Raw genomic sequence first — 286,060 nt, 5'->3', positions numbered from 1 at the left:
AGCAGACCAGCAGCCTTTGGGTCTTTGGCAGAAACACAGGACCGCAGGGGGGTCGTGCTGGCTGTCAGTTTGTTTCTGGCCTCTTCCCATAGCCCCTCATGAGTGGATGGGGCCAGTAAGCACAGGGATATAGAGCTCAGATTTTTCAAATGCATTTAGACTAAATATAGAAATTGGTTATTGAGATTTTTTCTGTGAATGTTGTAAACAAATTAGTTCCACTAGGTAGTTATCTGCATGCGTAAGTGCTTATATACCTCTGAAAAACCTTACTGGAGGAGCTGGTTTTTGTCTGACTTCAGGCTCCAAACTTTGAGCTGGGACTGAGGAAAGTTCCCCCCTTCCTGAGGGCGATTTGGAGCATTTGGTTGAAGGGTCCATTGCTCCACTGACTCTTTATGGAGAAAATCTGCTTCGTTTAGCAGGCAGGAGTCCTGTAGCTGACTGACATGAGCAGTCCCGTGAGGAACCTGCACATCAGCATCTCTTGTTATACATCTCATCGGGCCCCAGAGGCAAGCAGGATATTTGCTAGAGCCCCAGACGCTGTCACTCGGAATCTTTCCAGCATCGCTTTTGTCTGAACAAGTGTTTGAGAAGGATCCCCCTGCGCCCACATCTTCTTCCCTCGTGGCCTAGAACTACACCAGCTCTCCACCACTGCTTGAAGCTGGTTGGCATCGCAGCTGCAGTGTGTTTTTATTGTCACACTTTTCCATTTCTCTAGAGCCTACAATAAGCATCCAAATTAAACTGAGGCCTCAGACATTTTTGATATTTCCAAGCAATATTGATAATGAGTTTTATACTGCGGTGTGTCGCTTATTCAAACATCTCTCAAAGCACCAAACAATCTACATGTGCAGGGATTATTTCACCCATCACTGAAATTCAGCCACCTGAAAGCAGTGGAGGTACTGTGGTACACAATGGCATTACTCAGTGATTTGGGGCAGAGAAAGCTGAACTGAAAATCCAAGAGATCCTTTACAGTAGGGAAAACAATTTTGGACTGTGTGTTTCTTCCCAGTGGAGCAGGAGCAATGCTCTTGTTCCTGCAGAAGCTGAGGAAGACTATAGCTGCCTTCAGCAGTCAAAGCTTCGGTGCTACCCATTCCAGGAGAAGCTACTTAGTAGTGTTTAATAAGTAGCTTACTAAAGGGGACCTGCTTTGTTCTGCAGTCGTATCTAAAATCCCAGTCCAGTCCTGTGTGCTGCATGGATGTGGCTGAGTCCATGACAGCCACGTGGTCGTGCTCCCTGATGCTGGGACCCCAGTGGCTTCACAAACGTTGGACGCACCTGCAGTTGGTAACTCGGAGGCAACAGCCCCATGGAGAGCGTTCAGTCACTCATCGCACAACGGATTAAAGTTTCCAGGCACATCCCTTGCAAAGGACACTCGACCTCTGATTACGAATGGACACCAGTAGACGTCAAGGAAATGTGAATGGAGATTTCTTTTGGTACGTGAGGAATTAATAAGGTCTACTGACATTTCATCACAACAGAAGAATACATAAACAGAGTTGCCAGCTTCCCTTCCTCATGAAAAGATCCTGATTTATGTGAAACTGAGCTCTCAGTTTGTTGCTATACGTGATGAGGCAAGGGTGGGTTTGTGCTGGGTACCAAGGATGGGGCCCTACACACGCTGGTGCCTTGCAGCAAGGCTGTGCTATGGCCTGGTGGCACCACCGTCACCTGGTCCTTGGACCCAAGCTCCAAAAGCAGCTGGTTAGTGCTGGGGGAACGCGCTCATCAGCTGGGAGACCAGCAGAGAGGGGGCTGTGGCACAGCTTGGTGCGATGAAGATGTGGCTGTGGGAGAGGGTAATCGGGGCGAGTACCCTGCTCGGTCGGTGAAGCTCGGGGAGCCTCCAAGCAAACCATTGGAACAAGCCTAGCAGCACCCCAAAGCAGCGTGTTTTTTTCCCAAAGAAAGATAATAAGAGTTGACACCAGAAGTATGGGTTCTTGAACTGCTTAAAAAAAAAAATAATCAATTTTTACAATATAAACATAAGTCCATTCTTCTGGTGTAATTCCATCACTGTAATCGGGTTACTCTGGGCTTTAAGTTGCCCTGGATCATAAAGAAAGTCTAAATGAAAAATGAAAGATTCATTCTGATTGTGGGATATTTGGGCCAAATTCTCGGTGTAGGTCAGGTACAGTCAAGGGGTCCTGACGTGTGCACTTGAAGGTTTTGTTGATTTTGGTACGTAATTTTTACTGCTATGTTGTGCTTAGATTTCTAATGCTCAGTTTATGGCTTTAAATTATCCCTCCAAACTATGAATTTTAATAATTATTCATCAGCAGTCTTTTAACGATCAACCAATGATCATTTATCAACAACCAACAGCTGCATCATCTCAATGCCTCAAAGTGATTTGTGTTAATGAATTAAACCTCGGAGGAGAGAAACCAGTTTGGTACCTAGGCGGTCAACACAAAACCTTGTTAAAAGAGTAGACAATTGCACAGCATAACAGTTTAAGTTGGGGAATGGAGAATAATAACGTATCCAATTGAAAGTGCAGGGGAATTTAGAGAGGAAAAATGTAATTACCTGATCTGGAACGAAGCCAGACACTATGTTAAAATCTCATTTTTATGAAATGTGTCTTGGAATCCTTAATGACTGCAGGATCATAAGACATGGCACATGTTTTCTGTGCTTGGAAACTAAAAGAAAAACAAAGGAAAACTGTATTTTTTTTTTCCTTCCTGATTCCAGAAACATCTTCTGATATTTCAGAAACCAGTGTAACACATGCATGGAGTTATGACCCAGTTTAGAACAAAAGCAGGAAAGACAAAAGACACCACTCCAGAATAAAAATCAGTCTTTAATACCTGCAAGAAAAAAAACCCAACAAACTTTTTTTGGGGGAAAAAAAAAAGAAAATAAGAAACATGCTTAGTTTCACTTTCATTAATGTGATCTGCAGAAACAGCCAACGAAAAATAAAATGCTTTTATTTCCTTCAGGCTCTGCAGGATGCTCTTCCCTTGCTGGCAAGAGCTGGCACGTGAGCCCCGAGCCCTCCCCTGGCCCAGCACTCCTCCTTGCTCCTCGGGCATCGGGACGTTCAGATCCCAACAGACTGCAGATACGGAGATGATATTTCTAAAATACTAAACTCTTCATGTTGCTTAAATGTCTTCATGTATAACCAGAGAGACGGGAGTCTCGGCAGGGTGAGGGGAAGGCAGAGAGCGGGCAGGGTTCACGTGCTCCGAGTTATTCCCCAGCCCTGGCAGAGCAGCACAAGGGGAAGTAGTTTTGTGCCAGAAACATTTTAGCAGTTTATTTTCCCATGGGAGAGAGCAGGACTAGCCTCAGTCTGCCAGAGATGTTCTTCCTCCAGTCTTTGTTGAATGTGAGGTACATGAAATTTAGGGTTAGTCAAGTTTACAGTATTAAGAAATCAGCGCTGGACAAATAACGGGATGCTGGCATCAGTTTCAGCAATAGCCGGTTTCTCTGTAACAGCGAGCGACAAGCTCACGTACAATGAATCTGGGGGAATAAAAGCCAAGTTCAGAAGAACTTGTAATGCTAATTAATTATAAATCCACTGCTGATAGAATTAAAGCTGTACAGGCAGGTCTCTTACGCAAATGCGGGTTTGAGAATTAGAAACACATTTTTTTGCAACAAGTGAGAAGTGATTTTTCAAAATTTTAAGTGAATTGTAAAGTTGATCAAAGAGCTTTTAGATGCACATGCGTTTCATGTGCTGCACACCATGAGGTTCCAATTAGCTTCAGAGCAATCTTAAACTAAAAAGTGATGCAACCAGACAAAAGGTTGTTTTAAATACAAGCTATTTTTTGCCTCATTTGTTAACCAACAAAATGAATTCACCGAAAACTCATCAAATGTTTTTGGTCAACCCGAAGCTGTGCTTTGGGAGGGATTTTTGTCTGAAAACTTAGTGTGATCATAACCAGGGTATTTCTGGGGGCAGAGAAGGGCATCATTATCATCGTTATCCTACAGGCAGAAGCAGCGAGTCTGAAAATCGGGATCATCCAGGAGGAAAATAACACCCTGGTGCCCGCAGTGACTTTAGGGGAGAGCTGAGCCCGTTTCGGCCCCTGTGCTGCAAACCCCGCTCCATGCGTTGCGTCGCCTTCAGAGCACCCTGCTGCGGGGTAATTTGTGGGTTCAGCTCAAGTGCTTTAATTAGCAGCAGATGAACACCCCGGAGAAAATGGCAGCAGCTAATGAGGATGGTGAGTTTGTAGATGGGAATGGGAGGGAGGCATCGCCCGAGGGCTGCGGGCGTCCGTGGGAGAGTTTAATGCCTTGGTGGCTTTGGCAGAGCTCAGAGGGGGACAGGGGGCTCCTCAGACTCGGAGCCAGATGAGATGCCTTCCATTTTTGGGCTATTTCTCTTGTAAAACAGCTTGGATCCGGCCCAGCTGAACCCCACCACCTCTCAAGCTGCTGTGGCGTATTTTGAATCCGAACATTTTCTGTCCTTTCCGCGCTTACCGATAACCGGCGCAGTGCCTGAGCTGCGTCCCCTCGGCTGAACCTGCCCTGTTTGTGGCAGGTGACTTAGGGTCAGATTTGCTGGGTTTCCCTTCTGCCAGCACAGACCCGTGCCCGACGGGAGCGGCCGGTGCCGCGGCGGACGCCTGTCACCCCTTTGCACCCAGCGGCTGTTCCCGCTCCCCGTGCACAAACCACCGGTTCCCAGGCTTGCTTCAAAACCCAGATTTACTATCACAGCTCTTCTCCTCGTCTTTCCTTTTATCTTTCTTTTACTGAATCGAGTATAATGCGCGATGGACAGGCCCGCTAAGCTCATTTAGTTAATCGCTGGGCGCAGACGAAGGTCACCCTGCCAAACACTTGTAACTCTTATTCGCACTATAAATACACATTTGATTCATAGTCTCCTGTTCCTTCCCTCAGCGGGGACAGAAGCAGCGTACCAGCAGCCCGCCGTTCCTCCCTGCAGCGATGTGAGTCACTGTCACGGCTCTGACGCTTTGTCTGTGGAGATAATTGTAATTTATGCTCCAAAAGTGTCGGGGGAGCCGCGTTCAGGGGTTTGAATCATCCCCGGGGATGTGACGGCCAAGGGTTGGGCTGGAGCGGGGTTTGGCTGGGTGGGTCTGGGGTGAAGTAAGTGTTTGAAGAAGAGGGGCCTGGGTGCCCTGGAGCCCCCAGAGAAGTGGGTCCTGGGTGATGAGGAATTCCCCTGGGCATCGGGGAGCTCCTCCGGACTCGGGGCTGAGGCCCCACGTCCAGCGCAGCGGGGAGGAGATGCTCCTGCCCACACGGGACCAAAGCTTCCCGTGGGGGAGCCTGGTGCTAAGGGCAATGTGCGTTCTGGGTTTGCTGCAAGGCCAATGATTTTAAAAATGGCATAAATAAACCCAAAGACAAATAAATTCCATCACTGCCTTCCCGGAGGGTTTTAAGGGAGGCTCCCTTCAGCTTTTCAACCTATTTTCTGGCCGGGGGAAACGCAAGCACTGGAGAAACCAATGCAAAGCACCTCGGGCATCACCTCCGGGCTCCACCGGCTGCCGGGGCCGTTCCCTACGGGCCGGGGACCCGCCGGCCCCGCACACGGAGGAGCCGGGAGTGGGCGGGTCCGGGGCGGAGGAGGCGGGTCCGGGGCGGGGCCTGGCCAGACGCAGTGACGTTGGCGGGGCCGGCGGGGCGGTGAGGGAGGTGCCGCCATGGCGAGCCAGTCGCAGGGCATCCAGCAGCTGCTGCAGGCCGAGAAACGCGCCGCCGAGAAGGTGGCCGAGGCCCGCAAGCGTGAGTACAGCCCGGTCCTGCCCCGCTGCGGGGGGGCGGTGCGCGGCCTGCGGGCCGCTGCAGGGGCCCGAGGCCTGGCTAGGCCAGACCGGGCACCGCTGGCCGCCTCAGGCCTCTCGGGCCCGGCCGCCTCGGGGGAGAGGGGGAGCTGCTGGTGTGGCCCCGCCGAGCGCGGAGCTGCCGCCGGGACACGGAGGCCCGGTCGGTGGGAGAAGGCTGATGGGCCGCCCGGCAGAGCTGGGGGTGCGGTGCCCGCCTGGCCCGGGGACCGTGAGCGGCGCCGGCAGCGCTGTGGGCCCCGCGGGGCGGCGGTGGGTGCGGGGGGGCTGCCTGGGAGCGCGGCGGTGGTCCGCGCCTCCGGAAAGCTGCCTCCTGCGTGAGGGCATCGGCGGGGATGTTGGGCGCTCCCTGGCAGCGCTGGGGGCCCGTCGTGCCGGTGGCTGGAGGGGCCTGTGCGGGTCTCGGAGGAGCTCGGTGGCTCCTGGCCCGGTGCGACTGATCCCTGGGAGGCCCCCATCGAACCCCTGTCCTTCGTGGCAGCAGGGTCTTTGGTTGGGGGATGCTTGTGCTTGTCTGCATCTTTCCTACCTTTAAATTCTTTCTTTTTTTTTTTTTTTTCTTGATGAAAACAGTGAGTTTCCATGTTGGAGGTTAGACATTTTGTAGAGCTCAGAGAACTCCTTGAGGAGCCAAGTTAGCTTTTCCTGTTAAGCGAGAGAAATGCTGGTTACAAAGCTCCCCACCTTTACAAATTTTTGTGCTTTGAGCATTTCATTAATTTTTTTCAATGAAACTGCGCTGTGTTGTGATTCTACCCCCCACTGTTTTGTGAGAAGTAATTTGTTGTAGCTCATTCTAATGATGATAACCTTGGAGGGGAAGTTGATGCAGTAGTTGGTTTTTTCCTCAATTGCACAACTGGCCTGAGGCAAAACTAAGACTTAATGTGCTTTCTGCTGTTGTCCTTGGGATCACTCAGGGGTGTTGCACACTCACATGAACAAGGCCAGAGCTGCAGGTTGCCTAATGCAGCCATGGCTTGGAGAACCTCTCCAGTTCTTGCTGGTGGGAGCTTGTTGCGTGGTGAGCTTGGCTATGGTTTGGTGGCATGCAGAGCGGCCTCGTGCTCCTGAGGTGGGCTAACACCACGCAGCTGGAGGGGCCGCGAGGGTGCGTGGTGCCCTGCTGATGCCTCCTACGGAAGGACCTGCTGCAGTAGCAAATGCTACAGTGATTGTTTTGCATCAGGTAGCTGGAGAGGTGTGGGGAAATACATTCTCAATGCTTTCTCTCTTTATTTCATGTGGTATGTCCTTTGGAAACAGGAAAGAATCGGAGGCTGAAGCAGGCAAAAGAAGAAGCCCAGGCAGAGATTGAGCAGTACCGCCTGCAGAGGGAGAAGGAGTTCAAAGCCAAGGAAGCAGCGGTTTGTTTTCTAGATCATTCCCTGTTTACTTACCTAGCCCCTGAGCCTGCGCTTGGGGTTACTTGCTCTGAGAGCAGCCCTCGGCGTGGGATGTGTTGCTTGAGGAGCACTTCCCTAACTGCCTTCCTCTGAGGCACAGCCACGTGTCACGGAAAAACCAGTGGAAGTGAATCAGAACGTTGTGTATTGCATCTCAACAGCCAGAACTACTGACTGACAGTAAATTGGCTTAATAAGCTTATGTGCTGGCTGGTGCCTGGATGGGTGGCAGCCGCTTAAAGCCTGGTGGATGCAGCAGTGTCAAAAAAAAGACCAAGCTCATTCCTCCTGTGACAAGCAGGTTTTATGGTGCTAGTGTGATGGAAACCACTCGCCTCGTAGATGCCGCTCTCTTGCTGAAGCAGTTGTAAGGCTTGTATTCTGCTTAGCAGTGTTGCCTGCTGTGTCGCAAAGGGTGTGTTTTCCTTTCCTTCTGAGCAAAAAGGGGTATTCCCAAAAGGCACAGAACTGAGGCCCTTCACTAGCCACGGTTGTTTCCGCTGCCTGGCTGCCCCTGTCAGTTCTGAAATCTTCAGAAAATGAGCTGGCAGCCCTCTGTCCATCTTCTGGTTAGCACAATTCCACCTCCTCTGTTCTCCTGCATAATAGCCTTTGTGTCAGTAGGTCAAGATTAATTTTTTACAATCACTTGTTAGCTTGGTTCCCTAGGCGTATGATATCAGGCCATTCTAGGCTATTAAAGTGGACCTCACTGCCTGCCATCTGGTTCTGTTTTATTTATCCCTCTCCAGAGAGAGAAGCTCTTTGAATTTGAGTCCCATGGTGCTACTCTCCTTCAGCATATTTTTTCTGTGCCTTTTTTCCCCCCACACTTACAATGGGAATTTGCTCTCTCTGCCCTTGATGATGGGCCAAGAAGGACCTTGTAAGCTCTGAGAGACTGCTTGCTGTGTGTATCGTGTGGCCCACCGTCCTGTTAGGAAGGCAGAGATGTTCATAGAAGTTCTCCAAGGGTAGAAGCAATGGGATGATGTGAAGACTGTGCTTAAACTAAATCATGGGTGTTAATTTTCTTAAACTATCTAGTACAGTAGTGCTCAGGGCTTCCCAGTTCCAGTTGCCAGTACAGCAGGACCTTTATTTCAGACATTCTTTAGAAGCTCATGCTCTAAACTGATAAAGAATAAGAGAGGATAAAAGACACAGGCTGTGGATGAAATATAAAATTGGGGCAAGTTTAGTTGGAAATCCGAGCAGCGAATCCAACAGAACTTTTTTTTTCTTGAAATGTAGTTCTTCCCTCAGCAAAGATTAATGGTTGAGATGCACTGAGACAGTCCAGAATAATAAAATACTAGGCCTAGTGTTTTCTTCATCAAACTAGTCCCACATCAGCTTTCTCTTTCCTTTGCTATGTGTAGGCACTTGGATCTCATGGGAGCTGCACCACTGAAGTTGAGAAAGAGACCCAGGAAAAGATGAGCGTGATCCAGCAGAACTTCCAGAAGAACCGCGAGGTGGTCCTCTCGCAGCTGTTGTCACTAGTGTGTGACATCAAACCTGAAATCCATGTGAATTACCGCATCAATGGGTAGTAGTGGAAGAAGGAATAAGCATACTGGAAATGCTGGTAGTAATGTCTGAGCTTCAGGTGGAATGTACAGCTCTTAGCCATACCTTAACAGTTCTTGTAAATGTGTTAAATTATTTCAGTGAGTTGTAGGTCATCAATATCTTGTTGGAGTTCTGTTAGTTTCTCTCTTGACACAAATTCAGAGCTTATTCAAACATTAAATGGCCATGTCTCAAATCTGTGCTAAGTTATTAAATATATATTCAAGTTGGCACATCATTAATGCTCCCTTTTTATCTGGATAGTAGTTAGTGAGAGGTGTTCCTCTGAGAAGTAGGAAGAATAAAGAGATGCTGGCCAGGTTTAAACGGAGAGTTGGTGTCAGTACTTGTTAGACCTGTGCAACTGTATTCATGTTGACCAAAATGCATTTTTCGGTGTGGTGTTAACCTTTGTATAGGGGTCAAACCTTTTAAGAAGAATTCTCTGGCTGTGCCGTGCTGGCCGATCATTTTCAGGTGCTTGAGTTTCTCTGTATTGAATATTCTCTGTATATTCTGCTGTTAGCTTGAGTTACGAGTCTGGCACTATGACACTTGAAAGTAAAAACAGTTACTTAATTCCAAAGTCTCTAGTCAGTCTTGTTCCTGCTAACTTGTTCTGAGAATACTGAGAGGTCTCACTGTGTTGCGTGGGAGTCTGGACTCTGAAGAATGAATATCAAGTATTGATAAAAGAAAGAGTAAGAGATACAGCAAATGTCTGAAGGTCGCAGCATGTAAGTTAAAAACCCATCACAGGGCTCCTCCTCTTGGCTCCTGTCTGATGCGGTTTACCTGCCAGATCATTCCAAAAACCTTCAGGAACAAATGTTCTTCTGACCGTTAGGGAAAATAAAATGTTGCCAATTCACTAAAATAGTTTGATAGCCAGGTGCTGGGCAGTAATTATCCTTCCTGTTGTCAGGTACCGGTCACTGCTTGTTTATACCAAGGTCATACTGTATCCTGCAGCATCCTGCTGTACCCAGGAACAGTGTGAAATGAGTGTGTTGAGGTGGTCTGTGCATCGCTTTCTAGCTCTTGAATCAAAAGTACACACAAATACATCAAGAGGTTTCACACTTCAACAGTTCCTTCCTCGCCCTCTCTCACCAGAAGAATATTAAATGTAGCTTTGCTGTTTTGTTGGGTTCCATTTAAGACTTTCTGCAGAAGAGAGACCTCGATGAGCATGTACCTGATCAGCCCCAAGAGTCATGCAGTTGGGAATCGAAGTGAGAAGCCTTGATGCTGTTCCTCAGAACATCCTGTATTTCCACACACCCTCTGCGTAGCATTGAAAAGCCTCTTGGACCTCTAGAATTTCATTGTGATTGGGAGGGAGGAGAGCAGGATGGATAAGTCATAACGAATGAATGTCTGCCTGCAGTCACACAGGGCAATGAAAGAGTAGACTGCTACGGTGTCTCCTGGTGTCATATTTTATGGTAGCGTACTGTAGTTCTGAAAGGATCTATTTAGGAATTCAAGCTATTAAATGGGTTGTAAAATTGGAACAAAAGCCGCCTGCAAAGTCAAATGTGCCAGGCTGGGGAACGAGCCAGGTTGGTACAAGGGGAACAGGATCAAAGCAGTTTTAATCAGTCTGGTCTAATGACTGGAGCGGTGCTATGGCCTCATAAAAGGTTGCAGCCATGCTAATTCTAGTCTGTCCTTTGGAGAGGAAACATTTCTTCCTGTTGAGAACAGGTGCTCAAACTCCAGCATGGAACTCCTCATAAAAGTCCTCCTAGCTCCAGGCTGTAATTAGCAATTTCGTCCTGTTTGTTTATCAGTAACAGACTGCTACTCTGTCTGGAAAAAAATACAGTGTATGTTCCACTTTCTTATGTTGGTTCATCAGTTTCCCTTTATTAGTGAGGATTTTGTATCCCTACTCTCTAAAATGGTAAGAGGCAGGAGAAGATGAAAAACCCTTCCCTGATTATTTCCTCTTGGCAAAAGGTGGTGTGAAGACTCTCCCTTTAGAACAATGTGTTGCAAGATTATAAATTTATCTGTAATATTTCCCTGAAACTTAAATGTTGATAATTACCTGACTCTAACTTTGCACAGAAGAAAGTCTTTCCAATTACTGCTCTCCAGGAAGGCTGGCTTGCTTTGCAGTGGGGGCGTCTTGTTTTAAATTGAGGTTCTCATCTTACACTGTGATGCCTTGGGAAAGGGACACCTACTGCGATCTTCGTGCCTAAGCTAGACTGTGCCAGAAGAATACTCTGCAGGGAACAGTCCTCTGCTGACAGAGGTATGGAGCTGGACATGTGGCTTCTTGCCTCTGAAATCTGCTTTTTCTAAACTTTCTGCTACAAGTTTGATTAATTGGAGTAAAACCTGCCCCAGCTGCTAGTACAAATCTGTCTCTGAAGTCTCCTTGCTGCTGGTCTGTCCGCGTCCTCCCGTGTACACGAGCCATAGCTTGCTCTTGTACCCAGAAAGGGCCAGAAGCTGCTTTGGGCACATATCCTCCTGTCTGATTCCCTTAATTTGAGCTCTTACCCCTAGAAATACCATCCGGTTGCCAGCCCACTCGCAGCCCTGGTGCTGTACAGAGGTGAGAAGTGGTCAGCACTCGTGTCTTGTTTTGTTTGTGCAATGTCAGCTGAGTGGCTGCTGCTGTTCGCTTTTCCCAGTGAAAACTGCAAGCACGCGCTTTCCTGGGATCAGCACAGACACGTTGGGATTCACGCGGTGCCGTTCAGCTCCAGTCACGTCTATGTTCATCAACAAGGGTTTGTAGTTGATTTCTGTGGAATTTCTGTTTGTACATTATCTATATATTTATAGAGTTGATACATTTCACTTGTAAAACACCCTTGAGAAGGTGTGTCATCTGTATGAGCACCAGATGGACAAATGGCTTATTAACACCAGAATATGAGTGTCATCTGGACGGCTTAACGTGCACTACGAGGTACAATTAGGACATGGATTTGTGCTGCTTGAAGCCAGAGTTCCATTTTTAAGGCACGTCTGTGTTGACAGAGCTTGCTCCCCGCTTAGCTTGTGCTGTTCGGTCTGAAGGTCGGCATCTCCTCGCCGACGCCTGTTGTTAAAGAGCGATTAAAGAGCTCAGCACCCCTTGGGGATGCAGAGGGGAAATCAAAGCCCCCGATCCCGCTCAGGTCCGCCACCTCTGCTCTAACAATGCTTGATATTATTTTGGGGCAGTTCAGAGCCACTATGGGTTTGGTTCCCTGTGCGTTTGCTGCCGTTAAATCCAAAAGCATGAGAGAAAGGTGTAGCGATGATCAGGAGGGATGAAACGTGCTGCGTGCAGTGATGACGGGGAGGTCCCTCCTGGTCATTCACAGCCTGGGGGACCCAGCGAGGGGCTGCAGACATCGGGCAGAGGGCAAGGCAGCACCGCTGCCGGAAGATTCATTCGGACAGTGTGGAACGGTGGGGGAGCGTGCTTCTTCCAGCGTTTGGTTCGTGGTGCTTCCTGTGGCATGAGAACAGTCACCATTTAATTACTTTTCTAGGAGCATTTTGTGTGATACTTAACTTGCAAAATTTTGTTTGTTTGTTTCAGATAAAGTAATTTTCCCCTCTAGAGATCCCCCTGCCCTTGTCCCTTCCTCCCTTTCCAGGGTCCAAACAGAGAAATAAAGGAGTTAGAGAGTGCTTTCATTAAGAGGGGAGCAATTTTGGCTGCCCGTGCTTTATTAGAAGGTCCCCAGGCAGTTTGATTGGGACAGTTTCAGAACCGTGAGAGAGGACCCTGAATTTTCTCGGTGCTGCTGAAGGTGCACGAGCCGTTCCTCGTTCTGCCTTCTGGGGACAGGCTGGCTGCTAGATGGTCATGTCAATGTGCCTTGTACGGACCAGTCATAGCATCACAGGCTGGTTTGGGTTGGAAGGGACCTCACAGCCCACCCAGTGCCACCCCTGCCACGGGCAGGGACACCCTCCACTAGCCCAGGTTGCCCAAAGCCCCATCCAACCTGGCCTTGAACACTGCCAGGGAGCCAGGGGCAGCCACAGCTTCTCTGGGCACCCTGTGCCAAGGCCTCACCACCCTCACAGAGAAGAATTTCTGCCTCACATCTCATCTCCATCTCCCCTCCTGCAGCTTCAGGCCATTCCCCTTGTCCTGTCACTACACTCCCTGGTAACCAGTCCCTCACCATCTTGACTGTAGGCCCCTTCAGGGACTGTAGGCACCTGATCCCACCATCCACGCCACCGACAAAGATGTTAAACAGCGCTGTCCCAATCCTGGCCCCAGGGGAACGCCACTTGTCACTGGTATCCACAACTGGAACTATGTGAAAGGAATGCCATTCCTCTTCCTTCTCTCTGCCTGTATGAAACCTGCTCATTTTTCCTTTTTTGTCTTGATTGTCCTCATTTGGAATCTTTCCCTTTTATCTGACATCACTAGTTCTTGCATTAATGCATAATGAAAGACAAGCCTAGAACCCACTGATCCCAGCTGAGGTTTTGGCTTCAGAGTATTAAAAGTAAAAAAGACTATTGAGAACCCTCAAGATCAATGTTTTGTTGAAAAAGCTTCCCAAACTAATGCAAGAAAGGAGCATAGCGTAATCTTTCTTTGAGGTTGAAAGGAGAAAGTACTAATTTCATGGAGAAAAGATTGTATCTCAGACTGGCATAGGAATAGAAAATAAATAGGTATTAAATTACATTTGGCTGTCTCAAAATAATCTAATAAAGCATCTGCTGGATCAATAGCTGAATCATTATCCAAGGCACATAGCAAGCTTTCCCTATTTTAATTTGAGATGCAAGAAAGAGGTTTTACATTACCATAATAAAAAGAATAATACTTTAAGTCTTCATAGGAAAAGGCAGAAGTAGGGGAAAAAACCCCAAGAACCACATTTTATGCCTTAAGCAAGTGTCATTTTTCATTTGAACTATGTAATTTAAGGATATTGTGAAATGAAGTTTTTGTATTTAATGACTGTCAATCTGTCAGCTTTGCTGAGCTGTTTGACAAAAAAAACCCAACCCAAAACACAACCCAGAGTCTGTGAAAAAGACTTTGTGTGCAGGAAGAGGGGAAGGGCAAGACAAGGCTTTCAACAGCTATGTTCTCCTAATTAAGGCTCAATGGGGAAAAAAAAAAAAAAAAGGAACAGTTATCCACTGAAAATGCAGTTTCATCAAAAGCAAATGAGATCTGCCCGTGTTGGCTGCTGCTCACCGCTGCAGCCACAAACAAGACTTATGTGGGGAGAAACTGCAATCGCACGCAGACTACCGCAAATAAAGCAGGAATAACAGTTGCGTTATCAGTGTTTCAAATATTGCAAAAAAAGTGTAGTAATCATGTAGTAAATATATAGAGGAAATATGATTTTGGGAGTCAGTATAGGAAAAAGCAGGCTAATGAGTATACGTCTGGGTGGGACTTCAGGTAGTGAAGAGTGATCTAAGAAATGGTGTTGAGAACGTGACGGAGGATGAGGTTATCCCAGAGGACAGGAGGTATCGGTGGCTACTGTTCGTCTGGGAAAGCACTTCAAATGCAGATTTTTTTTCCTGGAATCAGGTTCCCTGTAATATATTCATTAATGCAGCATAATGGCATAGGGAGTACAGCTATAATATATATCCAGGGCAGCAGGCTGGGAAGAGATACAACAGTACAGAGGACTGAATTACAATTCAAAATTATCTTGATAAATGGGAGAAATGATCTGAAACCAATAGCATGAGACTCCCTGAAGAGAAGCGTAACTCTGAACTAAGAAAGGTGAAATCAAATACACAAAACCCAAGTAATCAATAACCAGCTGCACAGCACTGCAGAAATTGTGAAAATGAGGGTGAACTCCCCCAGATTCAGCAAATGTGTTGTTTTTGAAATGAAGTCACCGCTGTACAGCACAGTGATAGGTAAGATGGAGGTGAGAAGGAGTTGTTACGCTCATGAATGTGGTGAGGTCTCTGTGTCCTGTTTGGACGCTGAGCTTTGAAAGAGGTGAGAATGAGTTATCGTTTGAATAGAGCATCGAAGGGCCCGGGCAGGTCTGGCAAATGCAGCTCAGAGCAACGAAGATGGGGAGGTAAGGGATTATTTAGTCTAGAGCATCCATCACAGAATCGACAAGTCTCGAAATAAATTAGAGTTTGTTTAAAAGACGACAGAAGTTTAATTTTTCACCAGATTCACTGAGGCTAGAAGAAGTAATCACCTTCATTCGAAATGGGAAACATTTAGTTTAGAAGTGCTTTTTCGCAGAACAGTTGAGGGGCTGCGGAGGCTCCAGCGTCACCACCGCTCGAGTCCTCTGTCCCCATGTCCTGGGGTTGTGCGGATGGGCTTTGTCCCTTAGTAACTGTGGCCCTGGCAGCTGGTTTCATCGTGTTGGAAGGAAGGGTGAGGTCTCCTTTGGCGGTGGGGTGAAAGTGTCCCCATGTGAGAAGGCTGCAGTGGGAGCTCATCACTTAATTATCAGAGAGGTAAGACTGGGAATTAGAAAATAGGCAAAGAGCAAGTGAAGTGAGAGAGAGAGATTTTGCAAATAGCTTTGCCGTGGGTTTATGTTAAGTCAGGACTTGCTTCTTCACAGATACCAGTGAACAAAGCTCAAGGCAAACCTCAAGCTGCCTTAACTCTCGTTTGTATAAAACAAATCCACAAATCCCCTGCCAGCCGGCACAAGCTGAACATACAGCCGACATGATACTTGCTGGAGCAGAGAAGTCTGCATTTTCATTCACTTTTGTTCCATTCATTCACATTTCAATTTTTGGAAGACTTTCATTTTTAAATAGGGCCAGTTTCAGAGGGTGTCAGCTGGGCTCCACAAAACAGAGGCATCTCCAGTCTGCATTGGGATCCTGCCAGTGCCCTCTCTCTGTTTTACAGTCAAATAGTTCCCTGTTTCTTGTGAGCCTTTGCCTCTCTCCAAATTTCTTTCTAGCTTACTGATTGACTTGGTATTTGTTGTTCTCCCTGTTGGCTTTAAGAAGGTTAAATTTCTAATGCTCAAGTTTTGGTAGGGCCACTAATAGGTGGGATAGGAATGTTGCAGACACATCTTTGCATTTCAGAAGCCCAGCAGATATAAAGACGTGCAAATACGATAGCAGCTTATTGTCCAGCTAGCATCTAAAATGTGTTGTTTATTGGAATATATTAATCATTGAATATTTTATAGACTATTCTGTAGGACCTGTGGCTACAGGATACTTGCTTGGATTGAGAAGATACCTGGCAGAATCTCGCCTGCCTAACAAAAGTGTCAAAATTATGCACCAAATAAGATGCTCAGAAAACTAACACCTGCCAAAGTTTTCTGAGCATGTGGCTTGATGACTGCTGAAGTCAGGAAGAGTCGGGCTAGGAGACCTTGACTCCACACAACCCAACCTGCAGATCCGTCATCTCCTTTGGGCCGGATATGCAAGTTCAGGGAGGTGGCTGGGTGGAAAATGATCTCAGAAAAAGAAATGGAAAACTTTGCCTTCCTTTTAGATTGGTGTAAGCTGCTGTGGAGCTTCCTCCTCAGTTCCTTAGATAAGTGTGAAACAGATGCTTTGGAAATCTTCAGAGTCTAAAAGTTTCTAAAGATTTAATAGTGTGTGGTCTTTTTTGCTGCTTCAGAGCAGCAAAACTGGGATTGTTTTAAACTTGGAACTAGCTTTTTTTCTTTTTCTTTTTTATCCCCTCCCCCCCCCCCCCCAAATGAGCAAGATCAGCCCGTACATGCACGTCTTGCTAAACAAGAGGCGTACAGTGTATGTGCTGCAGGTAATTATGGGTGTTCTTTCAAGTTTATTGCCCCCGCAGAGTTTTGCCCCAGGCATTTTTTTTGCAGTGAGCTGACAGTGCTCTTCCTAAGCACGTTGGTCGTCATCTTCTCCCTCTGTCAGGATCCTTGTGTGGGCGAAAAGAGGAGGAAACGAAGCCAAAGCTTTTGATGAGGAGCGTTTGCAAAAGAACCTAAGCTTTGCATGGCCCTATCTTGGGTGGGGATTTGAGCTGGGCCTTGAGCTAGGAACAACAGCAAGAAGATTTACCTGATTTTTCTCAATACCTGGATGACATTACTATGTGAGTTGCCAGTTTCCAGTGTAACAAGATCCCATGTGGGTAAGCGGTTTTGAAGTCAGGTCTGTCCCCCATGCAGCCACATGATGTAATGAACATGTTGCTCAGCAATGTCTGGAGCAAGCAGGGTTGCAGAAATTCATCCCTCCAAGAGAAGAACGTCATTTTCTCCTGGAAGTGTACACAGGCACTGCAATGCAGGTGTTTGGGTTTTTTTTTTTGGGGGGGGGTGGTGTTTAACTATTCACTAAGACTAACAGTCACTGAGATACTTGATTCACTCTGTTCCTAGCCTCCATGAATCCTCTAGCTTTTGGTGAAACCATGTGAACCCAGGCTGACGAGCCTTCTCTCCTGTGATATCTCAGCATTATCTCTTTGCATGAAAGCAAATGACTTCCCCAGCACATGAGGCTGTTCTGGGGGGTCTGTCTGACCGTCTGTCTGAGCCTACTTCTTTTCTTCTGAGTCCAGCAGCTGGAGAGGAAACTCGCACCCACCCTCCGTATCAGCGCAGCCTCCTGTTTTAAGGAGGGTTACAGTTCCCCCCGGCACATTATCCCTGGTTCTCTGTGCTTTAACATGACCTTTTGCCAAATATGCAGTGACCGGTTCTCAGCCTTGAGATCTTCGTTCACCTTTTCTGATTTCTCCAGCCCCCTCATCGATGCTTGGCTTTGACTAATATATTCATGGCAACTAACCTGACGCAACTGTGGGATTTGTACTTCGTGAGCCCTGCCCGGCTGATCGAGGAAGAGGAGGACAGCCTTCTGTCTGTGCCACTCTTCAGCTCTTCACGACCTTCGGGGTCCAGCTCCAGCTCTTGGACCCCCACCCTGCAAAAGGTGAGCCTACCTCCTGCGGCGGGACCGCCTCCCAAGGCCGTGTCTTTGGTGGGAAGGCACTTTTGAGGAACTCTAGAGGGTTAAAACCACGGTTCTGAAATGCGCCTAGGGGAAAAGTCACATGCACAAGGGAGATTTTGCAAGTTGGTGCTTGCAGCTCCGTGTAATGAGAGGGAGCGTGGGGGCGAAGGCTTCTTGCCTTGGGTGAGCTGTGCCTGGTTAGTCCCTGGTCTCTAGGAGACGCAGGGAAGAGAACGACCTTCCCTGGCACAAGTTGGGGCTGCGGGACGGGAGAGCTCCCCGCTCGGCGGTGGGACTGCACGGTGCCTGGGCAGATAAAGGACAGTGAGGAGGAGGAGGAGGGAGCTGAGCCGGCTCCCCAGGAGCAGGAGGTGAGCCGGACCAGGTAAGCCTCTGCCAGCCAGTCTGGAAATGAAGCAGAAGGACTTGCTGAATGTTTCTAATGTTTCTCTGCTGTTTAGCTAGGGCTTGGAGGTGTCCTAAAAGAAGGTCCATAGCCTGAAGGAGGCAAAGTCACCAGAGGAATGTTGGTATTGCATAAAGAATAAGAAGAGTTGTAGAGAGACACAGAGCCTGGGGAGTGCAGGAGATGAGAGGATGCTCTTTGTGTTAGCACAGGAGGAGGCAGAAGATTTGGGGGGACCCATCTACAAAACCAGGTAGTTGTTCTGCAGTAAAAGTCAACAGAGCCAAACGAATCTATGCTGCACAAAGAGGTAAAAGCAAAGCTGCTTTTGCAGATAAGCCCGTCTCAGCTGGGGAAGGCCGTTTCCTTCCTGCAGCCCCCAGATGTGCTGGGGAAGGCTGAGCTGCCCTCACCCTGCCGCACCCTTCACCGTCATCTCCTGGGGACTGGCCTCCAGGGACTCAAAACTCTCAACCTCTAAGCCAGAGAGCCTTGATTCATCTCTAACTTCACATGATAGCAGCAACAACAGGGTGGTAGGTTTTAATTAGGTTTTCCTTTTGTTTCACTCTCTGCTTTGCTGCTGTTCTGTGCGGGCTTTTCTGTTTTGTTTTTCATTTTCCCTTCTGTTTGACGCTAACCTGAAGGGATTGAAGGCAAAAGGGGAAAGGAGTGAGAAAATTCACTGTTTGAATCCACCTCTCGGTGCTGGGAGACGTGCTGTGTAACACGTGCCTGCCCATGCTCTGCAAGGAGATCGCACTGGAGAGTCGTGCTCAACCTACAGCAGAATCGCTCCTCACCTGTGCCGGTGAAGAGCAGGTGCTGTGCCCATCCCATGTACACACACACACACACTTGCACACCTCTTGTGCAATGTGTACCGTGGCTTGATTCCTTTAAGTGTGAGTTTCCAGCCCTCTGCAGGTTTTTTCTGTGATCAGAAGAACCTTTGGTGTTATTTCTCTTGCCTCAATTTCCTTTCTGACAGTCCTTCAACTGGTGACTGTCCCGGCTTTGTGCAAGGGGGTAATTGCAGCAACGACCATCAGTCAAAAATAAAGCAATCCTCTTTGGAAGGAGAGCGGATGAGCTCCGGGAGAGACCAAACACCAGGAGACAGCAACAGGCTCCCGGTGCAAAAGTAAGATGGAGAGGAGGTTAAAAAGTAAATGACAGTTTCGGAGAGCCAGCACAGAGGCAGCTGAGCCATGTGAGCAGAAGATAATTGAAAAGTAAACTTCAGAGTCTTCCAAGCATTTGCTTTAATAGCCACCCACAGATCCTGGCAGTAGGGTAGAGACCTACGTCAGCAGCGTTTGTCTGGAAAACCCGTGGGCACGCTGCCTGCTGCGGGGACGTGTCCCGTCGTCTTCTGGCACCGCCCGCGGCAGAGAGGAGAGGGGAAAGGAGAGCAGAGACCCTCAAAGGCTTTGCTGCTGCTGGGTGAGAGCTCTGCTTGCCTCTGCCTTCGGTGGATGCATTTTTCTTCCTTATCTGCACTGCTTGTTTCGTGTGGTGGGGAATTATCCGCTGTGTCACTGCGCGGGGTGCATTGCTTCCAGGGAAGGGCATTTACACCGGCTCCACTTCCTTCTGAAAGTGCCCGCTGAAAGCAGTAGCAAAAAGCCTGTTGGTTTTGCAAGGAGGAATCCTGCCTGTTCCTGGACTAAATGTTTACAAAATATGAATATTTAAGGCTGTCGGGATAATTTATGGAATATTTAAGGAGAACTTTTCCACCTATTAAAAAAAAAGTAACTGCAGCAAAAGGCGAGCCCGTGCGTACTGCACTTACGGCTGGCTAACACCTACCTGGTGATAAAATCCACAGGGAGCAGGGTCCAAAGAGCAGAGTACACCCAAGTAGTCTGTGCTGTTACCCTCTCTTTGCTGTTATCTGCAAGACTTTGGATTTTCTTTTCCTCTTTTCAGGGCTAGAAAATGCCTCCTCGCTCATGGAAAGCAAGATCTGAAGGAAGTCGTCAGCGGGAGCGTGAATGAAGATTTCACAATCTGGTCCCCAAGGAGAGCAATCGGCCGCCTGCTGCCTTGGGGCTGAATCGGGGTTTCTTAGCAGTGAAAGATAAGGCGGATACACAAAGTGCTGAATTCCTGACGATACGACATAGAGTGCCTCAAGGAGAGGCACCTTCAGCATGGCCCATAAAAGCCAAACTGGTGGAATTGAGAAAAATGGGTCACTTTCCTCCATCCTCTATTGTAAGAGTGATTTAAAGGATGGATCCCTGCAGTGGGTAAAAGGTAAGTGAGCAACGTGATAAGGAGAAAGGCAGCACTGAGTACAGCGCTCTGAAAGTAACAGAAGACAGATTTTTCAAAGATGCTCGTTAACAGCACCTCATTTGCAAAATTAACTAAACATGAAGTAACACGCTGCATTTTGGCCAGTGCATCAGTCTGGGAGAGCACTGAGCAGGCAGTGTCAGGAGGAGCAGCCCCAGGGGACACCTGGCTGACTCCAGATCTTCAAAGGGGAAGGAAAGCTGGGTGAAACATCTCAGTGAAACAGGATCTCATCTGAACACGCCACTTCCTTAGACTCGAGCTCTTCCTCTTGACGTAGCACAGCTTGTGTAAACTCTAGATGAATGCCAAATGTGATGCCTGGAGATCACAGCTTTCTTGTGCTGCTCCAAGGCTGCTCTACCTCAGCTCCGAGCAGCTGGCTCCCCAAATCTAGGGCAGGCTGTCGTCACACTTTCTGGGCTCCTGACTGCAACCTGGGTCTCCAGATTACACCTCTGATCCTAGCCCTAGCTGAAACTGTGAAGCTGAGAGCCCTGAGCAGAGCCATGCTGCCCAGGAGCACTGCGAGAGCAGGGACCTGGCTGCTGGAGGACCTATGGAGCTCATGCTCCAGAGCAGCCCTGCCATGTCCCAGACAACATGATTATTGGAAAGCACCTTGCTTTGATTGCTCAAGCTTTTTCTAGTAGTGGGAGGGGTGAGTAGGCGATGGGGGATCTCTCTGAGGCAGATATCATTAGGAACACCCAGCAGCTTGAGTCCATTGTCCTTTCAGTTAGTGATCAGTGAGGCAAGACATTATCCTGATGAAGATCAGAGCATCATGTTATCTCTGACTGCTCACTCCTGGAATGTGTTTGGAGTTACCTCCCTTTTTGTAGGTTGTTCCCTTACAGGGCACATCAGGCTGCTGTGCTGCTTCCGAAGCTCTTTGTGATGTTCTTAGAAATGTCCAAGGGGGAATTCTGGATCCATTTACAACATGTCAGGGTGGTCTGCATTCCTCAGCCTTCCCTTTGCCATGTGCTCCTTAGCTGCTGGGAGAAAAACCCGTGCCAGAGCCATGCTCGTGACTCCTTTGTGCTCTTGCAGAACCGCTCAATGGCCAGGTGCTCATGGTGCTCAGCATGGACAACAACTGCTCAGCCACCTCCTTTGACATGGAGCTTTGTGCAGAGAAACTGAAGTCCCTTGGGGTTCAGGTAATCTCTTCATGCGTAATGTCCCCTGGGGACCCTGTAGGAGTGAATGCTAGCTGGATTAGTGTTATTTGCATTTCACCCATATCACTCACAGCGTTTCTTTTCCTTTTTTGTTCGAGTGGCTTGTTTCAGTTCAACTTCAGTCTATTCCCCATGGACTGCAAGTCAACTGTAATGATCTTGGCTTAAACCTCCATGAAGAAATCCATTTAATATAGGTTCGAGTGAATTGCTTGAAAGTCACTCTGATGGGATGGAGTGTTCCTGAGACAATCTGTCTTCTCTTATCCTTTGTCATAAAAAGGTGGTTTTCTCTTTGTGACTTTCCCTGCACTTTTCAGGGAGATATTACTCACCGCAAATGAGGCAAGCACACAAGTTTTTGGTCTGTGAGAGCTGTATGGATGAGATTGGAGGTGCGCTCTGTGGGAGGGTGCTCCGGGACACAGCTTTCAGTTGCAGTGCCAGCCTGGCTGCACGATGACTGCCCAGGCTGGTTCTGATGGGGCTAGGTGCCCAAAACTGGAGGGTGACCCTAGTTTGCTGTTTTCTCCCTGAGCAGGTGGCAGTGGATCAGTGGAGAAGGTTAATCCAGGATGCTGTCCTGAAGCCTGAAGTAAGACGGTACATGTTCTACAACTCCAGGGCGTTCCACATAGCCATCGCTGTGGTAAGGACTGCAGGGTCTCTCGCAGGCTTGCCATAGACTTGCTGAGGTGCATCAAGACCTAAACTGGGGTTCTTGTGGCCAGGAAGGGAGAGAGGTTTGAGTGGCAGGAGACAGTGATTTTCACACATCCTAGTGGGCTCCTTCAGAAATCTCAGTCCACAGAATTTCTGTAGATGGAGGGCAAGGCACGTTCTCCAACCCCTTCCTGGTAGTCCCACTGAAGCGGGCTGTCTGTGGCTGGATAATCAGCACAGGCTGAGGTAGTAGTACCTCCATCAGACTTTATTTTTTAATTTGATTTTAAAGATCTGTAGATATTCTGGTCCTGATGCTAATTAGACCAATGGACCAGTCAACTTTGGTTACTTAGTCTTGCTTTTCTTCTGGTGAGAGAAGCTCCTCCAGAGACCCCAACCATTAGCATCTACTGTAAGGCTGATACTTTGCAGCATGCTGAGGGTGTGATAAAATCTGACTCCTTTGTTTTGGTTGCATTTATTTTTTTGGATAGCCATTATACAAGTCTCCTCCTCCTTTCACTAATATTGTAAGAATTTGAGCTCAGTGTTTTGAGGGTTTTGGTGCCTGTTTAGCGCAAATGAGTTACGTTATTGCAAGATGATGCCGTGTGGTACACATCATATTTGCTTCTAGGCAATCTCCTGCCCAAATGCATGCTATCTGAAATAAAAGCCAAATGAATTCAGTTTTTGCCTGTCTTTATGCAAAGGCCAAGTTTGTCAGCCCTTAGCATAGTCCTTGAACCCAGTGTCAGCATCCACCATTTAAGCGTTACTGCAATTGAGTAGTCTCTGCACCACCTTGAGTGCTTTGACATAGGAGCTTTCTAAATATGGAGACTATTAGAAGAATTATCAATATGCCTCAGTGAGTGCATTTCTTATCTAAATGGAAGAACTCGGCTGAAATCCTTCCTAGGTATGAATCATCATTAATAATTCACTCTCTGTCTTTGGTAATTTTTTACAATAAACTAGCGCTCACTCAGTCCTTCTAGTCCTTTCTTTCCCCTATTTATTATTGGAAAGAACTTCTGTCCTTTCTCACCCTCTGAAAATCTCATGTGACTTAATTTATGGTAAGGCATTACCCTGGGAGAAGGGACCGGTAATTTTCTTCTTCCCGTGACTTTTCTCACTTCCATAGTGACTATCATCAGTCTCTCTGGATTTTTACAGGTTTTCTACGTGTCTCTCTGGACAAACATCTACTCCACAGTCCAGCTGTGTTCCTTCGGGCGGTACTGGGAGGCCAGCGTGCTGGTGACCCTGGCCGCCGTAGCAGTGACTGTAGCTGTGATACTGGTTATTGATCGTCGCCAGAGGAAGGTAAGAGGAGGCTGTTTGCGTGCGGGCGTGCAGAGCGCGGGGAGCAGCTCTCCTTCCCACCAAAGTGCTGGGATCCAGGTTGTCTCCTAGATGCATGCGAAGAACATAATTATCCGGCGAGGAAGGAATATTTTTACAGCAGGGTTGGAGATCGGGTTCAGGCAAGGGATGTTACATAGCCAAGTTAGGTGTCGTAATGCCTGAAAAGTAGGTGTTGGAGCCTGGCAGGCTGGCTCAGATCGCCTGTTGCTGGAGATAAAGCAACCCTCGCAGAGCGCGGTTCGAGTTCCCACGGCTGGTGGGAAGCCTCGAGGGCTCGCCAGCAGAGCCGGCTCCTGCCCTGCATCTGTCCTTGCAATCTGGCTGCCTGTTGCTAATAGCACCGTTTACTTGTGTCGCTGCAGTGCCCTGGAGTCATGGTCCAGGCCCCCACCGCACCTGCCTGGCAATGGGTCCAGAACAAAAAGGCAGCTCCTCACCCACAGAAGTTGCAATAAAATTATAAAACCGTGGTAGTCTGGGCAGTAGAAAGTAACAGGGAGATGATGTCAGCATGAGAGGCAACCAGCCTGCAGCATCCGCTGCTGGTTGTTGTCAGCTTCTGTTTGCAGGAATCACGGGGGTATGGAAACTGCCAAGGAGTGATCTGAAGAATAATATTGGAAAGGCTTGATTCAAAATCCAGAGGGGTTTTTGCACTGATTTTAATGGATTTTGGAGCAAGCCTCTAATGACAGCTGTCGTTTTCCAAGGGGAAAGCTGGCAAATGTGTGGGTGCACAGAGGTTCAGGAGAGGAGTCCTTCACTCAGGGACTGCTGGGGGATGGAAAAGAGAACGTGATACTGGAAGGCAATTCCACTTCATACAGGTTATCTGTAAGAGAAATAATCCTTAGTGAGATTTCTGTCTGCACAGACATCTGCTAGTGGTGGCTAGGCCAATACTGATGGCTGGTGACAATCCTCTCTGACTGCAGACAGCTCTTGTCACAGTTTTCCTTTCAGAGATGTGGTATTTGGGACTATCCATCTGCAGTTTGTAGCCGTAGGCTGGCCCAACTTTTGCTGTAGAGAGCATTAATTTTTTCTTGCATTCTTTAATAGATAAATATGAATACAGATGTGAGGCTGGCAGCTGTCAATGAAATCTTTATCAAACACAGTTTAATTCTGGGGATTACAGATGTCCTGGATGGGCCACACAACATTCTACAAGTATCCTTTCTGTAGAGAATTGTTTGTATCCCTCCTGGGAAGCTAATGATGTGGAGGTATTTATTGATGTTATGATCCATGAGGATTTCCAGAGGGTGGGATTTCTAGGATTTGTTTTTTCTCCTATTGGACACGAGGGATTGGGTATTTTTTCTTCTCCTGTTAAGTGGGGATTGAGATATACCCAAAGGAAATTGGAAATAATGAGTCTAAAAGATTGAAGTGGGATTAGTCCTTTGGGCAGACAATTATTCTGAAAGTGTATTATACTTACATGACAGTGATGACTCTTATTATGAGCAGAGTGAAAAGAATGTGCCTATGGCAGAAACCAACAGAGTCCCCATCCCTGGGCTCATTTGCTGCTTTTCAGAAATACCTCTTTTGGACTAGACAAAGATTTAGGGGAAAGAAGATAGTTTAAAACAGCACGAAAGTGTTACAGGAAGGTGAGAGAGATTGTCTCCCAGATTTGCTGGTGGAGCTCACACCTCCCCATAGATACAGAGAGGCATGAAGTACAAATGGAGAGGGAAGCGAGGCTGAAACACAGGGTCAGAGAAGGGGGCAGGGAGTACGGCAGGAGGGCTGGCAGGGGTGAAGTCATGCAGAATGAGGAGGAAATGCTTAAGAACCTGAATTACACGTTTGCTCAGACCAGCAGTTTTGCACCTCAGTAAGCGAGGACTAATCCAACGAGCCTTCACCTTTACCCACATGTCCCAGAACTGCCTGAGAGCAGAAAATAACCCAAGGATTTACACTTTCTGTCTGCTCTGGTGTCAGATCTGTTTTAACCCTCTATCTTTTACGCTGTTCCTGAATCCCCTCAATGATAGCAGCTTGAGTAGATCTACAAGGGCAGACCTTTGGCTGCCTTCGGGGGGGCTGCTGCTCTCCAGGCTGGCAGGACTCACATCCCCAACATGTTGCTCTTGGTAGACTCTTTGCAAACAGTGCCTCCGTCCTGCAGACAAGCACCAAGTACAGTACATTTTGTAAAAAATAAATGGAACGAATCCCTAGAAACAAAGGGAAGAAAGGCAGAAAGGAGTTTAGGGGAGCTAAGTCAATGTGACCCACCAATTTATTTAGATCTAAGGCCACTGAGATGAGTGATGACAATGGCCTTGGGTTAGCCCAGTTGTCACCCCCCCCCAGGCTGCAGGAGGTGTGTGAGGAGGACTGGCAATGTCCCCTTTCCCTGCCACCCCTCTTCTCTTCCCCATTAGCTTGAGGTTTTATCTTGGCCCAGACCCTCTTGGCTTAAAATCAGCCCTGAGATGTGTTATTTGGTTCCTGACTGTGTCCTGAGCATCCCATAGCCACCATCTGCCTTTGCTCTGCTTCCTGTGACGACTGTACCACGATCCACACGGAGGCAGAGGGCTGCAGAGCGGGAACCATGGAAAGACCCCTTCCTTAACCCTGCCCATCCCAGCTATGGTTCGTGCACTTCAGCCCAGAGCGCTGCCTACAGTCCCTGTCAGCCCACATCGCGGACCTGCAGAGGACACGAGAGGTAAGCGACAGCAGATGCAGCCCGAGGTCCCGCAGTGACACATGCATGTCCACCCCTACGCCCAGGCTTTGGTGGGATGGAGGTGGGCAAGGAGAACTGAGTGAGTGTCCTCCTGGGCATCCTCCACTGTGAACTGGGAGCTGGACAGCCTGGGAGGTGGGTAAACTGCATCTGTCAGTGCCCAGTTCAACAGGAATATGTTTAGGACCTGTGGTACGTGCATATCTGGATAATTAACCATACAACTTTAACAAAGGAAAGTCATCAAGAATCAAGGGCAAATTTTGAAAGCATGTGTCACAACTTGAAATAGCTGACACCTTGAGCTGTCCTGCTGAAATAAATGGGATAGCCTGAGGAATAAGTAAACACTATACTGGGTTAACTGTACAAAAATGTTGTCCTCTTGGCCTTCTGAAAATGTTTTCCTTTATGCAGGTGTGTAATATACAGACACGGTGCTCTCCTGCACTGAATTGCCCTTGCTGACCACAGCCGTGGGATGAGAGGTGATGGGGTACAGCCCTCCAAAAATCTCAGGGCTGCTCATCTCCCAACAGATGCAGATCAGGGGATAGACAGCTACACACCAATTCACATATTGGCTGATATAACCCACAGAGTTTTTAAAGGCAAGATTCTCTGTGCCAGGCTGTGACCGTCTCGCTGGGAGCAGTCACCAGCACAAGAGGCAGCTGATGGCAGTGGGATGAAGACACTCAGCTCCAAATGCTGGGCACGGCTCTTGGCCAGTGCTGCCTTTTTTACTCTTGGGATGATAACTGCTGGGAGTAAAAAACGTGCAGGACGAAATCGTGTCCTTTAATGGCTGTCCCCAGGACAGCACTCCTGCCTGCCCTTGGACATCCCCCAAATCTCTTTCTCTTCCAGTCGGACTTGCGGCGCAGCCTGGACCAGCTCTGTGTGGTTATGGAGGCAGTGGTTCGGCCCGACCCGGGGATGGAGGAAGAGGCTTTGCGTGAAGACTCCCCTCTTTTATCCAGCGGGGCGAACCTAAATAAAAAGCCTGTGACATGCAATGAGCTGCTCCGTCTCGTTCCCGAGGGCCCACCAGAGGTAAGGACAAATACCCCTCCCTGACAGACAGAGGTGCCGAATCGCTTCCCCAGGCACCTCAACTCCAAAACCCATCCCAGCAGGCACCAGCCATGGGGTTCACCTTGTTTTTCACCAGTAGAAGCACCTGAAAGCCTGGAGGTCCACACACACCTTCTCCAGCCCTGACACTGCTGAGCAGTTAATGCTTACTGAGTAGCTAGTGCTTAATCCTTGAGGAATTCATGGATTGGGCTTTTCCTTGCTGGTGGCCGTCAGTCCCTGTTTGGAAGATAACGTCTCCCCAGGGTCCATGCAGGGACCCAGCACTTGTGTCCGGGCTGGGGATAAGACGTGACCATGCCCTGCCTTTGTCTCCTCCATGGCATGTGCCTTCAAAGACTTGTGCCATGCTGAGCAACAAATGTGTCCTCATTCCTGCTCAGCAAGAAGCTTCAAAAGGGATGATTTTGATTTATTTTACAGTTTTCCACTCACTGTTACTAAGTGAATTTAGTGCAGGTGACATCCCTGCAGATTGAAGCTCTCTGGCTGTCTACAGGCAAAAAAAGGCACCAGGAGGCAGTGACAGAGCAGGCAGGTCCCCAAGCAGCCTGGCTCCCCGGCCACCCACCGGCAAGCGGTCATTTCATGTCACTCCTCTGCAGGGACAGTGTGCCCGCACTGCTGTGACCAGAAGGGGATCTGGGACAGTTATATTTATGCCAATGGCTCCTGTCCTGTTTCTTTCAGATGAGGACAGTCCTTGAACGAGGGAGCAAATGGTATTTAGTGTATCATCCGCTCTTCCTGCAGGTAGATGCCCTGCTCTGACACCTCTCGTGCTTGTTCCAGGTGATGGCCCAGCAGCTCTTGGTGATCTTCAGTGGATGCTACGTCCGGCTCCTGGTCACTGGCTGCCTCCCCCGGGCCGTGGCAGGGGGGCACCTGGAGCACAGCAGCGTGCCCTGTCTCTGCCAGTTCATCGAGACCACCGCACTCAACACACACCAGAGCTGGTTCACGGGCAGGTGACCGGAGAGGGTTGGAAAACACTGAAATAAAAGTCCTCTGTACACAACTCTGTGAAGAAACTGTGGGGCAGAGGAGAGGGCTGTAATCGCTCATCCTGGACTTATCTGGATGAACGAGTGGAAATAGGGCTCTAATAAAACATGCAAGACACTCACCAGAAAGCTGCTTATCTTTGAGACCTCCCCACCGGCTTGGTGTGAAGGAGCTGCTCTGGGGGTCCCAAACAATCCAGGGACAGCCTGGAGCTCCTGTGGGAAATTTCCCACTGCTTTTACTTGGGGGCCTCAGAGAGCTGCCAGGAATCCCTGCAGGTGCCAGCCCCACACCTTCGAAATGGAGTACATGGGGGTTTTTTTAGTACAAGGAAGACAGGGAAAAAGTTGTGCGTAGCCATGTTGTAAATGTGATGTTTGCTCTGGATTATGTTTGTGTCAGTGACAGGGAGCTTTGTCCTGTGACAGACATAGACAACGTCTCAGACAATGACTTAGCAAACTTTTCATTCAGGAACCAGCTTGGGACGGTGCTCGGTACCTGCCGCTTCTGCTGCCTCCCCTGGGAAGAGGGTAATGGACATCTTGATGATCCATGGGATGAGGCCTTAAAGAAGGCACTGTGCACTGTGTAGGGCATCCTGGAGCACAGGTCTCCTTAGACTCCCCTTTCTGGTGCATTTTGGGACAGGACAGTTTCTTTTGTTTTTCCTTTCCCCTCAGTGGGTTTGGACACAGCATGTGAGAGGAGCCAGAGGTGAGCAGGAGACCTCTGCATTTGCGTGGAGTCCATGAGGGAATGGGGAAGTGCTGTAAGCCTACAAGAGGCTGTGTGCTCAGGTGGTGCCCATGAATGGAGAACTGCTGTATGGGCTGGGAACTGCTGGTGTCCTCCTCTGTCCCCAGAGCCAGGCATTTCCATGAAATCCAGGTGACTGCATGCACTGACGTTTACCAGACCACCTAACCACACAGTTTGGTAGTGATAACTGTCCTAGGAAGTGGCAATGGTCAGAATAAAGAGTCCTAAGGTCTGTGTCTTCCAGCCTTGCTGTGGCTGAGCGTGCATGGGAGATTCGGGTCTGTTCTACACTCCCCAGCCTGCCCACCCTTCCTCCCTCCCCATCTCCCACAGAGCCCCGCATTCCCCTGGGCCAGGCTTGTGCTTCTCCCACCTTAACAAAGCTCAGCATGGGACACCTGCCCTGCACAAAGCCGGGAGGGTTTTAAAATTAAGGTCACTAGTTTGTGCACATCTCTCCATTGTGTACATCCCATCCTTCCATCGAGCATCTCCCCTTCATGCAATATTGTACCAGAAAGGTCTTTGGTATGGAAGGCCAAACCATCGCTCAGGGTGGCACCAAGAGGCTGAGCTCCCTGAACCCTGGGAGCTTAGTGCCAGCTCTGCCAGGGGTGCGGGATGACTCTGCCCCCTCCCCTGTTGTTTCTGTCACAAGCCATGGTGCGACAAGGTCTGTCTCTGCCTACACGAGCAGCAAGCCTCAGCAGTGAGGTCTGGTGCTGCCAACGTACGATCCAAAGCATCAGTCTGTTCAAACACCGTAACGACAGGCAATCTCTCCCAGGAGAAAAAACACCATGCTCCCAACCAGCGTCTTTCCATCCATCTTTATTTCTGGTTCAGCTTGGGCTGTCACAGGAAGGGGTCGGGCAGATTCCTCCCCGCACTGCGGAGTTTGCGATTCTGCTGTCATTGCTCTCTGTGACGGTGCGGGGTTTGCTGGAGAGGGGGATCCGACTGTGGTCCCTGCAGCTCTCTGCTCTGTGGGTGCTGTGCATCACGCCGAGGTGCTGGCTGCCCACTGAGGACAGTTTCACCAGCTTACTGGGCATGGGGAAGGGGGTTGTACGAAACATCATGGGATTCCCACAGGCCTAACCTCTAAGACTCCTTACTCTAGTTCAGGAGCTGATTTTACTTTTATGGAAATTTTCTGAATGTATACCAATATCATTGGGAGCACAATTTGGTTTCACAGTATAAAAATCCGATTTGCTGCTAGGATGCAGTGGCTCGTGTTCTCCCCCTGGTGCTTCAGGGCCCAAAAGTGCCAGAAGCATCTGATACACATTGGCAATCTTCTTTTTCTGCCAGCTAGAAAATTCTGGTAACAAGAGACTGATCAGGATATTTTATATCATTGTGCTTCTGTGTAGAGAGCAGATATAGGAGGGATCTGCTCATATTTTCCAATCCCTGGGCTGCAGGATTCCCAGCAAATGGATTCCCTGGAGACATCAGTGGGAAGAAAGCTCGTGGTCTTCAGGGAAAGACCACGAGGACTTTTACCCTCAGGACGTGCAGGGCTGGTCTTGGATGGGGTCGCTGTTCCTGGGAAGTGAGGCTCTTGCTTGGGGTGTTGCTGATACCTCTGCCTCTACATCTGCACGTGCACAAGCATCGGAGAAAAGAGGGGGATTCAGGATTAGCCAAGGCAAAGGATTATTGTTGAAGGGACAAGGCTGGGGTGTGAACTGGCAAGGTGCTCAGAAAAACCTCCTGATGGGAACCGTAAGCAATGTTAGGTAAGCGTGAGGGAGTCAGGCCAGGTTTATGATGCAGAGAGCTCTCCAGCAGAGCCCACCTTGCTGCAAGGAGGGATAAAGCTCCGCAGTTTCCAAGCTGTGACCTGGACACCAAAAGTGCCTCCAGATCATCCACATTTCCCAGCCAGATCTGTCCTCTGCTGAGCTTTACGCACCTCATGCCCTGTCCTGGGCAAGCTTTCCCTGGGGTGCTGCTCCTTGCTAAAGAGAGGTGCAGACCACCGCTGCCCTTCGCACCGGTGCAGCCCCCTGCATCCACAGCAGCTGAGGGGCCGCTGCGCCTGACCTGCCAGAAAGACACAGGGCTGGACCCTCTGCCAGTGCCAACTGGGGCAGGTCCCCTGATTGCAATTAAACACCCAGCAATTAACTGCAGAGAAGGAGCTTAACCTCTTTGCTCAACGGAGGAGTTTGATTCCTCTTGCTAATACACCCAAGTGCCTGCCCTGCTCTTCCCATTCGGGGCCTCTGCAAAGTCCTGAGTCCTTGGTTGCAGGCCAAATGACTAATGCTCTGCTTTTCCTTCATATGCACTTAATTAAGGCATTAGTGAAGGGAGACATACCCCTTCCCTCACCTTGTGTTCCCCCCCCCCCCCCCCCCCATTAAGGACACAGCTGTTGTTTTAGGGGAAAGGTGATATCCTGAAGGTTTTATAGGACCCCCTAGGCACACAGCATCCTTTCCTCCCCTGGCACACAACACGCGGGAGCAGCCGAGCAGGGATGGCTCAGCCCTGCGTCTTCCCCGTGAGTCTCCTGCGACAGCCCTAAGCTCCTGGCTGAGGTAGGAGACCACAGGGCATGACCTGACCGCCATGGCAGCTGCCCAGGAATGCGCTTGTGCTTGGGTGCAGCTTTGGGCGAGTTTGCACAACTGCAACCAGGAGTGACTCAGCTGAACCAGTGAAACTGGTATTGGAGAGGCACGTCTTTCCCATGCTGAGATTCCTCCATTTTCTGTTCAAAAATGATTTAATTTTGATAGCAAGCTTTAACGACTGAGCAGCACGGCCGGGCGATGCAGGAGCAGCTCCCCGGTGAGCCCTCCTTGCCAGGAGCAGCCCCCACGGCTGGGGCAGGGGTGAGGAGCCAGGAAGGTCCTTGCCAAACCTGCCATGCTGAATCGGGGGCAGCCAGGAGGAGCAGCTGCTCTCAGGCACATTGCATGAGTGATCTGCAAAGTCATAGTGATTTGTGTGTTTTAAATGGGCCAGGAAGGGGCTGGGGAAGATTGGCAGCAAGGACAGAAGTCTCTCACTGCCAACTGGGGTGCGTGGTGATGCATTTTGGAATTTAGCAGGGTGCCTGAAATAACAAAGATTGCCCCAGGGAGATGTAGCTCTGGGGAGGTGGTGCTTCAGCAGGTTACATCCACTCACCACTCTGATTACCCCCAGAGTAAGTCTGTCCTCCCTTCCAAAGGCTGCTATTTGCTCATCCTCTCTGTCAGGGGCTGGGATGCAGCCATGACATTTAAAGGCAAAACCCAGCGAGGGAAGACAAAGCAGGAAAGAAAATCAACTTTCGCAACTTCTACCTGTTACGGTTCTTCCTCAGACAAAGTGCCGGGCTCTGAGGAAGACCATGGTTGCTGAAGGACAGGCAGGGAGGGATGGGGACTCAGTGCATCTCCCCAGTGGGGAGCTTGCCCAAGAGAGCAGGCAGCAACAGGAGGTGCCCCCCACCCCAGCCTGGGAGCCCCCTCCATCCCCACGCGGTCAGGGCTGAGGCGTGTGGATGTCCCCATCCCCAGAGAGCTGCTGACTTACTTTGGTGGTGGTTGCGGGGGGCTGCCTGCGCCGGGCAGGGTGGTGGCTCGTGGTGCTCCCGGCTGAACAGGGACCCCATCTTCCTGGCCACATAGCGGCAGGCTGGTGGGAAAGGGGAGACCTGTCTGCTCCGTGCAGCAACGCAAAACACCAGCTACCCTGAAAATCCCTCCCCAGAGAGGGACCTCTTTGTGAGCTGGGGGTCCTGCAGAGGAGGATCGGCTGGGGATTGCACTGGACCCGTGGCATGTCATGGGCAAAAGTGACAGAGGAGAAGAAGGGGACTGGATTTAACGGGCTAACAGAGTTACTGTGTCTGGTCTCCTGGCTGTGCTTCAAACCACTCCAGCACCAGCCTTCCTCCCCCCACAAGCTGAGGCCATAAAATATGCAGAGTATTTACCATGCAGAAATCCCTCTAAGCTCTCTTCCCTCAAATGAGAGGTTTCCTTACCGTTGATAATTACTCAAACCATTTTCTCCCAGGCTCAGCAAAGCTGTCCTTTCCAGCCAGCCTGTCTCTTCCTCTCTCTCCTCTTGCAGTCAGCTCTGCAGTGGTTTTATTTCTGTACAGCCCGGCTTCCTCCTTCCGTCTCTCCCGCGGAGATGTTGCTCCAGCAACACCCGGTCACGCGTGGGGAGGCAGGGTCAGCCCGGTGCTGCCTCCGGGCAGGGCTGTGCCGTGCCGGGAGTGGGATCCCTGCACCTCCCGGGAGGGTGGAAGCACTCTGAGCATTGGTTTTGGGCAGCGGCACCGAGGTTTGAGCAGACCATGCTGAAAAGGCGGCTTGGCCTTGGTGGGAGGAACCGCTGTTGGTGCTTTGTGGCTGGTGGAGGACCTGGGTTTGAGATGTGGGGAGGTAAATCTGGTGCTGCGATCTTTAAGCTGAGTTGGAGAGCATTGCTGCAACGTGCACTTTGCTTGTGTGGAGCAGGGGGTGAAGAAAGGGACGTTTCCTCTCTTTCCTGCTGCCATCTGAACACTGCAGGGAGGTGAATGTTCTTCCCTCCCCCAGCCAGACCCTCAAACCCTCTTATACGGTGTCCCGTTGTAGGCAGGGGAAGGTAAGGGTGACATCCCCAGCAGATAAGATGTAGGCAGCAGCATTGGCCTTGGTTTCTCCAAGGTCCTTTCCCCATACCACCCCCAGAGCATCGCTTGACTTTTGTCCTTGGGGTCACTGCAGCCAGTTACTAGAGAAATGCAGATTTTGTGCATCCTTTGCAAAACCTTGCTGTTGTTTATGCTTGGTATGTGTTCCTTAATCTCAAAGTCAAGTGAATTCTGAAAGCTTCTGCTTTGCCTTTTGACCAGGGCAATGTGCTTCCTATCTCCAAACCAAGCACTCGCTGATTCAGGCAGGTTGGACTTTGGTTTCGATCGCCTTACCTTGGGATTGTGTAAGGTGGTTGATGTGGTTGATGGAGTGCAGGTATTGTGTCTCACAGCATTGCAAGTCAGCAGCCTGGGCTGCTGCAGAAGAAAGTGCAAGATGAGTGTGTGAGATAGAGATGAGCTAACACCACTCCACCCCACCCTCAGTCTTGCTCTGGTCTTCCATGTCGTGAGATTTGAGGAAGCTCTGATGCGCTGGGCTGAAAACCGTAAAATGCAGCATAGAAACCTTTAGTTCAGCTGGTGTCCTGTCATGCTGCTGTGTGGTGTTAGTCAAAGGCAAAGGCTTGATTGGACATGAAGAACAACCTCTGCTTGAAACAATTGAGGACTCCCATCATATCATCAGATGTCACTGAAGCCTGCAGGAGTGTGTGATACAAGATCTGTAGGTGTTTAAAAAAAAAAAAAAATTCAAGAAAAAATCTCCACACCCTGAGCATTCCCCTCCAGACCTGCCACCCTAAAACCCCCTCAACCTCCAATCTTCTCTGGAGGACCAGAAGAGTTCACCAGGACAAGGGGAATGACTGCATCACAGCTTTGTGCTGTAAGAAATAGTGAAGGCAGCCGGAGGAGTAAACTGCTCTTTTGAGGCTTTGCTTTCAATGGTTTGGTATCCCCTTGACTCCAAACCCAATGTGTTTCAGATGGGTGTTATCCTTTGCCAAATGTGCGCTGTAGAGCTGACTGGTTTGCAGATGCATCCCTCTAGATGGTGCTAAGCTAAAGAGAAAAGGCAGATGGTGCCGAGGCCTTGGAGGAGAGGCTATCCTGCAGTGCACTGCCTCTGCACATCTGGCGCTGCCTGAGGCCTCCTGGCCTACGAGAACATCTCTGCTTGCTCCCAGCAAGGCGCCCATGCATTTGTAGAGGTGCTCTCCTATGGCACTCATCGCGTCTATTTGCAGCAAATACTTCTCGGGCCCTTCTACTTCATATTTGCCTTGCTGGTGTGTGAGACTCCACAATCATGACTTTAATCAGTGCATCTGCTCCTATCCATGTATTAAATCAGACAAGTTGATTTTTAATGGCAAAAATCCATCTTAGCTATTTTTTCTACTTCAACCAGTTTTACTGAGCAGCACAACTAAGACTACGGCAGTTGAGTCCTCTTCTATCTCATGCATGGCTAGCCAGAATCTTAACCAAATTCAAGCATAGATAATGTATGGTTTATTGATGTGGGCAATCAAGAGACAACTCTGGCTGCCAGAGAACAGCAAGGATCATTGAGGCTTAGCTGTGAAGGGAAGTCTTTTAGATCAACAACTGAACAGATTTTACTTTGGAGTCACAGATGGGCAGTAAATAAGCTAGTGAAAGAGAGCTATTGTTAGAAGAGACTTTTAAAAAAGAATAGTCACATTCAGGTCTGTTTTTCTTCCTGCTAAGTGGGGAAGAAAAACTATTGGCCTCAATAGCACTGTATGGATGTAATGCTGCTTGGAGAGGAGAATTGAGCTCCCATCCTGTGCCTTGTTCTGCAGCGGTAAAAGATGTTTGTAGGTGCTGAAGGTATCAATGCACAACCTTCTGGTTTTGGTAGGAGTGCAGAAGACAGCTCTTTGGCACAAGCAGGCTTAGCTCGACTGGAGCAGAGGAGCGTTCAGCTCCCATCCAGGTGTGCGGCATAGAGAGCAACCTGAGAAGTGAGTTTTGGTGTTGGTCCTGTTCCTGTGCAATTAGCTCTGGCTGCTGCCCCAATATCACCGCTTCCCTCATGGAGAGAGGCTGTTACAGGTTTTAATTACTCCCCATTCTAGATTTGTTGGCCTGAGCTTTGAGTGTTGTTTCTACTCATACAGTGGAGAAAGCCTGCTTTTGCCAAGTTTTCCTTCCAAGAATGGCTCAGCTCCATTTGTGATGAGCCCATAAACTGGATTATGAGCTCAGGGACAGATTCTCAAGTGTTTGAAACCCATAATCTGGGCTGGGCTTTCAGAACAGCTTAGTTCCCTTGTAAGCAGCAAATTATGGTCATAAGTGCTCAGCACTTTGCAGTTTATATCAGGCTACTTGAGTCCATGTTTTCTGTAAAATGCAGCACCCGATGCTCCAGGATTTTTGCGAAAAGCAGAGCAGTTATCCGAGTGCTGACATGAGACCTTCTGAGGATGAGACTTCTCAGCCTCTTGATTCTCCTTCTCAAGAAGTGTAAGCACCTCTGAAAAAAATTAGTCCTCAAATTAATCCATGGGCTGCAGGCAACCTATCATCCATGAAAACCTCTGATATTGCCCATGACCACAGAACATTTACTTGTGAAGTTAATGAGGGATCTCATCTCCACCCATCAGCCTGACTCTGTTCTAGAGCATCTCCACTGTAGCCACCTCTGCGACCTGTGGATTCTGCAGACAGACCTGAAGATACCTTCAGTGTGGATGAAACTAGAGCTGTTACAAGGAGCGAAGTGGCCACAGCTAAATTCCCACTATTTTCACAATTTTATTGGTGGATTTTACCCTCAGCATCGCTACACCTGCCTTTCTCCCAGTACTTCAGCTTAGCTGCACCATCGCACCTTTCTCTGAACACCTGCTTGCTTAGGAGGAAATAAGTTAGGCGAGATGGGTTTAGGGGTCTGGTCCAGTTCAGAAGAAAGGAAGGGTGACACTTAGCACCCAGAGGGCTGGGTCACTGCAAACCGGCTGAGCATCACGGCCACTGCTCTGGAGCAGCTCAGTGGGCTGCGGGGCAGCAAGGAGGCAAAACACGCTTCTGTAAACGTGGTGCTGCTGCTGTTTACTTAAGTGCTGAAAAACAACCACAGGCAGACTGATGCACTGTGTCAGAAAACCTCATTGGTGTCAGGAGGAGTCAAGCCATAAGCAAAATGTCAGCAAGTCCAAACAAAGCTTTCTTCCAGAGGTCCAGCATGCAGGGATGGAGGGGTCTTGGTGCACAGGAGCCGATGAGACACTTGCAATGGCAATTATTCATGACTATGGATAACAAGACAGGGAAAAGCTTTTCTGGAGCCAAAGTTGGCATCTTGTTTTTCCGGATGCTTTGTTCTTGGCATTGATGGTGGGGAATTCCTGTTGAATCAAATGTTCCCTGGATGGGACTGGCTCTTGTCACCTTGCTGACCTCTTTGCTGTGGCATGGTGCTCATTTCTGCTGGCGAGCCTGTGCCACTGGCCCAGCCCAGCTCTTCCTCTCCAGCCTGGATGAAGTAATTGCAAAAAGCATATTTCTGAATAATTGGTCCTGGCATTTGCAAGTCTGAGGAGAGATGAAGGTGACTGCAAGCCTTTCATGGCAAAACACCCCCAAAATTGTTTACCTGTGCCCTTGGCAAGATGACATCCTTGCTGAGAGGCAAGAGAGACACCAGTGCAATTCAGAAATTGATAACCATGACATGGACAGTGCCCAGCCATTGTGGGGAGGGTTTCAGGAGAATGGAGGGCTTGTAAAAGCCCCAGGGAGAGACGGTGGATTGGTTTATCCCCCGTGGAGCAAGGGCAGATGGGTGGCAGCGGTGCCAGCCTGGCTTGGCTCATCCCCAGGTGCTCTGAGCAAATACTGACAACAAAGCCGATGGAGGAGATCCCTCGGGGTGTATTTCACCTCCTGGTGCTTGCTAATCATGTTAATGGCATGGGAGCCATCACCTGGCCTGGCCTTGCTGCGGTTATCATTCTTGGCTGGGCATTTCTAGCAATTACTGGCAACCTCTGAAGGAACGGTATTTTGAGATAATTTGCCCACAAAGCACAGGATAAAGATCACTGTCCCCTGCATCTTCTCTGGATGCATACAAATGAGTGAACATGCAAGTCAGAGCCGCAAGGACTGGTGTGCATCTTCAGCTGCGTGCTGTCACGTAGGGCAGCCTTAAAAACCCATACAAAAAAGGCATACATGCAAACCAGTGCTCAAACCCCTGGTGAAACTGGATACATCGGCTTCCTTATGCACACAGACAGATACCTGACAGAAAGGCTGTTATGTGCTGCAACTCGCTCTTGAGAAGTGCTATTTGGTTGTCTCTTGCCATTGCGGTGTCCTCAGAGGGCTTGTGTAGAGACTGTTCAGTCTTTTGATGTTGCGTCTTCCTGACCACGCTCCGCTGTACTCCACCTTTCCGGGAGACTGGCTCAGCTCTTCCCTTCCTCTGGCCCCAGGTCAACACTGCCTTCAGGGAGATTTTGGGATTGCTGTTAGCGCTTCGGAGTCTTTCACCCATTAAATGCTACCAAATATTGGATTTTTTTTTTTTTTTAATGTATACAGTCTTTATTTTGTGCTCATTGCCGGGCAGCTGGTGAGAATTAAGCTTGGTTTTTTTTTCGCTGAAGACTGAAACAATAAGGACATCTAATACTGTAGCCTTCCCTGTGGGTCTTGGTGTTTCCTTCTCCTCTTAGGTCTCATGAATGCAGAAACCCCTTTTTTTTGCTGTCTCTCTTAACCCTTTCTGTCTAAATCTCAGTTTGCATCTCAACATTTGAGTTTATCGCTAAATACTTGTGCCACTCTTAGACAGTATTTACCCACATATCCTCATTTCTAGGTGTTGTATTGCTCATTCTGATTTTCTGAAAGACTTCTTGTTGCAAATATGCTGGTTCTTCATAACACTTTCTATTTTTCTGCATGGGGAGAGTTTGCTATTTTGCCTTTTATTTTTCCTTTATGAGCTGCCCACTCTTCTGCTTCTCTTTGATTACTTTCCGGTTTCAGATTTTCAGTCAGTTCACGTTATGAACTAAAACGAAAACTGACTGTTCACATGATCTGAAACCATCTAGAAGCGTAAATTTGCCTTTTCTTTACAAGCCGTGGTTGTGTTTTTCACTCAGCGTGGGCATCAGTGCAACCACACCAGCATGCAGCAGTCCCCAGGCTGGATTTAGCGGGTCGTGGGAGAGCGAGGGAGCCGTCCGTCCCTTCGGCAGCCGCTGCCTGGAGCACGTCATGGCAGAGCGTGATGCAGACGCTCTTCCTCCCTCCTTGCCAGCATCCGGGTTCACCTATCACCAAGAACGAGAGCTCCTGACTTCAAGACATCAGCTAGTTTTGACTGAAGCCAAAATTAGTATCAGGATCCTTAAATATTCCAGCAGAAGTTTTTTATCCACAGTCCTTGGATATTACCACTACATTTGTAACGGATCTCATGGGATGCAGATTTTTATTAGGAAGGCATTGCGTCTGTGATTAAATCATGCTACGGTGCTGTAGGGCAGCCAAATGAGCAAAGGACGTTTGGCTCACGACTGTGTATTCTGACTTCTGTTTTTTTGTGACCCCAGATTCATTTCCAATGATAAACTGTAGCTCATAACACACAGCAGAGCTTCCAGTAATAAAAGAGAGACTAGAGCAGCACATGGAAAGGGAAGTGTCTCGCCTGACGACACTGCGTGTTGTTCTGTGGTTGGACCACAGATTTTTTTTTTTTTTTTTTTCAGGCTGAAACAACAAGAAAGCTGCATCGGAGCACTCAGTGATAGCACTAATGAATGGCTGCACTCTTCCTTTGAGCATTTGAAGCTCCTGGGTTATTTTATGACCAGGGCCACGTGGTTTGGTGGTTAGGGTGCAGGACCGGCGAGACAGGAGACAAGGATCTTCCGGGCTGCAAATAGGAAATGCCGGGGCTTTCTTGCCGAGGCAAGAAATTCCCTCTGGGTCAGGCTGTCGTGTTTAAATAGCCAGTCACTATTTGCACGAAATGTGATTTAATTCCTCCTCACCTGAGTGAAACCATTGCTTTGGGTATTAGGTTTGGGACATGGTTAGTCAGGGACTGGGGAAAGTTTAAGTGGTGTGGGGTGAACTGTGCCTTGCTGAGCTCTGCTCACCCTACCCGGGCATCTCTGAGCCCCTCCCGGGCTCCCTCCCCATCACAAGGCACCGCAGGGAAATCGGTGCCAAAGGGTTTATTAAGTGCAGGATGGACCAGGGCTGTGCTCAGCTGTTGGCTCAGTTGGTGCTTTTAGCTCAGGAAAAAAAGGCCACTCTCTTCCTATTAATAAGCCGCATCATTTGGTGAATATTGCCCAGCATACCCGCTGTGCTGAGCAGAACGCAGAGACCGATGCGTCACGGTGCATTTTACTTAAAAAATCTTTCTCATGGTGGGAGAATACCAGAAAGCCTCAAAAGTTGTTTGCTGAACAAGAAAATAACCCACCAAAATTCATACTCATGGGCTGAAGTTTAAATGAAAAAATTGAGGGAGGAGTTGTAGCACTGAGATATTTGGTATTTTCTGATCTGATTTTTTTTTACTAGTTTGAAAGGGGAATGGTGCAAAAACCTGGTCCTTAGCCAGGGCACTAACTATACTCGTGGTAGTGACAGTAATAAATGTGATTGACTTCAAAGGAACTACATCAGCTTGCAACCACTGATGGTGTGGTCTGTCAGCTTTGGGAGCAAATTAAATAAGAATGGTTGTTACTAACATAGGCGGGGGTGAGATTTTTAAAGCAGGCCAGGGATTTAGCTGTTAACATTAATGGAACATTTATAGAAAAATTTCTCTGGGCTGCTTTACAAATCAACCTGGGGTGGCTGTGGGCCGGGCTGTTGACTGCATAGACCTGATGTGACTTTTACTCACAGTAGTTTTAAGTCTCCAGCATCAGCTCCCTTGACTTTAATAAGGTTAGCCTGGATTTACAGCATCGTAAGTGAGGCTGAAATCAAGTTTTCTGTGCCTATTAGAGGGTGAAACTGATGTCTTTGCAAAGACGCCAGCCAGCCAAAGCTTCTGCAATACTGAAATCCCAGAGTGGACCAACAGTGGGATTTTCAGAACCACCTAACAGCCTTCCAGTGGGACTCCTGTGGGTTGCGAGGCTTTGAAAATCCCAAAAAAGGCCTGACTAACCCCTCTAAGGGGAAAGCTGCTTTCAAGTGACTGTTAGCCTTAATACAGGGAGGTTAAGTTGATGAAACCACTTTCTAAGTCGGGTTGGCTAAGTCAGCATCCCTTTTCACGCAGGGACGTGGCAGCAGGAGGTGGGTCCATGAGCAAAATTGTGGGGCAGAAGCTGCTCCCACCCGGATGCACGTTCAGCATGTGGCACCACGGAGGGGACGTGGGGCACAGGAACGCCCTCAGGCCCATAGTCTCCATCACTGGGGATCCCACGGTGCCTGAAACCAAAAGACTGACTGCAGGAAAGCTGCTTCTCGTCAGATATTCTGCCTGACCGGAATCAGGAAGTGCTGAAAATTCACTAAAAATGTCACAACTCGGGGGCTTTGCAGAGATTTCAGATAGACCCCAGACAAGCAGTGATGGTGCTGAGTGTGACCATGGTGATGAGACCTGATGCTTGCCTGCTCCGTGCTGTGTGCAGTCGCTCACCGCTTTGCAAATGCTGCACATGGAGGTGATGATGGGTCTTGCAGAAGGGCTGGGCAAAATGACGTGTGATGCTTGTCTTGGCTGGAGTTTTGTGGTGTGAGATTGACCTCAATGCCTGAGAAAACAGGACCTCTTTGTTGCTACATGAGAAAAGTTGGGCTGAGCAAGAGTCATGCTCTGCTTAACTGAGCCAGAACAGGAAACTGGGATTAAATGAGACCTCAAGGCATGCATTGGTCATGCTTGATTGCAAGTACAGGGAACACGTGCTGTTGCTCCAGATCTCTGAGGAGCAGCTGCCAAGTCAAAACTGCTGGTGCATGGACCAACTCGAGTCTGCTCTTGCTCTCCCTGTCGCATGGCAGGAAAAGTTCCTTTGCAGGTAACAGCAGCTGATGATGCCTGTCCCATCTCTGTGGCAATTTCTGTGCTGGAGTGACAGAGCCAGGACTTTCTGCCTGATCCTGAAATTTGTCCCCGGTGTCTCTGAGTAAAGTGTTCCTAGGAAAAATGGATTAATAACTATTGAGGGGTAAGGAGAAAAAATCAAGCAGAGATTCCCATGCTGCACAGCAGATGCTGTCTCTGTAGGTCAAATCCAGTGAACGGTCTAATAGAGACAGTCAAAATCTCATCACTAGAGTTAATTGTGGCAAGATGAGTGACAAGACTGAGATCCGTGTTGTGATGTGCTTGTGCTGTCATGCTTGAGGCTGGGCTGCACTTGGTCTGTCCCAGGTCTGTGCTTTATCGTCACGGGATAACTCCTCTTGCTGCCTGCATGTTCAGCCTCCCAAGCGGAGGTTTTCATCCAGCCTCTCCTCTCTGCTATCTGATTTCCGTGTCAAAGATAATTTCTCCAGAACCAGCTTCCCCAGACAGCAGTGAGGGAATTCAGAAATAAAAGATCTTCAGGAATCACCCCTGTAAGGGACAGATGATGTCTCCTGGCGTAAAGAAATACCAAAAGGCCTCTGCCCCCTGGCATGGTCTGGTGATGCACAGGTCGGTGCAGGACCGTCCTGCCAGCCGTGCTCAGCTCTTCCGCGTGGAGCCATGCAGCACCCCCACAAAGCTGACCTTCTTTTTTAATCCTTGCTCTTCTCCTTCACCATGAGACAAGACAGACATGGAGGATGTGACAAATCATGTGGGAGGTTTCCTAAACAGGCACAAGAGTTGGGTGCCCGGGGTAGGGCAGGAGATGCCAGCTCCACTCCTGGCTCTGCTCTCACTGTGCTCTTACGCAAATGGCTTCATTTCTCCATTTCCTTCACGTCTGATTAGCTAACGCATTTTTGGGGGACAGAGACCGTGCCAAAGCACCACCTGTGCAGGAGGCTGGAGGAAGCTGATGGGATAAAAAAACGCAGTATGTCACAGCTCTTGCCTGGGGCAGTTGTGCAAGGAGCAGCTCACTTCCAGGGCATGTGGCCTCGCACCGCCCTATGGCACGACCCCGCTGTGGGTCTTCATCCATGCCTGTGCAGGACCCCAAGCACCAGGGTCTCGGAGGTCCTGGGGTGCTGCTGCTACTCCCTGTGCAGCTCTGAACGCCCCCCCTCCCCGGGTGATGCTCACAAGTGACAACAGGTAGGGCAGGACTCAGGTGGGAGGGGGAAAGAGGGCATGGCTGGGAGTTAAATGGCTGATGCAGCTTGGGCTGTTACAGGTTTTGTCAAAAGAGAGGTCTCAAAAAATTATTAATACCTTTTTTTTTTCAAAATATTAGTAAAGATGCATTGATTCCAGGAAAATGTTATTTCCTCCTTGGTATAAATCTTAATAAGTAATTCCCTACAAAGGCAATTAATCATCTCCTTCCAGACTTTGGATTACTAAATGTATACCTATTAAGAATTATGGTCTTATCTGCTTTCACTGTATGTTCAAGCCCATTACTAGAGTTGTTCATAGAAAAAAACCCCAGCTAGCTCATATTTTCCCTTGGCCACCTTACACTATTATTGTTCTTATTCTTCTTTTGTAAGAACCCAACAACAACAACAACAAAATATTGAGAAATGGGATACAAAAATGACAAAGTACCGAGGAGATTAAATGTTTTTCTGATGAATTTTGCCAACACTGTAGTTTCCTGGAGGATGCTTTAGAATTCATTTCCTATGATAGGCTGCTAGATAGAGGTTTGTTTTTTTTTTTTTTTTTAATTTGCATTCGTCCATATGTCTGTTGGTAAAAATCTCTGTACATAATCCATTCCAGCAGCTCTGTTGTATCTCATCCATTGGCACTAAAGACAGGGTTGCATTAACTCCTAGACAGTACTGAAAATCTGTGTTACAAATTACCGTGTCAAGAAGCTACTGCAACATGCTTGAAAGGTGGAGAAAACTCAGCAGTGTGGTTTCCCTCTGCAGATCGGAAGCTGCTGATGCCAGGGGGTGCAGAGTCCTGTGGCTATAGGGGTTTGGGCAATTTTGGCTCCATCCAGGCTTTGTCACAGGCTTTCTGCATGATGGAGCCAGTTGCTCTGATAATTCTCCCTGTGTTTTGGGACTGTGTGGGAGCTGGGAGCTTTGGTATTCTGCCCATGGTGATTGCAGGGACACAGCTACAATTTCTTCTTCTCCGTTTGCTGTTGCTGAAGTGGAAGCGTGCACGCTGCCTCCCCCACTGTATCCCACCTGCAAAGCATTTAACCCCCTTTTTTAACTACTTCTCTGTGCAACTCCTTGCCAAAAGCTAATTGTGGCTGGGCTGGGAGATGCCAGTTCAAAGAAGGATCAGGGAGAGGTTGGTCCTTGGGAGTTCCTGGTGGTGCCAGAAGGAGCAGAACCAAACCAGCAATGGATGCTGTGTGCCTTCTGCAGGGAGCAGAGCTGCTTTCATCCCCAGACTTGAATCCTGGCGTAGCAGAAGGGGGTGTCCCAGGGACACCCCAGCACTGTTGATACAAACCCACCCAAAATCACCTTCGTGGGGCAGGGTGGAAGCTCTGGGGAAGCACAGGCGAGGGCTGGTGCAGACATGCTTGGCAGCTGCTGGTGCAACGTGCCCAGAACATGCATGACGTGGTGGTTTCCCATGATGCGCTCCAGAAAACAGCTTTTCTGGAGGATGCTGCCGGGTGGATGTATACCTGTGCAGATTTTTTTCCCTGGTTGCCAGCTGGCAGCATCCTTGTTTACTCCAGTTTTTGAAAAGGGAAACAAATCCTCTGAGCAGTCGCACTTGCTGAAACAGGCAGGCCTTTTGGGAAGCTAATGAAACTAGGCAATCTCGTGTAGCTGTTGGTGCCACACATATAACATTTTCTTCCCTATGCTTTGCTTTAGCTTTTGGATTTTATTTTCTGCCCCCATCTTTTTCTCTGTGTATCCATGGTCTGGGGGACGAAGGGATTTTTAGCACCCAGAGGTGCCCAGTCCCTCTCATTGGGATACTGGGAAACCGAAGCAGCTTGTAGCAGAAATGGAGCAAACTTCGGTGTAAGCATGGGCCTTTTCGTCCCAAAGAGGGTGCCAAGCTGCATGGGGGGATGAGTTCCCAAACTCTTTTTGGTCTGGACAAGACATTTTTTTCCTTATAAACAGGTGACCTCATCACAGCGGGTTTGCTTATGGTGAGCAAAGCCACGCAGCAGAGCAGATGGTCACGTTAGCCATGACATTTGTGTCCTTCCTTCCAACTGGCTGCTTGTCTGGGTGCCAAGAGCGAGGGCTGTACGCAGATAGCTGGAACCAGGCATCTCCAACTGGTTTATTTTTTTTAGCCTGTGAGACCCATTTCTATTTATATCCCAGATCCAGCACGGTGTTCCCGGGCTAGCGTGAAAATTTAGTTGCATTAAATAAAACAGAGAACTTAAAAATAGCCTGGGCCACCGGATCTGGGCTCACTACTCTGGAACAGCTTATTCAAGAGCTTCAGGTGTTCAGATAAGCATGTTACTGTTTAAACAGCAGCTTCCACTTGGCCAACGAAAACAGCAATTTGGGAAATGAGGTTCATTTATTAAGTTGAAAAGCAAACAAGGTGGGTTTCCTACAGCTCTTGTGCTTTAGCGGAAATCCCAGGTTAACGACGCAGCCAGAGGAGAAGGCTGAAGGCAAAACAAGTGCTGCTGGAGCAGAGGTCCGTTCCACAGCTGCTCATGTAAGCAGGATGCGTGCCCTGCATCAGAGACGAAGTGCCTGTCTTTCAGCACGCCATCCTTTTAAACACTTTTTTTTTTTTTCCTCAGGCCTTGGCCCTGAGGGATGATTGAAAAAAGAAATATGCCTCCAGGGACTGATGATGCCTCACTGGATGTAACGCTCAGGGATGCTCTCAGCGAGTCATACAGATGCTTTTAAAAAGGTAAAAGCTGTTGTGGGAGTCACTCCTCAAACAGAGCAAGCCACACGTGCGACAGCGGGCGATGCATGTGGGATTTCCAGTGCACACCAGGTTTATCTGTGTTTCAGGTCCTTATCTGTAGGAGATGGATGATAAACACGTTCCTGTGTGTTTAGCCCATAAAATACCTGTTATGAGCCTTAGTGTTAGTGCGCTGAACATTGCTGATGCGTTCGTGCCCAGGTGCATTATATGGGTCAGGACTACTGCAAGAGAGTGCTGATAAGGTGCAGTGTCGGGAGGCTGGAGAGGGGAAACAGCCCTTCTCTGCACAGATCTACAGTGTCCGTCCAGAGGAGCAGAAAATCAGCCTCTTTAGGAAAAGACAGGAGGTGAGGGGGATTCAGGGAGATGACAAATACTGTTGATGCTGTGGGAGAATGACCTGTCCGCTCTGTGCAAAGGTGTCACACAAAATATCACTGGCACTGGGTGCCAGTGAATCCTATCAGACCTTTGCAAGTCACCTTACGAATGCTGCTGAAAAACATTCCTAGCAAAGCGGTCAGATGTGTATCTGCAAGGGTAGAGTTAAGAACAGAGACTTGCCTCCATATCAGAAGGTTAACTTTGAATTTTGGTACAAGGGCTGCCTGAGCAGTGGTAAGGACAGAGACTGGTACTTCCAAACAGACTATTCAACACATTTAAAATCCAAAAGGAGGATGTGCAGTTTCTTCTTTTTGTTATGCACAGCTGCTGAGATGTACTCCAAGCTCAGAAAAGCTTTTTGTCTGGAGGCACTGCCACTCTCTGGGTCTTCTGGGAGGACACGGTGCTCCCAGCTGGGGTCTGGTCTGGCTGCTCTGGGCACTGCGGGTACCATATCTCCCGTGAGCTGTTTTGGTGATGCTGACTTAAGTTAAAACTCATCCTGCCTTCTCAGGGCTGTTTGTACACAAGTCAATCAAATTCAATTAGCCACCTTACACTGTTAAGGGGTCCTTTCTTTTGAGCCTTCCCATTTCCATGGCCCTGAACTCTTAGCACTGGGAAGTCGAGGGCAGGACCATCACCAGGGTGCAGGGCAGAGCGAGGGGTGAGTCAGATCCTCCGCAAACCCATTCACCCACTGGAGGTGGCGAGAGTCCCTGTGAGTCGGGAGGGAGCACGGGTGACCGTGCTCCTCATCGCAGGCACGTAGGTCACAGGCTGGGTTGGATGAGTCTGTGGTGCCCTGTCAGCAAGCAGAGGTCCCTGCCCTGAGAGGATTCATCAGATGTGAATCACCAAAGTGAGAAAAATGTGTCATCTCCTTCTTACAGCTGTGCATAAAGAGATGTGTACCAAGAGCGAGCAACCAGTTTTTGCTCAGGGGGGAAATCAGTGATGAAAGCAGGAGTTCAGTCCTGGCCCTCGGTGAGATGCAGTATCTTAGACTGGCTGTGCTTTTCAAACAGCATGTTTCCTGGGGGCAAACAAGTGGTCCCTGCTTGTTAATGTGGGTCCCGCACAATATGACAGTATTTGGGGATGGGGAAAAGTCCGAAATGGACAGAAAAAAAGGGCATTCAAAGTTTCTCAAAACTTAAAACAGATGCAGAGCAATAAAGGCAAATGGATGGAAATGTTCCATTTCCTTGAGTGGAATTATCGCTGATGTATATCAGCTAAAGGTTAAAAATCAGGTTTAAGAACTCTCCAAGTTCATACTGGAGGAATGGTCTTGCACATCAGCATGTAAGACAAGTCACATTCACACCAATATGCAATTATAATAAACAGGAAAGTTATTTATGAGCATTATTAGCATAATTGATCTGCTGATGAATAGAGTTGCCACTGTCAAGTAACAAAGCAAACAGGTGTGATATATATCTCGTAGCTGACGTTAGTAATTGTGTATCAACCTTTCAGGTATATCTCATGTGTAAACATTCAGACACCTCTGGCTCATGTTAAAGCAGGCAATTGATGTGAGAATCTGAGCCTGCACCGAGTGCCAAACAAAAAAGTATATCAACTTTCTTGAGGTGGTTCAAAATCTCGGCAAAATTAGGAAAATCTTGTGGCTGATGAGGTAAACCAACTAGATCATCCTGACCAGCCCTTTCTACTGTAAAAGTGAGAAGAGAGCACAAGGTTCTGTGGCTGCTGCTGAGTCTGAACAGATTTTGAGCAGGTAGGGACCTGCAGCCTTGGCTACGAGTCATGTTTGAGGAAAGTCAAGGTTCAAGGTAGATTTAAGCTGTCTGGTGAGAGCTGATGGGCATTTTGTGTGATACTAGTGCCAGTGCAGTAATAACATGGACTAGGGATGGAGCTGAAATACCTATTAGGAAATAGGTATTTCCCTGCCGTGGTGGGCTGAGCTCACCTCCCCACCCAGGCTGGTGGAGAGGGGTCTGTAGAGCTCTTTGGGGGATGCATTCCCCCCAGAGATGCTGTTTTGGGAGACAGGACATCGCTCTTGGGCTCAGTGCCGAATTCAGAAAATTTCTTTAAGAACTTAAAAGCTGAGTGAGAGGAAAATTGCGGGCTGCAGGACTCTCATTGCAGTGCTGGCTGAAGAGCAGCATAAATTAATTATGGGTTTGTACATAATTTTGCCAAAAGGTTACCAGGGGGCACCTGCACCTTTTTGCATACATATTCAAAAACACATTTCAATTTTTGAAACCCTTCCAGCATGAGGCTCAGTTGTGGCAGAGCAGTGGCAGGACAAAAAAGAAGAACCCAAATAAAAGGTTCAGGCCTGCTATTTTTGAAGGGATAAGAATCACTTAATGAAGCCATTACAGTTGGTTGATTGGAAACTATTGCTCACCTTTCTGGAACAAAGGTGTCTGCTGGAAGCATCCCCGGGTCGAACGGTGGCCACGTGGAAGGGAGAAGGGGAAGGGCTCTAGGGATGGGCCAGTGGAGCACCCAGTGTGCCAGAGCAAGGGATGGCACCGGCGGCTCCAGCAGTGAGGGAGCTCGGTGGCAGGACACTTCTTCTTTGGCACGCAGGAGATGGCCGTGCCATGAAGCTCTGGGGCTCCCTGTGGCACGAGAGCAACACCCGTGTCAAAATCCAGATGTGCCCAACAGCTGGGAGCTCACTTCAGGCTGCGGCAGGGGAACCTCCTCGCAGTGTCCTGGTGGGTCCCAGGTTTTGGGTCAGTGCCAAGGATGGGCTGGGTGGGATGTCTGGTAAAAGGGTCATTTCTGCTCTGGGAACCCACTCCCCTGCCACTAAACCCTTTTCCACGTCAGAGAGATTCACGCTTTACAGAGGGTGGAAGGGACAAATTTATTAGCAATTATTGCAAGGTCTGTAGGTATTTCTCTGATCAGGTGGATTTCAGGGAAAGGGTGAACAGTAAGAGCTGCTAAGGATAGCCAGGAAAATAAAGCCTCTTTAGAGAAATCCCCCATATAAGCAAACACAGACCAGGTTGCACAAAACTGTCCTGCAGAGTCTTGGGCTTAACCCTTTCTGTACCCAAGTGACTAATGTGCTCTTTGAACAGAGAGCAGCACGATGGTGATGAAGATACAACAGAGCCTGACCCAAAGGTGCCTTCCAGAGTGACGCTGCAGAGAGAACAAGAAAGCAAAGAAACCAGAACGAGAGACAAAGTGAGTAATTTGCCCAGGAGGATGCTGCCTGAGTAAGCAGAGTCAGTCATTTCAGGATTCAGAGTGCTGAAAAGCCCTTTCTCGTGCGGTTATCTTGAAGGTCAAAATGGCACGATGTGCTGGGAAGCGGTCCCAAGGCTCGGCGATGAACCTAACCTCAGAACAACAATCGTGCATTGTTTGTCGAATTTCCCCTCTACCTAATTTTTTATTTCCTGAATAAGCTTCAGCCCCTGTACCTGTTCTCTGTGAACTTGTAACCGAGAGCGCCAAAGAAGGGACGGGGGACTTTTACCAGGACCGCAAAGGTACAAATGACGTTTTAACTCATTTTTGCTTGTTTTTTTCAGCCAAAAATATGTTTATATATGTATATCTGACTGAATGGAAAGATACGGTGGAATTTTTTTGTTGCTTAATATTTCCATGCATTTTCTGAAATGATTTAATGAGTGGCTGCTGAAGTCATTTGTGGTAAATGGGTATGAGGCGTCAGACTCGGAAACTGTCCAATTATGTGACTCTCCTGAGGTTACGACGCTATTGTTTTGGATGCATAAATTAAGTGTCCTTACACTGATACCCCTGGTACCACCTACAAAGCCTTGCCCGCTGTACATGCACTGCGATGTCTGCTGGGAAGTGGGTATGAGACCAAATGCAATAACTTCTGGGCCTGGCACAAACTCTCTGCTGTTGGTGTCAGCAAGTCTCAAAGCAGCAACGGCTCCACCTCGGCCTTCGCAGGGGAAAAGGATGGAGACCTCAGTCCTGATGCCAGCTGGCCGGTGGAGGAACTTCCCAAAGGGCTGCAGAATCAACCTGGCAGCAGAACACTCTCAGTAAATCATCGGCAGGAGCCTGACTTGAGATGCTTTTTTTTCCTGCCCTTAGTTTCAAATGATTGTTTTTTTGTTGTTTGGTTTTGCTTGTTTGTGTCTTTCTCCCCCCCCGCGCCCTTGGCTCAGAACTGGTTAGAAAAATAAGTAAAAGTTGGAGAAATTTCAGCATGGGCATGTCATTCTAACCTTATCCAATATTTTCTTTGCAGTTGACCTACACATCCTGTCCCAGGGGAATGCACAGCTTTCTGTTCACCCTGTCAGATACACTGTAAGATGTTGGACAATGTTTTCTATTCATCTGAGGTGTGATATATAATTACCTCTGCTAGACATCGTGAGGGTTTAAATTATCAGTTCTTATGAAATCTCTGCAGTGGGAGCTGAGCCTTACCTCCTTCCAGTGTGCTGACAACAGGGACCACGTAGACTTGTTCCCATTCATTCGTTAGGAATTTGCTTGTCATTTAATTGGCTCAGTTCCCACTCTCCTGTCACCCAGTGCAGAGCAATAACCTCTCAGCAAAATGCTCGTTAGAGAGTAAAAGTCCAATCCTGTTTAGGTGTATCTCTTTTGTTTGGTCTAAACTTAAAGCAGAAAGTTCACACCCAAAATAGACACTAGGGTATGCTCAGTCTGGTGGGACTGCTCTTATTTCTGGGCTTGACTGTGGCTTTGGGAACAAACCATTAAACCTCTTGGCTGAAGCTCTGAGTGCTGATACCAGAATATTGGTGGTTTCACCTTATTTCAAAAGCAGAAGGCAGGCAAGTGCCTCCACCAAGCCAGATAAGATTTAGGTTGCAATTATTCAAGGTTTACAGTAATAGGTTGCCACTGGGTTAGAAACAGTAAATGGCTGATTTCTTTTGCTGGACTTGCTCACATTAGACATTTGCCCTTGGCCCTGGGGAAGGCTCAGCACACAGCCTCCTCAAACACAGCCAGGGAGACCCAAACCCTCTCCACTTGGCTGAGCCCATCCCCACGTGGCAGTGGGTGGAGAGGATTGGGTTCAAAACAGGCTGGAGGTGTACGATGCTGGTAGAGGTTTCTCTTCCGCAGTGCTCAGAGACATTTCTGTGAGTGTGGTGGTGGCTGCGGAGGTGTGCTGTGGATGTCAAACGATGCTGGAGGCTTCTCCAAGGCAGCATCTTCTACTGCATGCAGCAAGAGCATGAGGACTCCCAAAGGTCTGTTTAGAAATAACTCTGTAAGGTTTTGTGTTTGAGTGTAGCTCTCTGACGTCCCTTAGATGTATGGATACATCCTTGAAGGATGGGGAGGCAGCCCGGGGGTAGGTAGGAAGGACTTCACAGGATGGTCCGAACGAAGAGCCATACCCGAGCAGTTCCTCAAAGGTACTTGACCTGTTGGTTTCTAAAACCTGTTCCCTTCTCCCCTTACATCAGTGATGCAGCCAGCTCTCAGCACCACAGAAACTCTCCCAGGAGACATTTAAGGCCCTTCCGTGGTTTCTGTAATGTACGCAGCTGCCATGTGGGACGACAGCCAGCCTTTCCTTGTGCTGTTTGTGTTTTGTTGCCCGGAGAAGTTAGGGCTACCCGAGGTCAAAGTCTCCTTCCTATCACTGTCTGTGGGACCTGCTGCAGCAAAAGGGCCCCATGCTGTGGGCTTTGCCCTTTCCCCTGAGCTCTGCTGAGAGAGGCTGCTGGGATGCATATCCCAAGTGCAAAAAATACCACTGTGGGGGATCTCATTGTATCAGAATGGAGAAATACCTGGAAAAAGAGCGTCCAGCCAGAAGCCCTGTATCTTGGCTGGTATCCCATGTTCCTGACTCCTAGCACCACAGTCGTGATGGTCAGGAATACCATGAGTAGCATTAGCTCTGTCACATCTACGGCTGTAACGTGCTGGGGGCAGAAGCACCTACAATTTGTCCAGCATGTTGATCAACACTGCCTCTTGCTCTGGGTGAAACAACAGAGTTTCTTCCCCATTGCAATACATGGTGCATGGGACTTCCAGGAGAAATGAATCATCTCCAAGCAAAAAAGAAACCCCCAAAACAATATGCCAATTTTGTAGAAGTCAAGGAAGGGCAAGGCTATAGGACAGAGCCCTGCAAAAGCAAGAGAGCTTCAAAACTCCTTGAACAGCATCCAGCCCCTGCCTAAACACAAAGCCGGGACCTTACAGGAGTGGGATTGAACTGAGTCTGGCCTCAGGTCTTTCAAACACACACTGCTAATAGCTGTCTTGCAGCCACCTTGGTGTTGGTGCTGAGCAGGAAGAGATGGGACAAGTTTTGGGGATGTGGAGACCTCCTGGTGAGGAGCGCAGAGGAGTGGTGCTGGGGCTGGCCAGCTCACCACTGGTTTCCGTTTCCCTGTTCTGGCTGTGACTGGAAGTTGCGCTGCTGAAAAACAACATGGTAAAGGCCCATGCTCGCCCCCATTTAACTCTGCTGAGATGAGTGCGGTTGCAGCAGAAATGAGCCTGGCACAAGGTTTTATTTTATTTTTAGCCTGACTGGAAGTAGAAAGCAATAGAAATTTTGTAATTGAGCAATTTCCGGACTCGTTTTGCAAACTCTAGAAGATTCTGCTGCTCAGGTAAACATGCAAAGTGCCCAAAACTTTGCACCTCTTCATCATTTCCCATCACCTCTGTCTACCTTTAGCCACAGCAAAAAGAGATGAAAGGCTAAGGCAGTCATTTGGGATTTAGGTGGCTGCCACGGAAATAATTAATTTGTCACAGTCTGGGTGAAGGGCCAAGTCTGAGCCCTGGTGTCCCTCCATCCCTTGACTGCATCCCCAACAGAGGATGCAGGAACACCCTTAAATTGGGAAGGTTTTAGGTATTCTGGAAGTGGCAGCTGTGTAAATGCCAGCTATAAATAACTGTCATGCTTATGGTGTAAGCAAGACAAGTTTGAGCCTTTACAGTGAGCATGCGGCTGTGGCTTGACAGTAAAGTTGACACATTGAGAAATAATTCTCCCAGTTACGTCAGAGCCAGGAAACCCTTTCAATTAGAGAAATATCCTTCCATTACAAGATGCACCCACTGTTGACTTGACTCAGAACTCTCTTAATCCAAGTGGCCGTGCCCCACTTCGCAAACATCTGCTGAGGAAGTTTTAATTTCTGAGCTCAGATGCCCAGAGGCTGCGGGCAGTGAAAGGTCAGTTGGGAAGCTGTTTGTACACTGCAACAAGGCTGCTTTGGTCTTCTGCTGACTTTGGTGGTTTGCAGCCAGATCTGGCAGTGACTAGCTTGGGCATTTGCTGGCTTCAGTAAGCATCCCTGTCAACCACTGCCTCTTCTGTTGTGATGTGATGATCCAGGTGGTACCACGTAGCAGGATGCAAAGAAAAAATCCCATCTTAATAAGTCGCAAAACTTTTTATTGCGTTCTTGATTTTTTTTTCAATTTTTTTTTTAATCTTCACCATGATTCAGAGCTTGTTGGTCTTCTGCTGCTCTTGCACCATGGATCTGCCTCTGATTTGCACCAGTATCAACAGAAGCAGAATCAAACCCATAGTTCTCTTGGTTTCTTGCCCTCACTTGCTTCTTCAGCTACATATTTGCAAGAATAACAGCTTCTTCCATCCTCTGTGCTAGACTGTCCTGGGGACACCCTCCTCCATGTGCTGGTAGACCTGCTGGAGGCCAAGATGCAGCTTTCTTGCTCTACAGTTCCAAAGTCATCCGTTATGTTCCTGTGCTACCCCCATGGTGCCCGTCTGAAAGATAACTGGGGTTGTCCTGGGATAAAGCTCCTAGCCCAACATTCAGCTTCATTACTCTGAACTTTGGCTAACCTTTTTTCTGACTGTTCCCCTTCTTGTTCTCCCCTTCATCTGTAAAGCCCAGTGTGGCTGGCTTCAGCTAACCACCACTACTTGCATTTTCTTCCCATATTTTAACCATTTCTGCTTCCCCATCTTCTGAAAGCCCTGCTGAAAGCCCTGCTGTTACCTGCAGAGCCTGGGCAGGAGGTGCTGAGGCCTGAACCTCTCCCAGCCTGGAGAAAAGGACCAAGGTTGTTTGCTGGTATCACCCTTGGTCATACGGTGATGGACCAGCCCAGTCCCGGTGAGAGCCATGCGGAGCTGGTGATGCCCTCTCTGCTGGGTTCGGCTTGGCCTCCCACACTGTCACATCTTCCTGTGCCTGTTCCTGGTGAAGCTGGTTTGTTTTTTCTTTTCTTTGTAAAAACAACTTCAAAGTCACTCCAAAAAGTACAGTTGGTGGTAACCTCTCTGCAGTCTTGGCAACCGGAAACAAAGCTGCTGGCGTGGTCGCTCTGTGCAGGCAGTTGTGCACATGGAGGCTGGTAGCTTCAAAAAAGCAGGTGTGGGTGCCACCAACAAGCTTTCCCTGCCTGTCTCAGGATGCTTCTGCTAATGTTTCATGTTGAGGATTTGCCATCCTACAGTTGATCCTCCAGTTGGCACATGGAAAGCCATCAAGGTTGAACCCCAATAGATGCAAGTATCTCAGATGGGCGATTGAGTGGAAACAGGCATTTGGAAATTCAATTTGCAGAGTAAGCAAAATATAAAACTACAAAGCCCTAGGGTGCATTGTCCAGCTTTTACAAGATTCCCTATTCTTATTGTTTCCATTTACTGGGATATACCTATGTATCTCCAAGGAAAGACACATCTCTTTGTTTTTACTTACTGCGTGCTCTCTCTCTAGAATATGTAGAAATACATCTTCCATTTTTCTTCTGAAGGAAAGACAATCCATTCTAATAGTTGCACAGAATACCTCACACTTTGCAAACCCCAAGCTGTAGAACAGGAGGGTGGAGGGAACGTTTGGTAATACCTTCCCTGGAAATACACTTTTCTGCACAGAATAAAATGAAGTGAATTTCTCAGGTTCCCTGCCAGCCTCCTCTCCATGCTTAGAAAGAGCATTAAATAATCTTGAACTGCACAAACTCTACCTGCCTTGTCAGAAGTGAAAACACCAGTTTGCTGTGATAGGGCATATGGATTCCTGCAGTACAGCTGTGTGCTCCTACAGATTGGAAATGCTTTACAAATATTAGCACAAGTAACTATTTCATCTATTTCACTATAGCTTTCTTACATGGTTTCAAGCATTTATTCAGGGCACAAAACCATTTATTCACACAGCCATCCACACCACACAAATCACAGCTCTCCGTTGGCAACAGGCTAGCTGAGATCTAGACAGGTTTGGTGGTGACTTATTCATCCCAAAATGAAAGTTAAGCCTGACTTCCATGCTTTGCCCATCTGCCACGAATGGTACCTGCAGAAAGTGAATGCAAAACACTCCCACCAGGGAAAGTGGGAAGCTCTGATTCGGTACAGTTTCACACTTGTTTTGCACAGATGCATTTCTTCCAAAGGGTATGCAGTGGTGCAAAACCAGCCTCAGCTCTTGATGGCGAAAAGTTTAGCTAGCCCTGCTTCCATAAACCCCATTAGAGAAATGAAAACAGAAATACCACTGCAGTCTCCTTACAGTTTCCCTTGGTGCTCTGTAGACAGAGTGAAGGTCTTCAGGGCTGGATCTCCGTTTCCATAATCAGCCCTTCAGCATCTTGCCTTCCTTTCTGAAAATATATCTTCTGGGGTTATCTCCACTTTTCCCTCCAGGCTGGTAAATGAGCAGAGCTGTGTTCTCGTAGCCCTGATCCTGGAGTGTTCCACCACCACCTCGCTCAGTCAGCGGTGAATGAAGCGATGACAGGAAACCCAGCGAGGTGCTCAGCCGGGCTCCTGAAATCTTTGCACGGTGGTTTCTCGCTCCGTGGTGAGGATGGGTGCAGGCGTGGAGAATATTCACACGGCAGCAGGTGCTGGAGCACGAGCCCCTAAGGCCGTTTCATGGTCGGTACGGCTAACTGCTTTGTTTTCCCTTCTCACCCACACAAAAAAGTGTATGCGCCAATTTTTTCACTTTTAAGCTCAGTGGCTCAGTTTGTCAGCTGCTACAAGAACAAACTGTGAAGCAGATTTTCTCAGGGTCTCAGCTCAGCATTCAGGCACTTGGTGCCCACAAGCTGGACTTTGCACTCCAAATTCTGGCTTCCTTTTATATTTTTACTGTTTAAAAATGAGCCAGACTGTTTTGATCATGTAAGCAGAAGCAGAAAGGATTTTCTTCCACCAGGAACTGGATAGCTGAGCAAATAATGGAATTTTTTTTTTTTACAAGACTTTTTAAGGTCAGCTTGTGAGAGGTGTCTGCCCACCTTGCTGTCATGCTGGAAACCTGATGTTAGTGCTAGGACTGTCAAGACTGGAGAGATACCACTGCTGATAACAATATGGAAGTTTTAATCATCAAGGACAATGATTTACTCTCACATGAGCAGGTGGCACTTAGCTGAGGTTATTGTCCTCCTTTATGACATGATATTACCTATTTAATTTATATTATAAATAAATATAAAATAGAAAGCTAAGTTCCCCAAAGGGTCATTCGGGGAAACACTTTCAAAAAATGAATCTGAGTGTTTTGTGAATGGTTGGCAAGGGGCACTGGGGATTTCCTCCACGTGGCACATTGCCCTGCACAAGAACAGCTGCCCCTGGCATGTTTGCAGAGAGTAAAACTGATGTAAATTCAGGCATATTTCACCTGAACACATTCCTCATGTCTGCACACATCTCCTCAACAGTTTGCAATGGCTGGGAGGGGTTCATGCCTTTTCTGGCATTTGAGGAATGAACCTAAATGTTTCCAGGGCTGCATGCAATTCATCTCTTTCATTCCCGGCCATCCCCACCGCTCTTCCCTGGAGGATATCTAAACTGGTTCGTTGCCTATCTGTTCCCAGATGTTCGTTGCCTATCTGTCCTGGCAATAAGGCTTGGTCTTTGATCTAAGTTCATTCTCTCAGCAGAAGGCTGAGCAGATGCAAAGGTTGGGAGGTCTCCTATCGCTGTCTTGTCTTGAGCAACTGCAGGAGGGCTTGGCGATGCCTTGGAAGAGACACAGAGGGACTTTTGGGACTGGAACAGGTCTGATCTAAAGAACTTCATCTCACATAGCCCAGGAGCAAACACCGGATACACCAGTGGAAAGTACTGTGGGAAATAATACCCGATGTAGCTACCATAGTCTCTGTGTCCAGATTAATTATTTTAGAGAGAGGATGGAAACTGGAGAGCTTCACTTTGGTAAGGAACATCTCCTTGCTCCTCAGGACCATCCTGTGGTTGTCCTGCCCATCTAGTATGGGATTTCTCTCAGGAGCTGGTACTGCCTTCTCATGATGCCCCACTCAGCATGTCCCTCCTGAAACAGCATTTGTTTTCTTTACACGAGTTTGTTGACCAGCCCCTACAGCCACCTTTACAGGTGCTCTGAATATTTCCAGACATCTGAAATTTCCATCTGCTTCAATTCCCCAGCCTGCTTCAAACTGGCGTATGGCTTGCTTGGGTTTGATTAATTTAGCTGAGGTTTAATTAAATTTGCTTAAACTAAAGCAACACAAGGCTGATTAAATTCAGAGAGTGTCCACACTTGCTGCTGTTACTACTTTTCAGCTGATGACCAAGAAAGAGCAGTGAAACCCTTGCACCTCGACATGCCCAGAGGCTCTGCGGCTAGGGGCTCGCTTTCAGCCTGCATCCTGCTCCCATCCCTTCCTGGGTTTTAAAAGCGGCTGTGGTACCCAGGCAGGCACCCATGGGTACAGCATGTTTGGAACCACCGTGCAGAGACCTTGCCTAGGCAGGTACCCTGAATTTGCAACAGAGCCAGTTCACCCAAGCAAACTGTGATGATACTTCCACTCGCACTATCTTCTGTAAGATCTACATGGGATTGCATGTGCCTGTGTAAGCAATTTGTTAAAATGCTAGGCTTTTCCTTTAAGTTTCTTATTGTTCATTGGTGGTTTTCTAATTCCATCAGCACTTCTAAAGATGTTTAAAAACCAACACAAGAGAAAGCCTGAGGACTTGTGCCCTTTCTTGCTTGTTTAGCAGGTCTGAAAGGGCTTTTAAACAATTGTATTGCCCTTGAGTGTTGGAGCAGCCTTCTGTTTTACTCTGGGAAACTGGTGGACAATTAATGAAACTGCGACATCCTGGCAAGGAGACTTCTGTCAGACTGTTTAAAGTTGTTTGCATTAGCGGTTATTTCACTTTTGCATTTTGTTCAAAGCTCAAGACTGCAATTATTTCACCTGACTAATGGTAACACTTAGTGCTAATTAGAACTGAGAAAGATTGTTTTTTTTATGAATAGCTTATCCATTGAAATTTCAAATTTAGGTCAAACAGAACAATCTGTCATATTCTGCATTGACTTTTTTTTTCTTTTGAAGCCAAAGTGCTACCTTTCAACATTTTTCAGTATAAAATATTTCAATGTTACATTTCAAAATGATAAATTTAGATAACTTTGGATTTAAAAAAAAAAAAAAGATAAAAAGTTTAATTCCCATGAGAACATTTAATTTGACACCACCCCCACCCCTTCCCAGTTTTCTATTCTGTGTTTAGGAAGAAAAAGAAGAAAAAAGTTTATAATGGGTTTGATCTTAATTTTACAACAGATCGAAAAAATAAATTTATTAACTGAGTCACAAATGCAGTTGTCCCCCAGTGCCACAATGTAAAGCTGGATCCCTGCACCAGCAAAATAAGGTACAGTCGGGTGCAAACCCAGAGATTTCTCATGGATTTTTGTAATTCTGGCTAAACCTCCAGCGCTGGCTCGTGGAGGGGCAGGGAAAGGAGGGGATCCCGGCAGGGTGCAGCCACCCTACCCAGGCGCAGTCCGACCGTGGCTGCAGGGGCAGGGGTGACCCGATGCTCCTGCTGCTATTGGGGATGGGAGGGAAAGAGCTGTTTGCTGGGGCAGGTGGGCTGAATCCAGTTTGGAGGTGGAGGCTGCAGGTGTTGGTGTCCGTCCAAGCCAGAGTCCAGTGTCAACCTTGCAAGGCAGGGAGCGGAGCGGTCTTCAGGTTGCCAAAGCAGCTTTGTCAGGGAGGAAGATAGGGAACAGCAAATGGATCATCTTTTCCTCGGTACAGTTAGATCTGAGAAACCATCTGAGTTGCTTCTCAGTAACAAGGATATACACACAGCCTTCAGTCCAGCTTCAAGCAAAAGTCTCCCAAGTTTTTCTACAGTCTCCTGCTACTTTTTGCAAAATCTTTGCACTTTTGTGCTGTGAAATCACTGTGTATCTGCATTATATTTGCAGGAAGCACCATGCACTGGACTTCTCAAAACCTAGTTCGTTTAAAATTCTTAATGATGCTCATCTCACAGCCACCAGACCAGAGAAACCCCAACCAGCTCTGATGGCTAACGCAGCAGAACCGGGAGGAACTTGGAAAGGAGATGAGTGTTCATTAGCAGTTGTACAGAAAAAACTTAGGCCAGAGACCCAGGATTGTCTCCAATGTAAGTCACCTTCAAAAACAGACTTGCATTTGTCAAGGGCCTTCAGAAAGAAGCCATCCACCTTCCAATCAGCCGCAGGATTTGAATGGACCATGCAAGAGGCCACAGAACATCAAACTGCACTGCCCTTGTCCATTCTGCTCTTCTGGTAGGTGGGAGCACAGCTGCTAGACATCTTCAGGTGGATCCTACCGGTAAGGTTTTCCTGGAGGAGCCAGCGGTGTGGTGTTTATGAGAAAACATTTCTGCCTTCCCCACCATGTCCCTGCTGTCTCCAGTCTGGTTTTGGAGTCCGTCTAGGGAGGGAGGAGCTGTGAGAGCTCCTCTGCAGAGGAAAGCAAAAAGCCTTGCACTAGAGCAAACTCTCCTCTGATCCCTTCCTCTAGCGAGGGTAAGGGGCAGGTTAGAGCGTGCCTGGACCCAGGGCTCAGAAACAACCCTTAGTGGCCAGAGAATCACAGAAAATGGGGTTGGAAGTGCAGCTATCCCTTCTTCAGGCAGGTTTGAGGAAACCAATGTACTCCTGAAGTAAGTTTATAAATCTGGGTCTCAAAGCCTGCCTGAGGAGACTCCATCCTGTCCAAACAATTGGTACCAGCCTATCCTTGCTCTTTGCACCTCGACATTTTCTAATGCCCAGCTCATATCTTTCCCATTACAGTTTAACCCTGTTACTCTCTGGCACATCCCAAGAAGATAGGATGAACAAGGACTGCATGCCATGGGACAGGTTTTCACTTGGTATTCATTGGCAAAATTCCCAGGAACAACAGCAAAAAATATCCAGCGAGGAACCAGACCAGGGGAATCACACCATAGGAGTGATGGTCTGACATGCCAGAGGAGTGAGATCTGAAGTTATCTCCTATGCTTGCTGTCGTGAGCTCCCTGAAGTTAGGAATGAACTGAGATTGCACAGCTTGGCTTTATCTGCTGTCTTTCCCAAAGGGCAGGAACATCTCTGAGTCTGGGCCCCAGCATGGTCCTGGGCTAGGCTGGAGTTACCTGGCTACAAAGTTCTTAATAAAAGCCCTAGCCTTTGCATGCCAGTTACTGACCAAAAAAAGGGCCAATCTTCAAACTCTGACAGCTGCTTTTTATTAACGCCATCCCTTTTCAGGTGCCTGATGAGGGGCTGATTCCCAGAGGAGTGACCTACTAAATGCTTCCCTTGAAGACAGTTTCCTCCTTCCTTCCTCCCCTTTCTTTTGATTTCTTCTACAGACCTATGGAGCTTCTCTTCCAGCGTCTCCTCCTCTCATCCCTCCCCACTGCTTGAATATCCCTTCCCTTGCATGAGTCTGGTGGTCCAATTTCTATTGGTATTAATGGTCTTGGGCTCCTTTTTCTCAGGCCTGGAACTTTGCTTTTACCAACAAAATTTATCTTAGTCAGAAATATTGACAGATTGGGAGATTCATCCAGGTATCTCTTATAATTGCCTTTTCCCTTTTGCTCAGTGGCAGGCAGCAGGTTTGTTCCTCAGCAAAATAGTACTGAGTTCAATGGCAAAGCTATATTTTCATTTTTTATAACTAAAATATTATTGCAGCCAATTTATGAGCTGAGATGAACATCACGAGTAGAAGAAAGAGTTGCAGCAGCCCCTTGCTTTTCTTTGGCCACCTGAGTTGTTTCAAGGATATGCACTGGTGTTAAATCGGTGAAGAAATGAAATAAAGTATTACACCAGCCGAGAGGGATATGTCCCACGCTGAGCTGTGAGCTTGATTGGAGCATCACAAACAACTGTGAAGAGGTAGGGATAGATAAAGGGCTCCAGAATTCATAGTACTCCAGCGCAGCCCTCTCTGTAGGGTTTGACTGGAAACTACGGGCAGGTTCCTGAAGCCGGATGGTGCCTGGACCAGGGGAGGTGAAGGTGGTCACAGCAGCAGTGGGTATGGCCGTGGCAGGTATGGTGATGTGTGTCCTCCTCTGCCTGTGTGGCCAGCCCCCTTTTCCTAAAAGAGAAATAGGCGATTGTTCATAAAAATCTGATTTTCTGAGCCTACAAAGAGCCAAAGAAAGGCTGATTAGCTTTTTGGCTCACTGTTTCCAAACTCCCTCTCTCTGCCAGGGCTGTGTTGTCAGTGCTGCTCCAGCTGCTCTGCTCGGCCTCTCGTTTCTCTTCGCTTTTGCAGTCCTTTGAGCTGCGAGGGTCTCCCCTGTGCGTGCACCTTTGCTCTAGGGGTGTGCCAGGGAGGGAGAGCTGCTGCAGTTTAGTTCCTTTGTGCCATAAAGAAGGTCTGAAGGAAAAGGCTGTAATATGCTTTCAGATAAAAGTGATTCAATCAATACAGTATAATTCAATCCCCACGAAACAACCATGAGGTTCACTTCTGCTCCTTTCCTTCCCACAGAAGGCATCTAGAGGGTTCTATATGGGTGCATGAGCTAAAACCAAGTTGTCTGTAACTTTATCTCTGTGCATAGGGTTCTTCTGCCTGGATATTACCAGGTGACTGTCGAAAACCAACAGGGGTTCCATTGCTGGTTGCTGCAAAGTTTGCTTTTCTATTTTCTTTTCACCTAAGCAGAGTGGGCTTCTTTGAGATGTTGTCTGAGGATGGTCTGCTCTCCTCTTGGGATGTGCCTTTGGCAAGAGGGCCTCTGTGTTCGATCACCTGCCTGCAGGCAAGTGGCATTGACTAGGTGTGACAAATAGAGAGGGCATTGAGCAACACCCTTGCCATTGACATTTCAAACATTTCATAGCTCCGCTGGAAAGCCACTACCTTAAAATGTCTGACCTGTGTTTTAGCTGTGGGGATGATTTTACTCAGCCTTTTCCTAGCAGTTTCCTCTTGCTAGCAACTCTTCCTGCTTCAGACCAAAACTGCTGTTACATGCAGTCTGTCCTGCAGGGCTGAAGAAGTAATTTCACAAGTAACAAGATGACTTAATTTAATTTTCCTTAGTCTGCAGAGCATCCAGCATCACCAGCTTTCTCTTAGCCCTAGAGCTGATGGATGGCCGAGTTGCACCTTCTGCCGTACCTCTCCCCTGTAGCACTCCTGTCCCTGTGCCGTGGGTAACTATGAGGGCACCATGTTTCCCACATTTCAATCACGTGTTGGACCAGTGCAACAAAACTCAGATCACTCCTGGCCAGACTAACCCACACCTTGACTGCAAAGTCTTTCAGGCTGTGTTATTCCTCCTCACCCAAGCCCTTAGCAGCATGCAGAGACAGTTATGGTAAGGATGTCCGTGGCTCAGCTTCATCTCGTCCCCCTCTTTGCAGTGTTTCTGAGTTTGCCAGGTCTCTGCTCTGCAGCCAGGTTCCCCTTTCCGTGCTGACTGCCTGGCAGATGCATTTGGGAAGTGAGCAGTTCTGCTTCAGAGGTTTTGCAACTCTGACTCCTTACAGCTGCTCCTTATGGTTGCTGTAGTTACTTCTCATCTTTCCTTCCTGCAGACTGGGACAAGGTCCAGCTGCTGAGAGCACTGGCCACAAGCGTGGCTGGCACACATCCTTGTCTGTAAGCCTTTATTCACATTATAGCTCTTGCGCACAAATCATTCCCGGCCCTGGGCTGCAGGAAATTTCCCCGATGGGATGTACAAGGAACCACTCCTTTCAGGTTACATGAAGTTGTAGGCATTGCTAAAAGATGTCCTCCATTTCCATCCTTATTTTGATACAGACATTTAGCAAAATCAAAATGAAGTCTTGAACCTCTTTGGAGCTGCTGCATTTTTGGTGTCAGGGAACGGGAGCTTTGAGCAATTCCCACCCGGCCTGCTCTGAATCCCAATATCAACCAAACTCCAGTCTTTTTCCCGTAATTATTCCAGAGCTGAAGACGTAGGAAGGCGTACCTGGGACTCTATAAGCCATGCCATACGTTTGTAATAACATGCACTAGTACCTGCCACGCTCTCCCAGACTGCCGTCCAGGTGTACCGCTCAGGACCCAGTACCCTGCCTGGCGTTTCCCCCCAGCCACCACTTACCAACCGCTCCTCGTGGGATGTTCTTGCTGTACATGGTGTGAATATGTGACTCATGCCTCAGCGCTCTGTGCGATCACCATCTCAGCTGTGCACGGAGCATGGACCTGCTTGGGAGGACAACTTATTCCTCAGGAGTGGTCCTGATGCTGCAAGCTGGCAGTCTATTTATTGGGAGCAGGCTGGTGCAGCAAAGGGTAAATTGGAAATGGCGTTTTTGGGATTTTCACGGGAGAAAGGAGTTAAGCATCCATGTTCCCTAAGCACTTTTAAAATTTTATTCTGAAATCACCATTTTGTTTTTGCAATCCTCAGTCAGCTGCAGCATGTTGGAGTCTTGACCTTAAAATGCCAGGACTTTTCTTTCATTTTTGGGAGATCTATGTCTTCAGCACTAAAAAAGCAGAAAATGCTACATGCTATTTCTGTTTGGTTTGTTCTGATGTCCTGGAAAATGTTGCAATTGAGTTCATCTAAGCAGGGGTGGTTGTTTCCAGCAGTCATGGCTTAACACTTCAATTTCCTTGAAACTCTGCAAACATTTGTGACCGAATGGTGGGAGAACTCAGTGCTTCACAGGGCTAATAACAGTGGAAATATCAGAAATGATGTTGACATCTCGGGGACAACTATGTAAACATGGCTGAATAATGCCTCGTGAGGTCCAGACCACAATTAACTGATTGAAATTCAGAAGAAGGGGAACAAAACGTCCCCTTGCAAATGCTGACGGGAGCCTGAGCCCCTCGGTCCATGTCCTGCCAATGCTGCTGCCAATGCCTCTTGGAGATGCTTGTGACAAGGTCAGTGCCACTGTCGCGGTGCTCCCCCAGAACCTGGGAGGTGACAGAACACCTCCTCGCTTGCATGCTGTCCATTATGCCTGGGCAGGCCTGGGAAATTCACCCCCTTGTCAAACTGTGGACCAGGTCCAGTATCAGTTATTTTACAAGTCCTGGTGTCTGTTAAACACACTCAGGGTTTCCCAGTCTGTGACCACTTGCTAACACGGCTGTGGCTGCCTGGCTGTGCCACGTATGCAAAAACAGCACCTGGAAACTTCAGGATACTTCTGAGTCTTTTGATCTGATGCTTACAAGCCAAGGCAAGGTGGTGTCTCCCTTCTGAGAATGAATCACACCAAAGGTTGGGGACCTTTCTGATTTCCTCATGTTTCTATCCCCATTAAGAAGAAGGTGACAGCCGCCTGCTCTGGCAAGTCAGTGCTGTGTCAGGCGGTAGCAATTTGCCCTGCTCTTACCCCAGGCTCTGCTGTGAGCTGGATACCAGCATGGGAACCCTTGTACTGAGGGAGAATGGACCGTGGCCAGCCCTGCATCTTCCAACACATCTCTTTGCAGATGGCAGGGCCTTGTCACAAACACAGAACATGCATAGCTGCAGGCAAACATCATGGACTTGCCTCCTCCCTCAACTAGAATTAAAGCTTAAGAACCAGATGGGTTGTTTTGTAATCTTGTTACAATAATGACCCCATTTCAAGAATTATTACTTCTACTGTTCTGTGCTTCCTACTTTCCTAAGATTCTTCAGGGAAACCTCTGTCATGTCTGGATGCTCTGTATAAGACACGTAAAATTGCAGCTTTTATTACTCAGATGTATTACAGCAGCCTGTAAAGTCTTCCCACCTCAGCTCCAAAACCAGCCCATGGCTGGAAGGATTAACAGAAGAGCAGATAAGATCCTGCTATGACTGAGATCTGTATCACAGATTCCCAGCTCTCCAACTTTGCTCTGTGGTCAGTGTGGACTGACCTTTCTGTGTCAGGAGCACGGCTCCATCTCCCAGGATTGTTTTCCTCAGGACTGTTCATGGGAGACCTGAGGGGTCTTTGACCAATGGCTCACACATACATTCTTCTGCTACCAGTTGTTAATTCAAAAGGCCAGAGACCACACAGTTATTTTGAGTGAAAGGGAAAGAAAACTGGTGATTTTTGTTGGGAAGTTTTGATTCATTCAATGTTTACTGGAAGGTCTTTGATGACGTTTCCTTCAAGTATGACATGATATTTCATTCACTGCTCTGGTCGACAGCTCGGGAGACTGGACATTGCTAGCTGCATTTGATGTTTTGGCATACATCCTCAGGAAAGGACCAGCTCATGTCCCGCTGCCTGGTGCGTCTGGAGACCAACAGGCATGTGGCCATTGTGCCTGCAAACCCTGGGAGGCTCTGTAGCAGTGGATGTTTGACCATACTAGTGATGCAAGCTGTTGTCACATATCCAACATCAGCACAGACACCAGTACCTGGAAGGACACTGGAGATTAAGGCACTGGATGGGTCTGTAATCTTGGTCTTACTGAGAGATCTGCACAAGCCACCTAGGGACTCCCAGCATTAGAGATGTCCTTGAACTCCTCTATTCTTTTACCATGGTATATTCATCTTCTGCAGCAAAGGTGTGGTGCTTGTTCTGTGGAGATACTTGTGCAGTTAGGGCAAAGGGGGCAGGAAAGGCTGGCTCTGGCTGAGGGGGGTCACACTCAGCCCTTCCCATCGCACACAGAGATCTGGGGTCCTTGGCCCCAAAAGGTGGAAAGGGATTATTCCAGAGAGAGGGGTTGTGGCTCTGGCCCAGAACCACACTGTTTTTAATTGTCTTTTGGAAGGCACTAGTATTGTGTCCTCTCAGTGTTTTCATATCTCTGCACCACCTTTGATAATGGACCCTGATTCCACATGGCAACAAACAGAGGCTGAGACCCTGACAAATACTGTTGTTCCATAGTTCCTCTGTGGCAGAAGGAACAAAACATACAATACTGACTTATCATATCACTTCAGAGAATATCACTTCAGTTCATTATATATCTTGTGAAAATAATTTAAATGGCACACTAAAAGGCTCCTCATTTTAAATGTATCATTTTCCTTCAGATTTTCCTCTGTTTTTCCTGTTTGAGAAGCTCCAAATATTTGTCTCTGCTTATTCTCTTTATCACCTATTGCTTTGGACATATTTATCTGGTTTCCACCCTCCTTCCCTAAACAAGTCTCGTTTTTTTTTATACTTATGGGCAAGAACCTAAAATTTTCCATGAGCTTTCACCTGCAAACTCAACCCTGAGGATCTAAGTCCCTGCTTGATTTGAAAGGAACATGGAAATTACACCACTGGGTGTGGATGTCACTGGGGCAAGGTAAGGGGCAAGGCAGCTTTTTGATTGTGACGTAGTCAGCTCTCTCAACAATGCAGGCTTCTCCGTTCACCCTTTGCTCTCTCTTTCCTCCCCGACCCTGTCTCCCTGCTTCCTCTTCCCCCTTCTGTCCCTCTGTGGAAAGCATTTCTGGGAAGATGGACCTGGCTTCCTATCAACCCAAAGACACATGTCCCTCCTTCCTTCCTACATCTCCTGTCTGCTGGGGAAGATCCACTGGGCTTCAGCTGATATGGGGATTCCCGGTGCTGCTGATCTCATGTCTGAATTCCTCCCAGAAGCTGTGAACAAAGAGGACCCCGACAAAGGATCTGTAAAGCTTTTCATTGACATCTGTTGGCACTGGTAAAGCATTTAGAGAACAATAACTGAGCAGAGCTTGGCTTCCTTTTTACTACAGGACTGAAACAGGAACAGCTGTCTTAATGACAAAAGAACTGATACAAGACACATGCTTGGTTATTCGGTGCTTCTTTTCATTTAATTACAGAAAAGTTCCCTATGGAGTACGAGAAATGTGATTTTCTACCATTATGCCAAAGCAGAACTGAGCTTGAGCCCATAGCCAGCACAGGGAGGAATCCCCACAGGGCAATGCCCCAAGGAATCGAGTCCATGAGCATTAGTTCTCTGCCTGCTCCATCCTGGGGTGGGTGTTAGACTCCTTTTGAGTGAATTTCACTTACTGCATGCAGAATTTTCTGAGTTTCTGTTAAAGAAAACCCACTGGCTACATGCAATTTCTGCAGAAGAAAAATCAGATTTCTTTGAAATTCTCCAGAAGGATGGAATTAATAGTTGCAAGATTTTAAAGTAGCAAAAATTGAACAAAGAAAACAATTCTAAATTAGCACTTAATCCATTGGATTTTCAAAGTCTGATAACTTCTTGAGGGAATATAGAATTGGTGCAATTCTTCCACATGCCATTGGAAATCTTTCCCCCTTTGAAAGCACAGTGCAGGTCTTTAATAATGTTGGAACAATTAAGGCTGTAGCATACAATGCTGTACATTTTAATAGTTCATTTGTTGTAGCCCACCATTATATCATTGTAGGATATTTTAAATTTATGCAATTATCATGAATATCTTTATGAAAATAAAATGTGCCTTTGGCACTGAATTTAAAAAAAACAAAACAATGCGTGCCACAGAGTATCTGATGTAAGACCCAAAGGCATATATCGGGTAGAAATCCTCTCCTCCCATAAACTGACATCCTGTTTTGGTTACTACATGTGTGAAAACCCCCTGTTATTGGTGATATATTTAACATTCAAGAAACCACAAAACCTCAGCTTGGGATTGAAAAACGGCATGTACCGGTCTTCTGAGACATCCTCACCCTGAAATGTGGCACACTCAAGAAGTGCTGCAAAGCTCTGCTAGAATCAGGGAGTCAAGCAAATGATGGGACCTTGTACAAGCAAGAATAGTTGGAATCTCTATCTAGTGGTGTGCCCCAAGGGCCAGTGCTTGGTCCAGTCTTATTCAACGTATTCATCAATGACCTGGATGAGGGGACAAAGTGTACCTGCAGCAAATTTGTTGATGATACAAAACTAGGAGGAGCGGCTGACACACAAGAAGGCTGCGCTGCCATTCAGTGAGATCTGAACAGACTAGAGAATTGGGCAAAGAGGAACCAAATGAAATTCAATAAAGGCAAGTGTAGGGTCCTGCGCCCAGGGAAGAACAACCCCAGGCACCAGTACAGGTTAGGGGTTCACCTGCTGGGAAGCAGCACTACGGAGAAGGACTTGGGAGTCCCGATGGGCAAGCAGCTCTCCATGAGCCAGCAACGTGCCCTTGTGGCCAAGAAGGCCAATGGTGTCCCGGGGTGCATTGAGAAGAGAGTGGCCAGCAGGTCAAGGAAGGTTCTCCTCCCCCTTTGCTCTGCCCTGGTGAGGCCGCATCTGGAGTTCTGTGTCCAGGTCTGGGCTCCCCGGTTCAAGACAGACAGGTAATTACTGGGGAGAGTCCAGCGGAGCACTGCGAGGATGAGGAGGGGCCTGGAGCATCTCTGGCATGAGGAAATGCTGAGAGAGCTGGGGCTGGTTAGCCTGGAGAAGAGAAGACTGAGAGGGGATCTCATCATCACAAATATCTAAAGGGCAGGTGTTCAAGAGGAAGGGGCCAGACTTTTCAGTGGTGCCCAGTGACAGGACAAGGGGCAATGAGCACAGACTGGAACATGGGAAGTTCCATCCCAATATGAGGAAAAACTTCTTCACTCTCAGGGTGACTGAGCACTGGGACAAGCTGCCCAGAGAGGTTGTGGAATCTCCTTCTCTGGAGAGATTCAAAACCTGCCTGGATGCGATCCTGTGCAACCTGCTCTGGATGATCCTCCTTTAGCAGGGGGGTTGGACTAGATGATCTCCAGAGGTCCCTGTTCCCCGTTCCGTGAATTTGTGAAATCCTGATAAGATTGTGTATGCTGCTGAACTGTAGTCTTATGCTCTAAAAGAAAAGTCTTTATTACTTCAGAATGGTGAACTTTATTCAATGTGTTCTGGAGTTGGACACAAGCATTTTTGCTGAGCAGAAACATATTCAAGCTGATCAGAAGTTTCCTCTACCCATCCCTCTCCCTTCTCTAAGTTTCAGTAAAGAACTTCAAGTCACTGCAGGTATAATAAAAACTAAATCCTTTGCTTCAGTGTTGGTAGAAATTTAATTATACACAGCTTTCTGTAATTTCATCTGGAAGTGATTCAAGCTCTTGCCTCATGCATAATAGCAGTAATGCAAGAGCCAGACCAAGCCAAGGGAAACTGCTTATTTAATATGAATGAACAGTGGGGATGAATAGACACAAACTGAAAAATTCTTGCTTCTACAATGCAGTTTTTAAAATTACCATCTTTCTCAGAAATTAAAAATGGCACCAGGAAGAGCTTTCTCTATGATAGATCCTGATTTAGGTTATGAATGTGAGCAGAACTTGCCTTTGGGTCCCTGACCCGAATCTCTATTTTTGGTCTTTGTGCCTTTGACTCCATTTCATAGAAATCATTGACTGAGCTTCATTGAGAACAGTATTCAAATTTATATTCTCACCTCAGCTTCATGTTCATAGATGTTCTGGATCTAATTTCAACTGTGCAGTTGCTTTTACTTGACAGAAATATCCCACGAGTTTTGTTTCAGTGCAATTGATCTGGGGACTTGTAAGGGCATTTAGCTTGCTGCAAGAAGTAGTTGGGAATACCTAGCTTGTGTAAGGCTGGGGTATAAGTTACTGAGCAAAGGTATGTCCATCTGCCTATCCATATTTTTTGAACAGGACACACAACTGTGTCATATTTGGGTTCAGACTTGGTTTAGATCTCAGTCTCTGGTCTGATTCTGCTCAGGTGAGTGTTTTTAGCAATCAGGTGTTTAAGGTCAGGCAGCCCAATGCACTGCTGAAACTCTATTTCACTCTCTTATTCCTCTCTTTTGTTTGACTATGGTTTCCTTTGTTTTGGACAAAGCCAAGTCTTGCTAGGATGCAAGTAAAAACACAGTTTTGCATCTGGAAAAAGAAAATAGGTAGTGAAGTTATACCCTTCTAATTATGAATGTGCTATTTTTTTAAAAAAATTGTTTGGCCCGACCTGCCTTGCAACTGAGAAGTGTGGAGTGTGGCTCCTGTTCAAGCACCAGGACAGTGCCGTTGCTTCAGCTGTAATGTTTTGCCACTGCCCTCCCTGTAAGTGCATATCCAAAATAGACAGGCCAGAAAATTATTTTAATAGGCAAGTTCTCAGAAAGGAGTTTTTGTGCTAAAAAAATTAATGTCAGTTCAACCAGTGATATTTGTTGTTTACGCTGTCTCTGGTTTTAGTATTCCTACTCTTAATTGCTGAATAATACTGCTAAATTCCAGACAATATGAAAACAAATAACATTTTCTATTAAAGCAAATCAAGGCAAATCAATTTGTTTTGCTGTGCCTTGATCAGCTGTGCTGACTGGAGTGGGGTGAAGCTTGTACTAAATTACAGCCAGCTATTTTCCTCCTCTGCAGGCTACTTGATTTGGCCAAAGCTGGAGAAGTCAAAGTCATCTTAGCTGAAAATCAGAAGTCCGCTCACCTGGAAGCAGATGAGTATAGGCTTGAAAAGAAGTACTAGGAAGATGACTCAAGCTATGTCAAGAGTTCCCTGTTTTAGATGAGATGGGAGAAGTGCCAATAACTCTGCAATCAGTTGTACTATTTCTGAGGAATGATTAATCCCTATGTGGGATGCTGTTTGCAACAGGAAGGGAGAGGCTATGTAGTCTATTGACTGTAAATATTGTACTATAGAATAGGGAATGTTTCATTTTAAGGTTTCTGAGTGTAATTTGTCTGAAATAGTTTATACTGTTGAGGAAACAGGATGGCCCACAGGGCAAGGTGTGCTTGCTGCTACCTACACAGTGGTATTTATAGTGGGGTCATTTAAATAAGCAATGCATAAATGATGCTATTTTTCTTTTGTTGTTTCTGAAGCAGGTAAGCATGTCTCTGAAGTCATGTACGTTGGTTCTGCAGGAGAATACTCAGCAGCTGGCAGTGCTGAGGTCATTTTGAAGATAGGTGAGACCTTTGAATCAAGAGGGAGAGCAATTGATTTTCCTGGCATTTTAATTGGCAATTGCATTAGGTTTCTTAGCAATTAGAACAATGGGTCACCTATTCCCATCCAGTTTTAACTGAACACTTGAGGGAAGACCAGTGTCTTCCTGGAACTGATGGAGGACAAATTGAGCATCATCCATCACTCTGGTCTCTGACCAAAGATAAGAACAACCTCTGCTGATCACTTGATGGCATCTACAAGAAATGAAAGACAATTTGATATCTGAGAAGGATTTTTTCGCATTGTGCCAAAAAAGACCACAACTCTTTTTGGTTAGCTTTCTTGGGCAACCTGAACTCCATGGTCAGCAGATTCAACTCATTCGAACCTCCCTAAGAATTAGATGGGACTGACAAAGTACTCAGTTCCTTGAAAACATTGTTCTGTGTCTGACATGGAGTAGAAATGGAATGACAACAGGCTTTGAGGGCTGTCATACCCCTGTGCATCCAGAGGTCCTTTCTGGGGGACAGGGGAACAGGTGGTTCTGGGTCTGGCATCCTCTAGCAGCCCCAAAGCACAAACACCACAACGTTGAGAGGTACTTCTCAGTCTCTTGGTAGACTCCGTTTTGTTCTGGAAAGATTTTGAACTAGCAATTGGTGTCCAAGAGAGACAGGAGGGAGTGAACCTTCTCTTTATCCCCTTTAGACCTAAACCACAGTCAGGATCCTCGTGTTTACTTCTAAGAATTGTCAGTGTAATAGCAGATTTGCATCACTTGTTTAACACAGTGTTATGAACTGCTCTGGAAGGGCTGTTGGAAAGTTGTTTTGGCTTCTCCTAACCAAGAAAGCATTTGTCTTTGTTTTCTACACTCCTGAGGGAGAGATATTGGCTTTACAGATTGTCAAGTTTCCATATGTACATGTGGTTTCCTTAATCCCTGCCTCTTCACTCTGGGCCAAAGCTGCTCATATTTTGCAACATTCCTGAAGCAATAAAGCTTCCTGAAGCTGGGCAAAGCTGCTCGCCCTCACTCATCTCTATCAGATCTTCTTGGGATGTTTTGCACTGCTTTTTCATGGTGGCCATCAGCTTTGGGAAGCACAGCTGACGGTGGTGGAGTTCAGGTCCAGCTGCAGAAAGGGAGAACAAGGGATATTATAAAGGTTGAAGAACTGGAAAGTGGCACTGGAAACTAAACCTGCAAGTCATGAGCCTTCATTGCTAATCCAGCTTTGGCATGGATGAATCCCGTGACCATCTTCTTTGCTTCTGGTTTGGTTGTTTCTTACATTTTTGACTTTTTAGGCTCTGAACAAGTCACTAGCGATTAGTGAAGGATCTCACCAGGCCCTGCAAATCTGGCTGAAGATAAGCAAGTGTTGGATGTTTAGCTTCTTAAAGCCAGACGTCTATGGAAGAGCCACCAATCTGGCATGCAGCACTGGCAGAATCTTAAGTCATGGGTTGGTTTTCCAAGGTCTTAAGGGTGATCATCTCTCTGATTTTTGTTGTAGCATTTAACTCAGTGGAAACCCGCAAGGGAGAGAGACTCTTTAGGGCTCTCCAGGGAGGGACAGGGCTGTGTCTCTGGCTGTGCCTGGGCAAATATCCCTGTCATCTTTCCTCTGACTGCCCTTGGGGAGCTTGCTGGTGCTGCTCCATGGCTGAGGACCCTGTCTGGTGTTGTGTCACTTCTTGGGCTGAAGCTGCAGGAATAAACCCAAGATGAGTGTGTATCCAGGGTTGCTGACAGCCCCGTGCCTCCAAGTCCCTGTGCTGGAGCTACACCATACCCAGCATGGAGTGCTGCAGGGCAGGTGGGGAATACGTGTCCTCGGCAGGCAGGCAGGGCTTGGGATCACGTACTGGTGCCTTAGTCTTTCATTTCAATGAAAGAAGAGAAAAAACAAAACAAAACAAAAACCAACCACTTCAAGTCTTATCTCTGGTTAATGTTATGATCCAAATGTGTAATCTCATGAATATTGTTTTTAAAGAAGCTCTTCTTTTTAAAGAAGTAGTCTGTGATGATGCTGTTTTCCTCTGTTTACTGACGGTGAGGTTTCAGCTCAGCACTTCCACTGCCTTGCACTGGGCTGACGTCCTGCACGTTGCTGGCTGTGACATCCCACTTCTCCATTTCTGCATGTGGCCCTGCCTTTAGCTCCCAAGGATGCAGGACTTCCCTGGTATGTTCTGACTTCATGTCACACCCACCAGTGGCTGGAGGAGTCTGCCAGATTCCTGCGTGTCTGCTAAGCAAATCCACCTGAAAACCACCTGATAGACATTTTATCATCATCATGTACTATAAATACATCATCCTGCTGCATTTCATTGATGAGATAAGATGAGGATAAGAGTAAATAGCAAAAAAACCCCAAACTTCCCATGTTTTCCCTAAGGTACCTCTTCCTACAGCAGTGTTTCCACAGAAACATCTCACGGCAGCACTCTAATCAAAAAAATTCAGCCAGGAATAATGAAATGAGAGACATGTCCTGTGCAAGCCGAAGGCAATTAGATTTGGTAAATGCAACATGAGGCAAGTAATTATTTACGGTTGTGTAGAGGCTTCAGTCCAAGGAGTAGCTCCATCTTGCAGGCTTCAAATGAACACAGTAAAAGAAACATGAGTTTGATTGTGTCACTTGGTGGTCCCTGCAGGTTAGCAGGCTGCTGGAGATGTTATTTGTTAAAGGTCAAAGCAGACATTAATATTGCCATTCAAAAAGTGGGGGAAAATGCTCCCAACTTTGCAGCCACCGTCAATAATTTGCTGAGGTTGGAATCGATCCAATTGTCAGGTTTTGCATGTTTTGGCTATGCTCACCTCATTGTTTTAACCAAAATTTCAACCTGTGGTATATTTATAATTGTGAGTTGGTATGTTACTTAATGCAAAGCAAGCAGAAAGAGAAAACAGGTGATTTTGTGGGTGGCTTTCCTCTCTGCCCATTCACCTTTGCTTTTCCAAAGGTTTCTCTACTTTTTTTTTTTTCCTTTTTGATGACCTAAAAGATATTCTGGGGGAAACTACCTTGTAAAATTCAAAAGTTTTTGTGGTTTTTTTTTTTTTAATTTGTTTGCTGGCTGATATGTTTCCCAATTCTTTCTCATTTTCTCATTTCATTTTTTATATGTTCAGGGATCTCAGTTGTAAGCTTCTTCCTCTTGACAAATAACGTGAGTCATTTTCTGGCTTCTTGTCAGTGGCAAAAGTATGCGTAAAGCTAACAAATATCTTCTCCACGAGGTAATACCTTTTCCTTCGAGGTCTGCAATGTTTGTTCATTGCCATTCAGTATGAACTGGATGATGTGGTACCGAAATACAGACATATTGTGAGGGTACTAAATTAATTATAATTATAAATTGTATTTCTCTGTGGCACGTTAGGTGCTTCTGTGCAGTGGTTTGAAAATGTTTATTAAACATTCACTAGGGTTCAGGATCTAATGTTGAACTCTGGGTTGAATAAAACCTTTTCACTTAAAACAGTAAACCTAATAAGACATTGTGATACATTGAATTGGGTATTTTTCATGAGAATGTCTTTTGGAGTAAAATTTCTGGTTTTAAGTTAAGGAAATATTTTTGGGGGAGGTATTTTGAAACATCAACATTGGAAAGGAAATACATTTCTTTAGAAATTACAGTAGTTTTTATTTCATGTTTTTCAAAGAAAAAATTCTTGGGTGTCTTTATTCAGTGAACTTCTATATTTTTAGTTTTCATCCCACTTTAAGGTAGAAACCCTAAATGTCAGAAATTGCCCTGGGGTGCAAGTTCTGTTTTCGAATGTGGTAAACCAGGACTTTGAGACCACAAGTCTCTCAGTGTTCCCATCATTAAACATGCTCAGAAAAAACCTTACTTTGTAAGAATTCAACCTGTCATTCCCTTCTTGCTTAAATAGATTTGCATGTTCGAAGCTTAAATGTTTCAAAGCTGTGAGGACTTTTACCTGGGGAGAAAATACAGAAAGAAGTATACATTTTAGGGTTTTTTTTTCCCCCTGTGTTTTTCAAAGTTGGGTTTGAAAGAGGACAAGAAAACTCTGTAAGATATGAGATGGCATAGTACTTTTAGAGGTGGGGAAAGGACGTAGGATTCCTGAATGCCAACACAGTGAGGTTTTCAGTAGCTACTTGTGAATATCACATTTTCCCAAGCCTCAAACTCTGAAATGTCAGGTTTGAACTAAACCAACACAGAACCAGCCCTGAGCATGTCAGGGAGATTCAGAGGTAACTTCCCAGGAGAAAAAGCTGTTCTGTAACTCCGGCTACAGAATTCACCAGGATCCATCCAGCTGTTTCTACCACCACAGATGGGGAAACCGGGACCCAAGTGCAGCTGCTCGGCAGGTCCCTGCCCCGTGCAAGCAGTGCGTGCTCACAGGTGAGAGCTGCTCTCTGCTGCTCTCAGCTTCCCAGCCCTCTGCTCAAGTAAGAAAGCGATCCCGACATCCGTGCTGCCACACAGGTTTCCAGAGCCTCTTGCTTTTCAGTCGATGAGAAATCGTAGGATTTGGGCTTTCCACATGTTCTGCAATTCAGTTACATGAGGAGAGGTGTCAGAGGTGTCAGGCTGCATTTTGAAAGTCTGATGCAATTGCTAACCACTTTTTTTTAGCTGAATGAAATTGTCCATCTCAAGGAACTGAAAGAAAAGCCCCAAGAAACACCAAACCAAACATACCAAGATGAAAATCCCAGTGTGCTCAGGGACAATGGTCTTGAAGGAGAAGCGTGAACTCAGATTCAGCTCCTGGTTTTGCTATGTGTTTATTTTGTAGAGTGGAAGCAGGTTCAATCTCTCCGAGCTTCATGTCCCAGCTCCTGCCCGCTGGCTGCCCCATTTCTTTCCCCCCACCCATTTCCATGCACTTCTGTGTTGTGCTTAACCTCATCTCTCCTCCTCCTCCTTTGCCAAGGTCAACACCCTCCTTTGCATAGTTATCTTGGCTCCAACATTAACAAACAAGTCCCTAATTTTGCTTAAGATAGTTTAGGGAAGGGAGAGCATTTGAAAGGATGCTCTGGGGTCCTGGATGAAAGGTCCTGGTGGTGTCTACAGTGCTCAGTCCCTGGGGAAACTGCAGGGATTCTTTCTGTCTGTGCATAGGACATGGACAGGGAGGGCACCACCGTTTTCATGTCCTTGTTTTTGTGAGTTTAGTCAGCATGCTTTGTTTATTTAGTCATTCTGAGTTTTAAAAAAATAAAAAAAGTCATAGGAATGCAAGCCTAGAAATATTTTGTCCTTTAAAAAGTCCATTTGAGGACAAAACTGATAGCAAGGAGCTGCCCAAGGAGAGTTTTTGCCTAAGAACCTTTGTGTGTGAACACTTGATCAGATTAGGCTAAAACCAGATGGAAAATGGGAATCTCTCCCACAACCTCATGTCTCTTACAGCATGGTCAGTGCTCTGCTGAGCCTGTGAATCACACAGCAATGCTCTCCCCAGAGCAGTGTTCAGAGGACAGACCTTTGCTGTTGGTGCGTTTTGCATCTCCCCCAGATGCCAGTGGTGCAGCAGTCAGGGCAGATGCTAAAGTCCAGGTGGCCTTTTGCATGGTCCAGACCCACCAGTCATGCTGCTGCGCACCCAGCCCTCCAGCAGTCACCAGGCTTTACTCACTGTATTAGACAGTCTGTTCTGATGCAAATCTTCACAAAAATAGAGCTTCAGTCCAACATTCAAAACTCCCAAAATAATAACAACCTTAATATCATACTGAATGCGTGCAGGATTTATGGGTCTGTCAGACATTGTTCAGGTAGTTTCTATTTCAAGAGAGATTGGGAAAATGAAAGAAGATCACCAAGGAAAAATATACTTCAGACACTTAATCCTGAAGCTTCCTATAAAAAATCCCATTATTTGGAAAATTCAGAACATAATCTGCATAAAACTGCTAGGGGACAGGAGGTGAGTCTGTCCTGCCATAAGCCTTGAAGTCAGGCTCCTCTCTAAAGATTTTCCCTCTCCCCTCTCTGGTGATGCTCCAAGAAGGCAAATGCTTTCTCTGGCTGTGGTGTCTCAGGAGCAGAGATGCTGCAGTGGGTCCCGTTGCAGGGGCTGCTCTCCTGCGGATGACAGTGCAGTGTGTAGGAGCAAGCACAGTTAAACATAGATGTCTCTGGTTTGGCAGACCGCGGAAGGTGGGGTGCTAATTCAGCTCTTCTCCCTGATCTCTTGAGTGCAGAAGTTGCCTAGTTTTCACCTGGCTCAAAATTTTTTTGCCACATGACTGCATTTTTTGTCCCGTAAACTGTGTCTAATTAATGGGTCCTAGGGTGTAACCCAGTCATGCCTTGAGATCGTACCCAGGTGAAGTCCAGCTAGGAATAAATACTGTCTCAAAACCGTCATGGTTTCCTCAGATGGGGTATCTGGATGCTCGGGACAGAGCAGAAACAGCTGGAGTTTGCATTTCGCATGGAACCAGGTGAGGGCAGCTATGGGCTGACGTCAAGTTGTCTGCATCAGTGTGAAAACCTCCTCTGACACCAGTGGGATTGCATGAGATCCAGGAGAGGATCGGGGCTTCTCTCTGTGCAATGGCCATGCAGGCTCCGGCAGCCTGTCCTGTCCTGGTAAGGGTGGCTGACGTGCAGTCCCTCTTAATACTCATGGGAATGTTATTTAGGGGACTTCACATGGCTTTCTTGAACAGCCCCTGGTAATCATTCACTGGCACACATCTCTCCTACTTGTTACAACAGCTGATGAAGGTGTTTCATGCCAGTAGTTTTCTCCTTGGAGGCTCTGCCATGGCACGCCAATGTGGTCTGGCTTCTCCTTGGCTCTGCACTACTCCCAGCTCAGCCCCAGGGACCGGCAATGGATAACCAGGAGGAAATCTGTATTGCTAAAAGTAAATCAAGCCACTTTGCTAGATAATAAATGCTTCATAAAAGTTCTCTTGCATCACAACAAATCTTGAAGCTGGGACAGGTATTTATTAATCTAAGAAACTGCAAGTGGGATTTATTGCTGTCCCTGTGACTCCAGTGGTTTTGTGGAATCCCGGGGGAAATGTTGGGGAAGCCCTGAGCTCTGAAAGGGTCACCTTCCCTGCAGGCTTTGGGTGGCTGCCTGGCTCCACGTGCCCCCCACCTGAAGGCTCCTGAGTGGTACTGCTCCCTGTTAACCCGAGCTGGCCTGAAGACGTTGCAGCCAGCTGGCACGCTGATGGCTTCCTTGCTGGTGACTCTCTGGACTAAGACTGTAAATTGCAGTCCCTAATTAGAGACTTTCACCCTGCATGGATGATGATAAGTCCAGGAACAAAGACGGATGACAGTAATCAAGGACTGGATCAATAACTTTAATCCTAGAGCAGAGACAGCCCATATTAATTCAAAGTAGAAAACTCTAGACTGAGAATTTAGTGGCTAGAAAAAATTACTTTTGAAAACTCATTTGCTTTCTTACCCCCACCCCCAATGCAATGTTTCCAGCAGCGGATGGATTCCTTTATCCAGAGAGGAACATTGCCAACATTATCTCCAGTTTCCCTGTGGGGAAAGCCCAAAACTGGGCAGGAGCATGGGGAGATGCATGACAGCTTTCCTGAGTGCAGCGTATTCTCCCCCAGTAGAGAGCATTTTCCAGTGACGACAGGCAGGCCCAAGGGTATTTGATCTAAAAACCATGCATGCTGCAGAGCCAGCTGGTCCCAGCCCCATCCAGGTGCCTAGGAACTGGGCTGGAGATTTCCCGCTCCATATCTCCAAATGTGGTTCCACTGCAGATGACTGAGTATCAGGGAACCCGAGTGAAAGTCCAGGCTCTGTGCTGGCCCCAGAGGAGGCTGCACTTGGTTTTCCTGGGCTCCTTCATCTGTCTGCTCCTGCTTCTCACTTGAGCGATGCTTTTCAGTGTCGGAGGTGGGTGGATGCACAGCCTGTACAGCAGAGCGGGGTGACAGCAGTGTCCACCACTGACTCAGCCTATGTAGGAGGGGAAACTCCGCAGAGTCTCTATGAGACGGGCTATACAAGCCGGGTCTCTCACCATCCCCTGACCAACACCCCCCCACTGGGTGCCAGGGAACAGGGAAGAGGTTAGGGGACAAGTGGGGGGGGGCCTTGGAAGACCTATTTGATTCTCTTTTCTTTCCCCACCACAAATTTCCTGTGTGACTCCAGACGAGTCATTTAGTGTCTCCATCGTTCCCCATTTGCAAAAATGGACTTTCCCTGTCTTAAAGGAATGATAGAAAGACAAATACATTAATATGAGCCTTGGATACTCTCTTGGTGTAAACCAACTGAGTCTAGTTAAATCAGTACCTCCTCTGAGTAAACAGCTAGAAAAGGTCCTGATTTTCTGGGAATACATCAGCTATTCCAAAGAAAACAAGTAATATTTTGAGTGACTGCATCAGAGCACACGGTGGTGTCTGGAAGTCATTCTTGATAACTAATTTCATTTATCATGTATAGGACATTGTAGTTTGGCTATATTACCGGGTGCTGCTTTAGGTCCTTAAATACATAAAGGGAAGGCTGTAAAGACAGAGAAAACAAAGCGTACATTAGAAGTAATATATTCTCTGATATAAGCAGTAAATATTCTTATTGAAAGCATGGACCTCACTTGTGAAGGGAGAGACTTTTGACATCTGTGGATGGGGATCAGGGCATCATTTGCAAGGAGGGTGCAGAAGTCTAATGGCAGGTTCTTCTTCACCGTGTACAAATCAAAGCAAACGTGCAGGCAGAAAAGTAATTACAGGAACGGGAACCTGCCCATGGCTTGGTCCTGCAGTAGGGGAGAGGGATCCTAGACATCTCAGAAGACTATGGAAAGCACCAAGGCAGTGCTTAAGCATTTTGGTGTGTTTTTGTTGACTGTGGTATTTTCCTGAAGAGGAGGGTGCAGTACAGAGAGACCCAGACAGAGCCTGTGTTGAGTTGGAGAATCCTCCCAGGGCAGTGACACATGCAGATGGGCCAACAGGGTGGCTAACACCTGCTTTGGTCAAGAAGGTGTTAATGAGAGCTAATTGGCCCCATTAGCCTCGCCTTGCTCTGCTCCTGCAGGTGTGTGCATTGGAGAGGAAGATGATAGAGAGAGTGGGAAAGGAAGGAGATTGTGTTTGGGGTGGGTTGCTGCTGGATAGGAGGGGTGGTCTGCAGTAGGTGCTTTGGTGTGTGGTGGGGCTCAGGTGTCTGAATGTGTTGATCCCTGAACGTATGGAGGGAAACTGAGGCATAATGTATTATTTGGGGTGATTGTAAGGGGAGCCTGACTGCTTATGGTAATTCTATTTATTTATTAGCTACTTAGTTCTGGCTACTTTAAGTACTCAAGTAAAAAATGTCCAAATAATGTGATAGTTCAGGCTAATGCTTATGTGATGTTTCCTGTTGCCTGTGACTCTGAGTTGAGATAGTGCTTTGCTGCTTCAGCCAAAGACTTTCTCTGGTCCTTATCCACATAAGGAATCAATAGCGATGACTACAGAGTGAGTTAGGAGATGTTGTTCTACTGTCTGAGCCTATTGGCATGATTTCTGAAGTTCCTTGTAAATCCTAGCTGTGTGGGAAGGCTGAGCTGTGGCAGATCGCAGCCTTCTGCTGTGCTTCTCTCTAACGCCTGGAGCACGGCTCTCAAAGCCCTGCAGGGTGGGCTCCTAGCTCTCCCTGGCTCTGTGACTGCCTGCCCTAAAGGGAATAGGGGGAAAAAGGGAATGGAAATAAAAAGTGTTTGGTTTTGCTGAAGAGCCAGATGGGAAAGCCCATAAAGAGGAAAATGCCAGCGATGCCCTGGCTGATCTCTGTTTTCTTTCTGTCTCACAGATCAGACATTAATGACATGTAAGAACGGGGGGATGGCAGGGTAAAAAAGAAATAATGCTTGCTCAGTAGTATTTTGGAGTGGAGTCTGGAAGCTAGGTGATGCTATTGCTTACTTATGACCTCTTTGATGAAAGATGTCCTAGCAGCCCCTTTGAGACAGGGCCCTGGTAGGGAGCCCTCTGCTCACTGAGGGATGGCCTCACATGGGGCAGTAAGCCAACCAGTCTGTGGGTTATTAGCATCCACGCTAATTCCTGTGGCTCCAGGACTTGTCTGGTAACCAAGACACACAGGTTGGCCACTGTATCCATATAGGAGGGAGAGAGGGTGTGATTGTGGTTTCTGATGAGGTGTCTTTCATGTGGTACAGGTTGCTGACTGATAAACAACTGGAACCATGAATGCTGACACACAACTGTCATGTTCCAAAGCGTCAGCCAAAAAGGAGAACCTGTCCCGGACAACACTGATCTCACATCTCCTGTGCTCCAGGTGAGTGCCGCAGCCCCAGGCTCAAGGGCTGTTCTCATCTTCAGGTTGAAACAGGTAAGAGTCCTCTTATGCAGCGGGCAAAGAATTTGAGGAATCTGCCGCAGGAAACTGAAGGAGCAAATAATACCAAAAAGTTTAGAAAGTGATTAGTCTGTTCACAGACCTGTTACTCATGAGTTTAGTACTAACGGGAGTAGGTACAGATGTACCCTCTGAAGTCATTACTATTGCAGATGTGAGTGTGGATGCAACAGGATAGGAGGGAAATGAAAGACCCCGTGTTCTCCCTAAACAGCATCTTCTGCCACTGTTGTTCAAGAGCTGGCCTCAACGGACTGTTGGTTTGATGTTTTAGGATGTTCCCTATGCCTTTAAAGGTCTTCAGATTTTCATTTATTGGGGGAATGCTCTGTCTGGGTTACAGGCTGGCAGCACGGCTTGTATCAATCCAAACAGGCTCGTCAGGAGGCATGGGCCCCATCTGGACTGCTTGTCTAAGGGAGACATGGTGCTCTTGGTGCACCCTCTGGGACCCTGGGCAGAGCACGCTGTGGTTCCTGCCTGCTCCCTTGGCATGGACGTCCTTCTCCTGGAGACCCGGGCAGAGGCGAGGTGGGGCTGTGAAATGGTTCCCTCCTAGGTCTTACCCTGGTGTGCGCTTTCCAGTCGTCTGCAGACTTAGCAATGCTCTTGGCTCCTGTTGTTCCTGTCACGTAGAAAGCTCTAGCTCAGAAGAATCCTTTTCTAGTAGTACAACTCTTGGAGGAAGGGTCTTGGGCTCTGAGACCCTCTCTGGTTAGGCTTTTCAGAAACCAGTTTTGTGAGGATCCTGTCTGACCCCAGGGAAAACTCTCATTTTTGAGTGGAGAAACCTTGTCCAAGAACTTCCATTGAGGCTGCTATCTCCTCACAACAAAGTGGTGTTTTTGGAGATGAATCCTGAGCTGAATGCACTGCCCACTACCAGTACTGTACTTGTAATAGGTTAAACCATTGAGTTTTTTGCCTCTGGCAGAGGGTTGCTTACCCACAACTTGGGGAAAGCCACTGAAGGTGGGATACTCCCACACGCTGGGGTAGTAATTTTTGCGGCCAATAAAGGCTATTGGACCCCTTCAGAGATGACTGGTGTTTTGTGAAGCGTGAGCTGAAGTTGTCAGTCTTCTGCTGATTTCTAGGCTGTGTAAACGTAAACCTAAATGAATGAGCCTCGATGTGTTTCCACCAGAAATAGTCTAATGTATATCCTTTACTGCAAAGGGAAAGGTGTCCTGTGTGAGAGCAGAGGGACCTTGGGAACCTTTGGAGTTGGGGGATGCAGTTCCTTCTCAAGGGATAGTAGAGGGGGTAGAGAGCAGGGATTATCTTGAGGTGCCACAGCCCCAACATAGGAAGTTATCAGTTAGCTTCTTAGCCCACCAGAAACTGGGCATAAACCCATGAAATCAAGACAGATAGCTCCAGCATTTGAAGCTTTGTGTCCTGGCAATGTACGTGCTTAAAGGGAGGGTGGAGAAATGACGTAGCTCAGAACTGCTGGGCTTGGGGTGGCCCAGGGACCTGCCTGGTGTCCCCTTTTCCTTGCTCTGGGTGTGTGGTGATCTGACTTGGGTTACAGAAAATACAGGGAAATAGGTGGAAGCAGTCCTTGCCGCCTGGGTATGGGTGACACTGCTGTCACAGCCGACTCACTGCAGCTGCTCTCATAGTGTGCATGCCTTCCTCTGGGATTTTCCAGAAACTATACAGCAGGTGCTGGTGTAGCATCATAGTTTGCCTTAATGCTTAGGAGATCCGCCCTGTGATGCAGTAAGACTTTTCTGGGAAGAAATGACATGGAAATTCCTTGTGGCAACTGTGGCAGCACTTTTCTTTACCCAGTATAGTTGCCCTAAAAATAGTGGGCTTTGCTCCACTATATCTTGGGAACATTCCACAAGAATAAATAAAGTGAAGCCTCTTTAAAGAACTGTGTTGTCATTGCTGCAATTACAGCCTGAAAGCATGACCCCGTGGTGCCCCGCTGAGGCAAGAAACTACTCTGATAGTAAGCTATGCTTGCCAAGGAGAAAAAAAAAAGTTTGTGGTTATGCACTTGGCTTTGAATGGGTAGATAAATGCCTTCTTGAAATTGGCATTGTAATGGAGAAGCTGGGGTAATGAATAGCAGATTTTTCTCAAGAGAGCATGCCTAATGAATAAGCGTCAAAGTCTACTTTACGACTGGAGAGGGTCAGTAATAATGGGATATGCAGAAGATCAGTCCTATGCTTTTAGCCTACATGAGAATTAGCTGCAGCCTATGAGTAAAGAAAAGGTTCTTTTCAATCCTCCTACCTCAACTCCTCTATTAGAGAAGTACAAAGGGATGATCTCTGAAGGTAAATTAATGAGATGCCACCATCCATAAGGCAGTGGTAGCAGACCCCTAGGCACTGTCTAGATTCAGTGGACCTAGAGATTTGTACACAGATACTGGAGTTTTCCACATGCTGTAATATCTTTCCTACCTTCTCACCAGATAATTCAGTATCAAAGAGGAACAGTCCCACTGTTATAGCAAAAAGTTGTTTCATATCTCCTTGTTTTTTTACTAGAGATTCCCCTGATTTACATACAGATGTCCCACTTCCTTTTCTGCAAAACTGAAGTCATCTTGCTAAAGGGCTAGGGCATAGGCACCACTTGCTGCTAACCATCGCTTTGGAAGGATGTAATTTTTCATCCTTTGCTTTCAGGCACTGATGAGAGAAGGGAAGTGTAGTAAACAAATATCTCTTTTGTGTGATTTCACAGATAATCATGCCCTGGCAGCTGTTTGCTTGATTATGTCTTAATAGATCTCTTTCACTTTGGTGTCTGCATGCAGAAGTGTGCCTCTATGTCCTGTCTGCAAAGATTAACTCAAAACGTGGGGAGATGTTGATGTGCCTTTACAGTTATCAACTGGCTGGGTGTTCAGCAGGGAATGCTGAACCTCTTCTCCTCCTGGAGTACAGGACAGTGCTCCCGTGTTTAACTAACGAGTTTATTCTGGTCAAATAAGGCGGGGAGAGAAGGGGGAAAGCCAGATTCTTTGCTGTCATGTTGATTGCTGAAGGACAACAGCCACACGGGCTGGTGCAGTAGCCAACTTCAGGTTCTGGGAAATGCTGAGATGCCTTTTGGGGGGGCACAAACAGAGCTGCCTGCCCAAACAGGCACTTGTTCAGCTTGGAAACAAAGTTCAGGGTGTGATTCCTTAATCTTGGTTGCACTGAAATGTTTCTAAGTGCTTTGGAATTAACGGATAAAGGGAGATGGCCCCTGAGAGACAGTCGGTCCATCTCTGTTAGACTTCAGAAGAAGCCAGACTAACACCTGACTTGCAGACTGCAGGTCGGAGCCACCCCTGTAATTTTAGCTGACACCCACAAACAAAATTTGTTACTGTAGAAAACAGAATTATTTTTTACCTTTGGTGTTTTTACAGAAATAGCAATTTATGGGGTTGGTCAAATGGTCCTATTGTGAGAATTAGCAATTTAGTTCATCCACACAAAGTCCTGTTTTTTGAATCACAAATGCTGTTCTCCTCCACTATTCTGAAATTCTAAAGAAATCTTGCAACACGGTGATGTTTTACTAAATAATCTTATTACTGTTGAGCAGAAAGCAGTTAATTGGAAGTCTTTCATTCTAAAGAAAGGTGCATCATCTCTGGGATGCATCGAGTGGTTTTTTTTGTTTTATCTCTTCTTTTCGGGGCGGGGGGGAGTGTTGTCAGTGAGAGTTGGGCACTCTTAAAAATGAAGGTCAGATTCAGCTATGTTTAGAGAAAAAAATTTTAAATCTGTGTGAAATTGAAACTTACAGTCCAGTATTCAATCATATGCCACTGAAGCAAAATTCTCTAATTAAAGCCCTTAAAGGCTCATGAAAATGTCTGAAACTTCTTCTCAAATGAATAGGCCTTAATTTCCCTGTTCTTGAAATGTTAGAACTAATAATTTTCTGTGTGTGTATTCTGTATGTGATTAATAGCTTATATATATTAAAAAAACCCCTACACATCTGAAAAAACATGTATAACACACAATACGCAGCACACTTCAACCACTTTGGCATGGATAAACGTCTGCCCTTCCCAATTGTAAATATGAGCACTTGGTGGATGCTTGTTAGAATAAAGAAAGACTCGGGAATAAATATGAATCAAATGAAATGCTTTTATTTTTGCTTTAAGACACAAAGCACATTTTAAAGAACTATCTTTAAACTTCATTGTCAGAAGGCATCAAAGCTATTTTCTAAAAGAAATAGGTGTTAAGTATAATAGATCTAAACTCTATACCATGATTTTTACTATTTCTCTTACATAAAATTAAGACATCTATATGTACAGTACCAATAAATATGCAGCAAACATTTTCAGTGCTCTTTTGACGTTTTAATATAAAACTCTACAATCAATAAAAGACCATAGCTTGATTTGTGCAAGAATGAGAGCATCTGGAAAGCCAGTTTAGTTTGTAATTCAGCAAAAACCCCAAATGCTCCTGACTTATGGTGCTTGATGAATTAGGTTATAACATCTCAGGCAATGTCTTCCATGCTGTTCCAAGGGATTTAGCAATAATACTTATAATGCAAAATGAATTTGGAACTGTCAGTGTTGACAAACTTGGGTCCTCTTTTTGCTCTTTTGAAGACCTAGCTTTGGCACCAGGTCTCAAAAAGAAACCCAACAGTGGAATCCTCATTTCCTTTGAGAAACTGTCTGACAGATGCCGAGTGTGTTAGAAAACATAGCCCTCATTCAGCTGCCTGTCTGCGAGATGGGATTTTTATTGCATAGGACCTTCCTGTAAGTGCAGGTCACTTCTACTTCATCTCAGTTCGTGTTCCATTCTGCAAGATGCTTAGGAGACAGACTCTTTGTGCCCTGCCAGAGTGAAGTCAAGGCTCTTCCCACGTATTAACTGTGACATTGAACTTGTCCCTAGCTTGGAAGAAGGGTCTTCGTGCAAGAGCAAAGCTGGCAAGTAGCAGATCCAGCTGTGGTTGGGCATCTTGGCCAACAGATGAGAGCTGTGAACATTAACTGCTCATGAGTAGTGTCCTACTCTGCAGGGTGAATTTCATGGAGTAACAACTTCATCATATCAAAGTGACATTCTCCCTTCCCTCAAGATACGTGCCCACGTATATATTTGTTAATGCTAAACCCTACGGGAAGTCTGCCCAGGCAATAGCTGGGCAACTTTATCCAGACATCTGAGAAAATGAGTGCAATGCTACTATCGCTTTCACTGACTGCTGCTATTATCATCTTGCTTGCTTTTAGCTAGAAAAATACTGTATATATCCCTCTGCAGCCCTGGGAGAGAAGCATCTCTGTTATCACCACCTTCCCTAGGATTCACAGCCTTTCAGAAATGTGCATCTCTTCTTCCACCGCGCTAGAGAGGGAGCCTAGAAATTTATTAAGAACAGATGCCTTCTGTATGATTAGAGTTAGGCCAAATGAAGCACAGTGCTTGAGTGGAGGGACTGTATGTGCCAGTGTATTTAGACCACAGAGAAGATGTTAACTCAAGCTAATACCTATATGTGCAAAGCACAGAGTAAAATGGCAATAAAAAAGTGAATTCTTCTTAGTTCAAGTTAAAAGAGATAATAATAATAATAAAAATATAATTTACTTTTGCTATTCTTCTATATTTGAGGTAGCTATTGGATTTTAAAAAAAAAATCAACATCTGTTTGGTGTTATGGAATTAGATTGCTTTCTTCTTATTGTCTAATTATCCCTTGGCTGATATACAGATGCTGCCACGCACAGCTGAACAAAGCATCTCTGGTATTTGCAAGTGGATGGAAACCAGGATAAACATCTGCCCTCCGTCAGAGTTTTCAAGTGAAAACCTTCCTTGATCCAGAGCACAGAGCCCTTAACCAGAAACCTCTTCTGAAGCAATTTACGATACTCTCAGTTCAAGCCAGGAAAACAACAGAAATTGTGGAAATACAAAAAAATATGCCCAATGGGAGAATGTTTCTCAGTTCTGCTAGCAGAAAGAAAGAATTTGCATTCTTGGCAACAGAGATAATACTACCCAAGACAGGAAATACATATCCAGTGGATGCTGCTATTATGCTGAATGTGTAAGGACAGCAAAGCTCACTCTAGAACAGGGCTAAGGGTGCTCAGAGCTCTGCTACCTCCTAACAAGAATTTGACCCACATCTGACCAAAATTTCCTAGCTGGGTAGTGCCTGACAGCCAGGAGCTGAGAATTCAGAAATGCTCAATTCCCAAGCTGCCAAAGCATTCTTATGTATGGCTGTAGGTAGGTCAAACCTGGCTTTTTGGCCAAGTATTGATTTTCAAAGGTGGCTGGGATAATGTGGTTCCTGTCTCCCTTGGGCGCTCAGCAGGGAGCATCGCTCCCTGACAGCGGGCTGAGAGTACAGCTGGAATGCACTTTCCGATGAGCGCTGCTTTTCCGTAGGACTTTCTTTTTCAAAATAGACTAAGAAATAACAAAAAGAGAGAACCAGCTGTTCCCCACACTGCAAAGGGGAAAAGGGATTGAAAAAGAAAATCTGCTCAACTTTTACATTTTGCCTTTTGAAATGCAAGTCTCTAGAAGTCCCTGGGGGAAAGTCTGAATATGACTTCACTCTGATGAGGGACCTCTAACTGTGCATAAAATAACGATCATTCACACATTAACACACAACAAAATAGGCTTCTTATGCAGCAGCATTATCTGGCTGTATTAGCTGATTGTTCTTAAGTGTGCTGTTTGGTTAGTGTTTTTGGAAGGGGACCAGGATCAGAAGTTATCACAGTTAACTTGCATTTTTTATTATCATAAAACTTAGAAACAAGAAGCTAAGTCAGTTCTACTGGTAAAGACACATATCAGCACTGAAGCACGAGACAATAAACAGTCACTTATATGAAAATACATTACAATAGCAAAATGCTATACTGGTGTCTAATACCCAGATCTGGGCAAAAATTCTTGACATTTTCTGATTCTTCTAAAGAATGAACTTTCTCCTCATTTCTCATCTGAAATGATGGGCCACTCAGGACATTAATAAAACAAAGCGCAGTGTGGTCAGTTATACCATACAGAGGTGAAAAATGAGATTCCTTCAAAATTCTGAAATATCCGTGTTGAAAATCGCAAGTGAATAGCTTAATCCATTCCACTTGGTCTGTGCTGCGGTTCAGTATAGCCTGGCAGCGTCCCTTCGTACTAGGGGTCTGGTCATCCTACTATCCACTGAACTCTTATGTCCAAAATCATCTCAGCAGCATCTTTTTTGTCATTTGGGTTATAATTTGCTAAGGAATGTGACCTTCAACTTTCCACCTCTAGACCCTATTCCTGCCAACATACGTGTGCTGGAGATGGTCCATGTAAGCACTCCTTGCTTTGGAGGGTTGCTCCTATAATGATGCAGTTGAGAGTAAACATAGGTAAAACTTTTTATCCACTTTTAAATGGAGCAATATAGATTTTACTGATCCTGTACACCAAATAGGAAAACTGAGCTCACTTTTACAATGATACATGCATGTATCATGTAGCTACATGCTCAGGACTAAGTACAGCACAAGTATATGATGGTAAGATTGCAGCTGTGATCCTTTTAGCTTGATTTAAATCTGCTTCCGTATGTATACGGAAAGTTAATGTTTATTTACCAATACTTGTTTGTTAAGGGGAAAGGAAGTGGTAGGTAAGTGAACATTTTTATGAATTTAGGATATATTGAGTGTTAGTTTTTTGGGGATTAAAGAGATTAGGGAAGAAGAGAATTGTGAAGAACTAAAATATTTTTATCAGACTTCATATTAAAAAAAAATCTGTTATTTTTTCTTTCAATTGTATTGTTCTGAAAAGTGCTTCCCCCCCTGCCCCGCCAAGAAATGTAAGGGTCAAAACCTGAAATGTATTTTTAACTCTTTTAGCATGAGCTGCCTATTTCACCCTTTTTCTGCATCTTGGATTTTTTCTTATAACTCTTTTAGTTTCACATCCACCCAAAACAAAACATATTTTCAGTTTGACCACAGACTGAAAGGTCACTTGTTCACATGACTGGATTTCATCATGTTCTCATTCAATTGAAAATGCTGATGCATGTGCATTTTCACATCTCCAGAAATGATTTATGTTAAAGAAAATTTTCTAATTCAATAAACACAAGTTTCTGAGAACACTTCTGTCCTTATTTAGCTTTGGAAAAATCTGAGAATCCACAGCTTGGGTTCAGTTTGAGATATTTCCCTTTAAGCTTGACCTCTGTCTCACTTAAGTGGCTTTACTCTGACTTCATGACATTGACTATCTGATATACAACAGGGTCAGAATCCGCCCCTGCACACTTATTATATTTGCTGGTCACTGGTACAGAAACATTATTAGCACTGAGAGGGGAAAAAAAGAGAGAAAGAGAGAATTTCCACTAGGATAGATGTGCGGATTAATATGCCTGCACCACTTTAAAACAAGTAATGCCAGATATATTACTTTGTCATATAAAATGTGCTAGTGTGCTAAGTGTGCTAAAAGCTGGTGTGTGTGACAGGGTGCAAAAGCTTGTTCTAACAGGACGAAAATAAATATTTTTGTGCCATGGATAATGGATCAAGAGAGTCACACCTGTAATGGAGCTGCAGCAGGCAATTTTTTTGTTTGTGAAATTTATCATTAGTGTACGGTGGCCACAAACTATTTTCCTTGTGGTAGGAAGGACTCATTGCCAACAGGCATCCTAGAACTTCTATGGAATATACACAAATATGTATATATGTGTATATATCCCACAGAAGGCTCTTTTATTGTATGCCAAAAACTGCACTCACCACTCCTCTCCCCGAGACCTCATATTTACCATCATTCAGCACACCAGGCATTAAGGGATGATGACTTTAGATACAGTTTTTATGGAAATCTGCTGTACAAGCCTATCAGGATTGCGTTATGGCCCCAGAAGAGTGCTACATCTCACCTGTAGAAATTTGCACCCCCATTTTCTCCAAGGATAAACCAAATTCATCCTGTATACATTTCACAGAAACTTTCCTACCTAGTTGCTGAGAATCACCTGTCCTGGACAGGCCACTTTTAAGTTTTCCCTTTATGAGATTCACCGTGTTGTTTTGTGTGCTAGTGACCTAAAGTGCCATATGTGGTGGTCTGCAAGAGCTGCAAATTTCATGAGTTCAGATCCCATTTTGGGCGCACAACTAAGGATCAGAAGCTCAGAAGGACTCAACGTGGGGCGTTGAGAGAACACTTTAGAAAATCTGAGATAAGGAAAGTCTTAGGGTTTCCCAAAGAATAATCTTGTCTTGAACTGCCAAGAGAGCAAGATTTCACCAGATTTTAGTGTGGTGGTGGGGGATTCTGAGCAGTAAAAACAGTCCTGCCAAGGAGCTGAATGACCAGACACCCTTTCTGAGAAGTAATGAGGCCACATTGTGTGTGTTAGGTACTGAACAGATACATGGGGAATAACTGCTCCCATCTCAATTTCAGCGTAAAAGAAAAGGCTGAACAGGTGGAGGAAACATAGGAGTAAGGACTTAAAGATGGAGGTGAATCTAGCTAATAAAGATGTGAGAGGGTCTTTCTGACCAAGAGCATTTGCACCTGCTGGCAGGATCTTTCTGCCATCCTGCCCTATTTTCAGGGGCCAGTTTTCTCTGTGCACTGGGGTGATTGTAAGAGAGAAGTTACATGTAGAAAATGAGATCTGGACAAAGAGGTGTCCTTATACCTAATGGACAGGGGCAGGAAGGTGCCCGTGGGAGAAAGAGATCAAGAAGACAGCTGAGACATGGGGAAAAATGAAGAACAAGTCAAAGAAAGGATGGGAAGCCAAACTGTCATGAGGTTTTGATGCAGGGACATTGTCAAGGTCTTCTAGATGCGCAGTGTTGTATAGTGGACCAACACCCAACGACTAGATTCAAGGAGAATCTGGAAGCAAGACAGATACCCACTGAGGAAAGAAGGGCAGGGCAAGATGATGATCTCTGAGCTTTTGTGATGTGTTTAATGCTGTTTCAGTGTAGATAAAACAGTGAAGGACTGAGACCTACTATGGGACCCAGGAATTGCAGAATAGGGAAGGATGGTCAAAAAGCCTTCTTTTCTGAGATGATTGATTGACTACGTAAAAGACCTGCTAGGTTTAAGAGGTATAGCCATGCTGTCACCATGAAGTTGCTTACTCCAAGCCATGAAGAGGCAGAGATCCTGGTGTTGCTTGGATCTCACACCTCCTGCTCTGCTCCTCTTCTCCCTTCACCCCCAGCGTGCCTTGATCTTTCTCTGTGCTCCGGACTTTTCCTTGTCAGCTCAAACGGATCTTTATATCGTAATAAATTGTCTCCTGCTAGGAAGAGGCTCAGTGTGGACAAAACAGTCTGGTCTCACTGCTGGTTGGGCTGCAATATCACACACAGTCTCCAGGCTGTCTCTACCAGAGAAGTCCTCTGCCCATTTGATCTCTTTGGCTACAATCCCCCATCCCCAGTGCTATGTATTCCCCAACCTCAGTGCCTCCCCAACACTAACTGTTTGCTTTTGGGCCCCACCATGTAAGTGGAAACGTTAACTAGGCAATCAAGCCTTGCTGTCACTTCTGGCCCAGAAGTGGAAACTGGAGGAAATCTAATAAGGTGAGGCAGGAAAGAGAAAGACTTGTAGAGAGTGAAGCCTGGTCATTGCAGAGCAGCTGGGTGGTAGGTGCTCAGGTGTGAGACCTCCTGGAAGTTAAGGTGTAAAGTCCAAATCTACGAGAACATTACTTGAGCCATTGTCAGTGATGTATTTATTGTGGGAGGAGAAGGAAAGCCGGGGAATTTCCCTGAGAAACAGTAAGGTCTATGAAAATAAATAAGTGCAAGGTGGGAAACTAAACATTCCTGAGCTCCGCACCTGGCTGTGCCATGCCATGATTGTCTCTTTGGTCTTTTGATCTTGTGTAGGGACTACTGGTTGTCAGCCTTCACCCAGCGAAAGTCTGGGGAGTCCCTTGTGGTCAGGGGACCACTCCAGCATTGTCAATGGTTGCAAGGGGGAGCACCAAGACAGTGATTTCTTTAGTTGCGCTTGCTTTGCATTAAACATAATGGAAAGCAAAATATTGCAGAGGTTTTCTCTCAAAATTTCAGTGGTTGAATTAAAAAAGTGTGGAAAATTTTGCTGTGTGTCTCTCTCTGCCTTGTCTTTTCTGTTTTCCTAATGTTAGGGCCAGGCAGGGAGATTCCACTTTCATGCTGAAACAGAAAGTGTTTGTGTGTGTTCCCTAGAAATTTTACATAAAGTTTTGAGACTGTATGTTGACTTAAAGAACTGTAAACAATTTCTTGGGGAAAAAAAATTTCAAGTTGCTTCTGCAAAGCACAAGATATAATTTTAATCTACTTTACAGGGAAGTTGGAAGGGATTAATTAAGCAGTTAACGATTAATCCGAGCTTTATGTTAGTGCAAAGTACTGAGCAAATCTGTTCATAAGGAAACGATGAAAAGTAATTACCTTTTAGAACTGAGAATCTGAAGAAGGGTCATGCAAAACTATACTGGAAGTGCTGGAGAAAGTTCAAAACACTTTTTTGAGTTGAGGAAGTTGTGCATTGGAGGTGGAACTAGTGATGTAGCGTAGCTGCAATATTCAAGAGCAATATTCCTACCCACAGGTATAAACTGTTCCTCCCTAACTTACAAAGTTTTGAAGAGCTCTCAGTTTTTACTTTCAAAAATATGTTTTTTCCTCCAATCCGACTTTTCATTTTTCTGTTTTGTTTTGGGTTTTGTTTGTTTGTTTGTTTCAATTCAACCTGCCACTTCAGCTTTCCCTACCCCTTAATTTAAGGCTGCAGGGAGCTGCAGGGGAATGACAGTGCAGAAGAAGGATAACAGTACAGAGATCGCACCCCGACGCACACCCACAAAAGCCAAGGTCCAGCGCGGTCACACCAGGGCCCTGAAGGGAAGCCCTCACCAGCTGCTGCCTGGGACCTACAGTAAAAAGGCACCAAAGAAAGTTTTGTGCTCCTTAGTGTAATCTACCAGCTTGATGTCACTAACGTTGACCATTAGCTTGTCTCCTACTTCTAAGGAGACCACAGCGCCCAGATAAATGGGCTGGAACCAGCTGTTTCCCTTTTCACTGAGGGTCTTGGTGCCAGTCAGCAGCTGGGTGGGCTCGGGGTAACTGTCAGTGACTTTGGTGATGATCTCAGTGACAGAATTAGTTTTACTGTAATTTTCAATGGGCCCTCGGAAAGTGACCTGAGCATAGACATAGTAGTCCCCAGACACAGGTATCACCAGTGCGTTGCTGGAATAACTCAAGTTGTTCTTGGTAAAGGCCAAGCCTCGCTTGTCTTCCCACTGCAGGATTGGCAGATGGTTTCCCATGGTGTTGGTGAGATCTTGTTTCTTCACTGCAGGAGGAAGAGAGAGGGAGAAGAGGTGGATTAGTTTGCTACAGCCGGGGATATGCTGCTGAATGTAATGTGAGATCTCTACTACAAAGGGCAAGCAATTTAAATAGGGTAATCAAAATGCTAGGACAGAGATGTTCTTATTTTACAGCTTGAAAACTGAGATGAATTGGCTGCAGGCCAACTGTCCAGTGATATTTTGGGAGGGTCTCCATAGGGTGTCCAGATCTGAGCAATCAGGAGTGAAAGCCAAGGATGCTTTTGGAAGACCTTGGCCAGTACAGGATGCCTGAAGGGGTATGTTGCGACTGGATGGCCTGGTTATGGTCAGATCCCAAATGATGAGACTGTCCTTCCTAAAGACTGAGTCTCATGGCATTGTGGAGCAATACAGATGGCTTTACCCTGCAGGTCCAGGGTGCTATCTTACCTATTTACAGAGTAAAAACCTTGTCCTTAAGTGAAACCAGTGCTGGGACAATTGTATGCATGGGTACCATGCCTGTACCTAATGGTTTGGGACAGTAATAAGAAATACTAAAGCATCATTTTCTTCAGTACCAATGGATTGCGATTGTGTTTCTTAGACAGATACTACTGGGCTTGCAAAAGCTTCACAGTGATCAGCATGATCTATCACCAAGCACCGAGACATTTGAACTTCTCCTCCTGCCAAGTCTCCTCTGAAGGATGTTAGGGTTTGTTAGCCCTTGTCTCAAGCTTTTCTTCCTCAGTGTTTGCAATGAAATCTTTTGCTGTAGAATTGCCTTTGGTTTACCAGTGTCATTTGATTTTACCAAAAACCCAGAAGACCCCACTGTGCTTCAAAAGACCCATTTCCAAAGCAACACATTATATTCAGCACCATTTTTATCTCAATTTTTTTTTTCAAAATACTTTGCTGGAACAAAACACTAAGGTTGGTGTTAGCCTCAGCTTTCCTCCAGACTTTTCCCCAGCCTTGTAATTAGCTGATTACAAGCAGAGCTCTAATCCAAACCCCAGCGTTAGTCTGATCCAAGCCAAGGATGTTCCCCTGGCTGCAGGGATCTCAGGGGAAGAATCAGGGAACTGCTGCCCTATTCCCTTCGCCTCTCCTCCGCTGTTTTAATTTCTCTCACAGAACAGCCAGAATAAGCCCTAGTACTTATTCATTTTTCTGGAGGGAAGCAAAAGAGTTCTCTCTGCTCTTTCCTGACTGCCACATAAAATTGTTGTGGTATAACAGCAGCTGAGGCAGTGAAAAGGAAGAGGATGAAACCCATTAAGATTCTGCCAGGTATTAAAACGAACCTGGAAAGTTAATGTTAAATGCTGAGAAAGACTGAGGTAACTGATTTCCAGGAAATGAGATCTTTTTCATGAGCTTGAGTTAATGTTTAAAGTTGATTTTGATTTGGTATTTGGGGAAGGGGTGTTGTGTGCATGGGTAGGGAGGGAAACTGAATGCAGGTAAGGGAAAGCTTTGAAATTCTCTTGGCAATAACCATTAGGTTTATTCTGGGTGAAATAAGATTCAGAAAAACTAATATGCTCATTTCCCAGTGGCATCCATTTCCCTCTTTTTGCTAGAAATAAATGATGCGTAAGGAGACAAGAAGGTATTAGGAGTGCAATTTCTTGCATATTCTCTGAGTAGCACAACAAAATAATCGCCTTCTTTCAGCCTGCCTGTCAGTGCTGCTGAAGTAGCAAATCTTTCTGATCTTTCCCCAGGAGGCAAAGTACATGAGGAAAGTATTTCTGTGTGGGAGAACGATAGACAGGGATTGTGATAGCAAGCTGAGCTAAATTATAGAAGTATTATAGGGACTATGAGGCTTAGAGCCAATGGAGCTTTGTCTGATACAGAGAGAGAGGAATAAAAGAAAGTGAAAGTACTCATGGTCTGCCTTCATCCTCATCTACCTCTCAGGTGTCTAGGGACTGGTTTGAGTCCTGACAAAAAAACTAAAGCAGCATTTGGGTCACTCTAAGGTTTACAAGAGCTTGGAGTAATAGCTCTCAGAGATCAGCTGGTAGCAGATGAAATCTTGCTTGAGATGGGAAGGACCAGAAAAGATTAGAATATTTCCAGAAAACGTCCTGGGCTCTTTTCCATTTTGGCAATTTTGGGGAAAAATTGAAGAGAAGCTGCATGTGAAATATTCTTTTCCTCATATAATGACGCATTTAAAATGTCAATGACACTCAATTCTTCAATGTTTTTTATAACTAACAGGCATCTCAAATGAAGTACATGATTTCATAACTTTCAGAATTAGGCAACTATAATTTTTAAAGCTATAACCTCCCTTTTAGGTTAAAGCTCGCTCTATTGATGCTCTCTATTTTCAAGTGAATTAATTTTCCCCATGCTTCCAATACAGGTCAAGAGAAAAAAAATGCTTGTTCAAGTGCCTTTGAATACAGTATAGCTCCTTTTCTAGCAGCAGTTGTACTTTGTACTTGTAATTTATTTATTTCATAAATATATGGAGCTATACTTCCTAAAAATATACATATTATGCTAATTCTTGAATTAAATAAAATCTGCTTTTAATAAGGATTTGTTGCTACAGTTCCTTCAACTTTTCCATCCACTAAAAATTTTTGGCATCCCTTACATGTGAAATTACTTCTCCTTTCCTCAAATCCCTTTCGATTTAATCCCTTGCTGGAGAATCCCTGTTGCTTGGCAACTTTTTGGGTACATTTTGTGGCATATTGCTGAACTTGTGGGGTTTCTACAATTCTTAGTCCTCACTGGTGTGACAGCCTGATACTGAACACTGTACGCTGAGGCCAGACTCTTGGTCTCAGCAAGAGGTTAGAGTCTGAGTCTCCTCTTGTAGTAAAGCCCTTGTACAGCATGTACTGCAAAGTCCCATGGCTGCAGGGTCTCTGTTGCTCAAGATCGTGCCCTGGGAGTTTAATAACTGTCCTTAAAAGGTCGTTACTTCCAACAATCAAGTGGAACCAGAAAATAATGTTCTACCCAGATTTAGTGGAGTGCTCAGATACCATTGCAACATGATACATGCAAGCCAGGTACTTGATGGGGCTTCTGCATCACAGTTCATCCAGCCATGCCACCGGCTGGTGACAAGAAGGAATAGGCCTTGGTCTGCATCTTGATCCAAAGTGCAACCACATAAGTCAGAGAGGGGATCATGGCATGGCATGGCGCAGTCAGCACCAAATGTACATTAATGCACAGGAGAGAACGGGGATGGAGAAAAGTCCTAGCTTGGTATTCACATGGATTTTGAAATTCTTCACTAGCTATAGCCAACCTGGGAGAGGACACCTTGATGCCAGTTTGGATACATTCAGAATGGTCCATATGTGTTAAAAAGGGGAAAAACAGGTGGAAAATTCATCATGAAGGAACAGAGACCAAAACATTGAGTCATTCTACTACTGTTAATTCAGTGGTGCACTCCCATGAAAGTACTGTGGCTAGTTCTCATTCCTCTCACTCCTCTGCTCTCACCTTCAGAATATATGTGCCTAAAACTAGAAAAAAGACAGAGAGAACAGAGATCTGGAATAGATTTCCTACAAGTGAGAGTTTGTAGCCTGCCACCTTCGCTTTGAAAAAGGTACCTGAGGTGGGGGAATGTAACAAACATCTGAAGAATAATTATTCCTTTTTCACTTTCTATGCACAGGCCATGGTTTCTGAGAAGACCAGGGTGGCACCCAAGAAATTATTATACAGCAAGTTTAAAATAACAGGAAATATTTTCTCACTGTGATGCACTGTTAAGCTCGTGAACTCATTGCCACAGGGTACAGCACCAAAAATATGCTTGGGCTAAAAAAAGGTCAAAGATAAGCTCATGGAAATTAGGTTCCCTGATGGCTATGTAGCACAGCAGCCTGGGAGTAGCTTTTTTGTACAGAAAAGGAGCGATAAAATCACTGTAGCTTTTTCCTTTTCATGCTCCTTGCTATGGCAAACAGTGACTGGCCCAAAACAGCAGGTTGAGGAGGACGGGAGATTGCTTGGGAATGACGGCGAAGGAATTTTTGCAAATGGGGCTGGGGGCTGCGGAACTTTGAAAGAAACTGTTGGGTGCTTCCCTGTGGCAACCGGACTTTTGTGCAACCCAGTGAAGTTCCCATCAGCAGACCAGTGCTTCGGCTGCTCTTCCGAGTTGGCTGTACCAGGCGCCTCTGGGTCCCTCTGCCATGGGGGGAGTCAGGGGAGACAGGGACACTTACAGTAGCACACATGGTCCTTTTGCTCCTGCAAAGTTACACTTAAGCAAAGATGTGATTTTTGAACAAGGACAGGTTAGTTTTGGAGCTCTAGCAACCTGAGTGCAAAAGGGGATGGGGCCAAGGATGCGTGTTAGGAAGGTGCTTGTGGATTAGGGAAAGTAAACTATACTGGGAAAGAAATCAGCCCTGAAATGCTGATTGGTTTAACCTTGTAGGTGAATTTCTGTGAAGCATCATGCCAGTTCTTGCACGCTTCAAGTTACCGAAATGCTCCCCTGGGACAACACACCGGGTGTTGGGGAAGCCTCTGCAGTGAGCTGTATTTTTGAGAGGTATAAATTGCCTTAGGTCAGAGCAGCTGGAGAGCCTTTCAGCACTCAACTCCATCCACATGGGAACCAGCTATGAACTTTTTCCTCTTCTCTGGTAATACCTAAATTTTCCATGTGGCTGGAGCTGATGAGGACGGGGAAGGGCTCAGGACAGTGTCCTTGGTGTGATGACAGCTAGACTTTCAAGGCTAAGGTGGTGAGATGGTGGCCTTGCAAATGCTGGCAGCCCCTCAGAAATGTATGGCAGCCCACCCCACTTTGTGATCTCACCTCCTAAACAAGATAAGGTCTTGGAGGGGTTCAGCTGGACAGACCTCTTCCCTTGCTTTCTCCAATGTGAGTCAGAGATGATCTCACTAAAACCAGGAGGCTATTTGATGGCAATATGGTGTGTGGCACAAGTCAGACCTTGCAGAAAAATAAGGGCCCTAAAACTGGTCTTATTTGACCTGATTTTGCTCCAAACCTGGTAGTTTTTCCCAATTCACTGCTCCGTGAGGGCTCACTTGGGCTTTTTCCATTGCCTTTTCTAGAGGATTCAGCAGATCACTAATACACCAGGCACATATTTAAGTTCAGTTACAAGAGCTGCTCATTTAATGAAATAAATGGCTTGGAAAAGTGAAAAGAAGAAAAGTTTCTGTCAACTACCTCCTTCATTGGCCCTTTTCTGCAAACACAGGCTGCTGTAAATCTGTCATGGTCAACAAGGCAAAGCTGATGATGATTTTCCCCATGTTTCCTGCAATACCTGATCCTATCAGACCCATATAAACCAAGGTTATTGCACTGCTACATCTGCTGTAATACCTGTAGGAAACACTTCATTTTTGAACAAGCATTACCTGTCAGATGCGCTCTCGGCTTTTCTGCACTGGAAAGTGTATCTGTAACTGAGGGGAAAAAAGAAAAAAAGTGTGTAAGGATCCCACATCCCTTAAACACATCCCTGGAAGAGTTTAAGACCAGATTGGACGAGGCTTTGGGCAATATGGTCTAGTGGAGGGTGTCCCTGCCCGCAGCAGGGGGGTTGGAACTAGATGGGCTTTCAGGTCCCTTCCAACCCAAACCATTCTATGATTCTATGATGTTTGCTACTATTCAAGTCACTGAGATGTGAGCGGTGATCTATGCTGCCGAGGAAATGTGTGCAGCCCCTTTCCCTTTCCATTTCTGCATACATTTGAGTTAGGAGTTATTTGCCATGATTGTTTATTGACATCATTGAGGTAATAAAATCCCTTTGGAAATGACTGAACTTGTCAGGCCTGCTGCGGTGTTGACATGGCACATCGCGGCCATGTCTTAAATTGCTGGAGGGTGAACGGAGGGGAGGTGTGGTGTGCATGGGCTCCCAAATCCATGCTTTTGCATGTTCAGGGAGTTATACCGATCTCAGAGAGCTGCTGGGAAGGTCTGTGCCTGCACTAGAAGGAGCGAGCTTGCACAGCCCTGGGGTTAGAAATGCTCGCACTTTCGATATGGCCCCAGTTATCTCCCTGCATCTTGTTGCCCAGGTTTGCCTCTGTCTGCCCTGGCTTGTTTGGCTCGGGAAGGATCTGGGTGGTGAGAGAGGAAGGCAGATGGGGAGGCGTCTGTCAGCAGGGTGCTGCGGCAGCGATTGCAAAACCTCGGTAAACAAAGGTGTTGGGGATGAGGGAAAGGAATGGCAAACTTACCAGTATGTACTGCCCGTTGCTTCAGAAAGCGAGAGCCCCTCTCTTCTGTGACCTGCAGGAGAGATTTGCAAGCAGTTAGCTCAGGGGTCCAGCGTATACAGTACCTCCACAGAGGGTCTGGTCTGCATTATCCCAGAAAATGGAGTATGCTACAGTAATATTATCGACCTTGGATAGAGTTTTTATGTAAAAGGACAAGTCCTGACAGGGCTTTGCTTCATTGCAAGAGTTTTGTGCTGTTTGTTTGAAACCGCCTGCATCTCAGAAAAGATGCCAGGGACAGGACCTGGGATCCTGTGGCAGTGCTTACATTAAAGTCGTCTTGTTCAGAGGCTGACAAGCCCTTGGCATAACTGGCGGAGGACTGCCAGAGTGGCCAGAGTGAAGTAGCCATCATTGACCATCCTTTGTGATGGTGCCTCCATCCAGCACTGCTGGAGCACCTCTGCTGCTTAGAGCTGCTTCTGTCCCTCAATCTGTGCAGAGCAAACAGAGCAAGTAAAGCAACGCGAGCAATTCTTCCCTGTCTCAAGACTCAGCAGGTCTGAGCCTTTGCAGGTGCTCAGTGCATCCATAATACCAGTGAAAAGACTAGCTGAGGTGTATCAGCTACAGAGCTGCTTTTTCACCTGCTTTTCTTTCTGCATCTGTGTGATTTCAGACTGTTAGTCTGTTGCTTAGGTCTGTCTGGAATCTTGGGTTGCCTCATTGGAAGATGGACAGGAGCTCAGCAGGTCTGAGAATGAGCTGGCAGAAGGTGAGCTCTGCGGCTCGCTGACACTGCACCGACGGAAGGCAAGGTTTTGCAAACATTTGTGTCCTTGCCTCTTACGTTTTGCTCTAGAGCTGAACACCAGCACACTCATAACACGTTCCCGTGCCAACATGCATTTGCATGGCAGCAGGGCATGGCCCTGGGCTGTGCCAAGCAGTTCTGACGTATAGGCTGAGCACTTCAAAGGAAGCTGCTGTCTGCCTGCCACATGCCTACTGGGGCTGGTCCCTCTGAATCACATTTGGGCATGGCCGGTGGCTTCTCACCAGGTGCTGGTCCTCTTACGGCAGCCTGCAAAGCCTGTGGGTCCTAACTGGAGGATGCTGACTCTGGATCTGACCTCCCTGGCATGTGAGGAGCGTCCCTTATGCGTTCATTGAGGGTCTAGGCCAACAGCGTGGTTGCAGAAAGCAGACAGTCTGGGTTATGCAGCCAGGTCAGGGTTATGCAGCCAGGTCAGGGTTGACTATCGGGGCTGTCAGGAGCCCCTATCACACAATGTTTGTGAGGAGCATGCTGGTGTGATATGGTGTGTTTCCTGGACAGCTACAATAAATACATTGAATAAACTGCCACCAATAGCTTGCAGCTAAGGATTTGACGCACATTGCTTTAATAACCAGGCTGAAATAGTATTAGCACATAGACTATAGCTATCTCCTGGTGACTGTCTCACAAATTTCAGATACTGCAGGAGAAGTAGAAAATAGATAATTTATATTGGCCAGAAGGAGGAGAGTATTTGTGGGAGAAGAGTCAGGCTGCCTGGGTTTGGGGACTGCCAGCTGCTCTAGTGAGCCCAAAGATATTTTAATGTTTTACTAGCAGTAAACATCCATGTGCTCCTGCAGAAAGCCATAATTTCTAACATAGGTGCTCGAGTTGGAAAAAAAAATGGAGAAGGAAAACTGCAGGGAAAATTCTCTTCCCCCCCCCCCGCAGCGTTCCCCACCTGTACACAGATGTATAGCCCAGCCATAGCAATCTGCTGCTCTGCAGGAAACGTCACCTAGAAGGGACAGTGGTGCAAAAGCTCAGTGTGTGGCTCACAAGAGAGAAATGGTGTTGCACTGTCAATGAGATGTCTGGGCATTTCACTATGACTAATGACTTTCTCCAAGGTCCTGTGTGCTTGCTACGGTGTCTAAACATGTCTGTACTTTTGATCTGACACAGAGTCATAGCCAGGTGACTTTGTCCTTCCCTGTGTGGGAAGCACAAGATCGGTGTGGAGAATTTCCCTTAAACACTCCCCCTTGCTTTTGGCCAGGTGTATATGCAGACATTTACACCATTATTTATGTGACACTTCCTACGTATTTATCTAGTGACATATTTTCTAATGATGCTAAGTACTGTACTGAGCTACAAATCAATCACAAACCTACATTTAATCATGTAACTTCAGTGGGACTGCTTACATATTTAAAGCCTAACTTCTGCTGAAGTACTTTATATAAACTTGGATGTTGCAATACAGAGGTGATGGGAAAATGGGAAGGATATCAAGAAGAATTCTGCTTCTTTATAAAAAATAACAGAATGGTTTTGACTAAAAACTGGGGAGAAGCTTTTTATGCAACCTCAGTGTACTGGTCAGAAGGAAACTCCAGGTGCAGGTGCTGCATTCACAGATGCTAAAGGACAGTGTGATGCAGTAGACAGAGCAGGGTGCTGCAAGGTGTGAAATTATTTTGTTGCTTGGCAAAGGTACGTTTGAGGTTTTTTTCCTAATTGTGCTATTTGATAAGGATACAAATCTAAACCTCCTATAGAAGCTATTTTAGCACTAGACAATGCTACATAATGACCAGGTATTAGTAATATTTGTCCTAAATAGGCGCAGGTGTTGTACATTGATGGTGTAGATGAGGTGGTGAGGGAGAGCTAAGCAGCATGAGACAACAGAGAGATCATTTACACAGTTAGTGGTTTTCTCTCTTTTCCTTTCTTTCTTAGCTGTAATTCTGAAAAGTTCACAGCATGGCTTCAATTTTCCCTTTGGTTACTGTGGAGAGACTAACCAGCACTGAGTGATGTTGAAAATCCCACCTTACAGCTGACTTGCAGACAATGTCTTGGACAGCTGGCTCTAATTACTCTGAAGACTGTGGTATGCAAAACACTTCCATATTTTTTTGATACCAAGAATGTCCAAAAGCCCCAGTGCATTTATACCCATATATTGCTAAAGCCAAAAAGAAGGGCTGAACATCCCCTGTTCTTGCGCTTTGCCTCTTGCACCTCCAGGAAAGGCCGGGGGTATCCGATAGACAACTGCCTGGGAAAAGCAGCTTGGCACTGCAGGCAGAGTGATTAATAAGGAAAATATCCCCAGCACTTCCATCCATTCCATTTTTAGCACGAGACACTATTTTACGGGCAGGGTCTCTGCAGGTCATGCATGGTAGATACACCCTCAATTTTGCTAGCTCCGGAGATGCTGCATGGCCCGGGCTGGGCATTTTTGGTAGGGGCTTGTCCTGTGCCAGTACAAACTGGCTTCAGTGGGAATATTTCAGCTGGACTATCGTGCCCAGTGTAAGCAGGTACCCAGGGCATGTGCTCACCGGCTTCTTTGCCCACAAGGACCCTGTACATCAAGAGCAACGGCCAGTCAGGAGTTTTACCGCTGCTGGCTTTTGGAAGGGGAATCCCACCCACCTGGGGCTAGGTGCAAGGCTCACTGCTCCTCCCCAGGCATTTCTCCTTCCCTGCAGATCAGGAAGCCATTTCAGGTTCTCTTTCCCATTTGGGCAAGCCATTAGGGCTTCTGGTTCTGCCTTAATTATGGTTCTGACAGTCCTTTTCTGAGCTTTGTTGCTAGCTTTGTGGCTTCATCCTTTCAGACAGGATCCAGGTGAAGCTGCTAGGACTCTAAAGTCCCTCCTGTACTGCAAAGCTCCCTTCCTTCTCCATTGCAAAGCTGACATGGCACACAGGTTCACGTACAACCCTTTGGACAGCTTTTGGAATTTTCCTTTACGCTGCTTGTGGTCCTGCCATGCCAATATGCCATGAAAATAAGCCCAAGTACCAACATCTCGAGGCCACAGGACTTGATGCTCTGCTTTATTGGGCTAGCTAAGCAGGTTGCTAAGGCAGCCAGAGATGTTCTCCTGGCTGCTGTGCCGTTCCCGTCGCAGATTTGTGCACTCAGACTGAAACTGGGCTTCCCTTTGGGGAAAGACACACTGCAGCCCTGGCCCTTCCTCTGGAAGGGGACCTCTAGAGCCTTTTATAGATTTCCTGCTAATAACCCAAGCCATGTGCTACTCCTTAAAGAACCCTATTTCCTCACCTCGCTCTGTCTTGAAGTGCAAAAGAAAGTGATTTCTATTTCCAAAAGGGAAGCAGTGTAGCAAGCCTGGAAGGTGTCCAGGGAAACCATCATCAGACAAATTAGATGCAGCACACCATGAAAGAGAGAGAACCGGTGGCTCACACATGTCGCTGTAATGACATAACTTGCCCTGCTTTTTCCTGAAAGGGACATTTCTAGATGAAAAGGTGAGTTTGTATCCTTTCAGAGGCAGAATGTGACCACATGTACACCCACACAGAAGCAGAGATGAATAAACCGCCTCACCTCGCAGGCAATTCAAAGAGGCACACCCCTGTTGCACAAACCTTCCCTGGCTCCCCTTGTCCTTCTCCTTGCTCCAGGAAGGACTGGCTCAGGAATTTACTATGTCTGCTTCTCAGCTGCCAAGTCCCTCCCTCCTCCAGGACTGGCCCCAGTGCAGGAGAAGTTGATAATTTGGCATGTGTGGGCTGAGCTCCAGTCCTGGGGTAACGAGAGGACTCCTCTCGTGGGCTTGCTGCTGCATGGGTCAGCAAGCAAACACGCATCTGGTGCAAACTCAGGTCTGCCCACTTGCTCCCAGTATGCCCAGGGCATCCGCACCCCAAAACCGGTGCCACAGAGAGCTCTGGTACACGTGTCTGGTTCCGACCTAGTCCTCCTGATTTGGGCTATCAATGGGGCACATGAGGAAGGCATCCTTTAGCAATCCAGTTCTAACACTTCAAATGCAGAAGGAAATGCAAAAAGCCATTTTCCCCGAGAGCCTTTATGCCCAGAAATGGTCCCATGGACTGAAACAGGCTACAGCTGTGCCTAGTCACAGGACTGAGCACCCGGGCTCAGCCCGTGACACAGCTCTTTGGGGAATTAACAGAACGTTACACAGGCAGACAAATCCACCCATCTGTGTTCTGTTGCTGGACAACACTGGCAATGCAGTCAGTCACCAGTGGAGTGAATGAAAAATTCAGAAAATGCAGGATCCAGTTGAACTGTAGCTGGCTGCTCCACCCACCAGGCTTGGCTCGAAGGCAGCGGGCAGCCAGCCAGCCCCGATGATTTTTCTCTTCCTCACTGGGACTCACAGAGGCTGTAACTCATCTGATCACCTCGTTACATCATTGTGGGAATACTACATGCTAATAATTCAGCGCATATGCATGGAAATACACACTAGCATAGCCCAGGCTAGCCCGAATCTAATAGGTTACATTGCGTTTTTCTTCTTAAGAAGCCAAACCCACTCACAAAAATACTTTTTCCGCTAACTCTGCCAACAGGGTCATGAGCCAGGAACAATCAAACAGGTTAACATTTTATCATTATTTCACTCTAACATTGTTTCAAGAACTGAACTGTTCTGCTCTGCGCAACCTTGCAGGACACAAAAAAAGAGCAATGCAGCTGAGACTGTCCAAAGAGTTTCTCCATTCCATGTACACCTGCTCTAGGTGACCTAAATACCAGGAACAGGATCAGCACAACAACATGCACTTTCACATGTGCAAGAAATTGGCAAATTTAACAGTCTGAGGAACTGCCCAGGGCTGCCACATCTCCTTCCAGCTGTGCATGAAGTTATAACCAGGTAACGCAGAAGATGCTGCACCCAGAAGCTGGCACCGCTTGGGCACGAGATGTTGGCTGTGCAGGCTTGAGGTCAAATGGGGGCCAGCACGTCTCTGTGCAGCCGAGAGCGTGCACGCGAGCAGCTGTGGTACAGCTGTCACACTCTCTAAACATCCGCAGACTAAAAGTGTGCAAGGTTAGAAATCTGCCTTTGAGGCCACTTACTAACGTGGTTTTGACGTTGCTAAGTGAGCATATAACAAGCAGGCTAATTAGTTGGGGGATATCAGACCTGAAGTTAAAATTCAAAGCTTAATTCCTTAGACCTATATGCACATATGCATCCTTGTAGCATGGGGCAGTCCTGCTGAATTCATAGTCTACAGTGGAAGTAGGCACTTGTTTGCAGTCTGGTGTAAGAAGGAGTGGGGTGGCATAGAAGAGCAGTAGAAGCAGCCATACCAGTAAGCTTGTGTTGCTAGGAGCGAAGCAACTTTAGCTGTCTGTCAAAGGAGAAGAGCTGAGAAGAACCCTGGATCTAGAGAAAGTTTTCATGGGGAGTAAAAAATGGGATGCGAAACTTAGGGTCAGACTCCTTAATTGTCTCAAATCGTCTCTCTGCAGCGGTTCGCATTAATATTATGAGAGCTGTAGCTGTCTACCCAGTGATGGATGACGGTCCCTGACCCGCACACATCAGTGGTGTGGCTAGCAGATGTTTGCTGAAATAGGACACTGGGAGGGGAAGTCTCAGAGTTAACCCGAAAGAAAGGAGGAAAATGAGCCATAGTGTCAAAATCTGTCTGGAATCAGTGGAGAGACACTGATTTCCATCAACTAGTGATTTTTCTTAAGCATTTCCTGCAGCATGTCAATAAAAGTTTTAAAAAGTTGTGCGCTGTACTGTGACCTTAGTGAAATTAAGACAAGAGGAACAGAAACCGTTAGTTAAAAAGACCAAACAATAATAAGTTTTATCCCAGGCAGATTTGGTTTGCAAAAGGAAGGAATATAACAGTAAGTTTCTGATGTTCCTTTAAACATGAGAAACTCATAAAGAGAATAAAAGAACCAACCCAACCCTGGAGACATGGGACGCGGTGCTCTCCTCCTCGCAGCGTGGCAGGACAGAAATCAGCCGTCAGTTTCTTACCTGGCCGGCGCAGGAGCTGGGGGCTCGAAGGTTTCCGACCAGCAGGTAGGCAGTGGGCAGCGCCAGGAGCAGCACGGAGAGCAGGCACAGGAGCACCGCGCACCGTATCCTCCGCAAATCCTCCCTGAGGTGCATCCTGGAGGCTTGGTTGGTCCCAGGAGCCGCCTCCTCTAGGGTTATCTCAGCCACACGGTCCATGCCGGCGTCTGGCGTGCGAGCTGCTGCTGTTCCTGGATGGGAACTGGGAACAGCAAAATCTCTTCTGGAGTCTGCCCTGCATGGAGACCCCCATTAAATAAGAGCTGCCCCGAGTGTGGGAAGGCACCGACACACACACACCCTCCCTCCCAAGGAATGCACCGCCTACAATAGAAACCTAGCTCAGGGAAAGAGAGCACCGCGGCTCCCCGAGCTCCCCGAGGTGCCTGCTGCGTGCCTCTGTCTGCCTTTTTTCCCCCCTCGCTGTGCAGAAGGAAGCTAGGAAAGTCCCAGTGGGTGGAACCAGGATAAACCCTGCTGCTGGGCTGGATAAGCTTGAAAGCTTTTCCGCATGGCAAAGGGAACATGAAACCAATGGGAGTGAAAGTGAGAAGCAGGGGTAGAGCGAGAGCGGGCAGCAGAAGCGAGCAGGCGGTGTCCTGGAGCCCAGCAATGTCAGCGCAGCCCCGGGGGAGAGGGGACGAGCATTTTAGGGAAGGCAGGGGTATCACAGGTGACCCCCAGAAGCGGTCTGATTCTCTGAAATATTGCTCCGTTCCTATGTTTTAGCAGAACTTGCAGCAGGTTGCAGGTTGCTCAAAGTACCTTTTGCACCAAACAGTCCGGGGTCAGGCCTAAACCAGGGTGTTTTACTGCTGTGGGGCTTGTCCTCTCCAAACTCTATTTAATTGTGCTTTCACAGGAGCCTGTTGTCATTACTGGGAAAAGCTGTGTCTTATTTCACTTGGGAAAAATTTATGTCATCTTACTTCATTGATAACTGATATTTCTGATTAAAAGGGCCTGCTGCCTGTTGGCAACTGATTTAGGAGAAACAAGCTCAGCTAGCAGCCCAGGTCCAGCTGGAAGGGGCTCCCTTCTCCCCTGGGGAAGCCTAGATGTACGCTCGCTCCCTGCCACACAGCAGCAGCCCACCCTCCGTCCGCCGGCCTTGGCAGGGATTAGGAAGGGCTTGGCGAGAGCCGTCAGTGGAGATGTTGCCATATAGACTTATCCAGATTGTTGAAATTGGAAATTTTTTTTTCCTGGGAAAACGTGGTTCTCATCAAAACTGAAACTTTCTTTGATTTATACACACACACTGATGTGCAGAAACTTCTCCTTTTTCTCTGGGTAGAGAAACAGAGTGGAAACTTACTTCTTAGTGAGAGCACAACAAGGTTTGCTTTACCCTGCCTCCCCATGAAAAACATTGCAGATTTGTGTTATTACAAAATAATATCAAAGAAAGAAAAATATTTTCTCATGTCTCAGTCTGCCTGCAACCCCCCCCCCCCAATAAAAAGTCAGCCAAATAAAAATTCAGCTTATAATTTGCACTTTGATAACACTACTAGAAATCTTCCTATTATAATAATCCGGTGCAGTTCTTGATATACTAGAAAGCTAAAAGTCATGCTCTGAGCAGAATGTATAATTTAGTGAGGATGACAGGCTGTCAGCGGTAGGGACAGGGATCCTTGCCAGCAGACTGGACAGGCAATAGGCCGGGGAAAGAGAAAGTGTGAAGGGGAAAGCAAGAAATAGTGAAACCCAGTGTGATTTAGGGAGATGGAACAGGAGAGCTGGTAAAGCTCCAAAGGATGTGTGCTCTATTCCCAGCCAAGCCACGTAACTCCTTTGTGACCTTAGGCTAGTGACTGACTTTGTTTCCTTCTTTAATTCATTGTTTGTTTTCATTTAGGCTGTAAAACCTTGAGGACAAGGACTACTCCTTGTTTTTACAACACCCAGATATGATTTCAGGGCAGGTGTTGCTCCATTGATCATAAATTTAAAAAACAGAATGAGTGGGAAGATGCTGCTTAGATCAATAGAAAGAAAACTCATATTTCTGGAGTGCTGTGGAGTGGAAGTGCTGTGTAGAGATGTGAATTTTTTTCTTTTGCCACCACCCGCCCCCCCCCCCCGGGGGTCCCAGTTGCTTATTCTAGGGCAAAATACTAAAAAACTAATACTAATATTTTGGCCATGAGTGTCAAAGTTAATTTTCTCTTCATTGTGAGTGCCACAAAATGCTTAATATTTATTCAAGGCACGTGCCTTACAAGCAACCAGCCACAGATATCCCCAACCTGTAAATAAGCAACCCCCCTGGTGTTTAATTTTTTATTATTTTCTAAGGAATTCCAGTGGAGTTGGTTCTGAGTTAAAACAGCTCGTAAGAGCTTTTATCGGCCTGAGACTTCTGGCAGTGGTGTGTGACCTGCAAACCTTTGGCTGGATGAGGATTAGTAGCTGAAGCCTCGGAGAGTGAGAGCTGGGCTCTTGAGATGAGACGGGAACAGGCTCATGAAGCCATGCTGAGAATTTGTTCTTAAAAATCTCAAGAAAGGAAGGAGACATTTCTTTTTCCTCTCCAGAGCGCATGTGTGTCTGGCACACCGCGTGCCTTTCATTTGCCAGGAGGTGACTTGCCCAAGAGGGCTCAGCAAGGCAGCTTTAGAGCAGCCAGAATAAACCCAGGTCTGCAAACCTCCCGCGCCAGCGCTGGGCTCCTGCTGCCCGGCCGCTCTTGGCTGTGCCGCACTGCGCAGGGTGCTCCTGCCTGGAGTGTTTCCCAGCCATCCCCAGCTGCAGAACAGGCAACGGTGACCTTCGGTGACCACAACGGTCTCCTCTTTCCCGTGAACGGAGCTGGGCCTGTGCAGGCAGGGTGCAGGCAGGGGCAGTCCTGCTCGGCTGTCTGTCATGGTGCTCTTCAAATTTCTCCTGCTTCTCCCTGTTTGCCCCCAGCTGAGCTCTCATCCCTGACTGTTGGGTAAATTATCCTGCTCATGTCAGACATGTCCTAGCCTGTGATCCTTGACTCATTTCTACTGATTAGAGAAATCTTCAGGGAGAATCAGCATGTGATATTTGCTGCTCTTGACCCTGCCATATCCTTACCGCTCACTGTTTTGCTAGGTCATCTGGAGTCTCCCACCAGAGACCTGGTCTCTGCACTGGTCATGACTCCCAGGCTGGTATTTTATCCTTCCCTCTTGCTGCTGCTGCCTCAATGCTGTGGTTGCTGGTTGCTGGCATGGTCTAAGTGGTGGTTCCCCATTGTGCTTTGGTGTGGCTGTTCCGTGCCCTCCAGCACTCAGCTCGCTGCACAGGGAGCAATGGGCAACGCCTGCTTCTGCCAGCCTGTGGTCTGAGCTGGGCAAGGGGAATGGCAAAAGCAGGGAGTGCTAGTGGTGTGGAAATTTCTACTACAGCAGAGTCAACCCGTGGACATCCAATAAACTGAAGTGTTGCTGGTTGTGATTGCTGAGAACAGCAGGCTGGAGGGAAGGCAGAGGGATGGGGGGGCTCATCTTAGCATTACCAGCACCGCTTTGGAAGAGGAACCATGTCCTCCTTTGTGCACAAAGGTTGTGGGAGGGTTTTGCCGTAGGCATGGTCAGGTAGGGGTATGTGTCAGGAGGGGCTTTTCAGGTCAGTCATTACTCTTACACAACTCCTGACCACCAATAAGCAGAAGTAGGATGTAGCTGGTCGCTATGTGGAAATGTTACCCAGTTAGACTGGGTTTGTCACCAGAGAGGAGACAGGGACCAGCTCCTCGAGCTGCCCCTTGCCAGGGGATGATGTGTGACAGGAAGGAGTGGGAGGGTGCAGGATGGTTCCCCACCTCCAGCCACTCCGTCCCTGCTGTGACCTCCCACCTCTCTGCTGCTGAAAGCTTTCTTCTGCCATACAGTGCATGTCCTCTAAACACGTTTCCCTCCCACACATGAAGCGAGATGATCAGCTGGGCGTACTGCCGTGGTGTCAGAAGCTGCAGGAATGTCATGGCCCAAAGGGATGCTGCTCCCTTTCCTCGGCTCCAGCCCATGGCTGTGGAGGAGGCAGGGGGCTGTGAGATAGGAGCTGAGCCATGACAGGGTCTCCAGGAGAGCCTTTCAGGGCAAATCCTAGTCTGTCCCCTTGCATATGCTGTGGCAAACCGTGGTGCTTGTCAGTATGACATAGACAACCTGGAATTTCTTGAATTTAAAGTGGCTGCACCGGGCACCACATTTGTTGCTGTGCTGAACTGCTTCACCTTCTACTACTGCTACCAGGACACGTTTCACAGCAGCAAGACCCCAGGTGGGACACAGACAGACCAGAGCTTTGGTCTCCTCTGGTGCCCAAGTAACCTTTCTTCAGCCCTCTGCCTTTACTTCAAGGAGAGAAAGGCAAATAATACACAGGATGCTTTGCGCTGTACCAGACTTCTTATACTGAGTACACTGGGACAAAGTGAGATGGCATAAGAGGAATGTAAGGGCATGAGGTCTCCTAGAATAAATTTGATGCAATGTATTGAGCAAAGAGACTGAAATCTATCATGGTCCCTGTGGCACATAGACCCCTGAAGAACTCATCCTCTGTTCTGTGGATCCCTAGGGAGACTACTTGGTTTGCCCAAGACTGGAACCCAGGAGGAAGTAACATGTACAGCTTTTAGATGATGGAGTGATAAGATTGCAGCATGACACAGGGAAGAACCAACTCGACAAGGGAAGAGCACCTTCGTCTCTAGTCTTTGAGAGACTAAAAGCACCTTAGTCTCTCCAAATCTCTCCTGACACCAGAAGAGGTCAGGTGCAGGGCTCCCTAGTTCTTATCTAGGAGAACTCTCTACATTTGACCAAGGTGTTTTGCTTCCCGCACTTACGATTTGTTGCAGCTCAGCAACACAAGGTGGTTTGTTTTCTTGGAAATTAATTTCTGGTGATTTGAGACCCTTTCACTGTCTTCACTCCTTCCTAGGCATAATGCTCTCTGCTTTTCCTTATACTTGTTCTCTCAATGAATTTCCCAGGATCAGAAAATAGGCAGAGATACGGAAGAAAGCTCATGATAAAAACAGTGGAAAACATTGTTCTGTCAACCAAAAAGATAATTTACCATTTACATTTGCAATAGCCCAGGCCCAACTGATTACAAAGCTGAGAAAAGTATCCTTAGCCAAACTCCAGGCAAGGTTTTCAAGAAGATACTGTGGGGCAGATGCTCTACTTCTGACCACAGTGGTACAGATGAGTTGAAATCAGTGAGTGAAACTAGTGCACATCAGTTGAGGATGGACTTCCCCACTGTTGTTCAGGTGAGATTCACACAATGTACCTGTGCATGGGTGCAAAGTCTGAACTCTGCTCCTCATTCATGAGGATGTTTAGGGAACAGACAGTATCAGCAGAAAATAATATAATCAGGTCAGATGTATAAGGTTTTTCTCCTAGATTGAGTACAAGATGTATTTACAGAGACACTGCTTGTTCCTGTCCGTTGGTGGAGTGACATCTTGTTCAAGTTTTGCAAGAATGCATTTGTATTTTCAGGGACAGGTAAGCTGGACATTTTCCCATCTGTTTCAGTACATACAAGGAAGCTGGCTCTGTAAAGAATTCCCTTCATGATCCAAGGCTTTGTTTTTCTCCTTGCTGCCGACAGTCCCTAGCAAATGATCCAATAAAGCAGAGATTTGGCTCTGCTCTGCATCAGCCTCCCTGCTCTATGTGCCTGTTAGCTAGCTGTGGTTTGCTTCTGATAGACTATTTTCTGAACACTGCGAGGTTGCTGAGGAGACACAAAACAGCATCAGTGATGCATGTTTCTACGTGGCAAACGCAAACAAATGAAGAAAATGTGATTATACAGTGCAGTTCCTGGTTATTTTGTAGAATAGATTATATGGCATGAATTGGGGGAAGAATGACTTCATCATTGCCTTCCTTTCATGTGTCACAGCTGGGCACAAATGGACTTTCCCTTTCCTATTGCCTTCTCAGGGAACGGTGCAGCCCAGAAGCTGTCAAGTGTGAGCAATGGGATCAGGGGATCTTGTAGCTCACTTGCTCCAGACTCCAAATTTCCCTGAGCAGGGCAGTGATGACATAGTCTTACCTCAAGGTCTTGACTCCTATTGCCCTGATATGCCCTCAAACCCTTGAGGCTCAGTGTGTCAAGGCATGCTTTTGCATGATGCCTGTTTCACTTTTGAGACAGGGCTTCAAGTTTTAGGCTGCCACCAACACGTGAAGTGCATGCCATAAGAACCTGGGGGGTAGGAGTTGTCTTCTTTCCCTGTAGGGATGCCCCATGTTTCCTCAGACAAGGCCTGCTGCTCCCATAGACACAAGTCTGCCAAAATAGCCCCAGGCGTGGCTGAAATGCTGGGGAAGGGTGCTGCTGGTGTGCCAAGTGGCATGGCTGCGTGCCAGCCAGGCAAACGGAGCCAGAGCTGAGCAGTGCCAGGGTGCAATTTCCACTGCTGCCCTTGCTCCTGCTCCCCCACACCGCAGGGGCATTGCCAAAGCATGCAGGAACACATTCACAGGAGAAAAAAATTAGGAAACAAAACCCAGATGCTTTCAGATAAAGCTTGATGAGAAAGAGTCATTTGCATGATGAAGCAGGAATTTACGAAGGTCTCTGCTGTAAGGAAGTTTATGATGGAAGGTTTGTGTCAGATCCAAACTTTTCCCACTGTATTTCTTGTTTAGCTGCAGCCTTTTTCCAGTTCTTAAAAACCTATTTACAAAGGAAAAGGTTCTGACGTCAGACTTGGCTCATTGGTACAGCAAGCAGAGAGATAGCTGTGGAGCTACAGAGGGAATAGCTCTGCAAAAGACAGAGCCCTCTAGCTGGGTAAGTGAGAGATAATTAAATCCAGGCTCTTCGTCCTTATGCTTTGGGGAACAGACCATTATTTGGGATGAAAAGGAAGGATCTCTCTACTTGGGATATTGTAACACATTGCGTATGTCGGTATGGTCACACTTAACCTCATGCCAGGCATCAGGCCCTGTTCAAGGGCAGCAACAAGAAAGAGAAGTCAGCACAAATTGATCTCAGGATTGCTACGTCCTTCTGCGTGTGTGGAAAGATAGTGAACTTTAGCTTTTGCATCTGAGAGTAATTAATGTCTCTCTATGTGCTGACATTTTCCCAGTGCTGATTTGACCCTGTTTTTCTCTTAGATGAACATTGGGATGTATTTATTCCTCATTTACACATCTCCTGCCACATTTTTTGTTATCAAATATTTTGCCCTTCATGCCATTCTTTAAGAGCTTTATGGCTTGCTTTGGCAGAGTCTTTATGGACCATTTCCCACCAGGTAAAAAAACAAACACAGGGCTAGTACCTTTTGCTCATACTTATTTCAGAGCTCTCCTTCCCCAGGCAGTGAGCCAGACCCTGCTGTCCTAGGATATGTGTAAGAGAAGCAATTAGAGCCTTACATTAGGCATGCAATGAGATCATGACTCCCCAGCACGGACCTTGGAGGCAGGACTTGCCTTTGGTACAAGCTTGGCCACCTCAGGGCCCCACTGGAGAGGTGGTGGGAGCTCAGCTGGAAGGTGACATGGGCTCACCAGGGCTCAGGGGCTGCAGTGCTTCTTTGTACGACTGGTAGAGAGGAGGTGAGGGGAAAGCTACCTGCGTGTGTCTCAGTGCTGAAAGGTTGGAAGGACTCCACCAAAACTAGCAGCTTGCCCAGGAGAATCATAGAATCACAGAATCATTTCAGTTGGAAAAGACCTTTAAGATCATTAAGTCCAACCGTTAACCCAGCAACGCCAAGTCCATCACTAAACCATGTCCCTAAGCACCACATCTAAGTGTGTTTTAAATACCTCCAGGGATGGTGACTCCACCACTTCCCTGGGCAGCCTGTTCCAGTGCTTGACAATCCTTTCAGTGAAGAAATTTTTCCTAATATCCCATCTAAACCTCCCCTGGAGCAATTTGAGGCCATTTCCTCTTGTCCTACTGCTTGTTACTTGGGAGAAGAGACCGACCCCCACCTGGCTACCACCTCCTTCCAGGTAGCTGTAGAGAGCCATCAGGTCTCCCCTCGGCCTCCTTTTCTTCAGGCTAAACAACCCCAGTTCCCTCAGCCACTCCTCATTAGACTTGTGCTCCAGACCCTTCACCAGCTTCATTGCCCTTCTCTGGACACGCTCCAGCACCTCAATGTCTTTCTTGTAGTGAGGGGCCCAAAACTGAAGACAGTACTCAAGGTGTGGTCTCACCAGTGCTGAGTACAGGGTAATGATCACTAGTACAGGTCAAGAAGCAGCTAACCTCCTGGAGTTTTGAGATGCATTGACCTATGGCCTGTCACCATACAAAAGTTGTTAGTGAGCATCATGATACTGAGAAAGCACCTGTTTGGATGGAGAGAATGTAATTAATAACTGTACAAGAAGAAACCCCAGTGAAGTCCTTCTCTCTCTAGTTTTGGACAGGATGCTCAGTTTTCAGCAGACCAGAATTTTACAAGTGATATTAACTGGTGTGAATGTCTGCAGCTTGGTTCGTGCTGGGTTCTGTGAACATCACAGGAACCTGCACATAAATTTTATGATCAGCCTTCATTGCCAGGTCTTTATGGCCACTATCACCTGAACCAATTAAATAATGCTAGGATGGGTTCTAGCACTTACTGAAAATCTAAACCAGCACGAGAGAGGTCCAAAAAAACCAACACACACACACCACACACACACACATTTAAGCTGTAGAATTCCTTTCTGTAGGATAGAAAGACATCGAGCTGTTGGAGACAGTCCAGAGGAGGGCCACGAAGTTGATCAGAGGGCTGGAGCACCTCTCCTATGAGGACAGGCTGAGAGAGTTGGGGCTGTTCAGCCTGGAGAAGAGAAGGCTCTGGGGAGATCTAATTGCGGCCTGCCAGTACCTGAAGGGGCCTACAGGAAAGCTGGAGTGGGACTGTTTGTCAGGGAGGGTAGTGACAGGACAAGGGGTAATGGGTTTAAGCTGAAGGAGGGGAGATGGAGATTAGATGTTAGAAAGAAATTCTTCCCTGTGAGGGTGGTGAGGCCCTGGCACAGGTTGCCCAGAGAAGCTGTGGCTGCCCCTGGCTCCCTGGCAGTGTTGAAGGCCAGGTTGGATGGGGCTTTGGGCAACCTGGGCTAGTGGAGGGTGTCCCTGCCCATGGCAGGGGGTTGGGACTAGATGATCTTTGAGGTCCTTTCCAACCCAAGCCATTCCATGATTCTATGATTCTATGATATTGTGGCTGCTGAAAATTTACATGGGTTCAAGGACATATTAGATATGTTTACAGAAGAGGAGTTCTCTGTGGGAACTAAGTACTCAGAATTTGTGTGTCTCAGTAAGTCCTTGGGCCTCTGATTGCAGGAAGCTGAGGGAATGTTTTGGGGAACATTTTATATGTTTGCCCTGTACATCTACATCTGCACCAGGGCTGGGAAGATTTGGGACACGCCTGTGGAAATGCCCTCGTGGTAGATCTCCAGCTGCAGGCAGCAGACAGCAGACAGCACTGGGACAATTCTCGAGATGACTCTACTGTGGCTCCCTGGTACTGGTGCCTGGTCGCGACTCCAACAGGAGGAAATAGATGGAGTTACTGTGCCAGGTCTTGAGGCTATGGCTGCAGAATGGTGTGGATACATCTTTATGACCAGCAAAGGATGAGTGCCCATATTGAAGGAGGCCACGCTCAATCTGCTTCCTTCTTTTGATCTGTATTATTACACATTTCCTGAGCCTTTCAGCCCACTTATTTGTCCTTTCCAGAAACCTGGTAATTTGAATAATACCTTTATGGTTTCCCAGGTGGGTTGTGGAAGAGTATCCCCAAGTGGGTTGCTGGCAGCTGTCTTGTGCACTTGGCGTGGGAGACTCCTCGCTTGTATCACTTTTCCCCTCCCTCCAACACACCCTTTCTGTTGGCTGCAATTCTGAAGAACCTGCTTGCCCACACAAAACTCTTACCCTACCTTGAATTAAATTAGGGATTAAGAAATGAATGCACTTCAACAGAGACCGGAGAGTCAGTTTGCTTCTGCATCTCTGTTCTTCAGGAGCTGATCTTCAAACTGATGTTCTCAGAAACATGTTATATCATGAGAAATTTCAGGACATAGCATGGGAAAGCTGGAAATAGCATGGGAAAGTTTTCCAAGACCATTTTTAAATTGCTGAATCTGTGAAGCAAATACACATTTTGGAAGCAAAGCAGGCTGAGAAAGGCACGAAGATTGTACATGGCATTTTTTTAGGCTGATTTTAGGCTGATTTCAGTCCCCCTCTCTTAGAGGCCCTGTGAGAGACTGCATGATCTTATGATTTTTTCATTAATACAAAGGGATTTTACTTCTATTGACACAGAGATTACAAACCCACCACAGGTACATTTTTGTTGAATGTGAAGTACAGACAAGCAATTGTAGTTTATCATTCTGACACTGAAAAAAGATGCAGGCACTAATATCAGCCAAGCTTGAACTCATATAATTTACCTTGTGGGAGGATACTTGCTTGTTGTTTATTGATTTTCCTCCTGTATAAAATATCCTTATTTGTTAATGAAAGCAAATCTTTCATGGTAGTGGAGCCCAAATATTGCTTTGTAAAGATGAGAAACACCAGATTGTTAGGTGCACAACAAAGCACAATAAACTTCTTTGTGCTTCAAAGCTTTCTGTCTCTCCTTTTTGCTGAGGAGTGATTAACAAACACTGGGAGTGTTGCCAGGCATACAGGAGATGTTCAACTCTTGCTAGGGGGACAGTTTGCTCCCCGGGTCAGCCCTTTGGTAGGTATGTAGATATGTATTTGGATACATGGAGGGTGATGTTTCTCTTTTGCAAAACTATCCTTAAATTTTGCCTATATGACCTGGTGTATGATTTGAGACTAGTTGTCAGCCAGCATTAAGGTTGTTTTCTATCTATCCATCAAGGGCTGACCTTGATTTTTGTCCCTGGAAATTGCAATGTATAAGCTGCTCTGTTAAATTAATATATGATAAAGTTCATTGTGATTCATAAGGGTGGTTCAGCCTAGAGCACAAGACATACAAATCAAAACAAGAGACACTACATAAAGTCTGTAAAGGTCTCATAGGCCTCTGCTATCAGTGGACAAATGCTACTTATGGTGAGCAAAGAAAGCCACGACCTCATACTAGGATGACAGGTGAGTGGGACTAGGGAAAGAAAATTACAAAGGGAGAGAGGATATTATTTTCATGTTGCACAAAATATGTTGTCATGGCTTCAAATGCAGAAGTGACACAAATGTGAGCAAGGAGGGACTGACTCAAGCCTTTACTCACTTAAGCTTTGCTATATTTAATGAACAGATTCATGTTTCAGGGATGATATAAACATCTGTGAAATCTGAACAGAAGAGCAAAATCATCTGAGTTTCACAGAATTACCAGAAAAATCAGATTAGCTCTATGCAGCATTTATCTAGAGTGTTTATGTGGCTTCTCACTGTGAAACACTCTTAAGTGCTCTGTCAATATTAACTCACCAGGCCTCTCAACACCTGTGAAATGCAGGTATCATATGAACAATTCCTGAGATCTGCTTTTCTTGGGCAGATTAGGCCTATTTTACTTGGACTGATGCCCATAAAAGTTGAACAAAACTGTAGCTTCCCCGAAGGAAAAACCGGTGCATTCCTGAGATGCACCATTTGGTCTGGAGTAAAGCTGGGAAATTCCTCCTGTTTTTTTGATGTGACATTTGTGTGGAGGGAAGTCTCTTATCAGCACAGTTATGTGTTTGCATGCATGTCTTCCAATGCAATTGCTTTGAGTTTTTTTGCTTTGAGATTCATAATTTGATTTAAGACTTTGGTTTGAGACTCATAATTGGAATCATTTGGGGAACTGGGAATTAGTTCCCTCCCTGATTGGTTGGAAGAGTATATCAAGCTACAAGAGTATGCCTGCAGCTTACCCTGGCTAGCTATTAACTTGGGACAACATACAGCCACAACATTATGGCACATGCAGAGGGTTGACCGCCCAAGTACTGGTCAGGGAGAAAATAACTGTGTGCACCAAACCTAACTGTAGACTACCAAAGTGAGTAATAATGAGATGGGACCACTCAAGGGAACTGCCCAAGACCTGGGTATGTAGAGGGGCTATATGAGCCTGGTGCTAGTATGAACTAATGACTGAGGTTCCTGTCACAAGAGGGGAGTGCTTAAGGTGGGCAGGAGACAGGCTTGAACTATCTGGCTTTGTGGGTAGATGTGGCAGAAGGACAAGAGAGCAGTCTGGGAAGACTAGATCTGTGGAAGATGTGATGGCCAAATCTCATGTTTAACCTGTGCAGAAGGACCTGGTGGGGGTTGGTAATTGGTAGGCCACTAAGATCTGGGTTTAGGGGTCCTGAGATGGGAAAGTGGGTCTGTCACATCCCAGGAAGTGGCTTACAGCAGGCTTGAATGCACCCATGCTCCGATACTGTGCAGGTTTTGGTGAAAGTAATGGTGTAATTAGGATGAAGTTGCACCTCTGAAGCCTACCTGCTTGGGATGGTGGAAGAGTGTAAGAGGAGTCGTCTCAGCAAAAGCGAAGACTGCCGGGGTGTGGTTGATGAGGCAATTCACTGAAAGATATTATTGCTCTGTCAGCTTCCTAGGCTGAATTACATCTTGAGTGGGTGAGGAAGGAGACTTGTTGGAACAGCCCAGCCTCAGATGCAGGCTCCAGGTAGGATTCTCTGTGAGGCTAATGTTTCTGTCTGCTTTCTGAGGTCAGAAGTTTGCTGCTTCTTAATTGAGCCTTTCTCAAGTGCCAAGGAAGTTAATGAGTCAATTCCTGAAACTTGTCAACAGATCTGTATCCCTCATCTCTTCCCCTTGGGATCTCATGGAAGAATCTTATCTGTGGGATGAGGAGCCCTCTGCTATATGCACTGTTCCTGGTTTGTAGGCGTGCTCTCAGTCCATGACCACACTGCAGGCCAGAGCAAGAGCTGGGACCACTCCATCCTCTGAATTCTCAGGGACGTGCAAGTGTGGGCATGCAAATGAAGAGGTAGAGCCATCACGTGCTCCAGTATGTCTGTGAGGCTGGAAGAGTCACACAACAGCCCCTATCTCCCAGCCCTGTTGTGAGGGCAAAGCCAGTGAGTCAATGGCTGCTGGGAAAGAGTAGAAACGATTTGCACTGAGCATTGGAGCAGAGATTTCTGGTGGATGAAATAATAGGGTTACTGGAGTACAGTGGTGGCTCTTAGAAGGATTGCTATCTCTTGACACAGGATGTGACTATCAAATCAAAACTCTGACTTTTTGACTACCTGATAACACTGATTAAAACTCATTATTTTTGTAGAGCTATAGTTCCTAGAAGATGATACAGGTTAACCAATACAGAAATCAAGCAGTAAAAGTTACTTTTTTGTTTTAAACTGTGATCAAAGAATTATTCGACAAAGCAAAATTCATTAACAGCTTGTTATTTTCCCCCACTTGCAACCTCTGTGGTATGGCAAAACTAAAGGACAGTAGTTGATGTGAAAGGTATTATACGAGGAAAATGCTGAGAAATAGCTGCTCAACTAAATGACACAGTCTGTGCCTTATCACAAAATTATGCCCAGTCATATAGCTCCTATCTGTAGGTGCATCTCACCTGCCAGGTCAAACATCAGTGTGTTTTCATACTTTCATCTAAAGTCATTGTTACTTACATATGGATGTCATGCCATTAGCTTGCCAAAGTGTTCAGCTTCTGGAATGTTTTATTATCTAATCTGATGGGATTTGAACCCTATAAATTAACACACTACCATTGACAATAGGAAGAATTTTTCATTTTTGAGTCTTATAAGTAGGCTTGCAGGAGGTGCGACATGCAGGTCTCTTATAAAGAAAGGCTGGTCCTTGATACTCTCCCCCATTCAACTGTTAAAGGCAAATCGCTTCTGGTTTTGCAATGATCAATAAAGTTCTGGCCTTGGTAATCTAAAAATAGAAGCAAGATGAGACTGTAGGCTGGGGAAAATAATAATTCTGGTAGACAAAATATCCAGGGGTGCGAGGGAAGAAACATGACAGAAATATTTTATGTTCCTCACCTAATTTCACCTTGCTACATATAACTATCATGTAACTTACACATGGATGCTTTAAAGTGGCCTTATTATAAGACAGCAGTGATGTGGCCTTCCAGAAGGCATCCGAGACCCAAGCATGTCCTGCTCCTCCAGGCACAGAAGTGACTTCCCAAGGACAGATATTTCACTTCTGGTTACACCCAGCTCTGCAAGTGGGAAGGGGACAGATACAGGGAAGGTGTGAGGGAAGCGCAGATGGACTGCAAGTGGTCTGTAGAGCTGTCATGGTAAATTAAAGAAGATGCAGGTGGAAGGATTTTAGCCTCTTTTCCTTAGCCTCTTCTTTTCTGTCCTTAAGTCTCACTACTACCAAGTTGAAGAATGTAGACCAGGACTTTCAGAAATACCTGGCGAATCTGAGCAACTCAGTTTTAGGGGTCAGTATGAAGTACTTGGATTTGTTGTGTAAGACTTACTAAACTACTTTGAACGAGAGAACTGTCACAAATCACCCCCTCTCTCCTTCCCTTATGCTATCATAGATGGATCAAGCAAGAATAACACGGCTTCTCTCAAATATGAAAAATAATCTTGCCCTGCGTTCTGGTCTCTCTGTCATGTACAAGTTGCATGGTATTGGCTGTAGCTGAAGGACTAATGCCCATTTATTTGCAGTTATTATTGATTAAACTCTCCTCTTTAGTTGCTGGAAGGTGAATTATTGTGGAAAGCTTTAACATCTGCCTGTAATGTGTAATAAAACTCTTCCATTTGCAGAAATACCACACAGGCTGCCATGTCATTCCCAGAACTTTACCTGAAATCTAAAATTGTGAAGTATAGCAAGTGGGGAAAAATATCCTACATCATCTTGTGTGCTGAGAAAAGGCAATAATGTTAAGGTAATGAAGCTGTAGAACACCACAGGAGGGACATCGTAGTGACTTCTACGTCACATGTTTTACTGTCTTCTACAGCAAACCAACCTTGATAGAAATAAATTGTCTGTGCCCATTCATTTCAAGCAGATGCTGGAAGAAAAATGTCCTTGTGCTTCCTTTATCCTGTTACCCTTTAGCAGAGCTGCCTACCTCACCTCATGGGAGGAAGGGAATGAGATCAAATCATGAAGCTATTCCTGCCTCCCTGCCTAGGCTAACGGGCTCCTCTATTTACTGGTTTTTCTCCACTGAACTTCCCACTGGTTTTTTGATTCACACCATTTCCCTCATCTTCCCAAATTCATCCCTTTCCTATTCCTCCCTCCTCCCTTGCCCCCTGGGTCATTCTAGTAACCTTTTTTTTTAACACCACTGAGTGTTCTTCCTGTATTCTTCAGTCCTCAACCCCAAACTCCCAGAATGATGTCTCACCACTGAGCCCTCTGAATGTTGGAGGAGCTACCTAAAGTTTTGAGGATTCAAGGGAAAATTCTTCCTTGATGAATCATCTAGGACTGGTTTTTAGAATGAGTAATGAGAGGGCATTTGGCATCAAATGGTATCAGTACAAAGAATGAGTAACTATTGACTTTAACGGAAATCACAGACCTTTGGTAGACGAAAAACTAGTAAGTTAAGGTAGAAAGGCTTCTCTCGTATCTAGGTCCGGTTTGTTCTTTCACTTTCCTCCATGCCTGTCTCAAACTGTGCTGCCACAGGCACGATCCAGGAGGCTACAGCACCTCTGCTCTTCCTCTGCTCGACTGCATGTCTCAACACTGCTGTACAAAGTGGGCTTCTTGTGAGTACCAAGCAATCCATCCCTTTCCTCATTCATGGGTTTGAACTGTGCTTGACTGCTCACAGCAGCCAGCTAATATAAACAGGGTGAATTGTTCTCATTGTAGTGGCTGTTCTTATGGCAGGGAAATCATCTTGCTCCTGGAAATCACCATTGTTGCACAATCCCTGGCACCCACAGCGCGTAAAAACATGCCATGAGCCACCTCTTGCTGAAGTGCCAGGGGATACTATGCAGCAAGTCTGGAAGCGAGGGCAGCCCTCCTGCTCTGGGACGACTGTGGCTCCCCAGCCAGCCCAATGCTGGCTTGTGCCCTTGGGGTGTACAGTTCACCTCCGTGCTGCAGCATGGTCATTTGGGGGACCATCATCTTTGGAAAAGACTTTCAGAAATGGCTAGTCAGCAATGTGTGTTTCAAGGCTGCTGAGCACTTGATTTCAAAGTATTTTTATTGAGCTCCTATGGAAAAGATTGAAATAACAGTATAAACTGCTGTAGCATACATATGTCTCTAGCATCTCTGTAGCAGCATGCCCAATTGAACCTGTTTCAGGAAAACTCAGTAAGGATTACCAGAGGCATGGAGGATGCCAGTAGCAACAGGCGAAAAGCATAAACACAGATGAAGTGTGTGGCTAAAAGATGATTAGAGCCTTTTTGAGAGCTGGCTACAGTTACTACATAAAATGCCCTTGAGAGGAGGAAAAGGACAGAGCTCTGACTTGCAGCTTAAAAATGAGCATTCTGCACTGGCCAGGTGCTTTGCTTGTACAGGCTTTGAATTTATGATAGGAAAATATGGACTATGATACTGGGCTTCTTATTTGTGAAGCACTTGAGGATTCCATCAGAAATTGTTATTATTATTATTACTGTTATTACTATTATTGCTATTATTACTAGTATTACTATTGTTATTACTATTATTAAAGTATATTTCTTCAGTAACAGGCATTTCTTAAATGCTGATGATTTTTTCACCTGTAATATCAGTGTTGTTTAGATTAATTTCTGTACTGTTAAGGGTTGCAGCTGCAGTGTGGAAATACTTTCTAAGTCTTCCTAGGTCACGTAACACAAAACTTACACTGTCTACCATAATGACTGGGGAGAAGGGAGCCAACACAACTTTTTCAGAGGACTCTTTTTTTTTTTTTTTTTTTTTTTTTTGTGCTGTTATTTTACATTACTGGGAAACCAGCCCTGTTAATATGATGCTGCTCCTCGGTGCCAATGCAGTGACACTTGCCTGGAACGGTTCTTATGTAGTATAGTTATTTGCTTTTAGAAATTGTGCTCGATCCTTGTTAGTGAAATAGGTGCTGGAATGCTGTTAAAAATCTAGCTGCCACACAATGGTCTCTGCCTCAATGCTCAGCTTCAAAAAATTAATGTATCACCTCTCAGGTCCATTGCAAGGCCATTTGAATAGAGGTTGTCTCGTGCTGTGCACACAAATCATGCAGCACCAAAGGGTTATACCACAATTGGTGCAATTATAATATGAAAATAACAAAATGCATCAGGATAGAAAGGAGGGAGGAGTGTCCAGAACAGAGGAGTGGTAGTAACTGAAAGTAAACTAGGGCTGGCATTGCTAAGGGAAATTTCTTGCAACTCAAGATCAATCAGCTCATAGGTCTCTTCTATTGGTCTGATTGCAAACCTGTTCACGGGAGTTAACAGAGAAGTCTGCCCAGTTCCAGCCTTTGACATGTGCTGCAACTATCAGCTCATCCGGCACCCAAGTCAAAAACATGAAACGGCAGAGAAAATGAGCACCATAGACCAAGGCACAGCACAGCCTGCTGTTACATGGTTCAGAGAGCTAAGCAAAGAGGGTGAGATGCAAAACTTCAACCCCAGAGTGCAACTGTCCCTTGACATTTCACTTTGAGCCTTGTCATGACCAGAATATTTCTGATGAAAATATTTTCCTCTGGAAGAAAATTTTGCTTGAATGAACTGAAAACTCTTGGAGGAATGGCACTGCCTTTGTCAAGAATAATCATCCATATGTTTCATTTAAATAATGTTTGATTGTCTCATTTTAACTTAATTTGACTTAATTTCAAACTTATCTAATCAAGTTGTTTTCTCTGCCTTGGTAAAAATTATAAAGAAACACCTCCACTCTTCTGAACTTAAATCTTTGACAAATTAAGGAATTCTATTCAGGAAAAAGGTTTTAGCTTTTCATTCTATACTGGAAGAAAACAAAGTGAAACATCTGAACATTGCCCACAGAAAGGAAATTCCAAGTATCATCTCAGTTTGGTAGTGACAAAACAAAACCTATTGCTGTCATAGCATGAGACAGTTCCCATGAGAAAAGGAATGTTTTTTTGTAATACAAACAGTATTTTGTGTACAATAGGCACAAGCGCTTTTCCAGAGTGGTCTACTGTGTCTTGATTTCACTGGTCAGAAACAGCTGTGCATTATTTTCCTGTGCAGTGTCTTTATATATATTATTTATTTAGAAAAGGGATGTGCTAAAAATAGAAGCAGAATTTTAAGCTATTCCGTGATAAATTTGGTATGAATATGATGCAATCAATAGAATGTTTGTGAAATAAACCCAATGGTACAGTCATATCTACGTTGCCATTATGTTATTTTCTATGGATCTTAGTTCATATTTGCCATTTGAACTATTCCATATGTCCTCTGAGGTTATCACAGAGAGCTGGACTGGACCCCAGTGAGCGCCTTAACTTCTCGTCTGGTTATCTATCACCTCTTCCAGAAAAGCCTAGATCAGAAATTACTACATGTGGAAATGTAAAAGCTTGGAACTGAGATCAGGCTTAGGCACATATGCCAGATTTTGCAGAGGTGGATTGCTTTACCTTTTGGTACTTCCCCTTAGACCATTTCCAGCAGATCTGCTCTCCTTGGCAAGCTGCAAGAGCATGAAGACTCCTCCAGTGTGTGCTTGCAGCGAGCAAAGCTGGGGACAACCTCCTGAGCTGAGGTCTGCACTCTGAGAGCTACACAACTTGCTCTTTCAGCGCATCTGCTGATACCAATAGGTGTTGGTCTTTGGGTAGTGTCCTCAAAAGGGCTTTTGCTGAGAAATTTAAGAGAAAAAAACCTGTGCTTTTCTGCTCCTGCATGGTGTTGACCCCCTTCTCTCACATCTGGCAGCCTGCACAGTGCTGTCCAGGAGTACCAACATCTCTTGGTTGCATCTTGACATCTGGTCAGTCCAGCTTTGAGACCATTTGAGACTTTTGTATGGTGTTTCAGGTCAGCATCACAGCACCCTTCAACAGCCTTGATACAGATGCCACGAGTCCACCCCTCCACCACCCTTCAGCACCATCTGAAGGGGTGTGTTATGTCTGAGCTGAATCAGAAGCTTTAGTGCCTCAGAAATGATGCTGTGGTCACTTTGAGCAAACTGAACTTTGCAGGGAGGACACTTCGTAACAGACACCCTTTGGACATTTCCTGAGGGGAACACTCTGGGGACAAAGCTGTCAAGCACAGCATGCTAGGACTTCATCTGGCCCCTAATGAGGATGTGGTCCATGATTAACACATATCAGAGAATTTATTAAAAGTCAGAAAATGTTTACAAAAAAATTGCAATTTTATTTTTTCTTTTGATTGAAGACTGCATTCAGTTTTCTTACATTGTTGTTGATGGAGCGGAGCCTAGGAAAGAGGGGCAACCCTGTTTAATTAATAAAAATCTTCAGCCATGGTGGAAAAATTCCAAATCTTTCTTCTGGGGAGGAGAGGATAGTTCTAGAAATATGGCAAAGCTTTATGCTCTTGCACTATTATTCACATTTCCAGCGAAAAATACCTGCTTCCATCTCTATATATGGTTTGTGTAAAGTTGCAGCTGGAAAAAGAAAAAAAAAAAAAAGTAAAAATCTGGAAGCCCACGCATGTGACCACATGGGATGAAAATCCCATTGCTTGCCACAACACAACCTCTGCAAAGTGTTTCCTCTCCTCCACCATGTCTGGAGGCAGCCGAGAAGGCCACCTCCACGCAGAGAAACTGCTCTGCATCTCCCTGACAAATGAGGCAGTGAGGAATGACGTGGGTGTTACAGCTGCAGGGAGCTTCGTAGCTGCCAAAGGAAAAGGGATTTAAAATAAACTTATTTCCATGTACCTGCACTTGAAGGGGAAACAACGGGAGATAACGTTCTCTGTAATCCCAGTGGGGTGACACTGTTCATTTGGCCCAGGCAGAGGAAAACATCGATATGCAGGGAGGGCTAATTTGAACTCATGCTCTGGGCAGCTGGCAGTGTCATTGTTTATGGCAATGCCAGTAAAATATGAGTGAGTGCCTGGTCCCAATCCAGTAACATAAGTGGAAGGTAGTCTACAGCTTTTGATGAAGTTTGGACTCAGGCATCATTCCACCAAATTAGGGTGTGGTATTGTAGGTGTGGATGAGAAAACAAGACAGTTTCTTTATATCATGATAAAAGTCAGGAGGAGAGTGGTCAGCAGACCGAGGGACATTGTTAGACCCTCATGTTTAGTGAGGGTGAGACTGTATCTGCATTATGGTGTCCAATTTTGACTCAAGATGGATGTGGATAAGCAGAGAGGGCACCATGGGGACTACAGAGATGCTCAGGGTCCTGGGCAGCATGACCTGCAAGGAGAGGTTGAGGGAGCTGGGCTGGTTTAGTTGGCAAAGGGGAGCCAAAAAGCCTTGGTAATGCCAGATAATATACTCAGGGGCTATTCACAGCCATGAACTGCATTTTAGGAACTTGACATTGGATGTTAGGAGGACCTTTTTCACTCAGAGTGATACGGCACAGGAACAGGCCATCAGAGAGGGGTCTGAATCCCTTCCCCTGGAAGCTCTCAAACCTTGGCTAGAGAAAGCCATGGCCAACCTGTAGTAGTGCCAGTGACAGTCTTGCTTTGAGCAGGAGGATGGGCTGGAGATCCCCAAAGACCTGAGTAAACATATGATTCTTTAACTCTTTCAGCCAAGGACATAGATTAATTAAAGAGGGAATGTTATTAATAAACATTTCAATAGTACCATTGTAGTATCAAGTTGCTCACGTCAGATATTGTGCAAAGTGAAAAACAATCCTTAGTTATGTAGCCAAATTCCTACTATTTCCTGAGCTAACTTCCTCCAGCTTTGCTTAGCTTAACTGTGAGAAGTGGCCAGCAAATCAATGCTTTTTCAACATGTAGTTCTGTTTATTGGTTTGGCATGGGTCCAGTTATCAGTGCAGATAAGTTTATACACCAGATAACTTGCTTTATCTGAGATTTTCTGGGGAGATGTTTCGGTGTCTTTTGAGATACAACTGCACTGATAACAATTGCTTGGTGTAAAAGGAGAGGTGGCCCCATGCAATTAAGAGAGAGCAAGGATGAGAATGAAGCAATACTGGTCAGCAGGGTAGGCAGCAATACATGTTATATACGTCATTGTTTTATTTTTCTAATACTGAAATGATGACCATGAGCAAAGATGGAGAAAGCAGAAGGAAGAGTAACAGCAACTGCTGTGAGTCACCAGAAACATAGGTTTGGTGGAGCTCTGCCGGCACAGCTTGCTAGCAGAGACCCATTGGTACATGCAGAGGACCTTCAGGGACCAAGAGAGGTTTCTCTGCCTTTTGTAGTGTGTGTTGGGCTGAGAAGGCAGGGGGTACCTCCTTTTGACCTCCTTTGGGGCAAGGGAGACATTCACCATGTGGATACTGAGCTACACGCAGAGCCCACTCAGCCTTCCCCAAGGATGATACAGCTCCAGGGAGGCAGGAGGCTTCACCTAACATGTGGGCTATGTGATGGCAATTGGACATCCATGTTGTAGGAGTCCACATACCAGATGTGGCTTGGCAGCAGCCTAGGCACACGAGAGTGAGGACCTGGGGGGATCCCAGGAAAGATTTGGGAATGGGTTGTCTCCAAAAGCACAGTTGAGCTGTAGGAGAGGGGGTAGTTTGCTGGAGCAGTGGAAGCCCAGACCTTCCCACAGTGCTTCCATATCTGTGGTTACCCAGAAATCAAGGTCTTTTCAGAAGGAAACCACGCATACAAAAGGCTGGCCATTTCTGGCAGCTCAGAAGGGGCACTAGGGTCAGGTGAGGCAGCAAAACTATGTCTCCACAGCTGAAATGCCCTTTTGCTTTTTCCCCTTCCTTTTTGGTGGGTGCAGTGTGAGGGCATGCTGAGTTATGTCACACTGCTTAGGATGGATCTGGACCCAAGGGCCGTGTGAAGTAATTTATTTAACTATGTTCACCCTTCCTTTTCTTAGTTTTTCTCCCAAAAGCCAATCTTCCCTTCCTGCCAGAAACAGGATAGTTGTTTGGTGGATTGGCCCAAGTCCTAGAGTCATTCAGATCCCTGGCAAGGTCCCATTCATTTTGTAATATCTGGTAGTGCCTCAGCAATAGTCGTGTTTCTAATTAAAGAGCCCAATGTCTGTGCATTACAGAAAGAAACCAAGAGCAGCAGGAAGCATATGCACGGCTCCTTAATGTACACAGTGCAGATTTAGGCGCAAATGAAAGAAACTATGATGGGAAATATAATAGGACCTTGAGTTCTTGCAAATGAAAATATTAATGTAAGAAATGTCAAGTGGGTTGTTTGCTATTCCTCTGCATCTTTCATTACAGAGAAGATTCTTTTTTATTCAATATTTCATGCACTTAGAAAAGGGGATAAGCTCTTTCAGGGCACTGTGGTTGTGCAGCAGAAGTTAGATGCTGTACGTCACAGGCATGTCTAAACACGTGTGAAATAGGAATGAGCAAGATTGGCACCATGAGGACGTCACTGTGCTGTTAGGAGACTGTTGTGTTGGGTTTGCATGGCAAGGTTTTAGTAGCCGGGGGGGGGCTAGAGGGAAGCTAGAAGCTTCTACCTTCTCAACTAGAAGCTAGCTGAGCCCCAAATAAAAGTCAGATCATGGTAAAAGCCGCCCCTCGTCGGGTTCGGGCCTGCCTTTGATCGGGTGAAGGCTCATCGTGTGCCTTGGGGGAACACGTGCCTGGGTAAGCGGCACCGGCTCCAGAAGCTGCAGCGCGGCTCGCCCGGCTCTGGCCTCGCCTCCGAGCTCATCCTCGTGGCAGCAGCTCCCTGTCCTTGCTATACTCTGCTGTGCTGTACCTCTTCCAAAGCAAACTTCAGGCTGCCACGCGCGGTTGCTGTCCCGCTCGGCTGGAGGTCTGCAGAGGCCTGGACATCGGCCCCGCTGCCCCTGTGCTCCTCGGCTCTCTTGTCCCACTCCGGCAGCTTTTGCAGCACTGCGGCTCAGACGCGTACACGCCGCAAAAGCTCAAACCGCTGCGTGGTGGCTCCTGAACTTTGCTGGGCTTTGATTGCAGTTTGGTGAGGCTGACTGGCCTGCAGTTTCCTGGGTCGTCCTTCTTGCCCTTTTTGAAGACTGGAGTGACACTGGCTTTCCTCCAGTCCCCAGGCACCTCTCCTGTTTTCCATGCCCTTTCAGAGACGACTGAGAGCGGCCTAGCAATAACATCTGCCAGCTTCCTGAGCACTCGTGGGTGCATCCCATCAGGGCCCATGGATTTGGGGATGTTGAGTTTGCCTAGATGCTCTCTGACCCAATCCTCCTCAACTGAGGGAAAGTCTTCCTTTCTTAAGACTTCCTCTCCTACCTCCAGGGTCTGGGATTCCTGAGGCCCGGCCTTAGCAGCGAAGACTGAAGCAAAGACGCCATTCAGTATCTCCGCCTTCTCTGTATCCTCCGTCACCAAGGCACCCACCTCATTCAGCAGCAGGCCCACGTTTTCCCTAGGCTTCCTTGGGCTGCTGCTGTATTTGAAAAAGCCCTTCTTGGTGTCCTTGACATCCCTTGCCAGATTTAATTCCAAGTGGGCCTTAGCCTTCCTTGTTGCATTCTCTGACTACATCCTTATATTCCTCCCACGTGGCCAGTCCCTTTTTCCACAGCCTACAAGATAGAACTTCCTTCTTCCCTTTGAGTTTTTCCAGGAGCTGCTTGCTCAGCCACGCAGGCCTCCTGCCTCCTTTGCTTGATGTCCTACTCTTTGGGATGCACCGATCTTGAGCAAGGAGGAAGGGGTGCTGGAACATTGACCAGCTCTCTTACCTCCTAGAGTATTGACAGCTCTCTTACCTCCCTTACCTCCTAGAGCCCTAACCCATAGGATTCTCCCAAGCAGGTCTTCGAAGAGGCCAAAGTTAGCTCTCCCGAAGTCCGGGGTTGTAATCCCTATTATTGCCCTGCTCCTTCCACACAGGATCCTGAACTCCACCGTCTCATGGTCATTGCAGCCAAGGCTGCCCCAACCTTCATATCCACAACCAATCCTTCTTTGTTTGTCAGTACAAGGCCCAGCAGCACCCCTCTCCTTGTGGGCTCCTCCACTGCCTGCGTCAAAAAGTTATCAATCACGTCCATCGCCGGAGACCCTCTCCCACCAGCCGGACTCCATAGGCCTTAGGGCCCAGCAGAGCTGGGAGGAAAAGGTGCTGCGAGCACCAGGAAAAGGGGGAGAGAGCAGCATGGGTGGGGATAACGATGCAAGCCGCATTAGTAATAACACTTAGACTCTTTCTGTTCTTTTCAAGTCTTTATTTTCTGGGAGAGGTAGGTTTTCTGGTGTTGAGCAGAGCCGTCTGGTCCCCATGGGGCTCGTTGCGTGGCCCCGCTGCTGTCCCAGCCCTCCTTTTGCCAGCTGCCGCAGCCGCCTTCCAGCATCACCGGCGGGGTGGTTTCTTGGCAGGTGCGGCAGAGTCCTCGGAGGTGCTAGCTTTCCTCTTCAGAGAGCACCGGGGCCCCTGACATGAGCAGCTCTGGCCCTGGCTGGGGGCAGAGGCGCCTGCCGCAGCCTCCTCCAGCTCCGCGTCCTCTTCTTGCTCCCCTGGGATGGGAGTGGGGACGGAGGGGGGGCAGCTGGGACCCGCCTGAAGAGCAGCGCTGGAGGTGCCCGGGAGCTGGTCTGCGTCCTCTGTGGCAGCGCTGCTGGAGAGGGCTGGTCTGGGCGCGGGAGACTCCCCTGGGGAGGCAGCATGGCTGGTGCTGGCCTCAGGGCTGGTCTCACGTTCCCCCTGGGAGGCACCAGCACGGCTGGTGCTGGCCACGGGGCTGAGCTCCCGTCCCCCTTGGGAGGCACCACCACGGCTGGTGCTGGCCACGGGGCTGAGCTCCCGTCCCCCTTGGGAGGCACCACCACGGCTGGTGCTGGCCACGGGGCTGAGCTCCCGTCCCCCTTGGGAGGCACCACCACGGCTGGTGCTGGCCATGGGGCTGAGCTCCCGTCCCCCCTCGAAGGCTGCCCAGCTGGTGCTGGCCACGGGGCTACGCTCCCGTCTCTCTTGGAAGCCAACCCAGCTGGTGCTGGTCACACGGCAGCCCTCGCCTCTCTCCTGGAAGCCAGTGGAGCTGGTTCTGGCCACCAGGTTGCCCTGCCGCCTCTCCTGGTAGGCAGCCCAGCCTGTGCGGCCCACAGGGCTGCGCTCCCGCCACCTCCTGAAGCCAACGGAGTAGAGGACGACCCCGGAGCTGTCCTCTGACCCGCTGCCAGCACGGGAGTCCACCCGGAGCAGGAGGTAGAGGGCTTCCCTCCCGCACCGTTGCACGGTGAACTCAATGAGTCCGTGCACGAACGCTCTTGTGCGGTGTTGGAGGTCGGCCTGCAGCTCCTCGACCAGCTCCTCTTCGTTCAGCCCTATGACAGGCAGCATGCCCAGGATCATGTGCTCCAGCATGAGAGCCTGGGAACGGTCTTCCCCAAAGATGCGCCCCAGCTCCTCGCACAGCCAGGGCCGCAGGCGTTGGAGGAGATGTGGGTGCCTCCAGAAAAGTTCCGCCCAGGCTGTGGGGTAAAGGCCGCCCACCCACTCCGGGCTCCGATTCCGTGGTGGGTGCGCCCTGGGTGCTGTTGGTGCTGGCAGGCCGGAAGGTCCCTCGGCTTGGGCGCTGCCTGACGATGCCGCAGGTGACCATTCTTCAAATTCGTCCCCGCGCAGCGAGTGCCGGATGGAAGTCACCCTCCTCTTGCAGAGGGGGCACTCGGGCTTGCTCGCTGTCCACCGCCGGATACAGTTGAAACAGAAGCGGTGGAGGCAGGGCACGATACAGGCCGTGTTGTCATAGGCGTCGAGGCATATCGGGCAGCGGTCCTCCGAGGCTGCGGCCATGCTCGGCACACGCTGGGCCGGGCTGGGGAGAGCTGCTGGGGACAGATGGCTCCTCCTCTCCGACGCTGCAGCGGCGGGTGTCCCGCTACAAGAGGAAGAGAGGCCACGGTCACTGGCTGGCCCGGGGAAGGGTGCAAGAGAAGCCCGGGTCCCTCCCAAAGGAAACCCGCCCCGCTCCCCAGGGTGAAGTTTCCCCGCACAGCTCACCTCTGCTGCGGCGAGCGCGCCTCCTGGGTGCCCCGGCTGCCTGAACCAGGCAGGGCCAGGGAAAAACCTGCAGTGGCTCTGGGGGTGGGAACTGAGAGCTGTAGCCGCCAGTTCCCAGGGCACAAGCCCAGCACCGAGCCAAAGGCTTGCTCCACACTCCAAGCCTCGCCAAAACGCTCAGCTGGAGCGAAGGCACGAACTGGTGGGCAGAGGCTGGGCGCCCGAATATAAGCAGCGAGGACCGCGATGTCACAATGCATGGCTGGGGGATGTCACAGTGCATGGCCAGGGGCTGTCACAGTCATCGCTGGGGGATGTTCACCATGGTCCATTGCTAAGGGATGCCACCACGGTCCATCGCTGGGGGATCATCATGGTCCATTGCTGGGGGATGTTCACCATGGGCCATCCTCACCTGCAGCGCTCGCCCCAGCAGCCCTGCGGCCCTGGCACACGCCTCGGGGCTTCGCGCAATGCCACTGCCCGCTCCGTCCCCCACGTCTTCTCTCGTGTGCTCGGCATCGGTGCTTCAAGCCAGCCACCGAGGCCTTGGCCGTGTCTTCCCAGGGGCCCGTGGTTTTGCTCTGGCCTGAGGTGGCACATGTCTCCAGGCACACACAGCAAGAGGGTTGATTCAGTCACATCTGGTGCCGACCTTTGGGGCTGCAGGACCAAGTCTTACGGCCTCTTGTGCCCCTTGCCTCTTGTCCTGCCACTGGGCACCGCTGAAAAGAGCCTGGCACCTTCCTCTCTGCTCCTGCCTCCGGCCTCTCGGCACCCTCCTCTAGGTGTTTCTAGACACTGATGAGATGCCCATCCGCCTTCTCTCCTCCAGGCTGAACAGTCCCAGCTCCCCCAGCCTCTCCTCAAACATCACATGCTGCAGTCCCTTTACCGCCTTCATGGCCCGCCTTTGCCCTCTCTCCGGTATGTCCACGTCTCGCTCGTCCTGGGCAGCCCAGCACAAGAACAAGGAGCCCAGCACACGCCGCTCCAGGTGGCTTGAGCAGCCTCGGGATGCTGCGGACACCATCCGGCTGCAGGGCAAGACCCCGCCAAGCAGCCCAGACGGTGCTTTCGGCAGCCCTTATCTGCACCCAGCTTCTTTTACCTATGGATCCCACAGATGCTTCAGGAGTTGCCGCTGATGACGGGAGCAGTCCCTCATCGCACTCGTGTAACTCCAGTGCATCCTGCTTCTTGCCAGGGAGAAGTCAGAACCAGCGATACTAGCCTTCCCTACTGTTACTGCCCTCGCTGTTGCTGTCTGATACAGGGTCTGCCGCCGGCATCTTTGTCTCGGGCCTGCTTAAGTGCATCCCCCCCATCATCTCCTTGGATTAAACACTAGTGCATTACTCTCTTCACAACGTCGGTCTATAAAGCCCTCCCTTCTCATTTGTGTTGGGTTTGGGTGGCAAGGTTTTGGTAGTGGGGGGGGGGGGGCGGGCTATAGGGGTGGCTTCTGTGAGAAGCTGCTAGAAGCTTCCCCTGTGTCTGACAGAGCCAATGCCAGCCGGCTCCAAGAGGGACCCGCCGCTGGCCAAGGCCAAGCCAGTCAGCGCCTCTGTGATAACATATTTAAGAAGGAAAAAAATAGTTAGGGAGAGCTTTTGCAGCCGGAGAGAGGAGTGAGAAGATGTAAGAAACTCTGCAGACACCAGGGTCAGTGCAGAAGGAGGGGCAGGAGGTGCTCCAGGTGCCGGAGCAGAGATCCCCCTGCAGCCCGTGGTGAAGACCATGGTGAGGCAGGCTGTCCCCCTGCAGCCCATGGCGGAAGGATGAGGGGGTGTAGCGATTCCACCTGCAGCCCGTGGAGGACCCCACGCCGGAGCAGGTGGAGGCACCTGAAGGAGGCTGTGGCCCATGGGAAGCCCACGCTGGAGCAAGCTCCTGGCAGGACCTGTGGCCCCGTGGAGAGAGGAGCCCACGCCGGAGCAGGTTTGCTGGCAGGACTTGTGACCCCGTGGGGGACCCACGCTGGAGCAGTCTGCTCCTGAAGGTCTGCACCCCGTGGGAGAGACTCACGTTGGAGAAGTTGGTGAAGGACCGTCTCCCGTGAGAGGGACTCCATGCTGGAGCAGGGGAAGGATGAGAGGAGTCCTCCCCCCGAGGATGAAGAAGAGGCAGAAACAACGTGCGCTGCACTGACCGCAACCCCCATTCCCCGTCCCCCTGTGCCGCTGAGGGGGGGCGGAGGTTGAAGCCGGGAGTGAAGTTGAGCCTGGGAAGATGGGAGGGGTGGGGGGAGGTGTTTTCAGATTTGGTTTTATTTCTCATTCCTCTACTCTGTTTTGCTTAGTGATAAATTAGATGAATTTCCTCTCTCAGTTTAGTCTGTTTTGCTCGTGAGGATAATTGGTGAGTGATCTCTCCCTGTCCTTATCTCGACCCATAAGCTTTTTGTTACACTTTTTCTCCCCTGTCTGGTGCATGAGGGGAGTGACAGAGCGGCTCTGGTGGGCACCAGGCCCCCAGCCAGGGCCAACCCACCACATCATGGTTAGTCTCTGCTCCTTTCCCGAGCAGCCTGAAGTTACGCTTTGCCCAGAGCCAGAGGGGATGCAGTCTCTGCCTGCGGATAAAGCAAGAGCTGAATCACCATTTTCTCCCTCTGCCACTCTTGAGAGACGGAAATCTTGCTGCACCGACTGAGAGACGGAACACTTTCTATACTGCCTGCGTAGGATCTGAGCAAAAGATCCCTCCAGTTTCTTGCCCAAAAGCTCCTCAGGCAGGGGCAAGGAGCGCATCAAAGTGCACAACAGCGGAGGAGAGGTGCACTTTAGGAGACCAAATAGGTGGGGAAGAAGCCCCAAATAAAAGTCAGATCATGGTAAAAGCCGCCCCTCGTCGGGTTCGGGCCTGCCTTTTGTCGGGTGAAGGCTCATCATGTGCCTTGGGGGAACACGTGCCTGGGTAAGCGGCACCGGCTCCAGAAGCTGCAGCGCGGCTCGCCCGGCTCTGGCCTCGCCTCCGAGCTCATCCTCGTGGCAGCAGCTCCCTGTCCTTGCTATACTCTGCTGTGCTGTACCTCTTCCAAAGCAAACTTCAGGCTGCCACGCGCGGTTGCTGTCCCGCTCGGCTGGAGGTCTGCAGAGGCCTGGACATCGGCCCCGCTGCCCCTGTGCTCCTCGGCTCTCTTGTCCCACTCCGGCAGCTTTTGCAGCACTGCGGCTCAGACGCGTACACGCCGCAAAAGCTCAAACCGCTGCGTGGTGGCTCCTGAACTTTGCTGGGCTTTGATTGCAGTTTGGTGAGGCTGACTGGCCTGCAGTTTCCTGGGTCGTCCTTCTTGCCCTTTTTGAAGACTGGAGTGACACTGGCTTTCCTCCAGTCCCCAGGCACCTCTCCTGTTTTCCATGCCCTTTCAGAGACGACTGAGAGCGGCCTAGCAATAACATCTGCCAGCTTCCTGAGCACTCGTGGGTGCATCCCATCAGGGCCCATGGATTTGGGGATGTTGAGTTTGCCTAGATGCTCTCTGACCCAATCCTCCTCAACTGAGGGAAAGTCTTCCTTTCTTAAGACTTCCTCTCCTACCTCCAGGGTCTGGGATTCCTGAGGCCCGGCCTTAGCAGCGAAGACTGAAGCAAAGACGCCATTCAGTATCTCCGCCTTCTCTGTATCCTCCGTCACCAAGGCACCCACCTCATTCAGCAGCAGGCCCACGTTTTCCCTAGGCTTCCTTGGGCTGCTGCTGTATTTGAAAAAGCCCTTCTTGGTGTCCTTGACATCCCTTGCCAGATTTAATTCCAAGTGGGCCTTAGCCTTCCTTGTTGCATTCTCTGACTACATCCTTATATTCCTCCCACGTGGCCAGTCCCTTTTTCCACAGCCTACAAGATAGAACTTCCTTCTTCCCTTTGAGTTTTTCCAGGAGCTGCTTGCTCAGCCACGCAGGCCTCCTGCCTCCTTTGCTTGATGTCCTACTCTTTGGGATGCACCGATCTTGAGCAAGGAGGAAGGGGTGCTGGAACATTGACCAGCTCTCTTACCTCCTAGAGTATTGACAGCTCTCTTACCTCCCTTACCTCCTAGAGCCCTAACCCATAGGATTCTCCCAAGCAGGTCTTCGAAGAGGCCCCAGTTAGCTCTCCCGAAGTCCGGGGTTGTAATCCCTATTATTGCCCTGCTCCTTCCACACAGGATCCTGAACTCCACCGTCTCATGGTCATTGCAGCCAAGGCTGCCCCAACCTTCATATCCACAACCAATCCTTCTTTGTTTGTCAGTACAAGGCCCAGCAGCACCCCTCTCCTTGTGGGCTCCTCCACTGCCTGCGTCAAAAAGTTATCAATCACGTCCATCGCCGGAGACCCTCTCCCACCAGCCGGACTCCATAGGCCTTAGGGCCCAGCAGAGCTGGGAGGAAAAGGTGCTGCGAGCACCAGGAAAAGGGGGAGAGAGCAGCATGGGTGGGGATAACGATGCAAGCCGCATTAGTAATAACACTTAGACTCTTTCTGTTCTTTTCAAGTCTTTATTTTCTGGGAGAGGTAGGTTTTCTGGTGTTGAGCAGAGCCGTCTGGTCCCCATGGGGCTCGTTGCGTGGCCCCGCTGCTGTCCCAGCCCTCCTTTTGCCAGCTGCCGCAGCCGCCTTCCAGCATCACCGGCGGGGTGGTTTCTTGGCAGGTGCGGCAGAGTCCTCGGAGGTGCTAGCTTTCCTCTTCAGAGAGCACCGGAGCCCCTGACATGAGCAGCTCTGGCCCTGGCTGGGGGCAGAGGCGCCTGCCGCAGCCTCCTCCAGCTCCGCGTCCTCTTCTTGCTCCCCTGGGATGGGAGTGGGGACGGAGGGGGGGCAGCTGGGACCCGCCTGAAGAGCAGCGCTGGAGGTGCCCGGGAGCTGGTCTGCGTCCTCTGTGGCAGCGCTGCTGGAGAGGGCTGGTCCGGGCGCGGGAGACTCCCCTGGGGAGGCAGCACGGCTGGTGCTGGCCACGGGGCTGAGCTCCCGTCCCCCTTGGGAGGCACCACCACGGCTGGTGCTGGCCACGGGGCTGAGCTCCCGTCCCCCTTGGGAGGCACCACCACGGCTGGTGCTGGCCACGGGGCTGAGCTCCCGTCCCCCTTGGGAGGCACCACGGCTGGTGCTGGCCATGGGGCTGAGCTCCCGTCCCCCCTCGAAGGCTGCCCAGCTGGTGCTGGCCACGGGGCTACGCTCCCGTCTCTCTTGGAAGCCAACCCAGCTGGTGCTGGTCACACGGCAGCCCTCGCCTCTCTCCTGAAAGCCAGTGGAGCTGGTTCTGGCCACCAGGTTGCCCTGCCGCCTCTCCTGGTAGGCAGCCCAGCCTGTGCGGCCCACAGGGCTGCGCTCCCGCCACCTCCTGAAGCCAACGGAGTAGAGGACGACCCCGGAGCTGTCCTCTGACCCACTGCCAGCACGGGAGTCCACCCGGAGCAGGAGGTAGAGGGCTTCCCTCCCGCACCGTTGCACGGTGAACTCAATGAGTCCGTGCACGAACGCTCTTGTGCGGTGTTGGAGGTCGGCCTGCAGCTCCTCGACCAGCTCCTCTTCGTTCAGCCCTATGACAGGCAGCATGCCCAGGATCATGTGCTCCAGCATGAGAGCCTGGGAACGGTCTTCCCCAAAGATGCGCCCCAGCTCCTCGCACAGCCAGGGCCGCAGGCGCTGGAGGAGATGTGGGTGCCTCCAGAAAAGTTCCGCCCAGGCTGTGGGGTAAAGGCCGCCCACCCACTCCGGGCTCCGATTCCGTGGTGGGTGCGCCCTGGGTGCTGTTGGTGCTGGCAGGCCGGAAGGTCCCTCGGCTTGGGCGCTGCCTGACGATGCCGCAGGTGACCATTCTTCAAATTCGTCCCCGCGCAGCGAGTGCCGGATGGAAGTCACCCTCCTCTTGCAGAGGGGGCACTCGGGCTTGCTCGCTGTCCACCGCCGGATACAGTTGAAACAGAAGCGGTGGAGGCAGGGCACGATACAGGCCGTGTTGTCATAGGCGTCGAGGCATATCGGGCAGCGGTCCTCCGAGGCTGCGGCCATGCTCGGCACACGCTGGGCCGGGCTGGGGAGAGCTGCTGGGGACAGACGGCTCCTCCTCTCCGACGCTGCAGCGGCGGGTGTCCCGCTACAAGAGGAAGAGAGGCCACGGTCACTGGCTGGCCCGGGGAAGGGTGCAAGAGAAGCCCGGGTCCCTCCCAAAGGAAACCCGCCCCGCTCCCCAGGGTGAAGTTTCCCCGCACAGCTCACCTCTGCTGCGGCGAGCGCGCCTCCTGGGTGCCCCGGCTGCCTGAACCAGTCAGGGCCAGGGAAAAAACCTGCAGTGGCTCTGGGGGTGGGAACTGAGAGCTGTAGCCGCCAGTTCCCAGGGCACAAGCCCAGCACCGAGCCAAAGGCTTGCTCCACACTCCAAGCCTCGCCAAAACGCTCAGCTGGAGCGAAGGCACGAACTGGTGGGCAGAGGCTGGGCGCCCGAATATAAGCAGCGAGGACCGCGATGTCACAATGCATGGCTGGGGGATGTCACAGTGCATGGCCAGGGGCTGTCACAGTCATCGCTGGGGGATGTTCACCATGGTCCATTGCTAAGGGATGCCACCACGGTCCATCGCTGGGGGATCATCATGGTCCATTGCTGGGGGATGTTCACCATGGGCCATCCTCACCTGCAGCGCTCGCCCCAGCAGCCCTGCGGCCCTGGCACACGCCTCGGGGCTTCGCGCAATGCCACTGCCCGCTCCGTCCCCCACGTCTTCTCTCGTGTGCTCGGCATCGGTGCTTCAAGCCAGCCACCGAGGCCTTGGCCGTGTCTTCCCAGGGGCCCGTGGTTTTGCTCTGGCCTGAGGTGGCACATGTCTCCAGGCACACACAGCAAGAGGGTTGATTCAGTCACATCTGGTGCCGACCTTTGGGGCTGCAGGACCAAGTCTTATGGCCTCTTGTGCCCCTTGCCTCTTGTCCTGCCACTGGGCACCGCTGAAAAGAGCCTGGCACCTTCCTCTCTGCTCCTGCCTCCGGCCTCTCGGCACCCTCCTCTAGGTGTTTCTAGACACTGATGAGATGCCCATCCGCCTTCTCTCCTCCAGGCTGAACAGTCCCAGCTCCCCCAGCCTCTCCTCAAACATCACATGCTGCAGTCCCTTTACCGCCTTCATGGCCCGCCTTTGCCCTCTCTCCGGTATGTCCACGTCTCGCTCGTCCTGGGCAGCCCAGCACAAGAACAAGGAGCCCAGCACACGCCGCTCCAGGTGGCTTGAGCAGCCTCGGGATGCTGCGGACACCATCCGGCTGCAGGGCAAGACCCCGCCAAGCAGCCCAGACGGTGCTTTCGGCAGCCCTTATCTGCACCCAGCTTCTTTTACCTATGGATCCCACAGATGCTTCAGGAGTTGCCGCTGATGACGGGAGCAGTCCCTCATCGCACTCGTGTAACTCCAGTGCATCCTGCTTCTTGCCAGGGAGAAGTCAGAACCAGCGATACTAGCCTTCCCTACTGTTACTGCCCTCGCTGTTGCTGTCTGATACAGGGTCTGCCGCCGGCATCTTTGTCTCGGGCCTGCTTAAGTGCATCCCCCCCATCATCTCCTTGGATTAAACACTAGTGCATTACTCTCTTCACAACGTCGGTCTATAAAGCCCTCCCTTCTCATTTGTGTTGGGTTTGGGTGGCAAGGTTTTGGGGGGGGGGGGCAGGCTATAGGGGTGGCTTCTGTGAGAAGCTGCTAGAAGCTTCCCCTGTGTCTGACAGAGCCAATGCCAGCCGGCTCCAAGAGGGACCCGCCGCTGGCCAAGGCCAAGCCAGTCAGCGCCTCTATGATAACATATTTAAGAAGGAAAAAAATAGTTAGGGAGAGCTTTTGCAGCCGGAGAGAGGAGTGAGAAGATGTAAGAAACTCTGCAGACACCAGGGTCAGTGAAGAAGAGGGGCAGGAGGTGCTCCAGGTGCCCGAGCAGAGATCCCCCTGCAGCCCGTGGTGAAGACCATGGTGAGGCAGGCTGTCCCCCTGCAGCCCATGGCGGAAGGATGAGGGGGTGTAGCGATTCCACCTGCAGCCCGTGGAGGACCCCACGCCGGAGCAGGTGGAGGCACCTGAAGGAGGCTGTGGCCCATGGGAAGCCCACGCTGGAGCAAGCTCCTGGCAGGACCTGTGGCCCCGTGGAGAGAGGAGCCCACGCCGGAGCAGGTTTGCTGGCAGGACTTGTGACCCCGTGGGGGACCCACGCTGGAGCAGTCTGCTCCTGAAGGTCTGCACCCCGTGGGAGAGACTCACGTTGGAGAAGTTGGTGAAGGACCGTCTCCCGTGAGAGGGACTCCATGCTGGAGCAGGGGAAGGATGAGAGGAGTCCTCCCCCCGAGGATGAAGAAGAGGCAGAAACAACGTGCGCTGCACTGACCGCAACCCCCATTCCCCGTCCCCCTGTGCCGCTGAGGGGGGGCGGAGGTTGAAGCCGGGAGTGAAGCTGAGCCTGGGAAGATGGGAGGGGTGGGGGGAGGTGTTTTCAGATTTGGTTTTATTTCTCATTCCTCTACTCTGTTTTGCTTAGTGATAAAATAGATGAATTTCCTCTCTCAGTTTAGTCTGTTTTGCTCGTGAGGATAATTGGTGAGTGATCTCTCCCTGTCCTTATCTCGACCCATAAGCTTTTTGTTACACTTTTTCTCCCCTGTCTGGTGCATGAGGGGAGTGACAGAGCGGCTCTGGTGGGCACCAGGCCCCCAGCCAGGGCCAACCCACCACATCATGGTTAGTCTCTGCTCCTTTCCCGAGCAGCCTGAAGTTACGCTTTGCCCAGAGCCAGAGGGGATGCAGTCTCTGCCCGCGGATAAAGCAAGAGCTGAATCACCATTTTCTCCCTCTGCCACTCTTGAGAGACGGAAATCTTGCTGCACCGACTGAGAGACGGAACACTTTCTATACTGCCTGCGTAGGATCTGAGCAAAAGATCCCTCCAGTTTCTTGCCCAAAAGCTCCTCAGGCAGGGGCAAGGAGCGCATCAAAGTGCACAACAGCGGAGGAGAGGTGCACTTTAGGAGACCAAATAGGTGGGGAAGAAGCCCCAAATAAAAGTCAGATCATGGTAAAAGCTGCCCCTCGTCGGGTTCGGGCCTGCCTTTTGTCGGGTGAAGGCTCATCATGTGCCTTGGGGGAACACGTGCCTGGGTAAGCGGCACCGGCTCCAGAAGCTGCAGCGCGGCTCGCCCGGCTCTGGCCTCGCCTCCGAGCTCATCCTCGTGGCAGCAGCTCCCTGTCCTTGCTATACTCTGCTGTGCTGTACCTCTTCCAAAGCAAACTTCAGGCTGCCACGCGCGGTTGCTGTCCCGCTCGGCTGGAGGTCTGCAGAGGCCTGGACATCGGCCCCGCTGCCCCTGTGCTCCTCGGCTCTCTTGTCCCACTCCGGCAGCTTTTGCAGCACTGCGGCTCAGACGCGTACACGCCGCAAAAGCTCAAACCGCTGCGTGGTGGCTCCTGAACTTTGCTGGGCTTTGATTGCAGTTTGGTGAGGCTGACTGGCCTGCAGTTTCCTGGGTCGTCCTTCTTGCCCTTTTTGAAGACTGGAGTGACACTGGCTTTCCTCCAGTCCCCAGGCACCTCTCCTGTTTTCCATGCCCTTTCAGAGACGACTGAGAGCGGCCTAGCAATAACATCTGCCAGCTTCCTGAGCACTCGTGGGTGCATCCCATCAGGGCCCATGGATTTGGGGATGTTGAGTTTGCCTAGATGCTCTCTGACCCAATCCTCCTCAACTGAGGGAAAGTCTTCCTTTCTTAAGACTTCCTCTCCTACCTCCAGGGTCTGGGATTCCTGAGGCCCGGCCTTAGCAGCGAAGACTGAAGCAAAGACGCCATTCAGTATCTCCGCCTTCTCTGTATCCTCCGTCACCAAGGCACCCACCTCATTCAGCAGCAGGCCCACGTTTTCCCTAGGCTTCCTTGGGCTGCTGCTGTATTTGAAAAAGCCCTTCTTGGTGTCCTTGACATCCCTTGCCAGATTTAATTCCAAGTGGGCCTTAGCCTTCCTTGTTGCATTCTCTGACTACATCCTTATATTCCTCCCACGTGGCCAGTCCCTTTTTCCACAGCCTACAAGATAGAACTTCCTTCTTCCCTTTGAGTTTTTCCAGGAGCTGCTTGCTCAGCCACGCAGGCCTCCTGCCTCCTTTGCTTGATGTCCTACTCTTTGGGATGCACCGATCTTGAGCAAGGAGGAAGGGGTGCTGGAACATTGACCAGCTCTCTTACCTCCTAGAGTATTGACAGCTCTCTTACCTCCCTTACCTCCTAGAGCCCTAACCCATAGGATTCTCCCAAGCAGGTCTTCGAAGAGGCCACAGTTAGCTCTCCCGAAGTCCGGGGTTGTAATCCCTATTATTGCCCTGCTCCTTCCACACAGGATCCTGAACTCCACCGTCTCATGGTCATTGCAGCCAAGGCTGCCCCAACCTTCATATCCACAACCAATCCTTCTTTGTTTGTCAGTACAAGGCCCAGCAGCACCCCTCTCCTTGTGGGCTCCTCCACTGCCTGCGTCAAAAAGTTATCAATCACGTCCATCGCCGGAGACCCTCTCCCACCAGCCGGACTCCATAGGCCTTAGGGCCCAGCAGAGCTGGGAGGAAAAGGTGCTGCGAGCACCAGGAAAAGGGGGAGAGAGCAGCATGGGTGGGGATAACGATGCAAGCCGCATTAGTAATAACACTTAGACTCTTTCTGTTCTTTTCAAGTCTTTATTTTCTGGGAGAGGTAGGTTTTCTGGTGTTGAGCAGAGCCGTCTGGTCCCCATGGGGCTCGTTGCGCGGCCCCGCTGCTGTCCCAGCCCTCCTTTTGCCAGCTGCCGCAGCCGCCTTCCAGCATCACCGGCGGGGTGGTTTCTTGGCAGGTGCGGCAGAGTCCTCGGAGGTGCTAGCTTTCCTCTTCAGAGAGCACCGGGGCCCCTGACATGAGCAGCTCCGGCCCTGGCTGGGGGCAGAGGCGCCTGCCGCAGCCTCCTCCAGCTCCGCGTCCTCTTCTTGCTCCCCTGGGATGGGAGTGGGGACGGAGGGGGGGCAGCTGGGACCCGCCTGAAGAGCAGCGCTGGAGGTGCCCGGGAGCTGGTCTGCGTCCTCTGTGGCAGCGCTGCTGGAGAGGGCTGGTCCGGGCGCGGGAGACTCCCCTGGGGAGGCAGCATGGCTGGTGCTGGCCTCAGGGCTGGTCTCACGTTCCCCCTGGGAGGCACCAGCACGGCTGGTGCTGGCCACGGGGCTGAGCTCCCGTCCCCCTTGGGAGGCACCAGCACGGCTGGTGCTGGCCACGGGGCTGAGCTCCCGTCCCCCTTGGGAGGCACCACCACGGCTGGTGCTGGCCACGGGGCTGAGCTCCCGTCCCCCTTGGGAGGCACCACCACGGCTGGTGCTGGCCACGGGGCTGAGCTCCCGTCCCCCCTCGAAGGCTGCCCAGCTGGTGCTGGCCACGGGGCTACGCTCCCGTCTCTCTTGGAAGCCAACCCAGCTGGTGCTGGTCACACGGCAGCCCTCGCCTCTCTCCTGAAAGCCAGTGGAGCTGGTTCTGGCCACCAGGTTGCCCTGCCGCCTCTCCTGGTAGGCAGCCCAGCCTGTGCGGCCCACAGGGCTGCGCTCCCGCCACCTCCTGAAGCCAACGGAGTAGAGGACGACCCCGGAGCTGTCCTCTGACCCGCTGCCAGCACGGGAGTCCACCCGGAGCAGGAGGTAGAGGGCTTCCCTCCCGCACCGTTGCACGGTGAACTCAATGAGTCCGTGCACGAACGCTCTTGTGCGGTGTTGGAGGTCGGCCTGCAGCTCCTCGACCAGCTCCTCTTCGTTCAGCCCTATGACAGGCAGCATGCCCAGGATCATGTGCTCCAGCATGAGAGCCTGGGAACGGTCTTCCCCAAAGATGCGCCCCAGCTCCTCGCACAGCCAGGGCCGCAGGCGCTGGAGGAGATGTGGGTGCCTCCAGAAAAGTTCCGCCCAGGCTGTGGGGTAAAGGCCGCCCACCCACTCCGGGCTCCGATTCCGTGGTGGGTGCGCCCTGGGTGCTGTTGGTGCTGGCAGGCCGGAAGGTCCCTCGGCTTGGGCGCTGCCTGACGATGCCGCAGGTGACCATTCTTCAAATTCGTCCCCGCGCAGCGAGTGCCGGATGGAAGTCACCCTCCTCTTGCAGAGGGGGCACTCGGGCTTGCTCGCTGTCCACCGCCGGATACAGTTGAAACAGAAGCGGTGGAGGCAGGGCACGATACAGGCCGTGTTGTCGTAGGCGTCGAGGCATATCGGGCAGCGGTCCTCCGAGGCTGCGGCCATGCTCGGCACACGCTGGGCCGGGCTGGGGAGAGCTGCTGGGGACAGATGGCTCCTCCTCTCCGACGCTGCAGCGGCGGGTGTCCCGCTACAAGAGGAAGAGAGGCCACGGTCACTGGCTGGCCCGGGGAAGGGTGCAAGAGAAGCCCGGGTCCCTCCCAAAGGAAACCCGCCCCGCTCCCCAGGGTGAAGTTTCCCCGCACAGCTCACCTCTGCTGCGGCGAGCGCGCCTCCTGGGTGCCCCGGCTGCCTGAACCAGGCAGGGCCAGGGAAAAACCTGCAGTGGCTCTGGGGGTGGGAACTGAGAGCTGTAGCCGCCAGTTCCCAGGGCACAAGCCCAGCACCGAGCCAAAGGCTTGCTCCACACTCCAAGCCTCGCCAAAACGCTCAGCTGGAGCGAAGGCACGAACTGGTGGGCAGAGGCTGGGCGCCCGAATATAAGCAGCGAGGACCGCGATGTCACAATGCATGGCTGGGGGATGTCACAGTGCATGGCCAGGGGCTGTCACAGTCATCGCTGGGGGATGTTCACCATGGTCCATTGCTAAGGGATGCCACCACGGTCCATCGCTGGGGGATCATCATGGTCCATTGCTGGGGGATGTTCACCATGGGCCATCCTCACCTGCAGCGCTCGCCCCAGCAGCCCTGCGGCCCTGGCACACGCCTCGGGGCTTCGTGCAATGCCACTGCCCGCTCCGTCCCCCACGTCTTCTCTCGTGTGCTCGGCATCGGTGCTTCAAGCCAGCCACCGAGGCCTTGGCCGTGTCTTCCCAGGGGCCCGTGGTTTTGCTCTGGCCTGAGGTGGCACATGTCTCCAGGCACACACAGCAAGAGGGTTGATTCAGTCACATCTGGTGCCGACCTTTGGGGCTGCAGGACCAAGTCTTACGGCCTCTTGTGCCCCTTGCCTCTTGTCCTGCCACTGGGCACCGCTGAAAAGAGCCTGGCACCTTCCTCTCTGCTCCTGCCTCCGGCCTCTCGGCACCCTCCTCTAGGTGTTTCTAGACACTGATGAGATGCCCATCCGCCTTCTCTCCTCCAGGCTGAACAGTCCCAGCTCCCCCAGCCTCTCCTCAAACATCACATGCTGCAGTCCCTTTACCGCCTTCATGGCCCGCCTTTGCCCTCTCTCCGGTATGTCCACGTCTCGCTCGTCCTGGGCAGCCCAGCACAAGAACAAGGAGCCCAGCACACGCCGCTCCAGGTGGCTTGAGCAGCCTCGGGATGCTGCGGACACCATCCGGCTGCAGGGCGAGACCCCGCCAAGCAGCCCAGACGGTGCTTTCGGCAGCCCTTATCTGCACCCAGCTTCTTTTACCTATGGATCCCACAGATGCTTCAGGAGTTGCCGCTGATGACGGGAGCAGTCCCTCATCGCACTCGTGTAACTCCAGTGCATCCTGCTTCTTGCCAGGGAGAAGTCAGAACCAGCGATACTAGCCTTCCCTACTGTTACTGCCCTCGCTGTTGCTGTCTGATACAGGGTCTGCCGCCGGCATCTTTGTCTCGGGCCTGCTTAAGTGCATCCCCCCCATCATCTCCTTGGATTAAACACTAGTGCATTACTCTCTTCACAACGTCGGTCTATAAAGCCCTCCCTTCTCATTTGTGTTGGGTTTGGGTGGCAAGGTTTTGGTAGTGGGGGGGGGGGGGGGGGGGGCGGGCTATAGGGGTGGCTTCTGTGAGAAGCTGCTAGAAGCTTCCCCTGTGTCTGACAGAGCCAATGCCAGCCGGCTCCAAGAGGGACCCGCCGCTGGCCAAGGCCAAGCCAGTCAGCGCCTCTGTGATAACATATTTAAGAAGGAAAAAAATAGTTAGGGAGAGCTTTTGCAGCCGGAGAGAGGAGTGAGAAGATGTAAGAAACTCTGCAGACACCAGGGTCAGTGCAGAAGGAGGGGCAGGAGGTGCTCCAGGTGCCGGAGCAGAGATCCCCCTGCAGCCCGTGGTGAAGACCATGGTGAGGCAGGCTGTCCCCCTGCAGCCCATGGCGGAAGGATAAGGGGGTGTAGCGATTCCACCTGCAGCCCGTGGAGGACCCCACGCTGGAGCAGGTGGAGGCACCTGAAGGAGGCTGTGGCCCATGGGAAGCCCACGCTGGAGCAAGCTCCTGGCAGGGCCTGTGGCCCCGTGGAGAGAGGAGCCCACGCTGGAGCAGGTTTGCTGGCAGGACTTGTGACCCCGTGGGGGACCCACGCTGGAGCAGTCTGCTCCTGAAGGTCTGCACCCCGTGGGAGAGACTCACGTTGGAGAAGTTGGTGAAGGACCGTCTCCCGTGAGAGGGACTCCATGCTGGAGCAGGGGAACGATGAGAGGAGTCCTCCCCCCGAGGATGAAGAAGAGGCAGAAACAACGTGCGCTGCACTGACCGCAACCCCCATTCCCCGTCCCCCTGTGCCGCTGAGGGGGGGCGGAGGTTGAAGCCGGGAGTGAAGCTGAGCCTGGGAAGATGGGAGGGGTGGGGGGAGGTGTTTTCAGATTTGGTTTTATTTCTCATTCCTCTACTCTGTTTTGCTTAGTGATAAATTAGATGAATTTCCTCTCTCAGTTTAGTCTGTTTTGCTCGTGAGGATAATTGGTGAGTGATCTCTCCCTGTCCTTATCTCGACCCATAAGCTTTTTGTTACACTTTTTCTCCCCTGTCTGGTGCATGAGGGGAGTGACAGAGCGGCTCTGGTGGGCACCAGGCCCCCAGCCAGGGCCAACCCACCACATCATGGTTAGTCTCTGCTCCTTTCCCGAGCAGCCTGAAGTTACGCTTTGCCCAGAGCCAGAGGGGATGCAGTCTCTGCCCGCGGATAAAGCAAGAGCTGAATCACCATTTTCTCCCTCTGCCACTCTTGAGAGACGGAAATCTTGCTGCACCGACTGAGAGACGGAACACTTTCTATACTGCCTGCGTAGGATCTGAGCAAAAGATCCCTCCAGTTTCTTGCCCAAAAGCTCCTCAGGCAGGGGCAAGGAGCGCATCAAAGTGCACAACAGCGGAGGAGAGGTGCACTTTAGGAGACCAAATAGGTGGGGAAGAAGCCCCAAATAAAAGTCAGATCATGGTAAAAGCCGCCCCTCGTCGGGTTCGGGCCTGCCTTTTGTCGGGTGAAGGCTCATCATGTGCCTTGGGGGAACACGTGCCTGGGTAAGCGGCACCGGCTCCAGAAGCTGCAGCGCGGCTCGCCCGGCTCTGGCCTCGCCTCCGAGCTCATCCTCGTGGCAGCAGCTCCCTGTCCTTGCTATACTCTGCTGTGCTGTACCTCTTCCAAAGCAAACTTCAGGCTGCCACGCGCGGTTGCTGTCCCGCTCGGCTGGAGGTCTGCAGAGGCCTGGACATCGGCCCCGCTGCCCCTGTGCTCCTCGGCTCTCTTGTCCCACTCCGGCAGCTTTTGCAGCACTGCGGCTCAGACGCGTACACGCCGCAAAAGCTCAAACCGCTGCGTGGTGGCTCCTGAACTTTGCTGGGCTTTGATTGCAGTTTGGTGAGGCTGACTGGCCTGCAGTTTCCTGGGTCGTCCTTCTTGCCCTTTTTGAAGACTGGAGTGACACTGGCTTTCCTCCAGTCCCCAGGCACCTCTCCTGTTTTCCATGCCCTTTCAGAGACGACTGAGAGCGGCCTAGCAATAACATCTGCCAGCTTCCTGAGCACTCGTGGGTGCATCCCATCAGGGCCCATGGATTTGGGGATGTTGAGTTTGCCTAGATGCTCTCTGACCCAATCCTCCTCAACTGAGGGAAAGTCTTCCTTTCTTAAGACTTCCTCTCCTACCTCCAGGGTCTGGGATTCCTGAGGCCCGGCCTTAGCAGCGAAGACTGAAGCAAAGACGCCATTCAGTATCTCCGCCTTCTCTGTATCCTCCGTCACCAAGGCACCCACCTCATTCAGCAGCAGGCCCACGTTTTCCCTAGGCTTCCTTGGGCTGCTGCTGTATTTGAAAAAGCCCTTCTTGGTGTCCTTGACATCCCTTGCCAGATTTAATTCCAAGTGGGCCTTAGCCTTCCTTGTTGCATTCTCTGACTACATCCTTATATTCCTCCCACGTGGCCAGTCCCTTTTTCCACAGCCTACAAGATAGAACTTCCTTCTTCCCTTTGAGTTTTTCCAGGAGCTGCTTGCTCAGCCACGCAGGCCTCCTGCCTCCTTTGCTTGATGTCCTACTCTTTGGGATGCACCGATCTTGAGCAAGGAGGAAGGGGTGCTGGAACATTGACCAGCTCTCTTACCTCCTAGAGTATTGACAGCTCTCTTACCTCCCTTACCTCCTAGAGCCCTAACCCATAGGATTCTCCCAAGCAGGTCTTCGAAGAGGCCAAAGTTAGCTCTCCCGAAGTCCGGGGTTGTAATCCCTATTATTGCCCTGCTCCTTCCACACAGGATCCTGAACTCCACCGTCTCATGGTCATTGCAGCCAAGGCTGCCCCAACCTTCATATCCACAACCAATCCTTCTTTGTTTGTCAGTACAAGGCCCAGCAGCACCCCTCTCCTTGTGGGCTCCTCCACTGCCTGCGTCAAAAAGTTATCAATCACGTCCATCGCCGGAGACCCTCTCCCACCAGCCGGACTCCATAGGCCTTAGGGCCCAGCAGAGCTGGGAGGAAAAGGTGCTGCGAGCACCAGGAAAAGGGGGAGAGAGCAGCATGGGTGGGGATAACGATGCAAGCCGCATTAGTAATAACACTTAGACTCTTTCTGTTCTTTTCAAGTCTTTATTTTCTGGGAGAGGTAGGTTTTCTGGTGTTGAGCAGAGCCGTCTGGTCCCCATGGGGCTCGTTGTGCGGCCCCGCTGCTGCCCCAGCCCTCCTTTTGCCAGCTGCCGCAGCCGCCTTCCAGCATCACCGGCGGGGTGGTTTCTTGGCAGGTGCGGCAGAGTCCTCGGAGGTGCTAGCTTTCCTCTTCAGAGAGCACCGGGGCCCCTGACATGAGCAGCTCCGGCCCTGGCTGGGGGCAGAGGCGCCTGCCGCAGCCTCCTCCAGCTCCGCGTCCTCTTCTTGCTCCCCTGGGATGGGAGTGGGGACGGAGGGGGGGCAGCTGGGACCCGCCTGAAGAGCAGCGCTGGAGGTGCCCGGGAGCTGGTCTGCGTCCTCTGTGGCAGCGCTGCTGGAGAGGGCTGGTCCGGGCGCGGGAGACTCCCCTGGGGAGGCAGCATGGCTGGTGCTGGCCTCAGGGCTGGTCTCACGTTCCCCCTGGGAGGCACCAGCACGGCTGGTGCTGGCCACGGGGCTGAGCTCCCGTCCCCCTTGGGAGGCACCAGCACGGCTGGTGCTGGCCACGGGGCTGAGCTCCCGTCCCCCTTGGGAGGCACCACCACGGCTGGTGCTGGCCACGGGGCTGAGCTCCCGTCCCCCTTGGGAGGCACCACCACGGCTGGTGCTGGCCACGGGGCTGAGCTCCCGTCCCCCTTGGGAGGCACCACGGCTGGTGCTGGCCATGGGGCTGAGCTCCCGTCCCCCCTCGAAGGCTGCCCAGCTGGTGCTGGCCACGGGGCTACGCTCCTGTCTCTCTTGGAAGCCAACCCAGCTGGTGCTGGTCACACGGCAGCCCTCGCCTCTCTCCTGAAAGCCAGTGGAGCTGGTTCTGGCCACCAGGTTGCCCTGCCGCCTCTCCTGGTAGGCAGCCCAGCCTGTGCGGCCCACAGGGCTGCGCTCCCGCCACCTCCTGAAGCCAACGGAGTAGAGGACGACCCCGGAGCTGTCCTCTGACCCGCTGCCAGCACGGGAGTCCACCCGGAGCAGGAGGTAGAGGGCTTCCCTCCCGCACCGTTGCACGGTGAACTCAATGAGTCCGTGCACGAACGCTCTTGTGCGGTGTTGGAGGTCGGCCTGCAGCTCCTCGACCAGCTCCTCTTCGTTCAGCCCTATGACAGGCAGCATGCCCAGGATCATGTGCTCCAGCATGAGAGCCTGGGAACGGTCTTCCCCAAAGATGCGCCCCAGCTCCTCGCACAGCCAGGGCCGCAGGCGCTGGAGGAGATGTGGGTGCCTCCAGAAAAGTTCCGCCCAGGCTGTGGGGTAAAGGCCGCCCACCCACTCCGGGCTCCGATTCCGTGGTGGGTGCGCCCTGGGTGCTGTTGGTGCTGGCAGGCCGGAAGGTCCCTCGGCTTGGGCGCTGCCTGACGATGCCGCAGGTGACCATTCTTCAAATTCGTCCCCGCGCAGCGAGTGCCGGATGGAAGTCACCCTCCTCTTGCAGAGGGGGCACTCGGGCTTGCTCGCTGTCCACCGCCGGATACAGTTGAAACAGAAGCGGTGGAGGCAGGGCACGATACAGGCCACGTTGTCGTAGGCGTCGAGGCATATCGGGCAGCGGTCCTCCGAGGCTGCGGCCATGCTCAGCACACGCTGGGCCGGGCTGGGGAGAGCTGCTGGGGACAGATGGCTCCTCCTCTCCGACGCTGCAGCGGCGGGTGTCCCGCTACAAGAGGAAGAGAGGCCACGGTCACTGGCTGGCCCGGGGAAGGGTGCAAGAGAAGCCCGGGTCCCTCCCAAAGGAAACCCGCCCCGCTCCCCAGGGTGAAGTTTCCCCGCACAGCTCACCTCTGCTGCGGCGAGCGCGCCTCCTGGGTGCCCCGGCTGCCTGAACCAGGCAGGGCCAGGCAAAAACCTGCAGTGGCTCTGGGGGTGGGAACTGAGAGCTGTAGCCGCCAGTTCCCAGGGCACAAGCCCAGCACCGAGCCAAAGGCTTGCTCCGCACTCCAAGCCTCGCCAAAACGCTCAGCTGGAGCGAAGGCACGAACTGGTGGGCAGAGGCTGGGCGCCCGAATATAAGCAGCGAGGACCGCGATGTCACAGTGCATGGCTGGGGGATGTCACGTTCCATCACTGGGGATGTCACAGTGCATGGCTGGGGGATGTCACAGTCATCGCTGGGGGATGTTCACCACGGTCCATTGCTAAGGGATGCCACCACGGTCCATCGCTGGGGGATGTCATCATGGTCCATTGCTGGGGGATGTTCACCATGGGCCATCCTCACCTGCAGCGCTCGCCCCAGCAGCCCTGCGGCCCTGGCACACGCCTCGGGGCTTCGCGCAATGCCACTGCCGGCTCCGTCCCCCACGTCTTCTCTCGTGTGCTCGGCATCGGTGCTTCAAGCCAGCCACCGAGGCCTTGGCCGTGTCTTCCCAGGGGCCCGTGGTTTTGCTCTGGCCTGAGGTGGCACATGTCTCCAGGCACACACAGCAAGAGGGTTGATTCAGTCACATCTGGTGCCGACCTTTGGGGCTGCAGGACCAAGTCTTACGGCCTCTTGTGCCCCTTGCCTCTTGTCCTGCCACTGGGCACCGCTGAAAAGAGCCTGGCACCTTCCTCTCTGCTCCTGCCTCCGGCCTCTCGGCACCCTCCTCTAGGTGTTTCTAGACATTGATGAATGACATGATGGCTCTGGTGGGCACCTGGCCCCCAGCCAGGGTCAACCTACCACAGTTGTATAAATTGATTTATCTGAATCTGAGCAAGAAGCCAAGAATAAAAGGGGAGTGTGGAAAATGTAAGGCAAATTCTTTTAGCTCCTGGGTTTGTGATCTTCTCTCTGGTGCTTTCCAACCCCCCTTTCTTCATAATGGACCTCCTTGCTCAGTTTCAGAAGAAAGTGGAAAATATGTTATCATTGCCTCTTCTGTCACAGAATAAAGCCTGAAAAGGAAAGGACACATTTAACCAATCTCTTAGCAGACTGAATAGCAATTGCTTTCTCATGTTTCATAAGATGCACTCATTGTTTAGTCACTTTTTACTTTTCTGGTAATGTCAAATGTTACTATATCAGAAACTACAGGGTTCTTCCTTGCCTGCGTTCAAACACATCTTCCACTTGCACAGGACTTGGTCATAGACCTCTTTCCATCACTGAGATTTTGGATGTATTCGCAGGATCATCTCCTGCATGGTGTGCAAGTTGCCATGAAAGCCTTGCTGTTGAATTGTGATAGACTCCAACCGCCTCAAGGCCTGATAAAATGTCTATAAATATCACTGCTCAGTCGTCTGCTTTGACTGTTTTCCTCCCACTCCTCACCCAAATGATTCGCTGTATGAATCAGAGCTTGGGGTTTTTCTTGGTTTATCTGGAATCCTACAGGGTCTCTTTTAGAGCCTTGCATTGGTAATGAAGATTTGCCACTTAATCTTGTGGCTCCATTTGACCCACTGTGTCTGTCGGCATGCACAGGGGCCAGGGTGCAAAAAAGCCCTTTCCCTCCTGCTGTAGAGAGCCACAACAGTGACAGGAGAAATGCCAGCGGTCCCAAAGAAATTCTCTGGGTGGTGACATCTGGCTCATCAGGGGAAGGGAAAGGCACAGCTCTAGGGGTTTCCCCCATGCCCTTGGTACATCCAGGCTTAACTGTAATGGAAATTAGGCTGTATGACTTCATTAGTGACTTGCCACAAACAAACGACATGCTGAGCTTGTGTCATAGCCAAGAATTGGCTAGAGAAGTTTCTCTTGTAGGTTCAGCTGCAGCCTGGGTTGGGATGGCTTCGCATGGTGCTGCGGTGCTGGGCCACCAACTCAGGGAGGCTGGGGACTTTGTGCGAGAGACTGTAAAAATCAAAATGGTTCCTGAGCTGGAAAACTGTGCTTGATGTCTGGTAACTGTGAAGGGAGGAGTGCTTTTCCTTCTCAGTAATAAAAAGGAAAACCAAAGGGCAAGGAAAAATGGTTGTAATAAAGCACATGAATAAATGCTTAACTGTTGTTTGCAAGGTCTAGGGCATTCAACAGTTCCAGGGGAAGTTGATGGGAATCTTTTCAGTGCTTATGATTGCTTAAGATCTGTGGTTAATTTTTCTTAACATTTTCTAGAAACTAGTTAGAAGAGGCTTTGAAAGACTTTCCTTTATATGATACAGACAATTATTTTTCAGCATAAGGTCAGATTTTTTGACCATTCCTTCTATCTTGTTATATTGAGTCATAACCACTGATACCCCACATATCAAGATTAAATTATTTCAAGTAAACTGAAATATTCTGAATATCAGAAATCATGATTAAATAGCAACACTTTGAACAGAGGAATGCACTGCAATTTAACTTTCAGCCTAAAAAGAATTGTAGACATTAGCAGAATTAAACTTCTTTCTTTACAAAACTTTTCCTTGGGATTTGTTCCTTGGAAGACATCTCTTTATTTGTGGTTGAAGTGCATAATCTGATATGTGATGTATAGTTGAAATCTCTCCAAACTATCTAAGTTTAAACTGCCATGCTAAGTCTAAGCTGCCACGCTGAATTAGTTCTGCTTTCATAGTATAGTATTTGGATCCTGATCAATGATACTGTAGGAACTGCCTATAGCACTTTAGTCACAGGGGCCATGTCCCATGGGGGTCATTCATACATATCCAATAGTGAAAACATGCCTTTTAAAGCCTTCTGTGTCTTCTACAAATACATCTGTCATTGTTATAAGTTTCTCTGTTGATGTCATTGCTGTAATTTTGGAGCATCTGTCTGATGATGCAGAGCTAAGGTAATGTTAGGTATGTTTTATTGTGGATCAGGAAACTTAAACCTCAGGTAGGCTATGGGCAAATGTTTTCATAGATGGCAGCTCATTTTGTGCAAGTGCTTTTGGAGGATGGTGAGGGAAAGGTTGCACCTCCAGCAGTGCTTGTGAAAATGGAGACAGCCTAAAATGGTTGCCCTTGACTTGCCAGAGCTTTCAGAGGATGCATTTACATGCTGAATGTGGATGTCAACTGGATCCTGACTCCACCTTTGCTGTCCATTTACTGTCCCATGCTGTCAATGGTCTGAGATACACCAGAAATAAGCAGCAGGATACAGCGTGAGATTTGGCAAGGGATGGGAAGGAAAAGTAAGCCTTAATATGGGTCAGGAAATCATCTGCCTACAGATGAACCTGGGTAGCCACACTGCCTGCCTTGTAGCATCATCACTGGTCCCAGAATCCTTCCTGGGATGGCCCCAGCATCTCGCTGGGTATGGGATTTGTTATACCCTGAACCCCCGCAGGTGGCGTACCACCAGCATCCAACACTGCGGCTGCCCGATGCCAGCACCATGCCCAAGACAAACCCTGCCCTCAGGTTGGTGTAGGCACAGCCATACTGAGCCAGTGGCAAAGCTGGGAATGAATTGGAATATATTTTTTAAAAAGTGCTATTCAAATATCAGTATATTTCTGAGCTGTACCTTCTGTACTGGACTGTTTTGACCTCCTTGGAAAACCCCAGCCGAAATCCATTCTGAGCTCTAGCAAGTTAAAAGATCATTCTTTCAACTTGCAAAACAATTTTCTTCTTTGTTTAACTCCTACGAGGGTTTCTCCAAAGCAGAGGAAGCAGGCAGTTGTGTCCCAGTGCCCTTCTGCTAAAGAGTTTCTGTCTGCCTCCATTTTCGAGACAGGGTACCTCTCAGTTGCATGACACTCCCCAAGAAGCCAGAGAGGAAGGTAGCAGAGACTGTAAAGCACTGGCACAAAGCAAATCAGTGTAGGAGAGAAATGTACTCGAGGAAATGGAAAGAGGAAGCACTGGTCAATACCTCCCACTTTGCGTCTTTCTGTGCAGAAAAGGAAAAGCCTGGAACATATTTTCCAGGGTTTTCTATGTTTTTAAGAGAGGAATGAGAGCCTGATGTCAAGAGGGGAGTAAGGCATAGCTGGAAAATACTTATGAATGTGAGTGAGGGTGAGTACTCTCAGGGCTGCTTTAGGTGACTGATGATGTTCCGGGCGCTCTTCCAAGCGGATGATTTGCAAAATCCGGAAGGGATGGGTACCGCCTCCTCTGGCAACTTACACAGTGACGGATTTTCCAGAAGATTCCAACAAATATGGACTATAAATGCAGAATCTGGGTTGAAAATAACTCCTGCATGTTGAAAGTATTTGCAGCTCTCCAGGCCTTTCTCCAGAGCTTCTTCCATCACCTCCAAAACCCCAAACCAAATAACTGAAACCCATTTCAGTTATCCCTGATAAAGGGATAAGGCATTACTGGTTACCTGGGGTGAAATCAGTAATTTTTGCACCACCAACCGTTCCAGCAGAGGAGCTGTATGGGGCCATCTTGAGCAGCAGCTCCCAGATTTGGTCCTCAGCACTTAGCTCCTTGCTTAGTACTTTTGTGCTTTTTAGAAATAACCTGCTGGTAGCAAGGAAGCATCTACTCTGCAGCCAAGGAGAGGGACACCCCGACAGGATCAATTTCTTGTATAAACTAACAGAAATTTGAGCAGCAGGGGCTGTTTTGTTGGTGGTAGCAGAGAGCGTAGCATCGGGGATTGGGGCTGTCTGCTGGGGCACTCCTCCATCAGAGGGGACCTGGTGTAAGGCTTTGCAGCCATGTTCTCCTGCCTTCTCCTGGAAAGAGCCAGGTCCCCTGGATATTTTGTATTAGTGTCTTGGTCTTTCTGTGGTTTTGACCAGAAATTCCAACTCAGTCTCAGCAACTTCTTCTGATAAGTGTTTCAGTGAAACTGGTACTTTCCAGAAAAAGAGAGAAAAAATGTGACTTTGACGAAAAAATTGTGGCTTGCACTTTCTGGGACATAGGTTTTCCTTGTGGGGCTGAACCCTGCAAGCTTCGGGGGGAAAAAAAAAGAAATTATCAATTTCAGTTTCTTTTATGTGATATTCCCTTTTGCCTTTAACATAATATATTCATTTTGATTGTCTGGTGGGCAATTGCTAATGCAGAGTTGAGAAACAGGTATTTTTCTTCCCCATTGGAGCCTGTTCTTTCAGAAAAAAAAAATTGTATTATGAATGATATGAGTTTCCATACTCAGTAATACAGGTCTCCATCAAACAGGGGTGCATTATTTGATCTGAGTAGGCTCAGAATATTTTAGAATCCTGGAGGATAAATCAACTTTAGCATAGGAACTTCTAAAAACCATTAAAGAAAACACTTCCTTGCTGTTAGAAGCTAGAATTTTTGCTAATGAATGGGAGCGTATTTGAGTATTATTTCCTGGATTACGTGTTGTAGTTGTTCAATGCATTCATTTTGTCCATTTGACAGGATTTGGGTCATATAGTAAAACCAGATAATTTCTAAGAAATATTTATGATGTATAAAACCAGATTATCTGAATTATCTCAAAAGTTAAATTTGGGAGTGTATGACTTGGCTTTTTTTCACACAGAGTTTTACTGTTTTCTCTTTCATTCTTTAGTTCTCTCTAAAGGAAACTGTTATCCTTTGAGTGAATTTATGTAATACCTAAACAAAATGCATGCTGAAATTCTTGTTGCTTGTTGAGTTTTTCAACCTTTAAGTTGAAGTTACTTGGAGCTTAAAACTCCCTTAATCCATATAGTAACAAAGGGTCAAAGTCTAAGGAAAAGTTCAAGTGAGTCTTTAAAAATATTGAAACTCGACAAATGTACATTACTGAATTGTTCATATAATGCCATGACGCAGAATTGCTTAGGTACCTAAACTCATGCACTATGTCTGTTTCTGCTTAAAAATGCTCAAGTATTTAAGTGACCACATATTTTTACAGGCTTTTGGTTGCAATTAAGGACCTGTTTGAAGTGAGGTCTACACTGAAGTGTTCTTCTGAGTCAGAGCACAAGTATGAGCACTTTCCAGGACTGAATTCCAAAACTTTAATTAGCATTCAACTAAAATGCTTAAATCATTAAATCTTAATACAAACATTTTATTCTCATCTGAGAAAAACAAAAACCTGCCAAGCACTGAAAGATCCTGCTAACTTTCTGCAAACTTCTCTGCATGTGTGAAATGCAGCTCTGTTACATTTTCAGGACCAGATCTGCCTCTCATCAACCCCCTATAACATCAAGAACACTGTGATACTTTCAGTTGTCTTTACTCAAGACATGCACAGGGTCAGACCTAGTCTCTTGCTCCAGTAATTGCTGCACAACCTCATCCCACTGCTGCAGGTCTGAACTGTGCAGCAGGGGACCAACCAACCAGCCCCCATTCACTCTAAGGTGTATTTCAGCTCAAAACATATTTAAACCAGCCAAAATTTCATAAGCACTTCTCTAGCTTCAGGACCTTAGTCAGTAAAAGGCCAACTAGACCTGTGCAAACATCTTGCTACAGCTGTTAGAGGGGGTCCGTGCTCCTGGAGAAGGGCAGATGCTCGCTGCAGCTCCCTGCCCAAGCAGTCCAAAGGGCTGCTGTGGTCCAGCATCAGGTGAACTCACCCATGAGGAATAGGTTTGGGTTTGGCTAGGCTGCAGGATCAGGTGTGTACGCACCAGATGCGTAGACGTGGCACTTAGAGACATGGTTTAGTGGTGGACTTGGCAGTATTAGGTTCATGGCTGGACTCGATGATCTTAAAGGTCTTTTCCAACCTAAATGTTTCTATGATTCTATGATCTACCTGGACACAGGTTTTGTGATGCGTCTGAAGATGATTGAAGACACATTCACCACCATGTTATGAATCAGATGTCTTTATTCAGGAAAACACCCATGTCCCGAATATTTAAACTGCAATAATTAACATAGAACGATTTAATTTTACATGATATAATTATTTTTACATTTAATATGTGTCTATTGCTAAAGCCCCCAAAGAACTGTCTCACAACACAGTCAGGTTTATACATGAAAAAAATACCCTTTAAATATAAAGGCTCTGCTATACTGCATACAATTCAGCTTGCCAGAGGCAAAAGTTCTGGTCTTCTACCACTGTCAAGCTTGAGGAACTTGGTTGAATTACATTCATATAAAGTATTAAAAAATTGCATAAAAATCTTATGTTTAAGCATTAAACTTATTCTTCCTCTAAAGCATAAGCTGTAGAAATACCTATTTTCAGATTGTTACATATGCTGCTATTCACTCACATCCTTGGAGTTAGAGCTTCTGTAGAGCTCATTTAACTGTTCAAACAGGTGGGATTTTTTTTCCAATTCTTCATGCTTCTTTGGTTTCCTTCCTTTTTTCCCCCCTTTACTTTATATTTTATTTGCTTTTCCCCATCCACTTTTATGCAGAAATAGAGACTGAAAAAAAGAATCAAACAGAGGAAGAAGCAGAATAATAGAAAACCAAGAAAATTTAAAAAATACGTAAACTGAAGGAATGAAAAAATTGTCAAATATTTACTAAACAGTTTTAGATGAGAAAAGAGTAATTTGAAAACCTAAGTACTGAATTGGTGCCTAATTCCAAAATGCTGCTCTCCCTCTATCAGTTCTGGACAAGTCCCAGCAATAGGTGCTGGTGGGAATGAAAATGACCTAAGCAGGCAAATCTTATTCTTTTGTTTCCATAAATCTAACAACTTGCTCAGTTGGCATTTGTGTTTTACCTACAAACATATTCTGCTGAAGAGACGTGGGCTTCCCAGGAGCCTCACACAGCCTCAAGGCACAGGCAACGCTCTGTGGGAAGCTGTAGAAAGTGACCATAAATTATCAGTAGAGAGTGTCCATAAATTGTAAATCCACAGATTAAATAATCTTTTATTTATTTTGAATCAAATGAAACTGTTGAGATGGAGGACCCAGTGACCGGACTGAGTAAAGACTCACTCAGCAGTTGACAATGTCTTATCTAGGCAGCTATTTTGGGTGCTCTGACTCACCTCCTGGAGGTTCTTGCTTCACTCCGGCTATAGAGGGAAATAGAGATCTAAATTTAGATGCTGTGGACATGGCTGAAGGGAAATGGTGTACCAATACTGCAGGATATGGCATCTCAGGACAAACTGATGACTTTACCCATGGTGTACAACATCCTTGTCTTACAACAGAGGAGGGTGGCTGCTGCCCGCAGCAAGCCCTGCGCAGCCCAGAGGGGATGCTGAGCGTGAAGGGGTTGAAGGCTGGGCCCTGATGCAAATGTCGGGCTCTGGGAGCTCACCACCTTCACGCTCCTTGGAAGCACCTGAATTTTAGAATGTGCTGTGCTGTACTTCTTTGGTCTCTACCCTCCTCCACCCCAAATCTTCAAGCTCCTGGGATCAGTACTGAAAAGAGAAATTGGGAATTTAAACCACTTCAGCTCAGCTCCTTGGGGCGGCGGGGGGGGGGGGGGGGGGGGGGGGTGGAATGTGGGGAAGGCACAGCTGCAGAATGTGCTCTTCCAAAACATTTTTCCATGACTCTCTATCCTTGCAGTCCATTGTCCTTTTTTGAAATTGAGCCTATTATAACCATGAAAAGCTAAGGCTGGAAGAGGTTTTGAGGTTACTGAGTGCAACTCCTGCTGTCACAACTGTTGCTCATCAGAATTTGCATTTTTACAGTTATTCCTCCTACATAAGCTGCCTTTGCTTTGAGGTTTTCCCTTGCTATTTGCACCAAACACAAGTTGTATCACTTCCAGTTTTTAAAGACCTGTGAGTAAGGCCTAGTTAGAGGCCCCAAAAAGCAAAGGCTTCTTATTTATTTTGGTTTTTGGTTGCTTATTTTTGTTGAGTAGTCCATTTCTTACTTTAACTTCAGGATAAGGTGCTTGAAAAAAAAAATAATAGAGGTGCTTGTAATTTTTGTATCTAATAACATTATGAAGAACAATAATTTAAGAGCACAAGGAAGTGGCCAAGGATTTTGCAGAGTGCTGTTTGCTCTCCAAAGGCATCTGAGTGTGTAAGAGGAGTACATAGTCAGATAGTTACCTTGCAGAAGAACGTCAGTGCACTATTGATCCAAGTGGGATCTTCAGGACAGCTGTGCTTTTTTTAGCACAAACAGCCTCTGGTTTGGCTCATGGTGCAGTAAAGGATTTCTCTGTAAGTGACTATGGTATTTCTTCCCTGTGGGAAGTGCTGACCAAAATAAAATGAAACAAAACCAGAAGTGAAGTAAATGCAGAATTCCCAAGGCCCTCAGTAAACGCTTGCGTAGCCTAAATAGCAAATCTGTGCCAGATAAGCCATGACCTAATTTTCAGATCTGAGCTCTAAGGAGTTTGGGTTCAGGCCAATTTCACGGGAGGTGTTATCAGGCCTTGTGAAGTCTAATTGCAATCCTGGTTTCAAAGTCTTCACAGCTTTGGTGAAGCTCAGATCCAACTCTGTAATCTCTGATATTAAATTTGATCTGATTTTGGTTTTCTGCCCCCGGGTGAGCTTGGATGGAAGTGTCTTGCATTGACTTCACTTCTAATTTAAGTCCCTGTTAAACTGATTTTTTTCTATAGCAATTAACAACAGCCAGAATTAAGCCAATAATACACATTTTTTCCTATCAATGGCATATATAATCTCCCATAGATGCTCTTTAGCCAAGCAGAAAACAGCTTAAAAGTGCGACTTTTTCAGTGTCTGAGAAGGGCCAAGAAACCTCAAGAGAGCAGACTTGCTCGTGAGATTGCTGATGCTTCCTGTTTCTGGTCAAGTTAGCAATAGAGCATACGCACAGAAAGCCACACATTTGCCACATCTGAGGACAAGGGGAATAATTTTCAAAATTTCTCCGTGACTTCAGTGCTTGCAGTAGTCCCCCCTTTCTCATGGGCTGAGCCCTGTGGTAGGGAACCAGAGCAAGGTCCATAGGTCTTGATGTGCTCCTCAGAAGGGTGAGGACCATGAGGACCCTCCTGCAGAAAAGCTCGTCTGCTGCAAGCAGTGAAGCTGAAATCGTGGGAACGGGTTGTTCCCCAAAGCACATTGCTGTTGATGTTGCTGAAAAGATGTGGCATTCAGTGAAGGATCAACCTGGACATTTTTTTTTAGTATAGGATTGTTGTCAAAAATTACCTGCTTAAAAAAAAATAGGAAGTAAGAGAAGGAAAAAGGATGAAAGAGTGAAGTGGCTTGGAGTCTGCCAGAAAGCGTGGAGGCTGTTGCTTGGATCAGTGTCTTGTTTCAATGAAAGCTATTTAACATTTTTATAACTGATGGCAAAATCGCACACTATTAATGGGGTCTCTTTATGGCTATAATTTATTCTTATTTCTCAGAGGCAATGAAGTAGAGGCCAGATTGCTTTATTCTGTGGTATTAAAAAGCCTGGCGCTGATGAGCTTAGCACTGCTTTGTCAGGATTTTCTCTATCTGGCAAAAGAGTAGAATAAAATCATCCTATGTAGAGATATTTTTATTTTTATTTTTTTTAAGAACAGTCTTTCTCTTTCAATCCAAAGCCTTCAGGGAAAGGTGGTGGAGGGTGTGTGTGTGGTGAGAGTAAATGCATATTTTCATTCATTCGCTGCCTTTTCTATATTCAGCAGCTATGATTCCTGACTGCCAGGCTTGCTTAAACTTCTCTGGGCATTAGTCATGTGTATCACGGTGGAGGCAGATAGAGGTTAAAATCCCTATTCAGAGACATGAGAGATTTGTAGGGCCCAGAGGGGTGAGGAGGGCCCAGTGGGGGTTACAGTGTCATAGGCAGGTTAAGCTGACTGTTATAAAAACAGATTTCTTTTCTTTAAGGGGAAAAGAAAGAACGAAAACATGGATTCAGTTTTCTAATTTTCTTTTTCTTTTTTTCTTACCCATTAATAGCAAAAGGAATTTTTGTTTTCATCAACGTTTATCGAAACAGAAAGTAGGTATTTCTAGCAATGAATCATATCAATTGCTCATGACCCTTTGAAAGTTTCTTGTGTATTTTGAAGTCATCTGGTCAATGGGCTGAAACCTCACCAATAGGTACCATCAGTTTCTGGTGACATAATGCAAGTAACAAATTTCTGCTGTTAGGAATATTTTGAGTGTGCACACACAAACTAAGCTACATCAGCTGACAACATCAACTAAGCTTGAATAATAAAACACTGGGTTTCTGAAGCCAGAACCTAAATCTATGACTAGATGTTTTGATGTGATCACCAAGCTCTAGTCATGTAAAGGAAAGAAGGTACAGGTACGTAAGGCAAAAAACTCGAATACCAGGGAAAATAGACCTAAGTTGGATCACAGGGATGAAGGGAAAAGACAAACGAGTGAACTGGTACCAGCTTTTGTAACTTTTTGGTGCCTTCCATCCCCACACTGTAAGAATTAATTTTCAAATAAATGCCTGTGTTACTGCAATTCATAGAATAAGAGGGCCTGAGATTACTCTTTTTTCCTTCATTATCTAAGCTTTCAGTAACCCAAAGAAGCTCAAATAACATCTATCCCCTGGACTGCCCAAACACCACAGCTCTCAGATGAGGGCCAGATCTGAAGTTGTCTTTGGGAAAGTCTGGACCTCAGATCTAAATCTTGGATTTCCAGAAAGTGCAGGTGTTAGACGTGTATTTGCACAGCAGTGTGGTCTGGTGTCACGCAGGGTACTGCCAAACAGGCAGGATAGGGTTGAGGAAAATGTATCGTAATGCACTTTGTTATGTGGCTAGATTTGCAACTAGATTACTATTTTCATATTTGTTATGAAAAGGTCTAGAAACCCCAGGTGAGGGCAGAGGCTGAGCACTGTGCATATACAAAGTCTCTGCCCCAAAGAGCTTAATATTTAAATAGAAAAGATGGATAAATAGTGAAAAGAAAGACATTTAGAAGTAAATTGCATAAAGTCCATAGCAGAAGGCAGCATGAAAATACCCTGTAAGTCCTGTATCTCCTATGTCCTGTCCCAAAGTTTCAGCTACAACCTGAGAGTCAATAATTTCATCATCTTTGCTTTTGTACAATCTATCCATAAATCTGCTCCAGAGTTTTGGTTGCATGCTCCAGCTGTAAAGAAAGCCTTAACTACAAGCTTTCACTGTTAGTTTTTTGGAAAGACCACGTCAAAATACTACTTCATAAAATTCAGTTAAAAAAGATTTCCCTATCTCCTGATCACAGGCACCTTGCCAGCATTCCATTAGCAAAAAAATCTCAATATTGCGTATTCTTCCCATAACCTGGTTACGTTTTAATCTGTGTTTACACAGTATTGTTTTGAGGAACCGTTGGCAGATCTGTGAGTTACATGATGGATAGTCCAACAAAAATCCTACCCTGAGCCAAACCAGAGGAATCTGTCAGGTGTGGGTCTTGCAGTGTTTCAGGTTTTGTTCTGGGACACTCACAAAGTTCCTTGTTGACCCTAGCGATGAGGTAAGATAGGAAATTTAAAACAAGGTGTTGCCTAGTAAAAGCAGGCTACTGTTGTTCAGAGAAAGGTAAGTCTGGGCAGCAGTGGGAAGTCAGACAGCTGCTCACATATCATCACTGTACCTCAAGACCCCAAGAACGTTTTCATTGGGAAGAGAAATTTCATTCAAGAATTTAGGATGATTAAGTGTTACTGATATTCGGTCCTTCACATTCAGGTATGTCAAATGTAGATAGAACAAGGTCTTAAAAGTCTTTTCTTGGCACGTTTCCGATGTGCACCATGTGGATAATGTTTGCCTGTTGACTTTGTCATTCACAAGGAGCTCTATCTTGAGGTCGGTTGGGCTGTTTGAACAGTTGGGAAAATGAAAGTTCAAGTGGCAATAGATCAAGTAGACGCCTTGTTTCTGTATCACCAGCTCTTCCCTCTTGCACTGGATGTCTTTACAAATACCCTTCTCGAACAAGCTCAGTTTTGAACTGTTTACTGGATTGGACACTAGAAAGAAAAGCAAACAAATTTTAAAATGAGCCGCTGAGCTGTAGTGACCTGAATTCAGCCTTATGTGACTTGCAGCAGTATAGTTCCTGGTAAATGGAGATACCTGTTCAGTGGTTTTCCTGCAGGAAGCTCCAAGAAAAGACCCTGGCCAGACGGCTGGGAGTACAGACATGAAAGTGGGGCATTAAAAAGTTCCAAGGACTTACACAGCCCTTGGGAAACCCAAGAGAAGGAGATGCAGTGAAAATGGCCCTCTGCAATATTTGAAGGGAAATACTGGAGCTGTATATTCCCGTGTTTGAGTGCAGAAGGCATCTCTTTATTTATTTTTTCTTATCAAGTTAAAAAAAAAAGTTTATGTGATCAGATAGGGGGTTTACCAAACACACCCACATTTCAGGAAAGCTAAGGATTTTTTTCCTATAAAACACCCATTTGGTCAAAAAGCTATTTGCCACTAAAACCAGTTTGAATAACATGAACAGCCTGCTCTTTAGCCAGCTCTGCAATCTCTCTTTGCCACCTCCTGCCCTCCACTGGGCTCCCCACTGACCTCTCATGTACGCAGCGGCTGTCTTGGTCGGGACATTCTGTAGGATTCTTAAATAGTCTTCGGAGGTGTTCCCTGAAGGAAACAACAGGTTAAGTGACCACTCCTGATTTTTTGTATTGTAAAATGCTGTCAGCATTTGGCAGCTCTCTTATTTGCTATAACTGTGCTATGGACCAACTCCACAGCAGCAGCTCCAAAGTGACAAGCAGCAGCAGCAAGAACAGCGTGTAGGAGACTTGTTCTTACTCCTTGGCTGATAATACCTGATCTGCATGGGGAAATCATAGCAGTGTAACTTGACTGGTAAAGTTATAACGGTCTAAAGCTCTGGTAGGTTGCAGCTGTCGGACAAAAAAAATATCTTTTTCATTGTCCTTCTTACAGGCAGAAATTATGTGCAGATAAGCTTAATTTAACCAAATTATTTGTATGGTGCAATTACAGAAAGAAGCTTGTAAACATTTAACTGGAACATACTTCTGAAAATAGCTTTTTGGGTGCTTTTGAAACGTCGCTCTGTTCTCTCACGGTTAAAATGTGGATGTCTCCAGGACTGTAGGTGAGGCTGTTGGTTGCTCAGACCCGAAAGCTGCCTGCTCTTGGAGCCGGGACGGCTTTGCTCCTGCGTGCGCCTTTGCCTGCATCGCCGTAGCGGCAGAGAAGGGGCGCGCACACGGCCGGCACCTCGGTTCCGTGCAAGAGGCAGCTGTGTGTCACGGGAATACCCCCAAAATCCAAAGCGCCGGGGCGGGGAGGCGCAGGGGCTGCCCCACCGCAGAGCGCCCGGCGGCGGCGGCCGTGCGGGGACGGGTCACCCCACGGCGGGGTCGGTTCCCCCCCCCACGGCGGGGACGGCTCCCTCCGCTGAGGGGACAGCTCCTTCCCACGGCCGCGGGGAGACGGCTCCCTCCCACGGCCGCGCTCGGGACTGCGGGTGGCTCTGTCGGCACCGCGGGGCTGCCACGGCTCCGCATCCTGGCATCTCGGCTCCTGCATCCCGGCTCCGCATCCCGACATCCCAGCTCCTGCATCCCGGCTCCGCATCCCGGCATCTCAGCTCCTGCATCCCGGCATCTCAGCTCCTGCATCCCGACATCCCAGCTCCTGCATCCCGGCACCCGCATCCTACCGCTTCCTCTTGCCTGTCACCTCCTTTCCAGCCACATTTCACCTTCCCATCTGCTCTGCGTAAGCCTTTCCTCCTCTTCCCTTACTTGGGCATTCGTTGAATGGCACTGATTAATGCTCCTTTACTCTGTGATTGTGTAGAGCAGAGTTTGCAGTGCCCTGTGCAGCCCGCAGGGTACACAGACATAATACAGATTCAGGACAATAGTGTATATCCTCATGGCTGCAACTTGACAGACCATAGAGTCATAGAATTATAGAATGGTTTGGGTTGCAGGGGCCTCAAAGATCATCTAGTTCCAACCCCCTGCCATGGGCAGGGACACCCTCCACTAGATGAATTATTATTTCTCATTGCACTGGCTCTCCTTCTTTACATCTCCTGGCCCTGCTGCAGCTGTGGAAGGGATGTGCATAGGAGCTCAGATGGGAGATTGGGAATTTCCTGTGTTTTCCTCTACGGCTGAATACCAGGAATAAAGTATGAAGGCTTTTCAGGCCTTACCAAATTATACTCCCCTCTCCCAGGGTAAAAAAATCACCTAAGTTTTCCTGGGACTTGGTTTATAAAATTGGTAGGAGTCACCCACCCTACAAGGGTCTCTGGAGGACCCGTTAAGACACAAACCTAAGTTCTGCTAAATCTTGATGCTACTCCATGACATCAGATGGCATGTTTCTTCTTCCTTACGTGAACAGTCTATTAAATGCAGAGTGAGACAAGGATCTTAAGTTTCATAGGATTCCTGAAACTAAGGGTACAAAAAAGAGATTCAAATCTCCCGACCCTTGCAGTATCTGCACGGCCTGATTTCTAAGAGGTGCTTGGTCAGGAGGATGGATAAATCAGGGAGAAGCTGGTCCCACACACAAGTCACCCTGATTGGTGATTTGTAACATTGCACCCTTTCCACTCAGTTGGAGCAGGAGGTTGTGCATATCTTGAAAGAATTGCAATCTTTCTGATTTCAGTAGTTGAAACACTTTTGAGGGAAGCAGGTGCTGATTGCCCTCCAAGAATGATTAAGTCATGTATCAAAGTTCCTTGGCTGCACTGGAAATCCCCAAAGAAAAAACCAAAGCCTACTTTCCTGATGTTAGTCATGTCAATACAGTGTTTTAGTGAGTGCACAGACACTGCAGAGATGTGGAGATATGGCATAGGATAGGAGAAAACCCTTCTGGCCCGTATTGCAAACTGAAGCTGTTACAATGGTAGCATCAGGCTCTGGTAATGCATAGTCAGCGCCCTGAGCCGACTCACACCACAGGTGTCCTGCAACAAGGGAGACTATTTTTACAGAAATTCGGTGGCATTTAGGGGGTTTACCCTATAAAGCAGAAATTCCCCTGCTGCTCAAGCAGACTTTGGAAGCTGTGGTCCTGCACCATCTGCTAAGCAAGCAAAGTGCTGTGCCTGCACACAAACAGCCCGATGCTGCCAGGAGCCCGATCAGTCATGAGCTGTCTCAGGATATTCATGGCATCTCTCAAGATCTAGCCCTCACTGAAGTAGCTGCACTTTGAATTTCCAAAGCTATACTTACATTTATTGATGTCAGCAAGTTTTATGTGTGCATGTGTTTAAGCCATTTATTTGGTGACATCAGCTGTGTTTCTGAGAAGGCAATTTATGGAAAAACCATTGTTTTATAGAGACATTTCCGGCTCTTGCACTGCTGAGGCAGCTTATAACTGTTTTCTAGTTTTATTTCTCGAATTAATTCTTTTATCTGAAACATTTCAACGCAAGCCGGGAGAGACTGAAATTACTTGAGTTTCAGGACTGATCGATGGGTATGTTAGATCACATCATCTAATTGGCTTTGACCTCATAACACTGTAAATCAGAAGTAATCCCAATGTGGTCAATAGGATTAGATGAGCTTAAAAATCCAGTATTTGAAGGGGCCTACAGGAAAGATGGTGAGGGACTGTTTATCAGGGAGTGTAGCCACAGAACAAGGGGTAATGGGTTTAAGCTGAAGAAGGGTCAATTTAGATTAGAAGTTTGAAAGAAATTCTTTACTGTTAGAGTGGTGAGGCCCTGGCACAGGTTGCCCTGAGAAGCTGTGGCTGCCCCTGGCTCCCTGGCAGTGTTGAAGGCCAGGTTGGATGGGGCTTTGGGCAACCTGGGCTAGTGGAGGGTGTCCCTGCCCATGGCAGGGGGTTGGAACTAGATGATCTTTGAGGTCCCTTCCAACCCAAACCATCCTATGAGTCTATGAAAAATACTGTGAGAAGGAGGAAAATCAAAGCCACGTTTGGGACTAAGTACCAAAAAGACGACACTGGTTTCATTGTCTACTGTGATGCATGGATGCTGTAGATCAGGCTGCTTGAAGGAAGCCTGCTGATAAGGAACGAGTCTCTGTAGGAAGCCATTTAGGTTATTTCATCCTAAAGAAGTTATCAGGAGATATTTCACTTTTGTCTTCCTGACCCCTTTTACCTTAGGATGAGCATCCAGAGGGCACAGCCTTGAGGAAAAGGGTCAGACTATTTCCATGAGCTTAATGCAACTTTTCCCCACCAAGCCAAAGGGGACATGCTGCAGGACTGTGAAATGGGACTCAGTGGAGCTGTGGCCTCACTGACATTCCCATGATTTCCACCTGTGGTGCAAAAATGGAAAGAGTCTCATCAAAAGACACAGCACCTAAAGAGGCCATGTCTGCCAGCCAGGAGGAACCCAAGGGCTGTGGGACACGTGGATATATGGGCTGCTGCCAGCCAGGTCTGAAGAGAAGTGACTCTGCCTGGGGAACTCTCCTCACTGCTGGCTGCCTCAGTTTCCCCACCTCTGAGATGGGTATAATGGGAGCACAGTCAAAGGGCAGTGAAACCAAGAGCTGAAAGTGGCATACCAGAGTGCAAAATGCTGCTACCCAGACATGGAAAGCCCCTCAAATGGGGTTCTTGAGGCTTGTCCTCATACTAATCACCTCTTACAGCGGTATTCCTCTGCAGTGCACATGGCATTACAACTAGCTGGAGGCTGAGTGTGGACAGGCACAAGAGCAGGTCAAAAACCTGAACTTGCCTTACAAGGTGAAGAAGTACAGGCAGGCAGCAAACAGCTTTCAATTCTTCTGTACCTCTCACCAATTTAATTGCTTATAAAACTAGGCAAGGTGATTTCATACATCTCTGTCAGTGTGATAGACTTAGCAGAACTTGCCTGATTTTATTTCTCAGCAGCCACTATCTGAAGTCCCTGTAGCTAACTTCCTCCTTCCAGTTAAGTGTCCTGCAAACAGCTGCCATGATGCTGTGACAAGTGCCAGCTGGGTGATGTCCTCTCCTGGGCTCTGCTCCTGGCTGTGCCAGCCACACATCCCCAAGTGCCTTTGGTCCTCAGGAGCCCGAGGACTGTCATTCTGGTTCTGTGCATTGAAAGGGAACTGAACTCATCTGGCAATCTAACCTCCTTCCAAAAATGTAAACTTCAGAAGTATCCCCTCCTTTCCTCCAAATTTAGGAACCTCTAAGAACCTCTTATGAACTTCTCATCACTGCACACCTGACTACTGCAAAACTTGTAGAATTTAAGGCCAGAACTATTTAAGTCTCTAGCCTGCTTGTCAGTATAGCATAACTCACATAATTTAATGAGCTTTTCATATACATATATATATTCATCTATAACTTGTGGTTTAAGTATTGGAGAGACAGAAGATCTAACATTCAGCATTTTGTAGCAATACTGATCATCTCATTATTAATTAAATAAGCAAGCAGCCCGCATTATGACTAACTGGAATCTCTCTAGCTGCAGTTTCCTCCGGATGCTTGCCTAGGAGGATGCCTATGCACTCTTTCTAGCATTAGCAAGCCCAGGCTTGCCAAAATTTTTTGAACTGAGAAACACAGCTCATCTGCCCTGACCTCCCACGAGCAGACGGAACCTTATACAGTTTCACATACATGCACACAAACACAGTACGGAAGGTGAAAAAGCACATATCTATGTGGTCTAAACATGAGATATCCATTTCTGAAGAACCATCGTGGGATTTGCAACTAACACCCCAGCAATTTCAGTAGTGTTGCACTGGGACAATTCCAGGCTGGAAGAGACCAGATTTAGTTGTAGAAGGCCAAACTGCACTCAGAGATATTGCTGCAAACCTGGAAAGGCTTGTTTGCTTCTCTGGCTTCGGACTGATTTACTCTAGGATAGCAAGGCTGTGAAGGTCACCTGTATTATCTTAAGTTCTCAGAGTCAGATTTTTATTTGGGAACCTATTTCCCATAGAAACTGTGATTGGGGTGCTGGATTTCCTCTCCTGGTCTTTCAGCTGCTAATGGCTCTTACTGCCAGACAAAAACATACATAAATATTGTGTGTGTGTGCGCGTGCGCATGTGTGCGTATCTATCTGCGGGTTTCTCCTTCTGTAAATGAGAACAGATTTTGGTATCATGTCTTTGTAGTTCAAAATAACAAGAAAAGCCATCAGTCCAGGATTACAACCTTCATAGGGAAACGAGGCTCAGAGAAAAGAGCGAGAAATTGATGAGGGCTGAAACTCTGCAGATGTTTGGCAGGTCATAAATTTCTCTGTGACTTAGTTTCCCTCTAAAATATGAACCTAACAATAATACCTCACTGGCCCATATTAATATATGATTTGATATTTATGAAATGGGGATGAGTTTCCACAGAGAAACAGTTCCATGGAAGGAACATTTCACAAACATTTAGTTCATGATGAATTTAATTCTTTCCCCCTGTTACTCAGGTACTCCACTGACAAAGGCACAGAGGTTTTGAGAAGATTGATATCATTTTTCACACAAACATTTAATTAGCTGACATTGCATCGCTCTCAGCTACTGCTTGTGGATTCCTGCAAGCCCATCCATTGAGGACTGACAGCTGAGTCAGGAATGCAAACCTTCTATAAATCTGCTTTAGTGCCCACTGGTGTTTAGTTAATAATAGAACATAATCTCATTGGAAATCTAAATGAAAAAATGTTTTTCCTGCTTTAATACTACAAAATTAATTCAGAGATGTAGCCATGTTTAGACCATTGCCATTTGCATTACAATACAGTCTCTGCCTGAGTGAAGCCCAGCTGTTCCCACTAGCACAGTCCTGCATCCCCCATTAGCATCTCTGAGATGTTTTGCCATGTAGGCTTCAGGCTTCCTGTCAGTACCAACACGGGACTGGAGCAAGCCTGAGCACCAACCTGGCAAGTCGGCAATGCTCATTTTTTTCTTGCTTGCCCACTTTTACAACGCTTGGCTTCGAAGCCCTGTTGTGAACAAGGTGGGTACAAAATACATCCAAATTATGCTATCAACATCTGGGCTGCCTGAGAGGCAGAGATAGATCCAAATCTAAATCCACAGCAGCTTCAGCCTCACCACAGTCCCTGTCCTGAAATGTTTCTTACATTTCTGTTTCATGCCGCTCAGCAACTGCTGGATGGGACCTTGCAGCGGTTGCTGCAACTCCCTGCTTAGAAGTCAGCAAGCAATGCCTGGCAGCGTGTGACAGAGCTCCCTGCTGAGGGGGCCTCAGTGAATTACCCTCTGGGATATATTAATCAATTAGCCCTGCTTTATGCATTTTAAGAGAAAAATAAAAGGTCATTGTAATTCGCTCACACTTTAATGCTCTATTACCCTGCCAGAGACATACAATACTGATAGGCCACGAGGGGTAGGCTGATAGAGCACTTACACCCATCGCAAACAGCTTTCAGCAACTTTTCCGGCCTTGTGGGGTTTCTCTGTCATTCCTTCCTTTGTATTTCACTAATGCCATCATCTCAGATTTAGCAGCAGAATTCAGAACAAGAGGGTGCCTGTAATTGATACTGTCCCAAAAGCAGAAAGGTTTCTGGCTAATGAAATGGCACCTTGTACAGTCATGGAGAGAGCACATTCCTCCTGCCTGGCACCTGCCAGGAGAAAAAGCAATTGGCACAGGTTTCTTGGTATGAAATTTAAAAAAAAAAAAATAATATATATATATATATAAAAAACAATGCACTTTTGGATTAGTGAGACCTCTCCTTCCTGCCCTGGGAATGCCAGTATTGCTCGTGCTTTGCTTTGAAATAATACTGACCCACAAATACAGTCTCTGTGGCTCCTCCTGTGCCAGTTACTAGACTCCACACCGACAGCTTTCACTACCTCTTCCCAACTGGTGGTAAAACTCAGCCATGAAAACCAGCACAGTTCTGGTGACTCTCGGAGAGAATCCAGAGGAGGGCCACGAAGTTGATCAGAGGGCTGGAGCACCTCTCCTATGAGGACAGGCTGAGAGAGTTGGGGTTGTTCAGCCTGGAGAAGAGAAGGCTCTGGGGAGATCTAATTGCGGCCTGCCAGTACTTGAAGGGGCCTACAGGAAAGCTGGAGTGGGACTGTTTGTCAGGGAGGGTAGTGACAGGACAAGGGGTAATGGGTTTAAGCTGAAGGAGGGGAGATGGAGATTAGATGTTAGAAAGAAATTCTTCCCTGTGAGGGTGGTGAGGCCCTGGCACAGGTTGCCCAGAGAAGCTGTGGCTGCCCCTGGCTCCCTGGCAGTGTTGAAGGCCAGGTTGGATGGGGCTTTGGGCAACCTGGGCTAGTGGAGGGTGTCCCTGCCCATGGCAGGGGGTTGGGACTAGATGATCTTTGAGGTCCTTTCCAACCCAAGCCATTCCATGATTCTGTGATTTTATGACTTCTCTGAGGTTATGCTGGTTTACAGGAGTGGAGGTTCTGCTCTGGGGCCGTACCACCTTGCAGCTGCTGGGGACTCGCCATCATGACAGAGTACCGTGGGCAGCGAAGCTGATGTTTTGCAGCCCATTAGATTTCCAAAGCTCCTTTTTGGGCACTTTTTGGGATGCACTGAAGTGGAGCTATGATGTGACTGTCCAATGCCCTTATCCAAATCTGCCTCGTATGTTCAGACCCTCCTTTATTTCTGAGGAACTTCATGTACAAAATAAAGCACTAGAAGACTTAAGAAAGACTTAAGGAGCTACTTAGGCTGATAAAGAGAAAGCAATATGTGCTTAGGATGTCCTAGGGACATCCTAAGGGGAAAAGAAAATCACTGCAGGTTACAGGATTTTTAAAACTTAAAAAATGATGCTTAAGCAAGACATGCAGTTCTCAGAAAGGACATAGTGACAATGCAGGGACTACTTTGAGACCTATGGGCTATGAAACAAGCCCAATATGGAGGATTCCTGGATTAAAAAATTATCCAAGCTAGAGTATATCTTGCCCAAATGATACATTATGTCACCTGTGTGCAAAAACACAGCTGCAGAAAAGATGGTTATGTGATTAGGAATTTCTGGACCTTGAACTTCAATTTCCCATTCTGCTATCACTTCTAGATGAACACTGTGCTTCACGTTTCCCATCTGTAGAGTGGGAGGCAATGGTATCTCCTATCCTTCAGGACTGAGTATGAACTTGTATTTGCGAGAAGTCAAAATACTTGGTGCTAAGGGCCTTGCAACCAGGGACGAAATGTCAATGAAATAAATAGTCCTCCCCCCAGTTTATGCTAAGGAAAAGCAGAACCTCAGTACACTGTCTCTGCTACTCTAGTTAGACAGTTTTTCTCCTATTTTGAGCTCCCTGTGCTCATACTCTGCCTCTTTTAATTCCTTGCTCTGTGCCTCTTGCTGCTGTTCCCCACTTGTCCCTTCTAGACCTACCCTTTCCCTTCTCCCTTTTCCCCACAAACCGGTAGGAAACACATGACTGCTCCAGGGCACGCAGTGCGGGAGGAGATTCAGTTGTTTTGAAATATGTGCCAACACATTTGCACCCATGTGAAGACAGGGATGTTATGCTCACATGTGCAAGAGCCAGCCCTTAAAATAAGACCTATTAGTCAGACTGATGTTCACATCTTCTGGCAAAAAGGCTCTCTTGCAAAGACACCTCAGGGCAGATTCAGACATAGTTGTTATTTCCTCAGCCATGCGCTGGTTTCCGGAGGTACCGAGTAATTTGAAAGCTTTTTTCTTCTTTTTTTTTTTTTTTCCACTACCTTGGCTTTTCACCAAGAACAAACTTTATGTGAAATGTTAAGATGTTCACAATTTGCTTATTTGTGTTCCTGGGCAATATTTGCATTACGGATAAGACAAATTGCTTGTATTGTTTAGGTATGTTACCTGTGCTGATAGGTTTTGCGATGGCCTCCATGGCAGGATCAGCTGCCTGAAAGACAAGCAAGAGAAGGGGTGGTTATTCTGGGAGCACGGCATATCCATGTTCAAGTACGACCCTACTTTAAAAGTGGATCTTAAAAGTTTCTATTGGATGCCATGAAGGCAACACACAGCCTGATGCACAGGGAGCCAGTGCCAGGCACTACAGATGTATGGCTCCTATGGGTCAGGGAGGGAATGCTGTGGAGCGAACCGCTCTGGCAAGCTCTCTGCACTCATCCAAATATCACCCCCAGTCATCCCTCAACACAGCCCTTTTTTTCTAATGTAGAAAATCTACATTTCTGACACAGCCAGCAGTTCTCTCAGTGAGGTAAGAAATGTGTGTGGTTTTTATTAGGGCTGTTTTGGAAGCACAAGCCCTGAAAACCTCACTCTGGCTTGCAAAGCTTGGAGAGAGTAGGACAGAGTGGGACTGGACACCCTCGAGAGCCAGTGTGCGTCCCTGGGAAGCCAGTAGTTGTATGAAAATAAAAGCTGTAGAGCCCCAACATGGGTCTGAGAATGACAGTGTTGTCCTGCTTCACCTCTCCTCCTACTTCTTGTTGGGATGTAAACCCAAGGGTCAAAATGGCAGGGGAAATTGTCCTCAACAGCACGGCCTGATAACTTCTCAGGAAACAAGCTCCAAGCATGAAATATGGTAGGCTTCATTGTGGTCGTGCTTCTGTTTTATCACACCTCTCTGCTATCCAAACATATAACCCTGAAGCTTGTGCTTGCTTGCATATTACTTCCGCACAAGTTAAATCACTGACAGCTCATAAACATCCAGCCATGCCCTCGAGGAGCAAAGAAATTCTCCCGACAGCTGAGGAAAGGTACTGAGAGTGGCTCAGTGCTTGAAACTGTGTGTCACATCCCTTCACTCACACACACTGGGCAGTCCCACAGTGATTTCAGTATCAGGGAGTGGTTTTTGCTCAGGCTAGCCTAAACCAGCTCCTCTTACCTGGATAGCAATGACCTGGGCTAATTGTGCAGGGTAAGCAGGGCAGGCCCAGTTTAGCATAGAATCACAGAACCACAGAATATCTGGAGTTGGAAGGGACCCATAAGGATCACTGAGTCCAACTCCCTGCTCCTCACAGGACTACCTAAAACTAAACTATATGGCTAAGAGCATCAACCAGACACTCCTTGAACTCTGACAGGCTTGGTGCTGTGAACACTTCCCTGGGGAGCCTGTTCCAGTGACCAACCAGGATGTCCAAGAAGAAGAAAGTTAGGAAGCTGGTACCAGCTTTAGCAGACCATCTAATATCTCCTAGGAGTAATGAGGCACACCATGCACGTGATGTGGGACAACTTCATCCATAGTGGTCTTAAAACATAAGCACTTTGTTTATGTGTGTAAATAGGATGATGTGTGGTGTGGGGAGAAGGAAGGAGGTTGGACAATGAGAGAAGTCATGTTATGTATGTTTGTGGTACTTAATGTTTTAGCCTTAAATGTTTAAGAATACTTTTAATTAGACTTTGGCCTAACGTGACCATGTTTTCAACCATGGCTGAAGTATAGAGCTGCATCTGCTCCTGGCAAAGCAATGTTATCCTTTGGTCCAAAATGCTGTGTCCTGCAGACAGGGATGGTGTACGTGCTTCATAATTTGGGTATCTGTAATATGTGCCTTGTTCATTTTCTCTCCCCACACCTATGTAACACAGGGGAGAAGTTATCTGTTGAGACAGCATTTCTCCAGGTGATCTTCCTAAGCTGTACGGAAAGACCGCTGGCTTAGGAGGAGAACAGGAACCTAGAGCTGTATTATGAAAAAAAACCCAGGCATTTCCAAGCTTTTTGGTCCCCTACACAACATCCTCCCTTGCAAATTCTCATGGATCCTATGCACATGTATCATCAAATATGGGACTGAGAACAGTGTCAGCTGAAAACACTCCCAAGGAGCCTCTCAGCTCCTGTCTTGGACCCTGGCACTGGGCTGTCCCTCTCACATGCACTCAGGGTGCAGGGAAGCATTATTTTTCCATACTTTTTTATGAGCATTTCTGCCCTCTGTGGAGAATTAAAGGCATTTTTGCATGAGAGAAGGGGCATGCTCTGTCCCCAACTAGATTATACTAAATGAAATCAGGCAACAGATCTACTACTGCCTGTAAAGAAGGGTTTGGTAAAGTGACATTATCATCAGTGAGGTGTTCACCTTGCAGCCCTCCCTTGGAGATGGTGTGCAGGACAAGGTTGATGGCTCACAGCTTGCTTTGTAGTCAGGACAACAGAAACAAAATTAGAATGTACTTATGTATTGTATTTGCACCTGGGAAGTCTCCCAGTGGGTGAAACCAGCAGATACTAATGCAATTTATTTTAGTGACAATTGAGTAGATATTCAAATAAAATTTTAGAGCTTGCTTTGAAATATTGCTGGCATTACTTCTTTCTTTTCTAACAGCAAAAATATTGCATGTAATGCTGTAATTTGGAATGCAAAGAGGTACACAGTAGGAGTCCAAAGAGATTAAATTCTGTAGTGCCAGCTCAAGAAGAATTCATGACAATGAATTTCATCCTGTCTGGAGTGATCTGGGTGCTGCTGCTGAAGGATTTCAGTCTTTGCTCAGCAAGCAGAATAATTTGAGTTTGCTTCATTAGAGAAAATAATCATCAGGTGCCAGTGAAAGTAATTTCTTTCTTCTTTCCCTTAATCATTTTATAAGAATTTTTCCCAAGCTGAGAGAGACTGGTGCTGATAGAGGGTCGTTTTAATGAGTCAGAGCTGACTGCTCATTTAATCAGAGATCTCTGAAGTGTGTATCTGTCTCTAGAAAGCACACCTCCAAACCACAGTCCCCCAGAAATTGGCTTGGGGTCAGTTTAACGAGGTCCAGGGCTCTTCCAAGAGCATGTCTGAACAGCAGCTCTGCAGGGATGAGCTCTTTGGACTGCTGTCCTTAAAGGAATTTTTGCAATTTGAAAAAAACCCTCAAACCATCATCACCCGTCTGTGGCGAAGGGGGAAGGAAGGCAGTGGCACTTTAGGCAGGTGGCCCTGAGTTGCCAAGATGCAAATGTAGAAACTAGACGTGAAGACTCCAGAAAGCTGAGCACCGTCCCTGCAGCTGATCTGATAATGAGCATCACAGGAAACAGAGCCCTGTGTGAAATTCAGTTTTTACAGTACTGACAAAACCTATTAAAGTGACACCTCTAGACAGCAGGTGACTGTTACTGTACAGAATACCGATGCCAAGAGTTGGAACAGTGCAGTTTTCCTCTAAATTGCCTCAGTGGTTTTCCTGTGGTGCTCAACAAGTGGGAAGTCTGCTCTCAGGGGCAATTTTCAGAGTTTTGGGGTTCTTTTTCTTTTAATTTTTGTCAGGGTTGTCCACCAGAGGGGGCCAACAGGCTCCGATTGGGGCAGCCTGTGGCAAGATTATTTTTAAGCAGACATAAATCACCAAATAGGTAGTGCAGGAACCTGCTAGGTGCTGTAGGAGTGACTTCTGGCTATGGCAGTCCCACTGTAAAGGGATTTTACATTTTTGATTCCAGAAGCCTTGAAGACTAGATCAGCAAATATAAATATCTGCACTGACTCTTACCGTTTGCCACCCTGATGCCTTAACTGCTGAAAAGATTTGCCCGCGCAGTTTGGAGGTTAAAAATGTGAAGTCTACAAAATCCCGAGCAGTGACGGACCGTCCCAGATTATGGACTTTGGACATTCCCACAGAATTTGTTCATAGAGGTAGGTGGCCTAGGTGTCTGATACAGCATGCCTTGCAGTACAGCATAAGATTTGCTAGGGTCTATCTGTCTTAAAATTACATTTGTCTAGTCCTTTCTGTCCCATACTCTTTCACTGATTTTACATATATCTCTTTATAGACATAAATATCTACATAGATATGTAGATATACATATAACAAGCAGCAATGAAGTGCAGCAGGCAGAAGAGTGGAGGTTTTAGCACTTTTATAATAGTGTTAAGAAGAAAAATGAAGGCTACGGACCACCGCACAGTGACAATTCTTATTCCAGAGAAAAATAAAGTCACTTGTCAAAGATGGAGACAAGCGAATGGCCTGAAGTCAAAGGTTTCTGCAGATGATAGCTGAAGAAATGAATTGATTTCAGCACTGTACATGGTTAGTTCCGAAAAAGGTAGTTTAGTTCCAAAAAATGACACTTCCCACATCTGACACTATTGTGCTGTGCCATCCTTCTTGAAAACAAGGCATAAAGGAAATTTCTTGGGCTGTTGGAAAATGCAGGGGGCAGGGGACAGTGTATATTAGAAGTGCCATTATATTCAGAGAAGCAGCTTTGGAATCATAGTTGCTTTTTTGTTTCGGTCTTTCATGTTGCATTTCCCTTATTCAGGGCACCTAGATTTTGGGTGATGCGAATGCCTTGTTTCTACACAGTTTGATTTTCCCTTTCCAAGGCATCTTCCTTCATCTTAAACTAGGCAAGTGTAAACTCATCAAAAGGAAGACAAGCAGCCAACTTCCATGTACCTGCAGTGGAGTTAGGGAACTGTGTGAACTGTTTGCCACCAGAACCCTCCTCTTAATGCAGTGGTACCTGAGACATGGGTGACAAGGCCTGCAATGTCCCTAAGACCCTCTAACACTCCTTTGGATAGAGGAAAATAAAAGTTTGTATCTCAGCTTAGCATAGGGAGGGCATGAAGATTCCACCATTGCCCCTGCAGTCAAGGATCACTCATGTAATTCAGCTGACATCATCTGGAGGGAAAATCAGATCATCCCAAGAGGCTGATCACACAAAATATTGATCCTCTCTTGAGAAGTTACAAAGAAAATAATTATGCCAACTGATGATGCTCTACTCCCTACAGCTACAGAACTCAATAGCCACAGGGATCCAAGTACAAGAAGCCCCCAGAACTCCTGTCCTGGAGCTACTGAAGTCAATACTACATGACTCTCAGCCCAGCCACAACTATATTTATCAAAGGAGTTTGTGGCTAGCCTTATGCTGGTAGTGTGACCATGAGCTAAAGTGGTTTTGGAGCAAGACCTAGAGTTTCTTGAGGAACCTGTCTCACAGAATCAACACTCGTTCCCTGGTCTGGAAATTCAAGACCAGTCATGGATGGACGATGACTATGCTGCTTCTGAACTGGGGGTCTTTCAGCTCCCTGAGAACAAGAACAGAAGTTATGCTTTTACTGCCAATTTCCTCTTGCAGTGTAAAATTGCTGCTCGATTTTATTTGTGTTTCTCTCACACTTCAGCTTCCTACTTTCTCCCTCAGCCAAGCTCGTTTCCAAAGCAGCTGCAATAATGTCATTACTCTTTTAAATGAAAACCTTGACTTTTTCAGTAATATTGTTCCTCTGGCAACTAGTGTAACTGCATTTATCCTGATGGAGAGGTAATTTAATGCTTACTTTCATAATAAGTACAAATGAAAGCCTCGTTATATAGGAAAGCTGTGGCAATTCTGTAATTACCCAGGCTGTTATTCTAAAGATCTCCCTTAATGTCCCATGGTTTATCACTTGAAAACCCCCATGTCTCATTCTAACTGTGCCCAAACTGCTTCTCTTTTGGAAGAACATTGATTTCAGGTAAATGACTCCTCTCTGGTGCAACTTAAAGACGTATCAGTCAAACCTTCGTAGCTTAATTTCTGGGTAATGTGCATACAAAGACACACAAATTGCACAGGGTGAATTTAGTAAGAGAAAATATTGAGCTTAAAGATCATATTTTGTTTTCCGTGGCCAACTTCCTCCAGCAGCCCTGTGCTGGTGCTTTGATTCTATGAATAGTAGTGGAGGTACTTCAGCACTTAGTTTTTTGCAATAAGATTTCAAAGCCTATGAAACTTCTAACCTGTCATTTTACTTTACCCAAGTAAAGTTCATGGCAGTGTTCCTGGTGAGATTAGAAATGCACTTTTTATATTCACCACCACCTGTACCTCTGCCTGGGCTCTAACTGTCTCACTTGAGAGCAATCCTCTTTATTTTAAGAAGGAAAAAATGTAAGCAGAGAGAATGGTTGTTTTTGTCAGACCTTACCCACTTACATCCTTCAGTCATCCTTGCTATAACTCTGCTATTGCCTTAAAAATTACACCCAGGAACAGGACAAACAAAAAAAAGAGGGACAGTGAGCTACTTTGCTCCCATCCAGCGCTCTGGGTAGTTCAAGAGATCTCTGTTTCACCACATCACGGTGCAGCCCAGCAGACAGCACCACACAGTGTCACACATAGAGATGTCTTCTGTTACGTCCATTACTAAAATTTATCAGTATTTCAGAGAAACACATGTAGACACTACCAGACCATCTTGGACAGTGGTCACTCTCTGTAGAAGCGACAGGAGACACATATAAAACCAGGTAACAGACAGTGATCTATCTTCTCTCCACCTCTCTTCCTAACTAGGCAGGACAGATGGTGGCTTGCATCTTGGATCATGAGCTTTCCACTTCCATTTACAGAGCAGAAATTGTGTGCTAGAAGGTTAAGGCTGCCCATGGAGGAAGGTCGTCTTTTTTGGAAAGTTCTTTTCTCTCCCTCTTTGTTTTATCTTTCTCTCCCCTAATTCATGTGTGTGATTTTACAACAGGAGGCAGTGACTGATTTTCTGGCCACAGGATAATTTTTAGAGAGCAGTAGGTTAAAAAAAAAAAAAAAAAAAGAAGAAGAAGAAGAAAGAAAAAGCCAATGAATAAAGTAAGAAATTGCTTACCGTCTTCTGAACGACTAAGACCATGATGGTGGCTAATGCAAAGACGAGTAACGCAACAAGGGTAGCGATGATGAAATACAAATATGTTTTGTTAGTGGCTCCAAGCCTCCTTGAAACAGTGTCTTCATTCACATGCATGGCTGATTCATGAGAGTCCTTCACCTGAAAAAGTGTTTGCTCTTGTGCTGAGCACATTCTTATATAGCTCTCAGGGTACTGCTCTGTATCTCCCCTTGATCAGGTTGAAGTTGCAGCCCATCTCTGTTCCTGGCAGGATTTTCCCCCTTCATCCTGGCTCATGTGATCTGGAAAAAAAACTTCATCACTTGTAGTACAAAGAAAGAGGGACCTGGGGGCGTGAAGCAGGACGCAGCTGTGAAGAGGGGAAGGAGCTTCATGTTCTTGATCAGGGATTTCGCGACGGCAGTCTTGTATGCTACATCGGACGTTTCTGATGTCAGAAGGTGACTAGTTACAGAGATCAGTCACCCGCCCCCCCCCCCCCCCCCCGGCTTTCTGTGAAATGGAGAGCTATGCAAATTCTGTTTCATTTTATCCTCAGTACAGCTACAGTTTGGTACAGTAAATCACCCCGGAGCTCTGCCTTCCTGTTGCACAGAGTAACCTCTTCTTATTCCCAGTAGTGTCCCAGAGCTGTGATCTCCAGAGCTCCGCGTTCAGATATCACCTAGAGTTTGGTGACTGTATCTCCTGCCTGTGAAGATCTGGAGATGTTGGGTGAGATTTTCATCAAAGTATTTCATAGAAAAGTGTCAGGAAGACATCTTCAATGCAGGATGCAAGTTCTAGGCAGAGGCATAGAAAGAAAGCGGTCACACCAAAGTTGCTTTCAGCATGATGTTATGATGTGCCCACAGAAGGTGTGTGTATTCACCTTCCTGCCCTGGCTTATTTGCAGCTAGTGAATTAATGCTTATTTCTATCCTGTCCACAAGCCTCTCCTCTGTCCTAACCTGAGACTATCACCCAGCCACGAGGTTTCTCATAGAACCTAAATGAGATTTCTTCAACGGGAAATATTCCTCCTTCATTCCAGTGTGAAAGGACCAGCCATTCCTAACCCTGCATTTTTTATGTGAGATGACTCCTTGCTTTCTGGCCAGTCCAGCTGTGAAGACACTTGGATGTTTCTGAAAATTTTCACAGTTAGATGCGTGTCCTCTTTTGAATCATATCAATGCAAGCCAGTTAACTTGTGTAACATGATCAAAATCACTAGGAGTATTATTTGTCTCAGTTATTCCCAGTTCAGTGATACAAGGACATCAGAGAGGTGAAACAGGATCTTATCGATGGTCCCTCTAGCTCAACATCTTTCCTTCAGCAGAATGCAACAAGAGATGCCTTCAGAAGAATATCAGAACACAAAAAGCAGGTAGAGTTATTTATTGAGTTTAATTCCCCAGTTTCCTCTGATGTGGGCTTGAGGGACTCCCAAACCAGAGGTAATACCTCTCTATTTTAATCCAATTCTTCATTACACCCCTGACATTAAAGGGTCTTGGCATCTCACTATTATTACTACTATCTTTTAATAAAACCACTAGAGCACAGCACTATCAAAGCTTCTATAGATTTCCAAAATAGTGTTTTTCAGAGCATCTCTTATCACCATGGAAACAGGCACTATCTATTTTAATCAGAGACAAAGGGAAGCAGCCTCCTCTCCTTAAGGCTGAGAAAATAGTGTAACATGCTTTGTCAGCACTTCCTCAGGAAATCTGTCGCTCAAGCCTGACAGATTGGATGAGATGGATCCTCACCTGCTGGGTCCTGCCTGGTCAATGCAAAACCTTGGACAGCCTCTAGCAACAGTGGTTCTCACTCACCCTGGTTTGTACTGGAAATTAATCTTGATTTGCAAGGGAAAGATTTATAGAGTCTTCCCTGTGAAAGTTCATTTGACCCCTTAAAGCAGTCAGTCCTGCAGAGCAGCAAACCCATCTTTTGGGAAGCAGGACATGGAGGTCTCTTAACACCGTCATTGCTCTCCAACCCTCCTTGACAATGTGACAACTCTGAAATGCAGGAAAATCCAAACTACAAAGATCTTGCAGTGACTGGTAGCATCTACTATTCTTGAACAGATGCTTCAATAGCTCTTGCTCATGGCTCAGCAGATACATAAATCAGCAAGGAAGATGGTTTTTGAGACAATAATGGTGATGGAGTTTTAAGGATGTCACATCATGCTTGATGTCATGAGGAGGGAACAGTCCTCTGTGAGCTTGTTGGCTTTTGTGGTTGCACGTGTGCAAGGTCAGCTCTTCAAACTGTAAAACACTTGTGCTAAACTGACTTATATGGAGACAACCAGATACTGTAGTGGTGATGGCTACAAAAGAAAAAGAGATCAGTGAAGGCCAGTAAGGGAAAACAGGACAAATTCAGCCCCTGTGTAAAGAAGTGCAATTCAGATTAAATTTGGCCTGTTACTTTCTAAACTAAATTTGATTATCTCACTAGGACAGCATTGGAAACCCGCAGAGTTTAGCAAGTTGGAAATCCTGAGAAGGGATTCTGCTGGGAAGGTCATATAGTAATATATAGGAGCACAGAGCATCCACTCATGCTATGATATCATGCTGTATAATGTTCCAAGACAGCAAAGACAAACACCCAAGATTCCTTCAGGTAACAGCCAGCTCTATGAATGATTCCTCTTTAGTGACGGGTGAAATATCTTGAAATGCAGAAGTGAAACGCTGCTGAGCTAAGACAGCTATACTGTTAAGGCAGCCAGTAATTTTTAAACAGGGTAACACTGCAGGATGAGCGGATACTTGTGTAGCTTTGTCTTTGGCAGTAAATAAACCACCACATCTCCCTGTCAAATAGGTGTTCTTGGGGTACTGTGGCTGTATATCCTGGCTCGTAGGTGGTGATGCACTTTCAAATGTAACTTTAGTGCAATGCTCTGTTACCCTCTAGTTCCTAATGTCACTCTACAAACCCTATCACACTACCTGTCTGATTCTGCCTGATTTCCAGAGCACAGTTCACTGCTTTCATGCCTTCTGACCAATGTCTCATCAATTCTCACAAGCTCTGGTTCAAGAGGCTCAACAGCAGGTGCTTGCCCTGTATTTGCATTGGCACATGCTGCGTCCTCTGCAGCAAAGAGCTTTGCATAAAAGGACAGAGAGGGAGAAAACAAGTAAACCACAAAGCCATCAGTTCTAATTATTTCTTGGTAGAGTTTGTAAGTGACTCTCTTTAGCAGAAAAATACAAAATATCCCAGACCCTTGTTAATATTTATTTATCTACTCCTCTGCTGAGAGGAAATAAACTTGCTGAGAACTGAAAACCCATCCACGTGGTGAATGGAAATTCACCCTTGACTGAAGTCCGTGAGAACTTAAAACCTTTCTGAATTACATTAATGGCCAATTCTTCAAAGTTGCGTAGGTACCCAGCTGCCACTGAAATCCAGGGGTGTGAAGTGTGTAGGCCACTTTAGAAGTTTCTGGGTTTATTCTCAATGGGATCTGGGTGCATTTCGCATCAAAACCGTCATTCATGTTTACACCCAAGTAGTTTGCTACCACAACCTTGTCCTTAGCTTTTCAAGATCTAAGACAGCTCAGAGAAGATGCACCATAATGTATATTTTATTATCCTGATTGATTTTAGTACCTCCCTAATTAAGTCTCTTAGATAGCAAAGATGTTATTTGGCATCTTATCTTCAAAGAGAGACCCCTATTAAAGATAGAGTTATTTAACTTCAGCTGAGTTGCATCTGAGTGCACACATATAAACATGTGAGCACATGTGGGCACTTGTAAATCACTTGATATGGAAATGCAAAATCAGTAAATTGAGGTTACTGCAAAATGCCATTAGCACTCAAAGTATGAATCACCTTGTTGTCGGAGGTTTTTAAATTTCCTCCGATGAATCACTCTCTCGTACTGCACTTCAGCATTATGTTTGTACGCCACATCTCAGCCCAAGCCAAGGGAGATGGGTGCCTGGGCCAGGGTTGACAAAGTTGTTTGTTGTTTTTTTTTTTTTTAAAAAGGATTTTTAATAATTACATTTATTAGAATCTGTGTCTATTCATGTGATCCTGATCCAAAGGCTGGTCACAGAATGAAGTAAATGATGGTCCAGTATCTCTGTTGCAATGATATTATTGGCTGTTGCCACAAAACAGTCTTTGAGGGACATGCTGCCTATCTCTCATCCAAGCCTCCTGCTCCTGACACATATTGGAAGGTTTCCAGGAATAGCAATGTACTTTTCTCATTTTGTTTCTCAAATAAAATTACTGACTAAAAATAGACATCAGACAGGAGGAAAATAAGAGAAAAAAAGAAAGATTAAAGCTTCCTTTGAGCAGTATTTTCTCCTTGGGAAGTTGCATAGTGTTTATTCGTGCTGTGCAACTGTCTTCCTTGTTCAAAAGAATTATATCACTCAGCCTTGTAAGGCAATAGAAAAACAGGTATATTAAATTAGCTGAAAATTGGCTATAGGGGGAAAGCCACTTTTTTATACTGTAGGTGATATGCACCATCCATCTCTTTTGAAGTGCAGGTAGAAACCAGAAGCATTAGGATAGATAATAAAATGCAATAATAAAGCAGTACAAACGGAACAGTTATAAAAGTGCAATAACTTCCACAGATTTATCAGAGTACTTGCTCAGTAGGAGTTATTGTCTGCCCAAACTGTAGCAGTTCTTCCCATGTAGCATCCTCCCCAAAGAAGGCAGCTGCCTGCTTTGCTGGAAAATCTTTGGTATCTTTCAGCAGCATTTGCTAGTAAGAGTCAACCCAAGTGGAAAAACTCTTTTCTGGGTACTAAACTGCTCCATATTCTGATTAATGACTTGGGAGTAAGATGAAGAAGATAATACATGAATCACAAAGCTGGAAGAAATGGGATAATTAATAACATAGCTTAAATAATAATAAAAAAATAGAGTTATTTTGAATGTGATTATCAGGCATGTCCAGAGATTTCAGATACCTGAAATTCCAGTTATTCTGTTAGAAAACACTGCAAGGTTCTTAATTTCCAGCACGGTTCTCATCATTTCCTGAAAAACAGGGCATTTCTGTGTGATTCAAGCAGCATAATAAAAAATTGAGCCACCCAGAAGTATATTCAGACTCTGGTGCCCTCTCTGGGGTCTAAGTTCAAAAGAAAGAAGATTGTATGACTTTGAAGTTCATTAAGAGGGGAAAAAGAGGACATTTACACTTGCTGTTCAGAGTATGATTCTTAAAGTCTCTGGATACACCTGAAAATCTTGGCCTGGGCAAATCCATATGGTGGTTTTGGGTCAGCAGAAGGAAGTTCTAATAAATGGATTTGGGTGGCAGGAAGAAATAACTGTAAGCACTGAAACTCGGAGAAATGAAGGGAACGTCTCATTTTCATTGTGCTGGACTTTGGATGAAGTCTGCAGACAACACATTTTGACCAGGTGTTGTATGAGGGCAAGTGGCACCGAAACCAGCTGTATCCAGATATGCCCAGGGCTGGCAGAGAAATGCAACACTGTGATCAAGGTATCATAGAAAAGGATCTTACACTCAATGTGCCTAAGAGATTTACAGATTTTAAGTCAGAAAAGTGCCTTTAGATCATATAATCTGACATGCTACTCAGGAAAAGGGCATAAGGTTTTACCCAGAACACCTGGAAAATAATAATGCTGATGAGCTAGGCAAAGAAACATCAGGTGGGCTCTGAGTTGTTGGGGCAGGATCAGACCTGAGCAGCATTTTGCATCTGTATGTGGCCCTCCCACCCCCTCTGAGGAAGTGTGAGGCATGTTGACACCTGGGGATGCAGGTTTCAGAAATGATGACAGTGCCTTTTAGATGGAAAGGGGAACTCAGGTGTCTTTGGAAACATAGATATAAGGGTCTAGGTTAGGAAAGGTGTTGCTCGGGAAATATTAGGCTGTAATAATGAGAATTTTCCTGTGTGTGAATATGAAACTTTTAGTAATTGGCCACGGTAAGAAGTGGAATCATGAGCTAAAGACTAGTTGGTCTGATTTATATCAAAAGCAATTATTTGTGTTCCCTGTGCATGAGAAGTGTGTTGAAAGCTTTAGATTGAAGAAAGATGAGTGATCTGGAGGTCACATGGAAAATAATGGAACCTTCATAGGGACATCATCTCTGGTCAAACTTCACTAGAAGAGCAGAATTACATCACGACTGAATTTAGCTGGCAGTATAATGTATCCAGATTAGCAATAAAGACCACACACCACAGCTACTAAATCTCCCTGTGTCTTATAAAGAGGGAAATACACAGTCTGCTCAGCATGGCATTTGTACACTAAGCCCTATCGGGTAATAAGAACCAGCGAAAAGCCAAAGCTGCAACTAGCTTGAAATGCAGTATATACATCACAGGAAGAGTAGCAATGTAGGGGGAAAGTATATTTATAATTCTGGCAAGTTGAAGGGCTTCAGTAGTTCACCTTTCTCAAAATAATAAAACTCTATTACCCTTCTTCTCAGGGAAGAAACTGCGAAGTTGTTTATTTTTTCCATCCCTATAGTGCAAGGAAGGAAAGAGCTTGCAAAATTTCCACTGTAGCGTACATGATAGAGTTAGCTGCCTTAGGTACCAGAGCTGCCTTAGATCACCTCAGGGTATGAGATGGGTTTATCCTCACAGCACTTATTTAAGGTGGGTCAGTGTTGGTGTTTCTCTTTTATCTCCCTGTTAAAGACAAGTAATGAAGCATCAGAAACTGAAAGTGCCTCTATACGGGCTCGGTGGCTAAATACAGCTGTGCACTCAAGTCTGGGGATCTTCTTCAGGTGTTGGTGCTCCCAAAGGCTCCCTGAAGAGGTCCCCAGGCCTCTACAGAGTTGACGTGAGATGGCTTAGGAGCCTGAGCACACACAGAAAAGCTGCAGCCAAGGGCATCTTAGTTTAAGTGATCTGTCAAAATCTGCACAGAAAAATTGATGGTAAAAGAAGGAAAAAAACCCCTCCTGTCTCCTCAGAGACAGGAACTTTCTCTGCAGACATGGAATTGGTAGAAATCCTAAGAATGAAGCAAGAATAATGTTTCAAAAAGCCTTAGATGATGAAAGTCACCTGGAACTTTTTATTTATGGCAATTAGCACAAGGTCGGCTTGAAGCTACTGGCAGCTTTTGGTTATGAGCTTGGGCCTGGGACACGTGCAAGCAGTAGCTGCTTTCTAGTCTCCCATAATTATAGTTAAAGACAAAAATCACCATATGAAAAGCTGCAAGTTCTCTCCTTGGAGCAGTGTAGCACTTGCTGCAATCAACATCTCAAAACAGAGCTGTTCAGATCCCGGCCCTATGCAATTTACAATTATGCTAATTTGCAGTTGTGCTAATTTACAACTCTGGATGAACATTTTTCTGCAGTGAATTTTCAGAGTTGCTTGGCTTCTCACAAGCTCTACTCATTGACAAGGGGTAATGTTTTCATAAATGTGTTGGAGGAAATGCTTCTTGCCTTCCCAGGACATTTCTAAAGGCAGGCATTGTTGTAAGCAAGACCGTGCTTTCTTGGTAACAGATTCATCCTGGCTTCAAATCGTTGAGTCACGTGGGCTGAATCAATTTGGTGAAGTTCGTGTCCCCAGCCTATATCACAGAGGGATATAAGAAACAGCTTAGACAAGTTGTTTGGTCTAGGTATCTTTCAGATAGCTAAAGGCAGGGAAAAGGACTGTGGGCACTTGTGATTTAGGAGCATGAGCCTCATTAGCGGGCGGAGGGCTGGGAAGTTAATCATTGCAGTTCTTGTGAAAAATCACATACACCTTCTGACATCACCCTTCTGCGGGTGGCAGCCACCCAATAAATATAACGCACCATGTTTGGGAATGAAATGACAAAAGGGCATCATCAAGCAGGGATGACCCAGGGACAGCAAGCTATCTCAGTCGGGTGCATCCAGGGAGGAGCAGGGTAACAGAAGGATAAGGAAATGAAGGCAACACTGTGTCACACAACAGCCATGACTGCCAGGGCATGATCACCTCTGGAAAGACTGACTGTTCCTTTACATAAGCCAGAGAAAATGTCTAAGTCCCAGGAGAATGAAAAAACAAAATCAAAATATTCAGCCTTGAGTGACAGTCTTTCTTTGTCCCTACAAAGGTAAATGTCAGACAAAATATTGCATCTGCCTGCATTTTCACTAGGACAGTTACCCTAAAAATATCCAAAGCTTTTATCAAAGCTGTATTTCTTATCCACAAGAAGGACATATCCACCATGGATCTTATTTTGTTTGCCCTCTGTGGAATTAAATTTACTGTTTCTGTCTTTGATTCCAATCACAGCGTACAAAAGCTCTGTGCATTTCTATTGACATTCATATCATTTCTACTTTAGCTTCTCTTGAATTAATGTAACCCAGGAATCTTAGCAATGTCAGTCTCAATTTATGCAGGCTTCTGCTGAAAAATTTAATCTTGTCTGTTCTTGAATTTCCACCCCCCACTCTCCACCCCAAATTCCTTTATTTCTTTCTCTGATGCTTTTATGCAAATGCCTTAGTACTTCCTTGGGCATACAACACACAGCAAGTTTTGCTAATGGAAAAGCAGGTTTTGCATCCTGCCCAGAAGAGTTGGACACTGAGATGCCCAAAGGACAATCAAGAGAACTCATCAACACGAACCACTGTACCAAATAGTAAGTGTTTTTCTGGCAATACCACTTCTCTGTACTTTTTCCCTAGACTTTGCCACATTGGAGGCCTGCCAGCTTACATGTGGATTTCAAGCTGATTATAGCAAAGCAGAAGGAATGCCACAAGGTGAGACTCAACCATGCATTCAAAGGTGCTACCATGAAAAAAGCAGCACTTGGGTACCTGTGTGTTCCTACATCAACTGGACAACTCACAAGTACCCAAAGAGTCATGGGGTCCACCAAACAGCAGCCATGGTTCAGTGAGTCAGCAGCAAACACCACGCAGAGCAACTCGAAGCAGTGCTCAACTCAGTTAGCAAACCTGACCTGCGGTTTCATGCAAACCCTTTTTCCTTCTTTTAGACTATATGGGTTCATGCCCCCTAAATTTCGCTCTCAGTTTCAGGTATGAATGAATTCAAAATCTTTAGGTAAAATTCAGCTAGAAGAAACTACATAGTTTGGACTAGTTTCAGTACAAACCTAAGCAAAACCACAGAATTGCTCATGGTTTCCAGACAAAACCATACATTTCACCTAGTTTTTTGGGGTTTCATTGTGAAAGTTTCATGGAGTCTGAAAAAAAGTAAGCATGAAGTTTAAGCACTTTGAATTGCTGTCTACACACTTTTGTCTACTGGGAATATAATGGTTGACAATGCAAGTCTTTGCTGCCAGAAGCATGGTTGCAAAGAGACAGTTCTCTTTGTGAACTCCCAGTTCATTTTAAGTGAAAATAGACAGGTTTATTGGCCCTCCTGAGCTCCTGAACTTTGGACTTGGTTTTGGCCCTCGTATTGGTCATGTTAGTAGAGTCTTAGCCTTGAATACATACCTGGAAGACAAAAATCAAGGATTCTTTTCATCATGGTGGGAAATCTATGGATTGTGCAGGCTTGGCATAGACAAGTCTCAACCTTTACATCTCAGGGTTTAAAGAGGCTGGGAAAATACTAAGAGTCTAGTGTTGTTCTCTCTTATTAACAGCAGCTTCTTCCAGTAGAGAATAAAACTTGGATCATTTCTAAGTTAGGCCAGGTAACTCATCAAGCACTTGCTAGCTCAGGCTACTCACACACATGTGAGTGTGGTGCATCACAGACTGTGCATATAAAAGATGGCTTCAGCCTTGACTTCATGACAGTCAAACAGTAGATAAATGAAAACAGGAGTGAGATGGGCAATACTATAGATAGACTATACCGTATAAAATTGATCTCAAAATATAATGCATATATAAGCAAATGTGTGTATTTTTCCTGGATACATTTCTGAAGGCTGTGTCTCACCTACTGAGCCAATTCTGTCATCCAGGATACATCAGTATTAATTCTTTTGCTGAATTCCTTAGAAATTACCTTATTGAGCACAACTGAACCAGGAAACTCACCTAGAATGGAAGATTTCATTTTACAAGACAGCTAGCTTTTATTTCAAAGATTTCAAGTCATGATGGACCTGCCATTTCTTTCGAGGAGTCATGCCAATGTTTAACTAACTGCAGTCACACAGATTTGTTTCTGCTTCCTATTGGACTGTCAGAGAGTCAGACAGAAAGATGTGAAAGAGGAAAGATTTGGGGTTTTCTTTCACCTCGTCTGTCATTACGTGTCATTTCCACTGATCAAAACATTTCTTAACTTAAATTCACATGGACCCAGGTTCAAATTTTCTTCATTTCTCAGTTTGATTAAACAAATAAACCAAATTGCTCAAATTTCTTGCATTAAAGGCATTTTCTAGACTCCGAATCATTTGCTCACTCCTGCCACTGCAATTGTTCAGCAGGGAAAAATCTGTAACTATATTTCTCAGAACATGCAGGATGAGAAACTGCAAACTGCAGCTTCAAACAGTGCTTCGAATGAAAAAAAACACAGCAAACAATTGAAAGTTAGAGGCACCCACTCAAATGCAAAAATATCCCATTTTCTCTGCGGCCACTGTGAAATGTAATTAGACAGTTTCAGCATGTGTCTTGACAAGCTGCTTTGTTTTGGTTTGGCTATTTTTTAGAGGGGACTGGCCTGTGGGTAAAACTCAGACTGAAAGGAAATCTGGTTTCATGCCCTAGCTCTGCCACAGCCATCCTGCCTGACCGGTGCCATGTCACCGGCTGTGTCCCACTTTCCCCAGCAGCTCCGGGAGGAAAGCGGCACACTTACCCGGGTGGGAGCTGTGCAAACATACGGCCTCACCATCTGTCAGCATCCCTTGAAAGAGGAGGATAATTTTAGACAAGATAGTAATGATTTTGCCTTGAGTTTCTCAGGCCAAAAGCCCAAGGGAAGAGGGTGGGAGGGGACCGAATGACCGCTCTGCAAGGAAAGCCAGCAATGTGTGCACTGAACTTGCCTGCTTCTTCTGTGAATGTTTTGGGAAGAGACACATTTGAATCCAGCACTGAACAGAAGGACCTGCTAATGCCTTTGGGTCCATTGCAATACACCCAACTCCAACCTTTTCCACCCCAGAGCTGAAATACTTGTACAAGAAAGATCTACCTGATCTCTACCATTTTACAGACAGAAAAACTGAGGCAGGGAATGGAGAAGTAACTAATGGAGCAGAGCATCATTCCAAAGTATTTGCTAGATGCATTGGACAAGTGAGATCCATGCAGCTGCACTGAGTTTCTACCCTGAACTCGATTTGCAGAAGCAGCATCACAGGCCAAGGAAAAGCTCCATGGGTACTTGTGACAGTGGGTTGTCCCTGCTGTCCCGGCTGTGCCACAGCAGCCTCTTCACATGCAGCTGGGCAAGGCAAGGAATGAGGGAAGGAGTTTGGTGAAGATAATGAGAAAGAGGAGGTGGTGGTGTAGGTTGTGAGAGAAGATGAAACAGCTTTGACACAAGCAAAGGAAACTTCACATTTGGAATTTCAAAAAATCGACTCAACATTTCTGCTGTAGCAGATAAACATCTATCTGTTTTATTACTGGGAATCATCTTTTTCTGTTTATAAATAGAAAAAGCATGTTACCTCATGTTATTTCCTCTGGGGTTTTTTGGGGTAGATATATGTGGGTGGTAAACAGCGCACAAAGAAGTTGTTGTTATTATTAGTCAATATGAGGAACAGGAGGGCAGGGGCTGAGGCTGTGATGTACCCAGTACAGACTAGCCACAAGCCAAATATAGGTCATTCACACATCTACGGTGAGGGAGGGACAGCACAGGCGAACCACTAATCTGTGGCTCTGATTATTGTTGCTTTGCGATACTATCTCTATTCCTATAAGCATTTTTCTTACCAAAAGACAACTTAGGCAGAGACACAAAGACCTCAAAGTCTAAAAACTAGCAACGAGACACAAAAGCATCAACAAGCAACTAGACAAGGTTATCAGTGCACTTGTTTAAGATTTTTAGCCTTGACAAAGCCTTGCTTGTGTCTTGGTAACAGCTAGCAATGGAAACATGCGGTATCGGTTGCTGTACAAACATATAACAAGGCACTCTTGTGAATCTGCAGTCTGAACAGGCGATACCAAGTCTGATAGAAAGCAAAAGCACGGAGCACCGGTTATCTGGTCTTTACGGCTCCGTCTTCCAGCCTGAAGTGCATGAACTGCCTTTGCTTGCCTGGAGCATCCCCTGGGGCGGGCATCAAAGTCCTTCAGTGCTGGTGCATGAAGGATGGTCCTGCAGGGAGCCATTCCGGTATGGGGAGAGGGAAAGAGAGGACTGTCAGGAGCAGGGACTCTGGAGATGGGGCTCCTGGGGCACCCACAGGCATTTCTGCATGCCCAAGTGGGCTCCAGGCATGGGGGAGAGTCTCAGCAAGAGATAGCTGGTAGATATGTGCCGGTAGGTTCACCAACGCAAGGAAATCTTAATCTTATGGGTGCTATGGCATATTTGGGGTTTACTGTGGATATATCTGGCCACTGCAGGCTTTAGAGTGACCTTCATGGCAACCTTAACTATCAGGGTAGGTCTAGGCTGAAGGAAGTGACCTGTGACAGCCATACTGCAGGTCTGCGTCAGCTCCCACACTGGGACTATGGGCTTCTGAGTCCAAGCCCAAAATGGCATGCAACCAACTGGAAACACTGCAGTGGATATATCCCCCCCCCAAAAAAAATGCTGGTTTGTTAAAAGCAAAAACTTTTTCGGGAAGATGGCAATTCTGATAAAACTTTTCAGAAAAATTAAAAAACCCATTACATTTTAATAAGCTTGAAAAATGCAAATTCAGCATTTGGGGAATAGAGTGGTTTAATTTTTCTATAAAAATGACGTTTTGTTTTGGAACATTTCACTTGATAGTTGTTTTATTTATTCAATGTATTTATTCAGCTTGAAACTATGGGAAAAATTAAGCCCTTTGCTCTCCATTTGCTACACTTTGGTGGTGGAGAAAGGGACTTTTGCTTTGTGACACATTTCTAGGATATTTGGGGTTTTTCTGAATGGAAATTATTCTTGAACTACAGCATTACAACTCAAATACAAAAACTAGTTCCTAATAAAATCTTGTCATGACCAGTGGTTCTCCAATGACAGCAAACTCTGTCAGCACTTTTATTCAGTAATTCAGGAAGACGTCTCTTAGTGCCAATCATCTAATGAATTTCATAAAATCCACTTTGAAAAGTGATCAGTTTGCTTTGCTTCCCCAAGAGACACCTCAGTGCAGTAAGGATTGAATGATGGTGCACAAAGACATGGGGAGAGGGGTCAGGGACTAGCAGACAGGCAGGGTAGGTGGAATATAGAAAGAGCTGGAGGAGAAGTAAGGAGCTGTAGCAACAGGTGAGGGACTGGGTGGCTGAAGGATTAAGTTTGTGGCTCCACAGGAATGGAAAGTGTGTTCTTCATGAAGACAAGTCTGTTGTGACATGGCCTGGAGCTGGGGCTCCCTAATTCTGCCACCACTACATCTCACTTGGGAACATTGTCAAATGCACTGGGCTTCCCTGGAAAAGGAGTGTAGGGCCACCAAAGGGTCATGACTACTCACAGTACAGCCACACATCACTGATGAACTGCTGCACTAGTAGTGGCTCTATTAAAGCAACAAGAGACTGGGCTACCTTGCTAGCGAGGGAGCAGCTTCTACCCTTCTTGATGCAGCACTTGAGAGAGTGGCAGCAGGCTGGAGGAGGGAGCTGGGGTGATGGGACAGCTGTGGGGTGCCCAGGATGAGCATCAAGGTAGGGGTGTGGGAGCAAGCCAAGGATGGAGAAGACCATATGGATATGGTCCAGGGTTGGACAGGACATTTACACATATGACTGGGGGACTGAAGAGGAATAGAGAAGAAGAGATGACTGGGGATAAAGATTGGGGAGAAGAAGACATGATTGGGGAGAGCAGAGGCTGTGTGCCCTGTGCTGACGCCGGGGTGATGCACAGGCGCTGGACGATACAACCAGTGGTGAGTCACTATGTAGGCAGAGGATGTGGTGCATGGCTCGGAGGAGTGGGGAAGACCCAGCCCCACTGCTGCTGCTCACCTCTTGCTTTGGAGAAGAGTGAGCAGCAGCGGGGGGAGACGGCCGAGGGCACAGCTTGGCCAGGCTTGACGGGAGCAGGTGCCCATCCCTGTAGGCAGCTGCCACTGGGGATGGAGACAGGCAGAGGTCGGGCAGCTCCTCTGGTGAGTATTCCAGCAGAGCAGCAGACAGACACTGGTGACTGTGCTTTATTTCATAGGGGAAATTGCTGGTTTGGGGACCATTTTTCTGATTAAAACCAGTGGTTGGGACAGTGGTTCTACACGCCAAGGGAAATTTTCTATAGGTCACTTTGAGACTTTTTACCTGTCTTTTTTATAATGTTAAAAACTAAATATTTAGCCTGACCTACAGCTGACTGTGCAGCGTAAAGGAAGGGAAACCAGCCAGGTGGAAAGCAAAATGACAGAGGACACAATGGACCCACAAATCAAAACACATCCCAATCATGAGGAAACTGCAAAGTCTGATAAGTTTAAGCCTGGTACATAGTTTGCTGAATGCAGTAGTTGATTGCCAATAAATCTGTTAGATTAATTGAAAGAAGGCAGAGGAGCAGGTACCACAAATGTTCAAGTTACCGCAGAAGATAGCCCTAGATGGTTGCACAGCCCACAGCCTGCGCTTTCAACACTCCTACAGTGGAACCAGTTGTGATAGCCATCTCTTGAGCAAAGAAATGGCTTCCATGAAATGCTGCGGCTGTAAAGTTGGGAGAAAATGGTTCAATGAATCACCAATTCACTGGAAAAGGCACTTTTGGGTTGGCTAAGCCAGGTCGTAAATTTGAGTTGAATTTTGCTGAATGGTTGAGGTGAAACCACAAGGGCTGAAAATTTTTGGAAGTGCTGAAACACTGGAATTAAACAAGATTAAACAGTGGTTTAGACAGATCCCAGATTAATTGCTTTTACACTTCTGATGGGTTGGTTCTTGCCAAAACCTGAGCTAGGTGATAGAGGCGTTGTTCCTCATCCATTAACTGCCTTGATTAACTGCCTTGATTAAGCTACCAATGCACACCATAATAACTGTAGGTATCATCGCCCTCTTTGAGTAATTCAGACCACAAATCTGATGAATGTTCTCCCATCCTCAAGAAATCATTGTTATTAAATAGCATGCACAAACCAGAACACCATAAGCTGAATGAAAGAGTAGGACAATACCTGATAATAATTTCCTTAAAACTGCAAGTTAAAATTTCCTCCCTGGGTCTCACTTTTACAGAATGAGTACCTGTTAGATAATTCCATGAGTTCAACCACTTATGACCTGGACTCTGGAGGAGATCAACAACCCCTTCAATATTAGTTGGATAAGGACAGAGCAGTAATTTTATTTTTATGCCAGGAGCTGCAGCAGTAATAGGCACTAGAAAGGTGTGCTCCATATGTACAAAAAAGCCATTCTGGAGCCAGCAGATGCAGATTGCCAAAAGCCACTTAACGAAATTTCAAATAGGTCACCACCCACTGTCTTTGGTCCCTGCAATGAATCAGAGCATGTACTGAGTCTGACCACATGCCCATCTAGCTTGATACACCATCTGCAAGCACAGTAATTAAGTACAAGATGCTTTGGGAGAGAGTATTAAGCAATAGGCAAAATATGGTGAGCATTCACCTAAGCTAACTAATTCCTACTTGAATCCCATTACATACTGTGACAATGAGATCCATAATTTAATAATGCAATGTATAAAGCAAATGTTCTTTTCATTTCTTTTAAATGTTTTGAAGGGTTTATTTTCCTGGGGTGCCCCTTAGGCTTGTTAGATAAAGAACTGGATTCATTGCTGGCTCGCTGCCTCCATGCATTCAATGTTTCACAGTGCTCTTTCATACCTCCTCTCCCGGGAACGGCAGCGAAGCCCAGAATCTGTTGCATCCTCCAGCCCTCCCTGTACTGTCCCCTCTGCCTGGTCCCCTTCCAGACCTTCCAGCTCCCCATGGAGTGAGACAACAGCTACAGCACCAAAAAGTGCCTTTTCCAGTGCATGATAATGTTGCCCAAATACTTTTTGGCAAAAAATCTAGCTAAGAGCATCAGCCCTATTGTGCAAGGCTTTCCCTGTGATCAGACCTTGGTACAAGAGGGTTTCCCAGGTAAATCACAGGAGATGGATGTTGAGGAGCTTTCCCTTAACCAACACGACCCCTAGATCTGTGCTCCAGTTTTTATGGCACACAGACTGAGCTGGGAGAGCTGCTGGCTTTGGAGATTGTGAGAGTGTTACTTCTACTCAACTTTAGATATCCACAATGAGACTTGTCTGCATATTGCACTCTTTACTTTGCAATCAAGAGGGAGAAGTAGACACTTTACAGAAGGGGTTTGTCTAGCTTTTTTTATGTAGATCTGCTTCAGGAGGGCATGATTCATGCCCTGGCAGTACCCGTCTCTCTCCAGTGACTCAGCTGCTGTCTGCTTTTGCTAAGAGAGCTCCGTCTCTGGGACACTTGAATGCCTGGCCGTACAGGGGAGCAGCTGCCTGAAGTCTCAGACCATGGGAAAGAATAAGGACAATCCAAAGCAAGGTGTCCTCTTTAATACGAACCCTGCAGGGCAGCCAGACCTAAAGGGCTGTGCCCCCCAGGAGCAGCCCCCAGCAGCTGCTAATGAAACCCCATGACACAACAAGTGAAAGGAGTTGTGTGCCAGTGTTTTGCCTTGGAGCAAAAGGCATTAAAAATGAGTACAGTGAAAGGGGAAGGTGTCACTGCGGGTTTCTGGGAGGAAGTGGTACGGGCAGCAGGCAGGACTCCCTGCCCGTCCTCATGGGGGGACCAGAGCTGTGAGCCCATCCTCTGCACAAAGAGCCAGGAGGGATGCAGCCCAGCAGGAAAACACTGAGCATCCCTGCTTTGCCTTAATTCCAAGAGCAGAAATTCCCAAGCTGGTCAAAATTATGAAGTAAAATTAAAATGAAACAATATTTACTTGCTAAAAGAGCTGAGGCAGGTTTTTAGGTTTGTTTTCATTTCAGCTAATGCCAGGTCAGTTTTTCTTTTGATCTGTATTAGTCCCCCCATCCCTATTGAGGCAGCCACAGTGAAAACACACTTCAGACTAGCTGACAGATTTCTGGTGTGGTTTTGTATGGTTTCCTGAGAATCGGGGGACATTTCTTGTTTTGCAATTTTACAGAAACCCACAAGTATGCCTAAGTACTTTAAAGACCTAATAAACAGGTTGGTGTTGTGAAAGGTTATCGAGGGGCAAAAAATTGTAGCACTGCCACGGTCGGCTCGTCTGCTGGCCCCTCGCAGCAAACCCGCTTTGAGGTTACTTGTGGCTGTAGCGAGCACGCTGCGCCGAGGGATTTTGGCATACCGATGAGGCGGATGGTTATGAAGCTGCAAGAAAAAATGCGGTTAGTTTTACTAGCACCTGTGACAAATTCCTCTCAGAGGTCCTCCCACAAGGCAGCGTGTGTTGTACAAGATGATGCAGAAAGAACAGGAGGAGGGAGATAATTGTGTCATATGTTCCCCTGGGGCTCGCTATTTTATTTAAAAAAAGAAAAATAAAAACTTAGAGTTCTTTTTTTTTTCTTCTTTCACAGGGGACATTCAGTGGAAACTATTACAGCGGCATTGTAGGAAGGAGCCAGGCAGCCTCCGTCTGTGTGCTGAGCTCATCCCGATCCCTGTGCCTCGAGGAGCAGAGAGCGGAGGACAAGAGCAGGCGCTTGCACGGTCAAAGCAATGGGGATGGTGTTCGAGGGGGAGGGAGATGATGCTTTTGGCTCTGGCAGTGATTTGCTGTATGTATTGAACAGGGCATTTCGTGCCTCTCTGCTTGGGTTTTGACACAGATAAAATGGAAATCCCCAGGAGTAAGGAGGTCTGTTGTGGGGCTGCTGTCTCTTGGTGTGTTTGAGAGGTTCCAATAGAAAGTGTTTTCTAGCAGATTTCCCTATGAGAATAAAAATTTAATGTAAGAAGAAAGATTAGGAAAACATTTAAAGTACAGAATGGCAGCAAGTAGCTCTTATTTTGCACTCTTCCCCATGCCCGCATGTCCCTGGAGAACACTTACATCTGGCTGTGTTTTTTTGCAATTTTACAAGGAAAGCTTTCTTCTGTAAGATTTCACCTAAGAAGAAAGCAAGAAAGTTATAGAATCAATGTTACAAGGTGATTAATGAACCAAACCATCTCTCTTCCCCCAACCACAGCACTGCACAATGGGTTTTCACTTTCTCCCAGTGGCCTTGAGAACATCCTCATCCTGAGGAGCAGACTGTTTTGAGCTGATGTTTCTGTACTTCATTCTATAGAAAGAGAATGGGGTGCTCAGAAGGGAAAGCACTTCTGTATAATTTCTGGTATACGTCTTTCTTGATAGATGAGTAAGAAGCATTGAAACACTATGCTATCTCTTACATGATGTCTCTTACACTAGAACATATGAAGCATCTCTTGAAGGGACGATGACATGAAAAATAATATTGTGACTCTTACAAGGACTAGCTGTGTGGTCTTCAACTTAGTAAATTAGAGATAACACCAGTGCCATTGATTGCTGTACACCCAGCTAGGACCAATGTAAGCAGTGAACTAAGAGCTGCCAGATGTGAAAACTGGCCAAGAATGATCAGATTTGGACAATAGCTCTAGGTTTCCTGCTTTTTGAAGTCCAATTTGATACACTTCATACTAATTTGCTGAGTACCTTCAGACCCACTGGAAGTCAAAAGGAAGGTTCTGCAGCTAAGCCTGGCTGAAGAAAGAAGCCTTGAAATATCTCACATTGGCCAAGTGGAAATGAAGGCTCCCTGAGTCACAGGTGACTTCCAGAGTGGTTACACTAGCTGAAGCAAGAGACCTTTCTGCCCAACTTGGACCTACCTACACAGGCTGTAGGCTTAAGGCTGTCAACAGCTTTAAACCATAAAAAAAGGAAAGAGCCCACAAGGGAAATTCAAGAATATGGTGCCAAGACGGCACAAAGGGCTGCTTGTATATACATGTGGCTCAAAGGGATGTATGTTTGCAGTAACTCCATTAGAATAAGCTGCAATAATTTCAGGGGAGGAATTTTCCTTTCCAGGAAAGTCCATCTGGCAGCTTACCTGCAAGTGGGCAAACACAGCAATGTCTTTGGGGCCATGGTGCCAACTCACAACATTGCTAAGGTACAAAGCTTTTGTTAGAAATAGACAGGGGGGTGTGTGGATATTTTTTTTTTTTTGAAGAGCATTTGTTTTCTGTGATTTATTTTTTTCCAGGAAGAGATAGCTGAGTCTCAGAACTGATGCACTCCAAATTCTTAAATGCTGGCACTGCTTATTAGCTGCTTGCTCAGTGGAGAATATTCTTCCTTATATAGGCCTTTCAGAATCTAGGTCAGAGGATTAACATGAGTACTGGTTGCTAAAAATCCTCTTTGACAGCCTGCCTTCCTTTATTATTTTCTCACTTTGCCCATTGCAGACGCCAACGCCTGCCAGCTTCTCTATTGATTTCTCCGGAGGTAAGCTGTGATGACCACAAAAAATAGCTCCACTCCCTGCCACTGCTGCTGACCCTGCAAACACCCTCGGCCGGTTGGCCTGTTTGGTGTGTTTGACCCCTCTGACATCAGTTGTCTTCCCAGGAAGGAGAGCTGGGTTTTTTTCAAAGAAACGTGGCAGTGCCGTACCAGCCCAGGCATTTGGTTGATTTGTCAGTGGAAAAACATCTGAACACAGATGTCCTCGTGTGCTAAGGGATGGCGTACTCAGGATACGCTGCCTTCGTCTTCCAAAGGTCCTGTTCCAAGAAGAGGGTGGCTGGGCTAAATGCCAGGCAAGGTGTTAGATGCTCACACAATGGTCCCCCTAAAAAGTTACATCTCCATTGGAGCTTCTAGGAAGTACTGCACTGCAAATAACAGTAATAATAACTGCAGCCTTCTGTGAAATGTTTGCACTGAAACGCCACAGAATATTCTTGATTTTAGATGCTGTTGTTAACTCTGAAGGATCACACACAAAACATTTGTGCTGATGGGACATTTCTTGCCATGCTGTTTACAGGAGATGAGATAGATAACATCTTTCTGCTATATGTATGTACATATAAAAATATAAAATACATATACCCACACATATTTACATATGCTGATCACCAATAAAAGATTTTTAAAACTATCATTATACACCCACTTGTCTGAAATAGAAGTGATTTCCTAGCAGGAACAGCACACACCATTATCACATATTCACTTTATATACGTTCTTAATCTGATTCCTAATCTGTATGCACATGCACACCTATCTCAGGACTAAACTGACATAAAATAAGACTTGCAGGGCAGGTTTTTAGATCTCTAGATGGCCACTTAGCAAGGTGCTCTTAGTTCCCAAAATGCTGCAGAACAGCCCCCCAAAATCTGCTGTATGTTCAGTACTTTGGAAATCTGTCCACCTCGGACGGAGCAAAGTCCTAACAATAGGGTCTGGTTTTGCAGCTAACCGTGCAGCCTTCAACTGGAAAATAAAGCAGCTGACATTTCTTTGGCCAGCAATGTAGGCAAAGCTCATGGCTTTTTTTGCTACAGAAACTTTAAACTCTCATCTTGTGTTGTTTGCTTTGCAGTTGGAATAAAAGTCCCTTGTGTATCCTTTCTGGTATCTCTTCTCCAGAACCGTGGTCTAACCAAGTGTACAAACCACTTTTACCCACTTTCAGTTTGGGCACTCGCTGTTCAGACAGCTGAGCATGCTGATGTTTTGCTTTCTTGCTATGTTCTAACTCCAGACAGCCCATAGGTTGCAGCTGCCTTTAGTTTTGTTGCCTTTGTGATAGAGCCGAGGGGATATCCTCATTTTTACCACCTTGTGTTTAAAGGAAAAGTTGATCTCTTGTCTCAGAGGCGCCATGTGTCTCTATTTTTGCTGTACTGTAAAGTTCCCTGGGTATCCACATAGGTAACATGATCAGGTAGTGTTTAATCAGTGTTCAACCGAGACAAAGCAAACAGCCTTCTCCAGAACCCACTGTGTCGCAAAGCCCCCCAAATCAATGCTTTATTGAGATGGGAACTTTGATCAGCATTGCCAAACTGTAGCAAGGAGAGAAGCTCTAAAGGCACAGATTGCTAAAATCCTTCCCTGGGAGAAGCAAAACCTTCCAGCTAGGAGCATTAATGAAAGCTAGAAGTATATGATTACTGTTCCTTTACCTTGATTATGTTCCCCACCTGCACAGGCCTCAGGCACATGAAGCAAGAGCTGATCTGGGATGAATCCCTCCCAGGACAGCGACACCTCTTAGGTTCTTCATTTCTTACTCTGCAATGTACTTTGAAGCATCACATAAGTGAATGAACTGATTGCTACAGAACTCAGAGAACTCCTAAACGCACTATAACAAGAAAGACAAATGTGCTTTTATCACACACTAACAGAGGAGTGGATGGGGGTATCCATCCAAATGTTTTGGGGTATTAGTGAGTTCTGCTTGCAGGTAGTGTGGGGCTGGTGGGACTCAGCAGCTCCAGGTGGTTGCTATCAGCTCACCAGGGCCAACGATCTTGATACCTTCTGCCATCTGAAACCCCAGTGGTTTCTGCTCCTTTTTCAAGCTATGAGAAGAAATACTGAAATTTATGCTGAGCTGGTAGCACTTTGGGGTCTCTATACCAGTGATGATCAACTAAACACCTCCTAGCTTTCCAATGGTTAAATTTATATATATATGTGTGTGTATGTGTGTGCACACATGCTCTGTGTGTGTATACACACACACTCTCTCTCTCTCTAGTGCACAATGAATACACTGTAGCACGGGTATTTGTGAGCAAATGCATGTACAGACTTGGATAGTTTCTATGTATGTATATGCATACACATTATAGAATGATAAAGTCATAGAACTGTTTGTGTTGGAAGGGAACTTAAAGATATGCATATATACATATATATATATAGACACATATATCACCTGCTGAAGTACAGCTGACTCACTGAAGGCTGAAACTATTTGGCAGCTCGCAGCAGTGCTCCCCCTGCACTTGGGGCATCCTTTAACCTGCTGGAAGAAGGAAGGCTGGCGGGGTGCAGGATGTTAACCCAGCCCCAAAAGCGGCTGGGGAGAGCCTTTGCCTTGGCAGAGCCATGGCCCAAGGGCCTCCACAAACCCACAACAGCCCACACAAGCCTGTGCAAGGCAAACATGAAAGAAAACAAGCTAAAGGGACTGCACCCTGTAGCACTGCAGTGCGGGGTGGTGCAGAAGTGACCAGGGATGTATCATCTAAAGTGACTTGCTGCATCCTCCAGCACGTGGGATTTTACCAGGGGAGTTTCCTGTCTGAATTCTTCCCTTGGTCTGATGGCATGATGGCAGCACAGCTAAAGGGCACTGGCAGGCGCACACACACTCATGGTATGTGTGAGTGTTGCCCTTGCAGTGAAGAGAAGCTCTCCTGCTACTATGTGGAAGCAGCACCTCGTCAAAGAGCTATTTTTCAGCTCCATAGCCAAGTGAGATGGCAAGGGTTTGGGATGGGGGCAATGGTTTGGGGTGAAGCAGGGCTTAGAATTGAGGTTTTGCTCAGGGGCGCTGAAATTTTGGTAGCTGAGAGACCTTAACCCATGTCAGTGAGAAGAGTTCAGAGCAGTGGCTGGAGCTGTGAGTGCTTGGAAAGTCTTTTGGAAAGCAAAGAGCAGGCTGGTCAGATGCAATCGCAAATGTGAAATCAGGATATCCTCTCCGTTAAGCCCCCCCCTGTATCCAAATATAACCCTGGCTGAAATACATTCACACATACAGGGCTTCAGAGGAGACTCCTTTGGGCTGGTGGGAGACTGCCAAAACACAGCGCTGCTGCCTGAATCATTGGTCTGATGAACTTATTAAAAAAGCATCTGCAATTAATTTGACTGCTGTGCCAGCACTGCAGTGGGGTGTGTTATTTCCGGGTAGTCTGGTTACTATGAGGATGCACATAGCTTGTACTGAAAACATACAAAAATTGACATCCTGGGAGTCTAAGCTAATTTTTCCTATTTATTTTCTAGGGAAAAGCCAAATGGTTCAGGGTATACACATACTCAGAATATGATGGATTTTTTTTTTTTTTTTTTTTTTCAATTTATCTCAGCTAGTTATACTTCTTGGGTCTGTCGTAATGGACTTGAAACATCTCTGTGGGAGCTACTTCAAAATTTCCCTCGAAAACCCTTCTCTAGGGATGATAGCTTTTTTTTTTTTTTTTTCCTAAGTACCTTCTTTGCAAGCAGCATTCAATTTGCGTGGAAACCTACAACACCTTGGTAGTAAAAAACTCCCAACTCTTTCTAAAGCTGAGACTTTTACAATTGGTGAGATGAAAAAGTGGAAATTATCTTTGAAAATAAATCTGAATGGTTGTGCTCTCTTAGTGTCATAGCCAGGAATTTTTTTCTTCCACTTGGATAAGAAACAGTCTTTTTCACATTATTTCTCCTCTCTTTTTGCCAGTTACAGAAATAGAAGGACAAGGCACTAAGTAAAAGTAAAGAGGCAGGGGAAGGGCGGGGAGGAAATGAGCACTTTCAGTCCTGAAAGTAGTTTCGGTTTAAGCAGTGGACAAAATTTCAGGTTAGCTGTTGTTTTTAACCCTTTCCGCACAGCTATAAAGAAGGGGGATGCCTTAGGCAAAGGGAGCCGCAAAAGTGGCAGTGAAAGGGATTATCTGTACCGAAACCATCTGTGTGTTTGTTTTTTCCCTCCTAATCTGTCTGTCTTGGTCTCTTTCTCTCTTTCCTCTTTACAGCATATAATTTACAGTAAAAACACAGGAAGCTGAATGATTTCCTCTGAGGAAAGTACCTGACAAAGAGGTGAACGAGTAAAATCATCGGGCCCTTTGACTTCATCGCTACCCATGTATCCTCAATGGCTTCAGGCACAGACGCTATCTTGCAAGGAGACGCCTTTGAAGTGGTTTTGCCAGTGCGTGGCAGGTGGGAGGTACACGAGGCTTGAATTTTTCCCTGTGGCAATCTAAGCCCAGGGAGTCCTGAATCTGTGAATAACACCAGCTATTAGTTACGTTGCATGTTGTGCTCAAAAATACCCTCTTAACCAGTAAGGCACTGTGACTAGTGCTCATTCTGCACACAGTGCATGGGCTTTGGAGGCTGCTCTCCGCTCCCAGAGGCCGAGATGTGTGCTGGCTCCTGGGAGTCGCAGTGGGGGTACAGGGGGGAGGCAGTTTGCAAGCTCCTGTCTATATGGCACAACCACAGCTGCTGTTTTGAATCTGTCCCCTCTGTTCCTCTCCACAGTCTTCTGAGAAGCCAAGTGAGGGAAATAAAACATCAGCAATACGGAATCTGACCCGCGCCTCCTATATTGCAAGACCCCTTTGAAAAGCTCAGCCCAAACTTTTGCCGTTTCTCAAGTCCTGAAGAGGGATTTTCACCCTAAAAAAACCCCCCTTATCCTCAATGCCACCTAAAAAGGCACAAGTGAGTAACTCTTCAGATATCATCTCACTGAGACCATGAGTTCCCCATACTTTAAAAGTGACTAAAACTGAAGTGGGTTTTTCAGTTTGCATGTGTCTAAATGTAGGAGTAAAGGCATGAAAGACAGAGATTGTATACTTGGGTAGAACATCAGCTTCTTTGTTTAACTGTAATGCAACTACTTCCTCTATCTTTCTTTTCCAACTCCTACTACCTCCAGAAAAACCTTCCTTTAAATTACAGAGGTGTTGAAATGCTTGCATGTGGTTATGTTTTCCTGCTCCATCCTCCACTCGGGATGTCATTTCCACTGCAAAATGAAATAGGACTGATTCATTTTGCAGAAGGAACATGATTGATACAAGCCCGGATGGAGACTCATTTGCAGCCCTGTGGAAATTCCTCACCAAGGTTGCTAATCAAGTGAAAACCTCTTCACCCTACAATCATCGAGGTTGTCTTGCTGCTCCTAAACTTCTTGGGCTGGAGCCAGGAATAGCTTGTGAGCAGCTGAGCATGACCCAGAAAGCCAGAGCTGTTCTTACATCATCTTTTAGTCTTTCTTTCTGAGAACTGTCTTTCCCTCTCACCTAAACCAGCTTCGTCTTCACCATGGAGCGGTCATGTTATTGTCTAGATTGAAGGTCTGATTAAGATGTGTTTTTTTACAGAGAGGCTGTCAGCCTTCCAAGAACAGAGATCGTATGTGCAGCCTTTGCTGGTATTTGCTTGCAGTCTCTTGGTGACAAACCACACCTTGTTTATCAAGACAAACATATGTTGTACCCACACAAAGCTGCTGTGGCACTACAGGCTGAGATTTCTTTACCTGGTGAGGTTGCTGGGGAAATACCCAAGAAAAAGGCATATGAACAAAGACTAGAGTCAGGAGGGTTTCTGAGCAGACGTTTTCAAAAGAAAATGATAAGGCAATTCTCAAACAGGGGATATCCCCACCTGGAGCTCTAAAGATGCTGAAAGGTTCATGTCTGTTTTTTAAATTTTTAAAAATTTTTAGTTCCCCCCCCATTTCCCAGAAAATGCATTTTATCATTTTGCCTGATCCTTTTGTCAAGAGCCTATATTTGTAACATTCTATGAAGGTGTCTGATATCTGCTCGTTAATTCCAGTCTGCCTGTAGCTCCTGATGGAGCGCAGAGAACCAGCAGCAACCAGCCAAGCGCTGTTTCAGCAATCCCAGCTCTATTCCAGAGGCCTTTGTCATCTTGTCCCCATTCCTGGAAGGTGGAAATATGAAGTGGCAAGGTACCTATGAGGCTGATGCCACCATCTTGCCGTTTTCTGGGTGGAGGATCAAGCTGCTGCTTATTCACGACATCTAAACATTTCTATTCAGCTTTCCTTTCTACTAATCAAGGTCTGACAGAGAACATTCATGAGGTTAAGCAGAAAGAATGCTTAGAAGAAGGAGGAGAAGAAGATAAAATGAAGAAAAGAAAATGAAAAAAGAAAAAGAAGAAGAAAAAAGGAAAAGGAAAAGGGGAAAGAGAAAAAGAAAATGAAAGAAAAATGTACTGCTCCTGCAGAGTTTAACAGCCCTCAGCATTATGGTGGCAGCTGCGAGAAGGTTTTTCAAGGCTGCAGTTTTGGATTCAGGCAGTGAAGACTGAGACCAAATGGGTAGAGGGGGCAGCCACTGGATCACGCTATACTCGATTCCTAGTTTTACACACTCTTTAACCCCCAATTATGCCCAACTCCTCATAGCAAAGCAAGTCAAACTTGTAATTTTGAATGAAGTGACACCTTGTACAGGAAAGATGGGAAATAGAAGGTGTCTTGTCTTACAGTCCAGTGCAATAGTTTGAGCAATAGCAATAAGTTTGACTTATTCACTAATGCAGGCTTGGGCAAGATGCCCTGGTTTTGTGGTTACATTTACCCCAGCAATAGGTGAGATCAATTCCCATCATTAATGAACAAAACGGAATAGCGTCAGGAGAAGAGGTAAGGGAGCTGCACCCAGGGATGGTGCAGCAGAGGAGGGGGCTCTCCCGGAGTCAAACTGATCTGGCATCAAGGTCTTACTCTGGTTCAGGCACATGGAGGAATTTTAATTATCTGTCATCTCCCACATCACACTGGAGTGCTCTACCCACTCAGTTTTTGTGGCTGCACACTCATGCCTGGATTCAGAAAACCCCATCATTTAGTAGTCTGCGTCCCACAGAAAGCCAGAGGATTTAATAAGCTAAGAACTGCCATCAACTTAAGCCTCAGTCCCCCAAAATTACCTCTCCAGCTGTCTTTTGCCCAGCTGGCTTGAGGTGCTCACATCACCCAAATTTAGGTAAGAAATCCAAGCCTGAGATCTTGCTAGGACTGCAGTACCAATCAGGGGGTCTGCAGGGCTGGGCACGCACAGACTGAAGGAGGGAGGATAGGTGCAGCGGCACTGGAAAAGATGCTTTGCCTTCTACAATGCCTCAAAACTACCCTTATGGATACAATCCTAACCCCATAAATCCCACTCACTTCCCCAAATATCTCCTTCAGTGCCTTTGAGATCTTGGGTCTTGCTGCCTAAATATTTTTGAAGCTCTTCCCCTCCTGCCCTCTTGAGGCTCCTAAACCGCTTCGTCATGTTAAGTATTAACATCAGCACTAAGGTAACTTCTGGGGGTTTAAGCTGAGAAACGAACCAGACAGCAGTTTGGTGCACCTTTGGCAGGTTTATAAGTAGATTTCATAATTGAGGATGTTTTTAAACTATTCTCACAAGTGACAATCAGGAGAGGGGGAGAAAAGCCAGACAGTGAATATCCCTTACCACAGCCCATGGTGGAGCTGTTGGGTACCAAATCAAGCTTGTGTCAGCTCTGAAGGGTGTTCTGACATGTGTTACTTCAAGGATTTGCCAGTTTCTCTCTTGCAGTAGTAATCATGAAAAATACTGAGCAGGGCATCTGTCAGTGAGTAATTACAGGAAATATCATCTTCTGTGCAGTGTTTTCACGTCATTTCTGGAGCGAGGTACAAACCTGAGCCTGTCTCCAGCAGCCCTGTTTGGATCTGCCAAGCTAAATGACAACACAGCCAGAGACAGTCAGCTTTGTGATGTTACTAGAAATGAGGAAATAATTTCATAAATGTCAATTCTTCCTCTGAATGTCTGCAAACAGACTGCAAGAGCTTTCAAGTCCCCAGTTATACAGATTTACTGCCATTTCCTAGTAACTTGAAAAGCATCTTGAGAGTGGAGCGTATTCCTTCATTACTGGATTTGTTCTCTTTTACACTGCCAATCATTTGCTCTGACAAACACCAAAGAAAGGCTATTAATTACAGAGAACTAATTTAATACAGTGCTGCAGCTCAGATCCTTGCCAGTGCTCTGGAAGGTCAAAGGAGACTTGTGTCCCCTATGTAAAACAAACAATAATCAGTAGTAAAACTTCAATTGGGGGGGGGGGGGGGGGGGGGGAGAGAAAGAAATAAATTCAAAGTACATGAAATAATATTCATGAAGAAAGTAAATAGGAGTTCCTCTTGACATGTGCTTTTGCTGTCACCTAGCTCCTGCAAGCCGAAAATAAACTCTCACAGGTGTCCTTGCAAAGTTCCTGCTGTGTGGCCGTAGGGCAACACTTTACTACATGTAGCAGGTAGTTTTCCCAACAAAGACCACTGCTGCAGAGGCACCAGCAACAGCTTGGAAGCTTGGACTACTGGACGTCACCACAGGAGAAGACAACAGTGAAGAACAGCAGCAGCCGGGGTGATGCTGGGGACCTGCAGGATTTCCCAGCGCTGCCAGACAGAGCAGGCACAGACCCAGACAGATGGACTCCCTCTGCCATCTGCCGGTAGCCAGGCTTAAGATGGATGAGGAGGGTGAGCAGGGCTGCTAGGAGATGCTGGAATACAAATTGTATGAACAGAAGACCTCCAATGGCTTACTAATTCTCTTAGGAACTTCTCCCACTTTCCCAGCCAGAAAATCCTCTGCACCATCCCCGTGTGTTCTCACTCTGTGGTCCTAGAGTCTGCTTAGCGATGAAAAGCTGCGCACTGTGTGAGACGGTTCCTGGGAGATGCGTTATAAATACCCACAGAAACTAGGCATTTCTTAAATCTAGTTGCTGAGACTGATTATTAATAAAGCAGAGCACACAGGCTTTGATGCTCCTGTCTGCAGCACCTTCTGTGGCTGCATACAGCAATTCCTGCTGTCCCGGGATCTCTCACAGTAAGGCTGGTCCTGGTGCACACCTCGGCATGGGGGATCCGCACCAGGCTCTCTCCTCTGGGGTGATGCCAAAGTTTCAGTCAAGACACAACCATTCCCAAGGGCTAACGCTCAGCTAAAGCTCAGAAATGCAATAATCAAAGGATTGCGATTAAAAATAATAACAATATTAAAACAAAAATTAGGAAGGGAAGTGATTCCCTCCCTCCTTCCTTTCCTCCCTCCTGATTTTGAAGTTTTTTAGTGACATTTCCCATGCACACACACTTTTTACACCCTGTGTCATATCAACAATAGCTGACCTTACCTAACAGCTAACACTTCACAGTACGTCTCATTCGCAGAGCTGATCATATCTGCTCTGACCGAAAGCACTTTCTTTCCCAGCCACCTTCCAGTGATTACCAAGGAGGAGGTGGAAACATTTGCTCTGTTTGAAAAGTGCAACCTTGAAGTAGGGCAGAGAGACTGGATTAAAACAAAAGAACTTTTATTGTCTTCAACTGAAGAGTATGATACAGAGGAACTACACAGAGGTTTCATTCATATAAAAAAGAGAGCCCTTTATTTACACAAGTGTTCAAAGTTGCCAATGGTACCTAACAACAACTACTCTGTATTTTCTTTGTACTCTTTTGTTAGTTATTCCCACCTAAATGGAGCAAGCATTGGTCAGTAACACTTAGAAAAACATGTAAGAAGCTTTTGGGCAGAAAAAAAAAAGAAATATGTTCTAAAAGAAACCAAATCCTTATGGGCATTTCACTGTAACAAACCCAGCAGAATACTTACAACCAATCACTACCTAAAGGAACAGTTTTCGGTACGGGCTCAGCAGCCTCATCATTCTCAGCCTTTCTTTTACTTCCCCATCTAAGTCAATACACTCTGGACATGCACAAACTCAACATGTATGAAAAAAGGTAGAAATTTATTTAAAAGTAATTGTGCTCTTATTTATAAAAAAAAAATTTACAATCAGACACTGTCCTGCTGTGTTTCCGAAAGCATGTTTCTCTTAAAAAATGACAAAAACTTAGCTTATTATTATTATCATTATTATTATTACTTTGTCATTATATTAATAATATTAATCTTACGCTTTAGTTTAAAAACATACTGCTTTCCCCTTCCCATCCCCTCCTTCTCTGTGGTACTTGATATATATAAAAAAAGGCTTTCCAACAACCAATTATAACTAATAATAATAATAATGATGATAATTAACCGTACACATTTCTGTGTGTAAAATATGGCTGGTTCTAAAACAAACTACCAATGTACAAAGCTGTTCTCCCTCCCCTACCCTGGGCCACCCAAGAGATAGTCAGACTGTGGAAGAACTTTATCCCAGAGGCTTTCTGAGAAAATAAAAATTAATAAAACAACATACAACCCTTGAGATCGTTGTCTTTGGTGTGGAGGACATTACTGGTGGGCAGCCAGAGCTGCTCTGCTGCAAGCGCTGGGACGCTTAAGGCTTGTTGTTGGACGGCTGCAGAAGCCTCTCTTGGGCCAAGGGTCACCGATGCTTTGGTACGACTACCAGCTCCCCACACCCCACCATCCCAGTGATGCCAGAGAATCTCCCCACACGCCCACTCTATATCCCCCCACCCCCCCATCACCCTGCCCGTAGCCCCTTCGCCACCTCTGGGGCTTTACGCTCGCTTTCGTCTTCCTTCCAGGTTTCGGAAGCTGGAGGGTCTCAGCTTCATCTCCGCAAACTGGATGGAATATTCGTGGCCCTTCCAGTGGAACCAGTTAACACCCTGCAAAGACAAAGATGAAGTGTGGGAGGTCACACATTCACTACTTCTCCTGTTTTCAGCTTTTACTGCTCTCATTTCAGCTTGCAGGCTGTTGTCGAACTTGGGAACAGAGGCATTACAAAGTAGAGGGGCTTTGGGAAGCACAGGGCTCTGGCAGCTAGCGTGCACAATCTGTACAGACTGACCCACGTGCTGTCCCCCAGAGATGTCACTCTTTGCCTGGCTTTGTTTCACATGTTAAAAATTACAATTGTTCCCTGCACACCTGGGATGTTCCCTTGGAAAATCATACAAACCCATCAATATTTCCCCAGAAAACATTGATATTTCACCAGCTGACATTAAATTCTTGTTTTGTGAGCCACTGCCCATACCTTTCCCTATCATACTTTGGTCTGGAGAGTGGGCTTGGTTGGTGCTCTGATGCCTGGCTAGCTGAACCACCAGACAGATCCATAATTGCAATTCCCATTCTTCTAGTGCATCACAGAAGCCGTCAAACACCAAACTCACCTGACTGTGGCTGTTGTCACCGTATCTGCCCATCAGATTGACTCGGTGACAATTCTTGTACCAGAACGCACCCTTGTATGACAAAGCACAGTTGGTGATGGCAGAATCGTTGTCCTTGTCAAAGGTGGAGAAGGACCTTCCGTTATGGTACATCATGGAGTCACCTGGGTGGGGGAAACAAAAGAAAGAGCAAAGTCAGAGGTTTGCCTTGTTTAGATTACGTGGGAGTGACCATTCTGCAGAATATGTTCGGACTGGGCCATGCACCATCTGTAAAGCCTGGCTCTGTATCAAAGATTTAATTTGATTTGTTTTAATACAGAAGGAAGTACACAATTTTTGTTGTTGGAGGCAAGTCAAAATATTTTTCTAGGTGGTCTCTAATCCCCAATTTATTAAGTGGAGTTTTTTATGCAGTTCAATTTCTGCACTTCCTGCTGAAAGCTGGATTTTGGCCCTATACAGAAGGACAAACCAAGTCCAAAGAGACCTCCACAAGGAGTGAATCGAGACGAAAGGAGTCTCCACGCTTAGCTGGTCCATGCAGTAAAGCTACCCATCTTTTTTAGCTGGAAGCAGAGAGAGAGATGTCTGCCTCCTCCCAGGGGCTGGGTGCCCATTTACAGATGGGTGCAATAGGAGCAGCCTTCAGTGTATGCCTGATGCAGAGCTCACATCCCTGCCTTAGTGTTGCTCCATCCATTAGTCTCAGACCTGAATGCTTAGGAAGAGGAAGTAGTAGGACTGAATCCTACTAGCTGTCACAGCTACTACTGCTGTGCACCAGTGTGTTTGCCTTAAATAGGCAATTATTCTACTACTGCTGCACATGCTTTGTCTGTATCCCTATAAGCTGTGCATAAAGTTCATGTGATGGTCACAGGGCAGAGTCCATACACACACGTCTCTGTGATCTGTTTTATGCCCTTAGCAGCATGAAATTACCTCCTTTTAAGACACCCTGTGGAGCTGGATTTATCTCTTAATCCTTTGAAGCCCTGAAGAGGACTCAATAAGGGCTGCACGGTTTGCCCCAGTATGATTACAAAAGGCAGATGATTTGTTCAGCAAAATTACAGATCATGTTATAGCAGGACTTTGCTGCATATTCCACTGACAAGAGATGAGGCTGTGCCAAGCTATTATTAGCTGTATAAATGACAGTGAAGCATTGGTCAAATGAGATATATGGCTGTTTAATATACTTGCTTATATTTTATCACAAGCATGCCATAAAATGTGGCACCTAAGTGATTGGAGGATTTAAAATGGAAACATAAAATATACTGATATATTCATATTTCCAAACACCTAACATACAAGAGGTACCTGCTGTGATGCTGATATACAACATTCACACAGTTACCTTGAGCCAACTGGGAGGAAATTGCAAATCAGAAGAAAAAAAAAATCTCTCATCTCACCTGCTGTGCCGCTGTACCCATCCACTCTTAGCCGGTATCTGCTCTTTGCGTCTCCGACACTGAACCTGTCATAGACAGCATAAGCTGTCTCGCCTTTGTCCCGCAGATCCACGCGCAGCTCGTACTGGCCCTGAGAAGTGATTTTGTGGAGGTTCTCCAGACCTGTGGACACAAATGAACAATTCATTTGTCTCCCCGTGTTTATTTCTCTACCATCATGCTGTCCCATAAAGGGGGTCTTACTGGCCTGTGGAGATACACCAGGGAATGAACACTGGTGAGGAACTTAAGCTATCTCAGCTGTGGGGTAACGTTAGCACAAAAACAAATAGATAAAAACAGCCTGAGAGACGTCTTCCCTTCAAATCAGAGTAGCAGGTAGCCTTTTGGGAAAAGCAAAGTTGTGCTGCATCATCATCATCGTCTTTCATTTACAGCCAAATATAATGTAGCGCAGTCTTTGAAAACTGGCTTTTTACTTCTATTTTCCCCACTTTGCTTCTTTAAGTCATATGCTTTTGTTGCTGGGGGTGTCCTAGCAGTACAGGAAGAAGAAGGTTTGCAGTTGCACATCTCACTTCTTACAGAGCAGCAGTGAGCGTTGGTTTGGTGCGTTCGGTGACCGGGAAGCATGACATCTGTGAGCTGCAACTGGAAGGACTGACTTGGACCTGGCAATTTCAATCTTCCTTGCAGCATGCTGTCCCTAGCCTCCTTCGCCCAGACTATGTTCCCTTTTACAAATACTCATGCCAACTAAATGGAGGCTTCAAAGCAGCTCCTACTCTTTCAGGCTGTGTTCATGTTTTCTTTTTCAAAAAGACAAATTCTTGCCCCTTACCTATCCAGAATTCATCCTTAGGATCTCCAAACCCAGCCACATAACTCTTCCAGTTCTTGTAGAAATCTTCCTTTCCATTTTGACGCCTCAGGAACACCTACAACCACCGCATGCCAGAAGTGTTAGTGACAGACTGCCTTTGACAGAAAGGACACCAGCGATGTGGCTTTTACAAATGCAGAGCTTGGCATTGCTGCTCCCCTGCCTTTACCACCAAAGCAGCAGTCTCACTGCAGTTACCCAATTGTACCAAGACCGTTGAACGCTCCTTGCTTTTCTTAAGTCTCTAGTTTCTCTATTGGATTCCCAGAGTCCCCTGCATGATGTGGCCTTTTAGTTCCTGCTCTCTGCTTTAACAGCCCCTTGCAGTTCTGTATTTCTCAGCCAAGACTTTCTACACCCTCTAGTCTCCTAGCCAGGCATTTCTCCAACTCTTTCTTCCTTTCTGTGCCCTGGGTCCCTCTGGCATGTTCAGATTTGAGGGTGTCAGTACAGAGAGCTGGCATTTTTATTGCCATTCATTTGTTGTCTGGGTGGGATGTGTCCCATGTATAATGGCCTGGGAAGCCCGGCCAGCCACCACGCCACATGGGTGCTGAACAAATGCTTTCTCTGGCCTGTGCTTTAACCTCCTTCACTATCTCTCTCATTCAGATAGAGTCAGTCCACCCCTCTCTCACCTAATTAGCTATTCAGAAGGTATGTATCTCATCTAAGATGGTCATTTCCGCACCCCTACAGCCAGTGGAGAGAGATCGGTGCTTTTCTGAGGTGCTGAAACCACTGATGTGACCCATCCTTTGGAGACACCTCTCTCCCCTCCAACTACAGAAAGAGCTGGTAACCTCGTTCTAGGCACGTAGGTCCTACTCGAGATAAAATTCCCCAAATTTACAGACAAGTCAGATCTACTCTATTTTCAGAGCACTATGAGGGATGCCATAGATGAGCAGGGATGGGATGTGCTACCCCTGCTCTCAGCACACGCAGACGCGTGGGAGGGTGGTGCGGGCCCTCTCCCTCGTACTCACAATCCATCCGCCCCCGTCCTCGCCCATGTCGCAGAAGACTTGCAGAGGCTGAGCTTTGTCCCCATTCAGGTAAACTGTGTAGAGCCCGGAGGTGGTTTCTCCATTCAGGAGAGCCTGGGAGCAGTCTTTAGGGTAAGGGTAGAGAAGACCAGCTGTACACACAAATAAAAAGCGAGAGCAGTCCTTAAGAAATCAGCAATTACAAGGAACTTGTTGAATACAGATGACTCATGAAAAACTATTTGGGTCAATGGCACAGCCAGGTAGAGAGCCCAGAAACGGGCTTGTAATTGCTATCCTGCATACAAGAAATTCACAGTAAACAGCAGATGATTTAAATTTTGTTTTGAATATGTTTTTACACATCTGTCTACAGACAGAAGTGCTGTAAATGCCAGATAACTACTCCATGCTATGATGGGAATGCATCCTCCAGCTAAATATTTAAATGCCATGAGCTGTGTTTATGGCTACTTTTGGGTAAATCCAAATCTACCAATCTCTGATTATGTGACAGAAAAGGGAGGGGGAAATACAAAGGCAGGACTACAACCAAAAATAACTCAGTTGGGAATATTTTGCTAGCAAGTACAATATTAAATACATCATAAAACTAGGCTTTTAAAAAAACATAGCAAACAATAACAGTTGAAACTACAAGGAAATGTTGTTAAGCATTTCTTTCTGACGACAAGCTAATAGCATCACTGCAGGCAGAACAATTTCTAACTCCCCAAAAAAGCTTTTCTTTTTTTCTTTTTAAATTCACTTAAGCCATTAACTTTTTCAGCCAATGGTCTAATTAAGTGATGTTCTAGGTGTGTCCATAGGAGAGTTTTTAACTGTGGCTGCTCACAGAGTGGCAGTTGCTCCCTTCCAGCGTGTTGCCCATCACTGCCTGTGCCTCAGCCACAGAGAATTTGCATCAGCTTTGCGATTTGGAGCAAAGCAGCTCTCTAGAGGGAGCTACTTCAGTGTTTCCCCTCTCACTAAATAGCACACAAACATATGCTAGAGTTAAGGCCAGGCTTAAGCATCTGCCTGAATGAGGCTGAGACTGCATTTGTATGGGCAAAGGCACCCCATTCAGTCCCTGCTTATGGTCAATTTGCGAAACGTCACTTAAATACAGCCAGATTTAATTCTTCTCCTATTTCTGGTTGTGGATCGTCCCCTGTTGGTGTTCATCCTGCTCTACACAAGGAGTGACTGTGAGCAGACTCAGGGCTGTGTGACTTTTATTAGCACTTCTGTGAGTCCTTGGGCTGAAATTGGTACAAGCGGCAGAAGGAAGAATGGAAATGGCTGAAGGTCCTGCTGCGTCTGAAAGGCTGGAACCGTGAAAAGTGAGACAAATGACAGGCAAAGTTTCACAGTTAATACTGAACAACTTCTTTTTTTTAATGGCAGCTGTGAAGTGACCTTCAGAGAACCCAATCTGTTCTTGCAGTCAGCTCACTGGAGAGCTGTCCTGTTAGAGCTGGAACAGACCTGTTGTGTGGGTTTGCAAAAACCGATCTCAGAAAGAGGAGAAAAAAAACTGCTCAGAAATTCACCTCCTCGGACCACTGAACTGATTTGTGTGTGTATGTATGTATGTGTGTGTGGTTTGCTTCATTTCAACTTAAAATGCCAATTTGTTTTAACAGCTTGCTATGCATCAGTACAGAGGCAAATCAGGGTGTTGGTTTGGATTTTAAAGAGTACTGCTCCTTTCAATATTTTACACGGGAAAGGCAGGATGTTTCATCAGAGAGGGAACTATAGAGGTGATGTGGATGAATATAAAGAAAATAATTTCATCCTGCTGGTCCAGGGGAAGCAGATGACACTACAGCTCAGGGGGAACAGGGACTTTTGCACCAACACTACAAGCAAATGAAGTGCACGCTGACAACTGGATTACAAATCTTCTGTGGGGTCTGTGTCTGCTTATTGCAGGGCTCAGCGCTGTCCTGAGAGCAGTAACTTAGATGTTATTTCAGCTGTGCATGTGCTCTAAAGTCCTTACTTGTGGTGAAAATAGTCTGGATCGTTTTGCTCTTCAGAGATCCGTTCAGTGCCTGCAGTTTCACTGTGTACTGGGTAGATGGGCTCAGGTCTGTCAGGCTGTAGGAAGTTGTCTCGGGGTTTATGATGACTTCCTGTGGGGAGGAGAAATAATACAGGGAAATCTCAGTGAGAAACTCATAATGACCAGAACTGTCACATATTTTAGTTTGTCACATTATTTTTTTGGTGGTAATTATATATGGTATTTTTAACCATCTAAATTATTTAATACAAAACTTCTGTTCCTCTAAGATTTTTATCAAGCTAACTTTCTTTAGAAGTTCAAGAAAAGTTGCCTGGAAATTAATGTTTACCATCATAATGTATAAGCTGTATGGTTTAAAAGCAAGTCAGCATAAATGTTTACATGCCTTGAATGTACACATTGTATAGATGTCTCTGTGAAACTCGTAAAAAATTGAGAAGAATCACATTTTAGGTCAAGGAAATACAATACTCCAGTCTTCAAAAGGCTGTTTTTCTGTAACTTTAAAAGACTGATTTTCAGTATGCTTACAGAATTTCCCTTCTTGAAAATCAGAACCCATTCTGATGTACCAGGCTGGGCATCCAAAATTATCTGTCATTTTTGCTGGGATTCATTTCATTCATATCTAATCATCTAGTGTAATCTAGTCATGGAGGCACATAATACAATTATTGGAGAGCAAGAGGTGCTTTCAAAGGTGATTCATCCTGCCTTAGACACCTCACTTGCACAGGGATGGATTCTCCTGAGTTTAGAAAGGGGAATCGCACTCTTTGGGGTGTGTGAGTTTATTCCATGATACAGGTTTGGAATGAGGGAAAATGGCTGCTTGTGCTTGTATCCATATTGTGGAGAGATGACTGTCAAAATTCAGGCTGCAGCTGAGCTTCTGTTTTAGGCTATAATATAGGAAAGTACTTAAGGAGGTTTTAAATGCATTTGTGTTCAAGCTAGCACTGAAACAGGTGCTTTGTATTTTACCATGTTTAACTTAACCACATGATCATGTTCCATTGCTGGACACTTCAGAGCATCTCTACTGCCCAGCTTTGAGGCACAGCCCTTCTGGTTTGGTTACAAGTGCTATACCTTGACACTGCCATCAATGGACTCGTAGATCAGGAGATAACCGGTGACAGGAGCACGTGGAGGCCTCCACGTTATCACAGCTGTTTCTGACTGAACCTCAGTGGCACTTAAATCTCTTGGAGCATCCAGTCCTGAAGGAGACAACAGATCAATTACAATCACATCTATATGGAGTTTAGTACACAGGTTATCTTATGGGCAGAATATTAAAACAGGCCAGAAAAGTAAACTTTTTCTCCCCAGAAATTTGAAATTAAAAAATATTTCAACCTAGGCTTTGTGATTAAAAATTAATTTTCCCATTGGAAGTTTTAAAATACAGGTATTTATTTTATCTAAGTTAAAAATATTGGCTTGTCTCAGGCACTTTAGTTTATAAGCAGTTGCATTGAAATGTCTTTTGAAACAAAATTATGTCTTTCATTATTTCACATAAGATGACAGATCAGTATTTACATATTGCCAGGAAGAAAAATTTTGGTTCCAATGATGCCTCTTTTGAATAGGAAAACTTTTCATACTTGGTCTGGCCACAGCTTCCCTTCTCCACTGTAATTATAACACTGAATTTATACGGGTCAGCTCTTGGTTCTCTAATTAACACCCTGGGACAAGTCAAGTAACAATCAGGAAAATGAGAAACATCCATGATTTCATTGATGCTAATGGAAAGCCATAAGTATGAAATCAACTGGATACCTTCACCGTAGGTACCGCACATCAGCTCCCAAAGAAGAGCTCCTGCTCCTGCTTTGTGTGAGAATCTGTAGAACTGGTGACAGAAAACCACCTTCTAGGTCAATCACACCAACCTTCCACCAGAGAAAATTTGGTGCAAATACCCTCAAAATTCAGCTTTCTAGTAAAAAAAGCACAATGTGCTGGCTGACTTTATGGTATTAGAGAAATGTAAGCCAGGTGGAACTAGAAGAGATGGCAGCTCTCCCCGCAGTGAGGCGGGACATAGCACCTGTATTAAACTGGGTGGAGAGGGTCTCGCTCTTCTGCGTGTCCTTCAGCGCGTGGACACTCAGCGTATACTCAGTTGCAGGTCGAAGGCCCTTCAGGTCATACTCCACAGTGTTTCCTGATACCATCTGAGTAACTGCTGGTTCTAAGAAGAAAACAAAGAAGAGAACAGGTTGCGGCATTATTCAGACATGTCATGATGTACTCGGCTCCATGCTCCACTCAGTGGTACTTTTTTTACTAGCTGGGAGCAAGCGCAAAAATAGTAAAAGCCCAGAGCCCATCTCTTTGCTTACACCTATGCTGAATCTGAATTAACATCAGAGTCCTTTATCTAAAAGTATCAGCACTCTCTAGTGTTCATATGAATTACAACACCACCTTTTCTTTTCAGGAATCTCTGATATCTCTGTTCATGTCTGAATTGGAAATGCTTAACTAAAACAATCACTTTTAAAATGCTTCCAGCGAGGTATCTCCTTCAAATAACAGCCCCTGCCATCCTCCTGGAGTGACACTGCTGCACCCATTTCTGAGCACCTCTCGAGAGCTGTAATGCTGTCAGCTCCCTGACCCATCACTAATTCTTCTTACCATCCTCAGAAGCGTAGGAGACAACGTAATTATCCACAGCAGCGATTGCCGGCTGCCAGGTTGCCAAAGCCTCAGAGTCTGTGATGTTCACCACTACGAGGCCTGACGGGCTGTCCAGAGCTGAAAGAAAGAGAATAACAGATTGAAGGAGTTTGACAAACATTCTCAGCTCTGTGCAATGCTCCGTTGTAAATATATCAAATGCGCAAACACTGCTGCTTGATGCAGCTTTTATGATCCCCTTTGGAATAGCGGAGCTGTGCAGAAAAGACGTCAGTGTCTATAAAGAGACATCAAATGCCTCCACTGGAAAGGGAGGTCAATGCGCAAAAAGATTAAACACTGGGAACGGACATAACTAACTATGTTCTCAGATCAGTCTTGATATCATCAATCTCAACGGCTCTGTCTGAGCTGACATATTTCTCTCAACACCCTCAAATCTGGACTGCTTTTTGGAGCAAACTCAGGAGACAGAGCTGGGAAAAATAACTAATGTGACGGCAACTGATAGCCGCTGTGACCTTCCACCAGCTTGCCCTGCATGTTTAAAAATAAACCAAACAGCCAGCCAACCATCCAAAATCCCCACACATCCTGCCTTGCTTCCTCATGGGACTCTATTTTGCACATAGTTTTATGCTCTCCCTGAACTGGGTGGATATCTGCCTCCAGTACCATTGAAATGGGCTATAAATTTCATGTTATTATCCAATACTCATCATCTTGTTCCTTGCCGCAGTTCTCTGAATACTTGTTAGCCCCAAATAAAGAATGAATGAAAGAATGAGACTGCAGGGTGAGGTCAGCAGGAGCAGAGTGGACTCTGATTTCCTGCAGGGATATTTAAAGTTGTATTGAAGGAAAACCAGGGCAGAGAATGTTTTTATGCTTAGAACACAGCCTGGAACCTGGCAGATGTGGAGTTTGAGTCCACAACAGGAATTGTTCTGAATTGCTGAGCTGGCCCTTTGCTCCCTCATCTGTAAAAAGGTATTAATTAAAATTCTGGTTTTTTCCAATGTATTAGGACTGTAACTACATGAGTTGTCTCTGTCTCACTGCAAGGTGGTTCATCACTTAGCAAATGGGAGCCTGATCAAACTTGCAAGATCTATACTCATCTGAAATACAAAGACATAAAGAAAGAGTGGGCAAAAAACTTCCTACAGTTTGTGTGGACAGTAAAAATGGGATCTCAGTGGGTCTTCAGCTCCGGTTCCTGAGTCTCTCCTACAGCACAGACAATGCATTTGAAAACCTGCTATTTCCTCTTTAGATATTACCTGTTTTCAGAGTGCCAGAGACAGGTTCACTTTCTTCAAAGCCTTTCACAGAGATGATACTAACGTTGTAGTCTACACCTGGGACTAACTTCACCAACTTGGTCCTTGTCTTGCTTCCATCGACTGTAACAACATTTGGAGTACCTAGGATGAAGCCAAATGCCAAGGGATTAGTGACACAATACTCTGGTGAATGCTCAAAGGATCTCTTTCAAGTTAAAGACGCTATGACCAACATGGACATATTTGTACAGGAGATGAATTTTCTCCTGTTAGTTACAATCATAGATGTCAAAGGGCAGCCTCAGAGAAAAATATCGTTGCCATGCTACCTAAATCTAAGACACTGGTTTGTATTCATTCCTAGTGGTATGCCAACAGTAAGAAAAAATTAACATTTCTGTCCAGAAAGATACAATTTTACAAATGAGATGTAAGGTGAAAACACGGCACTCTCTACATGGAAGTTCATACACCTGTGAGGACAGGACTTGCAGTTTAGATCTCCTTTGTTTCTGGTAAGGGCTGGAAGTTTCTCCTTCACCCATCTCATTTCAATTAAAGATGTAGCATGTATTACTTTAAGAGGTGCTGCATGTGTTGGTGAGAACTAAGGACACATATTTGTTTCAAATTGTGGGTTTATTCCGGGAAAACATTTAGACAAGTGCCTAACTTTATGATTGTGGATTGCTCCTTTTCTCCTGTGGGATCACTATATATTTAATGTTGCACATGTGCTTACATACTATATTGTCTAAAGGCCTATATCTTTACTTGTCCTAGGCAATAGCATGTCTCTTATGGTCCTGACATCTGCAGTGTTTGCTCTTTAGCTGTTTCCTTTCAGAGATGTCCCTAAGTTATGGTAAAAATCTGTTTAAGTATAGGAAGTTTTTTAAGCTGAACACTAAACCAGAGATACAATGGATGGAATGAAACAACATTGGGGAGTACTAAGAAAAATCACTGCCTTGGAAAACTATTATAGCCATAGATTACGATTATTATTTCCAAGGGCCATCTTTTCAAATATGCTTAGCTCATAAATTGCCTACAAAATAATAAGAAAGTTTGGAAAGACATCCTTATGTAGGAGGCTCAGCGGGAACAGAGATTTTTGTGAAGGTGGCTCTATTAGCACCCAGCTCTGAGCTCCCTCACAAGTCCTGCCCATGGGATGTGGGACGCTATGGTCAGAGCTTGGCTACTGGGACCATGTTTGCACACCCACATTCCTGGTCAGCAGTTTGAAGAAAACAGAGATGACTTACGTAAGATCATCTGGGACATGCACTGAGAGATGGATATCAGCACAAGAAGCCCTTCCTGTTCTCCCTTTTACTATCTTCCTCCCTGTCCCTCCTCGCAGTTACTCACCTCCTGTGACAGGGACATAGGAGATCCGGTAGCTGTCCACACGAGTGCGAGGGGGTGTCCAGCTGACCGTAGCAGAGTTTTCCGTGATGTCAGAGAAAGAAATTCCCTTGGGAGATCCAACAACTGTCAGTGGAGAACAGAGAACAAACACACCATAGAAAGAAAAGGTAAATAATTTGTTTATCAGTCCTTAGTGCTGGAACACTGATATGTCTTATCCCTCTATCCCAAGAGCTGATGCTATCAATATTCGGTCCTAAATAACACTAATGCAGAGAGTAACCAAACAGTTAATGGTCTTATTACATACTGACAGCAACAATCTATTTGGTCTAAATTTTCCTTTTTCAGTAACATTACAGTAGTGTATACCTTAAAAATACTCCAGACATATCATGCACATAGAAGTAACAGAATTTCAGTGTTATAGAAAAGTGTGGAGGAACACTTACAGGAATGCCATTCTATTACCCAGAAGTCATTGTATTTATAATTTTTTCTACCCCAGTTTCACTTGGATGATTTTTAGACTTTCCATTGAGTCTCAGAGCTCTATCTGTGACACACAGCAATGGCAGCCCTTAGTGGACAGATCTCTCTTCCTGAGCATAAAGTTTCTACTACAGGGTGCCTAAAAAAGACCTGGACTCAGTTGCATGAGTTCATCAAGGGTCCATCCTCTCAAGCACTGACTGCCAGTACTTCTGTTGGCTTCAAACTAGAAGCGACAAGATTTTCTTCTTGGAATCTCTATCTGAGACCATGATTTTTCTTAGGTATGTTCAAGCACATCCATCCAGAGGATATCCAAGTACCACCATCATGAGGAAGGCACTTGTGGTTCCACTGCAGCTCTTCGTCATACAGCCCAGCCTTTCTGTGTACAAACCTGAGCACTACATTTGCCCATATGAATTAGATCAGTAAGCTGGGCAAACAAAGCCCAAGTTTTGCCAAAATGACCCAATCTTAAGATGCAAACCAACACATATCTGAAACATTCCAGTTTAAGGCTTAATTAAGCAACTGCAAAACAAGCATGGAAAGGGCTTCTGGAAGGACATAGTAAAGAGACCTGCCACATTCAAAATTTACATTGAGCATCTCACTTCCAATTTGCTTTTTTTGACTGTAACCAAAACAACCCTGACACGTGTTAAAAAAATAAACAGCCCACACAGAGTAGGCCATTAACGCAGAGGAGAGATACCAAACATCAGCCACATTAAGAGTGGTGGAGATAGGCTGAGGGCAGGGGAAGGGGGGCAAGAGGAGAAAAAAAGTGACTGTGCTTGAAATAGCTTGGAAAGAACGTGTCTGCGGGAAAGAAGTCAGAGGGCTGTTTGTTCCATGTGTCCCCAAAGCTCTAGCAGCAATGCACTAAATCAACTGAAAGGCAAGGAAAGAAAAACAACGGAGCTCTCAAGAGACATGTAAATTATTTCTCTGGAGCTCACTAGACATTGCATTTGTGGGGTTTGCTCACATGGAAAAGCCAAAGAAAGAGAGAAAAGAATTAAAGATAACAAAGAAAGCAAGGTGGGGTCAGTAAAGCTACACAGCACACAAAGTTGCTACCGATTTAGGTACAGTCTGAAGGAAACAGAAGACCATAAAGAAAACTTGGGAAAGAGAGAGAAGTGAAAATCACATTGATTTTGCTCCACATTGCAGGTACCCTTAGTGAAAAGTGCTAGTGATGACTCTGGAGACCTAAGAGATGGACAAGCACTCAGTTTTCATACACATGGGAAATTCCAGCCTTTCTCAGAAAATAAAGAACAAAATCCATCCCATTTAGACTCTGCTGTGCACACATCCATGGGCTTCATGCTTATTTTCTGTACCAGGTGAACTGCGTAACAAACAGTAGTAAGAAGAGCCTTGACTATGTGAGAGTTCCACATCCCCAACTATCCCAACTGCAGCTACTTTCCTGGGAGCAAACCTGGCAAAGAAAATATAATGGACCATCAGAGCAAGCACCAGTCCTGGAGTGAGTCCCAGAGATGCAAGAGAGTGGTACCTTTGAGCACAGGGAAATGAAAAAGGAGCAAATGAAACCATCTTCCTGAGCACCTGAAAGCCAAAATTAAGCAGGCATAAAAAGTGGCTCATAAAAACCCCTCAGTTCATCTGTTGGGCAGATACAGGTAATTAGCATTATCCTCCAGCATCATTCCCCATTAGCTGTACGAGAGACAGAGAACTTTCCTGTGAGGTTGCTAAAGCACCCATGATACCTGAGTAGCTGCTATTCTTTGGGGATTTTTTTGCTAAAAGCTTGTTCTTTCATTACTAACAGACTATAGGGGTATGTTCGCTGGCTTTCTTCTCCTAAGCAACAGGAAGCATTAGGTTGCATTTATCATGTATAAAGAGCATTTGAAGTGTCTTCTGATCCTCCCAGATGAAAAATGCTGTCACAGTGTGGCAAAACTCCATTAGAAGAAGAGTAAAGTTGCAGCATGAGACTCACACTTCCTACCAAGGATATTAAGTGGCACAGAGCCATGTTGTGGTCCCCTGGTGAGGGCTGAATTGCAGCTTAGCAGACACAGAAGACACTGACTGTCCCTCAGAGCAGCAGTGGACAAACTCCCTTGTGTCAACTTCATTAGACACTGCAGATCGGTATGATGCTGCCTTGTACTACAGTGATTTTATAATTAATGTTTTCTATCACAGCAGAATTGATGAGGGTAAAACGCAGAGGGCAGGGAGAGTGGGTACCATCATCACCCCAAAGAGGATAACCTTTTATCAACATTATCATCAGCAGTTCTGGGGGAAAACTATTGCTGTTCACTTGTACGTACAAATAAATAATGGAGGAAGAAGTACTTGTGATGGGGGTGGGAAGATGTGACTTTAATGTCGACCCCCCCGCCCAGTGGTTTCACACCACATTCCTGGTGTGATGGGAGCAAGGGAGATCGGCTCAGCCTTCGGGCAAGCTACCAGCTGCAGGACCAACACAAACTACATGGAGAAAATAGCAAATGCCAGTCCTACCCTGCTCATTCTTTCCATATCCAAAGCCATGGCTGTGACTAGAGCAACTGCCTTACTTCTTAAAAGAGAAAGAAGGAAAGGAAACCACAGAGGAGGACAAGGCAGCAAAAGGTGAACATTGCAAGGTCTTTCCTCCCTCTCCTTCCTTATGGCAGGTGGGTGGTTTGCTGTACAGAGAGGAGAGGTCAGACCCTCAGGGAGGATGGCTTGGCAATGGCAAACACCCTCAACTGCACCAGTTACACCAGCTGAGGACATAATCCCTGAAGATTGCATCTGTGCATGCAAGGGTACGTGCCCAGGTAGGGAAGAAGGGGGAAGATGTGAGTGATAAACACAGAGAAGGATTTTCAATCTAGATTATTTTCCTGCCTTCATTTCCATGGTAGTGTTTGGTTTAGGTTTGCTGGTCTGTTTGCTAGCTTTGTTCCAACTGTTATTTTACTATCATCTCCTCTACTAAAGCTAAAGACTTTCTAGCTAATTTATTCCTTGCTCACTTGTAACTTGTACACAGGCCAGAATAAAGGAAGGCTGAATATAGGCCTGTTTGAGCTACCCCCTTCAGGCACAGAAATATTTCTTTGCAACCAGACTGGAAATGCTCTAAATATACATGTTTGTCTAATAATCAACTCCTAAAAAAGGAATCGGTTAGATGCCTTGGTGGCCCAGCTACCCAATGTGGTGTAACCTGCAGTCCAAATTATTTAGCTGGATTTTTGTGGCTCCAGCTCTATTATCAATTATCCATGGGCTATTTACATCTGACAAACATCTTTTGGGCTATTGGCTTCAGTAGGTGACATGTGCTAAATCTCCCTGAAAGAACTGAATAAGAATGTAGTCATGAGGAAAATTATAACTCTTAGTGGTTTACCATAAATATCCTAGAAGTCAGTGAAAATGGGGACATGCTGCTAACAAATGCAGTTGACTTTAAACATCCCTCTCCATTATGAGTCAACCCACATGAGCCTGGAGGACGGTGGCTTGTGATGGATGCATGTTCTGCTTCATGTAAATGTCTGGGTGAGTGTATATATGCCCTGGCTGTTTATTCAAGGGATATGATGGCAATCAGTGGGGCTGGTCAGAAATGTGCCTTTCCATGTTAACGACGGGCACCACAGACGTTAAGGTGAATAATGAGGCCGCGCTATTTCAGGAAAAGCTGCTCAGTACTGAGTTACCGTTGCTTCTTTTCTGTACGTTGTCTGAAGTATACTGCTATAAATGGGCAAATGCCTCTTTCGTGCACTTCAGCTGGCTTCCTCACACACTGAATTTACCCGTCCCCTTCTCATTCCCCTCCTCCCAGAATTAGGTTGATCTGAAAGTACTGTGTTTTCATCTCAGCAAGCTCAAAATTTTTAAAAGAGAGACTTTGCGTCCCAGGACATCGCTTCATTTGCTTTAGATTTAAATATCTTTCCAAATGAAACCATGATTTTGGTGGAAAATATTGAAAAGCTTCATTCAAAAATGCTAAAATGAAACACTTCAAATTATAAACCTTTTTTTGTTTCAATTAATTTTGGACATTCAACCTAAGCCTTGAGAACTTTTTACTTGACTAGTATCTGCATATTTTAATAGAAAAATAATATAAGAAAAAATATTCTGGTTACAAATAGCAAAAACTTCCTTCTTCTCCCTGGCACTGAGAAAATAAGGCTCGGTTCTGGTGGAGATTTTGCAGAAATATATATAGGTTTAGGCTAACTTCAGACAGAAGACATTTGCAGATATGTTTACCATGTTTCTTCATTTGTGTGAGACTATGAAAGGCAAGAACTCCAGCTTTGTGGAACTGGCATGCTGCGATTGAGGATTAAGGCCTTGCTATTTTTAAAACAAAATGGTGTGAATTGCAGTCATACCTGCATCTTTTCTTCTGGATGATTTTACTGGGTAAGTCACTAAGCTAATTTACAGCAGGATTTTTGACACACGAGAATGAGAATATATAGCAACTTCTGCTGATGGAGTTCAAAGCTTTGATTTTGCAAGAAACTCTGGTTTATTTTGAATTATCAAGCACATGTTGCTCCTGGTAAGATCAGTCTAAGTTAACAGTGCTTGGTCCTTTGCTGATCAAGCCATAAATAAACTTCTCAATAGCTCTGGTAAATTCATTTTGTCATACCTCTTTTCTAGGCAGGTAAATTGTTGTGGAGTGGTGAGCCATGACACTTAGGGACACTTAGTGGACTTGGCAGTGCTAGGTTTACAGTTGGACTCAATGATCTTAAAGGTCTTTTCCAACTTAAATGATTCTATGATTATATGTAATTAGTCCCAGGAAATCACTGAAAAAGGCCGATAGAGAGACAATATTTCTTGGCTTTCAAAGACAGTGCTTTAATTGCTAGACTCTGTTGCCTAATTCCAGATCATGAAAGTAATTAAATAAAACCATATTAAATAGACAGTGATGAAGCTAAAGAATCTGAGATGATTGATTATAAATAACTACACCACACTGAACCAGAAAAGGAGAGATGTTGAAAGAAACAGGCATGAACGTGTTACACTTTTCCTACTGCAAAGACAATACCTGTGGTTGCTACTGCATTTACGGGTTGGGAACGCCGTCCACTGCTAACTCCATAGAGCTCAATTTCATATTCAGTACCCTCTTTCAGCGCTGTTATATCCTGAGTGCGCTCATGGCCTGGTACTATTAGTTCCAGTGGATCAGACTTCCTCTTGGTGTCCCTGATTTTTAGAACAAAACTGTCGAAAACCCCATCATCTGCAGTCCAGGACAGACGGAAGCCATCTGGAGTAGCATCTGAAACCAGAAGGTTGTCGACCTCGGGTTCTGCTTCTAAAAAAGGAGATGATAGCAGCAGGGAAAAGAAATGATTTGTTAATCAGTTCATTAGAGACCTGCCTGAGGTCTGGATATAGCATACTGCAAGAATCCAACCACAGTTCTAAGAAAGGGAAACAATCTGCTATTGGGGGGGGAAAAAAAAAAAGAATATTAGCATTATACACATTCTGAAGAAGATATATGTGAGTGTGTGCAGGCCCATTCAAACTTTCACTCTTTAATAGCAAATCCACTGCATGAACATACGCCATTTGCCTCTGACATGCAAAGTTACACATGCTAACAGTACATTTCATGTGCATTTCTCCCTTACTACCTATGTGAAACCTTTATGCATGATAAAAACAAGCTCTTGTTATAGAACTGCAGGCATGCCTGTAATATTGTCAGGTCTCTCTCTGTTAGGAGGACAACATAGAAACCACTTGAAAGAGTCTTTTTCTTCATGCAAAACCCTTATTTCATGCACTTCTGGCATCTGTGATGCTTCTGATCAGATGAATCCTTTACCTCGATACTAAACAAATGCTGGAGCAGCAAAGGGGAATCAAGAAACTTCACAGCTCTTAAACAGCACACTTAAATCCAACTGCAAGACCTACTGTCTTTAGTGAAAGAACCCATTTAAGAGGATCCCAGGAGCTGTAAGTTATTAATTACCTGCAAAATATCTTTAGCTTAGTATGGTCAGGCATCACTACCTAGAGAAATGCTACTGGAGTGGTTACTATCTTACAGCATCTCCAATGCACTTCTTCCACACAAAGACATTCCTACTTATTTTCTCATGAACCTCCAATCAGTTGACCCTCAACTTTACTGCTGCAATAGTCAGCAACATGCAGATGAGACTTGATGGTTATGGGGCTAGAGAATCAGCCTGCAGTGATTTTTCAAGAAAGCTCAAATGCTGCTGGAAAATGACAGCTATGACGAGGTTGAAAACATGAGCTAAGGTTTTCTGGAGAGAGATGGCAACTTTATGGGTGGCAATGATCACACTCGATAGTCTGTGGGTGCAACCCACACAGACAAGTGAAAGAAAGGAGGCCACAGGCAAGAAATCCAGTATGATTCCTCCTGAAGGTCCTGTTGGTTGGCAAGTTGGAGAATGCTGATGTGTCCAGCAGCAGTTAACAAGACGAGCTCCCACATGCAGCCATTTTTCTTTAAAGAATTCAGTTAGAAGTACCTGCATGACCATACCAGAACTTTGACCCCTCAACCCACATCATGCGCCTCTACAGGACCCCTCATAAAGACAAAAGGGAAACATCAAGTTAAAAGGAACAGAATTTCATTGGTGAACCTATCAATCATGAGGAGTTATGTCTAGCCACGATGCAGAAAAGGATGCAAAAGCCAAGGTTTGCTTTGCAAATGGATTACATAAAACATCTTCCATGTGAGAAGAAAAGCAAGAAAGAAAGGGTGGAAGAGAACAATTTGTTCACATTAAAATACCTGTAACAGCCACAGTGCTTAGGGGCTTTGTTTGGTGCCCCTTGGCAAACCCATAAAGCATAACCTCATAGCCAATGCCAGTAATAAGGCCTTTAAGCTTCAGTTGCCGCTGGGCTCCCGTAAGGAGGAACTCCTGTGGGTCCAGCAGCTTGCCAGAATCCACCACGACTACTAGAAAGTTGTCAAAGGCATTCTCCGATGCCATCCACGACACTGTGAACCCATAAGGGTTAATATCAGAGACAGTTAGGTTTTCCAGTGGGGGCATGGCCTCTAAAAGAAGGGAAGGTGCAAAAACACACAAAAAAAAAGAAGCGAAAAACATTGCAAATTAGGAAATGTCACAGATTCCACCAAACATAAATCACATTTTTCCCCAAAGTATGGATTTAACAGAAGTGCATAGCCAGGACCACAAGAATAGGATTTTCAATGGAGCCTCCAGAAGTTAGATGCTCAAATCTTAATTTTCACACCAAGGGTGTCTCAGCACCTCACCTCACAAGCTCTATTGAAATTCCTTCCAAGCTCGCTGTGTAAGCGCATTTCTTCTGTTAGACATGCACTGTAAGACAGTCATAACCAAAACTGTTGTAGAAATGCTATGCATAATGCTTTAATTTCCTGCCATTTGTGTCCACCATCAGTGCTTTAGGGACAAGCCTCAACTTTGGCATTCAAATTTCCTGGTTTTTGCTTCTTTGCCTCTCTACTTCACGTGAGTATCTCTAGCTTTTACTTTTCAATGGTGGAGGGGTCAGAGATGCCAGCAGGACTGCCAGAAGCAAGACATTAATCAGTTAGGGTCACAGCCAGTGCAAGTACTAAATACTTGCAAGATTTTTTTTGCGGGGAACAGGAGAGAAGCCAGAGTTTGCGCTGGCTAAGGGCAGGGGCTAATGACTGCAGAACAGAGCAATAATCTGCCCAAAGAGCTTCACAGGCAGCTGCTAGTATGGTATGTTGACAACTTAAAGAAATTCCAGTGAGGGGTCTTTTTTTTTTTTTTTCACATCAACATGACATTTGTCAAAGTTTAGAGGCTATGGATCTACTCCCCAAAACTTTCCCACCAAGTCTCTGGGGGAAAAAAAAAAAAAAAAAGTGCCAAATTTTCACAAGACAGTTTCTCAGTATATTTTGCTCACTCAAAATCTGACAAGTCAAATAGAAAGATCAACTGGCTCTGGCTCTGCTAAGCCCTGGCCTTGATCCTGGATCCCAGGCATTGTTAGTAGTTCTCCGAATTATTTGACAAACCTTACTTTGTTGGCTCAGGAGCTAACTCATCTGATCTTCCAATCGCTCAAATTCTACTCGTGAGAAAATACCAGTTAGTTAATCACAGAACTTTCTCTGGGAAAGGGTTTTGGATTTGGTTTTGACATTTTACAACTGCTGAAATTGATTTTCTGTTAGAATTTGGCATAAAAATTCCCTCCTAAAGTTTTATAATTTGGAAGTCCTTATGTTTTGATGTTTACACATTTGGGTGCCAGAGATTCAGCTTAAATTTACTCGATTTGGAGACATTTTTGCAGCTTACTTGCTTCTAATCAAGCAACCTCAAAGATTCACATTTTGATTTGGTCTCTGGGAGGATGGGTAAACAAATAATGAGCCCAAAATGCTGAAATTATTTTCCTGGGATAGGTGTTGAGTGACACCAACACTCTAAACCCAGCAGGTTTACATGAACTGCTGGCACATCCTTCTGCTGTGTGGCACAGGTTTACCTAGCTGTGGGAAGATTCCTCTCAGAATACCAACGTCCACAGTTCATTTTCAAAAAGGAAGCACTTGTGCTCTGGTGGAGCAAAAGAAGAGGGGTTTTGAAAGCAAAGAGATGCTTACTTCTAACTACGTGACTAAATGGCATTGGGGCAGATCAGAGCTGGTGCAAAATACAACCATTTGCCTTAAGGGAAATGATCATGGACATTGCCTTTCACAGAAACTGAGAGCCCAGGTGCTGGGAGGGATGCTGCTACTGGAGGGAGACTCCAGAGGCCTCTCAACTCACTAACTAGTGAGTTAACTCACTAACTAGTACTCATCCTAGAAATTTTTTTTAAGGTCAACACGACTGGTCTAACCCATCCTCACACTCAGTTTGCAAACAAAGCCATTGTTGCTGGACAAGATATTCAGTGCTGTAGAGAGTATTTTTTTATTTTATTTTTTTTTTAATCCATGCTGGAATATATATTTTTATAAGTCAATAAATAGACTCCAAACCTTTAAGCAGGTACCTGTCATGACAAAAGCAGTGAGGGGCTCTGTGTGAACACCTGCACTGGTGGTCCCCTTAATGTTAATGTCATAGCCAGTGTAATCTAGCAGGCCTGAGATGTGAGCGCTGCGAGCACCTCCCGACACCGTGAGCTCCTGGGGTTCATGTGCTGCATAGGAATCTCTAATGTGTATAACAAACTTGGCAAAAGGCCCATCTCTTGTGGTCCATGAGAGGTTGAAGCTGTCGGGGGTAACGTTTGTGAGTGTGAGCGTGCCCAGCTGTGGCTCAGCCTCTGAAGGAGAAAGGAACACAGGTCAAGAGACAGCGTTACTCCGGGGGGAGCTGGGGGAATTAGCAGTGGAGGTTTATAGATGCTGAACGTTTTAGCCTTGTTTTGCAGCGGTTGAATTAAAAAAAAAAAAAAAAAAAAAAAAAAAAGAGCATTGCAAAGCTGTTTTGTAAGGTTTTGGAAAGAAGCTGCTGAAATTAGTGCTGACTCTTAATTTATTCTTTTATTCCATTTTCTTAAAAACTCTCAATTTTTCCTAATGAAATGTGGGCCTGATTTACAGAAGCACCAACAGCCTACAGCCATAAAACCATAGAAACTGCAGGAACTCTGCACCGCGAATTTGATGGGAATACAAACCCACAGCAATTGCAAAGTAGATAAATAGGATTCAGGCAGAAATTAGGTGAGTCCAAAACAGACATCCCTGAAATCCCAGTTCAGCTTCTGTTTAGTGTTTCTGTTGCCTGGAGTTGTAGATACTTTTATTTTTGGCTGCTGAAGTTTATGAGGGTTTTCAGTCCTAACAGTGATTATCTCAGCACTAATCTCAGGCCAAAACCTCCCTGGGCTCCACAGATAAGGTGTTCCTCATCCTCTGATTAGGCACAATCAGAGAATATCTAATAGACTGAACAAAAAGCCCCCCAACATTGCTGTTGCTCTCCTTTCTGACTGTTCAGTGGTCAGGGCACGTCTTTAAGAAGCAAAGACTTTTCTTTTCTGCCAGAGGGAATTAAAAATTACATCTCTCCCTTGCCAGGAGAGAAACTTGGCCTTCAGGCTATAGGAAGGGGAGAGCTCCTCACCCGTCCTGTTTTAAAGCTATTCCATTTAGCATAAAATCATTAAAGATTCATTAGAGCACAGAGAGAGCACAAACATGACCCAGGTGGTCAGAGAATCCTGTGTCTGCTCTCAAGGCTGTTTTTCTGATTTTCTCTTGCCAATTGAGTATAAAGCAAGAACACCTTGGGAGATGCAGCCAGTGAGATACAGGAAAATAACTATGTAAGTGATTCATGCTGGGAGAAAAGTAAGAAAGATGTATCCCACCGACAAAGAGAACAGTGAAAAAATGAAATCCTTTTCTTAACTAAAACATGAACTGCTGCAAGATGTTCCAACTTCTACTCCCGTCCCTCATGGCAAGACTTTTAAATAATAGTCCACCTTCTCTGGAAATGTCTAGGAACTGGTGATTCCAAGTGGCCCCAATTAAGGACACATGCTGTTGTCATGCAGTCAACCAGTGACCGTCAATGCCTTCATGGCTGACAATGAAGATGTCACCATGTAAGCATGGTACTTCTAAAGACAGGGAAGGAGATGAGAAAATATCCACAAAGCAAACAGGCTTGGGTGCGGAACCCAGTGAAACGGAGCATGGAGCCATCAGCCCCGCATGCAGGTCAGAGAGGACAAACCGATCCTTTCCAATCTCATCCTGAAATGGCCACATTCCTTCACATGCCACTTGCATCCAGTCAGGCACGTTCACATCATGACACCCAGACTCCAAAGAACACTACATGCAAAATAAGTTGGAATTATCTCTTCAGGCAAGTCTTAGTGATCTTCCGCCATCCTGGAATCACTATCACCACAGGAAAAGCTCTGACATCCAGTGCAAGAAGACAGGTCTTAGAGAATCAAAGGTAGCAATGCAAGTGCCAGAGTGGTGGGCTGACCATCAAGAAAGGGTGAACTTGCTTTTTTGAGCCCTGCTCTCTGCTGGGAACACACAAAAATGCTAGGCAAAGAAGAACATCAGAACTAGCACAAGGTGGCCAGAACACTCCATGCAGTTTTGGCTGGTCATTTAGCATGCTGCATGAAACTCCCTCAAGAGATGCAAATGTCTTGGAAGACATTTGGTTTTAAGAACGAAGAACCAAAATGGCATGCAGGTGCCTCTCCAGGCTGATAAAGACATGAAGGCCTCCCACCCACAACAAAGCAAGTGAGGATGGGATGAACAGGAACTTTATTCCAGATGAAGTGCAAAGAAACTCTGAAAAATATTAACCATCTGGAGCAAGTCAGTTATATATACACAGAACTTGCAGATAAGTGTATATATAAGGAAACCAATCACGGTTTACTACTGGCTCCCTTAATGCTGGGGGCACTTTTCCAGCCTTTTCCATTGTCTCAGATCTCTCTTTTTCTATGTGCTCTCAAGCCCAGCTTATTTCAGCCTCCCCTCATATAATTTACCAAAGGAACGATGATGAGTTGGAGCCATGTTTTAGAGCAGTTCGGTGGACAGCAAAAGAAAGAAGAGAAAAAAGCAAACCTGGAAGGTGAAACAGCGAAATACCTGTGGTTGCCAGTGCTGTCAAGGTCTGACCACCTTGCCCATCAATTACACCATGGAGTTGGACAGTGTAATTAGTGGCAGCTTTGAGGTTGGTGACTACATGGCGCCGGGAGGCCCCTGGCACTGTGTGCACCAGGGAGTCCAAAGGAAAGTCAGAGTTTCTGACTTCTAGAATAAAATGGTCAAAGGCATTGTCCTGCGCTTCCCACGTGAGTGACATGCTGTCTGAGGTAGCATTTGATACAGTGAGTTTGTTAAGGAGAGGTTCCTCTACTACAGGAAGAAAAACAAATGGAAATGTATTGCAATTATTAAAACCCGAAGTAACAAAATAAAATAATATAGAACTTTGAGTTCATATGAGCTACAGGTCACAAAAATCATCTAAGCCTTGTGTTTCTCAATGTTTTCCATATCACAACCCCTGCAGTCATCTGGCTCATGTTACCCATGATTCAGTGAGGATATTCACAATCTGCTGATGCTAGACACTGTACCTCTGTATTATCTGATCACTGAACTTTGATATTCTCTTTAATGTCACTGACCACATTAACCTATTGCTACGACAAATTGGTATGACAACTTTTTCTAAGATCATGTCAACAGGCAAAATTTGGCAGAGATATTAAATGATCACAACATGAACTAGTATCTGCCTACTATGAGAATGCACCTTCTACTTCTGTAGTCTAGCCCTCTCCTCCCACTTTCATACTGTAACTGGGTAGAGCACATTGAACATTTGACTTGCCTGTCTTTTCTGGAAAAACTGTCAACTGTAAAACCTCAAGATGCAGAATGTGCCAAGAAGTAAATGCCTACCTACTTCACTCACCAATGTCAAGTCAAATGGACTCTTTCAATCCCATGTAAACTGAATTCTGAAGCTGAATTCAAGCAATGCATCTGCCTTGTAGGAGTCTGCTGTCACAGACTGAAATGTGCCTGAAATCTATTTAGAGAATCAAGATAAAAACTATCTAGAAATCAGCTTATCTGAGAGAAATAATGTCTCCTCTATGCTGTGTGACAGATGCAAACACACGTTGCGAGGCTAACGTAATGAATCATCTACTTGGTTCTTGGAAAATTTGCTTTGCTTCTTATCTATGTCAGAGGTTGCGCCAACCTTAATGTCTGAACAAGAGCAAACTTATTATGTGAATGAAATTACATCACAATGTGATTGACTGACTTTGCTGGATGGGATGGTGGATTAACATTCACAATTCAGAACGTCTCCGGCAGGTCTTCCTTAGAAGGTGTCAAACAATGAGGTAGAGGATTTGGCAATGGGCAGACTTAAGGGGTAGCTGAGGGCAGGGAAAGGGGCACAACCTGTAAGGAAGAGTTAGAAGAAAGGAGAGTTAGCATTGAGGTAGGTTTTATATACCTGTTGTAGCTGCAGCAGTTATTGCCTGTGTGCGGAAACCATGTGAGATCCCATAGAGGTAGACAATAAAATCAGTGCTGGGGGAAAGCCCTGAGATATGAGCAGTTCTTGAATTGCCTGAGATGTTGAACTCCATGGGCTCCAGCAACCTGTTAGAATCAATAATTTCAATAGTAAAGACGTCGAAGTCCCCATTGGTGGTTGTCCAAGAAAGGTTGAAGCTTTCAGGAGTAATGTCGGAAACGGTTAGCTCACCAACTTCTGGGTGTATTCCTGAGGAGGGAAACAACATTGGTCAGAAGGGGACAGCCCTGCACCTCCTCCTGCTCAGAAATGCCGTGCTTCTCTCTGCTCATGCTGGCAGCATTCCAAGCTGCCATTGGAGAAAAGGGTTTGAGTAAAAGCTTGCTACAAGCAGACAAGTACTAAGGGGAAGAAATCAAATGAAAGCATCTCAAAATGTTAAATAAGAAAAAAGAAAGAAAAAAAAAAGAAAATAAGCTTTAAAGCCATCAGCCATGAGTCTTTGAGGTCTGAGCATGAAAGCAGATGCAAAAGAACTGTTCTGAATGCCCCAGGGGCATTTGGAAAAGTCAGCTTCCAGTTTTAGGAGAAGCTAAAACTAGAGCTATTGCTTTATCCAAAGGAAAAGTTTGTGTTTTGTTTGCTCTTCTACTTTCCCTTTCAGCTTAAGCCTATGAAAGCTGGCACGTAACTTTGGAGCTGGAGCCAAAATGCAAACCTTGAGGTTTCCTCCTCTCTGTAGACATCCTGATGTGTTACAGGAAGGCTCAGAAAATTCTTACAATTGGACATCCCCAGAAGGGAAAATTTTGAAAAGCTGGGTGCTGAGCATGACCCAGAAAGGGAAGGGAAAACCTCAGCAGGGCATCTTCTGCTGTTTTTATTAAGTTAATAAAAAGAGAGCACATTGCGTATTTAGGCAGGACACCCATGATGTCTGTTTTCTTGTTTGTCCCTGTACAGCCTCCCTTGTCTAGCCACATTTGTCTGTTTTCAATGGGCAATCTGCTACCAGCTCACACTCAGGACTCTCAAAGCACAGGACTTCTAGCCTGCAGCGACACACAGCCCAAGGCTGTGTCTTGTGCCAGACACGTTGCTACCTAAGCCAGGCGGCTTAAAGCATTACTGAAACAAGCAAGCTCTACTGCGTTTAATGTTTTAATTTTGTTTAGTTCTTATGTGTACTTTTATCCCCTTCTGTGCTGGGTAATATGTGCCTTGGGACATCAAATATGAGCAAGCTCTGGCCATCTGACAATCACAGGAGGTTGCAAAGGTCTGTAAGGAAGCCCAGAGGCAGCAGATATTCTCTACAAGAAATTATCTGAAGGAAGAGCCACTAGTGCCCGTTTATTGCCAATTAATTCATACCTTGATCGTTACCAATGATCATAGCACCTGGAAGAACCAGTGAGCCATACAGGACAGACGTAAGTATACATTTACCTCTGACAGGCAAAGCTCATGATAAGCTCTCATTTAAAACTGATGTCTTTCACAAGATCAGCTAGAAAATTATTTTTGTGGCTCTTGACTAGTTTCATGCAACCTTCTGATAATGTGGGGCCTACCTTCCTTCTGACAGGTCAGTTTTATGCCAGGGTAGTTCTGCTGAATTTGGTCTTCTTCCATTATTCCTTTTCCAGACCAATTGGACTGTTTAACAACCTTATGTGGCTTAATATATGATACTACTCTTGGTAGGAGTTCACTTGCGGTTTTTTCCTATATGAGAACATATAGAAGGTGTCTGTCCTTGTCCTGGACACAGATGCACACATTATACCCTTGAGTTTGTATTTGCACGGAAGCTGGTGCATAATTTCAGAGGCAGCTTCTGAAGGGTAAAAACTAAGCATACTCTCAGGCTTTGATTATCCGGGCTATAAAGAACAGATTTTTATAATTTTACAAGGCAACCTGGGCTTTCTCAAGCGTGTACAACAGTTGACTTTTGCTGTTAGTGTCAACCAGCAGAAAAGCAAGTAAAGGGAACAAAACAAGCCATTCTGAGGTGGGGAGAAAAAAGCATTCCTAAAAGCAAAGGGCTCCATGGGGGCACTGAGACTCTTATTGGAAAGTCTGATCATGAGACATTTCCATGCCAGAGATGTTCAGCCAAGCTTTAATGAGTTCAGTGCACCCCATGCAAAGTCGACCAAGTGAGCAAGCTTTGCCGAGCAGTTGCAATAGCTCTGGCTCACATCCCTGTCTGCAAAGAAAGGGAGCCATGAGACTGGATGAGTGACTTGAAAAGATACCTGTCGTGGTTTCAACAGAAAGGGGTTTGGTCCTGTAGCCTTGAATCACACCGTGAAGTGTGATGTTATAACGTGTGTTGGCCTTGAGGCCTGTAACATTCACAAAGTGCAGTCTGCCTGGGACTGTGATATTCCGGGTTTCTTCAGGATTGTCAGACTCCTGCACCTGAATGATAAAGTTCTCATAGGCCCCGTCGGCTGCTGTCCAGGTGAGCTGGAAACCATCCCAGCCAGTCTCTGATACTGATAATTTTCCAAGCTCAGGTTCCTCCTCTGAATAAGGACAGAGAGTCAATCAGTTACTCAGATTACAGACTAGTGGTGATGATGACATATTATTTAATGATGTTCTGTGTTAATGAATTTCACTTGGAATTAGTGACACAGAGATGCACCCCCCCACACACATTTACATTCTCAGCTGCCCCACAAAACTTGTAAAGTCTCTTCAGAGACATGGCAAAACAGAACAGTAAGAAAAGAACTGTAACAAGAAATAACCACATTAATACTAAAAGACTGCTTACAGAAAGCAGCTTATAGACCATCTTACAGCTGCAAATGTTTTGACAACATTAATTACAACTCCCTATGAGAGAAGTAAGTATTACTATAACCACTTTACTGCACTACTGACAACTCAGTGTTTGCCATTATGAAGTGACAGTGAATACTGCAATAATGCCTGCAGTAAGGGTAGGAAGACACTGAGTAGTTAGGATCCGCATGTTTATGCTTTTAATTGTGTCCACATGAAGGATGCTATTTATTCTTCCAAACTATTTCTAATCCGAAACAATAAAGAAGGGGAAAATTCCTCCATGTCTGCATGTCTTCAGTTTAACGGATTTATCTTCCTTACATTACATCATTCTGTCCATAAAACCTTCCTGGAGGCAGAGAAGCTTGGATTTTCATAGTTACTGATATTAATCTCAAATCAAAATCTGCATTCGCAGAAATCAATATTCTCATATATCATCACTGGATGGCCACAGAAGTTGGGAACCATTAGAGGTAACTCTTTGAAGCTGCTAAATCTGAAAGTTTAGGTAATTTTCTCAGCAAGAATAGAAAGTCCTCTGTTACAGAGGAAATACAACCGATTCCTTAAAATCAGCAGGGAAAATAACAGAGTAATACCTGTTTTTTTTCTACATGGAAAATCTCGCTATATGATTTATCATTGGCCTGTGGAGTGTGATGACTTTCTAGCACTTTTCTTATTTACTTGCAATGTCGATACATAAGCATTATAATAAGAACAGAGTCTAGCTGAATAACCGCCATCTGCACGACTAAGAATTTATTAGAGACAGTGCTGGAGGGAATTGGATTGTAAACTTCAACTTTCAGCTTTATGCATACATTAAGGCAGAAGGTAAAGGGGCCCTGGAATAAATGAAAATTAGGCTCAGCAACAGTACTCAGATTTTCCCCCTGTAAAAAACAGAGTGCTTATTGTATGACTGCTGCATAGCCTTATACAGGTAGATGGGGTGGTATTTTCAGAGGTTGAGTGCTCATAGATCACAGCCAATTATCTTCAGTGAGATTCAGTAATGTATAGTAAATTGCTACTACTCAGGAACACAGAAGTTCTGACAAGCTTTTCCCATCCTGTTTGAAAGGAAGAGATTGTTTATGAAACAATACAATGATGTTCATAAAAAAACCCCCCAAAACCCAACACATTAATCCAGAGCTGTTTTGCTTTATCAGAAACAGAAATGAGACACACTGAGGCAAAATATGAATCCTGTCAAAATAGCACCATTTAGCTGAAAAAGAAAAAGCAGGACAGAAAAGGAACAGGTTGTATCAGAAATAATGATCTTTAGGTGGCAACAGAAACAAATAAAACAAACACATTTCCTTAAAATGAGAATGAAACTAAACCAAAAATTACAGTAAGGTAAAATCTTTTAAGTAAAAGCTGGATTATAATAAGTAATGCAGTAATCATCACAGCTTAAAAGCAATTCAGATTTCTCTGAAGAGTGCTCAGTTTCATTCGCCTCCTAGATGCAGAGTCCCTTTTCCTCCTGTTTGTTGCTCATGCATGTCTGAAATGGAAGCGCACGCAACCCCATCATGCTCTCTAGGGACCAAGAGATTCTCATACAAAATCATGCACCAACTTGGACTGTTGGAGACCTCCAAAAGCCTCATCCATAAAGCATCCAACATATATGACAATGTCATGGCAAACGATATCAAGGGATGATGTTTCTTAAAAAAAAAAAAAAAAAAAAAAAAGAGAGAACAAACCATTGAGAGATGAGACTGCTCTAGCCTTGTAGTAGATGTGAAATAATCTGCGTGTTTCTATGTAAATATTTTATCTCATGTTGTGAATTTAGTTTTGGGTGATGGACCGGTACAGTTATTAGTCTCCACCTAGATTCTCCAGATATGAATTTACACACTGGATTTTGATCATTACTTAACTGAGCCCTGTGGTATAGGCCTGTTTCCTCATGAAATTCATGTATTAGGGATAAGAGATGGAAGTTTTCAGAAAGGTATACTCCCAATGTGTTACAATCTTTTTTTTCTCCGACATCACCACTTCCATGCCAATGTTGCAAACTGCAACCTCCTCACAATCCTTCTTGTGTTTGAGCCACAATCCAGATAAATACCTGTAGCATCTTGCTATTTTCATGTGCTCTGTAAATAGCAGATGCATCAATGTCTCTCTTTGCATGCAATTTGAAAAGAGAGAATTGATGCTACATCACCTTAAAAGCTGCATGGGGCATTGCCCATGCTGCACCGCTCAAGGCTCTCATTCCATAGCAGTAAGAGTTTTATCCCGTGCAAAAGGAAGAAAGAAAAAAAAAACCTTAAGAAAGGCATCACTCACAAAGCCTAGTATTTCTGCAGTGGAACAGCAGTAGGAAAATGAAGTTCTGTATTTCAAAGAAGAAAAGGAACATATGGCTAATGAATCTATAGAAAATACCTGTAGCAGCTAGGGCTTCCAGGGACCAAGAGAGCTGACCTTGAGTGCTTCCATGGAGGTTAATCTGGTATTGTGTGCCAGCTGTGAGATTGGTAATTTCTGTTTCTCGATGGTTTCCCGGCAAAAAGATTTCCTGTGTTCTGTTTAAACTGGACAGGTCTTTCAGAGTGATAAAGAACTGATCAAATACCTCATCCTGTGCTGCCCAAGACAGGGTGAAACTACTGAAAGTCCTGTGTGTTATATTAAGATCATGAAGAGCACCAGTGGCTTCTGAGATGGGAAGGTCAGTGGGCACCAAAAGCAGAGCATGAGAATCAGTGCTGGGGGTTGTTAAATAACTTAGCTCTGTAGGTGCAGGGCTGGTAGGATTAAATGATGTTTCACTGTTTGAGTCTCCAGGTGTTGTGACTAGATGTGCTAAACAGAGGTAAATTACAAGTTAAAATTTCCTGATAATAAACCCCCAAATATACCAAAAGACAGCTAACATCTGCTACAAACCGGTTTGTGTGCTTTGCGTTAAAGAATTCTAAGAACAGAGAAAACAGATGGGTACTTCTTTTTTGGAGACTGAATCCAGGCCACAAGCAAAGGCAGCATCACCAAGCACAACATGGTTCTCCCACAACCACACTAACTACCAGATCCAGAGCAACAACCATTAAACACAGAGATGAGCTGAAATGCTTCCAGCAGAGAAATGGGCACATCCTCAGTTAATGTAAATCCGTACACTTCAACTACCTTCAAAGAAGCTCGCTAATTTACATCGGTGAGGATTTGAACCCAAAGTCTCAAACATGCCTTTTATCTTTACTACAGCATGTCACAAACCATAAGTGGAATGCATGCCAAATATTGCAAACGTATTCAGATCCAGCCTCAGAAATCAGCCACAGCAGAAGCATGCTAAATCTCATCCTAGCCAATCAAAAACAGACTTGGAGGAGTTATCCATCTGGATACATGCAGAATTTTCAAAAAAGACAGGGGGATACACAGCCTTACCTAAAAACCAAGACAGAAAGAACTTGAGCAATCTTTCTTTAAAGAGATTCAAAGGAATGGAAGGGAAAAAGACTTGGCCTTCAACATGCTGAATGATCTGTGAACATACCTTGTAGTACAGTCAGATTCTGAAAATCTGAGAACTGTGGAGATCACAGAGAATGTGTTTCTGATCACAGCTGCAAGGCAACAGGCAGGTGATTTTTCTGACATGCAGAATTATCTCCTCATTAGTGGAAAACCACATTATTTCACACCTCAAGGACTGCCTTGGTTTCATGCTCCACTTGCATTCAATTAAGAGAGCGCAAGTCATCTACTACCATCAATCAGATCAGCACAAATACATACTCAGGATTCAGTATCTGTCTCCAAATTCACACATGTATCAGAAAAAAAAAAAGGTTTCAGAGGAGAAAAATCAATTAAAAATGTTTTAAAATAAATGCAGAAATGTTATCTTGAAAATATACTCTCAGGACTAATACAGATGTAGAAGCATTGTTTTCTGCTCACCTCCAGGAAGGAGAGAAGCCTGTGAGGCAAACATTTATATTTACATATATCATTGATATTCTTGACTCAGGTAAGGGCCCTCCTTAAGTGACCCCAGCACATGATCCGAACCAGGCCCTACCTATGCTTATGGTGCAACCCGAGGACAAGCATGTTGTCACCACACCAGCATACCTGCAATGGTAACCCTGGCATAAATCCCTCTTTCTCAGCAGACGGAGCATCAGAAATACCTGACTGCACCAGGGTTACTGAGCTCATGTAACAAAGCAGGAGGACATGCAGCATGGCACCGTTAGCCTTCTGTGACTCTCAGCTGCTTGTGCACACCTCGATGCCAACCAGCTCTTTCCTATTCTGGGAACAGGCAAAAAACTGGCATCAAGCAAGTGCACTGGTACTTGGTCAGCCTTAAGGTTGTCTGCTTAGCATGCATAGTGGTAGCTGGGTTTTACTGTGGAGTATTTCTGCAGAAGACATGCATAGAGTGAACAGACCAGTGGGGAGGAAAGGGCAGCAGTGCATTACACATCTATAGCTCCATGCTGTGGATGGTCCCACTTGGAAACTGCCATCCACCCTGAATTGGAAACCTAGGACAAAACATCCAAAAACACAAGGGAAAAAGAAAAAAAACAGGCTGGCATTACGCTCCTGATATACTGGGGATGCCTGAGAAAACCCTGTGTAATATTAGTCAAAATTGGCTTCTCATTTTCCCTCATTTTACTTAACCGGTCCTACTGTCATTTCTCCCAGCTTCCTGCCAGTTACAGTATGACCACACAAGGACTTGGTTTCTCTAATCTGAACGGGAAATACAGCAACAGTTCAACTGCATTATACAAAAACTGAGGGACCAACCACCTAATTGGCATTTTCATTCAGAATTTTGTTGTCACAAGTGGGTTAATTTTATTGTGCCAGCTCTGACAATGACATGGGAGGTTGCCACGTACAAATTGTCTCATGGAGCATATGTGATTATATGCAGTTATATTACCTCTGATTTTTTTCATGACCTAATTCTGAATATTACCTTGGGTTTAATGACTTGACTGCACAAATGAATTTGTGGACGAGAAAGAGTGGTCTACCCTTTACACACACATATAAACACACATATACCCCACATTAAGTCCATTAAGCTTTGTGTACAAACATACAACAGATAGAAAAATGAAAATTATATGAATACATGAAAATGATAGTAATACATGACAAATACTCTGGTGCCACAGACAGTATCAGTGTTCATTGTTTGACAGATAGAATACTATAACAGAAAATCTGGAAAACAATCAAACTGTAGGATAACAAGACCAACGGAGGTAAAACACGTGACTTAGCAACTAGAGGAATAGATGGGGAGAAGAGAAAGAGAGCTCTCGGAGCCCTAGGTAAGTGGGTGACAGCCAGATAGAATGATTCATGGTAGTAAGATGAATGAATAGTAGATGCCAAAGAGCTGAAAGCTATGTGGAAGGGAAAGTGGATGGACAACAGATGCACACTCTTTCTTAGACTGGAATACTTCTCAATATCATTCTCTTAGTAAAATCTTCAGGCTGAATATGGCCTGAATATGTCTATACTGCTGTTGCTGGCCTTTTGAGGAATTCCATTGTAATGCTTCACTGGCAATTTTACTAAAAAGAATGTTAATGTCCTGCCAGGACATTTCTCCAGTTACTTGGGATGGAGCAAACAGTATTCTGTATTATTTCTTGCTTCTGTCTCTTGGATTTTAGATTATTTTCCAAGAGGGACTATCAGCCAGTTTCACTGCGGAGTCTCTCATCAACTCAAGCACACAGTAAGACATGATGGCCTACCAAGGTATTTATATTCTTTTCAGACGCCTTTGGCTAAATGGCTTTCCCCTCTCTCAACCAGCTGATTAAACTGGGCTTACAGTGCCCAGCAGCTCTGAATTTCATAAAGAAAGCATTGCGGTATATCACAGGTCAGAAATACTACAGTAGCTACCACTAAAAATCCTCATACTGAAGTCAGGTTCCAGGTAGTCTTAGCAGAGGAATCAGCTGAAGAAATGGACAATCTTTACTGGCAAAATTATTTTCCCAGTGGTCAGCACTGTAGTTTCCCATTGACCTGGCTCACCTAATTATTCCTCCTGATGTTTCTTTGAGTTTGTATAAAAAAAGGTGGTGTAATCTAAGACTAGTAGAAGCCAGGAGAGGAAGAGGGACTGACGCACAGCACAGACAAAGGTCTTTGGTAAACAGCATAAATCTTCTTAAAAACCTTCAACAGAATGGAAAAGTTACTTCTCCAAGCCATGCTCCTATGTGCAACTCATTTCCAGAGGCAAGACAGTATCACATCCACGATTCATCAGCAGTTGCTGCACAATCTGGGTCCTTCAGCAGAGGAATTTGAGGTAGGCGCTTGGTTTCTCTAATGTCCACTCATTTATCTCCACAGGCTGCTCATGCCTGATGTATTACCATCTGTCCTCCTCTAGGACCCACATTGTGCAATGCAGGCAGGGTTCCAGAACCAGAGCAAGAAAGAACAAAGCTGCAGTCTGACTGCTTGGCTTCCTCAGAGCTGGGTTACGTGCTCACCCTACAGATTAGTTGTTAATCTGGTGTAACATTCTCAAGACATGCTGCCAGAAAGGTCCCTCCAACTAGTAAAATGGCTCATTTTCTTTGGTTTCTGAAGTGGTTCTAAATCAAAACCTTAGTGCAATGCTGGGTGGGACCTCTAACAAATAAGCAGTACCCTAGTTTGTGATACCTTCATTAATAACAGAAAGGAGGTACCTGTTGTAGCCACAGCTTCCAGAGGAGAAGAGCGCTGTTCTCCAGCCAATCCATACACCTTGAGTTTATAGGAAGTGTTAGCTTGGAGGCCGTCAATCACAGCACCTAGGGATTCTCTGGGCGGGAAGGTTTCTGCAGGGGGCCCAGCTGCCAATGACACTTCCTCGTACGCCACCACAAAACTACTGTAGACTCCTGTATTCGCATACCATGAGACACTAAAGCTGTGGTCTGTTACCCTCGAGAGCACAAGGTCCCTCAAGTGCATCCTCCTGTATCCCTGAGGCCTCTGGAGCAAGAAAGCTCCCAGAGGCAGAAAGCTCCTCTGGGCCAGGAGTCATTGCCTGCATTAGGATTAGACTATATAGAGCTACAAAGAAACAAACAAGCAAACGGCAGTGTGAAATATTCAGACTTTCCTTTTCAGCAAAACAAAATAACATTTAGCAAACTGTTCACTTTATAATCTTTACCATCCCTTGAATGCAGAATCATGGACATCAGTTAAAAAAACTTTGTCACTTGAGCTACACTTCATCCGTATGAAGAGACAGATGTAACACAAGGCTGCCATCCTATACTATGGAGGATTTTGTGACATGTCCTTTGCTAGAGGTTCATGAGCTCTGAACCTTTCAGCTGTCAGTATGTGGAGAGTTGGTATACATAAAAAGATATCAGGAAGAATGTGAGAGGGGAGAGGAGGCACCAACAGAAGATCTTGAGCTCTGGGGCTGAAAGAAGCTTTGATCTCAGTGATGAAAACTCATTATGCAAACAAATACAAATAGCGTGTGGTAGACTCCTGAATACCTGCTGGCAGAGAAGCCTGACTGAACCATCAAGAGGCTGGGAACAATACAAGATGAAAAATTGGTAATCTGGAGAAACAAATGAAACTCTGCAAAGAAAAACTCTCAGCCCTTCCACAGTCCCTGGCTCCCCTGTTCAGCAGGGATGGCACATGCCCCTCAACAGCAGGACTGTCTCCTCCACCCACCGAGAAGAGCTAGTCCAGTCCTAGCCTTGCTACTGGCATTTTCCACTTCAATCATTCCTCTCTGTCCCTGGTTGCTCCAAGTACTCTCTCCAGCAGTGCAATGGACCTGAGGTGCCCCATAGCTCTGCAAGAGAGAGTAAAACAACAAGTTTGTTTGGCTTAGCCTGAGGACTTCAGGACCTCCCAAATACTGGGAACATGGATAAAGAGGACTGACTTGAGGGTGGATGACAAAGTAAACTGAAGAAGAGACCTCTTGTCTTATACCCCACAGGCTGACAGAGCATATCTGCCTCCCCATGTTCCTGTGTTTGGATTAGTCCATTCCTGCGCAGGAGAAAGGTCACAGTGATAGGTTACATCAACTACTGCTGTTGCTTCCAAGGAGCCCACTGCAGAGAACTCTTTGTTTACTGGCTGCTCTGAGTAAAGACTTAAAACAAATACACTGGGCAGATGAATGCATTTATAAAAAAACACCAAAACCAAACCAGGAAAAAGAAGCCACCTTGTGAGACCTTGGAAGTCAGTACTGGAAAGACCAGACTGTGAAATTCCACAGCATGTTGTTTCTGCCTTTTCACCATCTACGCATACTTCGAGACCACTCAGCGTTCAGGCAGATGGAGAAACAGATAACTTTGGACAAATCAAAGCCTGCTCGCTCCTGCCACATAAACCTTCAGCTTCCTTGTGTATGTGTATGCCTCGAAGCTTCCTCATTCTTTTCCTACATTGGACACAGACCTGACTTATGCATCAAACAAGTAATTCAGTACTGGTGGTTTTCTGTAGTTTACACCTTACCGTGTAACTCTCTGCTGTACTGGATTACTTGATTCTATAGCGTATTCAGAGGTTCTGCTGGCATGAACACTACCAGGGAGTATGAAACCAGTTTTGATCAGTTAAGCTTTATAGTTATTAATTTGTAAAATCCACAACTTCTGGCATGTGTTTACCTCATAGATGGTCTTTGGGAAGAAAAGCATAAACACCTTGATATCCGCTAAGGACAGCAATTGTAGCCCAGTTGATTCTAATGTCACTGTCTCTGCTTGCTTACAGCAGTTAAGGCTTTGCCTCACAGGATTTAGCCTGAAGGCACCTGAAGATTCAGGACTTACTTGTGTTCTACACCGAGATATAATTCTGTATGCAACAAATTTTGGGTCAAAGTGTTTCACAAAGAACAAAACCTTATCCAATAAGTAGTCCACTGATACTGGTTAAGTAGAATGGTTTGTACGAATGAAGATGGTAGAAATAGATCCCTTCTTTGTAGACAAATGTAACAGTCATGGTATCGAATGGAAATGGTGACTGTGACCAGATTTGTGGCAGAAGCCTTTCTCCCTTTTGGATGAGAAAACTGAAAAAGGGCAACATCAGAGCCCTGTTGACTCTGCTGAAGCATAACAGGTGGAAGCATGCTGTGAAGAGAATTCATTAGGCAGGAATAAGTAATGTGAAATACATTGTGGTTGCTCTTCCTCTCAGTTTTTGGCTGTAGAAAACAAAACAAGTTATAAGACATAATGCACAAAATACCAGACTCATTTAAAGCAAAGGATGAGGTCTGCATTTCCTGCAGGACAAATAGCTGCGTACCTTGTCAGTCTTCTCAAAGGATATGCAAGAAATCATTGAGAACATGGAGCTAAACACAGTAAGTTGGGAAGTACACAGCTATTCCCTCAGTTCAGTCTATCATGCTAGACAGAGCTAAGTCTGCTCTGCAGGCAGTTGATGTTTTTAAATAATACCCCTGACCTGGTGCATGGCACTCATAAAAAGCTGTTACTCACCAGTAGAACCCTTGACAGTTGTGGGTTTGCTTTTGTGTCTGCCTTTCTCCGCCACCAGACTAATGGTGTATTCTGTCCCTGCCTCCAACCCTCGCAGGATAAAAGAGGTGCTGTCTACGGGGATCTCCACTTCATTCTTCTTTCCTGAAGGGCTAACGTAAACGAGGCGATAACGATCAAACTTGGCCACTGGTCTTCTCCAGCGAAGGGATACGGTGGTTTCAGTGGGATCACTGACTTCCAAGTCCTTGGGGTTATCAAGATCTGCAGGTTAAAAAAATCAAAGTTGAGGTGTCTCTGAACTGCCTTGGGACAGTTTTTCAGGCATTTGTAGACAAAGCAACATCTATACTGGGTGTTTAGCAATGGCTCAATGTCTTATCGACCTTTTGGAGCTTTTGAAGCCCTGTTGCTTGATATAGGTAGAGGATGATGTTCTCTTTTACAGACAAACCACATTAGAACAAATTTCCCCCACTTGCTCTCACTTAAGCAGGCACTGCATGAAGGAAAGGCAGAATTTAAGCCTTCAGAGAATTCAGCGGGGCAATGGGGGATATTGAGAGAAAAATCCTGGATTTGAAGGGCAGTCAGGACTATTGCAACCACTGAGGCTGCACTCTTTGTCAGATCAATCTTCTGGCCATAACCGCCATTCCGGACAGAAGCCATCACAATTAGAGGATGGGCAGAGTAATCAGTGTAAGCATAGTTACCAATCAGGAGCTCACCTGGAGATGAAACTCCCAGAGCATTAGGAGATCCTCATACAGGAAAAGAAAGCCAGATTCAGAGGTCAAGATCTTTGGGGAAATGTTTTTTTTCTTTCTCTTGAGGGGAAATGTCCCATTGGTACCAAAAAGAAATCAAGAACTTTCTAAAATATTTCTTACAGAATTACTTGGAAAGGAAAGAAACATCAAACTGGCTGCACCTGACTTGCTGCTTCCTCCAGAGCACAAAGGAGGATCAAAACTACTCACCAGTGCCAGCATTAATGGTAGCAGGAGCACTTTCCCTGTCCTGTCTCACTGCTGTCACTCCAATGCCATATTCAGTTCCAGGCCTCAAACCTAAGAGATGAGGAAAAGAAGTATGAGTTCCTGCCCATGGAATACGCCTACAGGCATTTGTTTAAATAAGGAAGCCTGAATGTGTATGCAAGGTAAGACACATGCTTTCCTGTATATGCAGAGAATCAAGGTTTCAGTTGACCCTCCAGCTGATCTGATGTTAATAAATCTTTTTTCATGTACATGACAAAGGATAAAGATTATGTCTGACTGAGATTGCATTTTGGACACTGTGCAAATGCGTAACTAGAGATAGTTTCTACTTTCAAGAGCTTGCAGTATAGCTACTTCTGCCAAAGAAAAGCAGCTTGACATCCATATGACATGGAGAAAGTACCACAACCTAGCCTTGCAGGCTGGTAAGGCAACTTGCAAACACACAGAAAAGTTGCAGACAGGCATCAGTAAATACCATCCCCAGCACTTGCAAAAGCCTTCTGAACTCGGGGATGTGAAGCCATCTCCACAAAGGCATAGTTACCTAGAACTCAGGGAACTGACTCGTGGGATTCAGAAATGCACATGAAAGTGAAATGGCTACACACCTTCTGTTGGCTAGTTACCCATCTGCAGGTGTGTAAATATATATCACGCGTATTTTAATTTAATTGCTTGCACTCAAAACGCGTAACCTCTGCTTGTGTCTCTTATGTATAGTGACCAAAAGGACATTTTTTCAATGCACGACTGCGCTCTAGGGCGATGGCAGCAGCATGACATTAACAACAGTCTCTCCATTCCCCTACCTGTGAGTGTAGCTCTGGTTGTTGCTTGGTTGCCCTTTGGCACTGTGATCTCAGCGTGGTCTCCACCAGAGATGGGAGCAAACTTAATTCGATAGTTATCAATATTTGCATGGCTGTTCTTCCACTCCAAAGTAATGCTATTGTCTGTCTGTGATACCCGCTTCAGGTTTCTTGGAGCATCCAAGTCTGTAATCAATCGACCAATACATAAATAAATAATTAAATAGGAATAATTCTCTTATGACAGCAGTCTCTTATGACAGTACATTTAGAAGGTGAAATGATCCATAAAGCTGAAGTTAAGTTTCGTCTCACATGATACCACTATGTTCTTGACCACATCAAGCAGATTTCTTTTAGCATGAAGTGGAGAGTTCACTAGCTTTGGGAAAAAAATCAGTGGAAGAAATTCAACTTTTATCTCCTGAGACAAAAAAAACATTTTCAATTTTAGTGATTTTTTATTACAAAATAGGCTTGTGGAAAAACATATTTGGATGAAAATACTGTTTTTTCCTTTATAAATAACAGACCTTTCAAAAGGAAAAAGGCTGCTAAGAAAAAAAGAATTTATTATCTTCAGAACTTCTGTTCAGTATATATCTTGCAATCATGGCTGAAAGGAACTCTAAATCTCAAAACAAAAGGTGAATAGTATGTAGAAATTCAGTGGGCTTTCACTGTTCATACCTATAGTAGACTTAAATCCTGCTCTGAATGAACAACTACATTTTGGGATGAAAAGGAAGCTATTTCTTTATGCACTGTTTACTCAGCTCCCTTAATGCATCAAACCCCGATAACGTGCTAAAGAACCCACACTTCCACAAGGCATTCCCAGCATCACTAAGGAGAAAAGTAAATTTATAAAAGCATAACAGAAAACATTTGCAGAACTGGAGGAGGAAAAAAAAGCAAAGTTCTCTGCTAATCTGGTACGCATTTAGACAAAGAGGAATAAGGTCTTAGATGGAATAGGAACCATGGAAGATATTTAGCTCAGCAGAGAGGCAAGTAATCCAGAAGAATTTGTTTCCTGAAGTAGAGATTTAGGGTATGATGAGGAAAAGCTTCTAAGTGACTTAATAATGTAATTCCCATTTTCAAAATACATACTTGGGGGGGGGGTGTGTCTAAATATTTTGTTGAGCCAGTAAGGTATAAAAGGCACAGAAAACATTCTCCATTTTCATGTACTTCTGTAAGAGTGCTGATTCTGTGTTGGTGCTGTAACTATCAACTCAAGCAACATGATGCAAATAGCACAGGAAGATTGATGGTGACTGCATTACCCTCCCAGAAGTTTGGATTGGTATCCAAGCCTCTTACCTGTGACAAACACTTCTTTCATGGGGTCGCTTTCCATGTCCCCTCGACGAGAGATGAGTGTCACTTCATACTCTGTGTGTGGCCTCAGGTTTCCAATAGAATATTGGTTTTCATCTTCAGAGAGGTCGATGGTTGTCCTGTCCCCTGGAATATCCTTGGGGCCATAAGTGAGCTCTATGCCTTCAATTTCAGCCAAGGGTTTGGACCACGTGATGAGAGCTGTGCTGTCTGTGACATCTTTTGCCTCAATCTGGCTAGGGGCATCAAGCTCTGTTATGAAGAGATTAAAAGGTGGGGTTTTTTTAAAGAAATCTTGCCATATTCTTGTGCTTTTAATTGCTGATTCAGACCAAAATTAAAATGAGTGGCATCTACCACCTGAAACTTTTCATTTACTTTCTTCCTTTACTTTTTATAGTTGTAGAAGAAAGTGCCAAATGGAGTCAATTCATCAGAAGCAAATTCATCAAAATCCATTATCAGAAGCTTCCAAAGGAAAGACACGCAGGAACCCTAAAAGACTCTCCATCCACAAAACAGAAACTCTCCTTTAAATAATTTCTTCATGCAAATATCACCAGCATGAAAGAAATTCTAGTTCCTGTTGATGTACATTTTTAAAAAGAATAAAACTGCATACTGCTTGCTACCCTTCTAGTTAAACATAAATTTCCTTTCCTCTTCAAACAGGTGATCTGGAAAGGAATTAATTTCTCCTCATGTATTCTTCATTGGCAGCTCTACTACTTCCTTTTCCCTCCCTGTCAATTTACAGTACAGAGTTTGGCTTTCTTTTTGTTTAAAAACTCCCTAGGCTACCCCAAACAGCAGTTGTTTTATTGGTGGCACTACAGCAAATGCAGGTTGTGCTTACTTGTGGTTATCACTTTGGATAGTCCTGGTCCTCTGGTATTGTTTTTCACTATATGGAGGGATACATTATACTGTTGCCCTGGTGCCAAACCCGGCTGCATATAAGATGTCTCTGGCCTTTTCAAGCTGCTGGTTATATCTCCATTATCATCCTTTTTCTGTAACACATGGAACAATCAGTTAGTATAAATATAAAAAAATCCAGGATCCATATATGGCCTCCATACAAGAAACACTGCTTCCTTACCATATTACGGAAGACCAGCTCCCAGCCATCAAATGAAAAGTTCAGAGGATCCCACTCCACCTGGACAGACGTTTCTCTAACAGATTTGAATTTCAGACCTTCTGGAGCAGGCAGATCTGTGACAGAAAAACAGGATATCATTACATGAGCAACAAGTTCCCATAAATAGGGCACTGGGGGTGGGACATCTTTCCACCACTATAAATATCTGCCATGTAGGTATCTGCATCTGAGATGTTTAAACCCTCTTCACAGCCAGTGTCTATGGAGAGACATTCCTCTGACCTCTTTTAGATGTCACCTTAGAGTAAAATGAATTTTGCCCTAGAAATCTCTTTTTTTGCCCTCTTGAAAGAAGCCTAGTGTGGACATTGAAGTTAGGTAAGACGAATCCTGCCCCAGGCCTCTAAAAATGAGCACAGTGACAGAGGTCAAAGAGCATCTTTTAAGGCTGGGATGTTTAGATATTACTGTGGTGTGCACAATACAAAAAGGAAGATGAACAACAAATGAGCAGACAGGCAGATAGAAAGTAAGTTGTGGCAGAACACACTGGAGATGCAAAATAAATATAACCTCCATTTTAGTCAAAACAGTTTGAATCCAAGTGATTTCATATTGCTCTTGTATACGCTGCTACGTTTTTATATTTTCAGGAAGCATTACCAGATTTTAAAAATGTACCTTATTACGAAGAAGCCAAGGGTCTTAAATTATGAAGACCCCATGATATTCATTGGGAGGCACTGCAGAGAGCAGAAGGCTAGTGAGCTGTACTTTTCAGACAGTCATTGGTATTGGAAAAGAATAGCAAATGAAAGTGCAGAAGGCTGGCTTTGTCCAGAACACAAGATGAATTGAAAACAGAAAACACAAAAGAAATAATATCCTAAAAAAGGGATGCAAATAAATACATACTACGGAACAGACAAAAGAATGAATACAGGGAATATTAAACTCACATGTTGCTACCCTGGCACTGACTGGAATGCTCTTCTTGTTTTTAAGGATTGCAAAGACTCGGATAAAGTATTCTACACCTGGCTCCAGTTCATGAATAGTGGCAGCTGTCTGGTTTCCTGGAACGGTGAACTGCATATCTAAGCCACCGCTGCTGGTAGGGACATAGGTGATGAGGTACTCATTGACGAGATTCTCGTGCTTCCATTCCAAATTTACAGTTTTATCTGTTATGTTTGTCACAGTCAGTTCAGTTGGAGGAGACACTAGGAAGGGGAAAAACCAAAAAAAAAAACTTATAAGAAGTTTTCCAGGCTCAGAAAATAACAACTTACCCAGTTTCACATTTTCCCATGAGCAGTTTATAAGAATCATCTAACAAACAGGGAATGGGGAAGCCATGTCACACAAATTAGCCACTTGAAGAAAGGAATGTTCAGCTGATGAAAACTACAGACATTTCTAACAGTCATGGGCCAATTTCTACTCATACACTTGCACACAACCTATGGCTGACTGTGTTCCAGCTCCTCCTCTCATGGCTACTGCACAAGACTACTATAGCTGGGTCCCTCGGGATTCAGATGTTTAATTCAACCGCCAGCAACACATGATTTTAAGGCTGGAAGTCTCAGGGTTTGGATACACAGAATTGCACAGGTTTTCCAAGGTAAAATAAAACATGATTATTTTTGTAAATACTTTCAATAGATTACTCCACATTTGCAGGCACAAGAGCACAAAATGTGGCTTGGAAGTCTTCCAGAAGGAGGAGGTGAAAAATGGGAATTTCTTTTCAAGGGTATTTATTGTCTTTTATAATGTTCCCTACCCCAAAGTACTCTTTGATTACTCTACAAAGATCTCAGTTCCAAAATTTCTCCCCTGGGATCTACTAAAGAAAACTACCTCCTTTATAGTGTAATGCCTGTCATTATCTAGCTGCCAAAATTTTCTATCAATTTCCATAGAGTCAGTGGTACTGGGAAACTAAGCATGTGGCTTTATAGCTAAGTTTCCACTACAACTGGTTCCATGATTTTACTCTAAGCTTTTGTCAGCTCTAACATACACATATATATATAAAATCAAGGGGAGTTTTCAAATAAATATATATATGCAACATACCATTGGAGCAGTCGTCCCCCATGTAACCATCCTCACAGACACACCGTCCGTCGATGCAGCGGCCCGCGTTGTTGCAGTCATTGGGGCAGGACTGTTCACGGCAGTCCTCCCCCGTGAAGCCCTCATGGCACACGCAGCGCCCGTCGATGCAGCGCCCGCGCTGGTGGCAGTCATTGGGGCAGGACAGCTCGCCGCAGTCCGCCCCCGTGAAGCCATTGTCACACTCACAGCGCCCCTCCACGCAGCGCCCGCGGTTGTGGCAGTCTTCAGGGCACCGCAGCTCCCCACAGTCCTCCCCTGTGAACCCCTCGTCACACATGCACTGCCCATTGACACAGAGTCCACGGTTGTTGCAATCGTTGGGGCATCGCAGCTCACCGCAGCTGTCCCCGGTGAATCCCTCGTGGCACACGCACTGCCCATTAACACAGCGCCCACGGTTGCTGCAGTCATTGGGGCACCGTAACTCCCCGCAGTCCTCCCCAATGAATCCTTCGTGGCACACGCACTGCCCGTTGACACAGCGCCCACGGTTGTGACAGTCGTTGGGGCACCGCAGCTCCCCACAGTCCTCGCCCAGGTAACCCTCGTGGCAGATGCAGCGCCCGCCCACGCAGCGCCCACGGTTGTGGCAGTCCTTTGGGCACCTCTTCTCACTGCAGTCATCCCCCACGAAGCCCTCGTAGCAGACGCACAGCCCGTTCTCGCAGCGCCCGTTGCCATTGCAGTTGTTAGGGCAGGTCAGCTCCCCGCAGTCCTCCCCGGTGAAGCCCTCTTCGCAGAAGCAGGTCCCGTTGACGCAGCGCCCACGGTCAAAGCAGTCATTGGGGCAGATGAGCTCGCTGCAGTCCTCACCAGTGTAGCCTTCATTGCAGACGCACTCGTTGTCCACACAGCGCCCACGGTTATGGCAGTTGTTGGGGCAGAGGGGCTCACTGCAGTCCTCGCCGGTGAAGCCCTCGTCGCACACACACTGGCCGCTCACGCACCTCCCATGCACACCGCACCCCTGGGAGCAGAGCTCTTCGCTGCAGTCTGTGCCTGTGTACCCCTCAAAGCACACGCAAACCCCATCCACGCACTTGCCTTGGTCGTTACAGTCAGACGGGCAGGTGGCCTGGCTGCAGTCCTCACCGGTGAAGCCTTCGTTGCAGATGCATTTACCCTGGACGCAGAGGCCCCGGTTGAAGCAGTTGCGCGGGCAGTCCAGTTCGGAGCAGTTGGGGCCTTTCCAGCCAGGCTCACAAATGCAGCCACAGATGTCGATGCTGTAGTTGCCATGTCCACTGCAATAGGGTGTTGTGTCCAGGCGACCTGTAGCAAGGACGCAGAAAACCCATTACTCCCCTTGGCTCTGGGATGTGTTAAGCCAGTGTGGCACACACAACCAAAAAGGGGTCTGATTTTCCCAGCTCCCTGCAGGACATAATTTTCAGAATCACTAAAGCTTTTAAATGATAAGTCCTCCTCCTTTCTCTAGTGAGATTTAGTTTACCAGGAATGCTTTAATTCGCACTAATGCTAGGGAAGAACCCCTGCCAACTACTTGGTAAATGAACATGCTGGATTCCTCTGCCCTTCTCAAAATCCCTCTTCCAGTGTCTGAGCAGCTTCCCTGACTACTTCACTAGGGCATGCACCATGAAGCATTATTCACCAATTCACTCTAGAATATAAAAAGCCAGGCCGCATGCCGTATCATCAACTGCGAGACCGGCCCTGTGGTCAGAGGGACAGGTTAATACTGAGAAGACCTGTGTTTTCTCTCGTGTGTTACCAATCTCTTACCTCAGTTTAAAAAACAGCTGGAAGGATACCTATTTCCCCCTTCTCTATTTCTGTCTGTCTGTTGCCTTATGTCCTGCTGTATTTTTATTGGTCTCTATTAAAGAGAACTTGGAAACAAAAACGGTTACATTGGCAGCTTAGTCAAGGGGACAAAACGTGGAGCCAAGAGCTTGCACTGCATGAGTTTTAATCTTAACTCCGACACAGATTGTCACCATGCCCAAGTGCCGTACATGCTCAATGCCACAGCTACAAAGCAGCCCAGGCAGACTTCTGACCCACAGGTTCATAAAACTGCAAAATTGTGAATGAGTGTATCTTACAAGCTGGCCAAATACATTCCCAGTTTTGATTACGTTTCAAATTTAACAAGGTTGGCTTTTACTCATTCTTGAAACAGATTTGAATATCTGCTCTAAACAAGATCTACAGCCAGCACAAGAATTTCCCCAAGAGCAGCTCCCCAGTCTGCCTCACCTTCTACTGCCTGGGAATTAGGACAGCATCCAGCCCCGCTGGCACACTGCTCCCGTAGGGAGGATACCAGCCCCTCCAGCTCCTCTAGTCTGCTCAGCAGATCCTTAATGTCTGGGGCAGCTGCACAGCCACAAGCCCGGCGGGGAATGTTAATGCGGTGCGTGAAGACAATCTGGTTCTCCTCATTCACCGTGTGCTCCTCGTAATTCTTGACGGGTTCAATTTCCGCCTTCAGGTCTGCATCACCGCTCGCTGTATCCAGGTCCACAGAGCAAAGGGAGCCAACAGGCAACTTAATGTTGTAGACATGGTTAAAAACTACAGGCTGATTATCCTCTGGCAAGGTCACATTTAGCCCAGTCTCCCGCTTCTGCCGGATAATTCGCTTGATGAGTCCACCATTGACATGCTGGTACAGCAAAGCTAAGATCGCACAGGCCAAAACCTGGGTGGGGAGTCCCATTGCGCTGCTCAGTTCCTTTTCAAAGCTGATGGAGTCTTATATATGTTTGGCCTTTGTAGTCTGGAGCATAAATTGGAGAGCCAGTTCAAACCAAGCTGGATATCCTTTCCTTTCCTGGCCCACTTGTTCCCTAAAAGAAGAAGGAGCAGTGTAAGGGATGAACTGCAGCTACACCACCCAACAAAAGGCCCATGACACTGAATGCGTGCTGGCATCCTTAAAAAACATGGCTGGGGTCCTCCTCACTGTACAACCTCACTTCACCCAAGCTGCTGAGCTTGCTCTTACACGTAGTAACAGTGCATTACTTTGTTTTCCAGGATCTCAGTGTGTTTGTGAATTTTGAAGGAAGCTACTATTATTTCCAATTTTAGCAAGTGTAGTGGAGTATGGAAGGTTTAACTGCCTCAGGCAGACAACCAGGGCAAACCAGCCTGCTGAGTCTCATCTCAATTGAAAACACTACTTTCAGACAGGTAAGTAAAATGAATGCACGTTCTGTTACGATTCAACTAATGTTGAAAGTCTGTATTCCCTTCATCCATTAGTCCACTGCCTGAAGGTTATTGAAGGCTGGATCACATAAGAAAACCGAGACATTGTCAAAAGGTATATCAACACTACTAAGCTCATTGCAGCCCTTTTCCATATGCTTTAAATTACTCCAATTGCTTGGGAATCTGAAGTACAGGGCTTGTAGCCCAATAGTAAGTTTTACTATAGTGATGATTTGTCTACAGCATGATGATAAATGGAGCTCTCTGCAGAACACTGCAGGTTGAAGGTCCTGGTGTCAGTGCTTGTATCATAGCTAGCATAGAAGTATTGAGACACAACAGAAGATGAGACTCCAACAAGGGAGACACACTGCAAGAAAGAGCAAAGAAATACACATGCGCACACACTCAGAAAAGGAGACTAAATCCTTTGATCATCTAAGTCCTTCAAGGAAGAGAGAAAGCTTTAAATCAATACAGGTGTAAAAATGTCTTTTTAGCAACGAATACACCTTTTCGCTAGGCAACATTTCCCACTGTCTGATCTTTCATCATCTATAACACAATAGCTCGCTCATGGTTACAAGCACCTGGCTGGGCTGTACTGGCTCTTCCTGAAACTCATTCTTTTCAATTAGCTTCAATATTTCCTCTTCCTCCCCAGTCTGTACCTGTTCCTTTCCAATCATATGAGCCAGGGGGACTGAAAGACGGCTATTAACTTCCTTCAGCCCTCCAGCATGTAGAGCGAGAACCAAAAGCAGCTAATGGACTGACTCAACAAGGACACCTAATAAATGTCATCTTAGCATTTATTTTTCTTTCTACTCCCAGAAAAGCTTGGTTAAACCGTGAGGTCAGTGACTGTGCTTCAACTAGTTGTAAGCTAGTGAAATGCCAGTAATGGAGGAAAAAGCAATTTATTCTCTAAACACCGCTGTCAAATGAGAGACTGGCTCCTCCCACCATTCTGCTTCCCTCAAAGTGTAGAGATCATTTTTTTCCCATGCTATCCCAGCTGCTTTTGTGAAAGAATGGCAATAATACATCAGATGCTTTACTGAAGTTAATTTTTTTGTAGACAATGTTGAGCTCACAAAGAGTGAACTTTGCCCCTTTTTATTGGGGAATAAATCAGAAGTAAACAAGCAGCAGTGAAGGCTTTTTCTTGTCATGGAAAAGCATTCAGCTTTAAGCCATTTCTAACACTTACCCCATTTGTTCAAACATGCCTGCTGCCCCTGTCTGCACCAGAAGAGATCACAAGGCAGCTAATGAAGAATAAGAGACAGACATGGTCCAGGTCTCATTTTTGACTCAGGCCAATCCCTAAACTGGGTTGCTACTTCATGAAACATGTTCAGGAAAGTATTTGAAGTGGGATTTTACTCTCAAGCACTTCCACTTGGGCGTTTGCAAATTGCTTTCCATTCAATGAGATTCCATGTGCTATACACTTTTTGCCCTGAGACAAGGTCATACGGCTAAAATTGGTGCCTAATCGTCAAGTAGCTATTTAAGAGACAAGCTGTTTGACAGATGCATCACCAATGGAAAAAGGAACAAACTGGAAGCAGCTCTGCATCTAATTCTCACTGAATTTTAGTGAAAGTAAAGCATCAATTTCCTTACGGCTTTTGTAAACGCCAACCTACAAGAATATGGGCCTTGCCCAAACGAAGTAAATTGATCGTAGTTTTTCTGCTGACTGATGTGAGTTTACATATCATCTTACGATGGTACAAACTGTGATTTTTTTAATATGCCTGGAAAATGAAAAACCTACTTCTGACAAGATCCACTGTCACTGTTACATTCAGTATTGATGAAGGCCACGTGAATACTATTATACTTTTAGTGGATACTCATTGCATTAGAGTCAGCCAGACCTCTCAGCCTAGAGATGATACTGGAAGACTTGATGTATCTTGGCTGACATCCTTTTGAAGTTTACGAAGAAGCATTTCCCAGTGTCTGATCTGTGACCTGTGTTTTGACATCTAGTGTGATATCTGAGCTAATTCAGATCATGTGTTTTTCATCTGATCTGCCAAGGACCCAGCACGATGAGCTGAGCTCCACTCCTAGATCTGAGATCTACAAAACAAGACACCTTCATACAATTATTTATACGTTAGACCTAATTTTGGCTGGAAGAACAAAGATGACATCCTTTTCACCAACTCCCATTCCTCAAACATATTTAAACAACAGCTCAGACCACAATGGACCACCCAGGAGCAGGCCGTTCTAGAGAGAAGTGGAAGCCACAGCAACTGTGAGGCTGTTGTTCCTTCATTTTTCCCCATCTTCTTCCCTTCAGAACAGTTCACGCAGATTGTATTTAAACCTGCCTCCTGGAGACATCCTCTCTATGTTTTATTTGCGGCATCAGCTACTGGATTATTTACAGCAAGAGTATGCAAAAGAAGATGACCCCTCTCATCATGAGTTTGGCCTTGCTGCAATACATATAAAAGGAGCTGGGTGATGTTTGTAGCGTATCTCTCACATATGTTGAGGTGTGTATGACCAAAATGTGTCCATTTTTTACAAGCAGCTTGTCTAATATGGAATATTGCTCATCCTAATGAACTGTGGCACTCATGTCTTCCTGCTGTCCTGACTACAACACAACTGCTTCAAAAATCTTGGCAATGATCATGTGGTTGGTCTGCAAAATATTGTGCTTGTCATGCAGAACAATAAAGGCTAGAGCTTGTGTTCTCCCAGGCTGATCACTGGCATCTTCCCACAACCATCACCCTCACTGGGCAAGAGTTATCTTTCACTTCTCTCCTGTTCTCTTAGACATAGCCACAATATAAATAATAACAAAAGGTGCTGTGGCCTCACACATTCTTAAATTTCCTTGATCAGGAGTGACTTCCCGCAGGACTGAATTTTGCAGTCCTGTCACTTAATGAATTGCATACTGGCACCAGAGAAAAAAATAGATCCAAGACTGTATCTCTCGGAGTCATCTGAGCACTGCTGTGCACATCATTGCTTCCAAGAACACTTAGGTAACCTTACCCATCTGAGTACAGCTCGTGCAGGTCCAGGCTGAGTGATGAAACCTTGGATCACGAACATGGGATGCACCAGCTACACTGTAAGAGTACTTTTCTCTCTTTTTTTTTTTTTTTTTAAAATTATGCAAGATCTTCTTCAGAGCACATAAGCTTAATGAGTGATATATCTGAAATTATTGGTCTAGGTGTGCAGGATAGAGATGTCGGTCTCTCTCTGATAAACATGCTGTCCATATCAATGTGGCATGGGAAGAGGGCATTTGGCAATGGCTCAGCCCCCATGGCAGCAGTGGTGTTGAAAGTTTAGAATCTCTGCAAGGAGAGTTGGGTTCAAGTTCAAGTCAGAAGAGTATTAAGATAATACGCATTTTTTCATCCCAGCCACAGGCTAAACTTGCTGTCTCCTCTCTACTCCTCGGTCTTGGCTGGCTCAGAACATGGTACTATTCAGTTTAGAGTTTCTTTGGCCTATTAAAAAAAATAGAGACTGTGAATTGAGAAGTGAATCATGGCATCCATGCCATACCAGCTGATGCAGAGATTCATGAAAAAAAAATTAATATTTTTTTGTCTTGTATAAACACTAACTGTAAAAGTTAGATGTTACCCAAAGAGGAAAAAAAAGAGACCATTTCTAGAAAAACACTTCTTAAAAACCTGATCACTAGCTAGTAATACTCTTACTAATACGTGGGGGAAGTAAGGTGGACTCAATAGCACAAAGGAAAGGAATAATTTTCATTTCTACTGCAGCCCTTTCATCTGAGGATCTGAAAACAAATCACAGTCTGGCTATCAAAAGCTGAAAAATGTTGGGGTTATTTTTTTGTCTCGACATTCTCCCTCCCCCAGCCCCCCTCCTGACATCAGAACTTTTTCAGAACCTTTCCATTTAATTAGGAATTTGTTTCTTTATAGGAAATTTTCAATCAATCTTAAAAAAACCCCAGGAATCCTGACTTCTGGGAAATACTAAGCGAAGGTAATGTATGAATATTTTCCTTCCCCAAAGACATATTTACTGGAAACCAGCAGGTGTGAGAAACTAAATTAATGTTTGCATAGTTTAAAGTTCTAATATACCACTCCAGTCTCTCTTGCAAATTCAGGAGCGGCAGAGTTGTGAGATGATTTGTGGGTATGTGGAGTGATAAATATGCAAATGAGAACCCTGTGTGATTTTAATCATAACAGATTGCAGCAATGAAGAAATGGAGGTGTTAAAAAGTATCTCAGCTGTCCTTCTTAAAGGAGGCAGAAGGCTGATTAGATTTGCTCACTCTCTACATGTCCTGACTTGGAAATTCGACTTAAAAAAGGCAGGGGAAAAAAAAGAGAAAAGAGGAAACAATTCCTCTCTAAATATACTTCCAACATTTCAGCAGGAGGGGATCAAATATTGTCAGCATATATTGGATTCAAGCATGTCTTGTAAAAATCTGCATAAAAGCAGCAATGGGCTGGATTCTGACAGAGGGGAAGCCTCATGGAGAAGAGCCATAGCCCTCTACAGAAAACACAAAACAGTCCATTTTGAGGTATGTTAATTGCTAACCCCAAAATAGTTTTCTGTGATCTACTATTTGAAGAAAAGTCACGTTTGAAGAATTTCCACCAAGGCATGATCCATCTGTTCCCTCATTACTGGGGTATCCAGCAGGGCACCTGGGTAGGTACTGGCATCATGATATCATGGTGCTCTTCTCTTTATCTAGTGCCATACAGACAAGAGAGTCATGTTAGGAATTTGATCTGACCTGGAATGCTCCCTCTTTGCAGCAGGAATTTGTGCATTTTCTACAAGGAATACAAGCAGTGCTATTACAGAGGATTAATACATTGAAACTATCTGCCAGAGTGCATTTTTACAAGGCAAGGCTTCAAAAGATGCAACGTTTTAAAGAAAAAGTGCTAATGTAGCTTTGCCAAGAGCATGTGACTCTTGAGACTCCAGGCATCTTCTCAAACACAGATGGATTAAGTCTGAAGTAAATTGAAACGTTCTCAAAGAAAGAGACTGGGGGAGGGGGAGGGTCTGAAAGTTTTGACATGGCAGGCAAAAAATACGAACAGTTCTGACTTCATTATCTTTCACTGCTGTTTCCATACATTCATAACTACAGAAAATCATTTTCTTTCCATTCCCGATTCCAACAGGGCAAAGGAATCAGCAGGGATATTCAGTGTAGGTCAAACTATATTAAATCACAGCAGAGAGCAGAAATTCATAACAGTCCTAAGCCATCAGTACTGAATTTTTCCAGTAGAAATGATCAAAGCCAAATTGTTGCTTTTTTTTCCCTCTTATTTACATTGTATTTATTGTGAGGAGAAGAATTTTAAGGCAGCCAAATCTAAAGTATTTTAGAAAATCCTTTGTGTTCCCCAAGGCTTACAGAGAAGGTGTGTGCAAAGAACCATAATTGTTTCAACCCCAATCAGATGCCACAGATATGAATAGGTCCTGAGGCTGTGAAGCTCCAAAGGGAAATACTCATAATTTAGAAATTTTCTTCAAAGTCTTAAACTGACTGCATGAAGAGAGGAAAAGAGGATCACAATTATCAAAGAATCAAAAAAAAAAGCTGATTCTTTCATTCTCAAAAGTTCTAATGGATAAAATGCAGTGTGATAAGCTGTAATCCATCCAGTTTCCACATTGCACTCTGAATTGACCTCTAATCTATGTTCGAACAACTTCACTCTACCTCCATGGCCAGTTCACGAAGAAAAAACATCCTATGTATACTCTACAGCTTTCTATATAAGAAATCTCACATCTGGAAAACCTGCAAATAAATATGGATCTGAACCCCAACCCCTTTATAAACAGCAAAACACAAAGGCACGGATTTGAAAGCCTTTGCCACCCACCCTGCTCCAGGTTTGCAGACTGAACCTGTTCCTGGAAGTTAAAAGGAAAGAAAAGCATTAACCGAAAAGATCTTGCTGTCCGTGGATGTCCAACAACAGTGAAAAAGAGAGAGAAAGTGCCCTCTGCAACAGCTGCATGGAGAAAGAGGCAGAAACAACTAGGAAGGAAGTTTTAAACCATATTTGTTTAATTGGAGAAGTATGAAGTCTAAAGATACGAGGTGGTATAGGTACTAAAATCCCCTTTCTGTTACAGAAGGGATTCAGTGATGTCCAGAGCCCCAGAACAAGGGCCCCATGGCACCCCGGTGTGCCGTATGTGTGACAGAAAGCCTTTTCTCCAAAAGTTTTTGTAATTATAGTGGACAAACAAGTGTCCACTTCCAAAAGTGTCATTCCTCCATTTTAAATATGGAAAACTGAGACACAGAGAGGCCAGCCCCGAGACACCCAAACTCCTAGAAGCCTCTGCCTTTAGGCTGAAGTATTTCACCCACTGTTAAGACTTGCAAATCTGATCCAGCTTTGCTGAGTCCTGTCACAGTAGCTCAAATACAAGCACCTCCCAGAAAGCATTTATAGCACCTTACAGCACCAGACCCTAATACCATACTTTCCTTTCCATGACTCTGTCTTTATGACTCAAATCCTTTTTATTTAAGAGCAAACTAGCAGTTTGTGTTTGATGTGGGTAAGCATCCACAGCTCAGAGCTCTGGGTACACCCTGAAGCGACCTGTGTTTCATCTAGTGCTGGCACCGCACATTTCAGAGCAGTCCCCGTCATGGGACTGAGAATGGGCACCTTCAATGCAGAGATGGAAACAGATTTTCACAGTTAATTCATGATTGAATTCTTAGCTCTCATAGATTAGTTTTCATGTGCGGAATGCATCCATCATACATTCTGAGGGCTTTGCCCACACCACTGGAATTACTAATAAAAACAAAACAATTTTTAGATTACCATAAATGAACACTACAGTAGCTCCTGGTGATCACTAGAATTGCAATCAGATTTATATCTCAGACTGGTTCAAAGAACAGCAATTAAAACAAATACGCAGATATTTTTTGCCCCATCCAGCCCCTGAGATCCTGCATTAAGCATCACTCAGCTAAGCATGAACTCTTTACTCCAGTTAATTTTTCATCTTTGGCTTCGGCTCTTAGATGACATTTCTACTTTGGGGAAGCAGTATAATCTCTGGTTCACAGATCCTACTGTACGTCATCTTTAAATAAAACCATTTGGATTCATTTTAGCCCCCGCCCATGCTACCTTGGCTGAAAAGCAGCATATAGAGAGGGCTTTGCCAAGGCTGTTTTGGAAGGAATTTTAATTAATTGCTTTGCGTACAATTTAGAATTTAGCAAAGGCTCATATTTCAAAGCTATCAGCATGACAGTGCCACAAAAGGGGAAGGAAAAATAACCCACTGAAGCCAACATCCATAAAAATGTGAAAGAGCTATGGTAAATTCTGAATGATAAGCATAAAAGGAGCCCCATGAGAGACTAAACCTTCTGTCGTACAGTGACTATTTTGAGTTAAATTAGCATGAATATTCCATTATAAACTACTTTGTTTTAAAAGTTTTGTGCTCTTAGCCATGGAAAATCTCTCTAGGTCTATCCTTGTTCAAAATCTCAGAGAGAGAACAGACCTTTCCAAATTAAACAATGAGTTTGGCTGTTTTTCAAAGCAGAGCAAAAGTTCAGAGATCAGAGGTGGTCTTCTTCCAGTATCAGTAACACCTTTGATCAATAAAGTATTAAATATCATGAGCAAATCTCATGAATTAAATGAAAAATTAAGTCAGCTGGCAGAGATACAGCTGGGAGAAAATGACTGCTGAAAACAGGCAATAATTAAACAGAAGTGAAAAACAGATTATGTGATGAAGTGCCTGCAATAACAGGATATTGAACTCAACAACCAAGAGGTGCCTTCCAGTTTCATAGTCCTAAAGACTTTTTTGATTTATATTTCTTAGAAATTACCTGGCTGATGATGAGAAAAGCAAAGAAATTCTGCCTGAACATATTACTGCTGCTATTACTATCCCATCAGGAACAAAGGAGCAAGAAGTCAGAGGAGAGCCAGGCGTGTGGGACTGGCACTGTGCTGGGGCTTGCGAGAGCTGAGATGATTCCTAATTTCTGGCATGAGTTTAGCCAAGTCAGTTATCATCCTGATTTCTAATAAGTCTCTGGGAGGTTTGCACTCTAAAAAAAAAGTGCAAATAACTAAACTGAATTACTTAATTCTTTTTACATTTCCAAATGTTCCTTTAGAGACATTCTCAGTTTACCCCCATGAAAAGATTTTCCCTGCTCTCAATTTTTCTGCCTAAGTTCTATGATCTTCATGCTAGAGGTTGTCTCTTAATACTTTTATATACTACCTATATTAGAGGAAGCCCCAACTGTGTTAAACAATAGTAGCCAAGTGGCTACAGTTCTTAATAAGGTTTAATCACAGTCACCTAAATAGGCCACAGATAGACAGTAGACAAGCTTGATGGTGAAAAGGGCAAATGAGATGCCTTTGGAAATTACACAATCTGGCTAGAGCAGAGCTGCTCTGAAACAAATATCGTGTTGTTTAGGGCTGCTGGGTATAAGATACTCTTGCTAAGGTCATGCCTATGCAATTATTTATAGAATAAACTCAATGCTTCCTTTGGAGCCATTCCAGAGGCCAGCCACCATTAGAGGAAATTAAATAACAAACCTGTGTTTAACGTTATTAAAAGAAGATTAGTCTTGTGGAAATGCTTTGTGTTACCAGGAGGAGATTTCCATTTCAAGTATGTTGGGGGTGTGCAGCAATGGCCCCTGCCGCAGTTTGCGGTGCAGGGCAGCAAACAAGGTGGCAGAACCTGCACACCTTCTGCTCTGCTTACTGCCCAGGCACAACTCTGCAGGACGCGTGAGGGGCCGCTGCCCTGGAATGTTGCCTCCTGCAGAGAACTTCAAAGTTGAACGGTCAGGCTATCATGCTAAAAAGCAGCCTGCTGTCCCTTAAAGAAATGTAAAGGCACAGCATGTACTGTAACGTGATGCTCTCATAATGGCTTGAATCCTCACTTAAAACGATCATGGATATCAATTGGAAAGCCTCAGGAACAAGGGTTTGCAACATCTGTTGTCCCACCAACAGGTATCACAAGTGTTCTGCAGAATTCACATTTACAGCATCAGACCCTAAGGAAATGGCATCTGCTGAATCCTAGAAGATGCCAGCTTCTCTTGGCTTGTGTCAGGGCCTTACGGCTATCTAAACACAGTTGTGTATATGAGAAGCATCCAACGTGGCATTATGTAATAGCTGTATATAGCCAACAAGACTCAGGAAGAGACCCTTGCTAAACACTGGAATCAAAAGCTCTTAACTATTTTTTTGGTACCACTAGAATGAATAAAATTATCTGAGTTCAAAATGAATTAAGATAATTGCCGAGGGACTTAGATGCATAATGCAGAATTAATCAGGCCATGTTTACTACCTGGAGTTTAATCTCTCATGCAATATACTGTTAAATGTGCATAATTAGAAACAAATAAATGATACATCTCAGTGCGAGTTGCAGATGTGTTGCCTTCCAGCATGCTCATGGGCTCCTGACTATGGATACTCTAGCTTATACCAAATATGCCTCCAGCTTGTCACTTGGCAGGATCTTGCCTTTTTAGTTAATTTTACTTCAACAACTGCAGAAGCCTTCCCTGCCTTTTCTTGGAGACCCTAAGGTCTCTGGTATCCAGCAAAAGCATGCCAGGGTGGGAGGCTGCACTGCTTTCTGTGTCTTCCTCTTTGTTCATGGGGGCAATACAAGCTATGTCTTTACACCCAAACTGAGATTTCAAAGCACCTGGCTAGAAATCCACATACTTCCTGAGAAGTGCCTACAAAAAGGATATCCTAAGGATATTGATGTTGCCCATTACATGCTAGAGACCCTGAAAGCATTGAGGCAATACAATAGTGTCACTTCTTATATACTAGGGAGGGATGCATGCCACCTTCTGGCAAAGGGTTAGTTTTGGGAGCGCTGTGTCTGACCCCACAAGCATTCCCAGAGTCAGCTCCCAGCTGCCAAGGCTCTGAGACCCAGCAAAACCAAGACAGACAATGGGAGCTGTGAGCAAAAACCAGACTTGCTCCACGACTACAAACCTGTGCCAGAGCTCCCTGGTTCCAGGAGGGCAATGGCCCAAAGGCACGGTCCAGCCAGCAGCTTTTGAGTGCACGGAGGCTATTTGTGACCAGGAAAATCTGCCTCTTGTGCTGAATTTCCATACGTGTTTAATCCCAGTGACTGAGGAAGACATTGGCAAAGCATATGCCCTGCCAAATGGAGGCGAATAAAGCACTTTGCTGCAAACGGAGCCTAACATTTATTTTGGGTGTGCGATGGAGTCTGAATTCATGTGATAGAGTAATCCTGTCAATGAGGTCATGTGTTCCTCTGAAGGGGCTTCTTTGTACCCCGGGTTAGTTAGCAACGCTTTTTCTGTTATCAAGCATCTGATTAAACTCACAAAAGAAGGGTCTTTAAAAAACAGTCTCAGGCAGAATTGAGAAGTGAATAAATAAATTGGTGGGTTTTTTTTTTCTTTTCATTTTATCCAACAGGAAGAGAGAGGAATAAGATGGGAAAGGGGGACAAGAAAGGGATTCATTGTTCTCAGATGACAGAACAAAGGTCTCAATCTATTTTCAAATTTTCTACAGAGCCCGACCCTGTGGCAGATACTAATTATACAGACCCATGTGGCAAATTTCACCTTGAAGGATCACAGCGCACTATCCAAATATCACAAGCCTCCTAGACGCCATTCTATGGCTCTCACTGCTGGAGTGACAGCACCTACCTTCTGCAGTAGTGAAATTCTTCACCAAAACACCAGGCTTTTGTTCCATTAGGGGGGAGGTAAACTAAAACGTGCCCCCATTATAAGAATATTTTTCATCCTGCAGCTCAGATAACTTTTGTAATGCTTCGTAGTACCCCTTCCCATGTGGCAGAAACACCAGCTCAGCTCTGACAGCAGGGAAAGAGCAAGTTCTAACTAAATCATTACTAGTTTCCCTTGCAGGACACACACCTAAGGTCAGCTTAGCTTGTGAAGTCTAAGAGGAAAGCTCAAGTTGTTTGCACTGATTTATCTGTAAGCACTCAAAGATGTTTATAAACTGTAAGGTATCTGCTGTTAAATACATGTACTTACTAGATTTACATCATTTCAGATGAGTGATTTGGTAGCATCAGTGATCCCCTATATTAAAAAAAAAATAAATTAACTCCGTTCCTCTCACTCTCGATAATTTCATTCAGTGTTTCCCTGTCCTCTCCATTGGATGTCTGAGCGACCAAACAGGCGTATAAAGGTTGGGTCTATAAAAACAGCACTGTAAAAGAACTGTGACCAAGTGATGATAAAGTAACAGGTACAACTGGTTGAACATTTTTTCACAACACATATTTTGCCATTGAAAGGTGCCATTTTTCACTTGATTCTGAAAACTCAGCAAGAAGAAAACTAAAATATAGTCAGCAGCATTTCAGGAGTTCCCATTCTCAAGAAATTCTATCCTATCCCAAAAAATCCTTCAGAGGAAATCTTCTTTGAAACCAGTAATTTTTCTGCTATGGCTTGCTTTGAACAAAATGGCCTTTTTTGAAAAAATGACCACTTCCTTCCTTCAACCTTCTTTTTCTAATAAAACACAGGGGAAGTAAGACATGTCAGTGCATTTTAAAACACCATTAGACCTCAAACTGAGTTTTCTGGTACCAAAATACTTCAAAAATAACGGTCTAAGAGCCAAAGAGCTTTTAATTGATGGCTGACTCATTGTCCAATTACCTTCCTGTTTCTTACCATCTTTGAGGACACTGATTCTTCTCTTTGTAAGGCAAGTTCTGCTTATTATACAAAAAAAGTATTGCAACTATAGATAAATAAGTCCCCCTGCACCCCCCCCAGCATGTTTGGCTGGAAACCAAACTTGGCTCAAGAAGTAAAACAAACAGCTTGAAAGACTGGGAAAAGAGAAGAAAGAAAAGCTGGGGAGGGGGAGCAGAGGAGACAGATACTGAGATTTCTCTGTTCTGGCGTATTAGCCAACTCCACTTTCTCTTCTCCTACAAAGCATGTTAGACCAGCTGGTCAATTTGACCTGTGGCACTCCAGTGATTCACAGCAGATAAAAATATGTCTCTATTACTTTTTTAAAAATACAGGTTTTGTTTGAACCAAAATAAGGATAAGATCATGTAAAAAGGATGCCACTGAATGAGTTCAATGGAATAATGCAAACTGCAGTGGGTTGATGGAAGTAATGTCTCACATGGTTTATGTTGCTGCTTCTTTCTGCCTTAGAGGTGCAAAGTCCAGGAAATTAAAATGCTGCATGTATAAAATGCACAGGGGGTTTTTTGTTGTTTTTTTGTTTGTTTTGGTTTTTTGTTTGGTTGGGTTTTTGGGGGGTTTTTGGAGTTTTTTTTACAAATTAGGTTTATTCCCTTTATTATGTGAAGAGGTGAAATTCTCAATGCTGAGCTGAAAAAGCCAAACAAATGTTCATTTGGAGTAATTCTCTTTTTAAAATATATTTCAGCTGACATTTACAACAGTGGCTTGTATGTCGGTTTGATGGGGTCCTGCTACTCAGGCAGCATCAAAAAAAGGAGGAAGTGTCTTCTGGATTTGTCTTGCAGGGACAGGTGGAAGATGATGGCAGGCAACGGAGCACGCAGCTCACTTCTGCTCTACCACAGAGCCTTGGTTTGTGGTGCTGTGGGGATGGATCTTCCTGGACAGTAGAGACTCTCCTTTATGAAAACTGGGAATACAAACTGCCAGATGATTTACTAGGGAGTCTACCGCTGACTGATGGGAAAATCAAAATGGAAATAAAGTTTGAGATGAACCGATATACAGGGCAGACAAAGAGTATGTTCATCTTGGTGTTATAGTTCAATGGCATGTTGAGGCATAGACTGTTACCTTATAGTATCATTGCAGAGTGAGAAATGAACAGGTCTCCCACTGAATGGATTCTCCAGGCCCATAGTTGAGATAAAAGCTTCCCAACCAAGGGTCTAGCTATCTCGGAGTCTTCTGAACCATAATGAGAGAAATGAAGCTAAATATAGAGCTGGCTTGTCAGGGCTGGATGCATGTAGTTCCCACAGAACCACGTGCTCTCAGCAAAGTCTCCAGAAAGTGCTCACAAGCTTGGGATTAATAGTGTGGTCTCGTGGTTAGAACTGAGGACTGAAACTCAGGCATCCTGCACTGAAATTATTTTATAAATCATCTGGTGTGTCTCAGTCTATCCACTGGTAAAACCTCACAGGGGTAATGTATGTCTCGGTGAATTAAGTATTCCACGGACCTCACAGGAAAGGTACTGTGAAATCCTCATTTCCATAATTAAACACCTTCCTGAGGAGTGACATAAAATTGCCAGAAAATTCAGTAGTAAAAAGCAAAGAACTGGAGTGTTCTCCCCTGCAATGTAAGGGAGAAAGAGAGTCACAGATAGGAAAATGTCTTTTGCACTGAAGAAGAAAGTCTGACCAGAGACATGTGGCAAATATGCAGATAACTACATGACCACTTGAAATTCTAGACTAGCAATAGAAAATTGAAGACTTATTCTGAAGCCAAAACATAGGATGTACCAAGCCAATTACCAGAATAAGAAGATGAATCCATGGAAATAAATGATAAGGTTAACAAAACCCACAAACGCACCAGAAAATTTGAGAAAAATCTGCAACTGAAACAAAATACATGGGTCCAGCTAATCATCTCCTATCTACAGAATGCCCTTTCATCTATAACAGTCTCCAGACATTCTATGAAATCAGAGGAATCATTCATACATACACATACACACAATCTTCCTCCATGATGAGCTGTATCCACCATTGTGTAGCAACATCTTCTGCTGTTACACTGCTGAAGTGACCCATGCTTTCAGACAGGAAGTAAAGAATATTACTACATCCAGCTCAAACAACAGAAGGATTTTTATACAAGCCACAAGAAACAAGCTAGTTATTTTATGGGGCAGATTATTCAGATGTGTTACAAATAAACTAGAAATAGGAGAGGTAACTATGGGAGAACTAGCACCAACTCCATCTGGTCTAGCTCCCAGTGCCTGAGATGAGGCCCATGTTAACAGGGAATTCAGTCTGTCCTTGGAGCTTGGTTTTTTGTTAAGAGCTCGGACACTTGAGCATCAATTTCTGGAAATGGGAACTTAGAAAAGAGAAACAAAACAAGCAGGTCAGTGGGGTGCTTTTGAGCTGCATTCAGACTCATGGCAGGGTGCACAGCAATCAGCCAAGTAGAGCAATTTGCTACAAACCTGAGAGAAAAAAAAAAAAAAGAAAAAAAAAGACGAGACTATGCATCTGCTAAATAGTTTTTTTCCCTCCCGTCTGCAAAGCAATCTGTGTTCTTACTGTAGCTTTCAGAGCTGGAAGAAAAAAAAGCACTAGTAGCTACAGCCTAGAGAAAAACTGTGGATTAGAAACAGCAGGAAACATCAGTGATGTGAACAGCAAGACAGACAATGGATTCAGAAAAACTGTTGCTGTTCTAAAAACAGAAGCAGAACTACAGAAATGGGTCATCTCAGAAGGACTCCATGGAAAGCAGAAGGGATGTGTTTGCACCTTCCTTTTGCTCAGCTTCCCACTGAAACCCCCATTTGCATTTACAGCACAGAACTGAGTTTTACTCGTTAGTCTCTGAAGACACATGTAGAACTCTGGACTGGTAGATGTGGAATTGAATCAGGTCCATAGCAGAGCTGCCACAGACACTGAAGCCCAGATTAGTGCCTTTTCCAATATAAAAAACCACTTTGACAGCAAAAGCAACTTTTGCTCATAATCTCACAGCAGAAATTGCTCTTGCCTCCTATACGTATGTACTGTAGCTTTTATTAAAGCCTTTCCTAATAGCAAAAGCATTCACTTGGTCTCTTGGCTTTTTCCTCCTCATAGCAAAGACACAGAGCTGGAAAAGATCTACAGTTTTCTAAACTTGTCTTTGGAAAATTTCTTTGCCAAGTTACACTTTGTCAGGAGTTCATTATTTTCTGGGTAGACACTAAAGACTTCGCTTTGAATTATTTTGAGGGCTTCACTGATGCAGTTTCAAACTATGAGGTTTGTGTGCTTTTTTTGCATGAATCACAGCAACTTACATTCATTCCACATACAAAGCTCTGCTTCATTTCCAGACACTTCTCCACAGTGGTTCTTCCAAAACCATCTATAGGTTTTCCAGAGCCCATTTCACAAAGTTCTAGATGGGTTTGTGATGAGATGGGAAGAACAGAAATTCAGAACTTCTGAATTTTCTTCCCACTCCTTTCACACTGAGCAAGAGTTTCTGACAACAAAGCAGCAGTATCTGGAGACAGGAGCTTGGACAGTCTCATTTGTCTCTAAAATTCACAACTGAGGTATCAAACATCAGTTTTTCTACAGATAATGAGAGGCAGGAAATGAGTCATCAATACTCTCGATAAATTATATGAATAGGTGAATAAATAGGTGATACCCTATAAAAAGCAGATACCAAATTAATAAAGTTACCAAAAATAATGGTGAAAACTATGCAGTAGAAAATAGGATCTTTTAATGCAGTAGAAAATAGGATCTTTTATAAGAATCTATAATAGTTCCTGTAATGGAACCTATAAGGACCATTTATAAGAACCATGAATCATCAACATCTTAAACAAATACTCACATAGTGTACATGTGAATGGGCTAAACACACTGAGACAACATTGCTTTGTACAGCATCTCTGATGAAGCTGGTTTTTAAATTTCTCCTGGAGGTCAGAAGGAAGAGGTTAGCCAAAATTCTACTCCATACACCCAGCATCTCACGTTTCCAAATTTAAAGTGATTTTAGCTGAAGGAATGTCATGTACAGAAGCAAGTAATGTGGAATTCTTCTGTTTTAATGACTGTGCTGTAGCTAAGAGCACAAATAATTTACACGTATAATGGTCTGGAATAACAAAAAGTTTAAGTACAGATTATATGGGTCAGCAGGCAGCAGGATACTTTCAGAATTCATTGTGGTTATTTGCACGCAGTTTGTAATTTTACTTTGATTTAACCATCTATTTATTCAAGCACTGAAAATGACATCTCTAAAAATGTCTCAGAATTCAGTCATAAAAGCCTGTACTATTCTTGGCAACCAGAAATATTATTACTTGCTTCCTGTCATTAGCAGACTTTGGTCGTTGTCTGAAAAGAAGCTGGGGAAACATATGGGTAACCCTTCCCTAGACAATTCTTTGCTTTTAAACCAATTATTAGTTTACTTGGGCAGCTCTTCCTCCCTGCCGGAGCTCCTCTGTCCTTGGTACTAGCATCTGAAACGTGCAGGAATGTGCACGTTTTTTTAACTCACAAGACCACAGGAGGAGTTCCTTGAAATCTGACTTCCAGGAATAGCCCCCAGGCTAGCTATCTACTTGGCCTACTTCTGTCAGATGTGGTAGCATCAAGAATTTGCATCTTTGGCAACCTAGGGTAGGGTAGCGAACTCGTAGTAGAACAAAATATATAATGAAGAGTGAAGATGGAGTGAAATCAATCATGGCTTGGCAAGACGAAATAAAGTTTAAATGAGATTCACAAAATATGAAACAAATTGAGTGCAAGGCATTTGGAAAAAGAGATGAGACTCTTTTTAGAAAGTCCAGTCTGAGGATGCTTCTCAGTGCTCTGATGTAAAGCAGAGCACTTATGTAATTTAATGGAAAATGCAGCCATATACACAGCCCTGAGCAAGCGATTAGCCGCAATGGTGACTGAACTTGGACAAAAATCTATGCCGCTGCTTCAAATGTCAACAAATTGGGCACTGTTACACTAATAGGAGACTTGAGAGACCTCCACCAACAACGCTCTGACCTCGTTCTCTTAATCCACAGTGACTTGAGACCTGTCTGTGCTAAAGCCTTAGCTGACAGCAATTTGAGCTGTGGAATAAAAGAAGGGATGTGGAGCTCAATTATCCAGCAACAGATCTCCAGTGAAATCAATGCAATTGTGTCACATGAGAATTTGGCTGGCAGCCTCTGAAATCTGCATAGGAGAAAACCATCCTCTCAGAAATGCAAGCTGAAGTGAAGCGGACAAGGAATAATGCAGACAATGAAGTGCCACTCTATGCATGAAAAATGCTCAGTGGATTCTAATTTCCTCTCTGTCAGACTGCTTTTATCCTTGTGTTACTCCATGAGCAGTACTCCTGACCTATATGAGCACAAACCAAATCAGATCAGGCCAAGGCATCCTCTGCAAAAAAAAATTTTTCTACTATATAATTAAGACAATATCAAGCAGGTATACTATATGCACATTCAACACCTCATATCAAAGTGAAATAATAATTGCTGATGTTAGCAGAAAAAGCTCTCTTCCCACGTGAAACCGCTCAAGTTAGACAGCATAGGCTATATTTTTATTTAAGGCTCCCTTTTTGTCAGTGTAGTAGGGCATATTAATAGGATATTAGGATACAGGATTATAGGCTATATAGGGCATATTTCTAAGAAATGCACTTTTACATCAAGTGCGAGTTTTACGTATATACACAGAAACACAGTTTAACGGTTCCTGCACATGTTCTGAGCAATGTCAATAGCACAAAGAGTCAGGCCACAAGCTGGAAAGCACTGTATTAATTCAGGATCAGTTGCCTTTTCTTACAGATGAGACTTCACCCATTTGAATAGCGCCAGTGGGACCATCAGTAATGTGGAAATGTAATCACACCCAAATCTAGAGGGATCCCAACCAAACCAAAGCAAAGGAATTCCATGTCAAAATGACCTTCCTCAGCGCTGACATGGCATTAGGACACCAGAAGCACGGGGCTTCTGAGAATGCAGATGGGGACGTGACACTGAGTTCCCAGAGATGCAAGAGCCTAGGCACCATATCCATGGTGGGGAGAACACGGACAGGCATACATGGCTGGCTGGCAGTAAGCCATACTTTTGTGCTTCTGCCAGTGACGCTGTCAAATCCTAGTGTACTACTACTAAGGCAAATAAACAGTACGTGAAATAATGGCTTGAGAATGACAAATAAAGTACAAATAATGTCTAACGCATTTGAGAATGGTGCTCCCTCTAGATCTTGCATTCTTTCTATCAAACCTGGAACTGCAGCACTGGATCACTGTGATTGACCTGCTAACCTGTAAAGTGTGTAAGTCTACATCATAATTAACACTTGGCAGTGGAAATATAAATTCCCTGGCTTGTAGATGGTATATCCTCCTATAAACACTTCACTTGGCCACCAAACTGGAAAAATAGATAGGACATTCATAAAGAGTGCTCACCATGGGAAATGCCAGCATTTTTTCCTGGAAACTATTTACATTGCCAAAATAATTCAGTAAGAAAAATGATCTGAGACCTTTCCCTTAATATGTATCCTGTTCTCATTTGACTTGTAGTCTACAGTGTGCAGCATTCATTCTGAGTCAGACTTGAATTACGGTTGTACAAGCAATGCAGAAGGGAAGTACAAGCCACAAGTAAAGGAAAAATATGCATTACACTGTGTCTCACTAAGAGGAATGGATTGCCTACACATCACAGGCTACCTTTATATCTTTCTTGGCATGGACCTTTGTCACACAGCACAGAGAAACTATTTAGGAGGATTCAGCATATCCAAAAGAGGCTGGCTTTCCAAAAGAACCAGGAGAAACAAAGAACCAGTGCAAAGTAGACACTGAGCTCCTTTTGAAAGCCTAACAAACTGACTTCTGACAAAATGAGATCATGCCAGGCCAAGAAGGAAGATAACCACTAAGATCTTGTTCTGAAGTGTATAACACACACTGAAAGTGAACCTTTCCTGTCCGAATAAAGGCTCTTCGTCAAACCAAAGAGGCAGAACACCAGTCATAAGCGTTTAGCTCACAGTTGGTGCTCTCACCTGCTAACCCTGCATCCTGCCTTTGAGACAAGCCCAAAACTGATGGACAAAACCTGTCTGTTTCCAGATCTTTTAATTTCTTCAGAATGGAAAGCAAACTTCTTTCTGGGAAATAAATCTTTTTCTTAATCCCTTTCCAGCAGGAGTTCCTTAACGGTGGAAATAACTATTTAGCCAGTTCTGATGGGCATACAGGGAAACGATCCTGCAGTTTAATTTTCATGTATACTCAGAAGTAGTTTACATTCCCTTTTAGCTTTGTGCTGCCTGAATGATGTAAAAGAGCATAAATTAAAAAAAAAAAAAAAGCATCAGGACAGTTTAGATTAATATTATGGTTAATATCCTAATCCTGTATGAAAACTAGTATTTGTAATTTTAGGTTTATGAGCTTATGATGTTCTGGTCCATCTCAGGATAAGGTACAGAGAAATGCTCAAGTACTTAGTTGAAGCAAAATCATTACAGTGGAATTTCCCCAGGCACCCACTTTCAGACTCCTTTGAGTATCTTGGCTGATATCTATACACATATAGTCAATGCTACAGCCTGGCATGGGGAAGAGGCAGACTAGTACAACAGACCTTTGTTGTGCCTATGATTCAAGCAATTGTTTTTAAAATCTGTATTAATGATTTCTGTTCTACCACCCTGTACTTTCTACTCAATTACTAAAAAGAATATGTTTTCTAAGGATGAAACAATATCATTTTTGTCAAGAGTTTGGAAACCGAGCACTTATACGAATCAAAGAAAGCTTCCTTTCTCTTCCCTGTGCAGTTCTGGTTATGGGGAAAGAGCTTTCTGTGTGAGTAATCTTTCTAAGTAGGAAGCAGAGCTCCCCTATTGCTAGGGAAGAATGGACCTCCAGTAGGCTAATATGTGATGGATGACTGAATGCAAACTTGGCAACGTTGTTCTCCGCTACCCAAAGAATACAAAATGCCACAGGCTATTCGTACACAGGGACTCTCTAGTTGGACGTTCTGAAAACTTGGCAAGATCCCACCTTAGTTTAATTGAAACTATAGTGGCAAGACAATTAAGGATGTGAATTTGGAGAAATTTCTTGCAACAAGATCAACTCAGGATGAATTTATCTTTGGTGGCTGACTCATGCATAAACCAAACAAAAACATAAATGGATAGGTATTCTCATTGACTCCACAATCTTAGCAGCAAAATCACACATTTGTTTATGAGGGGTACTTTATGGGATATAATGTATATTAACTAGTATTATTTAAAGTCTATGTCCAGCTATACTCACTGAAGATATGTTGGGGTGTGGGAACGTTGTTTTGTCAGCAACAGGATATGCAGTATACAGGAGAGAGAAATGATGCATATAGAAATGCAATAAAATATTACATTAAGGCCAGGTGTAGTTATAAGGCATGCATATCATTCCAGTGAATGTTAAAAAGAGACACTAAGCAATTCAAACTTTGTCCTTTTAGCAGAAGGATCCCTTGTATTCCTTCTTTCAATGCCCAACCACTTTCTGATGGATCAAGAGACACCTCTTGTCAGACAGAATCCTGTTCCGACTCCTCCTCCCCAGTCTCCCCATTCCACGCAGTTTAGTTACATCATACATTGAGAGATTTCACTAGCTGGAAGAATGCCCAGGTTTTAACTTTTCCCACATGTGGAAGGCATTTAACTTCAGCTCAGATTGGACAGAGGATCGAATGCACGAGTGGACAGTAAGCACTGAGTTAGGGGAAGTTTCACACTTGTATAAACCCCAGAGCTTGGTGGAAACTGAGACTGCTCAAGGTTGTTCATTTTCCTTCTTTCTGGTAGCTCCTTTTCTCAAAGAACTGCTTTCTTCCTTCTTTTTTCTCTTCGCTACACAAAGAACATTTTTGAACAGCTAATAATAGCAATTGTAAGTTCTTTGTGGCAGAGAGCATCACTTATTATGTCTATTCACGCTAATACAACGAGGCCCTAAAATCCTGTAGCAATAGTAAAAACATCATCAACTTCTAATAAACTCCTACACAAAACCAACAGAAGCCATGGACAGCAAGTCTACTTTGATATCAGCAGTTTAATGAATTAAATTACATCTTATAAACTCATACATGATCTTTACACATTCCTTATTTTTCAGCTGTTGACCTCAAGTTATGACATTTCTGTCCAGAACTTACTAGTCCCACAACTGCTTGCATTAGTTTTGGATATTTCTGAGCCTGGGTGATGATAAAATCTTTATTCAACTTAATTCACTCTGATTGCTACCTTCTTTAGTTTCCTACTTCAGTAACAATGATTTTTCTGCAATCTTACATCAGCAACTTCCTTAAAACTACTAAGGGTAGCTATTATATTTTACAGTAGTTTCAGACTTCTGCAGTTTATAACCAGGGGTTTTGAGAAGAGATCAGTCATTGAGAAGGGGGTGCTAAATTCATACCAGAAATGAAGTCTGAGAAAGTACATGTTGGTAAATCAGAGCACAATTTTAAAGACCAATATCTCAAACTGCCACAGTTCAAAACAAATACCTTTTTATTACTGGAAAGCTGAGATTTTTAACTTTCCAGTGATGTAAATCATCCATTCCTAAGTCTAGAGCTTTATGAGACACTGGACCTTAAAACCATCAATGGCCCTTCAGCTTAGCAGACTGTGGTGGCACATGTCCAAGGATGAATATATCAACTCACAGGCTTCAAATTAGAGTAATTTTTAACCACTCTGAATTTCTCATGTTTCAGTATATATCACAGGTAGGGCAGGTAAATGTGTAGCTGAAAATGAAGCTGACACCATCCTCACCCTCCACATTTATGCTTACTTTCAAGTGTAATATTCAACCTAGAGAGATACCAGGGTTCACTAACGGAAACAACCAAATGAACGAACACTGTTTCTCCCTTACAGATTTGCCAATGAGGGACATTTACACCAGACAACTGTTACACAATCCAGTACGCTTCATTGCCATTTAGCACCACTCAGACCTCTGAACACGCCCTGCAAAGCTAGATGAATGCATGTAATGCTGCGTTGTACTGTGAAAATGGCAGAGAAGTGCACAAACAGGTCCAGGATTTCAAATGGTTTTACCAGAAGGGATGAAAGGGTTAAAGCTCTGGCTCCAAAGCAACATCACCGTTTTAAATGCACGCTTGCTTCTCAGTTCTGCTTCACTCTTGAAAAACGATGAGAAAGTCCTGAGAAGCACAGACTCTGCCATCTAATCTCATTTTCTTATCAAAAAGTGAAACAATACTGAAGAACAAACTTTGACAGTCTCTTTATAGCAAGTCAGAACATCTTCATACATTAATAGTCATTGGCTTTTTTTAGATATTTTATAAAAAGCAGTAATATGAAAAATAAGCCACCTGATGTGAACTTCAAATACCTTTAGAAATGCTGTTCTCACAACAGGATAGTTAAGTTTAAGTGCATACTGACGAGAAATGATCCAGTCTTAAAGAGTTAGGATTAAAAAAAAAAAAGGAATATATTTCTATTAACAAAAAGTCTCCAGCTAACACGATTACTCATAATTTTGTGAAGCACTTTTTAGCCTGAGTTTAGGGATATTCCCAGTAAGTTCTAGCATCATTAAGCATCATTATTTCAACAGAAGGACTGGATCTGGTTGGTTCTCTTTTCACATGCCTGTCACCACAATATACCTGGATGAGATTTGTTCAGCACAATACCACCTTCCCCTCCAAAAGAGACATGGCATTCTAATCTGCAGACTGTACACTTTTCAGCAGGTCCTTCAGCTCTTCTGCAGCTTTGGAAACACTGATAAAGTAACTGCAGTTATAGGATTAAGGACTGGAACTTGCAAAGAATTTTCTCTGGGCTGAAAGGAGCCAGAGGATAAAATTAATGAGCAAAAAATATGGGAAACAAATAGAAATTTGCTGAGAATGGTGACTGACAGGGTCAGTGACAGTGGGGGCAAGCAGTCCCCTGTACAGCATCCCCCTCACTCTGCCCCTTTTCAGCTGCTATTCACCCCGCTCAGTTCAGATGCACATCCTTTCCTGAGGATGGTGCAGAGGTGTAGCAGCTGCAAAGATGATGTGCTAGGAACACCGTGGTAACTCTTCCAAGTACTTTCGAAATTCAGGGAAGGTGAACTGCAGATAGACTGATTCTCTTCTTTTGGCTAAACAATTTCATTTGATCAAACATAATTTCCCAATAGCAGTAAGAAAAGAAACCAAAGGACATCATAACACTTTTCTGCAAGTCTTCCTAGAATTCAAAGGACTGTCACTAGCCCCCACTGTCCAGCTCAGTCTCGGACTACAGCACACTTAAGATTTCGCAGCTTTAACAGGCAAATGCACAAACCCCAGCATAATAAAACAAAACCCACATATAACATTAATCAGGAAGTGTGTCAAATTAATTCCCATCATTGAATATGATTTTTTTAAAAAAAATAAATAAACTGGGAGAGAAAAAACACAACAGCTTGACAATAAGGATTTTACCCAGTCCATAGAATTGCATGCACCTCATTGGTTTCCATTTTTTTCATGAAAGAAAATTTGATAAATATCTTCATTATGCTTTTTAATTTTATAATAATGTGTCCACTGTGCAAGAGGACATGGCACCATCATTTGAATCTGAACATATCTTTGTCCTGTATAGTATGATACAGACTTTTCAGAAGTTTAGAACAACTGCCAAAAACTCTGTCTCCTAGGAGCCAGAGAGCAAATCAGACAGGGAAAACTCTGCAAAGGTGATGTAATACAAAGTTTTAAGTAAGTGGGCTTAACTCCTAAATGAAGCTAAATGTGATCACCTTCTCCCAGTCAGTTTCTGTACTTTAAGCCAATTTGACTCTAACTGGTAAGTGCAGACACAGTCATGCAGAAAATCTCAGTGCACAAGGGAGCAAGTAGTTAAGACATGCTGTAAAGCAAGTGTCTCCATTTTTCCATGATGATGGAGAATGTCACCCTCCTGCTCCCCAGAACTCACCCATTTATGCACTGGTAATAAGATACCAGCTGAATCTTCCTTTGTCTTTTGCTCCCCACTGCAGACGAATGGTACCATACTTCCAAAAGAAACTGGAGCCCGGGGGGCAGGGAGGAAGGTGACAAAGGCTTCAGTGCAAATAAGTGTGCAGACAGCAAATTAAAAAGGAAAAGGGCCTGACTCTTTTCAAGTCATACACAATAGCGCAGGAAGAGGAGTTACCTGGGAGGTTTAAGAACTGCAAGTGGATTTAGTCTGGTACACGAGGTGAGGATGGTGGGAAACACTTATATTACTTCAGTAGCCAAGAGGAGATCTCAAATCTGATTTTCTACCCTTCCTGTCAATTAGGTTTCTGTCTATATTTCTGTAGATGCCCAGCATTCCACTAACTTATCTTTCATTCATTCATTGGATCAGATTGATGTCATTGAGACAATTTCTTACATTATTATTACACCGGCCAATAAAGAAAACAACTGAAAACAGGCATGCTCCAATTCAAAAATATTCCCTAATAAGATCCCTAACTATTCACAGTGATAGTCGTAACTATGAGGGTCATGACAGACTGTGTCACTGCAAACTTGTGTGGGAGAAGAGCTCCTGATTTTTTAATTCAGGAAGGAAACAGACTTACCTTACAGACTCTGACAGAGATTAGATCCCGCTGTGAGCAGTCTCCATGAAATAAATACGATGTGAAAGTCAGCTATCGGCTTCTGACTTTGTTGCCGTCCTGTCAAAACTCAGAGAAGTTGCGTTGTCTAATTTCGTGTGTGAAAGACAGAAATGTTTGACAGTAAGGCAAACTGGTCAGATCAGCCAGATTCTGCTGGGTTTATATAGCTGAGCTGCAAATCCTGATCCTTGGCTCATTCCACTGTAATAGGATGCCTGAAGGCATTTTTTTCAGTTTTGCTTTAAAGGAACAGCCTCTCTCTTTGGCTTAGCTTCTGAAAGACACACACACACTCACATACACACACAGTCATACACAGGCACACACACACAAAAAAGAATTTGCATGCAATTTATGGCTAAAGAAGGAAACCCCTGAACCATTAAAAAAGAAAGTCAGCTCAGGGCAAATGACTCAAAGCAGAATATTTTCCTTACAGCATCAGCAGAGTACATTATTAGGAGTTTTAATCCCCTCATCCCCATTATTTTAACATTGCGAAAGAGTAGCAAACTTACATAAAATCAGTGGAATCACAAGCAGGATTTCAATTCTAGAAACTCCTACAGAACATAATGGGTTTAATGTGCAGTTAGTGTAAATTGACCCTGCTGCACTGGAATCAAATGAAAAATTCAGATTTACATAAGCTGAGGATCTGGCAAATCCCTATGTTTTCAAGTTGTGATCTCCTCCGCGTCCTTTTGCACTCCTGCTCTCTCAAGAGCCGCAGGGAGAAGAGCGGAGAAATCAAGAGAAAAGTCTAGTGAGCAGAGTCCTAGCCTGATTCTTTGTAAACAAACAAACAAAAAATCAAACACAAAAGCCAAAGAGAATGACACAAGAGGGATTCCCTTTCTTCTCAGATCTGATAAAAAGAGATTACGTGGTTGTGTGTCTAAAGATAATCCAACCACTTTTGTGAGGCTTATGGTTTTTCGGTCATTGCATTCTCTCTGCTTCCTGTCCCAGAGCTATCAGTAATGCACAGAGTGCCCATCTGGGACCTCCTCAGGGGCGTTTGTTATCTCTGACTACCCAAAACCTCAGGCTTGTGGCAAAAAGTACAGATCACAGTCAAAGGATTCTCATTAACACTGATCTCCCTCCTACCTGATACTAAAAACTTTGCCTCTCCCGTGCCTACACTCCATCCCACTGTTGGGTTTGGTTTGTGGTTTTGGTTTTTTCAGCTGTTTTTGTTTGGTTGGGGGGCGGGGGGAGGGGGGCAGTAGCACAGGGGGAGAGAGGAAGATTAATCTTTAATTTCTAGGTCTATCTTCTAGGATAAAGGATGAAATCGCTCTTCTGTTTGATGATTTAGGAAGCAAGACTCACCCAAACACCTCTGAAGACAATGAAAACACGAAACTACTAGTACTCACCGATTTCAAGGGGCTATGGGATGGTCCAGTAGAAAAGTAAAGTTATGGGCTCCTACTCAGAAATAAAGATGCTCATAAGGATAAAAATTGATTGCCCAGGCCTTTCTGATCATGGTTCCTTCTGCATGTATCTCCTCCCAGCTGGCCTTTCCCAGGCTCCATGGACTCACACATCACTTCCGGGATTTTTTTTTCTTTTTGTTGCTTCACAAGCACAGCACTACCAGGAAGATTTGGCCCATCCTACACATTTAGGAAAGCATGGGAGAATTCCTGACCCTGAAATTCTGAATCACCATTTTAGAATCATTAATTTTGGAGACCATAAAAAGTAGAGTTCTTTTGCTCACTGAACTACTTGAAAGTTCTTTGCTGTGGCTTTCACACGTAACATTGACCCCATATGTGTATTCTCTTGTGTCTAACAATATTGCTGAGCCCACACCGAGCTCCCTCGGCACATGGCACAAATTGTAGTCATTTCCAAATAGCTGCTGCTGAGAAACCAAGCACAAAAAAAACAAACCAAAAAACTTCATAGAAGTTTTTGCAAATTATTTTTTTCAACAAACAGAACCTGCTTCTCCAATTCTAAAACACTGAGATCAAAAGTTTCAGTAAAATCAGTGATGCCTCTCTATCAGCCATTTATGAACACTCATTTCCAGTTTCTGTGTTCATTTTCTGACAGGCTGTGTTTCATAACAGTCAGGCCCTAAAAGAAGAAATGAGCCTCTATTGGAAAGAGGGTCAGAAATGTTAACTAATCCCTGTCAAAGGCATCAGACCCTCTTTGGCTGCTGATTTCTTAAAAGAAAATCTTGTTCTGGACATCTTCACGAAAGGCAATGGGGTTACTGTACACAGCCACTAGTAAGTCTCCAATTTTTGTGTGTAATTCTTCTCAGAATATTCTCAAAATGGTCCTCGTACCAACGTACATTAGGTCTCCTCCAATTACATAGTCCTGTGAAATTCAATTAAAACGTGTTCTCAAGGCCAAAAACTGCATGCAACACAATTTTTCCAATAAAATCTGATGGGGACTTGGGAAAAGCTGGTTCCCCATACAGTGAACCACTCGCTGTGCCTTATTCAGTAGGCCTTTCATGTACATCTGCAAAACACTTTCAGTGTCCACACCCTCAAGTC

At 45.8% G+C, this 286,060-nt stretch overlaps 5 protein-coding genes and 2 long non-coding RNA genes across 18 annotated transcripts; 3 read left to right on the top strand and 4 right to left on the bottom strand.

The window, feature by feature from the left end:
• The first annotated feature begins 5,654 nt into the window (after window positions 1–5,654).
• On the top strand, window positions 5,655–9,419 carry ATP6V1G1 (ATPase H+ transporting V1 subunit G1). Its single transcript, XM_075772181.1, has 3 exons — window positions 5,655–5,793; window positions 7,119–7,219; window positions 8,641–9,419. The coding sequence occupies exons 1-3, from the start codon at window positions 5,712–5,714 to the stop codon at window positions 8,812–8,814; spliced, it is 357 nt and encodes a 118-aa protein (XP_075628296.1). The 5' UTR covers window positions 5,655–5,711; the 3' UTR covers window positions 8,815–9,419.
• Window positions 9,420–17,121: 7,702 nt separating this feature from the next.
• TMEM268 (transmembrane protein 268) lies at window positions 17,122–28,685 on the top strand. 5 transcript variants are annotated; one of them, XM_075772321.1, is made up of 9 exons: window positions 17,122–17,728; window positions 20,091–20,420; window positions 21,519–21,628; window positions 22,191–22,298; window positions 23,498–23,647; window positions 24,752–24,862; window positions 26,304–26,384; window positions 27,276–27,461; window positions 28,296–28,685. In XM_075772321.1, the coding sequence occupies exons 2-9, from the start codon at window positions 20,315–20,317 to the stop codon at window positions 28,473–28,475; spliced, it is 1,032 nt and encodes a 343-aa protein (XP_075628436.1). In that variant the 5' UTR covers window positions 17,122–17,728; window positions 20,091–20,314; the 3' UTR covers window positions 28,476–28,685. The 5 variants fall into 5 exon arrangements, with proteins under 5 accessions (XP_075628436.1, XP_075628437.1, XP_010301674.2 ...); XM_075772322.1 differs by lacking the exon at window positions 17,122–17,728 and adding an exon at window positions 18,059–18,134; XM_010303372.2 differs by lacking the exon at window positions 17,122–17,728 and adding an exon at window positions 18,065–18,691.
• A 1,401-nt stretch (window positions 28,686–30,086) lies between these two features.
• Window positions 30,087–33,535, bottom strand: LOC142604620 (uncharacterized). Its single transcript, XR_012838474.1, has 3 exons — window positions 33,265–33,535; window positions 32,811–32,912; window positions 30,087–30,876 (listed from the first exon to the last, which is right to left on the bottom strand). It is a non-coding gene; the product is annotated as an uncharacterized LOC142604620 (long non-coding RNA).
• A 55,014-nt stretch (window positions 33,536–88,549) lies between these two features.
• Window positions 88,550–107,653, bottom strand: TNFSF15 (TNF superfamily member 15). Of its 2 annotated transcripts, XM_010300627.2 has the most exons (4): window positions 107,210–107,653; window positions 100,406–100,457; window positions 99,572–99,619; window positions 88,550–94,185 (listed from the first exon to the last, which is right to left on the bottom strand). In XM_010300627.2, the coding sequence occupies exons 1-4, from the start codon at window positions 107,405–107,407 to the stop codon at window positions 93,758–93,760; spliced, it is 726 nt and encodes a 241-aa protein (XP_010298929.1). In that variant the 5' UTR covers window positions 107,408–107,653; the 3' UTR covers window positions 88,550–93,757. The 2 variants fall into 2 exon arrangements, with proteins under 2 accessions (XP_010298929.1, XP_075629014.1); XM_075772899.1 differs by lacking the exon at window positions 99,572–99,619 and having other exon boundaries at window positions 93,632–94,185; window positions 107,210–107,541.
• Window positions 107,654–159,022: 51,369 nt separating this feature from the next.
• Window positions 159,023–182,065, bottom strand: TNFSF8 (TNF superfamily member 8). 2 transcript variants are annotated; one of them, XM_075772340.1, is made up of 4 exons: window positions 181,654–182,065; window positions 174,902–174,947; window positions 165,628–165,699; window positions 159,023–165,071 (listed from the first exon to the last, which is right to left on the bottom strand). In XM_075772340.1, exons 1-4 carry the CDS (start codon window positions 181,846–181,848, stop codon window positions 164,674–164,676), a joined length of 711 nt encoding a protein of 236 aa, XP_075628455.1. In that variant the 5' UTR covers window positions 181,849–182,065; the 3' UTR covers window positions 159,023–164,673. The 2 variants fall into 2 exon arrangements, with proteins under 2 accessions (XP_075628455.1, XP_075628456.1); XM_075772341.1 differs by lacking the exon at window positions 165,628–165,699.
• Window positions 166,382–207,685, top strand: LOC142604627 (uncharacterized). The gene is made up of 3 exons (XR_012838479.1): window positions 166,382–166,815; window positions 205,552–205,748; window positions 206,066–207,685. It is a non-coding gene; the product is annotated as an uncharacterized LOC142604627 (long non-coding RNA).
• A 3,247-nt stretch (window positions 207,686–210,932) lies between these two features.
• On the bottom strand, window positions 210,933–283,716 carry TNC (tenascin C). Of its 6 annotated transcripts, XM_075772201.1 has the most exons (26): window positions 283,482–283,700; window positions 257,969–258,561; window positions 255,704–257,017; window positions 254,578–254,841; window positions 253,616–253,731; window positions 253,370–253,526; window positions 252,496–252,765; window positions 251,167–251,352; window positions 250,331–250,420; window positions 249,348–249,611; window positions 239,253–239,525; window positions 236,965–237,237; window positions 235,569–235,841; window positions 230,721–230,993; window positions 228,975–229,247; window positions 223,400–223,522; window positions 222,020–222,163; window positions 220,734–220,853; window positions 220,141–220,284; window positions 219,171–219,301; window positions 218,052–218,184; window positions 216,041–216,192; window positions 215,010–215,106; window positions 214,169–214,330; window positions 212,745–212,908; window positions 210,933–212,231 (listed from the first exon to the last, which is right to left on the bottom strand). In XM_075772201.1, the coding sequence occupies exons 2-26, from the start codon at window positions 258,429–258,431 to the stop codon at window positions 212,121–212,123; spliced, it is 5,970 nt and encodes a 1,989-aa protein (XP_075628316.1). In that variant the 5' UTR covers window positions 258,432–258,561; window positions 283,482–283,700; the 3' UTR covers window positions 210,933–212,120. The 6 variants fall into 6 exon arrangements, with proteins under 6 accessions (XP_075628316.1, XP_010303371.2, XP_075628312.1 ...); XM_010305069.2 differs by lacking the exons at window positions 230,721–230,993; window positions 235,569–235,841 and having other exon boundaries at window positions 283,482–283,695; XM_075772197.1 differs by lacking the exons at window positions 228,975–229,247; window positions 230,721–230,993; window positions 235,569–235,841 and having other exon boundaries at window positions 283,482–283,694.
• Between the last annotated feature and the right edge of the window lie 2,344 nt (window positions 283,717–286,060).

The sequence above is a fragment of the Balearica regulorum genome, chromosome 20 (genome assembly GCF_011004875.1).
Source record: "Balearica regulorum gibbericeps isolate bBalReg1 chromosome 20, bBalReg1.pri, whole genome shotgun sequence".
Lineage (NCBI taxonomy): Eukaryota > Metazoa > Chordata > Aves > Gruiformes > Gruidae > Balearica > Balearica regulorum.
The sequence above is the reverse complement of the archived record's forward strand: the minus strand, read 5'-3'. Positions and strand labels throughout refer to the sequence as shown.

Bases quoted from the DNA above. Each gene is read 5' to 3' on its own strand.
- ATP6V1G1 (XM_075772181.1), top strand. From the start codon at position 5,712: ATGGCGAGCCAGTCGCAGGGCATCCAGCAGCTGCTGCAGGCCGAGAAA. The intron at 5,794-7,118 runs GTGAGTACAGCC...CTTTGGAAACAG, and splicing joins GGTGGCCGAGGCCCGCAAGC to GAAAGAATCGGAGGCTGAAG. The intron at 7,220-8,640 runs GTTTGTTTTCTA...TGCTATGTGTAG, and splicing joins TCAAAGCCAAGGAAGCAGCG to GCACTTGGATCTCATGGGAG.
- TMEM268 (XM_075772321.1), top strand. From the start codon at position 20,315: ATGGCCCATAAAAGCCAAACTGGTGGAATTGAGAAAAATGGGTCACTT. The intron at 23,648-24,751 runs GTAAGAGGAGGC...ATTCTTTAATAG, and splicing joins TTGATCGTCGCCAGAGGAAG to ATAAATATGAATACAGATGT. The intron at 27,462-28,295 runs GTAAGGACAAAT...TGCTTGTTCCAG, and splicing joins TTCCCGAGGGCCCACCAGAG to GTGATGGCCCAGCAGCTCTT.
- TNFSF15 (XM_010300627.2), bottom strand. From the start codon at position 107,407: ATGGACCGTGTGGCTGAGATAACCCTAGAGGAGGCGGCTCCTGGGACC. The intron at 100,458-107,209 runs GTAAGAAACTGA...TCTCTCCTGCAG, and splicing joins CCAGCTCCTGCGCCGGCCAG to GTCACAGAAGAGAGGGGCTC. The intron at 94,186-99,571 runs GTAATGCTTGTT...TTCCTCCTGCAG, and splicing joins GCCGAGAGCGCATCTGACAG to TGAAGAAACAAGATCTCACC.
- TNFSF8 (XM_075772340.1), bottom strand. From the start codon at position 181,848: ATGTGCTCAGCACAAGAGCAAACACTTTTTCAGGTGAAGGACTCTCAT. The intron at 174,948-181,653 runs GTAAGCAATTTC...CTTGTCTTTCAG, and splicing joins TCTTAGTCGTTCAGAAGACG to GCAGCTGATCCTGCCATGGA. The intron at 165,700-174,901 runs GTAACATACCTA...TGTTTCCTTCAG, and splicing joins CGCAAAACCTATCAGCACAG to GGAACACCTCCGAAGACTAT.
- TNC (XM_075772201.1), bottom strand. From the start codon at position 258,431: ATGGGACTCCCCACCCAGGTTTTGGCCTGTGCGATCTTAGCTTTGCTG. The intron at 250,421-251,166 runs GTAGGGGAATGG...CTCATCTCTTAG, and splicing joins AACCAGAGCTACACTCACAG to GTTTGAGGCCTGGAACTGAA. The intron at 215,107-216,040 runs GTGAGTACGAGG...CGGTGGTTGTAG, and splicing joins AGGACGGGGGCGGATGGATT to GTGTTCCTGAGGCGTCAAAA.